The sequence below is a fragment of the Dasypus novemcinctus genome, chromosome 9, assembly GCF_030445035.2.
Source record: "Dasypus novemcinctus isolate mDasNov1 chromosome 9, mDasNov1.1.hap2, whole genome shotgun sequence".
Lineage (NCBI taxonomy): Eukaryota > Metazoa > Chordata > Mammalia > Cingulata > Dasypodidae > Dasypus > Dasypus novemcinctus.
In genome coordinates, this window is record NC_080681.1 from 72,520,841 (window position 1) to 72,809,198 (window position 288,358).

Below are 288,358 nucleotides of genomic sequence, written 5' to 3' on the forward strand. Positions count from 1 at the left end.
TTCTGTTGTTGTCAGCAGCATGGGAATCTGTGTTTCTTTTTGTTGCATCATCTTGTGTCAGCTCTCTGTGTGTGCTGAGCCATTCCTGGGCAGGCTGAACTTCCTTTTGCACTGGGCGCGGCTCTCCTTACAGAGTGCACTCCTTGCTCGTGGGCCTCCCCTACGTGGGGACACCCCTGCGTGGCAGGGCACTCCTTGTGCGCATCAGCACTGTGTGTGGGCCAGCACACGGGTCAAGGACGCCGGGGGTTTGAACCACGGACCTCCCATGTGGTAGACAGATGCCCTAACCACTGGGCCAAGTCCGCTTCCCGACATTAACTTTAATCAAAGCTACTTATATAGAGAAGTTGCCTAACTGATCATGAAGAACCAAGAAATTAATGCAGATTTTAGTATTATTCCCAGAGATATTACCTTAAAATTCCTATTAGTTGTAATTAAAAACATGTCTTGATCCTACAACTTCTCTAATTAAAAACAATGACAACAAAACAGGCCTCAAGACATCAAATATAAACATCTGAAGAATGAATGAGAAAAGATAATCCTAATATACCAATGGGTGGATTAGGACAATTTCTGGTGACAGAATCATGCACAGATTCAAAACATGCTGAATCTCAAACAATTTAAATTGATATGCTCTGAAGATAACTCAAAATGGTTCAAGTTGGGGAAAACACACTGATAATTAAACTGTACAATGTAAGCATAAAGAAGGAATATGCCAAATTTGTCTTATATGCAAGTAAAACATGTATTTGTGAATGATAAATTAAATATTGAAAGTAGAAATATGACTGCTTCATCTATATGTCTATATATTTCCCATTTAAGTTGACCAGTGGTTTAAAAATTTTTATCTTATTAGGAAAATGGAGGATTATTTTATTTTGGGGTCACCTTATATTTGGGCATTTATAGTTCTTGACCTATCTTAGCCTCAGTTTCCTTATGTATAGAATGAAGATGATAATTATTGCTGTAACGATTAAATGAGATAAGGAATATAAAGTGCACACTTCCTGCTACATGTTATATGCTCAATAAATTTTGCAAATAGTGTTGGCTACTCCTAAAATTATTATTAAATAGGATTTATCTGAGAAAGGAGGGTCTAGTCCAGAGGGCAAGAGGGAATCATGAGAGTCTGAGGAAGGCAGAGAAATATATGCAGTTTCATATGCCTGTGACAATTGAGGGGCTCAGTAAATGGCACCCCTGTTTTCCCTGCCTGAGTTCTGAACCATTTGTGAGATAGACAAATGGCCCTCAGAACTTTAGGCTGATGACTGATCTTGGCAATGGAAACAGAGGAGTGCCGTGATAATTGGCTTCCCCTAGTTCTGGGTTAAGGTTATCAATCTGCCAGAATCAGGCAGACTTCTCTGCTAGTCACAGCCATGCAAACCTTAAGGAGAGGCTCTCACCACTAAGCTTACAGAGTGGCTGAGTGTAGGCAGAAGCTAGAGGAACAGGGAGGAAGAAAACGGACCAAACAACCCCTGAGAGATAAGTCCCTCTCACCTCCCTGGGAGGGGGCAAGGAAGGGGAATATGATCCGTGGTATTTCTCCAATGGAGGTCAGGTCATTCCTCATGGAAGGAGACTTAAACTGACAAGAAAATCCTCACAGGTGATGTGGCAGGCTGTGACATTGAAGGGGAGGCAGGGACCAGGGCTTACAGGGCTTACAGGCCAAAGGAAGAGTCCTCCTTAATCCCAAGGCAATGAGGAGCCCTTAAAACTTTTGGAGCTGTTAGCACCCAGCCCCTCGCCCTGCAGCTCCTAACAGGAGCCCAGCTCCATTTTGCAGGGTTCTGTGTTGCCATGAGCCTGTGGAAGGTTCACAGCTTTCTCTCTTCACCTGCTTTGTAGCTGCTCATCAGTGGTGGTCACAGCAGGGGGCTGGTCAATCAGGAGCACTGTGGGAAAAAATATGGATTGTCACATCCCGATGTGAGTTTCTAAAGCTTGCTGACCTAAGAACCTAGCAATTCCTGATGGTTAGGAAAATCAGGTGGTATATTTGTGAGGTGCCATACCCAGGGACAAACTGTAGAATTTGCAGCTGCCACATATTGAATCTTACTATGAGCCAGTACCAGGGAGAATTCTTAGATGTCCTCATGCTCTGCCATCAGCTTCACTATAAATTCACTTGAAAGAAATTCAATAATGATGATGCTGCTGCTGATGGTGATAGCTTACCATTAGAATGCACTAATTGTATGCCAATCATGACACCGAATGTTTTATAAGTACTATTTTCTTTAATCCTCACCCCCATTTTCTAACAATCTTGTGGAAGGGCACACAGTAATAGTCTGAAATGAGATCTGCATTCAGACAACACACTCTTAACCCTTATGTCATGCTACCTCCTTCTAAAAAGCAATGGCTTTTACCAAGTCACAGGCTTTGAGAGATCACAGAGGCAAATTACTAAATGCCCCTTGCACATAGTGTTTGGAGTCTCTTTTAGTTCATTCTCCACTGTGGAAGATGGAGATGGCAGGTATGTGGAATAGGTGGTATCATTTTGTCCACTTTACAGATACGAAAACTGAGGATCAGAGTGCTTCAGTGATTTCTCTAGAGACTTAAAGCTACTATCTAGAGATACAGGATTCAAATTAAAGTTGGTTCCTATAGCAGTTTGGCACTGTTTATGAATTCCAAAAATAGTTTGGATTATGTTTGTAAATTGGTCTGTCAGAGATACAACTTTTAATTGATTAAATTATGATTAGGATTTTTATTGGGCCATGTCAGTAGAAGTGTTGAGTCCCTGCCCCTTGGTGGGTGGGGACTCCTAGGGAAAAGACATGGCAAAGGACAGAGTTGGGAGTTTACAGCTGGAGCCCAGGAATTGAACACAGGAGAACACAGGAATAGAGACAGATCCTTATACATGGCAGAAGCCCTGGGTAGAGAGACAGAGCTGTTTGCCTGATAGTCTATAGCTGGCCTTGTGGAGATAGCACAGCACCTGAGTCCAGAGAGAAACAGAGCCCCAGGAAGAGAGGAACCCAAGAAGCCTGAACTCTTGAGAGATGCTGGCAGCCATCTTGCCCCAACACATGGCAATAGACTTGGTGAAGGAAGTAACTTATGCTTTATGCCCTGGTAACTGTAAGCTTCTACCCCCAAATAAATACCCTTTATAAAAGCCAACAGATTTCTGGTATTTTGCATCATTACCCCTTCGGCCAACTAATACAGATCCAAAACCCTGCTCTTTCCACACTGCCTCTCTGTATAAAGGCAAAGGTGAAGATTAATGGAGAGGAACTGCCTTTTTTTAATGGGCCAGGAAAAGGCCTCCATCTTCCTTGTTTCTACCCTTCATTCTTAAACTGGTTATCCTGTAGGCTGGCTGTCCCCCAACAGCAGAATAAAACTGATATCTTTGATTTGAATATGAATTAAGCACCTCCCTCCCCTGCTTTGAGAGGTGAAGGTGTGCACACAAGGTCACACAATTAGAGATTGGTGAAGCTGAAATTTAATCTTGTTCCACAGCCCACTTAGCTACTAAGCATGCCATTCCTCTTGCCCCTCATGCTCATTCCCTGCTCTGTAGCTAATTTCCAGACACACTATCTGGGAGACTTACCTTTCCCGTGCAGTGTTGGCTGGGCTTGTATCTTTGGCATCAGTGTCTCTCAAGGTCTCTGGCCAGGGCTCCTCAGCCCCACACCTGTGGCCTTATGGAAGCCTTCCTTTTATATGGCCCCTGTGCTGGTGGGCACTAGATGCAGCCCTTTCTTGTGTTAGATATATCCCAGTCAAGGATGTCTGCAGTTGAGAAGAGCAGCCAGCCTATCTTCCTCCAGACAAGCAGACAGGCTCAGGATGATCCCTTCTGAATGAGTGTATAGAGGGAGTTAGAAATCAAACTCACAGTAACTGGCCTAGTTATACTTGCCTGTGTGCTTGCTACTGGATCATGTGTGAATCCCTTCTGTGTAACACAGCAGCCAACCCTCATTCATTCTGGCACTTATAGAAATGGAAACTTATGCCAAAAGGAGAACTGAACCTTTCCCCTGCCCATGAGTTTCCAGAGATACCCTAATATCACTGGCCCTACTAGGTTTCCCACCTTCACTCTTTCTTAAATTCACCTTGGTCTTTCAAACACTATTAGAATATGACTTCAGGACCAATCCAGGGCTGGTGGATCCAGTGCCCAGACTACACGCACCTTAACTCACCCACCTGTATTGGGCTGTATTCAGATACTAATGTTCACCTTCTGTGTCTCCTTGAGACCTAGAATTCAATTATAAATGAAGTTTTGAGAAAAATAAGCCCAGGTTCTAGGCAGATCACAGACTGGTGAGGTAGCCTGGAAACATGGAGTTGAAACCCTGGTTCTGGTACTAATTAGCTGTGAGAACTTTTCAAAAATGTCTTCCTGTACCTCCCCCACCCTTTTCAATATCCTCAGATATTAAATTCCAGATATTGGCTAGGACATACTAGGGCTTTTCAAATGTTAATGTGCATACAAAATCACCTGGGGATTTCTTAAAGTGCAGAATCTCTATGCCTAGGATTGGTTTAAGAGTCTGCAATTCTAACACACTCACAGGTGAAGCTGATGCTCCTGGGTAATGGACCACACTTTGAGTAGTAAGAGTCTAGAGAGGATTTCAAAAGTTCCCTCCAGCACTGGACTTAATGAACCTCACACTCTTTTAGTGACAAGAATAACTTCTCTGATGGGTTTTAAATATATACTTATACATACATTTAAGTTACACATATAATACAGGTGGTTAAAAAATTCAAACAATACAAAAATCTAAAAACACAGAATGTGGACATGCACAGCAATCTCATCTCCAAGAGAAAATTGTTGATGGTTTAGTTAAAGCTTTTAGGAGTATGATAGTCCATCCCAAAGTCCTTGGTGCTCAGTCATTTCAGGCCTGCTCAGTGTGCCTCCAGGACCTTTTTTTTTTTTTGCAAGGAGTTAAAATTTCTTCTCCAGCTCAAAGTCATGTAATACCCCAGGGTGGAATGTGACTAAGCAGTGATCTTGGGCTGATTAAGTGGAGGTCCAAAGTTTTTTGTGTTGTATTCTCAGATGAGAACTTAAAGCCTAAGGTGACTTCAGAAGGGATCTTAACAGAGCTAAGGGAGGAAGAATGTCAATGCAGAGCTTCTAGAATCTGGCCACCTGGGGCTTCCAAATGGGGGCTTTCTCCTCCTTAATCTCTCCTTGGGATTATTGCCCAGATATTGAGGGGAGTTTGGCACTTGGTTTCCCTGGAAAATGTCCTATGATATTGAGGAGTGACCCAATGGAACCAAGAGAGATAACAGATCCCAAGTGATGAGAATTTCTTTGCCTATAGGCATAGAACCTATTCAGTCCTGGAACCCGGGGCAAAAACCTTCTCAGGGGACCCAGGAGAGGTGGAAATGTTATCTTCTGCCACCTCAAGCATATAGATGAAAGAGCCAAGTACAAGCTCTGGCTTTGCTGCTGTTTCAAGAACAAACTCTGGAGACAAATTACCCAATTGCTCTCAGGACTAAATTATTCAAAGTATTCAAAGATGGCCCTTCTTGGCCTTGGCCCTCCCTTCTTTTACTGTTTCTTTCCCTTGCTTCATTCTCTAGGAGGGAGTCTTGACGCACTTACAAATACATTTTCCCAAAATGAACCATGCTTTTTCTTCCACTTTTTTTTTTAAGACCTTCTAGCCAATAGGCAACTTCTACTCTTGTTTTAGGCTTCAATTTGCCTGTTACCTCCTCCTCAAAACCATCACTGACCAATCCTCCCCTTTCCTCCTCAAGTGGAGTAGAATGTCTCTTCTTTCTGCTACTAGCCCTTATAGCACTCTATAATAACACTTCTTTACATACTGTATTATAATTTTTTGTCTGCCAAATTAGCTTGGAAGATCCTTGAGGGCAGATTCTTATCCTATTTAAGATTGTATCTCCTAGGAGTTCATAGCACCAAATGTGCTCATTGAGTACTTGTTGAATGAACGGAAGTCCTAGAAATTTATTTCACTCAAGAAGAATTCAATGATAATTACTAAATATGCTTGCATTAAGTTAATTTCTGGGTAATTGAGGTTTTGCTAATAAAGATAAGGCATTGATTCATTTACTTTACGGAAACACATTGAGAAGACAATATGGCATAGAGAAAAAGACACTGAATTGAGATCAGGAAGACTGAATCTCAAGTCTACCACTTAAATATTGTAAGTCATTTGGCAAGTGTTGACCTTCTGAACACAATTATTTTCACCAAGGAAAGAATAACACCTATCTCACAAGATTAAATTAAATAATAGGTTTAAAAAATTGTAATGAGATGTGCAAATGTGGCTACTTTTTATTATAATGGGGACACTTAAGGAAATTAAAAACTGTACCAAATTACTCCTGCCAATGTTGGGGATGGAACACTTTACAAGTTATGAAGATATTGTCTCAGTTCCAAACTCACTCTTCTGTTCTCTGCTTTGAGATATTTTACAAACCAAATTTCTCCTTTGCCAGTAGCTCCTTTTTATCTCTATCAATAGGAATGCTAGAGAGAGACCATAAGACTGGAGGAGAAAGAAAAGACTTGTGCCTTCCTGTTTGCTTCCTGTTCCCAGCAGTGTTACCCCAGGCTGGCTTCTTTAGTCTGGCAGCAGCAGTTCCTTCCAGTTGAATCCAGTCTGCAGGTTTTCTAATACTTACAGAAATCACCCCATTGCATCCCCTCAGAGTGCAGGAGCACCAGCTCTTGGCACTTCCTTCTTAGAGTTCCGGGTCCCAGCTCCACAGAGCACCTCCTTCAAGTTCAAAGATCTCAGTACCAGCTGAAAAACATTCTCTTTTTAGTGGTCTCTGTTTCAGCCTTCCTGGGCCCCTCCAAGTTTCTAAGTTTTAATAATTCCAGCTTCTTCCTTTGTTCCCCCAACTACTTATTGTGATTGATCTTTCTGGTACCCTTTTTACTATTTTCATTCTTTAATACCTAGTTAACAGTTCTTTATATTAAATTGTTTCTGTTAAAATAAGTTCTGTGTTTTCTGTCTCCCAACTGTACCTTAAACTGAGACACCCACTGACATATAATTGGAGAATAAATAGGAGGAGAACTTGAGTAGAAATGAGTACAGCAAATTCCAGCAGTCCTTTAAAAATCCTCCTTGAAACCTTCTAGAAAGTTTCTAAGGTAAGTGACCTCTAAGAAGGTCTCCAATGATCCCCATTCCCTGGTGTTCACAGCAGAATTGATGGGATATCATCACTTCAACAATTAGGTTATAAAAACCTGTGGCTTCCATCTCTGGTGGTTTCTCTTGGATCACTCACCTAAGGGGAAGCCAGTTGTTATGTCCAGAAGAGAGACCCAAATAGTGCAGGTCTAAGGCCTGCCAACAATCACATGAATAAGGAAGGAAGCAGACCCCTTTCCCCTGAGGCAAGCCCTCAGATGAGACCACAGCCTCAGCTCACAGTTAGACCATGACCTCATGAGTGACTTAAAGCCAGGGACATCCAGCTAAGCCATACCTGTATTCTTAACTGAGATAATAAATGTTTAAGCCACTAAGTTTTGGGATAACTTGTTACATAGCAATAGATAACTAAAAACATTCCAAGAAATGGGAAGCAATGTTCCAGCTTTATTTCCTTAATCAGCAAATGTGGAAAACTAATCTAAGAATCAGTATTTATACATAAATTCATTCAGTTGAATATTCATTTAGCTCCTTCTATTTCAAGTTCTCCAAACCTCATTTCCTTTCCTGTGAAATATATGCTGGTGGAGACAGAACTGGAACAAGGAAGGAGAGCTAAAATACATAAAGAACATTCTAGCCCAAATTTACCAAGAGCATACCCTGGGTTAGGTAATTGATAAAGAAAAAATCCATTCCAGGCTCTAGATCTCATTTTTAAGGAGGTGACAACTTAATTGAGAAAACAAGACATGGACAAAACTAAATAACCTAAGGAATCCAGGACTAAACAGGATTCTTGACTGCAAAGAGTGTATTTGTCACTGTAGGTTAATTTCTTGAAAAGGCAAGCATAAACTATCAGTACTTTAACATTATAAAAGTTTCTTTCTTGTCATATGGAGGGGTAGGGACCATGCCCTCTGCAGTCATTCTAGAATTCAGAACTCAGGCTCTTCCTATCTTGTGGCTCTGCCCTCTTCTAGTGAACAACTAGGAAAAGAGGTAGATTTTTTGCGCTAACTCTGGAAGTACATCTCTGCTGCCCACATTGCATTGGTCAGAAGTTAGTTACGTTTAGTCACAGAATGGCAAAGAAATATATGCATCTATGTAGGAAGTGAGGTTTGGTGAACACATAGCTATGTCTGCTATAAACAGAAACAAAATCTAGTTGAATTAGGTAGAAAAAGAATATATCGAAATGATATTTGAGTAGCTGGAGTTACCAAGTAGAATTGTGCAGGTTGTGTCCTGCAGAAAAATACATGAATGAGGAGGAGTGGAGACCATGTTCAGCCTGAAGAAAGGTTTGCATCTTTTTAATCATCTACCAAGCCTGGCAGTCCTTTTAGAAATTCATACAAAGGTACTTTATGTGCTAGATGACCATGTACCTAGCTCATGGAATTGATGGGAAGGGAAAAGAATCAAACTTGGAGATAAGCCAAGGCATGAAGCTAGTACAAGAACAACCTATTTAGGAGTCTGCTGTTGACCCTACCATGCTGCCAGTCCCTGCTGCCCTGGAAACTCAGTATGCCCCCAAAGGACCCTATTCCTAGCAGTGGTAAAGATGTCCAGCTGACTCTGGGTGTAGGCATAATTCCCTCAATATGAAAAGTCTAGGACGGATCCCTTTGATTAGACCTGTGTTAAAAAAATAAGTATCAGACAAGATATTATTTATGGGACTTTATTTGAACAGTTTACAATTCATGAATTGGGCAGCTTCTAAACCACACATAGAAAGGAGCTCCATCACAGGTAGTAGAAAAGGGAACATATAGGGCAAAAGTGGAAACAAGTGCATAAATCTAATAGGCTGATGTTAAGTTTCCATTTTACATAAGGGGGGCTTACAAAGTGGGGAGCAGACGTTGATTAGTATGGGATACTTATTCATTTTGACAAGCTATCTCTACAGGACCAAACCTGGTTTATCACCAGGTGTTGCTTATTTGCAATTCTGTAGGGTGTATTCAATTGTTCCTTTTGTTGGAAAGCCCCTAAGGTCAATTATTTTTTTTTGGTGGTGGTGGTGGGATGAGCTGGGGATTGTACCCAGGACCTCATGTGTGGGAAGCTGGTGCTCAACTGCTGCGCCACATCTGCTCCCCAATTGTTTGTGTTATCTGGAAAATCCTTTCACTGAAAGGGGTTCCTCCTATCAAAGTCCAGTGCAGGCAGGCATTTGATTTTACTTCACACCTGCTTAGGTCAGTTGCTCTGACTCTAGTGCAGAGCTTCCCAACCAGTAAGGTATCTATCCTGGAGACAGCAAGGGACGACCTTCGGACCTCACTCACAAGCAGTATCATCTGCGTGCTAACCTTCATCCTATTTAACCCAGGGCAAATGCACCATGATGGGGAAAAATTGCTGGGAAGCACTGTTTAGTTGCCTGGGGTAGAGAGAGAATTCTTATTCCAATAAAAGAAGAATTTTCTGGCACTAAGCAGCCAAAAATAAATGTCTACTCCACAGAGCCAGTTACTAATTCAATAGCACCTATCTTGTGTTTGATAGTCTGTGCCCATCTTGCACTTCTAAATATACCAGGCCTCTCTGGTTAACGTGTGCTTGGAGTGGTTAAACCTGTTTCCTAAATAATTTGGACTATTGCAGGCCTGATGTTTCTTGTTTATGTCATTTTTGGTAATCTCACTTTGTAGCTCCCATTTTTTAACCAAACTTGGGCTAATGACCTCTTTGTATAATTTTCTGCTGCAGAATCAAGTCCTTCCCTCAGAACCCTAGGGACTTGCATTATGATTCTCCCACTGGAGCATGCCATTCGATTCATTCTGAATCTTTTTCCATCCTGACATCTGCATCATACGATCTGCCAGAATGTATGGCCCAAGGGCAGAGCTGATTGTACCACATCTTGGACTTCCTGAGAAGCTCTTTCCTGCTTTGGGCTCTACTTAAAACTGACAGTCTTCTGTGTCACCCAATATATAAGCTGGAGTAGTATTCCTATGTGTGGGATTTGTTGCCTTAAGAACCCAAAGAGACCTAACTGGTGCCATGCTTCCTTCTTTGTTGTAGGGGATACAAGATAAAATAATTTGTCTTTTACTTTGGAGGGAATATTCCAGTATGCCCCTGATCACTAAGACCCCTGAAAACTTCACTGAAATGACAGGAACATTAATCTTTGTAGGATTTATTTCCCACCTGCTGCACAGCAAATGTCTTACCAAGGCCCCTAGCATACTAGCCACTGCTCGTTCATCTAGTACAATCAGCATGATATGATTGATGTAGTAGATCAGTGTCAGGCTCTGTGGGTAGTCCAGGCCATCTAGTTTTCTCAGACTATATTATACGACAGGGTAAGAGAGTGAACATTGTCCTGAGAAAATGAATTTTGTTGTACATCCCATGTGTGTACAAATGGTTTACAATTCTTTTTTTTAAAATCGGAGTGGAAAAGAATGCATTCATCAACTCAGTGGTGGTATGCCATATACCTGAAGAATTATTAATCTGTACTAGCAGAGATACCACACCTGGCACAGCAGCTGCAGTCAAGAGAACTAGTTGGTTAAGTCTGTGTTGTCTGCAGCCAATCTCTAGGATCTCTCAGCTTTCTGCAAGAACTAGACTGGTGAATTATATGATACAATGGGGACTAACCCCTGCAATTTTTAAGTGTTTAATGATGAGCTTAATCCCTCATGCTCCTAGGATGGGATACTGTTTTTTAATTACTATCTTGGCCAGGGTGGGTGGCAGTTTCATTTTCCTCTTTGCCTTCTCTACCATGATAGTCCTTGCTACACATCCAAGAATCCAATGTAGGGATTACCTTGTTTATTTTTATTTTTTTATTGTTTTACTCAACTTTATTGTGGTATAATTGAAGTACAGTAAACTGTGCATATTTAAAGTATACAATTTGGTGCATTTTGGCATATGAATACACCCCTGACCCCATCACCACAACTAAAAAAAAAAACAAGGATTTCCATCACTCCCAAAGGTTCCTCATTCTCCTTTGCAATCCATTCCACCCTCTATCTCTATTCTCAGAAAACCGCTGGCCTGTTCTCTGTCACTATAGACTGGTTTGCATGTTCTAGAATTTTATATTTGTATAGTATGAACTCTATGGCTGGCTTTTTACATTTGGAATAATGCTTTGGAGACTCATCCATGTTGTTGAGTAGTTCACTTTGTTTTATTGCTGAGTCTTATTCCATGGCATGGATATACCACGATTTATTCATCCATTTATATGTTGATAAACATTTGGGTTGTTTCTAGTTTGGGGCTATTGCAAATACAGCTGAGAAGAATATTTGGGTACAAGTCCTTGTATAGACATGTACTTTTCTTTTTCTTTTTCTTTTTTTTTTTTAGTATTTTATACTTTTTTTGTCTTTATTTTTTTAATGTTACGTTAAAAAACTATGAGGTCCCCACATATCCCCCACCCATCCACCTCACTCCTCCCCCTATAACAACAACCTCCTCCATCATCATGAGATATCCACCTCACTTGGCAAACACATCTCTGAGCACCGCTGCACCCCATGGTCAATGGTCCACACCATAGCCCACACTCTCCCACGGTCCACCCAGTGGGCCATGGGAGGACACACAACGTCCGGCAACTGTCCACGCGGCACCACCGAGGACAACCCCAAGTCTCAAAAACGCCCCCACATACATCTCTTTTCCCACTCCCTACTCCCCAGCAGCCACCATGGCCACTCTCTCCACACCAATGCCACATTTTCTTTGGTTACTAATTGCAATAGTTCATGAATAGAATATCAGTAAGTCCACTCCAATCCACACTCCATTCCTCCATCCTGTGGACCTTGGAATGGCATGTCCACTCCACATCTATATCAAGAGGGGCTTAGATGCCACATGGACGCTGGATGCAACTCTCCTGCTTCCAGCTGCAGGCACCCTTGGCTCCCTGGTGTGGCGGCTGACCCTCCTCACCTCCATGTAAGCTGAGTGTGGTAAGCCCAATAAACCAGAGAGTAGGAGTTACAAGTCTGTTGAGGCTCAGGGCCTGGCTATCACATGGTCAGTCCAGAGATCCAGGTCCTCTGGTATACACTAAACCCCAGCGCCAACTATAGATCCGGTAAAAGTAACAGGAGAGGCCTGTGAACAAAGATCACATCTGAGACCAGCTCCATCACACAGAAACACAAACTCCAAAGTAGGGCCAACGGATATGACACAGAACTCCATCTACCATGACCATAGAACCTGTGGGTCTCTGTAGCTCTCAGAAAAAGCAATACCTGAGGTTGTATCTACTTTATCTGTCCGTGGGACTCTGCTGAGGCATACATAAGGGCTACCCTCTGATAACCTCCCAGCTCTTTTTGGAGACTCAAAACCATATAAACTCATTTGTTCTTTCCATTTCCCCCTTTTATTCAGGTCAAAAAAGCATTTTTAACTTCTGGTATTATATGTAGACTGAAATATTCTGCTGGTCTGAGTCAACCCCTTTATCCAAGGTCATTTTTTAATTACATCATCAGCTGGTACTTGACAGTAATCCCTCAGCACCAGGGAGGCTCATCTCCGGAAGTCATGCCCCATGCTGGGAGGAAGGCAACGCACCTACATGCTGAGTTAGGCTACGAAACTGGCCACATTCGAGCAACACGGCGGCCCCCAGGAGGCAACTCCCAGGCACCCTGCAGCCCCAGGCCTTGCTCCCATCTCAGGTGCACAGGCTCACAAGCATAGTCATCAGCATCAAGGGCTCATTGTTGGACCTTCCTTCTTTTTTGGTCTTTGCCGTTGCACTTGGGGGATTGTTGCTGTTCCTCTAGGGAATGTGATAGAGCTCCACTGGCTAGGAACTCGGCACTCCCTCAGTTGTTGTTTTTAATTGTATCCACTATGAAAATATCCAAACATTTTTATGTACCTTGGATATATGCCCTGGAGAACTCTCTGCCAACCGTGTGTGCCCTGTCAGTACCATCCCACACCAGTATTCCTCCCCTGCCATTGTTGAACCTCTCTGTGATCCAAAACTTCTTCAAAAATGAAGCCCAATATATTGCCAGGTTCCATTAATAATAAAATGGAATATAATGATGAATTTAAAGGTTAGATATAGAATACATATTAATTTAGAAAAATTAAGGTAAAAATAAATTGGGGTATCAAAAGATTTAAAAAATGCAAAAGCTTTGATTTGATGTTTTGCCTTCCATCACTGCAATAAGTATTGCCCTGTATGCAAATTGGCAAGGCAACTTCCATCTTTTCCTCAGTGTCTATGTCCTCCTTTCTTTTTCTTTTTCTTTTTTCCTAATTATTAAGCTTGTCTTTACAAAAGTTTTAGATCACAGTAATTCATATACAATATACAGTACTCCCACATATCCAACATAAAACCCTTTTCCCTTCCACAGCAATAATCTTTTTACATATTCATACTATATTTACTGAAACTGATATACCAATATTGAGACAATAGCTTTCAAAAAAGGTAGTATTTGTGTTTACATTGTGGTTTATATTTTAGACTATACAATTTTTAAAATTTTTAGTTATCTTATGTTTTACATTATGATTTACATTTTAGCCAATAGGCCCCTATACATTTTTGGTGTAATTTAAAATGTCTTATATCCATCCTTGCATAATCTTGTGGAACACTTTATTGACCACACAGTCACATTGATTCCATCTGTTCAATACCTCTTTCCCCCTCCCCTTAGGGCCCACAGTGACAGTCAATATTCATTACTTGAAGGGCCATGTTCAGAGATACTTGCAACAATGTTGAGGGCTTGACATACTCTACTGCCCTAATGCATTGGGAGCCACCATTTCTCTCGAGAGATACAATTCCCTCTATTTTAGAACATCAGTTCTCCCCAGGATATGGGTATACCTTCGCTCATTATATGGGTCTCTAGCCAATGATATAACCCACTATGACAAAATGAGCACTGACACACTCCCTAGAAGCCTGTCCTGCATCAGATTATCCCATTTAAGCGTCTTAAACAGGTAACCTTCCTTATTATATATTTGAAAAAGTTTTCTCAGCATTATACTCTCAACCAAATATCTGACAATCTCCTATGTTCTTATGTTCCCCCATTATTCCCCCAATTTCTTGGGCAATAGTACCCATCCTCTCATCCCTATCCCCCCTTAAGCCTGCAAAGCCCCACCCAAAGGTAACCTTCTGCCGCCATTTTATCCATTCCTTGTACAAATACTTAACTCCAGCTTATCATAGATTTCACCCATGTAGGTGTCAGCTTATATCCTTCCTCTACCCACCAATTTCCTTTAAGCCTATCTTCCAGTCTCTAGCTCTCTGAGGCAGCTTGGTTTACTTATTTCATATCATTGCAGTCATGTAGTATTTCTCCTTCAATGCCTAGGTTGCTTCACTCAACATAAGGTTCTCAAGATTCATCCGTGTTATCACGTGTGTTTGTAGTGTATTTGTTCTTAAAACTGAGTAGTATTCCATTGTATGTATATACCACATTTTATTTATCCATTCATTTGTTGATGGGCATTTGGGTTGATTCCAACTTTTGGCAATAGTGAACAATGCTGCCATGAACATTGGTGTGCATATATTGGTTTGTGTCCTTGTTTTCAGTTCTACTGGGTATATACCCAGCAGTGGAATTGCTGGGTCATATGGCAAATCTATAGGTAGTTTTTCGAGAAACTGCCAAACTGTCCTCCAGAATGGCTGGATCCTTCTGCATTCCCACCAGCAGTGGATGAGTGTTCCCATTCCTCCACATCCTCTCCAGCATTTGAAGTCTTCTGTTTTTTCCATAGTTGCCAATCTTAGGGAGTAAGACGGTATCTCAATGTAGTCTTGATTTGCATTTCCCTAATAGCTAGAGATTTGGAGTATTTTTTCATGTGCTTTTTTAGCCATTTGTATTTCTTCTTTGGAGAAGAGTCTGTTTAAATCTTTTTCCCATTTTTTAAATGGGTTGTTTGTCTTTTTATTTTCAAGATATAGGAGTTCTTTATATATGTAGGTTATAAGTCTCCTATCAGATATATGGTTACCAAATATTTTCTCCCATTGTGTAGGTTCTCTTTTCACTTTATTGACAAACTCCTTTGAGGTGCAGAAGGCTTTAATTTTGAGGAAGTCCCATTTATCATTTGTTCTTTTGCTGCTCGTGCTTTTGGTGTGAAGTTCATGAAGCCATTTCCTATTACAAGGTCCTGTAGATGCTTCCCTACACTGCTTTCCAAAGAGTTTATGGTCTTGGCTCTTATATTTAGGTCTTTGATCCATCTTGAGTTGATTTTTGTATTATAAGGTGTGAATTGGTAATCTGCTTTCATTCTTTTACATATAGATATCCAGTTCTCCAAGCACCATCTGTTGAAGAGGCCATTCTCTCCCAGTTGAGAGGGTTTGGTGGCTTTATCGAATATTATATGACTATATATATGGGGATCTATATCAGAACTCTCAATTTGGTTCCATTGGTCTGTCTGTCTCTCCTTGTGCCAATACCATGCTGTTTTCACTACTGTAGCTTTGTAGTATGTTTTGAAGTCAGGTAGTGTGATTCCTCCAATTTCATTTTTCTTTTTCAATATGTCTTTGGTTATTTGAGGCCTCTTTCCTTTCCAAATAAATTTCATAGCTAGTTTTTCTAGTTCCTTAAAGAATGCTGTGTTGATTTTTATTGGGATTGCAATGAATGTGTAGATCAGTTTTGGTAGGATAGACATCTTAATAATATTTAGTCTTCCTATCCATGAACAGGGTATATTCTTCCATTTATTTAGGTCTTCTTTGATTTCCTTGAACAGTGTTGTGTAGTTCTCTGTGTATAAGTTTTTTACATCTTTAGTTAAATTTATTCCTAAATACTTGATTTTTTTATTTACTATTGTAAATGATACTTGTTTCTTGATTTCCTCCTGAGCTTGCTCATTATTGGTGTACAGAAATGCTACTGATTTTTGCACATTGATCTTATAACCTGTGAATTTACTAAACTCATTTATGAGTTCTGGAAGCTTTGTTGTAGACCTCTCAGGGTTTTCTATGTATAGGAACATGTCATCTGCAAATAATGAAATTTTGACTTCTTCCTTTCCAATTTGAATGCCTTTTATATCTGGTTCTTGCCTCAGTGCTCGAGCAAGTACTTCTAATACAATGTTAAATAGGAGGGGAGAGAGTGGACATCCTTGTCTTGTTCCTGATCTTAGAGGGAAAGATTTTAGGATTTCACCATTGTAAATGATGTTGGCTGTGGGTTTTTCATATATACTCTTCATCATGTTCAGAAAATTCCTTGTATTCTGATCTTTTGCAGTGTTTTTATCAAGAAAGTGTGCTGTATTTTGTCAAATGCTTTTTCTGCATCTATATATGTAATCATGTGATTTTTTTCCTTCAATCTGTTTATATGGTATATTACATTTATTGATTTTCTTATGTTGAACCATTCTTGCATACCCGGAATGAATCCCACTTGGTCATGGTGTTTAATTTGTTCAATGTGTTGTTGAATACGGTTGGCAAGTATTTTGTTGAGGATTTTTGCATCTGCGTTCATTCGAGAAATTGGTCTGCAATTTTCCTTTCTTGTGGTGTCTTTGTTTGGCTTTGGGAATGAGTTTGGTAATGTACCTTCTGTTTCAATTTTTTGGAAGAGTTTCAGCAAGACTGGTGTTAGTTCTTTCTGGAATGTTTTGTAGAATTTACCTGTGAAACTGTCTGACCTGGGGCTCTTCTTAGTCAGGAGGTTTTTAATGACTGGTTCTATCTCTTTACTTGTGATTGGTTTGTTGAGATCATCAATTTCTTCTTTCATCAATGTAGGCTGCTTATCTATTTCTAGGAATTTGTCCATTTCCTTTGAATTGTCATTTTTGTTAGAATATAGTTTTTCAAAGTATCCTCTTATGATAGTCTTTATTTCTGTGGGGTCGTTGGTGATATCTCCTTTCTCATTTCTTATTTTGTGTATTTGCATCTTCTCTCTTTTTTTCTTTGTTAATCTAGCTAAGAGTTTGTCAATTTTACTAATCTTCTCAAAGAACCAGCTCTTGGTTTTGCTTATCTTTTCAAGTGTTTTCTTATTTTCTATTTCATTTAGTTCTGCTCTTATTTTTGTTCTTTCTTTCTTTCTTCTTCCTGTGGGGTTACTTTGTTGTTTTTTTACTAATTCTTCCAAAAGTGCAGTTAGTTCTTCAATTTTTGCTCTTTCTTCTTTTTTGATGTATGACTTTATGGCTATAAATTTCCCTATCAGTACTGCTTTAGCTGCATCCCATAAGTTTTGGTAAGTTGTGTTCTCGTTTTCATTAGTTTCAAGGTAGTTATCAATTTCTTTTGAGATTTCCTCTTTGACGCACTGTTTTTCTAAGAGTGTGCTTTTTAATTTCCATATCTTGTTGCTAAATCTGGGCCTCTGGTACTTGCAAATTTCCAGCTTCACTCCACTGTGGTCAGAGAAATTATTTTGTATGATTCCGATCTTTCTGAATTCATTGAGACTTTCTTTGTGGCCTAGCACATGGTCTATCTTGGAGAATGATCCATGTGCACTTGAGAAAAATTTATATCCTGCTGTATTTAGGTGTAATGATCTGTATATGTCTATTAGGTCTAGCTCCTCTAATACACTGTTCAAAGTTTTTCTTTCTTTATTGATTCTCTTTTGAGATGTTCTGTCCAAAGTTGATAGTGGTATATTAAAGTCCCCCACTATAATTGTAGAGGCATCTATTCTTTCACTTAGTTTTTCCAGTGTTTGCCTCACGTATTTGGAGGTGCCCTTGTTAGGAGCATAAATATTTATGATTGTTCATTCTTCTGGAAAGATTTCAGTATTAATACATTCAGTATTATTACTTTCAAGGAATTATTTATGTTAGCCATATTTTCTTTGGACTTGTGTTTGTCATAATTTGTTTGTTTTTTTCTTCTCTTTTTGTCTTTTTTGTTGCTCTTACACTCTCCTCCAACTCTGCCTCTCCTGTTTTTTCCTTTCTTCCTGCAGAACTCCCTTTAGTATTTCTTGAAGGGCAGGGTTCTTGTTGGCATATTCTTTTAATTTCTGTTTATCTGTGAATATTTTGAACTCTCCATCATTTTTGAATGCTAGCTTAGCTGGGTAGAGTAATCTTGGTTGGAAAGTTTTTTCTTTTAGTACCTTGACTATATCATACCACTGCCTTCTTGTCTTCATGGTTTCAGATGATAAATCAGCACTTAACCTTGTATGTGATGGTTCTCTTTTCTCTTGCTGCTTTTACAATTTTCTCTTTGTCTTGAACATTGGATAATTTGACAAGTATATGTCTTGGGGTGGGCCTTTTGGGATTTATGGTGTTTGGGGTGCATTGTGCTTCCTGGACATGTACATCCATCTCTCTCAGTAGATTTGGGAAGTTTTCAGCCATTATTTCCTCCAACACCCCTTCTGTCCCCTTTCCCTTCTCTTCTCCTTCTGGGATGCCTATAATACATATGTTTGTGCATTTTACATTGTCATTCAGGTCCCTAAGTCCCAGCTGGATTTTTTCTATCTTTTTATCGATCAGTTCTACTATCTGTTTGATTTCAGATGTACTGTCTTCCATGTCACTAATTCTCTCCTCCTCCTCTTCTAATCTGCTGCTATTTGGTGAGTGTATTTTTGATTTCTTGAACTGTGGTGTTCATCACCATCATATCTGTTACCTTTTTGTGTTTGACTGCAATTTCTTCTGTATTCTCTCAAAGTGTTTTCTTCATATTGTTAATCTCTTCCTTTTCTTCATTAAGTTGGTCTCTAATATATGTTTTGAGAGCTTTAATTACTTATCCGATGTTCTAGTCCTCTTCCTGGTTTTTAGTTTTTTCATTGGATTCGACCATGTTTTCCTGATTATTGGTTTGGTTTGTAGTTTTTGTTGCTGTCTGGTCATCATTTTATCTTGATGGGTTTAATCTGTTCCTTAGCTTCTTTGTCTAGTCATGGGGATTAATTAGTTGTTGTTCATGTGTAAATGTTATGCCTTCTCTTTGTCACTTTGTTCTTCTTACTCTATTTTCTTGCTGCTGGCTAAGTTCACTTCAAAGGAAAATATTAGGGCCAGGGAAAGCAAAAAGTGTAAGAAAAGATAATGTATAAAGTAGTATTGGTAAAAAGTGTTAACAGAGCAATAATGTGAGATCTAGGAAAATGGATATTAGACTCATGTAAGTTGTGTAGAGTTATAGCAGTAAGTAGAGCACCTATAATGAGACAGTCAACTGAATATGGGGAGGAATATAGTATGAATTAAAAGGCCAGTGTTTTCATGAGAGAGAGAAAGAGATAAGAAGGGCAATAATATCAAGAGTGGATAAAAGACAGAAAACAGAACAAAAGTATTAGAAACAAAAAGTCAGACAATTTGGGGGTCAAAGAAAGGGAGGTGGGATGTAAGAGAAACAGTAGATGATGGAGAAAAGAAAGATTTAGGGGAAAGGGGTAGTGTAGCTGGCCAGAATCAATACACACAGAAAAGAGGAAATGGATGAGGAAACACAGCAAATGTGAAGTGCTCCCTGCAGCACCTATTATATAAAGAAAATAAAATAAAGAAGAAAAAGAGAGGGAAAAAAAAGAGAAAAAAAGGGGGGGCAAAGAAGAGGTGGGGAAACAAGCAAGAAAAAGAAAAAGAGAAAAAAACTAAATAAATGAAAAAGGACCTTGGGGGATAAAGTAGGAGAAAAGACCAGGAGACAATGCAATAGTAGCAACCATGACCAAAAAAAGAAAAAAAAGAAAAAAAAAAGAACCAACGTTTCAAGCTAGGAATCCTCTTTGCAGTTAAATAAAATGCTTAGGGATCTCACATTCCCCCTTTCTCCCTTCCTCACTTCTCTCTCACCCAGGGCAGCAGGAAAGCTGCCCGAGGGGTCTGGTAGGAGATTCAAGTGGGTCCTTGTTGAATCAACTCAACATAGAAGACAATGACTCTTTATTTCCAGCGTGATAGAACCTACACCTCACCAGAAATCCCAAATATACTATTGGAAGCTTGGATAGCACATTCTACAGTCCCTCCCCCTTAGGTGTGCTAGGGGAGGTCTAATTGATTTTCTGACTCTACCTTCTCCCAGACCAAGTTTCCTATCCCAGGATGTTTAGGTAAACTGGACTTTCTCAGCAGATTCACCTCTCCTTTCTTCCCAGACTCTCCCCAAGTCAGCTGGTATGCTCCTCCAAGCTCAAAGAAAAAAAACAAAAAACAAAAAACAAAAAATGCGGAGGGCTAGGGTAATCAAGGACCTCAGATGGACCTCAGGGTGTGGTGGATTCAGGAATGAGAAGTCTTGTGATATTGCAGACTTAAGGTATGTGAGTCTCTGGAGCGTGGGGTACCAGGGTTTAGGGGATACAGACCTGGGAACCATGCATCCATTAAACATGGGGTTTGGGAACATCGCAGCACAACAAAGTTTTCAGGAATCTCTGCAGCCGGGCTGCCAGCCCTGGGGGGAGGGGTTCTACCCACAACTTCTGACCTCCATGTAAGAGACCCCAAATTCCACCTCTTACAAGAATCTCTTCTGTCACTGTCTCACCAAATTGACGTCCAGACACCTCCTGCCCTGCAAGCCCCTGAAACAGCCTGGTCCAGCAGGACTCCAATCCTACTCAGCCGCTTCATTGAAGGAGAGATTATATTGGGATTACTTTAATTGCCAAACACATCAATTCCAATTATATACTGTAGCCTGAGAAAATAACCACTGTATGAGTCCACATTTAGCCAGTGTTTCATTTATTACCTGTCTCCTATTGGCAGGGTTGGCTACACAATTTGCAGGTCCCCATGCAAAATGAAAATGCAGGGCCCTTGTTCAAAAAGCAGACACCATAGAGTGCCATTTATGGTACATATAAAAATTTTCTGTCCATGTTGTCTCCCAACTATGGTATTTTTTTGTTATTTAATGTCATTATAAGTAATGAAAAAAAATCTTAAATTATTAGCATGGATTTTACCATTCACCCAGTTTGAAATGTAAATATCAGAGTATTTAACTTGCATGCAGAATCACCAGAATTACACATTTTTATTTCATATCTTGCCCCTGAGGATGCCTGGAGGTGGTCACAAGAGGCAAGCACAAACCAGACTCAGGAAGGGCGGAAGGAAGAAAGGAAGGTTCTCCTGGGCATGGAGCCGGCCAATGGAGCCCTTCTGGACATGGAGATAAATTTGCAGGGTTAGTTCAAGCCCTGCGTCACAAAGCAGGGGTCACTCTTATTTATTGCAGCCTTCTGGCTGCTTGGTTTCACCTCCTATGAGCCACTGAACTGAAATGCCATGCTCTCCCCCAGGACAGGATTGAGGGAAATCCAGCAAGGGATCTTCTCTGCCCACAGGCCTTGCCATTCCAATTCATGGCAGATAGGCAACCCTATGAACCTTTTGCTATTTTTTAAATTTTTTATTAGTGCAGTAGTAGGTTAACAGGAAAACCATGAAATAAAAGGTCGGAGTTCCTATATATCCACCCACAGACCATTTTCCCTATTATTAACATTTTTCATTATTGTGGTACCTTTGTTATAATTGATAAAACAGTATTATTATAATTATACTATTAACTATTACCCATAGTTATCAAAAGTCTCACTGTGTTATACCATTCAATGTTTCTTTTTATAATTTTCATTTCATTCACATATATACATTCTCACATTTCCCCTTTTACTCACATTTAAATGTGTAATTCAGTCGTGTTAATTCCTTTCACAATATTATGCTACCACTATTACCATCCATTACCAAAACTTTACTATCACCACAAATAAAAACTCCGTACCATTTGTTAACTCCCCATTCCCTATCCTCACTCTACATTCTGCTTTCTGATTCTGTGAATTTACTTATTTTAATTGTTTCATATCAGTGAAGTCATAAATTATTTGTTCTTTTGTGACTGGCTTATTTTACTCAACCTAATTTCTTCAAGGTTCATCCATATTATTGTGTGTATCAGAACTTCATTCTTTTTTACAGCTGAATAATATTTAATTATATGTATATAGCACATTTTGTTTATCCATTTATTTGTTGATGGACACGTGGGTTGCTTCCATCTTCTGACAATTGTGAATAAAGGTGCTACAAACATTAGCATGAAAATATCTGAGTTCCTGCTTTCAATTCTTCTTGGTATATACCTAGAAGTGTGTTGCTAAGTCATAGGTCAACTGATAATGCTATAATTAACTTTCTGAGAAACTTACAACTGTTTTCCACATGGATGCCACCAACAATGTATTTGTGTTCCTATTTTTTCACATTCTCTCCAATACTTGCCATTTTCTTTTTGTTTCTTTAAAAATAGTAACCGTTCCAGGAGGAGTGAAAAAGTATCTCATTGCGGTTTTGATTTGCATTTCCTTAACTGCTAAAGTTGTTGAGGATCTTTTCATGTGTTTATTGGTCATTTGCATATCTTCTTTGGAGAAATGTCTATGCAAGTCTTTTGCCTGTTTTTTAAATGGGGTTGTTTGTCTTTTTGTTGTTGAGTTGCACTAGTTCTTTATAAATCCTAGATATTAAATCCTTATTGGATATATGGTATCCAAATATGTCCTACCATTCTGAAGCTTGTCTTTTTACCTTCTTAATTAAGTCCTTTGATGCACAAAAATTTTTTGTTTTGATCAAGCCCCATTTATATATTTTTCTTTTGTTTCTTGTGTTTTGTGTGTAAAATCTAAGTAATCATTGTCTAACACAAGGTCTTAAAGATGCTTCCTTACATTTTTTTCTAGGAATTTGACAGTTTTGATTTTTATATTTAGGTATTTGATTCATTTTGAGTTAATTTTTATATATGGCATAAGGTAGGAATCCACCTTCATTCTTTTGCATATAGATATCTCTTTTATCCCTAGCCCTAGCTGTTGAAGAGACTCCACTTTCCCCATTGAGTACACCTGGCCTCTTTGTCAAAAGTCAATTGACCATAGATGTGAGGGCTTACATTTCTGAACTATCAACTGGGTTCCATTGGTCTATATATCTGTCCTTGTGCCAGCACCATGCTGTTTTGATTACTAAAAAGCCTTGTAATAAATTTTAAAATAAGGCTGTATGAGTCCTCCAACTTTGTTATTTTTTTCCCCCCAAGAAGCCTTTGGTTATCTGGGGCTCCTTCCCTTCCATATGAATTTGATAGTTAACTTCTCCATTTCTGCAAAGAAGGTTGTTGGAAATTTGTTTGCAATTGCATTGAATCTATAAATTGTTCTGGGTAGAATTGACCACTTACCAATATTTGGTTTTCCAATCCATGAATATGGACTGTCCTTCCACTTATTTAGGTCTTCTTTAATTTCTTTAGCAATGTATTATATTTTTCTGTGAATGAGTCCTTCACAACCTTGGTTAAATTTACTCTCAGATATTTCATTCTTTAGTATTATAAATGGATTTTTCCCCTCAATTTCCTCTTCAAATTGTTTTTCATAATATATAGAAGCACCAGATTTTTTTTTCATGCTGAGATTGTACCCCACCACTTTACTGTATTCATTTATTAGCTTTGTTGTGGATTATTTTTTCAGGATTTTCTATATATAGGTTCATGTTATCTGCAAATAAGAATACTTTACTTTTTCCTTTCCAATTAGGATGCTTTCTATTTATTTTTCTTACCTAATTGCTTTGGGTAGAATTCCCAGTACACTGTTGAATGATACTGATGACAATAAACATCCTTGTCTTGTTCTTGATCTTAAAGGAAAAGCTTTTAGGCTTTTACTATTGAGTATTATATTGGCAGTAGGGTTTCATATATGCCCTTTATTTGTGTTGAGACTTTTTTCTATAACTATTTTTCTGCATGGTTTTTTTATCAAGGGTATTGAAATTTTTAAATGCATTTTCTGCAAAATTGTGATGATCATGTGTTTTTTTCTATTGTTCTATTAATGTGGTATACTACATTAATTGATTTCCTTATGTTCAACCACCATTGCTTTCATGTGACAAATCCCACTTGATCATGCTGTAGAATTCTTCAAATGTGCTGTTGGATTTGTTTTTTGTTGATGATTATTACATCTGTGTTCATAAAGGATTTTGGTCTGTAATTTTCTTTTCCTACATCTTTATCTGGCTTTGATATTAACATGATGCTGACTTCATAGAAAAAGTTGAGATATATAACCTACTCTTCAAATTTTTGAAAGAACTTGAGCAGGACTGGTATTAATTCTTCCTGGAATGTTTGATAAAATTCACCAGTGAAGCTGGTCCTCAGCTTTTCTTTGTTGGGAATTTTTTGATTACTGATTCAATCTCTTTATTTGTTTTTGGTCTATTGTTATCTTCTATTAGTTCTAAAGTCAGTGTACATAGTATGTGCATCTTTTGGAATTAGTCCATTTCATCTGAGAAATCTAATTTGTTGTACAATTGTTAATAGTATCATTTTATAAGCCTTTTTATTTATGTGGGGTTGATAGTAATGTCCCCCTTTTAATTTCTGATTTTAGCTATTTGTAGCTTCTCATTTCTTTGTCAATCTAGCTAAAGTTTGTTGATTTTATTAATCTTTTCAAAAACCAACTATTGGTTTTATTGATGGTCTCTATTGTTTTCTTTTTAAAATGATTATTCTGTTTCTTTTCTCTTTGCTCTAATCTTTGTTTTCTTCCCTCTGCTCACTTTGGGTTTGCTTTGCTCTTTTTTTCTTTTTTTCCCTATTTCCTCCAAGCATGTGATTAGGTTCCGATTAAAATTTCCTCTTTTTAAAATGTATACATTTAGAGCTATAAATTCCCCTCTCAGCAGTGTCTTTGCTGCATCCCATAAGTTTTGGTATTTGGGTTCTCATTTTCATTCACCTAAAGGTATTTCTAATTTCCCTCATGATTTCTTCTCTTACTCATTGGTTGTTTAAGAGTGTGTGGTTTAATTTATACATTTTTGTGAGTTTTCCAAGTCTCCCTGTTAATGATTTCTAGTTTCTTTCTATTGTCATCAGAGAAGATATATTTTATATTTTCAATATTTTAAAATTTATTGATACTTGTTTTGTGAGCAAATATCTGGTCTATCCTGGAGAATGGCTCATATGGATTAGCAAAGAAGGTGTATTCTGCTGCCATTTGAAGTATTCTATATATGTCTGTAAGGGTTACTTGGTTTATAATATCATTCAAGTCTTCTATTTCCTTAGTGGTCTTCTGTCTAGATATCTTATCCATTATTGAAAGTGGTGTATTGAAATCTGCTACTATTACTATTAATTAAGAATCATCCCTCCATCTGTCAATATTTGCATTAGATATTTTGTGGCTCTGCTGTTAGGTGCATATATATTTATGATTATTATATCTTTATGTTGAATTGACCCCCTTTATCTGCATATATTGGCTTTTTCTGTTCAATTTAACAGTTTTTTACTCAAAATCTATTTTATCTGATAGTAATATAGCTACCCCAGCTCTCTTCTGGTTACTATTTGCATGGAATATTTTTTCCCCATCTTTACACCTTCTATGCCCTTGTGCCTTTGAATTTAAGGTGAGTGTCTTGTAAACAATATACAGTTTAGCCATACATTTTTATCCTTTCTGCCAATATCTGCCTTTTGACTTGAAGAGTTTATTTATGTTTAAAGTAAGTACTGATAGTGCAGAACTTTCTCCTTCCATTTTTCATTTGGTCTATGTAAGTCTCATACTTTTTGCCCCTTAATTATTCCATTAATATCTATTTTCATATTTATTTGATTTTTGTATTGTACCATTTTGAGTATTTTCTCATTTTTTTCTGTATTTGTGTTGCAGATGTATTTTCTGTACAGTTACCATGGGGTATGTTCTTATACTCCTCCATCCCCCCACGTTTTTAATTGTACTCATTACAAATTATGTCTTTATTCATTCTGTTTGCAAAACCCTAGGTTTATCATACCTCTTATTCATGTGCATTTTAGAAGTTGTAAGAAATAAGTAGTGGAGTTACATACTCAAAATAGATGTAATAGTACTGGCATTTATAATTACCCATTTACTTGAGATTTTTATTTCTTTATATAGCCTTAATCTTCTATCTGATGTCCTTTCCTATCAATTCAAAGAGTCCCCGTTAACAGTGCTTGTAGGGTGGGTCTAGTGGTGATGTACTCCCTCAGCCCTTGTTTATCAAGAAATGTCTTAATGTCTCCCTCATTTTTGAAAGACAGTCTCATCAGATATAAAATTCTTGGTTGGCAAGTCTTTCAGCACTTTAAATATTTTATCCCACTGTCCTCTTGCTTCCATTGTTTGTGATGAGAAGTCAATACTTAGTCTTATTGGGGTTCCCTTGTACATGAGATATTGCTTTTCTTTTTCAGCTTTCAGAATTCTCTGTTTTGGCATTTGACAGTTTGATTATAATGTGTCTGGGCATGGTTATCTTTAAATTTATCCTGTTTGGGTTTCTGGTCTTCATGAGTGTTTACATTCCTGAGGCCAGCAATAGTTTTCCCCAGACAACTTCAATTTGATTGTTTTTAAAACTGCTTTAGCTGTCCACAAGCTACTTCTATCTGCAGGGTAAGTTCTGGGACAGTGAGCTAGAGATGAATTTCATGGTTCAGCCTTTTATGCTGCCACCTGATAGACTGGTACTGACATATAGGCATCCTGATATGTGCATAGTTTTTAACCTGTTCTGTCTGGAAGAGGGTCATGGACCCACAATGGGAGCACAGGCTAATTCCACATAGTGCTGGGAGGGGATGGTAGAGGAGCTAGCAAGGTTGCCACATACTTCTCCTACTATTTATAAATTGTATTTTCTTGATTTGCAGTTACTGAAACCCTTGATTTGTTTTCTGGAGTTTTGAGGAGGCTGGATCTGCCTGTTTTTGATAGTTGTTTATAGATTCTGTGGGACAACAAAACCCTGGAGCATCTTACACTGCCATCTTGGTCAATCAGAAGCCTGCTAGGGACTTTTAAAACCCCCACAACAGGACATGGTTGGTATCAGGATTGGGGGTGGGTAAGAGACTTACCATCACCTCTGTGCAGCCCCTAGCTTGATGCTTACCAGACATGCTGTGGTACTGCCTGCCTAGGGTGCGGACAGCTACTTCAATGCCTGACTCACCCTATGCCTGTGTCCAGGTCCTTCCCTGGTTGGAGGATGACAGTAATTGAGGGTCATGGAAGGGCAGGCTGGGTGGGACCTAGGGAGGGAGAAAACCAGCAGCAGAGAACCTGTTCTGGGAAGATGTTGGGGGGAAAAACTATGATGAAGTCTATTGTCCTATTGGACAAAACAAACTCAAAGAAAATTATTAAAAATTTCAAGAGGGAAACCACAGAGGTTTCTTTTATTTTCTTTTGAGGTACTAGGGCCTGGGGACTGACCCAGGACCTCATATGTGGGAAGCCTGCACTCAACCACTGAGCCATATTGGATTCTTGAGTTGGGTTTTTCATTTGTTTTGCTTGTTGTCTGTGTTTGTTTTTCGGGAGGCACGGGGGGAACTGAACCAGGGACCTCCCATATGGGAGGTCTGCACTCAACTACTTTTGGCACATCTGCTTCTAGTCACGGAGTATTAAACCCCAAGTGCATTGTCCCTCAGAGTATGGGGCCCTGGGCAACTTTACTCATCACATGTCCATGACATCAGCTTTGCCCATTGGCCCCTACTCTTGCACAGGGAGCCATGATGACACATTGGGTCTCCAGCAATTGATGTCAACTCCAGACATTATGTCCAATCGTTTTCTAAATGTCTGGGTGTTCCCTTTCCCCCATGTACAGTCACCCAAGTAAATGGTTATATAGCCCTTTAATTAGGAATGGGGAAATCATCACTGTATATACTTCTCATGGCATTGGAAGGGCCTTCCTCCTAGGTACCCAGCCATCTCTACAGTCAATGGCTTCTGGATCTTCATATTGACTCAGGAGTGGGAAATGAGCAAGGATCATGACTTGTTATTAAGGTGACCACCCTTAGCCTCCTGACCTCTCACCCCCATTCTTGCTTTGTCTTGGTAATGAATGTTAAACAGTATCTTTGTTGGATGATCATCTGTTTTGTCCCTAGGGGAATCAAGCTCTATCACCTCCTCAACTTCCTGTGGGTTAAGTTTCTTGACTATTTGATGACTTGCTGGTCATTGCATAAATTTGTAGTCTACTGCCTTTTGGTAGGTAAGTACTGCTATCTGTCCTCTAGTGTATGGATGGATGGGGTGGTTAGGTGGGAAGAACATCATCTGTACAGCTTAATATTAAAGAGCCCATCTCTGTAACAGCCTTTCCTACCATTTTCCCTGGCTTACATAGGAGGCCAGTGCTGAACGTTTTAGTGACACTGGTGCCCTCTCACCGGTACATTCTTGATGGCCTTGATGAGTAGTATGTCCCCAGGTGGGCCTTCTGGCCTTATATATTACATTCGCTCTAGTGTGACTCCTTACTCCATTGTTTCCCAAGACAGTTCAGACATTTCTGCTTCCCTAAGAATTGACCATTCTTCCAGACTCCTGGAATTCTTCCTTGGGTTTGAAATCCTGAGAAAGTGTCCCCAAGTTAATAAATTCTTACCCAGTCTTACATGCTGGCCCCTTGATCAGTGATCCACAAAATCCAATCCCAGGGGTACTCCCTTCACTCTTGTTGGTATATAACAGCTAATTCTTGCAACTTTTTTGTTTATAGTCTCTTTCTACACTTTTTCAACCCAGCACATCCTCAGTTGGGTTTTTGTCTTAGTTTGCCAGTATGCTATGACAAATACCACACAGTGGGTAGGTTTTAGCCATGGAAATTCTTTGGCTCACCATTTTGAGGCTAGGAGAAATCCAAAATTGAGACATAAGCAAGACAATGTTTTCTCCCCAGGTCTGTAACATTCTGGTGCTGGCTGTCTGGCAATGCCTAGGATTCCTTGACTTGCATCCCTTCCTCATCACATCACAATGTCCTTTCTTTCAGCTTCTAGCTCCTTCCTATAGCTTTCTTTCATGTCTGAATTGATTTTGTTTATAAAGTACTCCAGTAATCTGAATCAAGGCCCACCCACGTTCAATTAGGCCATACTTAAATGAAATCAATACTTGAAATGGTCCTATTTAAAATGGGTTCATACCCATAAAGATCCAGATTAAGATTATGTCTAAATCGGATACATAATTTCATCTACCACAGTTATGATGGAATTTAACCCTAGTTAACAGCCTTGAAGCCAGGAGAGTCAATGGTTTCAGGTTCATATATCCCAAGTGTCTTGGTCCCATATTTTAGGGTCTCAGGTTTTCATAGAGGCTCTGCCCTTCACGTAACAGACCTGTCTTGATTGAGCATTCAAACAGGTCTGGAGCTCTGTAACTCTCACAATTAGTATTGTGGTTGCCTTTCACTCACAGTTGATAAGGGCTTCTTTATTAACTGCCACAGAGGCCTGATAATGCTCACATTAAGCTACTAATTGCTTGTTAACTGCCCTCAGACTTTCATTATCTTTCTGCAGGGTGTCATACAATTTAATGTGATCATCCTACAGTTTTTGTAGGCATTGTTCCCCCCGTAATCTTTATTTATTTATTTATTTTTTAACAACATACTTTTAAAAAAAAGTTGTCTCCCCTCCTCCCCCCTCCAGTTGTCTGTTCTCTGTGTCTATTTGCTGCGTGTTCTTCTTTGTCCACTTCTGTTGTTGTCAGTGGCACAGGAATTCTTTTTGCTGCGTCATCTTGTTGTGTCAGCTCTCTGTGTGTGCAGCACCATTCCTGGGCAGGCTGAACTTTCTTTCATGCTGGGCGACTCTCCTTACGGGGCACACTCCTTGCACATGGGGCTCCCCTACGCGAGGACATCCCTGTGTGGCATGGCACTCCTTGTGCACATCAGCACTGTGCGTGGGCCAGCTCCACACAGGTCAAGAAGGCCCGGGGTTTGAACCTTGGACCTCCCATGTGGTAGATGGATGCCCTAACCACTGGGCCAAGTCCGCTTTCCTCCCCCGTATTCTTTAAATGCCCACATTATAAAACCTGCTACAGAATTCTCTTCCAACAGGACATATTCCCATTTTACCACAGGTGAAATCTTTATTCATTAAGTTGTCACCTTGTTCTAGGGCATCCATGATTCATCTAACAACCCTAACTAACTCCTTCATGTGCCTTGTGGTTGACGAGCTTTGTTACCATCTTGTTTTCTTGGACCATTCCTGGTACTACTTATGTTATTCTGGATCCTCTGAGAAGCAGGCACCAAGATGGGTTAAAATATGCAAGATCTTCATTAGGGGAAAGACCTGTGAGAGAAAATGGAGAGAGAACCAGGGGAAACTGAGAGCATTAGACCAAGTCTGACCCTGAATGAAGGAGGGAATGAGGGAGAGAAATTTGGATGGAAGTGTCTTAGACTACAGTGCAGTTCTGAGAAATGTTTGGCAAAGCTGTTGGTGATACTGGGCCAATGCTGCCTGTTAGAGAAGCCCTGCATCTTCCAGAAACTGGCCTGTGTTAGAATTCCTACCATGCTCCATTAGTGGCTGGGATGAGCCCATAGAAAGAATGGCCCCAGTGCAAACATAGTGATGAATTTCAGAGCACAGCAGAGAAAGCCCTTACCATCTATGCAATGGGAGATCTGAGAGATGCCTTCTCATGGCTGCCATAGCAGCAGTCAGTATACTCTGTATCAGTGGATGGATTCAGAAGAGTTTTAGAATCAGCATTCCAGAGATGAAGGTTAAAAAGTTCACTAGATCTATCTACAATCCCGGGTATTGGTTCTTCTGAGGGCTACAGAGACCCACAGTTTCAATTGTCATGGCAGATAGAGTTCAGTGCCATGTCAGTTGGCCCTACTTTGGAGTTAATGTTTCTGTGTGATGGAGCTGGACTCAGATGTGATCTTTGTTCACAAGCCTCTCCTGTTACTTTTACCAGAACTGTAGTTGGTGCTGGGGCTTAATATATACTCAGGGGACCTGAATCTCTGGACTGATCATGTGATAACCAGGCCCTGAGCCTCAACAGACTTCAGCTCCTACACTCTGGTTTATTGGACTTACCCCACTCAGCTAACATGGAGTTGAAGAAGGTCAACCACCACACCATGGAGCCAAGAGTGCCTACAACTGAAAGCAGGAGGATTGCATCCAGCATCCATGTGGAATCTAAGCCCCCTCTTGTTACAGATGTGGAGTGGACACAACCATTCCAAGGTCCACAGGATGGAGGAATAGAATATGAATTAGAGTGGACTTACTGATAATCTATACATGAACTATTATGCTTAGTAATCAAAGAAAATGTGGTATTGGTGTGGAGAAAGTGGCCATGGTGGCTGCTGGGGGTAGGGAATGGGAGGAAGAGAAGAGATGTGGAGGTGTTTTCAGGGGTTGGAATTGTCCTGGGTCGTGCTGCAGGGATAGTTACCAGACATTGTATGTCCTCCCATGGCCCACTGGGTAGAATGTGGGAGAGTGTGGACTATGATGTGGACCACTGACCATGAGGTGCAGCGGTGCTCTGAGATAGATTCACCAAATGCAATGAATGTCTCATGATGATGGAGGAGATTGTTGTTACGGGGGGAGGAGTGGATTAGGCGGGTGGGGGGTATATGGGGACCTCATATTTTTTAAATGTAATATTAAAAAAATAAAGACAAAAAAAAGTTCACTAGATACATTCTATTCATACAATGGTGTGGATCATCTCCACAATATTTCAACTTACCACATATCTTTAGCATCACTAATTTTATTAATAAAAACCCATTTCTAACTTATATTTTGTTAATTGATAAAATCTCTGGTTTTGAATGGAGATAAAGATAGCTGAAATGTTGTATCTGGAATGTGAGCTCTTGATTAAATGCTGGCTAAATACCCCTGGAATGTATATTCTTGCTCAGAACAATTAGACATCCCGGGTTATAGAATAAAATCAACTGGCACACACTTACATAGCTCAATGAATCTACATGGAAACATGCTAAAGCAAAGTAGAGATGACATAACATGGTAGTACTTATATGAGGCAAAAATAATGAAAGTGGAGCAAAAAAGATTAAAGTCTGGGAAACACTGAGCTAATCACATAAAGCCCTTAGGACCCCACAATGAATGGTAGATGTCATTATTATAATATCTCGCTACATCACAATTTGATAGAATTTTGAAGTATTACGGGAACAAAAGCCTTAGACACTATGGGACAATCAGGATTTCCTCATTTCTCTTTGTCAGGATATGAATAAAGGCAAACAGAGGCTGAAGGTAATGGTGTCCATGATAGAAAAAGGGGTTGAACCAGTATGTGCCTAACACATCCAGGGTGTGTATGGACAGACGGCTGGATTAGGTGAACACTAAGGAAAGGCTTAGTGCTCCCTGACTATTCACAGTGTGGCATGGGGGAGTGCTGGGAAAACACCTATCAATTCAGGTGGGACTTCTGATTGATTGGCATCTGTGTCAACATAATAATGAATATTTGTAATTTATAAAACCTTTCCCTACAGTATATAGTCTCATCCAAACCTCACACAACCCTGAGAGGCAAGTAGTATTTTTGTCTCTCTTTTACAGATGAAGAAATATATGACTCTGAGATTGAATGAGGTTCCTAAGTTATATATAGTCATTGTGAAGCCTGAACTGGAACCCCGCTCTCCTGCCCAGACCCACATTTGCCTATTGTGTGCCACCACTAGTTAATGCTGAAGATACTGAAATGGTTAGGATACATTTTGTGCCCTCAAAGAACTCTTCTCTGTAAGAATTCCTTGAGAATATTTGGCATTGTTAGGAATTCTGTGAAGATAGAGAAAATCTTTAAGGTTTTTTATAATTTTTAATTTTGGAAAAATTTTAGATTGATAGAAAAATTGCACAGAGAGTTCCCATATACCCTTCACCCCACACCCCCTGATGTAAGCTTCTTACATAATAGCCATGTTACATTTGTCAAAACTAGGAAATTAACACTGGTATATCGCTTAGAACTAGACTACTGATATTATTCAGATTTCCTCAGTTTTCCCATATATGTCCTTTTTTCTGTTCCAGGATCCAATATAGAATACCACATATTAGTTAGTTGTCATGGTGCCCAAGTCTCCTTGGATCTATGATGCCTCTTTTGTCTTTGCTTGTCTTTCATGACTTTGGTAACTTCAAGAATATTGCTCAGGTATTTGGATGAATGTCCTTCAATTTGGGTTTGTCTAATGGTTTTCCATGATTAGACTGAGACTTTGAATTTTGGGGAAGAATTCACAGAGATGATTTGCTGTCTCATCGCATTATATCAGTGGGTACATGATATCAACCTGACTTGGCACTGGAGATGTTAACCAAGATCAGTTAGTTAAGGTGGTGCCTTTCAAATTCCTCCACTGTAAACTTGTTATTTTTCCTGTCACGTACTCTATTCGTTCGAGATGAGTTATTAAGTCTAGCCCACTTTCAAGGCAGGGAATTAGGTTCCACCTCCTGGAGGGAAGAGTATCATAGAATTTAGGACATATATTAAAACCACTGTAGTAATTAGTACATATTTTGGGAAGATTGAGTATATGCAAATATCCTGTTTCTCCTTAAGGTTTCACTCATTACTTTTAGCATTCATCAGTGAATCTTGCCCAAGGTAATTATTTCTGTGATGTTCTAATTGTGATTTTCTATTTTTCTCATTTCTTTTACTTTTATTAATTAGAAAGATTTGCCCCTCTCCCATTCATTTATTCATTCAATCATTTATTTAGATCAATATTGACTCATGGGTATTTGTTTTACTTTTTAGGTTATATTCCAATACTATTGTTATTATTTTGTTCAAATTTTTCCAGCTTTTACCTTTGGAGGTTCTTTCAGGTTTGCTCCTGTGTACCTTTGACATGATTCCATCATTTATAAAAAAAACACGTCCTTATTTTCTGGTACTTTAAGATGCTCCAGGCTCATCTTGCATTTTCCTGTCCAGTCCTAGAATTTACCCTTTCTTCAAGGGGTCCTGATTACTTTTATTGGAGTAGGCATTTAGAAATAACAATCTGTACACTTAAATTGTTATTTCTTGCTTTTGGGGTGTCACTGCTTCCTGTTCACTGGGTGGACAGAATAGGAAAAGTAGGTGTTTACTAACCTATATGTGTACACATATCTGTAATTATTTCTGTGTCTATCCATCTGTATCTACATTAAATTATACAAGGGTTCATGCTGATGTCTTCAATACCAACCAGCATGGCAGGGTTCATTCTATCATTCTCCTTTTTCTTATTTATTAGTTCTTTCTTCAAGAGTGAGAAACCTCAAAAGGGCTTTTCAAGCTGGGAAAAAGACTCCACAAGGAGGTTGTGGACGATGAAACCTCTGAAGGGAAGAAATAGGAAGTAGAATGGGAGGCCAGAGAACCCATCTGTACTTGGGCTATAGGCAACTCTATTGTATAGGACAACTTTATCCAAGCTATGAAATTTTGGGGGATGTTAAAGAAAGTTCAGGAAAAATCCACATTTAATTAAAACATGTATAAATTGCTCTCCAATAAGGGGGGGGTATATGTAAGGTTATTTTCTTCATTAAATAAATTAAAATAATAGCTTTGAGCCCCCACTCTTCAGGAATAGCAAGACACCCAATATCTGTGATTATTGAGGCTCCCTAGCCAAGAACATAGCACTCCCAGGAAAAATGGAGGAGGCCCAAGGTCAGGAGGGTATGGACCACTTCCACTGTTGATCCCCTTGCTGTACATTGACACTATGCACCTGCCAGAGATGCCTTCAGAGTGGTCCTCCCCTCTGCCTGTTAGCTTGGCCATAGGAACCCTTGACACTGCCTCTCAAAACTGGCGTGTTTGTTCCACCCCTCATAGGCAGCCATACAGCCATCCCCCTTCTGATGTCCTGCTATCTCCAGGTGCTCAGGGCTCTACCACTTGCTGGAATCTGCAAACCTCCATGGCCCTTCCCAAGTTCAAAGGAGCCAACTCCATGATCAAGATACTCCTTACTTCCTCTCAAATCCACACAATCCCCAAAGCTCCTCCTTCCAGGAACCAAGAGTCACTACTTTGCAAGGGTTTAGAGAGGCTGTCGATCAAGGCCAATGTGGGTGCTATCTTCAGGATGATCTGTCCTCATTTATCTATGGCACAACATGCTGCTTTCTTCCCTTGGAGGCAAGGATGCCCAGAACTTCAGAACACAAAGTACTGGCTGCCCTCCTGCTAGGGGAAAGTCATCCTTTCATTCTTTTGTGGAGGATCCTGCCTCAGGGAGAAAAATGAAGGCACTAAGTGACATATCTCCATGCCATATATATTTGAGATGAGCAGGATAAACAGGTTTCTTTATAGCAAATCTTCTCAGAGCCTTAGTTATGTTAACAGGCATGGGGAGAGATATGGAAGGGGTAGATGCGACATTTCCCACACATTTTTGACCAGTAAATCTCTTTTTCCCATATCTCATGGTGCTAGTGTTCCCTAGAATGCACTTTTTGGAAATTCCTGATGTAAGAAAAATAAAGCAAAAAGGAATTCTGTTTTATCCATTTTTTTGTGTGTCATGGCTAATAACAGTGCTCATGTATTGAGTGCCTACTACATGCCAGGTACTGTACCCCACTACTCATTTGATCCTCACGGTATCTCTTGGAGGCAGACAGATTTATTCCAGATTTAAGGACTTGGAATTGGGTTAGGCTCAGAGAGGGGAAGCCCCTTGTACAAAGTCATGCAGGGAGGATTCTGGCCCAGGTCTACTCATGACTTTACTTCAAGCCATCTTCTGTATTCTGTTCCCACTAACACTTTCCCATCATCAGAGCAGCTTCTTCTCCACCCCGCCCCCCCCCCAACTCCCCCACCGTCAAAATAGGAGGGCCTTCTTTCTATTGCCTAATATTGGAAATCCATTTGGTACAACCCCCTCATTTTATAGATGGGGGTACCTAAAGCCCCGAGAGCAAAGTGCTCACCCAAAGTCACAGTGCAAGTCAGTAGCAGAGCCAGAAGAAGGACTCTGATCTCCTAAGTGCCAGGCTAGTGCTCTTTCCACACAGCAGAACAGTAGCAGTGGGAAATGTCCATTATGGATGTAAAACATAGACCTCGCTTCAAGTCATCAGGGGTCATCAACTGCCATAATAAAAATATGCACCCTTTTGAGTGGTTATTATGTGTCAGACACTACAGGTTAATCACTGATATTCTCTTAAACATAGCAACCCTATGAGACAGGTATTACTGTGCTATTTTACAGATCAGTGGACTGAAAATGGAGAACTCCCACCAACTGTCCCAAGGCCACAGGCTTGTCAGTGGCAGGGCTGGGATCCAAGCCTGGGCCTGGATAGTGACCACCAAGCTGGGATCCTGAGTCCCCAGATCTACTTGTCCCTGAAGCTGTGGAAACCAGTTGCCTACTACACCAAAGAAGAGGTGTGGATCTCCATCCAAGATGGTAGATGAGCAAGCACTGGCCTGGAAAGGGCTGATTAATACAGTAACCAGAGAAGCCTTGCAAGCTGCCACACAGAGGTGGGAAACACACTTGGAAGCCATGCAAACATGCTTTGCCTGCTGCACACCTCTCGCTCTCTTTCTCTCTCACACACAAATACCCTCCCTTCCTATCGTGACTCCCACCCCAACCACCCCCACTATCAGCCCCACCCGGACTCAGCCATCTACAGCTCTGACCAGCTCTGCATCCTTAATAGGTCATTGGAGAAAATGATTTTCAGCAGTGTGGTGTTATGGAAAGAGCACTGGCTTAGGAATCAAGAAGGTTTCAGTTCTAACTCTAGATCTGCCCTTTAAGAGCTGCCCCTGCTGGGGAGTTATGTGAAACAGACAAGCTACTCAATCTTTGTAAAATGGGCACAACAAGATCTCACTTGAGATATTAGTGTCATTAGAAAATGTACCTTCAATTTCTCTGCTGCTTCATCACCCTCCTCCTGTCCCTGAACCTGAATCTAAGCCATCGCTTCTTTTGCTGGTATTATAGCAAGGGCCTCCTAACTGGCCTTCTTGTGTCCTCTTTTGCTCCTTTCAGAATTGTGGTCAGGAGTAATCTTATAAAAATATGAATCTGACCAAGGACTACTCTTTGCACTTAGGATAAAAATCCCGTATCTTTATCAAGTAAGACCCCATGTGATCTGACCCCTAACTGCCTCTCCCCTTCAGTTTCTTCTCCAGCTCCACTGTCTCTTCTGTCACTTCCTGCTAAGCAGCAAGTTCTCATCTGCTGTTCTCAATGCTTGAGATTCCCTTTGCCCTCTTTTCACCTTAGCCTACTCATTCTTTAGGTCTCAACTTATCTTCCTAAAAGAAGCCTTTCCTGAACATTCCATTTAAATACAATCCCCCTCTTTCATTGCTTCATATTACACTTTCTTTTCCTTCATAGCACCTACCATGATTTACAATCCTGCATTAATTGTGTGATTCCTTGCTTACTCCCTATCTGCGCTCACATGGAGTATAGGTCCCTTGAGAGGACAGAGTACCTATTTTGTTCATTTCAGTTATTTGGCACATAATGGGTATTCAAAAAGTACATGGAGTGTGAAGGATGAATGATAAAGAGGTACATGTATAGCACTAGGCACATGGTAGATCCTTGACAAGTCCTAGTAGCTCAATCCCTTCTCTTTCCCCTCCCAGTGGGTGTAGACAGAGCACTATTCTTGGGAATGAGTGCAGTCCCTCCTTCATCCTATTCCCCATCATTGAGGGACCCCAACTCTGACCCTATGAGACTGGCAGGGAGCAAGGCTACTGAGGCTATGGAGACAGGTTATAGCCGGTCCAACAGCAGGCGCTGTCACCCCATAGGGCAGGGGTGACCTGTGGGGAGTAGGGAAGGGCTGCTGGGGAACCAGGCGCCTTGGGTCCTCATCAGACTTGAACCTCCCTGGCCTCTTCCTCCCCCACAGTGGAAAGCAAATTCTGTCCTATCCAATGCCAATTGCCCTGTTTTGTTGTATGCGCTGCTAGGCAACTGGCCTGTTTTTGCTTATTTACCTCCCCTGGGCCATTTCACAACACTTTGTAATAGGCCCTGCTCTCTCTGGTGCACATCTGGTTTGGATTTAGCCTGTCAGAGCCCCTTCTGTAAAGAGAGCTAGTACTTTCCCCAGCAGTCCCCAAGATAGACCCCCTCCTTGGCTGATGGCCCTCACCAGGCCCAGACACTTTTCACTCGCCCAGCCCCTGCTTCCCCTTGCCTCTCTGTGCCTCCTCCTCTTGTTCAACAGTTTGCACATTTCAAATTCTGAAGAGGGGGAAATTTTAAAAGGGGAAAGAATGATGAGTGTTCAAAGAATATTAGAACATGAAGGAAATTTAGAATGATGTCTGAACCCCCAAACCCCAACACCATCTACACTCATCTTTCCCCTTAGAGAGGTTGTGGGTTTGCGGAACAATCATGCATAAATTACAGGATTCCCATACACCACCTTACCACCAACACCTTGCATTGGTGTGGAATATTTTTTATAGTTGATAGCATAATTTTATAATTATACTATTAATTAAAGCCCATGGTTTAATGGGCTTTACTGTGTAGTATAGTTTAGGGTTCATTGTGTAGTATATTTTTATGGATTTGTTTTGTAATTTTTGTTCTATAACCATATATACTATCTAACGTTTCCCCTTTTAATCACATTCACATATATGTATATCAGTGCTGTCAACTGTCAACTGCATTCACAATGTTGTGCTACCATCACCACCATCCATTACCAAAACATTTCCATCATTCCAAATAGGAACCCTTTTTATTTTAAGCCTTCCCATTCCCTATCTTCATTCCATCCTCTGGTAGCCTATATTTTAGATTCTGACTCTGTAAGTTTGCTTATTCTAATTCTTTCAAAACAGTGAGATCATGCAATATTTGTTCTTTGTGTTTGGCTTATTTCTTTCAACATAATGATGTCAAGGTTCATACGTGCTATTGCGTGTATCAGGACTTCATGCTTTAGCCCCTCCACCCCATTGTTGTTTTGGCACTTACTGTCTGCTCTCTGCAACCATCCACTGTGTGTTCTTCCATGTCTGCTTGTCTTTTTTCTTTTCATCTTTCTTTTTAGGAGGCACTGGGAAAGGATCCCAGGACCTCTGGTGTGGGAGAGAGGCACTCAATTGCTTGAGGTACCTCATTTCCCTGGTCTGTGCATCTCTCACTGTCTTTCCTCTGCATCTCCCTTTGTTGCATCATCTTGCTATGCCAGTTCTCTGTGGAGTGGTCTTCTAGCTCTCTGTGGCATGGGCCAGCTTGCCTTCACCAGGAGGGCCCAGGAATCCTACCCGGGGCCTCCCATATGGTAGGGCCACATCGCTTGAGTCACATCTGCTTCCTGACTTCATTCCTTTAAATGGCTGAACAATACTCCATTGTATGTATTTAACACACTTTATTTATTCCTTCATTGGTTGATGGATACTTGGCTTGCTTTTATCTTTAGGTAAATGTGAATAACTCCACTATGAACATCAGTGGGCAAATATCAAGCCCTGCTTTCAATTCTTCGGGGTATATACCTAGTAGTAGGATTAGCAGTCATATGATAGTTCTATACTTAGCTTTCTGAGGAACCACAATACTGTCTTCCACAGAGGCTGCATCATTTTACATTCCCGCCAGCAACAAATGAGTGTTTCCATTTCTCTGCATCCTCTACAACACTTCCTTTTTTTTTTTTTTTTTTTTTTTTTAATATAGCATCCATTCTAATGTGTGTGAAAAGGAACTCATTGTGGTTTTTATTTGCATTTCCCTAGTGGTTGAGGATGTTGAGCATCTTTTCATGTGCTTTCTGGTCATTTGTATATCTTCTTTGGAGAGATGTCTATTCAAGTTTTTTGTCCAATTTTTAATTGGATTGATTGTTGCTTTGTTGTTAAGTTGAAGGGCCCTTCACCCATTTTTAAAGAGCCTACATGAAGAGTGGAATTGATCAACCTAAAGGGACAGAGAAAGATGAGGACAGACCAAGACTCAGGTTCCTTGGCCTCCTTCTCCCCCACCCTGGAGCCTTCTCACCCAGAAGACCACCTGGGGTCAGAGTAGGTTAAATGGGACATTTTTAGATTTGAATGAAATAGGTTCACACACAAACTCTTCCCCCCACCCTAGTCTGGGAAGAACACTTGAAATTTCTTATAGCATTTCTCAAAAAGCCCAAGAGAGAGTCAAAGGCTTAATAGATGTCATTTTGAGGGAGACAGAGAGACAGAGACAGAAAGAGAGAATGAAAGTTTCCAATTTCTTTATACCTACAAAGGACATATTGGTGAATGAAGTGGGGTCAGGAACCAACACAGGTCCCTTCTCTCTGCTGCCCCATTGTTCTGGTACACACATTATACTCAGAGTAAAATCCAAAGTTCTGGCAATACTTTACAAAACTGTATAAGATCTGGCTTCTGTTGCCTTTCTGACCTCATCTCCTCTCTTCCTTTGTACATTCAGCTCCAGTGAGTTATGCCAAGAAAATAAAAGAAGGCTACCTTGGTCTGGAAGCAACTGACAGCTGGGCAAGCTCAGTGAGCAGAGAAATGACTGGGTTTCACGCCTGATTTCCTTAATAGCTGAGCCCCATTGGGTAGTGGACAAAATGCTCAAACTGCTTTATTTTTCTTCAGGTGTAAATTTACACCTGGCATATAGTTATGTTTTTATTTACTGGCTGTCACTCCCCTCCCCCACTGGAATGTAAGCTCCTTGAGGGCAGGGTCTTTGTTATGTTCATTGCTGTGTTCTTGAAACCTCGGACAATTTTACATGAAGATTGGGATTAATATGATTTGTTGAATGAATGGATAAATTTATGAATGAGTCTGGTTTTCCTCCACCTTGTTTACATGGTGATACTTCCTTATACTTATCTCTCACCTACAAAACAAAATGCTGATCTATCATCTTAGAATATAAATCTATCATGATTTACTATGATCTTACTATGATCTTGCCCATTTCTAATCTTTTGGAGTACACACTGACCCTCTGTCTAGAATGTCCATTCCAGTCCAAATCTGCTTCTCCCTAGTGGGGGTCTGACCTGGTAACTTCTGTGGTTTGCTATAACGGTGATTATTACTTGTCAGTCTGCTCCATATTGATTAATCAGTGAGGAACAAGGGAATTAGATGGTCAGCTAACTGAGTAGTAATTGAGTAGCAGAGGACCATGGTCACTTTCCTCCAGATTTTCTACTGCTCCTTTTTCAGGTTCATTTTCTTAGTTTTGACCTTAGATATCAACCACTTAGGGTATGGAGTGCAGAGATGTGCAAAACAGATCTCTTGATTTTTTTTTTTCTCCTCATACCTGCTTTTCCCCTAATTATCCATAGTGAATGACACCACCATTCATTCCGTTTCTTAAACAAAAATTCAGGACTTAGCTATTCATCCAGATTCCATCATTCCCTATATCTAATACCCTTGACCAATCCAATTCACTCTACCTCCACAACACAGCTTAAATCCATCTTTTTCTCTCTACTTCTGTTGTCCCACCCTAGTTCAGATCCCCAGTATTCTCACCTGCACTACTGGTTCTCCAGCACTTTATTTTCACTCTCCATAGCCCAACAAGTGATAAGAATCAGTTTTAAAACAGAAATTAGAACAGTTTCCTCCTTGGCTCAAAACCGCTGAAATGGCTTCCTGTAACACTTTATTAAGTAAAAACCCAGTTCTTTACCTTGACCCCAAAGATCTCAAACTGGCCCCTGCTGGCCTCCCTAGTTATAGTTCATACTTTTTCTCACTGTGCTTCAACCACACCAGCCCTCTTTCTCTTCCTTGAACAGGTCAATGCATGGCAATGTCAGGGCATTTGCACTTACTGTCTCCTCTGGAATGCTTTTCCATGAAATTTTCACATGGCTGATTCCTATTGAGCATTTGGATCTTGACCTAATGACATGTCTTCAGAGAAGCCTTCCCTGGCTACTCAATTCAGAATAACATGCCATTCTCATTTCCCATATACACAGTCACACTCTATAATGACAGTTTTTTAGGTTTTCACAATATGCACTACCAGATTTTCTATTTGTTTGTTTATTGCCTGTCTTTCCCCAATACAAGGGAAGGAACTTTCTATGCATTGCTCACTCCTATGTCCCTGCATCTAGAATAGGGCCAGAGGCATAATAGACACTAAAAAATGTTTGTTGAATGAATGATTGAATGAGTCAGTAGTAGCCTGAAGATGGACTGAGAGTAAGGAATCCTGGGTTCAAATTTGACTCAGTTGCTCTTAAGCTATTTGACTTTGGGAATGTCATGTGTCTACTCTGGACCTCCATATACACATCTGTAAAATTAGATCTGATTTCTTAATCCTTAGGGACCTTTCTGGATTCCAGATACTCTGATCCTATCAATTTCTCCATATTGTTGACTATCCAAAGCTGCCAAAGACAGGTGATGACAGCAATGGCCCAACTATAGTTGATGAATTAGTTTTTTAATCTTATGCAACATCCAAGGTTACTTTCGTTATTTATGATTTATACCCAAGTTACATAGCCAAAAAGGATTTGATGCAGTTCAGGTTTCAGATCCACTTTTCCAGAGGAGCCTTTACTTACTTTGTTTATATAGGGAGAAGAATAAATGCTTCTCTACATTGCTATATTAGAATGGACCCTTATGCTTGCACATGACAGAAACCCAACTCAAACTGTAATAATGAGGGAAATTTTTAGGAACTCATGAGATCTAAGGAAAAACTGAATAATCAAGCTGCTGGAATGACAGAGTGAGCTGGGCCTCAGACACAGCTAGAAACAGGGTCTTGAATGTCACTAGTGCTCTGTCCAACTTTATCTCTGCTTCTTTAACGTCCTTGCTGCATTTTCCTCTCTTAATGCAGACTGTCTCTTTCCACATAATCACAGCAGAGCACTTATCACCTAACTTGTTTGTTTATTTTTTTCTTGTTTACTTTGTCTCCCAAAGTAGAATGAAGCTTATTGAGGACAAGTACCTTGTCCATTTACTAATTTCTATATTTCTTGCACCTAACACAGTGCCTGGAGCAGAGAAAATACTTCATAAATATTATTCAATAAATTATTGGTGAAAAATATAGCTACCAGTTCTGGAGGAATGTCTCCAGATGGTGGAGTAGGAAGCTCCAAGACTCAGTCCTTTCACCAAAACAACTACTAAACAGGCAGGAACTATCTGAAACAACTATTTTGAAACTCCAGAGGCCAGAGGGACACTATACAGCATCCAGGGAAGAGTAGGAGGAAGAGGCTGATAAATTACAGTACCAAACTGTAAATTGCTCTCTGTACTGGCAGTTACCAGTGCCCATCCTCAACTCTCATGGCAGTCCTGGCTAGCTGCTGGTGACAGAAAAGGACTTAAAAGTCCTCTTCCCCAAAACAGGGATGGGCATAACTGATTACTGATCTTGGGTTTTGATTAGCGAATTCAGATTACTGGATTCCAGCTCTGAGGACAGCTATTATTTCAACTCTCCTCAGACAATAGGGGTGGCAGCCTTTGCTTCAACCATTTCCAGACTGTGGCAGAGGCAGTGGAGACTTAAAGACATACAGCCTCTTCGGGGCTGCAGGGGAGAGTTAGCTGACAGACTGCATTTATTCGGTAGGCCAGGAAAGCACAGCTTTGGGGAGCCATTGAATAAGGTTTTGGCACCCATTGTGATCCTCTCCCTAGGGCAGCTTGGAGGCTGGTCTGTGCCCCTTCATGGGTCTTTGGCCTTGTTTTGGCTGGGAAAGACTGAATTGGAAAAGGGTGACTCTCCTCCCAGAATTTGCCCTCCAGGTAAAAGCAACATGAGATAATGAAAGAAATTTTAAAAACTATAGAGGCAGACAGTCTGGGACAAAGGTCTGCCTGCTTCAAATACCTGAGAGAGGGAAGTCTGTCTCCTGGGAAATAGAATAATCGAACTCTTGTAAACAGGGGAACTCCAAAATATAACTAACAAACAAAAGCCCAGGAGAAGACAAAGGCCCAGAAAGACAGGGAAACCCCTGTATACAGCATTTACCTGATAGGAGGACTGTAGCTCAAGAAAATCTCTGTTGTGGGAAGTGGATTTGGCTCAACGGATAGAGCATCTGCCTACCACATGGGAGGTCCAAGGGTTCAAACCAAGGGCTTCCTGACCCATGTGATTAGCTGGCTCACGCGCAGTGCTGATGCGCGCAAGGAGTGCCATGCCATGCAGGGGTGTTCCCCATGTAGGGGAGTCCCACGCGCAAGGAGTGCACCCTGTAAGGAGAGCCACCCAGTGTGAAAAAAGTGCAGCCTGCCCAGGGTGGTGCCACACACACTGAGAGCTGACACAGCAAGATGACGCAACAAAAAGAGACAAGAATACAAGTGGACATAGAAGAACATACAGTGAATGGACACAGACAGTAGACAACTGGCAGGGCAGTGGGTGGGGGACAGGGAAGGGGAGAGAAATAAATAAAAATCTTTAAAAAAAAAAAAAAAAAAGAAAAAAAATCTCTGTTGTATCACCACCTGGTTACAAAACCAGGAAACAAACATCCAGGAATTAAATCCCAGATTTAGCATTTTAAAATATTAAAATGTACTGTATGTGACAAAAGAGTATAAGACAAGAAACAAGAAATGATGGCCCCTCCAAAGGAAGAGGATAAGAATACAGAAAACAGCAAGAAAAGAAGACAAGAATGTGGCATACTGAACATAGCCTTTAAGAAAAGGATAGTATAGAGAAATAACTAAAGGATATCAGGAACACAATGAATGAATAATGTAAGAGTTACAAGTAAAGAGATAGAATTTTTTCAATGGAAATAAACACAACTTCTGGAGTTGAAGTCCACAATCACTGAAATAAAAAATGAGCAGAAGAAAGAGAGAAAGGGTCAGAAGGAATAGTGAAAGAAATAATGACAGAGAACTTCCCGAATTTAGCAAAAAACATGATATGTACATCCAATAAGTTCAGAGAACACCGAACAGGATAAACATGAAGAAAAATACACCCTACCATATACTGATTATCAAATGCAAGGGACAAGGAGAGAATTCTGAAAGCTGCAAGAGGAAAGCAATGTATTATATACAAGGGAGTCCCAAATAGATTGAGTGCTGATTTCACATCAGAAAGCATAGAAGAAATTTGTGGGTTGAAATACTTAGAGTGCTGAAGGGAAAAACTGCCAGCCAAAAATTTTATATCTAACAAAAATGAAGGAGAGATTAAGACATTCTCAGAAAAACAAAACCCAAGGGAGTGCCACCACTAGACCTGCCCTGTAAGCAATACTAGAGGGAGTTCTTCAGACTGAAACAAAAGGACATGAGTCAGTGGGTCAAAGCAGCATAAAGAAATAAAGACCTGTGGTAAAGGTAACCATGTAGATAATCACAAATGCCAGTATTATTGTAGTGGTTTGGTATGTAACTCCAGTTCTTACTTCCTACAGATGTTAAAATGCAACTACATTAAAAAGTCATGATAGACATCAGTTTTTTGACATAAAATGTACAGATATATAATGGGTAACAAGTACAAAAAGTGTTGGGCAACAGGGGTATAAGAAAAGTATATGAGCGTGCTATTGAAGTTAAGTTAGTATCAAACCATATATGATTATTTTTAGGATGTTAAATTTTAACCCTATGGTAACCACATAGAAAATAGATGAAAAATATATTCAGATGAAAAAAGAAGGCACTCAATGTGGTACAACACAAAAAATCAAATATAAAAGTAGGTTTTAATGGAAGTGGTGGACAAAAAAGGAATAAGATTTAAAAAGGCTCAATAGCAAAATGGCAGAAGAAAGTCCTATATTATCAGTAATGATTTTACATGTAAATGGATTAAACTCTCTAGGCACAAGGGAAGGATTGGCAGAGTGGATAAAAAAAACATGACCCAACTATTTGCTGTCTATAAGAGACTCACCTTAGAGTGAAAGATACAAGTAAGTTAAGAGTAAAAGAATGGAAAAAAATATACCATATGTTGTAGACTGCTAAGCTGTTGAAAGCAATATACCAAAATAGGTTAGATTTACACTGGGGATATATTGGCTTACAAGCTTACAATCCTGAGGCTGAAAAAAATGTCCAAATCAAGATACACCAGGCAATGCTTTCCCCCTGAAGACTGGCTTCCAACAATCCTGGACTCCTCTGTCACATGAAAGGTCACCTTGCAGGACACATGGCCACATCTGCTGGTTTCTCCCTTTTCTCCCAGGTTTCATTGCTTCCAGCTTCTGGCTTCTGTGGCTTTTAATCTCTTTTGTCTGAATTCCATTCTCTTTTAAAGTACTCCAGTAAGAGCTTTAAGATGGGTATTGGGCCATGCCTTACTGAGTAACCTAATCTAAAGGCCCTTAACTGAAATAACCTAATCAAAAGATCCTACCCACAATAGGTTTACACCCACAGGAATGGATTATCTTTAAGAACATGAATTTTTGGGGTCCATACGAAGAGCTGGTTGGCTATACTAATATCAGATAAAGTTGACTTTAAGTCCAAAATATTTATGAGTGACAAAGATGGTCATTACATACTGATAAAGGAGACAATTCACCAGGAAGATGTGACATTTCTAAATATAAATGTATCTAACAACAGAGCCCCAAAATATATGAAGTAAATACTGACGGATTTGAAGGGAGAAATTGAAGATTCTACTTTAAAGTAGGAGACTTACACACCACTCTCAATAATGTATAGAGCAACTAGTCAAATGCTCAATAAGGAACTAAAGGACTTGAATGGTACACTAAACAAATTATATATATAATTGCTCCAATGAAAACGGAATACACATTCTTCTCAAGTGCTCATGGATCAGTATCCAGGATAGACCATATGTTTGGTCACAATACGAATCTCAATAAATTTTAAAAAAATATTGAAATCATGCAATGTATGTACTCCTACCACAATAGAATGAAGGTAGAAATTAACAACAAAGGGAAAAGAGGAAAATGCACAAATATGTGGAAATTAAATAACATACTCTTAAGCAAACAGTAGTTTAAAGAAGAAATCAGAAGTGAAATTAGAAAATATATTGAGGTGTATGAAAATGAAAATACAATGTACTGAAACTTATGGGATGCAGCAAATGCACTGCTCAGAGGGAAATTTATCTCTAAATGCTTACTTTAAAAAAGAAGAAAGACTTTAAATCATAGACATAACCTTAAAAAGCAAACTTACCCAAAGTGAGCAGAAGGAAGGAAACAATAAAGATAGGATCAGACACAAATGAAATAGAAAACAAAAAAAATAATAGAATCAACAGAATCAAAAGTTGATTCTTTGTAAAGATCAATAAAATCGACAAAACTTTAACTAGACTGACAAAAAAAGAAGGAGGATATCAATTACGAAACTCAGAAATGAGAAGAGAGATGCAGCACTGGCTGGAATCTTCCACTCCTCTGGGCATCCTTGCCTTCATCTTCCTGCTTCTGTGATTTCTCTCTCTCTCTTTCTCTTTTTCTTTTCTTTCTCTTTCTCTTCTCTTTTGCTTTCTCTCTCTCTTCTCTTTCTCTTTCTCTCTTTCTCTCCATACCCATCACATTTATAAGGGCCTCCATTAGAGGAGTAAGACCCACCCTGGGCAATGCCTTACTGAAGTAACCTAATCAAAATGTCACATCCACAATAGGTTCCCATCCACAGGAATGGAACAGCTTTAAGAATGTGGTTTTCTGGGGTATATACAATCTCAACCTACCAAAATTATCAAATGGGAAATATCCCTAGTATGCAAAGTTAGTTCAACATAAGAAAATCAATTAATGCAATACAGCACATTAACAATGACTGAAAATAATAACATGATCATCTCAATTGATGCAGAAAGGGCATTTGACAAAAATAAAATACAGCATCCTGTCTTTATAAAAACATTCAGAACACTAAAGAATAGAAGGAAAGTTCCTCAATATGATAAAGGCCATATACGAAAAGCCTACAGCTAACACCCTACTTAATGATGAAAGACTGAAAGCATTCTAAGATCAGTAACAAGACAATGATGCCCACTGTCACCACTGTTATTCAAGTTGTAATGGGAGTTCTTGCCAGAGCAATTAGGCAAGAAAATAAAATAAAAGGCTTTCAAATTGGAAAAGAAGAAGTAAAACTTTCCCTATTTCAGATGATATCATCCTATATACAGATATATATAGACAATCCTGGAAAAAAAAATCCATAACAGATCTCCTAGACCTAATAAATTAATAAAAGTGGTGGAGGTACAAGATGAAACACCCACTAATCAGTAATCGTTCAATACAAAATCAATGAACAATTGAAAGAAAAAAATCAAGAAAAAAATTCCAATAGCAACTGAAAGAATCAAATATCTAGGAATAAACTTTATCAAGAATATAAAGGACTTGTAACAGAGAACTAGAAAACAATACTAAAAGAATTTTTAAAATACATAAATAAATGGAAGGATAGTCCATGTCCATGTTCATGGATTAGAAGACTAAATATCATTAAGACTTCAATACTATCCAAAAAAATGTATAGGTTCAATGTAATCCCAATAAAAATTCCAACAACATTTTGCAGAAATGGAAAAGCCAAACAAAAAATTTATGTGTAGGGTAAGGGGCCCTGAATAGTTAAAGTGATCTTGAAAAAGAAAAATGAAGTTGGAGGACTCAAACTTCCTGATCTTAAAACTTATTACAAAGTCACAGGAATCAAAACAGCATGGTACTTACACATGGACAGACATATAGACCAATGGAATAGAATTGTGAACTCAGAAATCAACCCTCACATTTATGGTTGTATTAGTCAGTCAAAGGGGTGCTGATGCAAAGTACTAGAAATCTGTTGGCTTTTATAAAAGGTATTTATTTGAGATAAATTACAGTTACAAGTCCCTAAAGAGTCCAACTCAAGGTTGGTTTCTCACCAAAGTCAGTTGCCATGTATTGAAGCAAAATGGTTGCCAATCTCTGTAAGGGTTCAACCTTCCTCTCTCTCTCAGCTAGAGGCTGGCATATATTTTGTCTCTCTTCTGGGGGCCACAGGATCAAGGTTTCCTCCTCTTTCATGACATGACAAAATTCTCTCTTCTGGCATCTATGAATCTCTCTCTTCCTGTGTATCTTCTTCTGAGTGTCTTCTTGAGTGAGGGTCTGTTTATATAGCCCACCAAGGGGTGGGGACCTAACCTGAGTTACACCCTACTGATGTGGTCAAATCAAAGCCCTAATCTTAACATAATTTAATCAAAGACATCTCAGCTGAATCTAATACAATCAAAGGGGATCACACCCAGAAGAACAAAACTATTTACAAACTTATCTCTTTTTAGAATTCATAAATAATCTCAAACTGCCACATCTTTGACAAGATGGCAAAGACCACTCAATTAGGAAAAAATAGTTTCTTCAACAAATGGTGCTGAGAAAACTAGATGTCCATTTGAAAAAAAAAAAAAGACACTGCACAGCATATGCAAAAATCTACTCAATGTGGATCAAAGATGTTAAAATAAGAGCTAGAACTATCAAAATCCTAGAAGAAAACAAGGAAGCATCTTCAGGACCTTATGTTATGCAATTGGTTTCTTAGACTTTATACCTAAAGCATAAGCAACAAAAGGAAAAATAGGTAAATGGGACATCATCAAAATTAAAAATTTTTGTTCCTCGAAGCACTTTAGAATGAAAGTAAAATGACAGTCTACACAATGGGAGAAAATATTTGGAAGTCGTATATCCAATAAAAGATTAATATCCAGAATATACAAAGAAATCCTTCAATATAACAACAAAATGACAACTCAATTAAAAAATTGGCAAAAGGCTTGAACAGATACCTCTCCAAGGAAGAAATACAAATGGCCAGAAAGCACATGAAAAGATTCTCAATAACATTAGCCATAAAGGAAATGCAAATCAAACCCACAGTGAGATACCATTTCATACCCCTCAGAATGACAGTTATTTAAAAAACAGAAAATAATAAGTGTTAGAAATGTTGCAAAGAAATAGGAGCACTCATACTTGCTGGTGGTAATGTAAAATAGTGCAGCTGCTATGGAAGACAGTTTGGTGGTTCCTCAGAAATCTAAGTATTGAACTACCATATAACTTAGCAATCCCTACTAGGTTTAATACCTAATGACTTCAGTTACTAGAGAAAGGCTACCGACGTTCTCTAGGGCTGTGGTTAAAAAGTATTTCATGGAAGGGGCTTTTTGTCCACCTAGGCCATATGATTACTCTCGGACCAAACAAAAGTAACCATTGAACACAATATTGCCTCAGCCTCCATATGAGTAGGGGGAGGAGAAGCTTTAGAAAAGAACTGTTGGGAGAAACTCTCTCAGGGATCATCACTTTCTCAGAGCTGTGAGGAGATCAATTGGGACATTGCAAGGGAAAGTGCTTTGAAAAGTTGTCATTTTTGTATGTCAAAATTGGTCAAACATTGACATTTTAATATATTTAATGTATTTAATACATTTCACTCTAATGCCAAAGTGTTAAAAGTGTTACATGTGTATAAAATAGGATTAATTTAATTATAAGTCAGTAGAATAAGAAAGAACATCATGTTTTTAAGATGAAGAATTAGGTTGATTCCTTTTTATAATAATGGTACCTAAATGGAGCTTTATATTAAAAGTACTATCTCAGTTTGCTAGGTCTGCTATGACAAATACCTCACACTGGTTGGCTTAAACACCAGGAATTCATTGGCTTACACTTTTGGAGGCTAGTAGTCCAAAATTAAGGTGTCAGCAAGGCTATTTTCTCCAAAATATGTAATCTTCTAGTGATAGTTCTCCAGTAATCCTCCATCACATGACAATCTGTCTCATCTTGTTTCCTTCTCCAGTTCCTCCTTCTTTGCCCAATATCCTTTGCTTATAAAGACTTCAGCTATATTGGATTAAGGCCCATCCTCATTCATTTGGCCACACTTTAACTAATAATGTCTTCAAAGGTCCTGTTTCACACCCACAGGATTGGGGATTAGTACTTGAATATGTCTGTTGTGGGGGATATGATTCGATCCTCAGCAAGTGCTAAATGCTTTATATGGATTACCTCATGTATTCCTTCCAATAACTCCATTAGGTAGGTACTATACTTAACCTCATTCTATAGATAAGGAAATTGAGATTCAGTGAGGCTGTTATTTACTTCAAACCATGCAGCACAAACATTGCAGAACCAGGATTTGAACTTAGATTTCTGGGTCTAAGGCTACTCATTATACTACATTAGCAAGTATATCTGCCACTCCTGGACAGATTAATCTCCTTGAGGACCTGTCTTATTCATTCTTTATTTGCACTCAAAAGAAGCCTTACATTCTACCCAGCATGTGAGAGGTATTCACCAAAGGTTTACTGAATTAAAAAAGGTAGGCAAAAGAAAAAAGATGACTTGCTATCTTCAAAGGATATAGTGTTTGGTCTGCATCTTTGGGGTTGTTAGGGGTATAAGACAGTTGGAATAGCAGGGACAATTATTGAAAAGTAGCTACCATTTTTAAAAAGTCTACTATGGTTTAGGAAGTTTACATACCTGACCTTCAGTTTTCATATTACCGTGCAAGGTAAGTGGTGATATCTCCAGTCCTTACAGCTTGAGAGCTGCAGAATGTTTTAATTCCAGAGACTGTAACTATCTCCTTCATGATGTCAAAGCTGAACCATAAACATGTGTTTGCTGGGGCCACGTAGAGCTTTGAACCTAAAATCTGTCCTCAGAATTTCACAGAATTCCATTCTGGGCAGGCACCCCAATTTTCCTAACTGGAAACCTCACCCATACTCCAGAGTCCTGTATCTCTGTTAACAAATAATTGACTTGATTCTGTATGTGAATTTGATTATGAGCTTTGGAATTTCAAAGCTATGCTTGCAATTCTGGAATTTAAATATTAGCTTTTCTGACCAGGATAGCTTTGCTATCCCAAGGTAATGCTTACCAATATTGATAACACTGCACAAATTGCAAGCAAAGCTATAGGTCTGTAGCCCACACCTGCCATATGTACATGTGTATGTCAATCATTGCTGAGATCAAAATGGATTTAGATTACTCACATGCTTATCTGATGATGGAGAGAGACCAGCACATGGACAAAGAGGCAGAGCTCATGTCTGGACTCTTCATCCTATGGAACAGACTCAAAAGTGAACTGTAGGTGAACTCTGGCAAGACAAGACCCTTGTAGCACAATTCAACCTTCCTTAATTTCTTTGAGTCTGTTTTTTCATTGGTGAATAGCAGCCATATTTAGCTACCATTTGCCAAGAATCTCTCTCATACCAGGTGCTGTGTTTATATAACATTAACAATTACAGGACATTGTAGATCCCTCCAGGGCCCACTGGATGGAACGTGGGAGAGTATGGGCTATGATGTGGACCATTGACCATGAGGTGAAGTGATGCCCAGAGATGTATTTATCAAATGCAATGGCTGTGTCATGATGATGGGAGAGAGGGTTGCTGTGGGGGGAGTGGGGGATGGGGGCGGTGGGGTTGAATAAGACCTCATATTTTTTAATGTAATATTTTTTAAAAATGAATAAAAAATATGTAAAACTTATATGTAACAGGCATTAGTCTAAGAACTTTACATATTATTCATATCATCCATATAACAGTCATAATGGAGTTGGTACTACTGATGTCTTCACTTCTCAGATGAGAAAATTGAGGCAAAGAGGCCTTAATTAGCCAAGGGTCACACTACCAACAAATGAAGAGCTAGGATTCCGATCTAGCCAATAATTCTTTCCATCCTCTTAAGAACCCAGTGAGGCAAGCATGACCATTTTACAAAGAAGGGAAAGAAAGCACAGAGTGTTGAAGTAATTTGCCACAAGTTACACACTCTGTTAATGGCAGAACCAAAATTCAGATGCAAGTCAAAATTAAGTGCCTGTGATTTTAAAAATATACTATCAAGTCCTGTTTTTGGAAGGCCTGTGAGGTAAGAATGGTTTTCATCTTTTTAAGGATTATAAAAACAAACTATCTAACAAGAACAACAACAAAAATAAGAATTGGTGACAGAGACCATATGTGGCCCCACAAAGTCTAAAATACTAACTCTCCGGTTCTCAACAGAAAAAGTTCACTAACCCTAGTATTATGTTGTCTCTTCTCCATGTTGGCCTAAATCTCTGTTATGAGGAGAAAATGAAATAAATGGGTGTGAGAGTGTAAGTAATTGGAGTCAGCTATCTAGTCTTCATTGGACCTCAGTTTCCCTATTTACAAGGAGAAGCTGGATATTTGTAAGGCTCCTTGCAGCTCTAATCTACCCTAATGGAAGGTGTTGTTTTGATGTTGTACTAATATAAGGTGGTATTTTTTCTCCTCTACTTCCTAACTTATTATCCTGTCACCTACCTTATGGTAAGGAATTCAGACATAATTATACTTTTATTGTGGAGAAAAACATAACTCCCCAAAGTAATCCCTAGAAGCTTAAAAAAACAAAACAAAAACAAAACACAAAACTCACCCTACATCAGCACTTCTGTGATGTGCCTTGAACAGATGCCCTCGTCTTTCAAGCCCAATTTAGGCCCTTTGCTTGCTCTTCTAGCCTCTTGGCAGTTCAAGTTGTTAATTTCCTCCAAAATGTTTTGTTTTTGATCCTCCCAAACTCTCCTACTCTCCTTCTCTCCTAGTTCTCCGAACTAGGTCTCCAAAGGATATAGTGTTTGGTCTGCACTATACGGCAGACCAGTAAGAAAATCCCGTAGAGATCCACCATTTTCCCTCCTATTTGTTTCCAGTGTACACACTTTTCCCTTTTCAGGATCCATTTCTTCCCCCAGGCTTGGTCTCCTCCACAGTCTAAGAGCAAAAGTCGTTCCATTTCGAATCTCCTGGCCTCTTCTCTCCTCTTTCCCTCATGTGTATTCAAGGCAGCCTCCCTTCAGGAATCTGGCATCTCTCCCAAAGTTCCTCTTCACTACCTCCCACCACCCTGCAAAACACCCAATTCGGAAATCTCCCCAAGACACCATGAGTTCACTCTGATCTTCAGCACTAACCCAGCCCAGGGGCTGCCAGTGGTCACCTTGGCTCCGTATGGCACACTTGAAGGGAGATAAAGCTGAAGGGCGGAAGCAGATCCTGATCCCATTTCTCCTGAGGGTCCAGTATGTCTTCATCTTGTTAAGGAAGAGGTTGCTCCTGCCTGCTCAGATCCCCACCCTTGTTTCTCCAGGACTGTTCAGTAGACTCCCAATGGATCCTTCTGCCTCTAGACACCTTCTGCCTTCCCCCACTCTGCAGTCAAAGGAACAGTCCCCCACACAAATCCATCTGAGTCACTTCCCTGCTTAAAGGCCTTCAGTTGTTCCCTGGTGCTGGCAGAATAAAGCCCCCTGCCCGAGCCCCCCATGGCCCAGCCCCTGCCTGTCTCTCCAATCTCATTCCCTTCCACTTGGACTCTCATTCCCTCTGCCATTGCTATACCAAAGCACTTAGAGTATCCCAAGGATTCTGGACCGTGTGACTATGCATCCTTTCCCTCAGCATGAATGCTCTTCCCAATTCTGCTTTCCAGAAAAACACCTGTGCATCCTTCCCTTCCGTGTGGAACATCTTTTGTTTGTTCCCACGCTGTTTCCTTACCTGCTCTGTGCCCACCTGGGAGGCTGGTCCCAGGGGATGGCATCAATGAGTTCTTGAGCCCTCTGGCCTCAGGTTGAGTTTGGCCAGTTGGGAGCCTCAGAAGGAGACCAGAGGGAGTGAGGGGAGTGAGGCTGGGATATGTGGTCCTTTTCATTTGCAAGGTCACCAGAGCTGTCAGTATTCCCCACTGTTCCTCCTGAGGTGGAAAACTCTTCATGACTCTCCATCCTTTGTGGGAACACTTTAGCGGTTACTAATCCCTTGCCTCTTTGTGACTCTTGTGACTCTTCTGTCTGCACCTTTGCAAATAATCCCTCCTCAAATTATCCCATTGGCTGTTGGGACCCTGAGTGGTACACACTGGCTGGGCCTGAATCCCAGGGTGGCACGTTGTAGGCATCCCTCTCATGGATCCTCTCGCATCTCAAGCTGACAGTTTGCTTCTCTGTCTTCCCCACGAGACTGCTTCATTTCACCTGTTTTATCCTTATGCAAGTTGCCCAATGCCTTTACTGAGCAACTGTTATGCACTGGGCCATATGAGGCATTGCAGATTCACAATAAAAGAGAATTCCTAACTTTGAAGATCCCCTGCCTAGTGCAGGAGATGAGCCATAGGCGCCTATTTGACATTGTGGTTATGAGCACAGGATTGGTTAGCAGCCAGCTTGTGCTCAAATCCCAGCTCTACCACTTACAGTCTATGTGACTGGGGCAAGTCATCTCTCAGAATCTGTTTCCTCATCTGCTAGTGGAAATAATAGTGCCTGCCTCAGAGGGTGGTTGTGAAGATAAAATACAGTATATATAAAGTATTTAGCACTGTGCTTGGCATGTGCTAGACAGCCAATAAGTGTTGGTTATAATTTTAATAACAGTAGGCACTTAATATTCATTAAATAAATGAATAAATTGAATTTATTATCTCATTTGATCATCATAGCAACCCTTTCCCCACTACATACATTCCAGCTATTTCACAGATGAGGAAATTGGGAATGAACTAATGAATGAATATCCAACTCCCCTGGCCTGCTCTTTGTCTCCCACTCCTCCCAGTGACTGTAGCTGGATGTTTGTGCAGAGAGCTGTGAGCCCTTGACCCCAGAGAAGTGGGCCTGGTTTCCTCCCAGCTTTCCAGGTTTCCATCTCTGGAGGACTTGTGCCAGTAGCCCACTGCCGTTTGTCCTGTGTCAAACACAGACTGGATGCAGGTGCTCCCACACTGTAAACACTGGGGCCTGTTGGCTCAGCTTCCCAGAAACAGGGGCCCCAGTTCCTGCTCAGCTGCTGCTTTTTCTGTAAGACCTTTGCAAGCCCCACGAGGCCTTCTGGTAAGTGCAGGTGGGCGGTGGGGGGGAGGCTTCCACTTTCACATTTGCTGCTACACCCCCTGCAGGAGGGAGATTTCTCAAGCCTGTAAGGAAACTTTCCTTTCTCTAGGTCTAACCTCAAGCTTGCTTCCCAACTCCTCACTTTTTCAAGATATGCTTAGTTTCCAAATGAAGCTCAGGATGGGCAGATCCCTTTAATATCGACACTTGAATCTGCCCCAGAAATAAGGGAGAAGAGACTCTGACACCTCCTGAGCCCCAAGTTTAGGCTCAGCACTGATATAAACAGCCCTCTGTTTTCCTCCCCATGTGCCTACAGAGCAGGCATCACCCTTGTTTTACAGAACAAGGGGAACTGCGGCTCAGAGCAATAAAATGACTAGTATTGCAGGGTTCAAATAAGAAAACTTAAACCATCACACTTTAGAAACAGAGTTGAAAATTGTCACAAAAGTGCCAAAGCAGAATTAATCTCGACTGCTTCTGTACTGCGTACATATAACTCAATTACTTTGTTTCCTGCAATCTGCATGTTTACTGGTGTCTGTATCTGTCCCCCTTCAAGGACAGGGCAAGTGACTCACTCTGGTCTCTCCCCTGCCCCAGTGCACAGCCTGAGGCAGAAGAGGGATTGGTGGTCTGTGACACCCCGAGCAGGGAGTGTGCCTGGTGGTAAAGAAGTAGTGAAGAGAAGATTTATCAAGGCTGGAGAAAAAAGCAGGGCCAGCGTGTTCACGCAGGGCCTTGCAGGCCCTGGTGAGGGGCACAAACTTAACTCTACTGAAGAGAAGCCACTGAAGGCTTTTGAGCCACTGAAGGCTTTTGAGCAGGGCCCTTCCATGATCAGATTCATGTTTTAAAAAGATGACTTGGCTCAAGTGTGGAGAACAGACTGGAAGGTGACAGGTGAGGAGACGGGGAGCCTACTTAGGAGGCTGTTTTGAGAGACCAGCAAGAGAGGGGACTACCTCTAAATGAGTAGTTCTCAAACTTGGGCATCAGAATCACCTAAAGCGCTTGTTAAAGCACACAATGCTCTCCCTCATTCCAGAGTTTCTAATTTAGTAGGTCCGGGGAAGAGCCAGAGATTTGTGTTTTTAGCAAGTTTGCAGCTGACACTAAAGTGAATGATTCCCAGAACCACTCTTTAGGGAATGAGGGAAGGGAAAAGGTGAGTATGACTATACTCTTGTCCTCAAAGAACTTTTAGCTCATGTCAGCACATGTGAACATTGCAATTCTCGAGAGGTGGGTACATCATGTGAGCCCCAGGGAAAGACATTTCTCCCAGTGCAGGGCTGGAGGGAAGGGTCAGAAGAAACTATCTTGAGAGGGAACTTTTATTTAAAAAAATTTATTAGAGAAGTTGTGGGTTTACAGAATGAGTATGTATAAAATACAGGATTCCCAAACACCACTCCACCACCAACACCTTGCATTGGTGTGGAACACTTGTTAAAATTGATGATAGCATTTTTTCCTTGTAATTGTACCATGTGGTTTTTAACAGTAGTAGCCAGCATTTATTGAAAGCTTCAATGTTGTAGGCACTTGTACAGGTTGATATTATTGATGAATTCCAAAAAGAAATATTGGATTGTTTGTAAACTGATCTTTTCCTCTCGGCATATTAGATTAAATGGTTTCATAGGTTTACTTGATTAAGTAATTATGTAAACCTCTTGTGCCAGTAGGGTAAAATGCCTGGCAAAGGACAGAGTTAAGGGTTCTTAATGTTGGAGTTTGATGCTGAAGCTAGAGCCCCAGGGAGAGAGACAGAGCCATTTGCCTGAAAGTCTACAGCTGACCTTGTGAGAGAGGCAAAGCCTAGAGAGCCTCATAGTCTACAGCTGACCTTGTGGAGAAAGCAGAGCCCAGAAGAACCCAGGAAGCCTGAACCTACACAGAGGTTGGCAGCCATCTTGCTCCAACACATGGAAATAAGACTTTGGTGAGAGAAGTAACTTACGCTTTGTGGTCTGGTATCTGTAAGCTCCTACCCCAAACAAATACCCTTTATAAAAACCAACCAATTTCTGGTATTTTGCATCAGCACCCCTTTGGCTGACTAATACAGCACTGTATGAAGCAATTTACATGAATTACCTCACTTAAAACACCCAATACACAGTCCTGTGAAATATGTCCTATTACTTTTTAATTTTTTGTAAATTAGAGAGGCTGTAGGTTTGCAGAAAAATCATGTAAAAAAATACAGCATTCCCATATACCTCCTTACTGTTGGCCTTTGCATTAATGTGGTAACATTGTTACAATTGATGAAAGATTATTAAAATAGTACTATTAAGTATATCCATATACTTATTTATATAATAAGGGAGTGTATTTTCTCCATATACCATTCTATTAACATCTTGTATTAGTGTCATGTGCTTGTTATAATTCTTAAAAGGACATTCTTATACTTGTACTATTAACTATAGACTATCAACTGTAATAGGGTTTACTGTGTTATACAGTCCTATGTTTTGTTCTTTAATTTTTGTTCTAGACACCTATACAACCTAAAGCTTTCCCTTTTAACCACATTCACCTATGTAATTCAGTACTGTTAATTACACTCAATAATGTGCTAGCATCACCATCAACCATTTCTAAACGTATACAATGATTCTAAATAGAAATTCAGTACAAATTTTAAGCATCAACTCCCCATTCTCTAACATCAGTCTATCCCTTGGTAACCTATATTCTAGATTCTAATGTTATGAGTTTGCTTATTATAAGTAGTTCATATCAGTGAGATCATACAATATTTGTCCTTTTCTGTCTGGCCTATTTCACTCAGCATAATGTCCTCAACATTCACACATGTTGTCACATATATCAGGGCTTCATTCCTTTTTATGGCAGAATAACATTCCATTGTGTGTATATGCCACATTTTGTTTATCCATTCATTCGTTGATGGGTACTTGGGTTGCATCCATCTTTTGACAATTGTGAATAATGCGGCTATGAATATTGTGTGCCAACGTCTGCTTGAGTCCTTGCTTGCAATTCTTTTGGATATATACCTAGAAGAGGGATTGCCGGGTCACATGGTATAATTCTATACTTAGCTTTCTGAGGAATTGTCAAATTATTTTCTACAGCAGCTGCACCATTTTACATTCCCACCAGCAATGAATGAGTGTTCCTATTTCTCTACATCCTCTCCAACATTTGTAGTTTTGTTTTTTCAATAGTAGTCATTCTAGTGTGTATGGATGATATTTCATTGTAGTTTCGATTTGCATTTCATGAATGGCTAATGATTTTGAACATCTTTTTATGTGCTTTTTGGTGATTTGTATATTATCTTTGAAGAAATGTCTATTCAACTCTTTGTCCATGCTTTAGTTAGGTTGTTTGTCTTTTTATTATTGATTTGTAGAATTTCTTTATATATTCTGGATATTAAACCCTTATCTGATGTGTGGTTTCCAAATATTTTCTCCCTTCAAGTAGACTGTCTTTTCACTTTAGTGACAAAGTTGTTTGGTGCACAAATGTTTTAATTTTGAGGAGGTCCCATTTATCTATTTTTTTCTATTGTTGCTTCTAAGAAACCATTGCCTAATTCAAGACCCTGAAAATGCTTCCTTATGTTTTCTTCTAGGAGTTTTATAGTCCTTGTTCTTATATTTAGGTCTTTGATCCATTTTGAGTTAATTTTTGTATATTGTATGTGATAGGGGTACTCTTTCATTCTTTTGCATATGGATATTCAGTACTCCCAGGACCATTTGTTAAGGTAAATATTCTTTCTCAATTGAATGGACTTGTCAAAAATCAGTTGGCCAGTTGACAAACAAAAACAAAAACAAACAACCATAAAAAACCCTGTTAACTGGGTTAAAGAGTTAACCCTGGCATGAGTTTGGTAAACAATTGTTGACGTTTAACCAAAAAAAAAAAAAATCAGTTGGTCATAGATATGAAAGTCTATGTCTGAACTCTCTATTTGGGTAAAGTCTATCCTTCTGCCAATACCATGCTATTTTGACCACTGTAGCTTTGTAATATGCTTTAAAGCCAGAAATCATGTGTCCTCCAAATTTGTTCTTCTTTTTCAAGATGTTTTTGACTATTTGAGGACCCTTACCCTTCCAAATAAAATTGATAATTGTCTTTTCCATTTCTACAAAGAAAGCTGTTGGAAATGTGGGATTGCTTTGAATCTGTAAATCATTTTGGGTAGAACTGACATGTTAATGATCTTTAGTCTTCCAATTCATGAACATGGAGTGTCCTTCCATTTATTTAGGTATTTTTAAAATGTCTTTTAGCAAAGTTTTGTTGATTTCTGTGTATAAGTCCTTTACATCCTTTGTTAAATTTATTCCTAGATACTTGATTCTTTTAGTTGCTATTATAAATGGAATTTTTTTCTTGATTTTCTCCTCAAATTACTGATTACTAGTGTATAGAAACACGATTGATTTTTGTGTGTTCATCACAAGTTCCCTGGCACATTGCTGAATTTATTATCACTAGTAGCTCTGTTGTAGATTTTCAGTGCTTTCTATGTATCATGTCATTTGCAAATAGTGCAAGTTTTACTTCTTACTTTCCAATTTGGGTGCCCTTTATTTCTTTTACTTGCCTGATTGCTCTGGCTAGAACTTCCAGTACAATGAGTAACAGTGGTGGCAGTGGGCATCTTTGTCTTGTTCCAGACTTTAGATGGAATACTTTAAGTCTTTCATCATTGATTATGATGTTAGCTATGAGTTTTTCATATATGCAATTTATCATCCTGAGGAAGTCTCCTTTATTCCTGTTTTCTTAAGTATTTTTATCAAAAAAGGAGGCTGGATTTTGTCAAATGCCTTTGCTGAATCAATGAAGATGATCAAGTAGTTTTTTCCTCTCATTTTATTAATGGGGTATATTACACAAATTGATTTTCTTATGTTGAACTACCCTTGAATACCTGGGATTAAACCCATGTTGATCATGGTGTATAATTATTTTAATATATTATTGGACTTGTTTTACAAATATTTTGAGGATTTTTGCATCTATATTCATATGAGAAATTTGTAATATTCTTTTCCTGCAGTTTTCTTATATGGTTTTGGTATTGAGGTGATGTTGACCTCCTAGAATGAGTTAAGTAGTGTTCCCTCCTTTTCAGTTTTTTTGGAAGTTTGAGCAGGATTGGTATTAATTCTTCTTGGAATGATTGGTAGAATTCACCTGTGAAGCCATCTTGTCCTGGGCTTTTCTTTATTGGGAGGTTTTTGGTGACTGATTAAATCTCTTTAATTGTAATTGGTCTGGTGAGGTCTCCTATTCTAGAGTCAGTACAGCTATTTGTGCATTTCTAGGGATTTGTCCATTTCATTTAAGTTGTCTAATTTTTTGGCATATAATTGTTCATAGTATCCTCTTATGCTTTTTTTCATTTCTGTGGGGTCAGTAATAATGTTCCCCCTTTCATTTCTGATTTTATTTATTTGTGTCTTCTCTCTTTTTTTCTTTGTCAGTCTAGCTAAGGGTTTATCCATTTTATTGATCTTTTCAAAGAACCAAATTTTATTTTTTTTAATTCTTTATTTTTTAAATTCTCAATTTCATTTATTTCTGCTCTAATATTTGTTATTTCTTTCTTTCTGCTTCCTTGCTTTTAGTTTGCTGTTCTTTTCCTTGATTGTCTATGTATGCCGTTATGTCTTTGATTTTAACTCTTTGTTCTTTTTTAATGTAAGCGTTTAGGGCTATAAATTTCCCTCTCAGCGCTGCCTTCACTGCATCTCAAAAATTTTGATATTTTGTTCTCATTTCCATTCATCTCAAGATATTTACTGATTTCTCTTGCAATTTCCTCCTTGACTCACTGATTATTTAAGAGTGTGCTTCTTAACTTCCATGTATTTGTGGATTTTCCAGTTCTCTGCCTTTTATTGATTTCCAGCTTCATTTCATATGGTCAGAGAAGATGCTTTGTATAATTTCAGTCTTTTAAAATTATTGAGTCTTGTTTTGTGTCCCAAAATGTAGTCTATCCTGGAGTATGATCCATATGCACTTGAGAAGAATGTATATCCTGTTGTGTGAATGTACAATGTTCTGTATATGTCTGTTAGGTCTAATTCCTATATCGTATTATTTGAATTCTCTATTTCCCTACTGATCTTCTGTTTAGATGTTCTATCTTTTGATGAGAGAGGTGTCTATTTCTACCTTCAGTTTTGCCAGTATTTGCCTCATGTATTTGGAGGCACTATGATTAGGTGCAAAAATATTTATGGTTGTTATTTCCTCTTCGTAGATTGCCCCATTTATTAATATACAATCTCTTATAAAAGATTTTAAGCTTTTGACTTAAAATCTATTTTGTACAATACTACTATAGCTACCCAAGCCCTTTTTTGGTTATTATTTGCATGGACTATCTTTTTCCAACCTTTCACTTTCAACCTATTTGTGTCTTTGGATCTAAGTTGAAACTCTTGTAAACAACATATACTTGGTTCATGCTTTTTTATCCATTCTCCCACTCTGTGTCTTTTGATTGGGAAGTTTAATCCATTGATATTTGCTGCTTTACTATAAGCCAGTACTTACTTTTTTGTCCTATTTTTATATGTCATATCTTTCTTTGCCTCTCTTTTCCTTTACTGCAACCCCTTTTCTGTAGTAGTAGTAGTTGTTGTTGCTGTACCTGACTGATCCCTTCATTATTTCTACTTGTATATATTTTTCAATACTTTATTTGTGGTTACCCGGAGGCTTATATTACACTACCAACATCTATAACCTAATTTGAAAAGATACCAGCTAGCTTCAAAAGCCTAAATGCTCTCTGCTCCCATATCCCTCTGTTTCCCCTCTTTATGTTGTTTTTGTCCCTCTTTATCACTTTATGTTTTGCAAACCCATTATTAGGAAATATTCCTTTTCTTTGTTCAATTGTATTCTGATTCTTATAGGAATTAAAGAGTAGAGTTATATATTGAGGATACTGTACTAATGGATATTGCATTTACCCTTTTATTTACTCTTACTGATAATCTTCATTTTTTCACAATACTCCAAGCCAATCTTTCCTGTCTTTTCCTTATATCCTGCAGAACTTCCTCTAATAATTTTTGTTGGACAGGTCCCTTGTCGATGAACTCTCTCAGTTCCATTTTATTTGCGAATATTTTAAACTGTCCCTCATTTTTGAAGGCCAGTTTTTCTTGATAAAGGATTTTTGGTTGGCAGTTTTTCTCTTCCAGTACCTTAAAAATATCATACCACTGCCTTCTCACATCCATGATGAGAAATAAGCACTTAGTCTTATTGAGGATCTCTTATATATAACGAATCTCTTTTCTCCTGTTGTTTTCAGAATTCTCTTTTTAGCTTTGGCTTTGACATTCTGATTAGTCCATGTCTCAGAGTAGGTCTGTTAGGATTTATTCTGTTTGGAATATGTTGCATTTCTTGGCATGTATATTTATATCTTTCATAAGTGTTTGGAAATTTTCCAACATTAGTTTCTCAAGTAATATTTTCTCTGCCTTTTTTCCTTCTCTTTTCTTTCTGAGACATCCGTGACAAATATATTTGTTGCTTTGTGCTGTCACTCAAGTCTTTGAGGCACTGCTCAATTTTTTCTATTCTTTTCTCTAACTGTTCTTTTGACTGTATATTTTCAATTTTCCTGTCTTCTAGTTCAATGATTCTTTCTTCTGCCTGTTGATATCTGCTATTTTATGCCTCTGGTATATTTTTAATCTCTATTATTGTGTCTTTTATCCCCATAACTTCTGTTACATGTCTTTTTATACTTTCAAATTCTTCTCTATGTTTACACATTGTCTTCTTAATCTCCTTCATCTCTTTATGCATATTTTCCTTCACCTCCTTGAATTGATTTGGGAGATTTGTTTGGACTCCTTTGATTAATTGTTCCAAAGTCAGTGTCTCCTCTGAAGTTTAATTTGTTTCCTTGATCGAACCATATCTTCCTGCTTCTTAGTGTGGGTTGTAACTTTCACTGATATCTAGGCATCTGATTATCTTTTTTTTAAAATATTTTTTATTTATTTTTAAAAGACACTTAGATTACATAATGATTATCTTGATGCATTAACTCTGAAAATCAGTTTCTTCCTCTTGTCTAAGGTTTTATTTTTGACTGGATTTTTGTTAAGGTTCTTTGTTGACACTTGGTCCAACTTATTCTGGACCTTTAGAATAACTCATGTTTAACTGTTATTCTGGTTCTTGCCTTGGATATGAGGTACAATTTTTATGATTGTACTTTTTGTATAATTGTTTCACCTCCAGAAGAAAACTTCCTTTCCTTTGTTCCTTTTCTGGGAATCTTGATTCTTCTCTTGTGTTTGTGCAGAATTTTCTCCCTAGCTCTTATGATTTGTTTAAATTCTCTCTCTCATTCAGTGCTCCATTTTCCTTACACTTTTCAGTTCTAGGAACCTCCTGTCTTACAGCAGATTAGTTTACCCACCCTCTTTTTTTCTCCATGAGGCTTTTCTCCCTTGATTTCTTCCATGTTAGGGTATCCTTTTCCATGGAGCCAGATGGGTTCAATCCAGAAACATGGGTCATTTCAGAAAAGTCTACTTTCCTTTTAGGTGATCCAGATAACAGGAACTGGATTGAATGAGTGCAGCACTTGCCAGCTGTTCTACCATGGTCGTTCTCCCTTCCCCCAGGAGCCCTTTTATATGTAGCACTCCTCAGCCACTTGTGTTCTTCCCTGGATCTCTGCAGACTTGGATCCCTGTTCCTGGATTTGCCATGAGTGACTTTACAATCTGTTTCTGCAGTGGGAAGGACCTTGCTGCTACCTCTGAGTGACTCCCAGGCTGAACAGCATCAAGTGAGGGAGAAGTCAATAGACCTATGTCCAGTATGGAAATTTCCTACTAAGATTTCCTTTTTCTTTAATTCAATGTTTCTTTAATTCAGTGTTAGAACTCATCAATCCTCTAGAATCCTAAGCTAGTGGTATTTGTCCTTTTATTCATTCAATCTCTGGGGAGGTTTTTTCAGGCAGTGTCTTATGTTGTCATGTTGATTATGTCATTCTGGAAGTGATTGGGGTGAAAGGGAACTTTTGGATTGAGTTATAATGGTTAAGTAGGAGTTAACCAGGGGCAGTTCATTAGGCAAGTTAAGAAGAATAGGGTATTTAAGGCAGAGGGCACAGCTTGAGCAAAAGCAAGAAGGTGAGAAATAGCAAGATATGACTGAGCAACTGGGGCCAATTGACCCCAAAATGAAGCTGGAGTAGGGTAAGAATTATATCATGAAGGGCTTTGTATTTCCTTCATGTTAAGAAATTTGTACTTTATCCCGCAAAGCAGACGTTTTTAACCTTTTTGGGGGGAGGGGGATTGAGTGGGGGAAGAGGTCACAGACACCTCTGAGATTTATGAAACTAATGTGCTTTTGGCTGTATATTTCATGGTTTTTACAAGTTCCCAGAATCCTCTCTATGAACTTCAAACAAAGAATCTATGCAGTATATGATAAGTTTTAAATAGGGATATATCCTATTAGATTTGTAAGTTAAAAGGTTCTCTTCACAGCTCTGTAAAGAATAGATTTGAACAGGGGTAATTGTGTACAGAAAAGCTGGGTTCAACAAGCTGGGTGAGAGATAATAAATGGCAGTGGGTATGGGATGGGTGGCTACTTTAATGCCTGTAGACTAGTATTAGGTTAGTGAATGTCAAAACCAAACTTAACTTTTTAGCTGGGTCATTCTGCTTAATTAAAAAAGCACTAGTTGAAAGTTGATCTCATAGGCCTTCTTCATATGACTTGAATCTGAGCTGATGGACAGTAGGCCAGCCAAGAAAGAATAAGCCATCCTTACCCTGTGCAGTAGAATCTGCTGGTCATTGGTCAGTTGTGGCCCAGCTGTCTCATGCCTTTGAGGGCTAGCAGCCAGGGATGGGGAGGAAGGCAGCATTCTGATTATCTGGTGAGAGGTGGAAGGGTAAAGTGGGGTAGCATGATCCTGGGAGACAGCTGGATATCATTCCTATGAAAGATTTCTTAACAGCCTTGGAAGCTGAAAGTGCTAGGTTGATTATCTCAGTTTTTACAGATGTGAAACTGAAGATCAGAGAAAGTAAGGACATGCTCAAAGATGCTTAGGGAACATCAGTACAAAACACAATAGAACCCCAAGAATGCTGGACTCCTATGTCAGTATCTTGTCTTAGGCTGGCCCCTGTGAAAATTCAGCCTTGACCATTCCTGGCAGCTCTAAAGTCTTGTAATTCTATGATTCTAAATTATGGAGTCCTAGCTTAAGTCTTTTGAGTTCTTTTATCTATATGTGCCTTTTTACCTCCCAATTTGTGAGATTTAGAGCTAGACACTTGCTTTCTCTGGAATGGTCTTTCTCTTCATCTGTAAAACAAAAGGATTGCACTGCATCTCCAAGGTGCTTTTCTTCTCTAAACTGTTGTGTTTCTGTGAAGGCTTCAGAGACCAAAATTCTGTCCCAACTCTCATATGACCACATGACTCTCATCAGATCAGCTCCTTTTTTAAATTAAAAATTAAAAATTTTATTTTAGGAGGTACTGGGAATTGAACCCAGGACCTTGCATTTGTGAGCTGGTGCTCAACCACTGAGCCACATCGGCTTCCCTGAGTTGTTTTTTCATTTATTTTGCTTCTTGTTTATTTTTTTTTTTTCAGGAGGCACTAGGAACTGAACCCAGTGGGAGGTGGGCACTCAACTGTTTGAACCTCATCTACTCCCTACTCATTTGTTTTTGCTCGTTGTCTCTGCATTGTTTTTTTTTGTTTTCCTTAGGAGGAAAGGAACCAAACCCAGGACCTCCCGTGTGGGAGATAGGTGCTCAACTGCTTGAGTCACATCCACTCCCCAGCTCCTTTTAAATATAGTTAAATATAGCAATAATAATCACTAACATTTTAAATTTCTTCCCATGGGACAAGGCCTGATCTAAACACTTTTAAGGTTTAAAACAACTTTATGAGGCAGTTATTATTGTCCCCATTTTATAGATGAAAAAACTAGAAACGCTTAGAGACCTTACAGTATATATACAATATGAAGTCATACAGCTAGCAAACTGTGAAGCCAGGGTTCAAACCCAAAGCAATCTACCCTAGGGCTTATGCTCCTAGCCTCAAGGAGCTGAAGACTGAAGGGTTAAGAATGCAAAGGAGGAATGGGAATTGCCAAATGAGCTCTCAGTGACAGGAAGCTACCTCTTAGTGACAAATTCTATCACCCCCATTTTGCAGATAATACTATTTCATACTACCTCCCTGCAAGGGAAACACTTATAAGGAGTTATCTGGTGACTTGTGGAAAGGAGTTTCCAGACTTAGTGAATAAAAATACAGTATACTCAGTTAAATTCAAGTTTCAGATAAATAATGAATTAATTTTTAGTATAAATGTATCCCATGCAACTTTTGGAATATCTTATACCAAACCTGTTTCTGTTGTTTATCTGAAGTTCAGATTTATCTAGTCATCCTGTATTTCTCTTGGTAAACCTACTTCTGGCCTAACAGAATAAAGATAAGTGATGCTGAGTTCCCTCTATAAGGCCAAATGGGTGTGATTATTATATTTCTCAACTGACCCAGAGGTTGACAAAAGAGATTAATGGAATCAGTTTCAAGAAAATGGGATGACCTCTTCTAGACCCTTATCTCAATTGTGAAGCCCTTCAGGGCCTTCAAAATCACCCCTCTAGGACCCAGGACAGCCCTCTGAACATGAGCAGCCTCTACAGAATGATTGGGAATAGACCTTGCCCACTGGCTGTCCATGTCTTTGGCTCAGCTTCCAATTCCATGCCCACAGTTTAGAAGGTGCCTCAAATGCTGATCTCCCTCCTCTACTCCTCAGCTGATGACCAGGGCTCTTCAAACACTATTTACAGGTGCTCTCTGAACTTCAGTAGCTTCTTCTGTGCCTGTGGAGTGAAATTAAGACAAGAAAACAGTAGGTTCTCAATAAATTTAACCGTTTCCCTTCCCCTTTGCCATTTTACAATCAGAAGACAAAATGGGCCATTTCCTTAGGTTTTCCTCATACTGAATGTTATAGAGTCCTGAGACAAGAATACTAGCCCTCAAAGAATTGCCTGACCATAACATCATGTGTGAATTCCCCTAAATTGCTCCCTTCCCAGGAAGTTGGTTTTGAAATATAAATATGTGGCATTTCTCCACATCATAGAATTTTGTGTGGAAGCTTGCTTTACTCATGGCAGGCATCCCACACAGACCCCTCGGCTTGAACTCCTCATCCCCCAACGTGACCTGCACACCCCCTAACTAAACCCCTCTCCCCACTGTGTCCCACCCATGCCCTGTATTGAGTGGTTTCTATCAACAGAGTATGTTTGAGCTCATTGGAACACTGGCCTCTCACATGCTTTCAATCTGCTTTGTCTTCCTTGATTACCAAGACATCCCAGACCAAACTGCATTTAGATGAACCACATTTGGGTGGGTGTACTCTGCCTGCCTCAGCAGAAATATTAGAGCAGTCCCCCAGAGCACAGTTGCGACAAGCACAAAATGCAGATCAGCTTCCCAAAGCAAAGGGAACTTCAAGCTTATTGTATTAACTTCCAAAGACATCCTGATTAGTAGGCATCCTGATTAGAACCCAGGCAAAGGCAATAATATTTCCTTAGATAGGAAAATTCACTTAACAAGGATTTAGAACAAAATAAAAACTAACCCTTCTTGAGTTTTATAATATTGTGGGCTGCTGAGCAACTTCACTTTCCTCCTTATCTTTCTTAAGGTACAGCACTTAAGACTGTCTCATTGGGGGACTATGAGCAACTGGGCCCCAGTTTGTTGTTTTTTTTAAATAGTTTCTCAATGAAAGCAGCTCAACTGACCTCATTAGCTAGACATGCCCTTGGCTTTGTCAGCTGGAGCCAATATCTCCATCATCCTTAACTTCATCATCCCATGGAAAGGTTCATTAATCACTTACTCTGTGCTAGTCACTATGCTAAACATTCAATGTTACTTATTCTCACAATGATCTCCCACATGGAAAGTACAATTTTTATCCCCGTTTTAAGGATGAGGAACCTGAGGTTTAACAAGATTATATGATATACCCAGAGCTGCATAGCTAATTAAGAGAAGGAAGGGTGTTCAAACTCCAGATGGTCCAATCGAAGGCTGGCACACTTCCTGTTGTGCACACTGCTTCCCAGGGCTTGATAGCAAAATGGTACTTGGAATGATCTAGGTACCCAGGAAGTATTTGACCACGGAGATTAAAGACAGCCAATCATCTCTTTTTTTTTTTTTTGCTATCTCAAAGCATTTATTTTTTTTTATTTTTTTGTCTCTTTATTTTTTTAATATTACATTAAAAAAAATGAGGTCCCCATATACCCCCCACCCCCCTCCCCCCACTCCTCCCCCCATAACAACAATCTCCTCCATCATCATGAGACATTCATTGCATTTGGTGAATACGTCTCTGAGCACTGCTGCACCTCACGGTCAATGGTCCACATCATAGCCCCTCACTCTCCCACATTCCACCCAGTGGGCCATGGGAGAACACACAATGTCTGGTAACTGTCCCTGCAGCACCACCCAGGACAACTCTAAGTCCCAAAAAAACTCCCACATCTCATCTCTTCCTCTCATTCCCTACCCCCAGCAGCCACCATGGCCACTTTCTCCACACCAATGCCACATATCTTTTAAGGCCCCCTGTTCAAAATCTTACCAAATGGGCAGAGTGGATCCATCTCACCTCTCTGAACTTTCCTAGGCTATGAAGGCATTCATAATTGTTGAGTTTTCTCTGTTTCCCACATCAGCCAGACAGAGAACTTGTTTGAGGAGACAAGAGGTTACAGTGAAAAAAAGAAAACAACTTCGGTGTGAAACTGTACGGTGTAATTCATGGCTGAGTCTTACCAGCAGTGTATCATTGCAACAAAAAGCTTCTCTAAATCTTATTTACTTACCTATAAAATGGGCACAACTGCATTTGCCTTGCAGGATCGTTATGGAAGTTAACTAGAAAAGCCTAGCCTCATGCAACTGAGGACCTCTTATATGCAGAGGCTTATGTTCTAATGAGGGGAACTGGACAACAACAAATAAAAATGTAATATATTTATATTTAATATAGAATGTATTAAAATAAATATATATAGGTTGTTGATGTGTCATGAGGAAAAATAAAGCAGGAAGATGAAAATAGAAGGAAAGAGAAAAGTGTGCAATTTATATATGTAGGGTCGTCAGGGGAGACCACTCTGATACAATTCTATTTGACCAGTTCCCTGAAGGAAATGAGGGAGCAAGACACCACACGACTATTTGGGAAGAAGTGTGTTCCAGATGGAGGGAATCGCAAGTGCAAGGGTCCTGTGACAAGCATGTCCTAGAGTATCTGTGACAGTACAGGGATGTCTGTATAATAGAGCAGAAGCTGGAGATGAGGTGAAGGGAATGGGAGGCTGATCTTGTAGGGCCTTGCAGACAAAGCCAGGGCATTGTTTAAACTTGTAAGTGAAATGCAAATCCAATGGGGAGTTCTGAGCTGGAGACAGATGTGATCTGAATCACAAAACAAACAAACAAACACCTCTCTCTGGGGGATAAGTGGTTTGGGGTTTTAGAGTGCAAGGGTGGAAGCAAGGTAGCTGGAGGCTTTTCCAACAACCTCAGTAGGAGATGATGGTGGCTGGAACCAAGATAGTTCTGGTGGAAATGTGTGAGATGGACTGGAATTCTAGATGTACTTTTACAATGACATCACTGAATTTGTTAATGGATCAAATTAAGAACTTGCACCTCAGTTTTCTTACCTATAAGATGGAGATAACACTTGCTTTTCAGGGTTGTTAAGCTTCATAGTAGGTGCTCAAGAAATGTTCATTTTCTCCTTCACCAGCATAATGCTTGCATCAAGGCACATTGGCAATAATTGTTTTGTAAATGGCAAGACCATTAATCATAATAGATAATTCAAAGGATGAGTAAAAGGGGGGCATGTGTGCTAAAATTTGAGTATTTGTGGGACCCCCAGAGGGAGATGTCCCACTGAAACTATGTAGCTCATGATTTGGGGTATAGATTTGGGATAACAATTTGGGAGATGTCATTACATAAGCAGCAGTTGAAACTTCTAGGACAAGTCCAGAATATAGTCCTTTCTGAAAAATATATTGTGCTAAATTTGTGGTACTAATATATATTTTAAAGAGGACATGAGAAAATCTGGTGTCATGTGAAATGAGAGACATCATTATTCCAGAAAAAGGCTAAGGGAAATCTGGGCAATTGAGTTCACATGTAGGTATGAGTTTTCTAGAAGGTAAACTGATCCATTACATGGTTGTTAGTAGTCAATAAAAGGAACAAAATTTAGGCAACACCAGTGTAAACCAAAAAGGCTTGTGTCCTCACCCAGGCCTTTCCCCCTATATTACACTACCTATTTTCCACACACTGATCATGCAATTTTAATTGGCTTGGGTCAGCCGATGGCACATGGAGTTGGTCAATGTTTCTGCATCTGGGGGTGTGTTGGCCCTTTTCCAATGCTTGTTCCATGGGAGCCCTGGGGGGTGTACATGCAAGTAAATTCCATGCAAAATGTTTGTGTGTTGCAAAGGCTGCCCCCTCTCCTGCTGCTCTGTTAGTGTTTTCTCCGTCTACCCCAGGTACCTGGGAATCAGGAGAACTGGGCTCTACCTGGCTCTGTCTTCAGATCGAGATGATGGATCTGCTCTCCATGTTGGCACAGTCACGTACAGCTCTGGCTCCAAGCCCTATGATTCCAGAAGAGAGTGGCTAGGATGAGCCAGAGGGAATGAGGTGCCTGGAAAACTCTTTGTACAAGGATGGAACAAAGAATTTGAAAGAACAAAGAATTTTTCTGTATGAGGAAGAGGAGATTCTGGAGGAATATGATGTCTTCAAATGCTTTGAAGGCAAATCTTTGGATGAGAAATTGACTTATTCCTCATTTAAGCTGACTAATATATGGATATGTAAAAGATATATATTTTAGCTCATTATTAGGAAAGTTATTTCTAAGAATCATTGTCATCCAATAGTGAAATGAGCTGCCCTTGGAGGGGAATTCCTACTCAGGACAATTGATGGTGTGCCTCTTAGCTTGAGGTTCAGAAATCATATCTGGGAAGGGATTAGATGAACAGCACCTCCTGCCTCCTCACCTTCCCTCTCCCCACGGTCCCCCTCTCCCTATCTCTATGGCCCTCCAGCCCTATCTCCGAGCAAAAAACTACATGGGCTTTTTCTAAGCCAGAGTCAAATCTTAGGCCCCTTTGTCTGCCAAGATACAAACTGTCAATTTGACCCAAGATATTCATAACTCTTCTGAGTGATTAATAGCGGAGGCAAATAACTCTCATTCCTGGGGGCTGCTGAGAGCCATGTGGTAACTGACCTCATCTGGGCACCGAATGGCACCCCTGTCCCCCCAAGGATTACCTCTCCCTGGCGTGGCCCCAGGTCAAGGCCGATCAATTTAGCTTTGAGGGGAGGAATGTGAAACACGTCCTCTGCAAAGGCCCAGAACAGATGTTATGTTGTTCTTTCATGACTGCCTTTGCTAAGTGGCTTATGAACTGGGGTGTTGGAAGCTGAGCCAGGCATGGTGGAGGAAGCTAATCCTGGAGCTGATAAGGCTCCGCTAGGACAAAGGTGAAAATTCTAGTGGGTAAGACAGAGAAGGGGAGCCACCGCCTGAGCCAAGGGAGAATAAAGGAGTTTCAAAACCAAAAAGACCCTAACAGCTCAGATGGTTTGACTCTTGTTTTACAGATGAAGAAACCGAAGACCAGAGGGACAGTGACTTTCTCAAAGTCACCCAGAAAATCAGCTATGCCAGTACTGAGATTAGAGTGAGGCAAGTGAAGCACAGAAGGTGCCAAACTTAATGGGCGCTTGGACGGCCCTGAGAGTGAGTCCCTCCTTAAAATAGGCACCTCACTTGCCTAACCCTAGTCTTGGCCTGGTACCACCCAAGCCTCAGAATACCAGCCTCACTAAAGATCCTACAGAGAGATTCCATCTACAGAATACACCATGTTTTCTAGCAGGAGATCCTACCCATGATTAGACCAAACAAAGGGCACCTGCCTCCAGGAAGTCAGTGCATAATCTGGCCAGCAGCTGGGGCTGGGCTGATGCAAACCCGTGCCATCAGGGTTGGATTAGATTTAACTGGATGGATTATCTCTTAGGAACTGGATAGAATAAGAATCTTTTCAGAGGGAATTTGAATCAGCAATAAGGAGAGATAGTCTTTTAGTAGTTGCAAGACAAAGTCAAGGGAATTGATGCTCAATTATCCTGTTTTCATTGTCTTCTACCAGTCCTGTGATGTCTATTCCTGGGATACAGAGTGGGACCGCCAGTTCCATGCCTCTCTTGATTTCTTCCAGCTGGTAATAGGTGTACCTCTTGTTTCACTGTTCAGATTCTTTCCCACCCCTGGGGTGATCTTCTTACCTCCCCATTCATTTATTTAGCAAACAATGATTGAATGCCTCCTTTTTGCTAGGCGCAAAGGTAATTAACACTTGGTCCCTGATTTTAAGGAGATACAAAAGAGATAATTATATTACCATTTGATATGCATAGTGATGGGCCTCTCTTGTGGTCCCAGAGAAAGGAAGATGACTCCTGTGGCAGAACTGGGAATGAGTGCAAAGAAGTCTCCCTGGAGAAGGAGTTGCTTGAACTGAGTTTTAAAGGAATGAGCAGGATTTTGACCAGTGAAGAGGATAATAAGTGTATTCCAGGCTTGAAAAATCGCACAGAGCTGAGGATCAGCTTGCTATGTGGGGAGGAACTGCAAACAGTTCGATGGTTATAGGGCATGGCAAGAAGGAAGCTGAAGAGGAAGGCAAAGGCATAGAGAACCTTGTGAAACAGGCTAAAGAGCTTGGACTTCATATTCTAGGTCAGCCCAAGACTATGCTTCAGTCTAAGGACATGCTTTATTTGGGTCATGGAGGGATTTACAGAATTTCGGCTTTGTATACCTTTAGATAGATATGCTCCAGTTCACCACAATTTACACCTCTCCCTATTGCCTACCCTTGGCCCTAGCACTCATTTCCATTTCCTCTTGCCTTCTGTAAGATCTGAAGGGTTTCCAGCAGGTGGAGGGGCATGAGCAGATTTCCATTTTACAAAAGTCCCTTTGGTGATGGTGAAGAGGAGAGATTGGAGGGGCATTCTGGAGGACATTGCAATAATCCAGGCAAAAGGCCATGAGTGCCTGCAATTGTACCATGGAGGAAGGTGTAGTGAACATGGATAGATGGCTGTACTGTTCCCTGTTGTGTGCATTTGAGACTAGGGGGAATGCAGGAGAAGATGATGGGCCTGGAGCCAGCAATTCTATGATCCAGTACCACTTTAAATACATAGCCTCTTCAGGTCCAGCAGAATCTCAGGTGTGGCCAGTCAAAGAGGGGCTGTGTGTGGGTTATAATTCAAGTCCTACCCTGACAATGATTTTACTTGTTCTGATCTCAGTTTAGATGGCACTTCCTCTGAGAAGTCTTCCCAGACCTTCCCAGGTTAGGTTTGATGCTCTGGTTTTCCTAGAAACATTCAGAGTTCTGCTCATCACAGGACAAGGTCCTACTTAATTGTCACAATCCTGTTTGATTATCTCTCTCCTCTACTTCGTTGTAAGCTCATTGAGAATGGAGACCATGTGTGGTTTTCTCCTTGACTTTGCATCTTGGGATTCCAGCAGAGAGATATTCAGTAATACGTGTTTAGTTAGTTGAATACCAAGCTCACCTTTGCCCCAGGGCCATTTTATGGTTAGTCACCTCAACCTGGATTGTTTCTTCCAGCTCTACCTATGGCTGGTTCCATCCTCTCATTCTGACCTTAGTTTCTGGGTCACCATCTGAATACCCAACCCAAACCAGTCCTAAGTCAGTCTCTACCACAACCCACTACTCTATATTCAAAACAGACATCACTATGTTGACAGTCAGTCTATTTGATTATTTTTATGTTCTGAACTCCCACCAACCCCCCCTGGAGTGCAAGCTCCAAAGTAGGTGCTGGTCTATGTTCTTCAACACTGTGCCCTCAGCACCTGGGGGTCTCTTTATAAATGGTTTTTGAACGATGCATAAATTTTCACTGACTCATTTATTCAAACACTCATACATCATCTATGTATGATCATTTTAGAGATGGAGAAAAATAAACCCAGAGATGGTGGTGACTTGTCCAGGTCACAGAGCTAGTGAGTAGCAGAATTGCAACTAGAATCTGCTATTTATGGCATTCAAGCCAGTTTCCTTCCCACCACATCAGTTACTTCTTTCCAGTCTAAAATAGTTGCTATTTTTCTTGTAAGCAATGGGGAGCCATTGAATATTTAAAGCTTCAAGTAAATGGCAGGGTCATTTCTATTTCATTAAAAGGTAGGTGTCTCCCTCCCAGCTCTTGCCACATTGACCAGTCTAATCTCAAAGACATCTGTTTTTCCATCTGTGGGTCACTAAGTCATTGGTGAACACAATAAATCCATCATCGGTATTTCCTTGCAGCTGTGTGAGTTGACAGCTCTGAATCACTGGCACTGCGAAGAAGTCAGGAGAGCTGGTGCTGTCAAAGCTTATCAGCTGGAGATTCTAATGTATCTGTGCAGTGGGGGATGCCCCTCCACCCTTCCTGGCTGGCTGTGGAGATGAAGGGATGACACTTTAGGAGGCAGCTGATTTGAGTCGGCTAATTAAACATGCCCCTATATCAAATTAACGTTTTTCAGGATCAACCCAGGATCAGGCACAGTCATAAGCTTTAGAGAAAGGTAACTCCTGTGCAATAACTCTGGGCCAAACAGAGAACACCAATGGTATTGAAGCAGATAATAATGGCCAACAACAACAACAAAAAGTTGGGGATTAAAGTCAGTGTAGTACTTTCATGGGATAGAATATTATGCAGCTATTAAAATCTGATAAAATAGGAAAGCAGAAATGGATCCTTATGAAAAATTGTTTTAAAAATTAGTTTACAAAATGTAAAGTACCATGTGAGCTTATTAGGTGGATAGATGGGTGGATGGATGGATGAGAGATATAAGAAGGTAAGTATATAGCTAGATATATAAGATATTCAAAGTCAGGAGCTTACCTGTGACATGTGTCACCTTTTTACACCTTCTTTACCCTTCCTGAGTGGACATTCACATCATCCATTCAACTTTCTGCCCATCCATCCATCCATCCATCCATCCATCCATCTATCCATCCATCCATCTATCCATCTATCCAGGAGGCAGAATGTAATTGGACTTCAGTTGGACATTTCAATGATCCCCCAAAATACTGAGGTACTGGGGCTTGAACCTGGAACCTCCTATGTAGGAAGCCAGCATTTAATCACTGAGCTATATTGGCTCCCCTGAGTCGATTTGTTTGTTTGTCTGTTGCTGGTTTTCTTGTTTGTTTGCTTGTTTTAGTAAGCACTGGGAAGCAAACCTAGGACCTCTCATGTGGGAAGCAGGCATTCAACCACTTGAGCAACATCTACTCCCCCCACCCCCCATAATATTTATATCCATTTCATGGCCTTTCATGACGTTTTGCTTGTTTCCTTTTCCAGCCTCTGATGCCCCTTTCAGCCACCCCTTATCCTGATCATTTCTACTCATGCCCAAGGCCTTCTCCAGCTCTCACCTTTCACCCTATTTTGCCATAGCACCTTGTACTTTACTCTTACTGGAATCTATCATCTATGCACTTGCTGTCCCTTGACCAGTCCAGGTGCTCCTAGTACATGGACTGTCTTCTAGTACATGGATCTGCATTCTGGGCCTACTTGCCTAATAGATGCCAGCCTACTTTTCTTATAAGTACTTTCCTATTAGCTTAAAGAGAAGCTCAGTTAACAACCCTGATGCCACTCACTTAATCAATGGGCATTTACTGAGTATCTACTATATGTGAAGGCCAGAACAAGGCCCAATCTCTCCCTTCAGGTATTCCCAGCCAGGAGGGGGAGGCATATGTGGGCACATGACAAAACCATAATCAGGCTGCCAGAAGATATCTATGCCCCTCATGGCCTAAGCAGTGAGACTTCCATGAGTTTGAGAAACTCCTGCCTGCAGACTGAATTAACAAGGCACACACTTTCCAGGGGAGTTAAATTTAGCACATGGGATTGAAAGAAGAAAAAGATTCAGATAAATAGAGATGATAGAGAAGGACATTTCAGGTGGGGGAAATAGTGTGGCAAAGGTGCAGAGGAGGTAGGGCTCCTTTTCTGTTTATGGGATTTATTTATTTTTATTTTTTATTTTATTTTATTTTATTTTATTTTTTTAAATATTACATTAAAAAAATATGAGGTCCCATTCAACCCCACCGCCCCCACCCCCCACTCCCCCCACAGCAACACTCTCTCCCATCATCATGACACATTCATTGCACCTGGTAAGTACATCTCTGAGCATCGCTGCACCCCATAGTCAATGGTCCATATCATAGCCCACACTCTCCCACGTTCCATCCAGTTTATGGGATTTATAGACTTTGGGAGTTGAAAGAGTGTCAGCACTGGGAATTTTGTCTAGCTGATGTCATTTAAGAGCTGTGTGACTTCTCTGAGTCTTAATTTCCTAACCCATGAGCTGGATATTGTCACCTGTTTTATCTATCTCACAGGGAAATTGGGGGAATCAAATGAGATGTGGTGTGTGGAAGCCCTTTTTAAGTTGTCAAGCAGTGCATTTATGTAATCCAAAGAATAATAATGATCAACAGTCTGGCTAGGGAAATGGATTTGAAAGTGAAATGGTGAGGTATTTAGTGCAGGATTTGAAGAAAGCCTTAAAGATTCCACTTTTGTTGTTGGTGTTGTTGTTGTTTGTAGTATTTTGGAGGTATCAGGGATTGAACCTAGGACCTCATACATGGAGGCAGGTGATCAACTGCTGAGCTACACCACTTGACCACACTTGTTTTTGCATTTGGACCTCATGATCCCCAGTATCACTCCTCTTGTGATTTCTTCTTCACTTATCTAACTCCTCCACCCTATCTGGGTTAGGTATCTTACCCCCATGTTTCTAACACCCCACTCTTTTTCTTTATTTTTAATTTTTAATTAAAAAAAGATATTTAGATTACATAAATGTTACATAAAAAATATAAGAGATTCCCATATGTGCTGCTCCCCACTTCACCCACATTAACAATGTCCTTCATTAGTGTGGTACATTCACTGCAATTGATGAACACATTTTGGAGCATTGCCACTTAAGCATGGATTATAGTTTACTTTGTAGTTTACACTCTCTCACACACAATTCTGTAGGTTATGGCAAGATATATAATGGCTGTCATATGTCACTGCAATGTCATTCAGGACAATTCCAAAGTTCTGAAAATGCCCCCATATTACACCTGTTCTCCCTCTCCCTGACCTCAGAACCTCCAATTGCCACTGCCTCCGCATCAATGATGTAAGTTATTCCATTGCTAGAATCACAATAAGTCTATAGTAGAATACCAGTAGGTCCACTCTAGTCCATAGTTCATTTCCCAATCCTGAGAATTCTGGGATGGTGATACCCACTCCACCTCTAACTGAGAGGGGACTTCAGTCTCATATGGCAGGTGGATGGGACTCTCTTGCTTGCAGTTATAGACACTCTCAGCTCCTTGTATGGCAATTGTCCCTCATCACTTCCTTGTTGTCCTGGGCGAGTCCAATGAATTGGAGAGTAGGTGCTGCAACTCCCTTGAGACTCAAGTCCCACCTTATACATGGACAGCCCAAAGATTCAAGTTTCTTGAACATATACCTACCAACTCCAGCACCAACTATAGGTTCAAATAGAAGGAACAGAATAGCCATGTGTAGTGAAACAACAATGGAGTCTAATTCTCTCACACTAGGAAGCACAAACCCCAAAGTAGGGCTCACTGTCAAAGCACCGAACTCATGAGCTATCTGCCCTGACCATAGTGCCTGGATGTCTCCAGAGCACTCAGGAGCCCCACTATTTGGGGCAGTATCTAATATGGCAGCCAATGAGATGCTGTTGAGATGTGCATAAGCATAACCTCTGGAATGACCTCCCAATTCACTTTGAAGTCTCTTAGCCATATAAACTCATTTGTCTTTACTTTTTCCCCTTTTTGGTCAAGGTTTTTTTCCAGTTGCTTTGGTACTTCGTAGTAATCCCTCAGTGCCAGGAAGGCTCATCCCCAGGAGTCATGTTCCATACTGGAGGAAGTTATTGCATGTATATGCTGAGTTTGGTTTAGAGATAGGCCACATATGAGCAACAAGGAGGCTCTCAGGAGGTAAAACTTAGGCATCCTATCATACTAGGCTAAGTTTCAATTTCAAGAGTAATGTTCATAAACACAGTTATCAAATATCAAGGGCCCATCAGTGGTGCACCCTCCTTCACTAGCCATTGCCTCTGTACTTGGGGGATTCTTTCTGTTCCATTAGAGGATGTGGCAGAGTTCCCCAGGATGGGAATTCAATATTCTTTTGGTTATTGTGTGACTCTCCACCCACCAAGACAATGCCCCATAAACATTTGAATACATTTATATGCCTTATACATGTGCCCAGGTGAACCTCTTCATGTATCCCCCAACATTGACACCCACATAAATGATCCCCCTTGCCACAGCTATAACCCCTCTGTGATTCAAAACTTCTTCAATAATGAAGCCAATAAAATAGCCAAATACAATTAATTAAAAAAATGAAATAATGACAGTTTTAAAAATAAGAAATAAAATACAAAATAAATAAATTTGGGATAATGATAAAATATAAAAATTTTTTTTGACATTTTGCCTTTCATCACTGTAAGATCTGTTGTCCTGTATGTCTAGTGATATTTTCTTCCATTTATTCCCCCAGTGTCTTACTTTTTTTCATTTTGTCTTCAAAGAAGTTTTAGGTCACAGCAAAGTCACGTACAGAATATAGAGGACTCCCATACATCCAACATCCTTTCCCTTTCCCCTACTAATAACATTTTATATGTGGATGGTACATTTGTTACAACTGATATACAAATATTGAAACATAGCTACCAACCATGGTCAGTGATTTACATTATGGTTTACGTTTTGGACCATACACTTTTATACATTTTTATGAAACTTAACATGGCCTGTATCCATCATTGCTAGATAGTGTAGAACACTTCCTTCACTCTCAAAATGCCGCCTGTTCTATCTACTCCATTCCTCTCCCTTCTCCCCTCCGGATCCATGGCAACCACTAGGCTTCACTCTTTGCAGGACCAGATTCATAGTTACTTGCAACAACACTGAACACTTAACACACTGGTCTATCCTCCCCTATTGGGCACCACCCATGCTCTGGAGAGACTCCCGCCTGTCTTTTGAGAACATAGCTGGCCTCCCCAGGATGGGAGTCCAATACCTTTCTACTCATTATGTGGTCTCCACCCACTGATAAAACACACTATGTCACCCACTTGCTTTCTTATGAGACAGCCTTTGAATTTCCATTAACATATATTTCTCTCTGAACAGGCTGGGAGTTCATTGAAGGTAAGCACCTTGCCCAACTCATTTTCTATTTTCTTTGTTTAGCATGTCTGGCACAGAGTGGGTACTCAGTAATGCAAGTTTAGCAATAAATATCCTAAGGGCTATTATTTGTGGTGCTCATAATACATGGCAGTCATTTTGATAAGCACGTAAGAATTTGCCTATCATCACAACAACCCTGTGAGGTAGGTTTTATTCTCATTTGACTGATAGAAAGAGTGAGGCTTAGTACGTTAAATAACTCAGCCAGAGTCAAACAACCTGTAAGCATTGGCACCAACATTTATGCAGAGGCAGTTAGGCTTTAGAGTGCTATTCCTGGCTTGTGAATGCTCTTGCTCACTCATTCCACCAACAATGATTGTATGTGCCAGGAACCATTCCCAGCTGAAGGAATGTTTGGAAAAAGTGATAACCAAGATATCAGAGAATACCTTGCTAGTAAGAAATGTGAAATGGATGGGTGACCAAAATACATGAGCATCCCAGAGGTATGAGTGGCTTGGCTATGTACAGGAATGGGAGTCAAAGCTCCAATAGGGGAGAAAGGGAAGCAAGGGTATTCCATCTAGGTAGAGAAAATGGTAAGTGCAAGGACACCAAGGTGGGGTGCAGCAAATCTAGTCTGAATGTTGCCTGTAAGTCTTCCTGACTAGACAGTATGCTCCTTGCAGTTGAAAACTGTAGTTTAAACACTTCCATTTTCATAACCCTATACAATGCCTGAAAGTAGGTTGTGGCAGTTTGAGATTGTTTATGAAATCCAAAAAGAGAGATTACGTTTGTAAACTGGTCTGTTCCTCTGGGTGTGATCCCCTTTGACTGTATTAGATTCAGCTGAGATGTCTTGATTATATCATGTTAAGATTAGGGCTTTGATTGGACCAAGTCAGTACGGTATAACTTAGGTTAAGTCCCCACCACCTTGGTGGGCTATATAAACAGACGCTCACTCAAGAAGACACAGAGAAGAAGATACAGAAGAGGAGATAACTTGGTCATTTCAGTCCTGCCACATGGCAGAAATGAGAAGGCTCAAACAGTTAAAGGTCCGGGAAGAGAGACGAGCTCGATGCCAGACTGCAGCTGAGATTGGAAGAAGCCGGGCCCATGTAGCCTTAAGAGAAAGAAGGAAGGAGAGACAGGCAGAGGTCACCCACCATCTTGCCTCAACACGTGGCAACAGACTTGGTGAGGAAGAGACCTTGAGTTGAACTCTTTAGGGCCTTGTAACTGTAAGCTTTACAGTTTTATAAATACCCTTTATAAAAGCTAACAGATTTCTGGTACTTTGCATCTGCACTCCTTTGGTTGACTAATACATAGGAACTTGGTGAATGTTCCATGAATGAATGATATTGGTTTCTGCAAGTTAAAAAAAAAGAGAGCACACTTGAAATTTTCAGGAGCACACTAGAAAGCTGAATGGGAAGATGACTCCAACTTCGTTGGGCAGCCAAGGATGCTCAGAAGGAAGGAAATTCATGTGTTTACCAAAAGCCTCTTTGCTTAAAATATGCCCAGTCCCCCATCTCAAACCTGCTCTCCTGTTAACAAAATGCAAAAACAATCCCTTGTCTAAGGTACTGTGGTTTTTGCAAGTTGCTAGGATATCAATATATTTACACACAACCACAGACATTTGGCTCAAGAACAGCCCACTCAGCTCTCACATGAGGCTAGATCATGGGAATTCAATCAATGTGAGGTCCTGAGGGGACTTTGAAATCAGCCAGGGAGTTGATAATTTGTTTGGAGGTGCCACAGCTGAAGTTTTCCTCCAGGTTAACCTCTTTTTAGTTGTTTAAGTTGATTTGTTTTGGCCTCTTTTGGGGTTTCAAATTCAGTTGTGATTTGCACCTGCTTTTTTGGATCTAAAAAACATATGAGGGGGAGAAAGGAGTCATATTTTCCACTCCACAGTCCCTGGGCTTCCAAAGTGGGGATGCTAGAAGCCCTCTGGGAAATAAGCATGGTTGTTTCTTTGAGCCATTTAGATGGATATGCAGGAAATATGACCTAGAACTCACCTAAGTGTCAAACACCAATCTGCAATGATTTGGGGGAGGGGAAGAGAGGGGCAGGAATGGATTAAAAAAAGACTGTCTTTTATCAAACTGCAGGACACAGGGCTGACTCATTACCTATGCCAGGGCCATGCACTTAGCTTCCATGTGCCTTAAATGCAAGTCAACTCTGCATCAGGGGAAAGCAAAATGGACTCACTAATTGATTTTTTAAATCTCTCTCAAATTGTTATATCCTCTAAAACAAACAATAAAACAAAACATAACTCTACTATCCCAGCTCTGTTCTTTTTTTTTTTTTTTTTTTGAAGAGCTGCAACCTTCACTTAGCACCGACATTACCCCTTATTTTTTGAAGTCCTCCATTCCCAGTTCTATGCTAGAGCCCAGGGCTACAAAAGCCAGTGTGCTGTGGTTGGATCATAATTCACCAATGTGCTCCACCCACATTCCCATAGAGACTGGAGGAAAAGAATCTACGTTGGCTGAAGCTATTATTTCAATGGGCCAGTGATCTTCTATTCAGTTATTGGCAGGAGGGGCAGCTAAGTAACAACACTTCCAAAATTTTCTTTTAGGCTGGCAACTATAAAAATGTCATTGTCTCATAGCCCATTACCCTTAAAATAGCTCTTTTTTTTTTTGCTGGTAGCTTTAGTGGTATAATTTGCAACTAATGCAACCTGGAAGATTTATTCATATCGACAAGTTATTATATATTGCTCAAGCTCAATGTTCCATGGGACATTATTTATTTACTTATTTTTAGGAGGTACTAGGGATTGAACCCAGGACTTGGTACATGCAAAGCAGGTACTCAACCACTGAGCAACACCCACTCCCCTCATGGGACATTATTCAAATCTTTTCTGCAGGTCTAGTGGACAACTGGTAACCTCTGCTTTGCAAACTGTTCAAATGTAAATAATTCTGATTATAGTCATAGCATATATTAGCTTTTTCCAAAGCTCCTTTGCCAAACACAGCCCCATGAGAAGATAATCTATGTGAAGGAATTCTGTGATCTAACTCTGCAATATATTTTAGCCATGAGGCAACACAGAATTGAATGAATTGTTCATTGATGGAAATCATGTGTATCCTTTATGATCTGCATATTTTGGTTCTTCTGCCACCCCAATTTTGACATCCTATTAATATAACTATTTTATTTTTTGAAGCTTCTTGAATTTTGTTTCCCATATACTATAGGTAATGACATTTAAAAATATTTATTATAAACAGACTTGTGTCATAACTTTATCATCGCCATCGCCTTTCTCCCACCCTTCTCTACCCCGTCAGAGTCTAAATGGGCTTTTTTATGGTCTCACTACTTACTGAATTTAAGATACAATCTCTGACCTCAAAATGGTCATGGAGAAAGGGCAGGTGGTTGCCATTTTCTGCACTTCAGTTTTCATGAGGAAATTGGGGGACAATAATGTATGTTCATATGAACTCAGGTCTGTTGTAGTCATGCTTTGCCAATTCTGATGTGCTGTAGAAATGATTGAACGACTGTTAGTTGTATCATTATAAATAGCATGCTGGAACCACAGGACAAATCCAAAATCCTCCACAGTGGGTCTTCTGCCTACTTTCCAGCCATTACCTCCATACAAGAACCCTTTGATCCAGCTGGAGCAGCACCTTCCCAGTGGTGTGCATGCCTCCTACATCAACACCTTGCCCACCCTTGTCTTTTTCAGGATACCTCTCCTTGTCTGCCCCACCCCAGGACTCTCTCCTCCTTTATACATATTAATTTATATAATAAGTTATTCATTTATTCTTTCATTTACATCTCTATCTCTATTTCTAGCATCTTTCTCTTTCTCTTTCTCTCTATCTCTCAATCTCTATATTCTACGTCATCTCCCATCTCTATATTCTTCAGTTGTAGTAATTTACCTGACCTTGATTTATTTTATATTTAATATGAATGTCTTCTACCTATATTAAACTATGAGCTCCTTGAAGATAGCACGATTTACTGATTTTTGCATGCTATTTCTCCTGGCACATGGTAGGCCCTCAAGGTATTGAAGATGTTGGAAGAAAGACAGCATCTCTTGAGCATATATCGTGTGACAGGCATTTTTCTGGTAACTACAGATGCACCCATCTTATTTAATCTTCAATACTTCTGGTCACTCTCTGGTCTTGTCTCACCTCTTTCATTCTGTTCCAGCCATTTTAATCCCTTAAAATGTTCATTTCACCTCTGACCTTTTCATTTGTCCCTCTGCCTGACAACACTCTGTCCCCAGATCCTCCCACGGTTGGCTCTTTTTCTTCATTCTTATCTAAGTTCAAACAGCACCTCCTCTAAGACTCATTTTAACCAGGTTATTCTAAGTTCAAGGTTATTCTATACTCCAGGCTCCTGTTTCATTCTCTCCATAACACTTACCAACACTTAAAATAAGCTTATTACTTTATTTACTTATTTATTGCCCATCTCCCTCAATCCAGGGTTTGCCTGCCTGTTCATTATACAGCATAAAATAGTGCCTTATATATAGCAGGTGCTCAATTATCATCAAGTGAAAGGATAACCCAGAGGGGAGGGTATTTTGGAGATGGGGGAACTGAAGTTCATGGTCAAGGAATGACTTGCCTCATGCTGACAATAGTGTCTGGAAGATCTGAGTGTCACATCCCTCCTCAATGCCCATCCTTCTCATACTACAGGACCCTGCCTCTCGATGAGCACAGGTGGATGAGTTCATGGAACTATTATGTTTCTTCTACTTTGATCAGATTCTCTGATGTTTCTATTATTTTATTGTATATTTTTAAATTACAGACAACCAGGCACATGGATCTCTAATTTCAGAAAGTTTTATTCACTAGCATGACTAATAAGAATAGCTTCCACATGTTAAGAAAGAGAGAGAAAGATTGTATATACCATATCACTTAATTCCCATAACAGCTCTATGAGGAGGTTAATTTTATCTTCATTTTACACATATGAAAAATAAAACTCAGGAAAATGAACTATCATACCTAAGGTTAGTGGTACCAAGAAAAGACTCAAAAGCTAAAGAGAGTAATATGAGAAATGATAGATAAAGAAATGGGGAAATCAAGATTCAAACTCATATCTCTTTGCCACCAAAGCCCATGTATCTAACCACCATACTATACTGAGCACTCTCTAAGAGTCAGGCTCTGAGCTGGGTACCAAGAATGCAAACACCCATTCCCTGACCTCAATGAGCTCACAGTCCAGAAATAGGAGACATGATTTGGACAAAAAAAGAACTAAGGTTTGAAGTGGGGAGAGGGTAAGGAGGGCTTTGGAAGAACTGGGTCCTGCAACCCTGAATGAGGTTTAATTATAAAGTCAATTGGCTTTCTAGTTCATCGATATAACATTGGGACTACAGTGGGAGAAGGGCTACTTGGAAATTCTATTCCACTGATGTAGCCTGCAGAAGAGAGTCTGCTCAGGTATGGAGGATGAAGGCTCCATACAACCCTGGAGTCAGACTGAGAGGGAAGAGCAGGACTTAGGATGACAGTAGGGTGACTAGAGTGGCCCTGGACCCAGCTGACCTACTATCCCTCTCAACCTCACACCAGCCCTGCCACTCTGATCTCTGGCCCCTTAACAGAGGATACCCACTGAAACTCAGTTTCTGCCTGGGTCACTTGGTTTTGGTTTCATTTTCTAGAATGGAGTATGATCACATTATATATTAAACTTGCACATTTCCTGTATACTTACAAAACTTCTAGTGGAATGAAAAATTAATGATATTGTGAAAATATGGTCACTTAGGTGAACATTCCATAGTTGCCCAGAGGAACAAGGGCTTCCTTATTAAGATGAGGTCTTGATCTGCTAAGCAAGCCGTCTCAGTCAGGTTCTGACAAGAAACAGAAGGCATACTCATTCGTGGCTATTTGGGGGACATTTAAAGCATTACTACTTACGTAGGTGCAAAAGAAACCAACCGAGGATGGTGCAGAGTGGAGAGCCATTGCTATTCCTATGTCTAAAGGGGCAAGAAGAGGGAGTAGTTTCTGACACCAAAAGAGGGTAGTTGTGGAGAAAAGATCACCTGACAAGGGGCTACCTTTGAAAGAAGACAGCAGCCAAGACCCATAGGCTCTAAAAGAAAGGAGCCTGAGAGAATAAATACCCAAACCACATTCTCCTTCATTCCCTGGATCTGTTGATGCCTCCCATAGGCTGAGCCTGATTGGAAGCCAAGGGTAAGTGCTCTCCTCGAGGTGGCCCACACAGATCAGCTTCCTGTGTGCAGAGCAGGTGTAGAAAGGTGGGAGTGGATCTGCAGGCACAAATGGACACTTCACAGCACAATTTTTATGATTGCTTGATAACTATGCAAAGAGTGATGATTTTGGTAGATAATAGCCATTGACTACCTGGTTTACACCTAGACTTTGCAGAGGACTTTCATGTACTAGCTCATTTGATCTTCATGGCAAGCCCACAAAGTAGGCACTATCCTGGTCCCATATTTTACACATTGGGAAACTAAGGATTAAATAAGTTAATTACTAGCTGGTAAATGGAGGAGCCTGGATGCAAACCCAGAGTCTGTGATTACATATCCAGGGCTATTTGTCTACTGGACCACCCCATCTTACCAAAAATGATAATTGATGGGTTATAAAACATTGCTAGAATAGAGGGAGTGGCTAAAGTATGATCTGGAAGACAAGATGAGATAGTTCCATAACCTTCATTTGATATAACTAAGATTAAACAATCAGTCCAAGTCCATTTAAAAGCTGTTAAAGTGTAAACTAGGAGAAAAGTGAGGGAGGGAAGGAAGGAAGAAGAAAAGGGGGGGTGGAGAGAGAGAGAGAGAGAGAGAGAGAACGAATTGCACATTGGATAGAAGTCAAACTTCTAATTATAGCTGATAAGACTGCTCAAGATCTGTATCCAGTCCCACTCATCTTTCCCCATTCCACATGGGGCACTCACTACATCCAGCCAAACTAAACTTTATTTCATTCTCTAAATAGTCTTCAGCTTTTTGTCCATTCTGCCGATAAAACTCTCCCTGCCTTCTATTCATCCGTCTTAAATCCCATTATCTATCAGGTCCTAGTTTTGACCTTTCTTTTATCTTTAATCACTCCCTCCTTTCTTCCTCTAATAGCTATTTATTGGGCAGCTGGGATGTGCCAGGCACAGTGGTAGGTGTTGCTGACATGGGTCAGCTTTGGCCCCTGCCCTTATGCAATTTCCGTAAGGAAACCTTCCATCCATGCCTACGACTGAGCTTGGGGTTTCTCCTGTGTGCAAGCACCACACCCTGGGCTTATCCTATGACAGTGTTTCTCATGCTGTTTTCTAGCACCCTGCAACCTGACTGTTTCCTCTACTAGGCCATAGGCCCTGCCATGGTGGGGACTATGTCTGACTTTGTGGTTATTAGTTTCCTCCTGCTGCCATAGCAAATAACCACACATGTACTAGCTTAAAGGAACACATTTATGATCTTACATTCTGCAAGTCAGAAGTCTCTCATGGGTCTCAGTGGGCTAAAATCAAGGTGTTGCTTGACCTGTGTTTCTCTCTGGAGGCTCTAGGAGAGAATCTGTTGTCTCGCCTTTTCTAGCCTCCAGAGGCTGCCTGCACTTCTTGGCTCGTGAGTCTCTTCCATCAAAGCCAGCAATGGCCAGTCAAGTTTTTCTCACATCACATCACTCTGATACTGACTCGTTTGCCTCTCTCTTTCATCTTTTAAGGGCCCCACCTAAATAGCCCAAAATAATATCCAATCTTAAAGTCAGTGAATTATTAAATTTAATTCCACTTGTAACCTTAATTCCCTCTTGCCATGTAACATAACATACTCAGGTTCTGGTAATTAGGACATGAACATCTTTAGGAGCCCATCATTCCAACTGCCACCTTGTGTATCCCCAAAGGCTCATCCACGGTAAAAAATTGAGTGTCTGAATATGCAAGTGAGTATGTATGGGACATGTAACACCTCTCTGTGTGTCTAGGATATGTGTCTGTGAGTATAAGACAGATGTGCATGTATGTTGGGTACCTACATGGGTGTGTATGTGTGGTTCAGAGTGTGTGCACCATCTGGTCTCATTAGTTACAGTACGAGTGTGTTGGGAGATGGGAGGTAGAAATCAAAGTTAAAAATAAAATAAGAAGGAGGGGAGTGGATGTGGCTCAAGTAGTTGAGTGCTTGCTTCCCACATGGGAGGTCCCAGATTTGGTCCCCAGTGCCTCCTAAAAACTAAAACAAACAGCAAACAGATGAAAAAACCAACTTAGCAAAGCCAGTGTGGCTCAGTGGTTGAGAGCTGGCTTCCTACATATGAGGTCCTAGGTTCAAACCCTGGCCCCAGTACCTCAAAAAAATAAAATGAGGAGGAAATATAAACATGAATTAGTCAGTCAATAATATTTTCATGACAATTTAAGTTGTGAAACATTTGCCTTACTCTCTTTGTGGACACTTGTGTTTCCGAGACCCATACATATTTCTATGCTTTCTATCCATATGTACTTGGTGATCAGACACATATTGAAGGTAGCACTCTTCTGTCTAGCACATTCAGTGCTGTCAAACAACGAGATCAATCAAATCATAATTTTCTATATTTCTTGTGATGGTAACAGCCTCTGACATGAAATCATGTTCATACACAGCTCATCCCTTATATAATTTCACAAATCCAAGAAGAGTTGAAGCTGGCAGAGTCTTTAGGGAGCACCTAGCCCACACCCCTCCCTTTACAGATGGGACAAGGCCCCAAGAGTGGGTGTTTTTTCAGGCTCATACATCCATTAGGAGACAGTCCATGGATGGGGACCCCTATTGCAAGGAAGATCTTTATGAAGTGACTGTCTGCTCCTTGAGGGCAGGGACTTTGCTTTACCTGCCTGTGGCAGTTTGATACTGTTTATGAATTCCAAAAATGGATATTGGATTATGTTTTAAACTGGTCTGTCCCTCCAGGCATATTAGATTATATTGGATTCAGAGGTTTCACTTTTACTTAGTTAAATAATGATTAAGGGTTTGATTGAGCCACATCAGTAGGACATTGCATTCCTGCCCCCTCATTGGGTAGGGATTCACTGAGAAACTGCACTGCAGAGAAGGAAGGTTGGAGTTTTGAGCTGGAGCTTGAGAAGTAAGCACACAGATGAACACAGCAGCTGAGCCCAGAGAGAAACAAGCCCCAGGAAGAGAGGAACCCAGGAAGCCTGAACTCTTGGCAGACATCAGCAGCCATCTTGCTCCAACACGTGGCAACAGTTGGTTTGGTGACTTTGGCGAGGGAAGTAAGTTATGCTTTATGGCCTGGTAACTGTACACTTCTACCCCAACTAAATACCCTTTATAAAAGCCAACAGATTTCTGGTATTTTGCATCAGCACCCTTTGGCTGACAATACAATGCCCTTGTACCATCAGGGTTTATTTACGGCTCTCTGCCCTCCATGTTCTCATGTTTCCAACAGATAAAACCTAGAAATAAAACCCAGGCTTCCAGGTGCATCCTCTTTATTCCCAAGAGAAGCTTCTAATCAGACTTTGTTGAAATTCATGAACAGGGATCTTGGAGGGACAATCCCAAAACCTCAACTCCTTTTTCTTAAAGCTTACATTGAAGCCAGATCCAAAATTTAGCATCCTTGTTCGATGTTCCCAGGCCCCATCCTGACCCACTCACCCTTTCCAAGCAAACATTCCTGATCCACGTGTTCATTTAACAATATTTTGGAACCCCTACTAAGTGCTGACACTGTGCCAGATATTGAGGTAAACAAACTGACATGCACCCCTGCCCTTAAGGAGCTTACAATCATAGAGATAGAGCTTCCAGGTTAAATGTACCCCAGCCCTATAGTTGTCTCATTTTGAAAGGAGAGAAAGGCAGACAGAAATGGACAGCTGCTCCAGAGCAAGAGTGGGGGTGGTCATGGAGAAAAGAGATCATGAGAGCAAGAAGAAGACAGAGGCAGAGGCATATCAAGACCCAGGCAGAGGCATATCAAGATGTGGTGAAATGCAGAAGTGCAGAAGCAGAGACAGGGCTCAAGAGTCTCTCTGTGGCAAGAACTTCTTCTCCATCTACAAAGAAGCCAAAGAAAACATCTTGCCTCCGGATATACAAATCCTGTGTATCTCCCTGCTATGCCCAGGAGGAAGGAAGCAAAGATGGAAGGAGACCCTCCTCAGAAACTCCACTGCCTCCTAAGGAGCCTGGAGAGAGGGTTTGGAGTGCAAGGATAGACCTTTATATTATCCAAGCGCTGCTCTGAGCTCCTGTCCTCCATGAAGCCATCGCTGGCATCCCTGAACAGAAACCTGTCCTCCTCTAGTGGAGAGAAAAAGCAAACCCTCTGCCCCACTCTCAGTCCTTAGTCCATACTCTCTTGTTAGCTGTTGTCAAATGCAGCCTTTTTTTTTAAAGGTAAATTACAGCAGGTGTAATTGCTGTACACCTCTCAGCCAATAAGTCTGGGGCAGAAACTATTCATTTATTCTTATTTATTCATCTAGTATTTATTGAGCACCTACAGTGCTAGACACTGTACCGGGCACATGTTTGCATCCCTAGCCTCAACCCAGGGTTCCACAGAGCGAGTACTCACAACACTGTGCTACACACACAGCAAGGATGGTTTTCCCTATTTTACAGACATGGAAACTAAGACCTGGAGAGAAAGAGACCCCAAATAATGGCATGACTCAGCTCTTCCAGGGCCTGACCTTTTGCTCTCTCTCCCACCCAGCCCTACAGGTGCCTGCATCCGTGCCATGGCTCTGAGCACAGGGGGTTTTCTGGTCTTCAGGCTGGGGCAGGGGTTGGGCAGTCCTCCAAAAGAAACCTTCCACACTGAGTAAGAGCCTCTCAAGGACAAGGATGCTGTTTAACTCATTTTTCTATTCTCAGCATCTAGCTCCAACCCCTGGCACTTGCGAAGTGCTCTGAAAAAGTAAATTGAATGAAGGGTAAGCCTCAGATCCTAGAACGCTTACTGTCTCATTTAAGTCTCAGAAAGGGCACTACTCCCCTCGACCCACGCCTCTTTGCTATGCTATTTGTAGATAAAACATATCTCAACAAACAAAAGCAGGATCATCCTTGAAGCATGCTGGAACTCCCTCGTGTACAAAAGAAGCCAGGTGACTAAAATGGGGGAGGGGGACCCCTGAGCTAGGGTGTCTCCCAGTTCAGTTCCGCATGTCGTATGGGATATGCCAAATTAAGCACGGAACTCAGGGGTGTCCAAGATAGCAGAGATGCATGGCAGCAGGAGGTCCTAGACAATGCTTGGTTGCTGAAATTAGCTGAGATATAAGATGATTTTCCCTTTATTCTGAAAAGAGGACTCTGAAGTTGACATAATTTGAAGCCTATGACAGCAGCCCTTGTCCTTTCCCATTCGGAGTCTGTCTCCCCTAGACCTGGATCAATGCTCCGTCCATGGTCTCCCGGGCAATGCAGGAAGCCATGTTTTCATCAGCCTCATCATCAGGAGCACCTTCCAGGGTGAGTCTTTTCTGAAATGGACTCAGCCATATCTCCCCACATTCATCCCGGTCCATCCCACAGGCAAAACACGCTGCTAAGTAGAAAGGATATAAAAGTCGGAAAGACGCAAACATACCCACTCTCCCTCCCAGGTACTCAGTCCTCACAGGGCAAGGGAGTGGGGAGGGGAGTGGGAGTGAGGACAGGCCAAGGCAAAAATGTAGCACAAAATCTGTGTAGGCTACTTTGAAAACACGTTCAGAGGAATTCAGGAAGGTTTCCCAGGGAAGCTGATGTTTGAATTGAACCTACAAGGATAAGTGGATTTTTACCCAATAAAGAAGAGGCAGAAGAGCTTCCCAAGCCAGGAGAGCAGCCAGAAAGAACATGGCACGTGTTAGGAGAAGTATCCAGCCATGTACATGGGTGCTTGGATGTGGGCAATGGATATAGAAAGAGCCTGGACAGGGCCTGAAGCCGGCTCACAGAGGGCCCTGGGCGTCATGCTCCAGGGCATGGACCACCTATAGGGACAACGTGGTGAGAGGGGACATAGATGATTTCGAAGCAGGGAAGTAACATTGCGGTGGTCAGATTTACTTGGTAGAAGGAACGCTCTCACAGCCCCAGAGGAGCTGGGATTTTTAAATTAGGGACTGGGATTGGGCAGAGCAGGTTAGATAGGCAAAGACCAACTAGGAGACTGGACTAGTGCTCTAGGGGACAGCAAGAGTTGGAATGAGGAAATTGGGTGTGGGAAAGAAGTGGGTGAATTCACAAGGTTTTGGGCAGGTGGAAAGGACAGGACTCAAGGCCTGATCAGATAAGAGAGCAAGCACCCAGAGGACCCCAGCTTCCTGTTGGGGACCATAGAGGATGACGGTGACCTCACTGAGGTGGGGGATCTGGGTGGTGGGAGAGATGAGAATAAATTCAGTTTTGAACAGGTTTGGTTTGAGGCTTCTGTTGAAAATGAGATGTGATGTGTAGGGCAGGTCTGGAGCTTCAAACAAAGGTGGGCTGGACACGAGGATCTGAGATTCCTAAGCCCATATGCAGTGGCTCCTATCCTGGGGTGGATGTATGGAGAGGTTGTATGGGAACAAGTAAGGCACTCAGGACCTTAAAAGGATGAAAGAAACAAACAACATGCCATCTTTTTGATGCTTGATTTCTCCCAGAACCCAGGACTGCTACTATTAGAAAAAGATACTTCAAAACTCAAACTGAACACTCAAACGTCAAGTTTAGGTTGACACCTTTTGGTTAGAACAAACCATCACCTGTCCCATAATCCAAGAATGTGCTAGATTATTTTAGCTTTTAGTTTCTAAATCCTTAAATGCACTAAATTTCAATCTGAAAGAGGCTGGAAAATTTCAGTCTTCAAGGCAGTCTTTTTCTCAGCTAAGTCTTGCATACACAACATTGTCAAAGACTCTTTTTATAAGATTAGTAGATTTTCCCTGTTTTACCAATGTACATATTATTTCCCCCTCCAGCCACCCAAAATTGTGTTTCAGGATTTTCAGATTTCCTTCTGGTGTGTTACACAATAAGAAAAGGAAACACAGTACCCAGTCACCGAAGCTCCCCTGTGCTTAGGAGAAAATGTTTACAGTACAATTTAGCCTGAAGCAAATCCACCATCAGCGTTTTTATAAGCCTCGAGAACCAGAAGAAACAAAAGCTGTTGAAATGTGAAAATAATTAGAGAAGAGACTTTCCCAGGGAACAAACATGGCCCACACTGTACAGAGAGAACAAACAAACTTGGGGGAGGTTATGGAGTAGTAAAATCCTTGTTTACGGCTGAAGAAAGAAAGAAAGTTGGAGAAAAGCCATTGGGTTCTGCACAATGATAAATCACGTTCCAGAAGGTGGGGAAGGAGGACTTAGACCATAAATCCAAAGTAAAAAACAAAGCAGCATTCCAGCAGTCCCTGGTAGTGTGTGAACCTGTACGGTTTGATTGCGGAGGAGATCTGGCCCCTACCCAGTGTCACTGTCTTCGCAAAGTCAAAATGCCCCATGTGCTCCACAGAGCAATCACCTAGCCAGAAGAACCGTTTGATTTGGGTTAGATTTCTGAAATCAAGACTTAGGGTTGTTCATCTTTCAAAAATAAAAGGGAAAAAGAATCAAAACACTTAGTTCCCTCTTCTTCTCAAGCTGAACTTTCCACAGCAGTTTCAGGGCTGACAGAAACCGCAAGGAGATCAGTCAAGCGCAGTCACAGCTGGCTGAGGAAGGCCGGGAGGAAATTCCCACAGCAATGGGCTCTTGGAAAGGGGAGCTCCCTATGCTTCTTCCCCACATAGGCTTGGGGTAAATTTGCCTGCTAAAGGTCATAACAGAAATGCCTCCTGGCTAAGGGTTTTTCTCCAGGCTAATACCTCAGGGTTTTATGGAAGAAAGAGATTCTGTTTACTGTTAAATCAATCTTCTGAAAATGATACCAGTGTTATGGCTGCACCAAGGTAGGGTTGATTCCAGAGTGATTGAAATCCCTGGGCCTTTAAAAAGGGAGCACAGGGAGCAGGTGTAGCTCAGTGGCTGAGGGTCTGCTTCGCATGAACGAGGTAGTCCTGGGTTCAACTCCCAGTACCTCTTTAAAAAAAAAAAGGATAGAAAAAATAAAAAGAGGGCACAAAAGCCATGTATGAAGTATTGTTTTCACATTTGTTCAATAGCAAAAAAAAAAATTTCATTTCTGCAGACCTTCAGGCATTTTTTCTCTATTTTTTAATGGAGTTAGAGCAAGGGAATTTAATCCATTGAATACTGACTAAGTGCTTGCTATATGCCAGCTATGCTAAGCCCTCTAAATGCGTTATCTTGTGTAATCCTCATAACAATTCTATGATGGAGATGCCATTGTCATTTTATATAACAGATGGGGAAACAGAGGCTCAGAAAGTTGACGTGATTAACCTAATGTCACATATCTAACAAATGGTCTGTCTCCAACTTCATTTCTCTCAGCCACTAAATCATACTGTTTATATAACACACACTTCCTGCTTACAGAAGCTAACTGGTTAAAGAATTAGATGAAAAAAAAATTTAAAGTTAATTAGTTTCATTAAGAGGTGGGTTACAATAGTAACAAACAAGAATGGTGCTAAGAAGTTACCAATTATTGGGCATTTACAATGCCCAGGCAAGCATTCGACAGATATTATCTGAGTCACTCAACACAAGCACGCTTTGAGGAAGGTGGGATCCCCATTTTACAGGGGAGGTGACTGAGTCAGAGAGAAAAAAGAATCTTCTGTAAGGTCACCCAAGCAGTAAGTGACAGAACAATCTCAGGGCTCAAGTAGGTTCTAGCCATGGTTCGAAACCTGATTCTGCCCTAGAGCCTAGGAGTCTTGATCGCTGCAGAACATCATCTGTGGGCAGAATATCTTCTTTTAAACTTAAAATGACTAAATGTCTAATTTTGTGCTAAATCAGATGCAATCTTAACTGATTTCTTATATGGGCAAAGATCAAAGACCTAAATAAAAGTATAAGAACAAAAGTATGAGAACAAAACATAAAATTAATAAAACTTTACCCTTGATGCCTTTCCTGCAATATGTGTAAAGGGACTTCTATTCAACTTCATCAGTAGGTTGTAACAGTCCACCTCTTACGTTCCATGAGAACATCATTAGAACCCCACCCCACTGCCCAGCCATGATCTTTTTGTTATGCTTTCATCTGAATATAAAAGCAGCTCCTGTTTTTGCATGTCTACATGTAACAGGTAAGTTATTATTATCCTATTGTGTAGATGAGGAAACTCTGGATCACAGAGGTCAAATGATTTGCCCAAGCTGAAATAGCCAAATGGTGAAATAACTGGGACAAGACCTCAAGTCATTTGATACTTTCTTCAGGGCTTTTTGAAGCACTGACATTAGTTCTGCACACTTCATCCGTATTTCTTCATTTCTGCTATTTTTTTCTCTTGCTTGGTTTCTGTGACAAATTACCACAAACGTGGTTGCTTAGAACAACACACACTTCATCTCTTACAGCTCTGGAGGCTGGAAGTCTGAAACAGTATCACTGAGCCAAAATCGAAATGTTGGCAGGGCCTTGCTCCCTCCAGAGGCTCTCAGGGAGAATCTGTTTTCCAGCTCCTAGAACTGTGTTCTTTGGCTTATGGTCCCTTCCTCCATCTTCAAAGTCAGAAGCATATCATCTTCTCTCTCTGATTCTGCTTCCCTCTTCCACCATCAAATTGCCTTCAATTCTTCAGTAGCAGTCAAATCTCCCTGTCTGTTTCTATCTACACCTCACATTCTGCCTTCTGCCTCAAATCACCCTCTGCCTCGCTCTTATCAGGACACTTGTGGTTGCAATTAGGGTCTACCTGGCTAATCCAGGATAATTTCTCCATCTCAAAATCTTTAAATACATCACATCTTTTGCCATATAAGATAATAGTCAAAGCTTCTAGGGATTAGGAAACATGTTGGGGACATTTTTTGGCCTACCACATTTGCTTCCCCTTAAAAAGTTTACTTTGCATTGTTTTTCCAAGAGTGGAAGTGGAGTTGACTTTTATCATCCATACTCTCTTGCCTGGTTTCCATGGTGACCATGAGCACTATACACTGACCTCTTGCTTTCTACTTACCCATCTTGTCTGCCACTTACCCCAATAGAATATCCAGTTCATGGTGCTCTCTCCCTTATACAATTGTTAGGAGAAAGCTGGGCATAAGAGTGTCTGGTCAGCAGTAAAGTACAAAGACCTAATCTCATGAAAGGGAGCATGTGTGGAAAGAATTTATTCAGATAATGGCTTACATACTGATAAAACATTTCCTAGTAATGTCAAAGATTGTCCACTTAATACGAAGCCATGATGGGCAATTGGAATTCAGAGGGAAAAGGGGCCCCATGAGTGGGAATGATCAGGGAAGGCTTTCTGAAGGAAATGCAGCCTCCTTTGAGTTTTGAATATTAGGTAAGATTTGTAAGAAGCAGAGGAAAACTATTTTTGAATATCACCTATGGACTTTTACGCGTGCCATCTCATTTACTCCATAATACAACCCAGGATGATGGGTATTTTCATGCCTGTTTACAAATGAGGAAACAGGTTTAATCACAGAGATTATGTTTCTTGCTCATCTGGCAGATGACAGAGCCAAGATCCCACCTTAGGCCACTTAACTCAAGCCTATGTACTTTCCATACATGGACACCTTTGACCTGCAACCCTGGCCTCACGGGTAAATAATGATCATGGCACCCAGTAGACTAAGGGAAGAAGAAGTTTTTATTACAATAAGTAGAGGGGCTGGTAAACCACACAATGATAACACCTAGACTGATAGAGGTTGCATACTGTGGCCCATGAGCTACATGTTTTAGAAAGGCCCACCTAAGGTTTAAAGAGAACCTGAAGCCCATTCCTGCAGTTAAACATTAAAAGTAACCTTCAGCCCAGTGAAGGGGGTAAGTTTTCGTTCCTGCATGGCAAAAATCAACTGGCACTAGGTAAGATAAGAGTATGCCACAGGCTTTGCATTAATTTCCAGACTTCTAGAGGCATGTGAGTTTGGGACTCCTGGTGAAACAATATCTTTCAACATTCGTGTACCCACTTTGAGAAACAAAACCAGATACCTTCTACCTAATGCTAATTAAAATTATTAAATAATTTCAATGACAGATTGAAAGCAAATCAAAGCACAACTGTGATTTTAAACCACACTTCCCCCAGAGGCCCCTTCCCATGCTGCTTCCTCAGTATCCCTGGAATTTGAGATTAATAATATAACTCTACCAGATGTACACTTCTTGATGTACAAAACATTTTCTTTCATATTCCTTAGTCCTTATTATCCTCAAAAGAAATGCTATAAGTAGTGAAATATTACTAATGCCACATGTAGATGAGTGACTTCACTAAAATGGCACTGCACTCCAGGGAAAAGGCACTGGTGTTTGGGGTCAAGCTGTTGTAAGGTGTCAAGCCAGCACCTCCCTCTCCTAGCCCTTATCCGCAAAACCACACAGGGGCTGTCAGACACGTTGGCTTCTAGGAACTCATCTACTCTGAATTTCTGTTAAAGAAGAGCAAGACTTTGCCATGTTAAACATGTGACTTAATCTTTGTAATGGCTTAAAATTTCCCAAATTGAAAATAATTCAACCTTGGTGGGAGGGTTTGGAGTTTGAATACCCACTTTTCTTGTCAGCACCAATCACGTCCCATCTATTCATAGGCTCAGAGGGCACCGGGATAAGTCTCCTTACAACCAACACAGGTTTTTAGAAGGAATAAATCCTTGACTGTGCAAATATACGTCTGTCTTCTGAGGACAGCAAAGCTCGCAGAGGGTAAGGAAATTGCATAAGGACTCACAGCTAGTGAGTGACATCGAACCAGAATCCAGAGTGTCAAGTACACAGGAGAGCAAGATTCTATGGAGAATTGTTTGAGGCAAGAGCATTTTCTCTAGTTCTGATTCCTCTTGGGGTTGAACTTGAAAAAAATTCAGATGGTCCTTGGAGCTAGGCCCTTAATGTCAGATTCAAGTACCACCCCTTGGCCTTTTAGGGGTCTGAGGCCTCTGCTTTTAAAATGTACATCAGGCTGATGGTATCATAAGGTGTGGCTGTGGTATACCTGGCACACATCTGGGTGCCTGATTGGGTCTGAGAAAGAAGTGCCATGATTGGCGTCTGTGGCCAGCAGATGGTCTTCTAGCCCGCTGGCCTTCTGCACCTTTCCTGAAACATAGCTCTGTGTCTGTGGTTGGTGGACTGCCCAGGTGGGTGTCCTGAGTTCTGTGATCTAGTCCAAGTCAATCCTCAATTTACCCAATAGTCTGCAGTATCTCCTCTGCCTCTCTTTACTTCAGTTTACTCATCTGTAAAAATGGGAAGAAAAATACGAATTGCCAGAATGGTTGTAAGGCACAAAATCGCTGACTTTGCAGTAAGCCTGGGATCATATCTCAGTTTGGTTCAGAACGTGGTACTTATCTTCTGAGCCTCTGTTTCTCCATCTTTCAAATGAAGAAAACAATGTCCTAAGGGACTGTTTTAAGATGAAATAAAATCATGGGGGCAAGGAGCCCAGCACAGAACAAAGAATAACCATTTTTGTTAGAAGGTGAAAGGGTTTTGTGAAATAGAAAGAGTTACTGAAATTTAAGTGGACGTTATTATTATTGTGTCATTCCTACTAGCCTTTGCAGATGGGCTAGGATGAGAGAGGTCCGAGGCAAGGGAGAGGAAGGAGTGTTGCTGCCTCTCGCCACCCCTCCTCCCCTTTCCAGCCGACGCTATCTTTCCCGCCAGTCCCGCCCATATTGCCAACGTACAATCTGCCCTCTTCCCCGGTAACTGCTTACCTCGGGGGCTGTCCACCAGCTTCAGCCTGCCCACTACTGCCCCGTAGCTAGCCCTCCCTCCATCTTACTCCTCCCTCTACCCAAACCTTTATAACTAAGTGTACTTCCGCAATAAAGCAGACCTATTCCTGCGCTCAGGCGGTCTCCGTGGTTCCTTTTTAACCGCGTGTCCCCCACGCCTGGAAGAACTGGTGCTCCTTTCAGGAGTACCTCCCGCCGGTGGTTAGGCAGGAGCCTGACTCTTGGGCATAAGCGAGGCCGAGCCCTCGTTCTAGACAACATTACAACAAAGGAGAAGACATGAGTTATATAAGACCTGCTCTAGGAACTTCCAAGCCAAGGAGCACCATGTTTTCAGCCAGTTGAAAGATTCATCGCAGTGCCTTCTCCAATCCCAAAAACACTGGAAAAAAGAAAAAGAAAAAGAAAACCACAGAGTTTTTAAACCTCTCATTGGTTTTGCCTTTCCTTCCCCCATGCATGGTTTTTGGGAAGGGCTGTTTCAGCCACAGCACTGCCAAGAAAACAGGGTGTTTTCCCTTGACCACTGGTCATGAATGTGTGCTTTTTCCTAAGCTTTGATATAGCAGCCCACAAGTGATTTTAAAAAAATAATAAAATTCTTCTCTATAAATAACCCCTGATGCTTTCTGCTGTGGCTCTTGGAGGGACGCATTTCCTCCTCATTTGAACTCATTAAGGCCTAAGTTCCCCTCCACAGAGGAACTTCACATTGTGAAGCCAGCTTCTGCCTGGCAAGGGATGGTCTGGGGAATCACCACAAGAATGGCAACATTCCAAAAGTTTTACTTTAAGATTGACATACCTTCCATGGAATGTCCCATCCCCACTTCCTCTAGAGATTTTTACTGTTGCCACCCTTACAGGTTTTCCAGAGTATGACAAATTAAGCAGTTACCAGGATTTACCCAGTGACATGAACCAATGGAAAGAGAACGAGTTTTGGAGTCCAGAGACCTGGGTCCAAATTCTGACTTTGCTCTTGATAAACTGTGTAATTCTGGGTAAGAGGTTACATGATCTTGGACAAGTTACTTAACATCTATGTGCCTCAGTTTCCTCATCTTGAATATGGAAATACATGGTAAATAACTCATGGGACTGCAGTGAGAATTAATTTTTTAAAAATTGCATACAAAGCCCTGAGCACACAGTGGGCATACAATAACTGGCTGTTGTTATCAGTCAAGTTCTCAACATGACTAATTATGAACAGGAATAGAAACTTGCTCTGCTGGGATTCTACAGCAAGTTTAATGAAAGAACAATTTACAGGGATGGGAACAGGCCTAAGGGAACCAGTCAGGGATGGGCCCCCAGAGACCTGCCACAGCGGAGAGCTGCTATCACCCCTAGACCTGAAGGGACAGGAGAGGGGCACTGGTGGTGTTCAGGGTGTTACTGGAGCCCAGTAAGAGGTAGCGCTTGAAGAAGGGGCTGCTGGCATGAGCTAGCATTATAAAGGAATTGTGCACGGCCGACCTTGGTACAGAAAGCAGGGAAGGAGCAGGAGGGGCAGATACCACACCTCTCTCTCCTCCCCCTGATCTCCCGCTAATGCCTGGCACTGGACAAAGCCAACAGGAAGAACAGGACAAGAGAGTCTTCCTGTTTCTAACATAAGGTCAGCCTCTCAGGGCACAATGCAGACCAGGGAACAGATCAGGTAGGAAGGGGGCACAATTGGAGAAAAACCAGGTCTGTCAGAGAAAATTCCTTGTCATTTACATAATGGCAAGTGCTAGTCCACACAAAATCCTAAAGTGGTGAATGCTGCGAGCACATCCCTTCTGAGCCTAGAGACACTGATTGGTGTAACTTCTGGATCTTCACAACTGCACAGGTGGCCAGGTCCTGCACGAGCAGTTGTTATCCCTGGACAGAGGAGCGTTAGAGGAGGAGGACGCAATCTGAGTGGGTACATGATTTCCCATTCCAAAGAGGGTGCTCTCTGGTATCAGAAAAGTAGTGCTGAGGAAAACGAGGGCAGAACCTCGCACTCGCCTCCCGGCACAGCCCAGCCATGATCATGATGTGGCCTGGCGAGAGGGGTCACGCCTATTTACACAGGAGGAGCGATGCTCCCAGCTGAGCTGCTGGGGGGAGCTGGGGCTGACGTGAGGGGTGGGAGGCGGGTGGGAGCTGACCCTGTGGGCCTGCCCCATCCCACCGGGGCCTCCACAAGCGCTTCTCCAGCCCTCCGCACAAGGCAGATACCGAGACTCTGGGATGGGAGGGGATTCTGCTCCAGCCCTCAGGCCCACCTACCATCCCGCCATCCAGTATCCATGTGGAATCTGAGCCTCCTCTCGACATAGAGGTGCAAAGGACACAACCAATCCAAGGTCCACAGAGAAAAGATGGCATTGGTGTGGGAAAAGTGGCCATGGTGGCTGATGGGTATGGGGAATGGGAGGAAGAGATGAGATGTGGAGGCGTTTTTGGGACTTGGAGTTGCCCTGGATGGTGCTTCAGGGGCAATCACCAGTCATTGTAAATCCTCCCAGGGCCCACTGGATGGAACGTGGGAGAGTATGGGCCATGATGTGGACCATTGACCATGAGGTGCAGAGATGCCCAGAAATGTACTTACCAAATGCAATGGATATGTCATGATGAAGGGAGTGAGTGTTGCTGGGGGGGGAGTGGTGGGGTGGGGGTGGGGGGGTTGAATGGGACCTCATATTTTTTTAATGTAATATTTTTACAAAATGAATAAAATTTTAAAAAAAAATCTTACATTGGTTTCCCAGTGCCTAAAGAAATGAGCCCTCCCACCACAGCTCCCCCTCTACTCCCACCCTCTTCTGCCTCTCCTCTACTTGCAATTTCTGGAATGCCTGTGTTTTGTCACTCTTCCCTGCTTTGCACTTGTAGTTCCATTTGCCTAGGAAGTCCTCAGCAACCCTCCACCCCCGTCTTTCTCTGTTTGGCCAACTCCTTGCCATCATCCAACACTCAGGCTAAGCGTCGCCTCCTCTTGGGAATATAACTAACTCATACTCCTCCATGTTCCCATACAGAGGCCGAATAGTGTCTCCCTTACGAGTGAGGCTCTGGAATCAGACTGCTAGGTTTGCTATTCTTGGCTAGTACCATTTCCTAACTGCATGTACCCTTGCCATGTAACCTCTTTGTACTATAGCGTCATCATCTGTAAAATGGGGTGGTGATAGTACCAACCTCACAGGTTTTTCCTAAGGATAAAATGAGTCAATATATGCAAATAACTTAGAATGGTACCTGGCATTTAGTGAACATTCAATAAGTAGTAGCTAATTTATTTATTTATTTTTATTACCAGTATATCATAGCACTTAACACACCACAATTCAACATTTATTTGCCTGATTCTTCCCATTGGTTCTGTAAGCAGCTCAAAAATAGGTTCTATGTGTGTATACCAATGTCTAGCAGAGCACTTAGCATGTAGTAGATGTTCAGTAAATGATCGATGAGTGAGTGATTGAACAAGTGAACAAATGAGTGATATGAGTACACAGAGTGGGATTTTAGAGTCTGGCTTGGTCTTTTGTGTAAAAGCACACCATAAGCCTCTATCCAAGGATAAGAAATCTTGTCAAGTCTTGACTAAGAAGTCCAGTCCAGAAAATTCAAGCCCCTCCAGGACAACTTTGCGCCACCCAGCAGGATGACTTCCTTGGAGGCCTAGTTTGGGTGGGTCCCTGCCCTGAGCAGCCAGCCAGCTTCTAACTGTGTGATACAAGAAACCGCTCCTCCACCCTTCACACTTCCTCCTCTCACAAGACTAATGATCTGCATTTGTGTCGGGGCACCAGCTGTCTCTGGGGAAGACACACTTCCCCTGTCCAGGCCACATCACTATCAGGACGTTCACGGGTGGAGTGGGGGTTCAGCAGCTCCCTGGGTCCCCAGCGTCTGCGGCACGTTCCTCCAGTGAACTCAGTCCAAGGCTTAGGTATGTGCTTGGAGAGAAGGTGGACACAGAAGCTCTGCTACAGGCCCAGGACAGCAGCGATCCTCTTTAGAGCTTCTAGGACTCCCTCTTTCATTGTATTAATTCATTTACTCCCTCATTTGTTCCCTCAAATTGCTTCCCATCATAGTCAGTTAACATAAACTGCAAATAAAATACATTGCAGTCTACAAGCCCTGCAGATCTACTTCCTGTTCCTGGGCTGCCCCGCAGACCTCACTGCCCCCACTACCCCCTCATTCTCCCTACTGTAAGCAAGGGGACCTCCTGGCCCTTTCTCAGAGGAGCAGAGCACGCTCGCTATTTCTTTGCTTGGAAGTCTTTTGCCTCAGGTGTCCTCATGATTCTATCCTTCTCTTCATTCATTTATTAACAGACAAATTTTAGCACTGACTGTGATCCAGGACTAAAGTGGATGTTTGCCGAAGCAAACAAAATCCAGTCCCTACCCTCCAGGGGCTCCAGTAAGGAAGAAGGCAGCAAAATAAATCTGAATGGAGCCATACATGGAACTATGCATATTATCTCATTTAATCCACATAATCTCCTTTTTAGTGATGAAACCAAGATTCACAGAAGTTGTGAGCTAATGACAGGACTGAAAACCCATGATTTTTAGATTCAAAAGTCTATGCGTTTTTCTCTATAATAATTGTTATCAGATATTTTTATTTTTTGTTTTGCTTTTTAATCAATTTTTTTATTTTAAAAGATGTTTTAGATTACATAAATGTTACATAAAAAATACAAGGGATTCTCGTATGCCCCGCCTCTCCCCCTTCCCCACTTTCCTACATTAACAACATCCTTCATTAGTGTGGTACATTTGTTACAACTGATGAACCCATATGGAAGCATTCCTACCAATCATGGACTACAGTTTAATTACAGTTTACACTGTCCTGCACAATTTTGTAAGTTATGACAAAATATACAATGGCCTGTATCTGTCATTGCAATGTCGGGCAGAACAAATCCAATGTCCTGAAAATGCCCCCATATTACACCAATCTTCCCTCTTGCATCCCTCAGAACCTCTGGTGAACACTATCTGTATATCAATGATAAGAGTTCTTCCATTGCTGGAATAATAATAAGTCTATAGTAGAATAATAGTAAGTCTACTTTAGTCCATTGTTCATTCCCCAGTCTTGAGGATTTTGGGATGGTGATGCCCACTCAGCTTCCATGCTCCCCAGTGTAACAGAGTTAGACTCATTTATAGGTTCCCTACAGATGACTCTTCTGCCCCTTTTAGTTGAACTTATAATTAGCCCTATACTTGATAAATATATGTCCCAGAAACTATCTCTGATCCATCCATGAGTCAATTGAGCCCTGAATTTCAGCAGAGTTGCAACAACTGTTCTCCAGTTCACTGGATTCACCCAGGACAATTAACAAGGAGATGATGATGGAGAACATCCATCCCAAGAGATAGAGAGTGTCTGCAACTGCAAGTAAGATAGCTCCATCCATTTGCTCCGTGGGATCTAAGCCCCCTCTCAATCAGATATATTTTTTTAATTTGCTGATTAGAAAAATATAAAAAGTGTTGTCATAATACTTATGCAATATTATACAAATAAATAATTATTTGGCATAATGAGAACATTGAAAAGCAGTTATTTCACCCCCCATGACACTATTCTGGCAAAAAATTTTTTTTGCAGTTTGAAAAAAGCACATACACACAATATAAGGCAAGTATATTCAATTGTATTAACTTAGCTTATTTGAAAGTCTCACCCTGCTACCTGTACTTTTCTCATTTCCCCGACCTACTAGTGACGAGTGAAGCTCAAACCATCATCAGTCATTGGAATCTAGATATCAAGTGCTCCAGCCTTGCAGACCCTCAGCTAGAAGCTGTGGGAGATGCCAAGCCAAACACAACTGTGCCTCAGGAAACTTACTGTCTGCGGGGAGTTTAGACATGCATGGAACAGGGAGAATTAAGAACCTCCCAGGCTAGCCAACAGGCTCTGCAAGTGATGAGGAGGTAGGAAGATTTACTGAAACCCCATCATTTCTGCTGCCTTCAGGACATCTCGTGAATTCCTTTCCTCCTTTCTTTCACCACTGGCTCCATCCCATTTTCCAGAGGAAGTGAAAAACTTCTATACAACAAAAGCCACCATAAACAATGTGAAAAGACAAGCCACAACTGGGGAAAGTTGCTAAACATATAAAAGAAATGTTTGTATAAAGAATATAATCAATAAAAATATGAAGAGGCGGGCTTAGATGATAATAGCCTACTCTCTTCCTACGCCTCAGCCTTGCCTGAATCTAAACTGTTCTCCACACAGCAAGCAGAGTAATTGCTCTGAAGAGGACTCTGGATTGCTCAGCGGTATAGTGTACTGCTCCTGTGGGTATCAACTCAGGATTTGGGACCAGACTGCCTGCTTTTTTATCCCACCCCCCATGTACTAGCTGTCTGACTTAGAGCAAGGTGTTTAACCACTGTGGGTTTCAATGCCATCCTCTATAAATGAGGATAAGTATACAGACCTCACAGGGTTGTTTTTTGAAATAAATAAGTTTCTGTTTTTAGAGCACTTAAAACATTGCCTGACATGTGTTAAGAGTTCAGGAATTATTAGTATCATCTGCAGGAAGATCTCTAAAGTACAATCTTCTTCCCTCATCCCAAAGGCTTTTGTGATTCCTTAAGATCCTGAGTATCCTTTAATTGCAATATTTTACACATTTTTAAATATTCATCACACAGGAAAGTATGGAGAATAATGTTTATTCCATTCTGCTCTTCAAATCTCATCAATTTTTTATGTTTGATTCTTATTTTTTTAAACAATTAAAGCTTTACAGCAAAGCTGTGGCCCCTTGTGGACAGTCTCCAATCCCCTTCCCTTCTCTCCTTTCCCAGACATGACCACTATTCTGATTTTGATATTTGCTATACTCTTGCAAATGTTTATACTTTATCCATAAGCAATATGTAGTAGTTTTGCATGTAACAAAACTTAGTATGATATCATACTAAAATATCCCCCTGCAATTTTCTTTCTCACTCAGTAATATGTCTTTGAGATATATACATGTAGAAATATGTAAATCCTGATTTTTGTAGATATTCTTTTCAGGTTAGAAAGTTTCCCTTCTATTCTGAATTTGCTGAGAGTCCATCATAAATGGATGTTGAATTTTGTCAAATACTCTTTCTGCATTTCAGTCTGTTAGTATGGTAGATCACATTTTAAAATTTTAAAATCATGAACCACACTTTCATTTCTCAGATTAACCCCACTTGATTGTACACTATTATCTTTTTTTATATACTGCAGAATTTTATTTGCTAATGTTTAATTTTCTTTTATTTTCTTGTGCTGTGTTTTTCTGGTTCTGGCATCAGGGTAATGCTGACCACATAAAATGAGTTTGAAAGTATTCCTTCTTTCTCTAGCTTCTGAAAGAAAATTTATATGGAATTAATATTATTTTTCCCTTTAATGTTTAATTCACCAGGGAAATAATCTGGGCCCAATTTTTTGTTGTCAAACATTTTTAAACTATAAACAAAATTTCTTCACTAGATACAGGACTACTTAGATTACCTATTTCTTCATAAATGAGTTTGGGTAGCTCATGTCTTTTAAGGAATTGGTCTACTCCATTCGTCTTAGCTAAAACCAAAATTACCCAGTTCATTTATTTTTGAGTACTGTATAGTATTTCATTGGATGGATATTCTACAATTTCTATCTTCTTGTTCAATTGACAACATTTAGGTTGTTCTTCATAGTCTGTGAATATGTGCAGAGTTTCTCCAGGATATATACTTAGGTGTGGAATTGCTGAGATGTAGGGTATAGCCATCATCATATTTACTAGATATTGCCAAAATGCTCTTCAAAATCTTATTAAAAATTTAGACTTGAACCAACAATGTGTGAGTTTTCTCATTGCTTCATGTGCTCATCAGACTTTGGTATTTATCAGATTTATAAGTTTTTGCCAACCTACTATTATGAAATTGTACTTCAGCATTTCAATTATCTTCCTGATTTCTAGTGAGATTGAGACTTTTTTTCCAAAAGCTTATTGTCCAGTCATATTTTCTTTTCTGCGGTTTATTTGCTCACATAGGTCATCTGTTTTTCCAAAGGATTTTTGAAATTTTTTTCTAGTGAATTTCCTTATTTAATTCTTATATAGAGTCTATTTCTTTTAATATATGTAACAAACACTTTTCCCCATCAATGGCTTATCTTTCTCTCACTTTGTTTATAATGACATTTGGTATATGGAAACTTTAATGCTAAGATCAATTTATTAGTCTTTTCCTATATGGTTTGTACTTTTGTGTCTTGTTTACAAAGTCTTTCTGAATCCCAATGTAAAGAAAATTTCTTAAAGTTTTAAAATTCAGCTTTTAACACGTAGGTCTTTACTTCACCCGGAATTAATTTTTGTGTTTAGTTTCACGTGAAGATTTGATATTTTCCCATGAAAATCATGAATAGCCAATTTCCTCAGTACCATCTTTCCCCCAGCAATTTGTAATTCTTTTTCCAACAATTTAGAATGTAACCTCTGTCATTCTTTTAAGTTTACATATAGGTATGGGTCTTTCCTAGGCTCTTTAATCTGTAATAATAGCTCATTATCTACTATAATATATATACTATATTATAGTATAGTACATATACTACTATATAGTATACTATATATACTATCTACGTATATATCCCTGCACCAGTATCAATTATCTAAATTATACTCGTTTACAATTAATGTCATTTGATAGGGAAAATACTCCCATCTTGTCCTTCATAGTAACTTTTCTTGACTCTTTCCTCTTCAGTTTGAATTTTAGAATCACCCAGTAAAGTTTATACAAGACATTTTGAGGATTTTGGTTGGAGTTTCTTTTGAATTTATAGATTAATTTAGGGGACTAATGTTGTATTAGTTTTCTATTGTTGCTGTAGCAAATTACTGTTAACACAAACTTCGTGACTTAAACAACATGAATATATTACCTTACGTTTCTGGAGGTCAGAAATCTGACATGGATCTCACTGTCAAAAATCAAGATGTTGGCAGGGCTGCATTCCTTTGTGGAGGATTTAAGGGAGAATCTGTTTTCTAGCATTTTCTCAGCTTCTAGAGGATGCACATATTCCTTGGCTCATGGTCCCTTCCTCTATCTTCAAATCCAGCAACAGTGGGTTGACTCCTCACATTCCATTACTCTGACCTCCTCTTCTGCCTCCCTCTTACACTTTTTTTTCCTGTTCCACTTTTAAGGACCTTTGCAATTACACTAGATAATCCAAGATAATTTTCATACCTCAGAATCCTTAATTTAGTCGCATCTGAAAAATCCCTTTCACAACATAGTGACTCTTAGGAACCTGGGTTAAGATTTGTACATCTTTGGGGATTGGAAAGAATCATTCTGCCTCCCGCAAATATCTTCACAATAATGAATCTTTCCACCCATGAACATGGTATTTCTCTCTGTTTAGATCTTCTTTCATATTTTTCAATAGATTCTTGTAATTTTTACCATAAAGATTTTGTACATCTTTTGATGAATTTATTCTTAGGTACTTTATAATCACATTGTTTTGAAAATATTTTATTTTTGCATTTTGTAATTGTTGCTGATGTATAGGAGCACAGTTCTTTTTTAGATCTTATTATTTCTAATAGTTCTTTTTGAACTATTAGAAATATTTTACTAAGATTTTCTATATCAGTCACATTGTCTAAAAATGTTTATTTCTTTTCAATTTTTATAATGTTATTTATTTTTCTTATCTAACTCTGCTGGCTAGACCTCCATTAAAATTTTTAATTGAAAAGTTTTTTTTGTATCCTTTTTGTCTTTTTTCCTTGTCTTAAATGAAAGGCTTCTAATGCCTCACTAATAGTATGATGCTTGATATAGATTTGGGGAAAATCATTTTTGCTAGGTTAAAGAAATCCCTATCTATTCTTCGATTACTAGGTTTATTTTTCTAGTTAAATTATCTTTTTGCATCTATTGAGATGATCAGGTCTCTCCCCATGCTTTTTAAAGAAAATCTGTTAAGATGAATTATCTTTGTAGATTTTCTAATTTTAAACCAATTTTGTAATCCTGGAATAAACAAAACTTGCTGGATATAATTTTTCTAATATTTTGGTTAGGTTTTTGCCTTTCCCACACAAATGTAAGTTCTATGAGTGTGAGAAATTTGCTTATCTTATTCATAGGCATTTTGGCACCCAGAAACATGTCTGGCACATGATAGATGCTTAATACATTGTTTTAATGTTTGATAATACCTTTGCTCAGGCAAACTCATTTACAGTTTATAGAACATTTTCCCCTACTTTTTCTTCCTACCCCCTCCATTTCTGCTCTGTCTAAGCCTGCCTTCTTCCCATTTACCATGTCTTCATTAAAGAGGTAATCATTCTAGATGCCTCCTTCTCTTTTGCCATCAATAACAAATTCGTTTACAGGGTCCATTGTTTCTCCCCCTCCCCCTCCCCCTCCCCCTCCCCCTCCCCCTCCTCCTCCCCCTCCTCCACAACCACAACACGAACCAGCTAAACAATCAACTACCACAACCACAACAACAAAACATCTTGTTGGACCTTGACTGTTGCTGGATCCGCCAGCCTCATGCCCTTCTTCTGCTCACACCTGTGCTTCGGTCACACTGCATTTGTCCTTTTCTCCCCTCCCCCCACCAGGTTACCAGGCATCTTTGCACACTGATTTCCTCACACATTTACATCTAAAATTACCAGTGATAACCCTCTCTCTTCTCTGCCTCTCCATAACATCAACATGGCTTCAAGGGTGTGAAGTCTTTGGCTTGGCAATGAGCAGCTACTGGGTGCCAGACACTTTAACCTTTGTTCTTCTCATTTTATTCTCACAATAACAGTCTGTGTATAAGCAATTGATTTCATTTTATAGACAAGGAGGTTGATGCTCAGAGATGTTAAATGGCTTGCTAAAGATACTCAGCTAGAAAGCAGCAGAACTAAGTGAAGCAACCCAGGCATTGAAGGACAAATACTACATGACCTCAATGATAAAGAATAAGTAAACCAAGCTGCCTCACAGAGCTAGAAACTGGAAGATAGGCTTACAGGAGATCAGGGGGTAGAGGAAGGATGTAAGCACACATCTACATGGGTGAAATCTATGATAAGCTGGAGGTAAGTATATGTACAAGGAAGGGATAAAATGGGAGCATAGGGTTACCTTTGAGTGGGGCTTTGTGGGACTGAGGTGGGCTAGGGATGGGCGGATGGGTAATATTGCCCAAGAATGGGGCAACATACGAACATAGGAGATTGTCAGGTGTTGGTTGAGAGTATGATGCTGAGAAAACCTTTTCAAAATATAATTAGGAAAGTTACCTGTTTAAGATACTTAAAGGGGATAATCTGATGTAGGACAGACTCCTAGGGAATATGTGAATGCTCATTTTGCCAGAGTAGGTTATACCATTGGGTAGAGACCCATATAATGAGAGTGAAGGTAGACCACATCCTGGGGAGGACTAACGCCATCAAATAGAGGGAACTGTATCTCTCAACAGAAATGGTGGCTCCCAGGGCATTAGGGCAGTTGAGCAAGTCAAGCTCTCAACACTGTTGCAAGTATCTCTGAACACGGTTCCTCAAGAAATGAAGATTGACTGTCACTGTGGGCCCTAAGGGGAGGGGGAAATAGATATTGAATAGATGGAACCAACATAACTGTGAGGGCAATAGAAGTGTTTCACAAGAGTACACAAGGATGGATATAAAACATGTAATATTACACCAAAAACATATAGTGGCTGACAGACTAATAATGTAAAACATAGGATAACTAAAAATTTAGAAAACTGTACAGCCTAAAGTATAAACCACAATGTAAACACAAATGTTACCTTGTTTGAAAGCTACTGTCTCAATATCTGTACATCAGTTTCAGTAAATATGATATGAATAAGTTAAAAGATTATCGCTGTGAAAGGGAAAAGGTTTTATATTGGATATGTGGGAGTACTGTATATTATATATATGAATTACTGTGATCTATGGCTCTTGTGAAGAGAAGCTCAATAATTAGGAAAAAAGAAAAGAAAAAGATAGGATGTAGAATTTTCCCAAATCAATATGTATTCTATATCTAACCTTTAAATGCATTGCTATATTCCATTTTACTATTAAGGGAACCTGGCATTATATTGGGCTTCACTTTTCAGGAAGTTTTGGATTACAGAGTGGTTCAGCAATGGCAGCGGAGGAATACTGGTATGGGATGTTATTGACAGGGGACATATGGTTGACAGGGAGTTATACAGGGCATGTGTCCGGGGTGCATGGAAATGTTTGGATATACTCATAGTGGAAACAGTGAAAAACAACAGCTGGGGGGGGTGTTGGGTTCCTGGCCGGGGGGGCCCTGTCATGGTCCCTAGGGGAGCAGCGGCAGTCCCCCACGTGCAACAGCAAGGACCAGGAAAGAATGAGGGTCCAACAGTGAGCCCCTGATACTAATGACTATGCTTGTGAGCCTGTACACCTGAAATAAGAACAAGGCCTAGAGCAGCACTGTGCCTAAGAGTTCCTTCCTGACAGCCTCCGTGTTACTCAAATGTGGCCAGTCTCAAAGCCAATCTCAGCATGTAAATGCACTGCCATCCCCCCAGTGTGGGACATGACACCCAGGGATGAGCCTTCCTGGCGCCAAGGGATCACTACCAAGTACCAGCTGATGACATAACTAGAAAATGACCTTGAATTAAAGGTTCAACGCGGACCAACAGAATATCTCTGTCTACATATAATAACAGGAGTTAAAAATGCTTTTTGACCTAAATTAAGGGGGAATGGAAAGGACAAATGAGTTTATATGGCTTTGAGTCTCTAAAAAAGAGTCTGGAGGTTGTCAGAAGGATTGCCCTTATGCACACCTGAGCAGAGTCTCAGAGACAGATAAAGTAGATACAACCCCAGGTACTGGTCCTTTTGAGGGCTAAAGAGACCCACAGGTTCTATGGTCATGGCAGATGGAGTTCACTGCCATGTCGGTTGGCCCTTCCCTGGAGTTGGTGTTTCTGCATGATGGAGCTGGACTCAGATGTGATCTCTTTTCACAAGCCTTTCCTGCTACTTTACTGGAATTGTAGTTGGTGCTGGCATTTAACATATATCTAGGAGATCTGAATCTCTGGACTGACAATATGATAGCCAGGCCCTGAGCCTCAACAGACTTCAGCTCCTACACTCTGGTTTATTGGACTTACTCCACTCAGCTAACATGGAGTTGAAGAATGTCAACCACCACACCATGGAGCCAAGAGGGCCTACAACTGAAAGCAGGAGAATTGCATCCAGTATCCATGTGGAATCTAAGCCCCCTCTTGACATAGATGTGGAATGGACACAACCAAACCAAGCTCCACAGGAAGGAGGAATACAGTAAGGATTAGAGTGGACTTAATGATATTCTATTCATGAACTATTGTGGTTAGTAATTGAGAAAACGTGGCATTGATGTGGAAAAAGTGGCCATGATGGCTGCTGGGTGTGGGGAATGGGATGAGGAGATGAGATGTGGAGGCATTTTCAGGACTTGGAGTTGTCCTGGGTGGTGCTGCAGGGACAATTACCGGACATTGTATGTCCTCCCATGGCCCACTGGATGGAGTGTGGGAGAGTGTGGGCTATGGTGTGGACCATTGGCCATGGGGTGCAGCGATGCCCAGAGATGTGCTCACCAAATGCACTGGATGTGTCATGATGATGGCGGAGAGTGTTGCTGTGGGGGGAGTGATGGGATGGGGGCGGTGGGGGTGAATGGGGACCTCATATTTTTTCATTTTATTCATTTAAAAAATGAATTTAAAAAAATAAAAATAGTAAAATTATCATCCAAAGAAAAAAAAGAAAGCAGCAGAACTAGAGGCTGAACCCAAATATTTAGCTCTAATTATTGCCCCAGCCCTTTATGGTTTGCAGTATGGGTTTGAATCCTGGCTTTGTCACACCCTCGCTTTATGACTATTGGCAAGTCACTTCCTTTCTTCAGAAACTCAGTTTCCTCATGTGTAAAATAAGAAGACAGTACTTAGTGATCTGTGAGCTTCCTTCCCTCTTGGAGATATGTAATTCTCTGCAATTCTGCAATGTTCACGTAGTCGTACCCATTCCTTCAGTCCAGGAATTCCCACTGCAGTAAAGTCATCTCTCTGATGATGATCTGAAGTCAACAGAAACCTGATGATCCTTTCCCGCCCTCTTTAAAGTTTATTTACCAGTCTGTGAACTTTGCACAGAAACTGTTGCCACAAGTCTGCCTGTGTGGGCTTATGCCTGCCTCATTGCATCTCTTCCTGGAGCCAAAACCCCATTAGGAGGAAAGAGATGTTGGATCCAAACACAACATTCTTGTATAATTTCATTAATTCCCCCTCATTCTCTGAGTGGCCATGCATAAGCCACTGCCTTGCTCTGAGTCTCTGTGCCCTCACATGTAAAACAATTGAGGTTAGTTTACAGTAGACTGAGGTCTCTTCCAGGTTAATCTATGACGCTGGGACATTATAAACCACCTGTGTCAAGAACTTACTAATAAAAGAGTAAACCACCAAACAAAGGCCCATTCTCCTCAGGAGAATCAGCAAGTTCAGTTATCTTTGTTGGAACAGTCCCATGTTCAAGGTCAGACTGCTGGGAAAGTTCCCAAGAGCAGGGATTACAAACTGAGAAGTAGAGCGAAAAAGGGGAGTAAAATAAATATTCTATCTTCAGAACATTTAAGATGATAGAAAAGCTCTCATAGACTTTAGAGTCATGTGATCTTAGATTCCAGTCCCCATTCCATTGTTCATTAGCTGTGTAAACTTAGGCATGTCATTTAACCTCTCTGAGCCTCTTTCATTATCTGTCAAAAAATTACACTGATAATTCTTACTTAAATTACTTGGAAGGCTTAAAGATGATGTGAAAATGCTTGTGCAATACAGCATAGGTGTTCAAAACATAGCTCATTTTTATTCTTGTATTCTATTTCAGGAGAATCAGGAACTGCTAAGAAAAGACAATGAAATTTAAGAAATGGCCAGATGTTTTCAGGAAAGCACATTTATGAAAAACAGGACTTGGAATCATCCTGAATCACAGAATCTAAAACTTAAAATGTCTCTAGTAATTATCAATAACCTAAAAATTACACCACTTTAATATTCTTTATACCACCACCACCATCCTTCTCTATAGCTTGAATGCCTGTACTGATAGGGAGATCACTGCTTTCCAAAATAGCCTGTCTGTAATGAGAGGTGGATTGGGGCAAACTGCTTAAACTTCGATTGATAACCAATGGCCCTTCCAATAAAGAAGCCTCCCTGCCTTCTCCTTTTATAATCCAGTCATCAGCAAAGTACTTGCAATATTCAGCACACTCAAGCAATGTTGTTCCACCAAGACTTTGTCCTTGCTATTCTCATTCTTGGGATGCCCTCCCCCTTGCTCTTTCCCTCCCCCTCTTTTTCACCTAAAGAGATTCCTCCTCATCCTTTAAGATTCAAGTCAAAACTCACTACCTCTGGAAAGTCCTCTGTGACTTCCCTACCCCAGGCTGGGTTAGGTGCTCCTCTGTACCCTCCTCATCCTTTAGTACTCAACAAATGCTAGTGAAATTATCTGTTTACATATTGGTCTCTGCACTAGATTGTGGTTCCTTGAAATTAGGTTCCTTAACTTACACATCTCTATACCTCCAGCTCCTTGCATTGGGTGGGATTCAATAAACGTAAGCTGACTGAGAGGTCCAGCAGCCCAAAAGGATTGAGAGGTCTGCGTATTGGCAGTGGTGTTGGACTGAGATTCTGTCCAGCAAGTGTGTGGCAATAATTAGAGCCAGAGCTGGTCTCCTGAATGGGAGTTGTATTAGTCAGCCAAAGGGGTGCTGATGCAAAATACCAGAAATTGGTTGGTTTTTATAAAGGGTATTTATTTGGGGTAGGAGCTTACAGATACCAGGTCTTTTTTTTTTTTTTAATTAAAATTATTTATTTTTACGAATTACATTCAAAAAATACGAGGTCCCAATCAACCCCACCGCCCCCACCCCCCACTCCCCCCACAGCAACACTCCCTTCCATCATCGCGAGACATCCACTGCACCCAGTAAGCACATCTCTGAACATCACTGCACCCCGTAGTCAACGGTCCACATCATAGCCCACACTCTCCCCCGTTCCATCCAGTGGGCCCTGGGGGGGTCCACAATGTCCTGCAACTGTCCGTGAAGCACCACCCAGGACAACTCCACGTCCCGAAAATGCCTCCACATCTCATCCCTTCCTCCCACTCCCCAAACCCAGCAGCCACCATGGCCACCCTTCCCACACCCATTCCACATTTTCTCTGTGGACATTGGACTGGCCGTGTCCACTGCACATCTATGTCAAGTCAGATACCAGGTCTTAAAGCATAAGTTACTTCCCTTACCAAAGTCTATTTGGAGCAAGATGGCTGCTGATGTCTACAAGGGTTCAGGTTTCTTGGGTTCCTATGTTCTTGGGGCTTACTTTACTCTGGCTTCAAGGTTCCTTCCTTCCTGAAGCTGGCTTCTCTTTTCTCTGCATGCTGACTTCCCAGGGCTACAGTTTAAGTCTTCAGCATCAAATTCCAACATCAAAACTTCAACATCAGAAAACCCCCAACTCTGTTCTTTGCCATGCTTTTTATCCTTGTATCCCTACCCACCAAGGGGTGGGCACTCAATGCCCTAATCATAACTCAATCATGCCCAGGTACAGATCAGATTACAAGTATAATCCAATATTTCTTTTTGGAATTCATCAGTAATATTAAACTGCTACAGGATGAAATGGAGAAGGAAGCTTTTCATTTCAAAAATTCTCTAGGGGTTATTTGGTTCTGTGTCTATCTGCCACTAGCTGAATTCAAGGAGACGCCTGATGAAAATGTCATAACAGACTTTTCCTTTCTTCCCCCACAAATGATACTCAGCAAATTGTAGAATGCTGGTCACATGTCTCAACTAAATTGTGCTCCAAGAACAAGACGGTGACTGCTTTTTAAAATTTTGTCATTAGTGCTTCTTAGTTTGCTTTTTGAGTAGTCCAATGGATGTAATGCCATTAAGTTGGAATCAAGTTATTAAACAACCTGGAAGAAGGAGGGATAGACATTCTACTATTTCATGTGTTCAACACTAAGCTAAGTGCTTTCCACATGTTAGTTCACAATTAATCTGTGAGATAGAGGATTATTGTATATTTTATATAGGTAGAAACTAAAATTCTAGAGGTTAGGTAATTTACAACTACAGCCAGGAAGAGATCAATTCAGGTATAATTCTAAAATGTATGCTTTCATAAAGCTCCATAATCAATGATGTAGAAAGTGTAATTTAGCTACAAAATATCCATTTTCCCTTTTGCAATATAGAACACCTATTCTCTGATGGGCCAATTGCTATTTAGAATAAAGACTACATTTCCCAGCCTCCCTTGTAGTTCACAAAGACAGGACAAAGTTCCACCAAGGGTATATAATCAGAAGGGTTGAGTAGCACTTTAGGGAAGTTTCATCAAAAGGGGGAGAGTGAGTATCCTTCTGTTTCCCCTGATTTCCCCTGCTGCTAAACTAGAACCAGATGTGATCATGGAACTCCAACAGCCATGTTGGATCATGAGGTGATTTTAAGGATGGAAGTGGTGACAGACTGAATTATGTATCCTAGGCCTGGGGTGGGGGGCACATTCTTAATCTTTATCCCATTCCCAAGTGTGAGCCCATTGTAAATAGGACCTTTTGAAGATGTTATTTTTAGCTACAGTGTAGCCAATTCTTTTAGTTTGCCAAAGGGCTACCAATTCAAAGTACCAGAAATGTGTTGGCTTTTGTAAAGGGTATTCATTTGGGGTAAAAGCTTACAGTTCCAAGGCTGTGAAAAGTCCAACTCAAGGCATGCAGAAAAGGTGCTTTCTCAGCCAAGTCAACTGCCATGTGTTGAAGCAAGATAGGGGGTGATCTCTACCTGGCCTCTGCCATCCCCTCCAGCTGTCTCCCAGAGTCTCCCAGATTTCGGCTGAGGGCAACCAGGCCTAGAGCCTGGCTTTTACTGGGCCTTTTCTCTCAGGCACAGCTGCCCCTTTTCTTCCCAATTTCAGCTGCAAGCTATCGGGCAAATGGCTCATCTCTCCTGCTCAGCTCTTTGAGCCTTACCTTTCTGTCACATGGCAGCATCAAGTACAGTAAAACTCTCTTTTCTGGTGTGTCTCCATTTTTATTGGACCAAGCAAGAGAGTGGAGACTCAACCGGAGTCATGCCTCACTGAGGTAGTCCAATTGAAAAAACATCTGACACCCACAGGAGTGGACCAGTCCATAATAACCTTTCTCTTTTTGGAATTCATAAACTAATTTCCAATGGCTACACCAACTAATCAGGATGGGTCTTAACCCTATTACCAGCGTCCTCTTATAGATAAAGCCATGGGGGGAAAAAGGAAGCACGAAGTCAGTGGAACCTAGAAGAGAAAGAAGAAGACATCTCCATGAGACAGGGAAACCAAGGAAGCCAAAAATTGCCAGCCAGCCAGAGCATTACCAATTCTAGGAGGAAGCAAGCCATCCAGTGTCTGAAACCATGGGCCAATAAATTCCCATACTTTAAGCCAACCCATTGTGTGGAATTTATCATAGCAGTCTGGAAACTAAGGCATAAACCATGTGCTAGCATGGTGGGGTCCTGATAACTATGGAGACTTCGACTAACTCTGCATACTTCTTTTATATGATAGAGGACGTCCTTGTGTATTTGACTCTGTTTCTGAGGTTCATACAATATTTATGAAGTCTTACCTCAATCACAAATTCACTTTTGGTAAGTTGCTTAAACATTTTAAACCTCAGTTTTCTCATCTGGAAAATAAGCAGATTGAATTCAAAAGTTTTTTTCTCATGATAAGGTGCCAAATACTCAGTACAATTATTGGGTAACTAACACTGCTGGGTATAAAAAGATTAAGAATATTGGAGCCCTTTTTCAAAGGTTTCCAAGGTAGCTAGAAAAACAATTAGAATACTCATTAATTCATTCAGCACAGTGAATACTGTGGTATGCTATGCAGATGACCCCTTAAAACCATTTCCCCAATTGCCAGGTGTGCTGGATGCTGACAGTTCACAACTGAGTCCCTTTCCAAGAATTACCCTTGGTTGAAGGATGCTGCCTCAAGAAAAGCTATGACCAGGAAGGTGCAAAAGCCTGCCCCTTGTCTCAATTTGTGACAACTCAAAAGGGCCATCCCAACTGCAGAACTCCTGGCAAGTGCAACACAGTTCAACTTCTCTCTCCATGCAATTCTGCTTTGCTCCCTCTTCACTGGTGGTATTCACCAAAGCACTCCCCAACAAAGTTTCTGCATACAAATCTCTGTTTCAGTCTGTTTTCCAGGGTACTCAACCTAAGACAGTTGGTACCATGAGTGCTGAATCCTGGGATTTCGGACTGGATCACCTACCAGCTGACTAACAATTAGGATATTATTGCAGGAGTAGGAGTAGCCCTGATAGCACCAGTTTTACTGTAGCACTGCAATTGCAAGAATTTTCACTTTTGATGAGCTGGCATGGGATTATAGGAAAAGGAAACACACTGTTAAATGCAATAATCAGACATTTGAGAGATCTTGGGGAAAGTAGTAATCATTAAGACTATGGAATTTGATGACTCTGCTCAGTGCTATCAATATATTTGAGAAAGTCATTGAAAGGCTGGAAGTGACTGATCACTAATTTAATACAGAATGTATTAAATTAGAGGGCATTCCTTGACAGCCTATCAAGAGGTTCTCATCTTCAGCAGTTGGAGGACCAAAAAGACTGAGGATCCTGCTCAGTACTTAATTAGAAGGGTAGCATATCCCAGTGATAATTGTATTTTCTGCCCTGGTGTGACTAAAGCCAGGACCCTGGTCAGGAAGGAGTGAGACCCTTAGATGGGGGCAAAGTGAGAAAATCTGGGTTGCAGCCCTTGTAACCCTAAGAACCTTGACCCTCCGGATCTTCCTATACCCTCTGGGGCTACAGAATGGTCTGGTCTTCTCAATTATGGGCTAGCTATTCCTATTTGAGTGAAGATGGTACAGAGGACTCTGCCTGGCAAGGTAGTATACACCTGCCTTAGGATTTATCTCCACTTTTCCACCTCCCCTAGACCAATAACTAGGATCAAGTCATGCCATAATCTCACCAGGGCCTTGCTGGGCCTCTATTCCCTGAAGGAGCTGCAGGGACCCAGTCAATCTGTACTGACAGGAGCCAGAAGCATGTGTATACAACTTGATCCTGAGGATGCAAGATCAAGGGGTGGGATAAACAATTGAGTACTGGAGAGTTTATTAATATGGGAGCATTCTCCTCAGGCACAGGATTTAATACCTTGCAGGGACCCTGAGAGAAAGTCTGAATATACTAGGACGTTGGCTCTGGGAATCTTGCAGAAGTGGTGACCCTCCTTAAGTGAAGTAGAAATGCCAAGACACAGAAAGGAGGAAGGGATCAAAAAGTTCAGAGAAGAGGATGTGGTGGGTGGATTTACTACATAAATCCGGGAAACCTGATTTAAGATATTTGTTAAATATTTATTTAGTAACCCCTGTGGAGAAAGGTGCTGTGATATGGGGAAAGTTTCTTGGGATATTGGCATGGGACAAGACATGGCCCCTTGTCCATAGTATCTATAAACTGTGATTATGAAACAACAAGAATTATTTTTAAAAGCAAAGTCACTTAGAACAGGTACATCCAAATGGATGTGACTCTTCTAAAAACAACAACAACAACAACAAAACCCAAAACACTGGGAGACTACAGGCATCTCATTTTTGTGGAGAAAAATCCTGGGAGGTGGAGTCACGTAGACTTGGATTTAAGTCTGTTTATTAATAATTTTTTTAAAGAGACTGTTTAAAAGTTGTATGACCTTGAAAACATGTTTTACCTTCCCTGAACCCCAATTTTCTCATCTGTAAAACTGAGATGATAATATATGCTCCAGTGGCATGTTACAGTGAGATAACGTAAGCAAAATAAATGCCTAATCCATTAAACACATTATGAACACTCATTAAAAGCTGGCTCTTTTTCTTTTATGATTCTGTCTATTACTCTGCCAACTCCCTTTTGTAAAGTTCCATTTAAGTTTAGTTTAAAAATCAAGATTGTTAGTCTTGTTTTTTCTTTTTCTTCTTCCATTTCTTCTTTCACTCATTATTTAACAGGCATGGATTGGAGCATGTATTATGAGTCAGTCCTCATTTCTGCCACACACTCGTGTTCTACAGTTGGCTCTTAAAGACTTTTGACTGTTTCTCCACAGTGTCTGTAGCTGTAAGGGATGAGGAGTTGCCCCTTTAGGAGATACAGAAGATCATGCCTCAGGTTCTGAGCTGCCAGAAATGCTGGAGCAACAGTAGCATCCGCAAACAAGGCTCCACCGTCTTGATGTGATAGGTGCAAGAGTCCACCTTCATTGGGAATGTCTAACCTATACATCAAAAGTTAAATAGGAAAAAAATGAAGTGAGAATACAGAAAAACACATGCAAAGGTAAACTATCTCATCTACAAAATAATAATAATAAAAGGCTGCGGCTTCTAACATAGATACTGGACAAGTGGCTCAGGAGATGAAGGTGACTGAGAGCTCAGAGTCTAGCAGAAGAGGCCACCTGGCCCATATGTACTTACTACCATGTGCTAAAAGACCCATCAAAATACACTGGAAGCAGTTCTCTTCATCCAGGGAGTCAGAAGCCTTCACAGAAGAAGCAACCCTTGGCCTGAGGTTTAGAAATGAAATGGGTGGGGTGAGGAGGATGGCATTTCAAGCAGAAGAAACAGCATGTACAAGGCACAGGGGCCAGAATAAGCATGGAATATTGATTAACTCCAAGTGGTACAGCAAATGCTGGTAAACCACACTTGGCTGGAGTACAGGAGGGGTAGGCAGTACCCAGGGACAGTTTGCCCAAGTTTGCCTGGGGCTGTCCTGAGTTATGCCTGTTGTCCTAACATGATATTGTATTATAGAACTCCCTTTCACCTTCAAAAGTATCCCTGTTTGAGCAATAAATTATAGAGTCATCCTGGTTTTAACTGGGAGAGGAGAATGATCCAACCTGTGTTTTAGGACAATCACTTTGGCTGCTGCATGGATTGGCATGGGGATGAGACTGGAGGCTTGATTGTGGCCTTCTAAGGTCCTCTCCAGCCCTGGTGTTCTCCAGTCCAGGCAGCTCAGATCTAGACACCACTCCTCGAAAGAGTACAAAACTCTTACTGATGGATAACTGTGTAATGAACTCATAAATGTGACAGCATTGAGAGGAGGATGATAGCTCTGTGGCCTAGGGAGCTCTGGGCAGGATTCCTAGAGAAAGTGGATCTGGACCTTGACCTTGAAGGATGGGCAGGGTGTAAATAGCCAGGGAGGCATGAGGTAGATGCGGTGTGAGCCAAGGTGCAAAGGTAGGAATGACTGGGGAAAGCAGTGAGAAGGCCTAAAATGAAAGAACTCTTACATAACATGTCAGCAGTCACAACTAATAATAGTAACAGCTTACAAGCACTTTCTCTTCTGTTATTTCTCCAAACCTCTCGACATCCCTGGGCGGTATGTTAACATGTGTGTGCCCAGAGCACTTTGAGCTTTCCGTATGCATGGGAGGACTTAGAATTGGGTTTACCCCTCCCCCTACTACAGGTTCCCAACTCTGGCACCACATCCTAAAGGTTCTGGGACTTGGAACAAAGAAGGTACACAATAATGTTGATGGATTGACTGACCCAAGAGAAAACAGGCCCAGAAGGGTTGAGTGACTGGCCCAGGTCACATGGGGGAGCAGGTGCTGGCCCTGTACTTGAACCTGAGACTCTAAAACTCAGGTTTTGCTACTGTCCCATGTGTTCTCAGGTACAAACCAGTCCCTCAAACATAGACTTAGTGTTGTGAAGTATTACAATTGAAGACTGATTCTCACTAAATAGGGATTTACATCTATCTCAACCTCTCCTTCCAAAGGATCTTTCCTTCCCCTTTCACACTTCTGGGTCTTTGCACTTTTCTCAGCACAGAAAGAGAACTCTCTCTCTCTCCCTCCGTCTCTCCCTCCCTCCCTCCACAAAATCTCACATATCCCTCAAAGGCCAGCCAGAATGTTGCCTTCTCAATGATTTTTTTCCCACCTCCCTGGTCAAGGCAGTGATTCCTTCCTTTGTGCTCTCATAGCATGGTGCTCAAATGGCGGTCATCAGCTTGAGACTACATTGTATAGGGGGGCGCTTACATGGCAGAGTGCATTGTAGGGGTCTGCCTTCTATGTCATACTGTCAGCCCCTTCTAATTAAGTCATGAGAAGGGGCCTCAGCCTTTTCTGTCCTCTAGGTGCTAGGGAAGAGAATCCCTTGATAGAACGCCAAGGAGGGCCTTGGACTTATCTTATATATCTTTGTAGCCACAGCACCCATCATAATTCCTAGTATATTGTAGATATTTGATGACTGTTTGTGGAATAACTGAATGAATGAATGAATGGATCTTCTTATCCAGAGCTTTTGCTGTGACCACATCCTAATTACACTCTTACCTTATCTGGTTTCCAGTTGAATTCAGCTCATGGGACCCAGGGAGGAGATCAGAGGTTGGTAGGAGAGAGAGATGATTTCCCTCCTCTACTTGATTCCAGGTCTTTGTTGTTGCTAGTCCCTGGGTCTTAGCCCACCAACCCTGCCCACACATCTGTAATGTACCTTCACTAAATTTTATTTAGCTTGAGCCTTTTATGAGTGTGACATCTGTTTTTTTGCCAAGTCCTTCACAGATAAAGACATTGATGGCTTGAGTGGCAGTAATCTACTCTATAACCTCTATTAAGTTCCTTGAGAAAGGCAAAGTTGAGGGCTATATTCTGCAAGGAATTCTAAGCCAATTAAGACTCAGTCTTTCCATCTGCAAAATGGGGATACCAAAAGGAACCCCATTACATAGCCCTATGAGACTCCAATGTGATAAAGGGCAAGGAAACTTTCAAACTGGAAAGAGAGGTGAGAGTGGAGGTGTTTTAAATTCACAGAATGGTCCCACTTTTTCAGGAACAGAGAACAGCTTTACAACTCTGGATTCTAACCCCAGGCACCTATAGCTTAAAGCTGCAAAGAAGGGAGGAATGTCCAAAGAAACAGGTCCAACTGCCAGCAACAGAGAGGGAGTGAACGGTGGGATGGGGGAGACAAAACAACCAGCAGCATATTTTAATGGTCCCTACCTAATAGAGCGGGCCTGTTGTCAGAATAAATTCTGGATGTAAGGAATGGCGTCTTTGTTCCTCCTTGATAATAATAGCTCCCCATCCCCACCCCCTTTTTATGGGCTTTCTTAATGTGCATGGAAAAGAGTCCAGGTGGAGGTCCTGGAAACATCTATTTATGATGCTGTTGACATAGAGATGACCAGTATGGTCATGTTGAGGCATGTTTCCTGTTTCTATAAACATCTTCAATGTGAGAAAAGGCTTCGATGGGTCCATGGGGCATCTTATAGTTTCTTCATGCCAAAATAGATCAGGCGTGAATACCATCCCAATGAAATAATGCAAATCATTGATTTAGGGTGGCAAGGATCTGCAAGCAGGATGGATTCCAAGGTAATTCATTCTGAAGAGTGAATGCACCCCTTGTGACTCATCAACCTTCCACCTTGAAAGCAGGGAGGTTCAACCTGGCCATGTGATACAGTGAAAAGGGCATAGGTTTTAGAATTAGACAATGTGGGTTCCCAGCTGGCATGGAATCCAGGATAAGTTATTTTAATGCTTTAAGCCTTAGGTTCCTCCTCTGTAAAGCTGGCTAACTGGTCTGCCTCAGGAGATTGTTGGGAGAGGTGGTAATGAGGTAACAGGGACCTAGCTAGGTTCTACTTTGGTGGTAAATGTCAAGTCCCTTTCTCTAAGCTCCTGCTTTTGTTGTCGCTGTTGTTTATACCTCCAGAAATTTAAAATTGGTCTTTAAATTGGCAGAAAAGGAGCGGGGCACCAGTCCCAGGAGTGTGACCTCCAAAGGAACCTTGAAGCACTTGCACCCTTTCTGGAGAAAATGAACATGGCCCCAAGAAAATATTAGGAATCTGTCCAGCCGAGCGTTGAAGTCCACAAAGACCTTTCATTTACTTTCTCCTTTGGATGATGATTCTTTAACTATCTTTGAGTGGGAACAAGCAGTTTTACCTACATGTTAAATAATAATTATAAAATAATAATGAAAGAATAACTTAGCCTAAAGAGAAGTCATGTTGCAGCCCATAACAGTCACTTCTACCTTCTGGAGATTAAATAGGTCACTGGGGACCGTTGGCAGTTTCTAAGAAACATCTTACATAACCTATTAAGACGGAATTTAAGTGTATGCCCCATGGACCACATTTTTTCAACAGTCTCTTCACCCTTGATACGATCTTAGAAGGAGAAGAAAATACATTGAACACGTCCTATGACTCGGCCTGGGGATGGAGGAGGTTACAGTTAGTGAGTTCAGAAGATCTGACTTTGGCCCCTAATTCTGCTACTTGTTCACCATGAGACCTTGTGCAACCATTTCTCCAGTACTGACCTCAGTTTCTTCATCAGCAGGAGAGAAATATTATCTCAAACCTAACTAACTGAGAAGAGTACTGGGAAAGACCCAATTAGAAAATGAAAATGCAGTACTTTATAAACTGTGACTAACAGACATTTCAATTTAACGGGACCAAAAAAGGATGCCTGTTTCAGCTGCCTACCCTCTCTCCTCCAGCCTCATCCACCTCCACCAAAAGCATCAACATCCTTCCACCCTCGATTTCCTTATCCACCACATGCCATCCATCAGTAGACCCATTAACACGAGCTTTCTTCAATGTAGAGTGATCGTTTTAATTTTTAATATATTTAACCTTTTATTTAAAAATAATGTTTACTTACAACAATGTTACAATTTTACAAAAGATTCCCATGTACACCTCGCCCAGATTCCCCAAATTTTAACATTCTATAATGTTTGCTTTATCATTCTCTCTCTTTCTCTTCACACACACACACATTAAATAATTATATATGTATATACAAGCATAATTTTTTTCTTAACCATTTGAGAGTAAATAGCAGACATGATCAAACGATTTTCAAAAACATAAATAAGAGTATGACATTCTTTGGCTTTCAACTCTCCAATGGCTTCCCTTGCATTTAGAATAAAACCCAAACTGCTTGCTTGTAAAGCTCTGCATGATCCAGCCCCTGCCCACCTCTTAGACCTCATCTCCCAGTATAAGACCCTCACAAAAGTCTAGCTCCCCTGCCTTACTTTTTGTTCCTTAAACAGTCCCAACTTGTTCCTGCCCCCAGGCATTTGTACCAGCTATTCCTGTTGCTGGAATACGCTCACCCCACCACTCCATCTTCCCATATTTGCTCCTTATGGCCATTTGGATCTCAGCTAAATGCCATCTCTTAAAGACACCTGTCCTGACTACTCAATCCCTAAGCCCGCTAGACCTGCCTCATGGTACCATTCTAGTTACAGTTCTTTGCAGAGCTTGGAGCTCCAGGTGGTTTATTTTGGAGGTACCAGCAATTGAACCCAGAACCTGGTACATGGGAAGCAGGCCCTCTACCACTGAGCTACATCCACTCCCTACTCTTCACGTGATACTTTTTCATGGCTATTTGCTTACTGGTCACCTCCCAGCTTCTCTCACTAGACTGTAAGTTCCAAGAGAGAATGGGCCTTGCAAGTCTTGCCTCAGTTTACACTTCCAAAGCTAGAAAAGGGCCTACACCTAGTTGGTGCTTAACCAATATCTGGTTGACGAGTGAATTGGTGAACTGCTGTGTCTGCCCCTGTGCAGGATCCAAAGTTACACAATGAGGTCTCTGTGTTCCAGGTGCCAACTTACCAACACACTCTACCACCCGCACTGGCCGCAATGTCCCTTGCATCATGGATGTATCTGGGGTATCAAAGTCTTGTCAAAGTTACTTCAAATATAGCTAACATTTTGGTGTAAATCCTCTGAGAAACAGAAATAAAAAGTATACAAGGACACGAACAGAGGAAGAGAGAATATGCCTAGCTTAGTGGTTTATGTGAATGGGCTCCAGAGGCCGACTGCCTAGGCTCCATCCAGGTTTTACCACTTACTGCTGTGTGACCTTGGACAAATTACTTAAGCACTCTGTGTCTCAGTTTCCTTACGTATAATACAGGGATAATAAACATTTTCTTTATATGCTCATTGCATGATTATATGTATTCATTTATTAGAGAAGTTATGTATTAATGTTTTTTAAGTGCTTAGAACTGTGCCCGGCACATAGTAATTGTCCAGTAAATGTCAACATAATGTATAGTTACATAACTGAGAGCAGATAGTACATACTGTTTTTAGAGCCTTTATTACAGTTAGTTCAATTTCCTGGAAATTCCATATCAACCAACATTCCTTTATCAATGGCTAATATGTTTTTTCTATCATATTAACACTCTTCAAGCTTCCTAATTTATTCCCATTCTTAGAATTTAAGTTGCTCATGATTTTTCTCTATTATAAGCAATATGACATTGAATATATAGCTTTACAAACATCAGCATTTGTTTCTTCTCATATTCCTGGAAGTGGAATTGCTGGGTCAAAGACTATGCATATTTTCTGACCCAAGATACATATTCCAATTACCATGACACAGGTTGTCCCAACAGAGGCGTTTCCTCAGGGACCCAAGTCCAGAGACCTGGGCCACTCCTAATCTCGGCTAGTTCTCCTCTGCTTGCTCTCTCCCAGCGCCAGCCAGGCTGCCGTCGGTGTGTACAGCTGAGGTCACTGCAGGTTCCAATAATCCTGTTTACTCTGCTCTGGGCAGGAAAACAACCTGGATGTTCTTTCTTCAGGGGATACCAGGGACCGTTGCTTTGAACTTCATCTAAGAGAATAAAAACAATCACCTCCAGCAGGCAGGCTATTTCACTGCTGGCCTTTCCCCTGGTCCTTGATGTGACACAGTGTTTGTTAACACATCTGTTCTTCTGGACTCTGTGCAATCGTGGCTTCCCCATCCATGTTCCCTGCAGAAACTCTTCTGTTCTTCAAGGCCTAGTTCAAATGCCACTTCTTCTAGGAAGCCCACTCTCCTTCAATTCCTCCACCCTGATGTGGGGGAAAAAAAACTGGGTAGGGAAATCAGACACACACGGGCAGGGCTCCAGTTCAACTTTATCCAGCTATGTGTACTTCCGCTGTCGCCTCTCCTTTCTGGCCTCAGTGTCCTCCCCGGAAACCACAGGTGGAATAACGATAATAACACAGACCTCTGATTATGGTCTTGAGATTGTGTCTCTAAGAGCTCCAGGGAGTACTGTATCAAGGCAAGCTGAGAAAAAGATGCAATGGCGCCTTTGGCTTGGTTTGGTTGTATGCTCAGTCTTTGGTCTGCTTGCTTGCAGGCTGTGGAGTGCCCTTCCTCAACGCCACCAGAGAAGGCTTTGAGATTGTAAGGATTTTCCCTCCCCTTCCACTGGGCAAAGGGTGGGCCAGAGCCGGCACTTGAGTTGAAAAGGGGGAATGGCCTGCCCGTGGCAGGAGTTCCCCAAGATGGTAAAATAAACTGGGGTAGGTACAATTTCCAAAAGTGGGGAACCACATCCCACTCCTGTAGAGCACCCCACGCAGGAGGTGAACAGAACCTCTGAAAGGGTAAAGAAAAAAGACTGATGCCAGTGTCTGAAGCAGTGCCCATCCTCTGCCTGGGGGGAGCCTGCTCCCTGAAAGAGCACTCAAGGAGAGGCAGGCTTTGTGAGGCCTGACGCTTTTAATTTGGGGATCTTTAAGGAAAAATACTACAAATACCAAATGCCCACAGTTACTCCAACGTCACCCAAAAGGAGGAAAAGTGCCATGGAGGGGATGTCAGAGGGGATGGGAAAAGATGGCAACATGCGCCAACTGAGGTTAAAATATCATACTTTAGCAAATTTTATGATAATGTCTGACCATGGGGACACATTGCTGTCGTGCTCCTCTCAGAAGGGGCTCATGCAAGTGAGGGACTCAAGCTCAAGCTTTGTTAACTGCCTGGGGTTAGAACATCTTGGAGCCAAACACCAAAGTCTCTTCTCCAAGCTCTCCGTTTCTTAGATGGCCCCAGGTTTTGGGGCAACCTGCAGGCACACATAACTGAGACAGAATTTCCTGCCAAATCAGGGACAAGTATGGCAAATCAAATTCTCTAGTTTTGAAAACAGAAATATATGATACTTCTTGCACTAAGGTATCATAATACTTGTTACCTGCACCATGCTCAGTCAAATTCTTTGTTGCAAACAACAGCAACAATCAAGTCAATTCCTTTGCTTCAGAAGTCTCAGTTTCTCCATTCCTAACTATCCTGCTGGTTTGGTATGAGAATGAAATGAGCAAGTACATGGAACAATCCCCACACAGGAGGAAACTGTTACTTCCTGAGCATATTCTTGCCCCAGCTATTGGATCTGTGGTGGGAAAACCGAGATGAATAAAAGTAGCCTCTGTCCTCAAGGCACTCCCTGTCAGATTTCTCCCCCGGTTCTACTGAAGCAGGGTAGCTGTGCAAAACAGCTTTGCCAGGCAGGGAAGGGGACTGGCCTGAGAACTGCTAGTTTATGGACAAGACAAGCTCACACAGACTGAGGCCAGAGACTCCAGGGAACGTTAGCTGGGCTTTGGGAACAGTCTCCGATAGAGCAGTCTGGAGGAGTAAAGCTGAGCTCACGTCCTGCCTTGCTGTGTATTCTTTGGCAAATTCCTTAATCTCTGAGAACTCAGCTTTCTATTTGGACATAACCACCTGCTTTGGGGACCAAATAGATGTTCAAAAGTTGGAAACTTGTTCTGCTACATCCATTCCTACCCGAGTAGGACCGTTTGGTAAAATCCTCCCTCTGGGATTTCCTGGGAGGGCCTTTCTGAATCCTTCTCTGTGAGAGGAGGTTTTTAAGGTCTAAGCCAGGGGCTCAGGGTGCTTTCCCCTTCCACTTAATTCTACTGAATTCTATTTAAATTAAGCATCCTCCTTCAGAGAGGAAATTCAAACCACTTCCTCCTACGAGAGATTTTTTGCAGTGTCCCCTAACATCTGGCCTGATGCCCAGCTCCGAGGAATCAGAAGCCTTTGATTGGCGGTGGCTCCGCAGCACTTTCTCCTGGTTCCTGTGCTGACTCAGGCCAGTGGGTCTGGCTCAAAAAGGCCATCTCTCACCGTGGAGTTCCCCCCTCCCTGGAGCTTTTTCCTATTAGCATCCTCCAGCTTGCCCAGTTGCTGCTGGGATAGTGGACACGCTCTAGTGGATTTTGCTCAGCCCTGGGAACTTGTTCCTGGATGGCATCCCTCACTCCACTAGCCATACCTTTGTTGCAGCTCATCCTCATGAAGCCGAGGGACAGCCTGACATCACAGCCAGAGCACTGGACTGAGGGTCAGCAGACCTCAGCTCTGTCAGCAACACATGTAGCCGCAGGGACGTCCCTAAGCGTCCATTTCCTTATGGGCAGTGTTTAAGTTTCCTTGGCTGCTCAAGCACAGACCATGCAAACGGATGGCTTAAACAATGGGAATTTAATGGCTCACTGCTTTGAGGCCAGGGAAAAGTCAAATCAAGGCATCATCAAGGTGCTGCTTTCTCCCTGAAGACTGTGGCATCCTGGGGCTGGCTGCTGGTGATCCTTGCTGCTTGATCTGTCCCATGGTGAGGCACATGGCAACCTCTCCTGGCCTCTGTTCTCGCCCGAGTTCAGCTGAATTTCAGCTACTTGCTTCCCACAGCTTTTCCCTCTCTCTCCCTGTCTGGATTTCATTCTGCTTATAAAGGACTCCAGTAATAAGATTACAACCCATCCTGCTTGAGGTGGGCCACACCTTAACTGAAGGAGCCCCATCAAAAGACCCTACTCACAATGGGTTCACACCCACAGGAATGGATTACGTTTAAGAACATGTTTTTCTGGGATTCATACAACTCCAAGCCACCACATGCAGAATAAAAGGCACGGGTGGGATCGGCCTGAGGGCTCTCCTAAAGAAGAGTCCACACACCCCTCAAGCTACTGCTCTCTCCATTAAGAACCCAGTTCCTGTTTATTTGAACTTAAGGTTTAAGGTTAAACTTGGGTAGTTCTGTTTAATAAATCTACCACTCATTGAGCACTTGTATTTAAGCCCTATGCTGAGGCTTAAAGACATTTAAATGAATTACACAGTCCCCCCACTGAAGGAGCTCGCAGATGAAAAACAAGAACAATCAAAGATGATAAAACAGAGAGGAACAATTGCTCCAAAAGAACACAGAGCCACTGACCACAGGCTCTTCAGAGCTGCTGTCTCAGAGGAGGAACCACAGTGAGTCTGGAAGGATTAAGCAGGAAATCTCTGAGTTCAGGAGAGATGGGGGAAGGGTGTTCCAGGAAAACAGAACAGCCTATGCAAAGGCTAAGAGCCAGTTCAGAGATTTAGAAGTAATGCCATGTGGCTACCGTGCAAAGTTCATGTTGTGATCAGCAGACGGGACCCAGGAAAGAGAAGGGAGCCAATGATGGTGGTTCTTGGGCCTTGGACCTTCTTCTATAAAAGGAGATACCTCTGGCCTGTGACCCAGTTGTGGAAAAGTCTCCAATGCTATACAATGTCAAGAAACTCGCCAAATCCAGAAAACACTAACAACTTCCAAGCACCCCAGTTCAGTGTCTCTTAAGCCTGGGACTCTTAGTTCATTTCACAGCAGAATCTCTGACTAAGACTTGAAGAAAACAGTCTTAAAAGTAAGACAAATATTTAGAGTTTTAAAATCTCAGCCTACAAATTAGGAAGAATGGGAAACTTGAATGTCAGATGTGCAATTTTGTTCTCCTTAATTTAAAGCAGACTTTGTTTTCTGGTGAGAGATAGATTGAAATCCTCCTGTCTGCTCAGAAATATGGTGAAACCACTTCTGAAAAGCCAGTGTTTTATGTTTTAGGCAACCAAATTTAATAAGGTAGCAGCAAAGAAAAAGTTGACGTAAATATGGCCCTAAGAATCAAAAGATATGTATTGTTTTTTGACTGAAAATGTTCCAGTCTGAATTGTTCTAAAAGGGAAAAGGGAAGTTTTCCATCTTCTGGTCCTGTTTGCATTCCCTTACCCTGACCCTAATATAGTTCCAAAAAAAAATAAGGACTTCCTCAGCAAAAGGAAAATGGAGTTTCACTTCACTTTCCTCCATCTCTTCCCAATGAGGGAGGAAACTGATATAAACAAAAAAACTTTACTTATATTTAACTTTCGCTGTAATACATAACCCACTATTTTTCCACTTGAAAGATGAGACAACCAAGGTTCAGAGAGGTTAGGTGGATTTGTTAAGGTCACACAGCTCATAGGTAATATTATGTGTGACTGACTGAGTCAGGACATCGGCACCTGCTTTTTTCTAACACCAAAGCCCATTTTCTTTCCACCTGCCCCACTGCCTTCTCATAATTCAGTGGCTCTCTTTGCATTGTCTATGAATGAGGGGTTTTCAAAGAATTGGAAGATGATAAGCTCCATTTAGCCATTCTTTCATTTTTTTCATTCAGCATATTCTTATGGGGCAATGTAATGTGACAAGCATTATTGTATGTGCTGGGAATACAGCATTAAACCAAACAGGCAAAGCCCTGCCCTCGTGTAATCCACACTTTGTGGGCAGAATAGAGTGGTGGATGTGAGCCAAGACGCAGGAGCCAGACTCCTCAGATCAAATCTTAACTCTGCCACTTGCTAGTTGTGTGACCTTGAGCACATTACTTAACCTCTTTCCACCTCAGTTTCCTCATTTGTGTACAGAAGCAAATGGTAGTGTGCTCCTTGATAGCTGTTGTGAGAATTGAAAAAGTTGGTATTTTTAAAGCATTTAGAGGTTGGTACATAGTAAGTGCTATCTGAGTATTGATAAATAAATCATAGGGGAACATAAGTAATTACAAGATAAATAAGTGCTAAGGTGAACAACAATCAGGAAAAGGGAGTAGGATATATTTGGGGGCTGAGTAGGAGGTTTGCACTTTTAGGGCATCCAGGAAAGGCTACACTGAGGTGTCATTTGGGCAAAGAGCTGCGGGTCAGTGAACTGGCAGGAGCCGCCTTTGAGCCTTTCGTACAGCACAGAATGATTACTAAGGCCCAGCTTCTGGTTCTTTAATACCAATGTCAACTACTTTCAACTTATCCATGTATCTGTGAGAGGTCTATCTCTAAAGTAGCCACAGAGACCAATGAAAAGGCTGTGTGCCTTGAAAGGTCAGGTCATTTCTGGACTATTCCTTTATAATATGAACAAAATTACTGAAGTTAATTGACAGTTTGTAAGGTACAGTCACTCTCATGAGTTCATAAATAACGACTGCTCCAGCAGGCTCCAGGACCCACCCATGTGGTGCCTGTATTCTGCTCTGGCTTTCTTTTGGCCTGCACCTGTCTGAAATCTTTCTGTCTTGGAAGTGGGGTGGGTGGAGGGACTCCATGGAGTTTAACACTTGCTTGAGTGAAATGGATTGAGTTGAGACACCTTTCTATTCTGACCATACAGGAATGCTGTTTAAAAGGGATTTCTGGATGTCAGGATGCTCGAAGAACAATATCTTTTTAGTATTTTCCCTTTATACTGTCTCGAAATTATCTTTTGTGTGTGTGTATGCTTCCAAGGCCCAGAATTTAAGGATATGGTTAACAAATGGCATCCTTAAGATTGTGATGAGAAATAAACACTGGCTGGCAGGTGGAGACAAGAGCTTGCATCCCAGAAGCACCATTAACTCCCATGTGTCCATGTAGATCACCATTCCAGTCTCTGGCTCTCATTTCTGAGTCTGAAAAATGAGAAGAGTAAGAGGAAAAAATATGCACACACACACACACACACAGTTCTTCATTGCTTGTCTACCCTAAGCCAGGCATCTTGCATATATAATTTCATTCTAAAATCACAACAATTTTAGGAAGTCAGTAGCATTTATTATTATAATACAGGTGATGAAACTGAGGCTCAACAGAGGTGAAGCCCATGGAGCTGGGAAGAGGCAGAGTAGGAGGAACCCAGACTTGACTCCAGCCATTAAGCTGCAATTGCTCAGACTTTCTAAGAATCTTTCCAAGGCTAGGATTCCCTCATTTTAGAGACTGAAGGAACTTTTCAGTCTGGCTTCCCAGGAAACCACCCCATCCCCTAGACTATTGCTTTTCTATAGCTCGAGTTTTAGATAATCTCTGTTTTCCTCCAGCTTCTATCTCATGGGTTTTAGTCCAGCTATGAAGACCCTCTGGCAAAAGGAAAACACGATGACAGATTGGCCTGCAAGTGACAGACGCTGTCCAAAGCAGTGCTCCATTTCATCATCTTCCCCCTGGAGGCAGACCAGGTTAAACACAGAAACCATGCTTCAGAGGAGGGGCAAGAAGTCTGACTCTCCGGGATCAGGAGTCCTTTTCCATGTTAGTGCAGAGGAAGTGCAGTAATGTGGTCTGGGGGAGACACTGGAGCAGGAATCTAGCATAGCCTCTTACTGTCTGTGTGGCCTCTGGAAAATTGCTCCCCAATTATTACCAAGAGGGGATTGGAGAAGCTGGTGTAGGGGAGGGAACTTATAGTTTTGAAGCCAGGCACACTGGTTTGGATCCCAGTTCTGTAATATGATATATGACCTTTCAGCCAAGGTACTTAGCACTGAAGCCTTAGTTTTTCCACTCTAATCTTGAATCTGGACTGGAAGACAAACATCAGACTCTGCTGCTAGCTGTGGAGCAGTGAAGAATTCTCTGGACCTCATCTTCCACATTTGTAAATGTATAACGTAGTAAAATGTGTCATATGGATTAAAGATCATGTGTATAAAGTATCTCATACACTGTAGGCTCTCAGTGACTATTAGGACCAACCCATTACCTACCCATTCAATCTGAATCAAACCATCCAAGAAATGCTCCAGCATCATAACCAACTCCATATCTTTTAGGGAAAAGTTCTATTATGAACCAGACCAAATTCAGAGAATTGTTTGCAAACCTCATTGCTATATGCTAGCTGCCTCTAAAAGGTGTGCAAGCCAGGATTCTGTGTCCACTAAGTAGGGGTCTTGCATCACCATGGATGCTCCACAGAAGGTGATGATTGCAGCTATATTAAGGCAATTCAGCAATGTCACAGCATTCTGAAATGGACAATGGGGAATGCTACCACAAAAGACAGAAATCAGACTTAGAGTCCAGGAATCAGATGACTTCCCCCAAGTGGAGACCCAAAATCTGGGGTTTTTATATTTTGAAACAGGGGAGAAGTGGTAGGGACATACACACATACACACACACACAGCTTTCTGGCTGTTTCTATTTATATGTTGCTCAGGCAGAAAAAAAAGTGAAAGGTAGTTCCAGAAATCTCATCTGCCATTATTAAAGGAGACCCAGAGAAGTCAGAGAAGCATTTCTTAGATATTTTCATCCAGGAACAAATGCTTGCTTCCAGTGGGCTGGATGAGTGGCACACCCTGCATTAAGGAAAACCACCCTCCTGGAACTTAGATTCAAGGGTGGGGTGAAATTCAAGTGCATTCCATGGGCGATTCTAACACTCCTCGGTCAAGGTTACTACACGTGGACTGAATTTATGGCACAGCTTGCATTGGCTTTTCACCTGCCATTATGAGAGGTGAGCCCCTCCCTATCCAAGTGCCAATACATGCTTTAAGATGTCACAGTGGCTCTGATTTGATGTTTGGCTGGGATTTATCAGGGAGCAGAGGATCAAGAGGATCAGTTCTTCCTGGAGGTAGGGTGGTCGGGAAAGTCTACTGAGTTTTGAACGATGAGTAGGTGCTTTTCAGGCAGTCAAAGGTGAAGGACTACAATAAGAAGCTAATGTGGTGAAGGCCCAGGATGTGGTGAAGGCTCAGGATGTGAGAGGAAGTGAGGACAAAAGAGGTTTACTAACATTTACCGAGGATCCGAGTTCTGCTAGACTTCCTATAGTGCTTTTTGCGAACATCACCACCCCGTAAGTGGTGTTATTATCCCCATTTTGTGGATGAGGAAACCAAAGTTCACGGTGCTTGAGTCAGTATTGCCAAAGGCCATGCAGTTGAACTAAAATTTCCAACCCGGGTCTATCAGGTGACAAGGTCCATGTTCCTTCCACTCTGTGTTGTTTCTCCCAGTCCCATGATCCAACATTCATACTTGCAGCAAATGTTTGTTGCGCCCCTGACAGATGGAGGTGCAGCTCTAGTCTAAGGGATAGCACAGCAAATCAGACAAGAACCCTGCCCTTTTAGAGGCTCCCACTCTAATAGAGAAAGGGGGAGGAAAAAAAATATCTGAACAAATAAATGCCCATGATAATTTTGGAAGTGCTAAGTGTTATGAAAATAACAATAAAATAGGAAAGAGAGTGAATGTTGGCAGGGGGAAGGTTGATAAGGGGAAGGGAGAGTATTGCTTTCCCTAAGGTGGTTGGGAAAAGGCTCTTGGAAGAGGTGACATTTGAATAAGATGTGAATGATGAGAAAGAGGCAAACCTGGGGAGATTTGGGAGGAAACTCAAGAGGTAGAAGGACTAGCACAGGACCAGGGGTGAGCCCCAGCTTGTGTGTTCATGGGACAGAAAGCAGCTGGTGTGGCTGAGCAGAGGGAACCAAGGGGACATGGTAGGAGATAAGGTCAGAAGGACCAAGAGGGGCCAATTCATGGGATCCATATCATGTAGCTTGACCTGCATGAAGAGGATTTAAGGACAGAATGTAAATTAAGGCAGAGATGTTACTGTTAGTGTTAGAAGGGGAGCTCCCTGGGAGAGTCTGTATAGTGCAAAGGGGACATCCCCACTCTGCCTCTTCCCAACTGTGTGACTTTGGGCAAATGGCTTAACATCTCTGGCCCTTGGCCTCTTTACTGAGATTATAATACCTTCTCCATAGAGCATCAGTGACAGTTAGACACCAAGTACTATCCCTGCTAGAGAGTTAATAGAAAATTCTCCGGGGGAGCATTGGGCATCTAGCATGTTCTTGAGTAGCAAGGATGCAGAGCCAAGTCTGCTTTCATTGGTGAGACAATCAACACTAGTTTCTATCCACCTCAGAATTACAAAGCAGTAGTTTGCTTTTAGTAATTTATTACTGAGTTTACTAGATAAATAAGTGTTCATGGACTACCTACCAAGGATCAGACCCTACTCTCACGGAGTATCTACCCTAGTACAAAGAGACCTGTTTCAAGCAGAAATTAGGCTGGCCTAAGCACAGGGATTGGTGTTGTCTAGAGTGTTAGGGAGCCTAGGGATCAAGATGGTCAGAGAAACCCTCCCTGGTGAAGTGCCGTTTAGGCAGAAGGCTCGCACCCAGCAGGCGAGAGGAGTATTCCCAGTGCGAGGAAACGCATCACCAGGGGCCAAGGCCACCCGGCAGAACATCAGAGCAGAATGCTGGTTCAGAGCAGGTCTGTCTGATCCACACAGTGCTTTTGCTAGAATTGTCCATGCTGCATGAATCAAGTCCTGCAAAAGAGAAGCTGCCAGCTCTCCGTCCCAGCGATGCCAGAGCAGCTGGCCCCAGACTGTGAAGATATCTAGGGAGCAGAGGCTCGGCATCACCTGATGGGCATGACGATTACGAAATTTCCCTCTGCACCAAACACGTTGCACCATCAACACCATCCAGGCATTGCTTAAAAGGTCCTTCCTCCTTAAAACTCGTGACTAGGAAGAGTGATGGCCCTCGGGTTGCTGCTAAAAATAACCTTTTTTTTTTTTCAAAGCAACAATGAACTTTGAAACTTGGGTGGGGGTAACCAGTCATATCAGCTAGTTATCCCTTGGGTAAAGTTCATCAGAAAGTAAAAGTCTCGTGATCTGGGAGGTTCCAGAACTTTTTAAGAGAGAAAGAGCAAGAAACTTATATGGACTAAGCATCTTCTCTGTGGCAGACATTGGAGATACTTTATTTAAATTAAGTAAAGAGGGCACAGATAGACTCTGAGCTCAACTATATGATCCTGAGCCAAGTCACTTACCTCTCAATCTCAGCTTTCTCATTTGTTAAGTAGGAGAATACTTACCTTGTTTGCCTTACATGAGACAATGTTCGTAAAATGCTAAGCTCAGTGACCAGTATACTGTAAGCATTCAGCAAATGAGGAGGGAAAAAATGTTTTCATTTGACCTTGAAGTGTGGGAATAGATGAGGAGAGAGATTCAGGAGGATTAAGTGATCTCTCCATATCTCCAGGTATGAAATCATGTCTACCTCCAAAGCCCAATATGTTTCTCTAAATCTTCATGATCTCCTTAATCTACATTATACCTTTTGTGGTCTGACTCTGCAGAACCTCCCAGGAGAATGGGCAAGTGCCTACTGATATTGGGCTTGGCCATTGACTTGCTTGGGCCTAAGTAATGTGAATGGAAGGATAGCAGGATGATTCCGGGCTTAAACCACAAGTACCATCATCTTTTTTCATGCATGTTCTTGTGTTCCTGCCATTTTCTTTGAGAAGAACATGCCAGAGGTTACCTCTTAAACCTGACCCAAACCCTCACCAACATACAGCCTGAACCAGAACCACCCAGCCAACCCTCTAAACCATGAATGAGAAAAATTGATACTTGGAGTTGCAAGTAGATGAGTTCTGGACAATTTGTTACCCAGCATTATTATGACAATATCTGACTGATACACCATCAAAAAAGAGCACAACCAAGCCAGACCAACTCTGCAAATATCCTCGAGCACTTACTTTGTGCCATGAGAGATAAAAAGGAATTCTCTGCCCTCAATTGTTTTATTCATCTTTCTATCTCCTTTGCCAAGTACAGTCCTGACATGCAGTAGGAAGTCACAAATCTTTGTTTTGTAAGTAAGTTTTTAAAAAATCAGTGAAAGTGTTTATGTTATTCAAGAAAGCATAGTTCCATTAAAAGATAGTAGAAATATTATACAGATATTTCCGAGAAACTTGGCAGTGGGTACTAAAGTAGGTTTTTTAGGGCATGTAAGATTGAAGGATTTCAAGAGGTAGGACACAGTCCTCCAGCCAAATCACAGAACTTTTATGTTCAGGTCTCTCTGCTAGATAGAATCAGAGAGAACTGGGTTCAAATCCTCATACTGCTGCTTTCTAGCTGTGTGACCCTGGGCAAGTCACTCATCTCTGACCTTCAGATGAGAGTCTCTCCCCACCCCCCATCTCTTCCCTTTCCCTGGAATGCCCCCCTCTGCCTTTGCCCATAAAGACCTTCTTCCTTAAGAACTGAGGCCTCCCCTCCTCTAGGTCTCAGCTATACCCAGCTGAAACTCTCGGACCACCAGTACTCTGGGATGCTTATTTGCATTCTTCACAGCTTTTTTCTAAGGTGGAGACTGCGCTGCTTTGGGGCAGGGGCAGCACCTCATGCATCCCTGGATGGCCAGCACCTAGCACAGAGCCTGGCACTTCACAGGCTTTCAGTAAACACTTGGTGGCTTTGACTAAATGAAATGGAATCATCCCCAATATCATTCAGAGATAATGCATTTTCTACAATGTAGTTTCTACATTTTATTTTCCAAAGGGACTCGAGGCTATACACATAAATAAAAAAGATACACAGACATTGAAAAACATATCCACACAAGCACATCTATGCAGAGAAACACATGCCAAACACAACCCTGGTTGGTTTTTGCAGACTTGTCTCCCATTTAAGGCCTGTAATTTCCCTCTTGGCCAACTTCGGCTTTGGTCTGGACCATGTTTCACAGACTCCTGGCAGGCAGCCTGCTTGGGTTTTGGTTTAGCTCTTTTTTTTTTTCCCCGTTCATCAGAACTGAACTGAAGCCACAGGCTTTCCTGAAATGCTCTTTCAGCTGTAGATGCCATCTTCATGTCAACTGCTGCGGCGGCTTGCTCGGTCGGTAGAGGTGGGGTCTGGCTGCGGACGAGGGGTCGGTCCAGCTCAGGACGAGGGGTTGGTCCCACTTGGGACGAGGGATCGGTCCCGCTTGGGACGAGGGGTTGGTCCGGCAGCAGACGAGGGGTTGGTCTCACAGGGGTTGCGCAGTTCGGCTGACGGGGTCGCCCGGCGAAGCCGGCGACGAAGGGGTCGCCCGGAGAAGCAGGTGACGAACTGTGGACAAGGGAGGCCAGGCCCTTGTCGGGGGCTCTCAGGACTGGAGGGCGCACGGCAGAAGAACTACCGCAGAGACAAGGTAAACACGCAAGTCCACTTTATTGAGGGAGAGGCAACAGTTTTATAGGGGCTGGGGAAGGCTGATTGGTCGAAGCCACGCCCTGTTCTGATTGGTTGCTGGCGAAAGGTCAGTGGGCGGTACTGGACGGAGGAGGGGTGGTGGTTAGGGATTGGCTGTCGCTGTTGCTGGGGGAAGGGGCAGGGTTTAGGGATTGGTGGCTGCTGTTGCTGGGGTGGAGGGCAGACTTGAGTTTCCCGCCCACGCCTGGCTGTTGCTGCTGTCGGGGGAGGGGAAAAGGGCAGACTGGATTTTTCCGCCCACGCCTGGCTGTTGCTGCTGTCGGGGGAGGGGAAAAGGGCAGACTGGAATTTTCCGCCCTGCGCCTGCGCGGGGAGAAAGAGGAAGAAGGGTGCCGCCCCACAGGCATCGTGTGGCGCCATCCGAGAGGAGGGGCGGCCGCGGAAGCATGGCTGCCGAGAAGGGGAGACCCGAGGGCACTCTGCGCCCATGCCAAGCTCCCTTCAGGGGTGGCGGTGGGCCCGACCAACCACCCTATTATGGGGGCAGCGGAATTAGGCCTACCGCGGCCGCTGCCCCGCCAGGCCAGCAAACCACACTTCAGCCTGAGGGGTGACCGCAAACTGCTAACCTTCCCAGGCCATGTGGCTCCATAAACGTGTCCAGAGGGCCAGTAACAAACTGGTAAACAGAGGATTCCTTCTAGCAGAAGACAAAAGGAGACTCAGGAGGGTCTGCCAATCTGGGGACTGTGACCCAGGCTAGGCCTTGCCCTCCACCAGAGCAGACTCTCTGATTGTCTGACCTATCTAATAAACCCTATCATTAAAAAAATAGAGACTCTGGAGGTGACAAAAACACAAAACAAACTCATTTGGGCTGCTGACATGGGAGAGGCTTGTATGAACCTAAATCCTAGGGGTAGGCAGTGAGTAGGTGTTTATCAGAAAGATTTCCAGGATCTTCCACACCTTGTGTTCAAATCCTGGCTCTGCTGATTGCTCCTGGGCAAGTTACCTGATTTTTCTGAGCCACAGTTTCCTTATCCATGAACAGGATAATAGCTACTTTGTAGGTCTGATCTGAGGATAAAATGAGCTCAGACATGCGAAGGGTCAAGCACTTAGTAGAGAATTAATAAATAATGTTTTGTCTTATTGTGACAGAAGCCTCCAGCCTGAGAACCAAAAGAGGCAGCAAGGAGGGAGCCAGTCCTGCCCCCTCCCCGCTCTATCTCAAGTATGACACGGCTCCTCCTGGGCTGCCTCTGTGAACCTGGGCTTGCAGATTCCCAAGGCAGCCTGTTGCTAGGTGTGCAATCTCATTATTGGAGAGTTTTTCCTTAGACAGAATCAAAAGAGGTCTTTCTGGATGTCTAGAAATAGAAAATTTCTAGAGACTGAAAGTAAATTAGGGAAGCAGATTTGGCTCAACTGATAGAGCATCCACCTACCATATGGGAGGTCCAGGGTTCAAACCCAGGGTCTTCTGACCCGTGTGATGAGCTGGCCCATGCACAGTGCTGATGCGCATAAGGAGTGCTGTGCCACTCAGGGGTGTCCCCCATGTAGGGGAGCCCCACACGCAAGGATTGTGCCCCACAAGGACAGCTGCCCCTGTGCAAAAAAAGTGCAGCCTGCCCAGGAATGGCGCCGCTATACAGAGAGCTGATGCAACAAGATGACGCAATAAAAAAGAGACACAGATTCCCAGTGCCGCTGACAAAAATGCAAGCAGGCACAGAAGAACACAAAGTGAATGACACAGAGGGGGAAAGGAGAGAGAAATTTTTTTAAAAAAAGAAAGTAAATTAGAGGCTACAAGGGAATGGGAGGAGAGAGGGGAGAGGGAGTGTTATGTTCGATGGATATGGTATATGTGTGTGTGTGAAAAAGAAAACAACAACAAATTACTGTTGATTTCACCAAGCTTGGAAAAAGGTGGTCTCCCCGGACGTTTCTTCCATTGGCCTTTCCCACTCGAGACCACTGAAAATGAAGTTAAACCCTCATGCGCATGTGGCCCTCTCCATAGGAGGAGGCAGTGCTCAGGCCCTCCTTGAGCTCTTGACCTGCCTCCAGAATTCTGAGGATTTAGCTGGGGGCGGGGAGGGTATATGTATCTAGATAGATGATGGAATGCTGCACATGAGGAATTACAAGGGAGGACTCTATAGGCACATAAGAAAGGCATCTAACCAAGACTTGGGAGGTCAAGGAGGGCATCTTAGAGGAAGTGATGTCTAAACTGAGCAGGACACCTTTGTGGAGAGCACAGGTAGTAGACTTCATTTACCTGAAGGTTTCAAGGATTTTCATGGCAGCCAACCATGTAGCTCTTAACCACTTGAACGACAGCTGCATGGATACACACAAGATTAAACAATCTGACTTTTAATTTCTGTAAATCCATCTGGAGTCAGCTTCAATTATAGGTAATGACTCATGATACAAGACTAAACAGACTCATTTTAATAAATTTCTGTAAACCTAAAATAAATAAATAAACTGAGTAGGAGGTATGAAGCCCTGTTGTTAAAAGTGAGGAAACTGAGACTCAAGCGTGGGTCTTCTCACTTACAATCCCATACCTCTGCTACCACAGCAGTGGGTTGACATCTGAAAAGTGTGTAAAGGCAGTTGTTATTATAGTTAAACTTTTATTTTATCATTTTGTTATTATTAAAATGTACCTTTCTATACCAGTTCCCTCAGCAGCCTTGGCCAGTCCTTGTGATGCCATGCTTTTCCATTAAACTCTTTAATAGACAGAGAGACCTGGGCTCCGTCAGTCACAATCTGGATGACATACTCCTTGTTCAACCACTTTTCTGAGTCTCTCTTTCCAGACTGTAATATCAAGACAGTAATGCTTACTTCCAGGGTTGTGTGGATTGAATGAGGCATCATTTGGAAAGTCGTCCAGCACATGGCAGATGTTTGGCAGATGTTTACTTTCTCTCCGTGCTTGAGAAGATGATACAAAGTGATCTGATATTAGCCCTCTGTTAATAATTGATAATGTCATACTAGACTATACCTCTGAAAGCATTTGCATTTGCACTAGACATTCCCAGTGCCAGTGAGAAAGAGACACACCTATGACCACCTCCAAGGAAGGAGTCTTACTGCATGGAGGGTAGCAAGAGCATACCAATGCCTGCCACCAGGAGCAGCAGTCCTAGGGTCCCAACACAGTCCATTATTTGCAAATGTTGGGGTGGCCAACAAAAGTTTGGCTCACACAGGCACTGGATGGAATAACATTTACTCACATAGAGAAGAAACCAAACAAGGTCAGCTTCTCTACAGGCTGTCAGTTCCCCATGACCAGTGGGTTCCACTTTGCAGCTGATGCAGAAAGATGGTCAGTCTCTCTCTCTCTCTCTCTCTCTCTCTCTCTCATTCTCTTGCATCCCATGGTTGAGGATCCCTCAACCAGCAAGGAATGCATAAACCAGCAAGGGTGAGCTGGGTATCATAAAACACAAATTTTATCCAGACAGTCTCCAGAGGATGTTTACATATATTCAGGGCAAAAGGTCTGCTGGCGGGTGAGTTTTATCTCCAGGCACCCCAAGACGGGAGTCAGACTATCCACACCACCCATCTTAGGCACCAGGGAGACATATCTGGTCCCAAACACAGGATTTATTTGTGGGTCCCAGGGAAAGGTGGGAGACGGTGCTTGGACTGTCCCCTACCACACGCAACCAGTTTTATAGCACCTTGCATCTGCCAGGTCCTGTGCCAGGTGGGCTTAAGACCTTCGGACCTGAAACCAAGAAACTCACTGTGAACAGGAAGAGAAGGTCACAAAGGCCAACTGTGATCATTGCCATAACAATTTTGTGCACATGAAGGGGAAAAAGAACTTAATTCAATGTGGAGGGATCAGAGGAGGCAGCAGATGTCTCCACTGGTGGCAGTGCCATAATCTCACATGGGAACTGTTGCACTAGCCTCCTAAATATCTTCCCTCAATCTACACTTATCCCCTAAAATCTGCTCTTCTCTCAGAAGATAAAATTATGTTTCTAAAAGTATAGGTCATATGAAGGCACTGCCCAGCCCCAAAATCTGCCACGACTTCTCTTTGTTCTTACAATAATTTCCCAATTCTCCTCCTGGGCCTAGGGGCTCTCAGGCTTCATCTCCAGCCCCACTGGCAGACAGACAGGGCATTTGGAGGACAGGCAGCTCCCACGTGTCCAGGATGGGTGCCCACATCAGTCCTATGCTCTGAGCTCTTAGAAGACAAGAAGGTTATCATAGGGTGAGGAGAGGAAGACTTGTGCCCTGTCCCTCAGTAGGGCAGGGTCTCTCTGAGGAACTTTGAGACCCTCAGAGAGAGTATCAATCAGAATTATGGCAGGAAACAAAGAACACATTCAAAAGGGCTTGGCTGAAAAGAATTAATGATGGGACTCTGTTCAGAGGTGTGGGCAGGGTAAAGGAAACAGCAAGAGAGCTTGCGGCTCCTGGGGACTGACAGCAGCGGGAAGCCCACACACCTCTAGAGATGAAGGGGAAGAGAAGGGATATGTCCTGGAGGCCTGAGAGCTGAGCCAAGGGCCAGCAGCTGCCCTGGAGAGCTATGGCCTTGCCATTTACATCCAGTGCCAGAACTGTGAGGCAAGGAGGAGGTGGGTGAAGGAGGGAGGGATAGACACTCTGACCTTTCTGTCCTCCCACCCTCCTTTCTCCTGCCGGGGCTTCCCTTTGGCCAAAGCCAACTAGATCAAAGAATAAGGGGGTCTGGGTGATGCAGTTCTTAGGGCAGCCCTCTGGTTGTGGAGCAGGCAGGGAAGGGTTGGAAAATTGATGGGGTAAGAGTGGGAACAAAAAAGAATTAACAGTACAGCAGGCACTGAGTGTGGTACTACAGGGAGAATGGAAATAGCCATCCTGGAGGGGGTAAACTCTTCCCCAAGAGAGAGAAGGCCATTTAAGGGGAAAAATGAGCCTGGCTGACAGGCCAGACTGTTCACATAGCATCCGGGTCCTGTGTCCTGAGCATCTGCCAGAGTATTCCACACAGCCCAGGCAGCTCATGCCTTGGCCCAGGCACACCCGTGGAGGGCACAGGGGTTGTTCTCTGATCCTGGATCTCACCCATCTTCCCTGCTTCTTCCCCAGGACCAAGATCTGGGCAGGCAATATTTCACCTCCATGCTACCCATGGGAGAGGCAGAGATTATTCACATCCAGTAATAAAAACAGTGATAGGGAACAGATGGGGCTTCAGAGGCTGAACACCTTCTTGCCACATGGAGTCCCAGGTTTGGTTCCCAGTGCCTCCTAAGAACAAAACAAAACAAAACAAATATCCCCCCAAACCAAACAAACAACAAGCAAATCAACAACAACAACAACAAAAACAACTCAGGGGGGTCCACATAGCTCAGCGGTTGAGTGCCAGCCCAGCTGCCCACGTACAAGGTCTGGGGTTCAATCCCTCGCCCTGGTAGGTAAAAAAAAAAAAGTTAATAACACATGCTTTAATCTCTCCCTATGTGTCAGGGACTATGCTCATTCTATTAAGTTATATAATACTTTCTCCAAACCCTAGAAGGTAGTAACAAGAAGGATGTGGCTGTTAACATTCCATTTAAAAGATGAGGGATCTGAAGCCCAAGAGAGGTAAGCAGCTTGTCTTAGTTCCCTCAGACTAGATGGGAAAGCCAGGCTCACGTCGGCTGGCCGCAAAAGTCCAGGCTCTTAGTCTCCTGTTAGACTGTTCTCAAAGCAAACTGGAGACCATAGGGAATGGGAGAGAGACAGGAATCCTGCCCATCGCTTCTGGAACCCATCATGGCAAGGGCCTTACTTGCTTCTCCAGGGTCATCTCGAACCCTGGCCCTGCACACTCTATTTTCCAGTCACACTAACCTCTGAGTTATCCTGAGCGTACCCTGCACTCTCCTACCTTTGCACAGGCTGTCCTTTTGCTTGGGACACTGCCTTTTCCCTTAATTCCCTATGACTTGACCAACCCACTCAGTTTATTATTTCTTGCTCCAGAAAGCCCCACTGGATGCCCCAGGTCCCAGAGAGGTGCTCCTCTTTGGTATGCTCACAGCCCCTTGAAATTCCCCACTATAATACTCAGCCCTTGGCATGGTCCCCTTTTAGTTTCCTGGGCTGCTTAAAGCAGATACCATGAAATAGTTGGCTTAAACAATGGGAATTTATTCGTTTATAGTTTGAGGCCAAGAAAATGTCCAAATTAAGGCATCATCAAGGCAATGCTTTCTTCCTGAAGACAGGCTGCTGGCGATCCTTGGCTCCTCTGCCACATGGCAAGCACAATGGTCACATCTGCTGGTCTCTTCCTTCTCTTCCAAGTTTCCTTATTGCAGCGTCTTGAATCCCTGGGGTTTTTTTTCTCTCTGTATTCATTCCATTCATAAAGGACTCCAGTAATAGGATTAAGTCCTATCCTAATTAAGGTGGGCCACACTTTAACTGAAGTAGCCTCATTAAAAGGTCCTACTTAAAATGGGCTCACACCCACAGGAGTGCATGAGATTTAAGAACATGTTGGGAAGCTGACTTGGCCCAGTGGTTAGGGCGTCCCTCTACCACATGGGAGGTCTGCGGTTCAAACCCCGGGCCTCCTTGACCCATGTGGAGCTGACCCGCATGTCTTTCTGGGGTACATACAGCTTCAAACCAGCACAGGTCCTGAGTGTTCATCTATCTCCCCCACCAGGCTGCAAGCCCCATAAAGGCTGAGATGCACATCTTGCTTACCTGTTGTCCCTAGAGCCCAGTCCAGCCCCTGGCACCTAACAGGTGCCTGGTAAACATGTGGCCAGGGTAGGTGGATGTGGCACAGACTTGGCCACCCAGAGCCTAGAGCAAGCTGAGGTACACACACTGAGAAATGCAGCTAGTGCTACAGGAGCCAAGAGAAGGGGAGTCTCTCTAGTGATGGGGGGCAAAGAGCTGCCAGTGTCAGGGGAGGGGCTCCCAGAGGAGGTGCAGCTTGGCTGAGATCCATGTACGGCAGGCTTTTTTATTTATTTATTTATTTATTTATTTATTTATTTATTTATTTATTTATTTATTTATTTATTCCCCCCTACCCCCCGCCCTGGTTGACTGTTCTCTGTGTCTATTTGCTGCATCTTCTTTGTCCACTTCTGTTGTTGTCAGCGGCATGGGAATCTGTGTTTCTTTTTGTTGAGTCATCTTGTTGTGTCAGCTCTCCATGTGGGCGGCGCCATTCTTAGGCAGGCTGCACTTTCTTTTGCGCTGGGCGGCTCTCCTTACTGGGCACACTTCTTGCACATGGGGACACCCTGCGTGGTACGGCACTCCTTGAGCGCATCAGCACTGCGCATGGGCCAGCTCCACATGGGTCAGGGAGGCCCGGGGTTTGAATCACGGACCTCGCATGTGGTAGACGGATGCCCTAACCTCTGGGCCAAGTCCGCTTCCCCATGGTAGGCTTTTGATGTGTATTTAAAAAAGAGAGACAAATGGTCCAGGCAGAAGGTACATGTGTGTCCAAAGGCCAAGAGGAATGAACGTGCATGACCAGTCACTTGGAGTGAATGACAAGCAGGGCAGTGGCAATGAGAGCTGGAAGGGAGGCAGGGCTCAGAGAGAGGAGTCTGGGCTGAGGAGTGAGAGGACAATTGTGTGGCAAAGAACATAGGTTTTAGACTCAGAAAGACCTGAGTTTGTGTCAACAGTTTGCTGGTTCTATGACCTTGGGGAAGTCACATAAACTTTCTGGGCCTCGGTTTCCTCATTTGTAAACTAGGACAATGATAGTAGGTATGTTGAAAGATAATTAGGTGAGATAATAAATACATCTTTGCATAGTAAGCAGCACCTAGCAAGCATCAATAAACACTAACACAACTGTGTTTTCCTTTTTGGCAATTATGGTGGCAGGGGATGTTGAAGGTTTTATAGATTTGGGAAATGGAGAGGATTTGCTCAGGAAGTGTTTTGGGGAGATAGGAAGGGACCTTAAAGAAAGGACTTTTAAAAATTTTATTATTAAAAAAAATTTTTCCGCTGCTTAGTATTTTTTAGGTATTTAGTCAATTATCTATTTAATTCTATTCATATAACATCTTGTATCTATGTATCTCAATGCTTTTAGTGTTATAATTCATAAAAGAATATTTTTGTAAGTGTACTATTAACTGTAGTTCATCCTTTACAATAGGATTCACTGTGTTGTATGACAATGGGTTTTTAAAAAATTTTTATTCTAGTAATATATATATATAACTAAAATAAATATTTAGTATATTATTATATAGCAATATATAAATATAGTATATTTCTAAATACTAATATATAATTACTAGAATAAATATTTTAGGTTTTATATATATACATATAACCTAAAATTTCTCCTTTATACCACATTCAAAAATATAATTCAGTGCTGTTTATTACATTCACAGTGTTGTGCTACCACCACCACCACCAAGTACCAAAACTTTACAATCAACCCAAATAGAAACTCTGCACAGTTAACCATTAACTTCCCATTCCTTACCCCCCACCTTGGCCCCTGGTAAACTATATTCTAGAATCTGACTATGAATTTGTTTATTCCAATTGTTTCAATCAGTGAGATCCTATAATATTTCAATATTCCTATAATATTTCACTTTTAATCAGTGAGATCCTATATTTTGTGTGTCTAGCTTATTTCACTCAACATGATGCCTTCAGAGTTCATCTATGTTGTCACACGTATCAGAACTTCATTCCTTTTTTATGGCTAAATGATATTCCATTGTGTGTGTGTGTGTATGTGTGTGTGTGTGTATACCACTTTTTTTAATCCATTCATTGATTGATAGACATGGATGTTTCCACCTTTTGTCAATTATGAAAAATGCTGCAATGAACACCAATGTGCAAATATCTGTTTGAGTCCCTGCTTTCAAATCTTTTGGGTATATACCTAGAAGAGGGATTGCTGGGTCATGTGGTACTCTTATACCTAACTTTAAAGATAGGGCTTTGAGGGGCAAGTGAAGGCTCACTAGGGGTGAGGAGACCAAGGCACAGGGGCTGCTGGGGCCCAAGGGGGAGGCCAGTCAGCAGAAGTGGGCAGGATGGGGAGAAGGGTGATGGAAGGGGTGCAGGGAGCACTGGATGGAGCAGGGCCGCTGGAGTCAGGCAGGTCAGATCATAAAGCCGCCCTGGGCTTCGGCTTCCTCCCTGTGAAATGTGCTAATCATTCCTGCCTCCGCTGACTGCTGGGGTCACTGCTCGGGCCATGGTCACTGCATGGGAGGGGCATGGTCATTAGGAGAAGTCTCAGGAAGAGATGAGGAGTATGAAGCCAGAGGGAGAGCAGATAGCAGGCTCAGCCCACCATCTCCTGGGGAGAGAGGCCTTCCCTTGGCTCCTTTTCCCCCACACGGGCTGCCCTGAGCCTACACCCCAACCTCGGCTGCCCTCCTGGCCAGCGGCCTGAGGACACAGCACCCTTTGGGCCATCCCACCTTCACCCGCCCACATTGTGCCTTCTAGGTGGAGCCAGACGTGACCAAACTCTTTCTTTTCTTATGATTCTAAATTTTTCTGCAAACTTCCTGGGAAGAAAGACTGAGAAAAAATAGAAAAGAGAGTTGAAAAGCACTCAACATTGGATTTGAGCCAATCCGGTGGTCCTGGTTCTGGAAATGTTGGCTCTTATCATTATTGTCTTTTTGCCCCTTGGCCTCATCCACTGCAGTGGGAAAATGTATCAGTGCCGCCCAGGGACCAGGCATCAAAGCGTCCCAGGTCAGGGCCAGAGGCTCCTCACCCTGGGAGGGGGGTGCTCTGAGAGGGGCGGGGCCCTGTTCAGGTTCCTTCAGCCAATCAGATAGCTGAAACTGGGGCCCAACCCAGGTCTCCTGCGGTCAGACCGAAGCTCCTTCTGCTACACTGACCCACCTCCAGATGCACAGGGATTGCCCCTGGAGGGCCTGGGAGAACCTGAGAGGCAGAGACTGGACCAAGTGTCAAAGACCCCACCCCCAAGACAACGGCCACCGCACACTGAGCGCCAACAATAAGTCAGGTGCTTTGCATCGCCTCCCCGCCACAACCCTTCAGGATGTCCCAGGATCTCCCTTTTCAAAGATAAAGTAGAATGTCTTTTCCAGTCAGTCAGTGAGAGTAGGGGATCCAGACCCAGGTCTCACTGGCTCCACTTACTGAGCTCTCTCTGTTCTGATACTGCACTGCAGGAAGCCCCATGATGAAGAATGTGGGACTTCAAAGTCTGCATTACAAGGCTCCTGCCTGGTCACATTCTAGTCTAGTACTTTGCCAGCAATTTTTTTTTCTTTTCTGGCAGACATTGTTGTAAACAGTGTAATCCCCTTTTTCCCAGATGATGAAACTAAGGCACAGAATTGTTGGGTAACTTGCCCGAGGTCACTCAGCCAGTGAAATGGCTGGGCCAGGATTCTTATCATAGTCTATGGAGGAGGCAGATAAGAAAAGCAGCATCAGGCAAGCGGATTTGGCTTAACTGATAGAGCATCTGCCTACCACATGGGAGGTCCAGGGTTCAAACCCAGGACCTCCGGACCAGTGTGGTGAGCTGGCCCACGCGTAGCACTGATGTGCACAAGGAGTGCCGTGCCACACAGGGGTGTCCCCCACATAGGGGAGCCCCATGCACAAGGACTGTACTCTGTAAGGAGACCTGCCCTGCGTGAAAAAAAAAAAAAGTGCAGCCTGCCCAGGAATGGTGACGCACACACAGAGAGCTGACGCATAAAGATGACGCAACAGAAAGAGACACAGATTCCTGGTGCCACTGACAAGAATGCAAGTGGACACAGAAGAACACACAGCGAATGGACACAGAGAGCAGACAATGGGGGTGGAGGGTGGCGGATGGGGAAGGAAGGGGACAGAAACAAATAAAAAATAATTTAAAAATCTTAAAAAAAAGAAAAGCAGCATCAGACACCATTGTAGAACATGATTACACATGAGTATTCTCATCTCTTGCTTTTTCTAAGGTCTACAATAAAAGAGGTCCCCTGTGGGTGACAAAATTGTCCTGTGTGGAAACCATTGATAGCCCTGGTTTCCCCATCTCCATATGCTGGAGTCACCCTCATTCCCAAGGACATCATCTTCATCATCCACATCATCAACACTGTGATAGCACACTTAACAAAAGCAAATAATATGCTAAGAAATCTTCTAATACTCAGTATCTTTGCAAATACTTTCTCCTAACTACAATATCTGCCTCTTTCTTTTTTCTGTCTTGTCTAATGCACCAGCCTTTTGGGCCTAGCTCAAAGACCACCCCACCCCATTAGGAAGGATGAAATTGCCCTCCTTACCTCCTTTGCAGCATTATAAGTGCTCCTTACTTACCCACCTCCCCAATTTTCCATTGTGAGTGCCTTGGAAAGGTTACTTTTTCTTTCTCATTGTGGCATACCTGGTACCTAAGAGAAGGACATGGTGCAAATTAAATGCTCAGCAAAATATTGAATAAAGAATGAATTAAGCTTCCCCCCATGCTGTTCACGTCCTCTTTATCCAAATCTGCTCTCAGCAATTCCTCACCCTGGAGGTACTGCTTTCTGAGAACAGGATGGGGATAAGTGTTTGTGGGTTCTTACTTGATCAGGATGTAGACCTCAAGTTGAAAGGGAGTTATTAGGAACTGTCTTCCATCTCTACTCATTTAGTCTCTACAATTACTCTACATAGCAGATACTACTATGACCCCAGTTTTACAGATGAGAAAACCAAGGCACTGAGAGGTTAAGTAACCTGCCCAAGGTCTCCCAACCAGTAGGCAATGGAGCTGGGGTTTGAATTCAAGTACACTGTCTCCAGAGAGCCTGTGTGCTTCTCACTCCATTCCACTGCCTCTTACATTTATGAAACACTTCCTTTGTTCAAGGCACAATGCACATATTTTACATGCAATACTTGTTATATCCTCCTAACAAACCTGAGGTATACTATTGATCACCCTTGTTTTAGGGACTACTGGTATAGCCAGATCTGAGCTAAGGAGTTGTGGTTTATGAGAAGGAGCTTCCCTGACTGATGTACAAGAGTTGGCTTTGACTTTCATTCAAGGTCTGTGGAGAGTACGTCAACCCCAAGAGCAATGTGGGTTTCCAACTGAAGACATCCTGGGTGATTGCCAAGAGGTAGTTTGGATTTAGGATTAATTTCTGGATTAATCCTTAATCCTGAGATTCTTTAAGGCTCAATCCTTAATTGAGCCAAAATCTCAAAATCAAGGCTAGTGGCCCAGAGGCCAGTGCCTTAAGCCTCCTTTCTCAAACCGGGTGGAGGAAAGCAATGAGTTTGGAGTCAAGGATCATCAATAATGACTCCTTCCTCTCTTCATCCCTACCAGCTCCTGACTAGCTATTTGACGTTCTTTAAATCACTTAAACTTCTGGACTTTAATTTCCCCATCTATAAAATGGGAAAGATAATATCTCCTTTGTAGGACTATTATAAAGATTAAATAAAAAGGGATATGTAAAGACCCTAGTACATACCTGATATAGATACTGATATATATATATAATACTGATAATATTAAAAATACAGACGTACCTTGAATATACTATGAGTTTAGTTTCAGACCACCACAATAAAGCAAATTTTGCAATAAGGCTAGTCACACAAATTCTTTGGTTTCCCAGTGTATATAAAAGCTATATTCACACTAAATAGTAGTCTCCTAGGTGTGCAATAGCATTATATCTAAAACAGTGCACATACCTTAATTTAAAAATACTTCGTTTCTAAAAAATGCTAACCATCATCTGAGCCTTCAGCGAGTCATAATCTTTTTGCTGGTGGAGGGTCTTGCCTCAGTGCTCATGGCTGCTGACTGATCAGGGTGGTGGCTGCTGACTGCTGGGGTGGTTGTGGCAATTTCTTAAAATAAGACAACAATGCAGTTTTCCACATCGATTGACTCTTCCTTTCATGAAAGATTTCTCTGTAGTATGCAATGCTATTTGATAGCATTTTACTCACAGTAGAACTTCTTTCCAAATTGGAAGCAATCCTCTCAAGCTCTGCCACTGCTTTGTCAACAAAGTTTATGTAGTATTCTAAATTCTTTTTGTCATTTTAACAATGTCCACAACATCTTCACCAGGACCAGATTTCATCTCAAGAAATCACTTTCTTTGCTCATCCATAAGAAGCAACAGTCCATCCATTAGCTTTATCATGAGATTGCAATTCAGTAACATTTATTCTAGCTCTCTTGCTATTTTCACCAAATCTGCAGTGACTTCCTACACTGATGTCTTGAACCCTTCAAAGTCACCCATGAGGATTGGAATGAACTTCTTCCAAACTACTGTTAATGTTGATATTTTGCCATCCTCCCATGAATCACAAATGCTCTTAAGGGCATCTAAAATGGTGAATGCTTTCTAGCAAGTTTTCAATTGCCTTTACCCAGATCCATCAGAGGAATCACTATCTATGGCAGCTATAGCCTTATGAAATGCATTTCCTAAATAAAAAGACTTGATAGTCAAAACCACTCCTTGATCTGTGGGCTGCAGAATGGATGTTGTGTAGGTACGCATGAAAACAGCATGAATCTCATTGTACATCTCTAGCAGAGCTCCTGGGGAACCCGATGCTTTGCCAATGGGCAATATTTTGAATCTTTTTTCTGAATAGTAGGTCCCAACAGTGGGCTTAAAATATTCAGTGAACCATATTGTAAATGCTCTCATCCAGATTTATGGGGCACAAGCAGAGTAGTTTTGTGTAATTCTTAAGGGCCATAGGATTTTTGACATGATACATGAACATTAGCTTCCACTAAAAGTCACCAGCTTCATTAGCCCCTAACAAGAGAGTCAGTGCTTTTCCTCTGTAGCCAGAAAAGTCCTAGATATCATCTTCTTCCAATAGAAGGCTGTTTCATCTACACTGAAAATCTGTTGTTTAGTGAAGCCACCTTCACCAATGATCTTAGCTGGATCTTCTGGATAATTTGCTGCATCAATATTTTCTATTTCATCTTGCACTTTTATATTATGGAGATGGCTTCCTTCCTTAAACCTCATGAATCATCCTCTGCCTGCTTCTGGTTTTTCTTCTACAGCTTCCTTACCTCTCTCAGCCTTCATTGAATTGAAGGGAGTTAGAGCCTTTCTCTGGGTTAGGCTTTAGCTTAACAGAATGTTGTGACTGGTTTAATCTTCTATCCAGACCACTAAAACTTTCTCCATATTGGCATTAAGGCTGTTTCACTTTCTTATCATTCTTATGTTCACTGGAGTAGCACTTTTCATTTGCTCCAAGAACTTTTCTTTTGCATTCACAACTTGGCTTACTGTTTGGCACAAGAAGCCTAGCTTTCAACCTATCTAGACTTTTGACATGACTTCCTCACTAAACGTAATCATTTCTAGCTTTTTTTTTTTAAAGATTTATTTTTATTTATTTCTCTCCCCTTCCCCCCCCCCCCATTTGTCTGTTCTCTGTGTCCATTTACTGTGTCTTCTTTGTCTGCTTCTGTTGTTGTCAGCAGCATGGGAATCTGTGTCTCTTTTAGTTGCATCATCTTGCTGCGTCAGTTCTTTGTGTGTGCAGCACCATTCCTGAGCAGGCTGAACTTTCTTTTGCACTGAGTGGCTCTCCTTACAGGGCACACTCCTTGCACATGGGGCTCCCCTACACGGGGGCACCCCTGCGTGGCACGGCACTCCTTGCACGCATCAGCACTGCACATGGGCCAGCTCCACACGGGTCAAGGAGGCCTGGGGTTTGAACCATGGACCTCCCGTGTGGTAGAGGGATGCCCTAACCACTGGGCCAAGTCTGCTTCCCCATTTCTAGCTTTTGATTTAAAGTGAGAGAGGTGTGACTCTTCCTTTCACTTGAACACTTAGATACCATTGTAAGGTTATTAATTGGACTAATTTCAATATTATTGTTATCTGAGGAGAGGAAAAAAGACAGAGGAATGTCCAACTGGTGGAGCAGTGAGAACACACAACATTTATCGATTAAGTTTGCTATCTCATATGGGTGTGGCCTGTGGCCCCCCAAACCAATTACAATAGTAACATCAAGGATCACAGATCACAATAACAGATACAAGGGCACTGAAAATTTTTGAAATATTGTGAGAATTACCAAAATATGACACAGAAACACAAAGGTAATACATGCTGTTGGGAAAATAGTGCTGCTGGACTTGTTTGACACAGGGTTGCCACAAATCTTCAATTTGTAAAAAATATGATACCCATGAAGTGCAATTAAAAGAGGGTTGCAAAATGAATTGGCCCAAGGTCACAGCTAAAAAAATTCCTGAGCCAGGAACTGCCCCTGGTCTGTCTCCAAAGTCAGTGCCCTTTCCACTCCAACTCCTTTCTTTCTGTAGCCTCTATTTTCTTGGTTGACTACAGCACTCTGTCAGCCACTGCAGTTGGCAACTTCAGATTCCTCTTTGACTTGTCCTTCTCCTTAGCACCCCACTGCTCCACCCTGCCACCAGTCCAGGTAGCTCTCAAGTGCTTAGTAAGGTAGAAACTCATCCAATGACTTGTCTCCCCATTGTTTCTGGCTCTTTTTATCTCTATTCTAGGCTAGCTCAATGACTTTCTCAAGAACCAGAGACCAGCACAGTGCCTAGTTCTTCATAGATATGCAAGAAATATTTCTCAAAAGAATGGATGCTCCCCCCAGACACCTTCCTCCTCAATCCACCCTTTCCCTTCTAAAAATCCTCTCATCCTGAGAGAACTTCAACTGTCCTGTCATGGGCATATAAGGCTCTCTACCACCAGTCCCCATGTGGTCCCATCTGTCTACTTAACTATTCCCCATCATTTCTTCTTGTTTCTTCTTGTAATTCTCACCAGTCTGGTGTTTGCTCATTCTGTTCTCTGTATTCAGAATGCCCATGTCTTCCCTTCCCTTCCATTCCCTTCCAGGTTTACTGAGTAACTTCTTAATCATCCTTCAAAATGCTCTATTCATTCCACACATGTTCAGTAAGTGCCCACTGTGTGTCAAGTACTGTCTCAGGCTCTGAGGATATGTCATGGAACAAAACAGAAATCTCTGGCCACGCAATGCTTGCAGTTTAGTGACAACATGCTAGCATAAGCATCAAACATGATTGTAGATGAGGCTGGGGTTGGGGGCATGTTGTACCTCCACCATCTCCTCCCTGCATTCAGATAGAACTGACCACTTTCCTTCTGGTACCCCACTCTCTACCTGGGATATCTGATTGTAACAGGCGTTTACATGCCTGTCCCCAGTGATGGCCAGGATGGTGTTATTACTGTGTCATGATTCTGAAGTTTGTTCAGTGGAAGGAAGGAAAGAAAAGAGGATGAGAGGAAAGAAGGGATAGAGGATGAGATTCCAAAAGGTGGAAAAGGGAAGTTTCAGAGAAGAGGTGGGGTTGGAACAGAGTGAAACTGCAGATTCCTCTTGCAGACAAATTGAAACGTATCCCTTCCACAAACACACAAATTCTCATGCCCAGACCTGAATTCTGCCTCAGGTCTCAAAATAACTGAAACCTCAGCTTTGGAACTTCTCAGCTTTGTAGGACTGGGTCTTTATTATTCAGTGTGCTTCTGTGGCTCTCAAATCTCTTGATGTCTTTCAGCCTACCCTTCCCAGTCGTCCTGGGAAAGAACTCAGTTTCAGGGAAAAGTTGAGCCCACTGAGGAGAGGAGCGTGAGAGAACAAGATAAGAGTTAACCCTTGGCCTTTCACACAGTAAGGATATCATTAAGCACCAGTTTCCTCACAGTGCTTTTATCAACCCCATTTTATGCTTGAAAACTGGAGGTGGGAGGTTAAGTAATTTGCCCACAGTCACCAGTTAGTAGTAGAGCTCAAATTCAAACTCACATCATTTGGTCCCAGAGACCTGGCCTTCTCAAACTTACTGAATTTTTGTTTAAGATTTATTTTTTATTTATTCTCCTCCCCGCAACCCCCCCCCCCCCCCAATTGTCTGTGCTTACTGCTCTTTGTGTCCACTTGCTGTGTGCTTTCTGTGTCTGTTCGTCTTCTCTTTTGGAGGCACTGGAAACCAAACCTGGGACCTCCCATGTGGGAGAGAGGCACAGGAGCCACCTCTACTCCCTGCTTTGTTGACTCTCTCATTGTATTTCCTTTTTGTGTCTCCTTATTGTGTCAGCTTTCCATACCAGCTCATCACACCAGCTCACTGTCTTGCTCATCTTCTCTAAGAGGCACTGGGAACCAAACCCAAGACCTCCCATGTGGTAGGCAGGAGCTCAGTCGGTTGAGCCACATCCACTTCCCACATAAGGTATCAGCTGGATGCCTGATAACCAGGGGGATCACTCTCTTGATCACTTCTCTAAGGAGACCGGGTAATTGAACTTGGAGCCTCATATATGCAAGGAGGGAATTCCTCCACTGAGCTAAATTGTCTCTTTATCAAAGTTTAATCCAAGTTTTATGGCCAATCCAGAGTTTCTCATTCACAGCACTATAGGTATTTTGAGCAACTTTTTGTTGAGGGCAGAGGGCTGTCTTTGGCTTTATAAGATGTTTAGCAGCATCCCTAGCCTCTACCTGCTCGATACCAGTAGCACTCATGCTCCTCCCAGCTACGGCAACCAAAAATGTCTCCAGACATTACCCAGTGTCCCCAGGGAGGGGGAAAAAATCTCTCCCCAGCTGAGAACCACTGGATCTAGTCCCAGATAAGCAACTTGGACAAGTTGACCTCTTGGTTTTACCTGAGGCAGAATTCAGGTCTGGGCTTGAGAATCTGTGTGTTTGTGGAATTTGTCTGCAGGAGGAATCTGCAGTTTCACTATCTGTTCCAACCCCACCTCTTCTCTGAAACTTCCCTTTTTCACCCTTTGGGATCTCAATCTGTGCATGCAGTCTCTAAGTGCTCAATAATTCTTTGGGGGGCAGGTAATAATTTTATTTATATTTATTTTATGCTTAATTTAAATGTATGCATATTTAATTTTATCTGAAATAAAGAACTCAATCTTTTCTGCATTTAGTGTATAGACTGATGGTAGAACATGTGTATGTAACATAAATATGATAGGTGAGGGGAGTGGGTATAGCTCGGGGGTTGAGCACCTGCTTTCCACATTTGAGGTCCTGGGTTCAATCCCTGATGCCTCCTAAAAAAAAAAAAAAGGATAGATGAGGACATGTTTAATATTATCTACTAGGAGAGATAAGCAATCAGAAAAGTTTGGAGACTTCTATGCTAGATGGTTCAAGGTTTCTGTTAGAAAACCTATCCTAAGTTTTATAAAAATAAAGGAGTCCTCTGCATTATTGAGATGCCAGTGACACTTTCCATTTCTAAGCTTCAGTTTCCCCATCAGTAAAACTGATATAAGAATAGAACCCATCTTATAATATATATGTGATAATGCATGTTTCTTTGGTGTTTGGTGCAAAAAATACAATAATACTCAGAAATATTTTGTTTTATATTACGGATAAGGAAACTGAGGATACCAAATATTCCAAAATTACCCTTTGGCTTCATACTCTTGTGGCAAAGCCTAGATTCAAAGATCAGTGGTCTCTTTCCCACTTAGACCTCCTGGTACCCAAGAGGATTTGCATTCTTACCCTCACACACCCGTATCTCTATTACTTGGCACACAGTAGCACACATCAAATATCTCTTGAATTAAGTTGAATAAATACGCTGGTTCCCCTCTCCATTTCATGACTCCTTTCTGTTAGCCTTGATTTATATGTTCCTTGGGGAATACAAAATGCAAAGCTACGGTTCTGAAAGACATACAGTGGGTAGGTGCTCATTAAAATTTTTTGAAGGAATGAATGAATAATGAATGAAGGTGGTTTCTGCTTTGGAGTCAAGCATCAGTCAGATTTCAGAAAAATCACAGAAGGGCTCAGAAAAAAAGTATTGTCAAAGTAGTGTCATGGTTTATATTCCACGATCATCAGTTTCTACAAATTTCTTTCCACCCAATACAACTGCCACAAAATCAGAGCCTGTGTCTTTTTAGTTTGCCATTGTATCTTAGTACCCTCTACTGTGCCTGGTATACAGTCACACTCAGTAAGTGTATGAGGATGGGACATGTGGCTCCAAGACATGGTAGTCTATCCCCTCCTGCATTTTACAGATGAGGCCCAGAGGATGAAGTGACCAAGATCTCTCAGCCAGCAGGCCACTGAACCAGGACTATTAGTGTCACCCCAATTTCTTTCTCTCTCCTTCCCTTTCTCTAGGAAGACTGGGGACTGTGGCAGCCTATGCGCTCAGAATCTCAGATCTTTTCCAAAGAGAAAGGAGATGAAATATCTTGACAGGAATCAACAAAGGCTATATATCAAAGAGGGAGGGTGTGTGGAATCTATCCTTCCAGACTGCCCCAGGGCCAAGTTGGGAATTTGGAAACATTCCCCCACCCTTTGCCTATCTTGGCTCCTGACTCAGCAGGTAATAACTGAAAAGTTTTTTGCAAGTGAACAGGTGTCTCAGAAGGAGAACCCGATTAGTACCCCAGGATCACCAAAACTATGCAGCTCCTTCTCATATTCGGCCATCATCTCTCCATCCACACCCATGTGGTGAGTAGTGGTTAACAGCCAGGCTATGTCACTTACTACTTGTGTGACTTTGGGGAAAAAAATCTTAATGTCTCTATACCTCAGTACTCTTATGTGTATAATGGTCATAACAACAATATTGATTTCCCGATTTCAGTGAGAATTTGAAGTTAAAATATGCAAATGGCTCAAAAGAGTGCCTGGCACACACACAGTTTATGCTATAGATGTGTGAGTTTGTATCACTCTGTACTGGCCACTGAGAAGACATCCCCCAGCATCTTTGCCCCTCTACTCCCTTTGTGCTCCCAGCAAAGACCTCCTCCTCTGGGCACCAAACCCCATCCTCTGTCATTTACTCAAGGCCATTGTTCTCTCCTTTCTCTCCTTCATCATTAATTATTGCCTCTAAATTTGGTAATATTCATAAGCATACCAACATGATGTTATGTCTCCCCTCAAAAAACAAACACAAAAATAACAAACAAAAAACTCCCTTGAGCCCATATCCTCCTCCAGCTACCACTTGGTTTTTGTGCTTCCCTTTGCTGCAAAACTCCTCAGAAGAGTTGAATACACCCATTACTCCAAGGGTTCTTAGCAAGGAGCCTGCAAGTTTGAATAGGAAATCAAAAAAACATAATTCTTGTGGGGACGTGTTGGTGTGGGTGTGATATATTTATTAAATAAGGTACAATATAGTGTGGACTTAGTAATGGGTCCATGGTTTTCACCTGATGGGCAAAGGGGTCCATGGAACAAAAAAGGTTAAGGACCCCTGCACTATTCCAAATCCTGTCTCCCATTCTCCCTTGGATTCACTCTGATCAGATTCTTGCCCTCACCCCTCCTCAAAAACTTATTTTGCTTAAGTCAAAGGCAATCCTCTCACTTTAAATCCAATGATCCAACTGATCTGGATCTCAAGGAACCAGACACAGGTATTGACATAATTGTTCACTTCTTCTTGGTGAAGATCTCTCTGCACTTGGCTTTAAGGATCAACAGTTTCTCTCTCTTTTTTTTTTTATTTAATTTATTTTTTTTAGTATTGATTCTGTAAAAATATTACATTAAAAAAATATATATGAGGACCCATTCAACCCCACCACCCCCACCCCACCACTCCCCCCCCCAGCAACACTCATTCCCATCATCATGACACATCCATTGCATTTGGTAAGTACAGTTTCTTGATTCTCTCCCTACTTCGGTGGTTTCCCGTAAGTCTCCTTTGCAGATTCCTCCCAAGTACTTAACACTGGAAGCCCCAGGGCTCAGTTCTTGGTTCTCTTCTGTCCTCACTTCCTAGTGATCACATCCAGCCTCCTGGATTTAAATGCCACCTACATTGTTGACTCCCAAATCTCCAGCTCAGCCTCTTACTTGCCCACTTGACATCTCCACTTGGCTCTCTTTAGGCATCTCACATTGGACATTGTTTCTGACCTTCACCAACATCCTCAAACTGCTGCTTCTTCCATCTTACCTATCTCAGTAGACAGCAACTCCATCTTTCCATTTGCTCAGGTCCAAAATCTCTGGGATCATTCATGACTCCTCTCTTCTTTTCATACCACCCCTCCAATCTGCCAGCAAATTTTATTGGCTCTTCCTTCAAACTGTGCTCAGAGGCTGACCACTGCTTACCACCTCTGTCACCTAAGTCTAAGCACCATCATCTCTCACCTGCCATATCTACATAACAGGCATCGCTGCTTCCATCCTTGCCTCCTTTGCTCTGTTCTCAGCATAGTAGCTAGAGAAATCCTGCTAAAACATGAGTCCGATCAAGTCACCCTCTATGCTCAAAACCCTCCACTGCCTCCTGTCACAAACAGAATAAAAATCCCTATAGCCCTTGAGGTCTCAATAGCCCATGAGATCTACCTCCTCTTTCCTATCATCCCAGAGACTCATGTTTTCCTACTGCCCTTCCCCTTCTGCACCAGCCTCCTGGCTCCCTGCTGCTTCCAAAAGGCATCAGCCACCCCCCACCCCCACCCCCACCCTGCAGAACTTTGCACAGGCTCATCCTCTCGCAGGGTTTTGCTGCAGGTCACCTTCTCCCCAGGTCATACTGACAACTCTACTATGCTTTGTACACCTTCACCCCACAACTCCCTCTCTCCCTGACCTGCTCTGTTTTTCTCTCCAGCTCTTATCCCTATTTTGACACCCTGGGTATTCCACTCACTTACCTCCTTGTGACTTCTCACTGGAATCTGAACTATGTGCCAGCAGGGGGTTAATGTTTTGTTTATTACCAGCTGGTACATAGTTAGTGCTCCACCAATATTTTAAAATGAATGAATGTTCTCAGTCTTCCTTTATTTGTTTTGAAGGAAGAATTTTTTATCCACTTGTGAATTCCTCTTGGTGCCCAGCAGAGAATTTTGCCACAGCCCCTCACACATGTTTGCTAGACAAATGAACATGTGCATGAAATATGGACTGGGTAAACACATGAAGCATGGATGGGCTAGGCTGTATAAATGGTGTTCTTCAGGAACAATCATTCTTCTCAATGTGTTTCTCAGTGTCTACCTTCAAATTATGTAAACTGGCTTTTGCTTTAGATGATATGGCTTCCACTCCTGTCTCCCATGAGGAATGCACTGTCCACAGCTCCAGGTCCTGCTCCCTTTCAGTGCCCCTCTCTGATGCCTTCTCCTTCTGCATGAGGCCCTTCCTGACATTCCAGGTTCTCTCTGACTCTCAGTAACCTTTTTCTCAGCTTCAGCCTGCAACATGCCTAGTGAGTCAACAGCAGGGACACACATGCCTCTCCCAGTGGCGTACGCTCTGTCTCACAACTCTGAGACTGGGTGGAGACCAGTCCCTGAGTAAGGAATGCCCTTTCTCCTGCTGCCTGTCAGGAGAAAGCTTCCAGAAGTCTCCTCTCAACTTCTGTCCTGGGGCAGAGTGAGGCCCGCCCTCACCAGGGCTTTGGCAGTGCCCAGAGCCCACCTCCATTGTGGCAGGAGCTAGTGGGACTGCCTGGAACTCCTCTTCCATTTCCTCAGTGCAGTGAGAAGCAAGGGCTTCAGTTGAAAGTGAGGATGAGGAAGGAAGCATTGGAGTTTGAAGGATAGAGGAGAAGGTGTGAAATAGTTGAGAATGTGAGGGTGACTGAAGAAGAAAAATACACACACAGGCACAATTAGCATATTTGTATGTTTTTCTCAGGCGATGGTCAATGGCACAGGCATAGCAGTGGAGTAGGTGGTGAGTTACCTTTAACTGGGATTGGGGTTTTGCCCAGAAAGTATAATGAGTCAAGTGGGGACAAGAGAAACTGCATCAATATGAGAGAGAAGGGGAGTGTGCTACGGAAACCCAGTGGCCCCAAAGCCAAACTCTGCTAAGAAAAGTCTATCAAGGGATTTGAAATTGGGACTGCCCCAAAACACCTTTTCCTGAAAGTTCCCTAGCCCACCCCTTTCCAATGTTGACTATTCACTTCTCCTGTTTGTTTCTATGGTACCCTGAGCTCACATGGGTCACAGCTTTGACCCCACTTTTAGTATTGGACTTACTTGTATGTCTTCCTATTGGCCTGTGAGCAGCTTGAAGGAACGGACCAGGTCTTGCCTTTCTTTGCATGCAAATGCCAAACAAAAATGTGGAAGGACCTGCTAGATCTCTCCTTGCCAGAGCCAAACAACAGAAGCTAGAACAGGGGTTCTTAATCTTTTTTGTTCCACGGACCCTTTGCCAGTCAGGTGAAAACCATGGACCCCTTACTAAGTTCACACTATACTGCATATTATTTAATAAATATATCACACCCACACCAACATATACCCCAAGAATGTTTGAATTTCCATTCAAGCTCACGGGCCCCTAGTTAAGAGCCCCTACTCTGAAAAAGTTCTCTAAGTGCTCGCTGATTGAATGAGTGTACCTAATAGAATCCAGATCATGTTCTGTGATAATAAATCATCAGGTTCACAGAACAATGTACAGTTTGTAAAGCAATTTCACATCCATGACCTTGCAATAATCCTGCAAGATAGCAATCCATTGATTCATTCAACCAATATTTATTGAGCATTTACTCTGTGTCTGTTACTGTTCTGGCACTGACATACAGCAGAAAATGAAATAGACAAAAAACCCTGCTTTTGGGAGCTTACATTTTTGAGGAGGGTATTTCCATCCCCATTGTACAGTCCGGCAGACTTAAGATTAGCTTGGGGAGGCTAAGCAAACTGACCAATCACAGGGCTTATAAGTAAAAAAGAGCCCAAACTAGGGCACGAGTTTGTCTGACTCCAAATACAATACATTTTCATTGCAACAGTTTCCTCAAGGGATCATGGGCTGGTCTCTTCCCCCCACTAACTTAACTACAAATAAAAGGAGACTTGGCAGAAATCCACACCCTTGTTAATACCTTGGAATTCCTTACCTTGTCTGGTGTGTGTGTTTAAACAAAGATGTGGAAGTACCTGCCAGGTCTCTCCTTGCCCTAGCCAAACAGCAGAAGCCATGCAGCGCTGTGAATACAGCGTCTGCTTGTGTGCAAACCCACAGGCATTTTTAGCAACTTTGGGGAACAGAAAGAAAGCTGTTCGTTTTGTTTGCACATATTTTTCGCCTCTGCAGAAGGCTTGTCACCAAGCAGCAGCCTCAGAATTGTCTTTTATTTGATCTTAAGACATGCAATGTCTTTACAACTTACTAGCTGAGCTATCATTAGCAAGTTTCTTCATCTACCCTTGGTTCCCTCATTTGGAAAATGGGTATAATAAAGGTCCCTACCTCTCAGAGTGATTAAATGAGATCCTGAAGAACTATCAGGCAATGTGTAGAGCTTAGTGCCTGCATGGAGGACTGTGGTTAAGTCTAAAGGGAGGTGCTTGGGGAGGAGAGGGCTTCGTTAGAACCATTAGACTGTGATTGGAATTCCAGCTCTTCCACTTAGCAGTTGTGTTAGAATCTTTGTTCAGTAACTTACTTACTCTTGTAGGTCCAGCCTCAGATTCCCTCATGCACAGAAATAGCAAAACATATCTCCAAGGATTGTTAGGAGTGTGTGAAATTATATGTGTATATATATATATATATATATATATATATATATCTCAGGCTGCACATAATAATTATTGAGTGAATAGTATAAGGTGTTTTGGTATCATTATCATCATTATCATTATTCCCGTTACTATATGGGTGGTAAGGTCCACATGAACTTGAAGAATTTTAGACTTCAAACTCCTTGAGGTGAGCACAATATCATATGTATTCCTATATGCTCAATGCAAGTGCTCAGTCAAGTTTGGGGAACTGGATTAGCTGGAGGAGAAAGAGACCAAATCCCTCAGGAGTGGTTAGCTCAGGCGTGAACAAGAACCCTTGGTTACTGAGCATTTACCATGTGGCCGACCTTTACTCCTCACACTGTATTGTGAGGCGGGTTTTATTATTATCCACATTTTACAAAACAGGAAACTAAAACCCAGGAGTCAACTGACCTGCCCAAGGTCACATAGCTACTAAGTGGCAGTGCGAGGACCGGAACTCAAGAGTGTTTGACTTCTGAGCCCATGCTCTAACCTCAGCCCTATGCTGCCAGGAAGAATTCTGGTTTGAGGTTTCCCCTTCTTTGACCTAATTGAGTTCCTGGCCCTCTGGTTATGTATGATTTTTCTGTGCCAGCAGGAAGAGCAAATCTTCTCCCATCATTGGCCCAAGGAAATGGCCTACATGGTGCACCTGTGTTATTGTTGCTGGGTGTTTGTATTTTAGTTTTGCCCCATAATGACAAGCACTGAAAGTGAAAGAGGGATGCAGACATGAGACCTAGGGACATGTTGAGTGACCCTCTCCTCGGAAGTACCCACCCCTCTAGAAATAAACGTTACCCCTTGCCGCCCAACAGCATAGGAAAGCTGTACCCATGACCTTCTCCTGGGATGCATGCCCTGACACCCAACTCTGAAGAGGGAAGAAACTCTTGGTAGACCTGCCCCAGGAAGCCCCTGCTAGTGGACCAGAGACCACCAATAGAGAATGAGGGATACCAAATTCTACCTCTGGTCCCCAATTTCTAAGCTACTTCCTTTAAACCATTATAGAGCATAGTCCCAACAGCCTGCTGTGCAGCCCTGCACCTGGTTGTAGAATCAAAGGCCCTCCGTTCAGAGAGGGGAGAGGGCTTTCTAAAGTCACACAACCATTTAGTAGTGGAGTCAGGACTGCCATTTCCTCATTCCTTGGCTAGCAATCTTTCTACAGTAAGATATTGGGAAATTTCTCTCAGACTCCCAAAGAATGGAGGTTAAATCCCAGAGAAGTAGTTTAAGGACTACATCTGTTATATTTTGAATGGCTCAATAAGATAGCAGTTAAGAGTTCCACTTCTAAAGTGAGAGCTACCTGAGTCTGAATTCCAGCTCTGTCACTAGTTAAGTGAACCTGGGCAAGGTGCATAACCCTGTGAGCCTTCAAGTGGAAGAAACAGTACCTCTACCTCTCAGGGTTGCTGTTAGGGTTTGATGAAATAATGCAATGTAAATCCCTGAGCCCACTTCTTGGCAGAGAGTGAGAGATGAAAATGTGTCAGCTTTAGTTGCTCCTTAATTCCCCAAACATTTATTGGACATGAAAATGGACACTTTACACATAGTATTTCTTCTAAAATTCACAATGATGCCATAAGTATCTTAATGGAGGATTAAGATCCCTATTGGGCAAATGAATACACATAAGTGTCAGAGAGATGGATGACTAATCCAAAGTCTCTTAGTTGATAAGTGGGGGTCCAGATTCTCTGACTCTAAAGCCCTCGTTGTGCATGCTAGTTCATAGACTGTGTTTTCTTTTGTTTTCTTTAACCTAAGCGCTGTCGCAGATGAATTAGTATTACCTTGTAAACTGTGACATAAACTGTCCAGGGTGAGATTCCTATTCTTCTTCTTTTTTTTTTAAAGATTTATTTATTTATTTCTCTCCCCTTCCCCCCTCCCCCCGCCCCAGTTCTCTGTTCTCTGTGTCTGTTTGCTGCGTCTTCTTTGTCCGCTTCTGTTGTCGTCAGCAGCACAGGAATCTGTGTTTCTCTTTGTTGCGTCATCTTGTTGTGTCAACTCTCCATGTATCCAGCGCCATTCCTGGGCGGGCTGCACTTTCTTTCGCACTGGGCGGCTCTCCTTACGGGGCACACTCCTTGTGCGTGGGGCTCCCCTACGCGGGGGACACCCCTGCGTAGCAGGGCACTCCTTGCGCGCATCAGTACTGCGCATGGGCCAGCTGTACACGGGTCAAGGAGGCCCGGGGTTTGAACCGCGGACCTCCCATGTGGTCCCTAACCACTGGGCCAAGTCTGCCGCCTCCTATTATTCTTATTCACATCCACAGAAGAACAATTTTTCTCTAAGCATGGTCCACTTAACACCTGTATCAGAATCACCAAGAGGTCTCATAGAAAATGCAGGTTCCAAGGCTTTATCCCAAGACCACTGAACCAGCATTGGGTCGTTTACCAAGTTCTCCAGCTGATTTTAAAGCACTGGTTCTCAATATGAATAATCCATCAAACACAGAATAGAAGAGGAAAAGGAGTTTTAGAAAAGCAAATGTCAAACATAGCAAGTTTGAAAAACCATCACATATATCACGATTAGGTTCTAGCCAGCAAGGAGGCTTCAAACTCCTGGATTAGGGAAAGAGGAATCTGGGACACTCAGAATGGGCAGAACTGGCCAGAGGTCAGGTGATCCCCAAATGCCCCAGTTATAATGGTAACAGGGAGTTCTTGCTGCAAGAACTAAACATCAAGGTAGTCTGACAAGAAAACATGGTGTCACCAGATTTGACAGCAGGTGATGGGAGAAGGCCAGGAAAAAAGGGGAGAATAACTAACAGGTAGCAGAGTCAAGTTCTGGCCTTCTAAGAAACCAGCTGGAGAAGAGGCAGAAGCTAGGACTTCAGCACAACCCTGGTTTCCAGAATAAAACTGTAAGGCAAAATCTTCATGAGGGAAAAGACCAGCTTCTCACACTAGGGCATAAGGCCAGAAGAGAACTAGGAACAGAGGAACAGAAGGACTAATGCAAACAGTTGAGTAAAGGCCCAAAGGACATGGTCAGGACTGAGATTATGGGAGGCAGCTAAGGGCTCCCAACAGGGGAAGATCCAGGGCTTCAGAGCCAGAGAGTCAGGTACCTAACTATAGTCTGTACCTTCTATAAGTCACCCCACCTAGCCACTCTTTCCAGAATCTGCCTCTTGCTTGAAACACTTTGGGCTGAAATTAAGTACTGGTTGCACCATGAGCTTGGTCAGTCTGTCAAGCCCTATAATGACTCTGTATCCTCTGATACATGCGGCTCCTTTCTTGAGGGACTCCAAGGTCCATTTTAGCTCTTATGTTTACCTCTAAGAGCTTCTGGCAGGATTAGCTAGTATATCGATGGAAACGTTCGTTTTCTAGTTTCTATCTGATCAGCATATGCCCATCTTTCACCTACATTCACACATAAACAGGAGGCAAGTCTTCATTGGATTTCAAAACAGGATTTCTCTCACTGATCAGTCTGAGTTACCCTTGTTCTGCCACATGGACAGTCAGAGAGAGCTCTGCCTCAGTGACAGCAGAGAGCTCTGCCAGGGTCGGATCTTATCTTTTGTTCATGCAACAACAGAAAAAGAATAGGAAAAAAGAGAAGAAGAAGGAAAAGCAACCAGGTATATAACACTCCTTGGTGGGTGTCTTGGTTTTCCAGACTGCTATGACAAATGCCACACAAGTTGGCTTAAACTAAGGACATTTATTGCCTCATGGTTTCAGACGCTAGAAGGCTTGCTTCTTCCTGAAGTTGGTAGCATTCCAGTGTTGACTTGCCACAATCCTTGGGGTTAGTTGGCTTAAATCCCTGCCTCACATGACATGGCAATGTCTTATTTCTCTTCTGAGTTCCCACTGACTTCCTGATTCTCTCTGTGGCCTTCTCTGACCTTGGCTTCTGGTTTCTCCTCTTTATAAGGCCTCCAGTAACCCTATCAAGACCCAACTTCAACCAGCCAGGCTACACCCTAACTAAAAATGACATCTTCAAGAGATCTCATTTACAATGGTTTCACACCGACAGGAAAGTGGATTAAGACTAAGAGCATGTCTAAATTAGGGTACGCAACTCAATCTACCACAGTGGGGAACCCAAGTCTATGAGAAAAAAAGGAGCTCTCCATTCAAGCAATGGACTCAAGGAGATGGGCCACATGGAAGTGTGTGGCCAATTTGGAATTGTATGAAATTCCAGGGGCAAACTTTCCCATTCACTCAAAAAATTGTAAGTTGCAAGGAGAAGAAAACAAACAATGCAAAATATTTCAGGACTGTGTGACAGCAAGATGAAGAGGCAGAATTTTTCCTTTTGCAGCAAAATTAATCAAAATCTAAGAAAGATTTTCAAAGATTTTGGTAAAAGCCTCCTGGATTCTCAGGGTAGCATGAGGGGGAAAGGAAGCTATTGCAGCCCCATGGCTCTGCCAAATTGTGAGATTAAGGGCAAGGTGTGTTGCCTTCCAAAGCCTTAGTTCCTCCTATTTAAATGTGGACATTGCCTAAGTGTGATGGACAACGTAGAAATAATTGAACCAGATAGCAAAGATTCTTAGGTACTGGGTTTAGCAACTCTGAAAATAGCATGTCTTCTAATCTATTGTATCTTAGAGTCTATGCAATAATAGTACATAAAACTCACCAGACAAAGTGGAAATGCAGCAATTATTGACAATTACTATCTGGTAAGAGCCAGAAGATGTATCCTATAATATACCCTGTAATATATTTAAGTCAGCTAAGAAAAATGGCAGGATTGAATAAGCACCACATCTTCTGTTCAACATATTCTGTTCAGATGCACAGATAGACTTGAAGGATCCTGAGGTTCATCCCAAGTTGGAGATTACAGATTCTTCAGACATGGTGTCTGCTACCATGACATGACCAATCGCCTAAACAGTGCCATATTTTCTGAATCCAAAGTCAGGACATGCAATTTCTCACCGTCTATAATGTGAAATTTAGCCATTCAACATCTGCTCTAATTCAGGTCATCTGCTGAGGCCAGAGGCAACCAAACAAACCCAAAGTTCTAAGAACCATACTGTTTCTCAACTCTGGCTTTGGTTTCTGCTCTTCCTTCTGCCTGGATTTCCCTCTTCTCTTCTCCTTCTTTCCTTCTGGTGTGCTAGTGGTAGAGGATAGAGCAGGTGTGAATAGATGAAGCTCCTGACCATACATTGTTTACAGTCTGGCAGAGAAGATGGACAAGTCATGTTAAGCAATGGCAGAAGTGCAGGGAAATAGAGAAAACAGGATGACCCTCTCCCCACACTAGCTTTGCTTGATGAAGCAACTCAATTCAAGACACAACTCAGCATCCCCTCTCCTGGGAATCTGCCCTGGACCCTTCAAGGTGGTCTGCCTGTGGTAGCACTTTTTACCTGGGTCTCTGTACCTCTGACCTTGCCTCTGGATAGTGAGTTCTTTGAGGGCAGATATGTGTCTCACTCTCTACTGAGCTCTTAGCACAGTGGCATGAATAGTGCCGGTGCTTAATAAATTTTGCTGAATGGAGATCAATTATTAAAGGTTTTATTTTGTGATTGGTGGATTTCTCCATATTAAAAGCCTTACAACAGATATCAGTAGGCAATTGCATTTGGTCTTATTCTTCTCTGGGCCTCAGTTTCTCTCACTGTAAAATGAGGGGATTAGACTATCAGAATTCATCTTTTCTTTTTATAACAATTATAGAATCTTTCTTCCAGAGAACACTTACTTATAAACCCAATATGTAAAGCCAATAAAACTGAGCTTCTCTGAGGTGGGAGGTGGGACCTTGAACTTTCAAAGCTTATCTACTCTTCCCTAAAGACTGCAGTATGATGCCCTCTTATATCCCTGGCACCTCTAACATGGAGTCAGGCCATAATTAACTATATTATCAGTAACTAGATTCACTGGCACCAGATATTATGACCAGAAGATAATGAAAAATATTGATTGATTGCCTAATAGGCACAGAGATAGCCAGGCCCTTCAAAAAAAATTATCTCATTTCTCTTTTTCTTATCATTCCTTTCTCTTTGATCCAATTTCTTTACTTTCAAATTAAAAAGAATCTTATATTGTTGTTCACTGCCTTAAATACTTTGAGAAAATGAGTTAAAGTTATAAATAGACATAAATACAAAGCACAGAATTTACTTAATCCTTGCAAGGAACCTGTGGGGTTGGTTTTAGTAACTCTGCTTCATAGCTGAGATCACTGAGGCTCAGAGAGAAAAAGAAATTGCCCAAGATTATTCCAGGAAGTCAGCACCCAGAGGATGCTTACTGTGAGCCAGCCCCAGTCTCACTCTGAATGGTTTGTGCTTACTGATGTATTTAGTCTTCACTAAGTCCCAGGAGACAGACACTGCTACTATGGCCATTTTTCAGATGAGGACACTGAGGATTCCAGGGCCACGCACTCAAGAACAATGTCTGCTTGATGCCAAAACTTGTGTTTTCACCCAATAAGGAGCCCACATTTGAGCCTCTGGCTTCCAAAGCCCTGGCTCCTAACTTTCTCCCTCCCTCTGAGGGCCAGGCAAGATACAGAAATGAGGGGTAGTCAGAACAGTTTGCCCAGACAGGACCATGATCATTCAGCACACCAGACTGTGAGTGGGCGAGAGCCTGAGTTTCACTAGTTTGGCCATAGGACCTTTGGCAAGTTATTTTATTTATCCACCTCTCAATTTTCTCAGCCACAAAATGGGCATTGTTCCAGGTTAAATTAATTGTGACCCCACAAAAGACATGCTCAAGTCCTAATCCCTGGTCCTGTGAACATGACCTAATTTGGAAATAGGGTCTTTTAAAAAACTTTTTAAAAAAAAAGATTTATTTATTTATTTTCCCGCCTATCCCCACTGTCTGCTTTCTGTGTCCATTCACTATGTGTTCTTCTGCGTCTGCTTGCATTATCAGGCAGCACTGGGAAACTTCGTCTCTTTTTTGTTGCGTCATCTTGCTGCATCAGCTCTCCGTGTGTGCAACGCCACTCCTGGGTGCACTGTACTTTTTTCACGTGGGGTGGCTCTCCTTGCGGGGGGCACACTCCGTGTGCATGGGGCCCCCCCTATGCCCTGCATAGCACAGCACTCCTTGCACACAGTAGCACTGTGCGTGGGCCAGCTCACCACATGGGTCAGGAGGCCCTGGGGATCAAACCCTGGACCCTCCATATCATATGGTAAACGGATGTGTTATCAGTTGAGCCATGTCTGCTTCCTGAAATAGGGTCTTTGAAGACGTTATTAGTTAAGATGAGGTCAAGCTGGAAAATGGTGGGCACTAATTCAATATAACTGGTGCCCTTATAAGAAGGGGAGAGCTGGACAAACAGATGGAGGGAGAAGGCCATGTGACAACCGAGGCAGAGAGTGCCATGGAACAGTCTTCCCTGCAGACTCCTGAGGGAACAGGGCCATGCCAGCACCTTAGTTTTGGACTTCGAGCCTCCAGAATTGTGAGATAATAAAATTCTGTTGTTTTAAGCCACTCTGTTGCGGTACTTTGTTACTGTGGCCTAGCAAATGAAGGCAGGCATTATAAGAGTCCAGTCCCAGAGGGGGTGTGGGAAACTCTTCAAACAGTACTGAGCATAGAATAGTTGTTATTTATTAGCTATAAATAATATTAAGTACTAATGATATTATTATTTATGAACAATAATTATTAGCTATTAGCATGTATATGCAAAAAGCCATGAAATTAATAGCTGCTCTCTAATTATGTTATTTTAATGTAGTTTCTGTCTTACTGGAATCCATGCAAGCTTGGACCCTTTGACCATAAGGAAACTGGAACTGGCCACAGAATGGACAGAAGAGGAATCCTGATGCTGTTTGTCCTCTCCTAGGCTGAAGGCTTCTGTTCCCTTCCTATGGAAAACCTTCCAACAGAAGCCTGCTCAAATCAGCATATGCTCTCAAGCACCTCCTGTGCAATAGGCCCTGCTGGTGACTTTAGTCCAGAAAAATCAGAGGCGTAGCTGCTCTCTGCCTTTGAACTGCCTGTGCCTAATGTGGGCTATGAATTTTTAAGTTTACCTGCAAGTTACTTGCAGTGAGCCTCAGGTTCCTCAACTGTGAAATGGGGATAATGTTCCCCATTTTAATAGTTTAATGAGATGATGCATGATTCAGGGAAGTGCCTGAAACATGGTAAATGCTTCATAAATGCTAGCTGTATCTGCCATTGCTGCTGCCACCGCTGCTGATAAACATCAAGTGTCTAGAGAACAGGGGACTAGAATTCAGGCAGTCAGCTGTGCTTGCTCACAAAGGTCATGTCCACTAACTCTCACAACCATCCCGGCAATGGGGCCTGAAGATCTCAGATTTCTAGGTGACGAAACAGATTTAGAGAGGTCCCCGGGCTATGAAGAAGTGGCAGAGGGGGGCCTGGAATGCAGCTCTTTAGGTCTTTGCACTCAAATCTGACAAGCAGAGATGTAAGGTCCAGAGACCTCGGGGGAGCGGGCACAGCATATAAAAGCTCCCTCCAGAGTCCGCAGAGCTATCCTGGGGAAAAGGGGGCACCCCTGTCCTGAACGGCCTCAGTGTCAGCAGGAAGAGCTGGGAAGGCAGGAAGGAGGAAAGGTATTCACAATCAGAAGCCAAGAGGTGGGTGCTGCAGGGTCCATAGAAGAAATGGGCGGAGGCCAGTCTGTGGGTGGAAGGGCGTAGTGCATGGGAGGGTGGGGCCAGGCCAGCAAGGGCACTGGGCGGGGGCTCAGCCCATCCAGTTCCCGGCTGGGGAGGGCACTGATGAACTGCTGAAGTGGTTCAGGGAGCTTAGTCAACTGATCCAATGGAGACGCTTGACTTGTGATGGGCAGTTCCCTGGCCTCCGATTCACTGGCAATATTTTTTAATTATATTTTTGTTTTACCAACATCATGCATACAGTTTGAAATGTCAGGTCATTCTCTGACAGTCCAGTCCCTGGCCCCTTTCCCTTACTGCCCCAGAGGCAGCTGCTGGTCAATATTTAACTCCATATTTCTGAAAACATGTTCATTGCTTATATATTCTAATATGTTTAAACTTCTCTTTCTTCATTGTTCAGTTTGAGATATTTCCTTCTGACTTCTTATTATGGCAGAGAAGGGTTTATCTCTCTTCCCCACATACCACTTTACCTTCCCCCAACTTTGCAATCCAGTTGTATCATAATCTTTATTCAGATTTAGTGTTTATGGTATCACGACCATGTAAATATTTAAACATTATTCACAGCTGAGCCATATAATATTATACTTGCTTCCCTTTTTATACAACTCTTTTTGCTTAATTTTGAAAAAGAAAACATCACATTTTTTACCTAGTCACTTGGTTGTCTAAGTACATTCATTTCTAATTCTCTCCGTGGGAAATTTAAGTCTCCTTTCAGAGTCTTCAAGCACGTCAGGTAATTAGCCCATCTGCCTACTACCTCCTGGAGCCCTCAGTGCTCTGCTCTAATTTGGACAGCCGTGTTCTGACCCAGAGATGTAGATGTACCCAGGATGTCTCGACAGGGTCCCTGGTGCCAGACTTAGGTGGAATGGGCAGAGATATCTTGGCCCAATCATCATTCATCCATCTATTTAATTCCGATCCCTCTGAGGTGCTGTGCCAGGGGCTGGTGCTACAGAGGTGAGTCATATATGGCGCCTGCCTTTAGAGGGCTTTGGCCAAGTGGTACATATACAAGCAAGCTCGCAGATTTATGGGAGCCCTCAATTCAGCCACTGGAAAGGCGAGTTACAGGCGGCTTCCTGGAGGAGGTGATGTTAAGTCTCGGCTTTTGAGAAGTTTGCCAAGAGTTCTGGGTAGGGCATTCCAGGCAGGAGAACATTCTGTACCCAGTCACGGGGGCATGAGAAAGCATGAGTCACTCAGCAAATTTCAAATAATTAATTAGTGATGATCATGCAGGAGGGTTGCAGTTGCGTGTTGGGCTAGGGGACCTGACAGCAATGGGGAGGTGATCGGTGACTTGGTCAGGCTGCATTTTTATAAGTCACGTTGGCTGTCGATAGAGTGGAGGGGAAACAGGCCAGTGTGGGGTTGGGGGGAAGGAGCTGAGATCTAGCAGACCCATAAAGAGGGCCTGAACTCACACTGGCAGTGGGGGAGAGGCATGGGATCAAGAGACCTTCACGAGACTGACTGGACTAGACCTGGGGACAGGGGGAATGTGGGGAGGCTGACCAAGGGGAAGGATGTTTCCACTCAAAGTGTCTTTTAGGAAACAGGAAGCTATACTGGGCTGGGAAGATATCCTAGGATGCTTGGGGGCCCAAGGTACTGAGAAGTTGGATGCCCAGAGACTAAGCGAGCAGGGCCTGGAATCTTCAGAAATAAGAGGGCAGAGGCAAGTTTAGAAGGTCCCGTGTCAGAAGAGTTGGTCCAGCCCAGTGGGTAAGAGCATGAGTTCTGGATTCAGGCAGACCTGGGTTTACATATGCCTGCTTTGCCACTTACTCACTGAGGCTCAGTTTCCCATCTGCGAAATGGAGACCTCCCTCATGTGAAGATTAAATGAGACCATGGATATAGAATGCTCAGCACAGTTTTGGAACATAAGAAGCACTTGATAAATGTGATGTTCTGTTATTTGTCTTAGGGGTGGGTCCAGCTTCATCAAGCAGGTGATAACTGGAAGCTGATATTGGAAGATGAGTAGGCAAGGTCAGCTTCATGTGTCACCTGGGTAGTTGCATAGGGTCCCACACTTAGTTGAACTCTGTATTTGGTTTCATATTCTCCTGTTGCTATCTTGAAATTCTTAATAATTTTTTAAATAAGGATCCCACATTTTCATTTTGCGCTGGTTCCAAAAATTATGTAGCCACTACTGTGAGCAGGAGACCATTAGGTAAAGAAAGAGGGCATGCTTTTGAGGCCAAGGCATGCTAGATATCCAGGTTTGGCTTGTTCCCAGAGCAGGGAGTATGAGGCACAAAGTTTAGGGCTGGAGAGGAGGGCACAAGGGGAAGGTGACAGATGCTCAAAGTGGAGTCAAATACAGTGCAAGATGGGAAGCGGACTTGGCCCAGTGGTTAGGGCGTCCGTCTACCACATGGGTCCACGGTTCAAACCCTGGACCTCCTTGACCCGTGTGGAGCTGGCCCACGTGCAGTGCTGATGTGCGCAAGGAGTGCCCTGCCACGCAGGGGCGTCCCCTGCATAGGGGAGCCCCACGCACAAGGAGTGCGCCCCATAAGGAGAGCTGCCCAGCACGAAAGAAAGTTCAGCCTGCCCAAGAATGGCACCGCCCACACAGAGAACTGACGCCACAAGATGACACAACAAAAAGAAACACAGATTCCCATGCCGCTGACAACAACAGAAGCGGGCAAAGAACATACAGCAAATGCACACAGAGAACAGACAACTGGGGCTGGGGGGGCGGGAAGGGGAGAGAAATAAATAAATAAATCTTTAAAAACAAACAAACAAACAAAAAACAGTGCAAGACCTCAAACACAATACTAAGGGACTTGGATATTGTACTGCGCACATGGGGAGCCTTCAGAACTTTTAAATCAGGAGGTGGCAAGGTCAGATGGGTAGTTTAGAAGAGCATTCTGGCGGCACTGTGGAGGTGGAGTGGTGTGGAAATTATGATGCTCTGCATTCTACAGATGAGAAAACTGAGACCTGGAGCAGTGAGGTGAGCAGGGCAGCATTATGGCTTTTGTGGACCCTGGGCACTTTTGCCTTTGTGGGTCCTTCTCCATTAAAAAAAAACAAACAACTATATATATATAAACATTTGTGTATATATTTAAATATATACATGCACATCAAAATTATATTTTACAACAGCATGGGTATAAAGGCAAATGTATTTATATAAACATTTTCGGGAGCCAATGTGGCTCAGTGGTTGAGAGCTGGCTTCCCATATGCGAGGTCCAGGGTTCAAGTTCTAGTCCTGGTACCTAAAAGAAAAATTGAAATAAACATTTTTGTGACCTAAAATTCATTGTTTTTCTTCTGATTTTAAAAGAAATCAAAGCATTTTCAAGGGCCCCTAAAGTATCATGCACACGAGGTGCTGTGCCTGCTGTGCCTAAAAAATAAGTCACCCTGGACACGAGTTGCTTGTCCCTTCTGATGCTGCATCCTCGGCTCCTTCTCCCCTGAGCTGGGAAGCCTTCCTGGAACGGGGAAGGTGACAGTCCTTTAGTTCTCAAAGGCAAGTCTAGCCAGTCCCAGAGGTCCTCTAAGCCAGGCCTGCTCTGCTTCCAAAGACTTTCCATCCCAGTTGCTTACCAAGGAGGCTGCTGGTTGGTTGGGTTTTGCATGGGCCAGGAGGGAGGACTGACTGACAGAAAAAGGTGAGAGAGTTGCAAATGTCCCAGGGTTTGGGGGAAAAGTCAAAGGCCTCCAGATCATATCCGCAGATGTCTGCGACTTTACTCCTGGTGCCACCTACACCTGCAGCCAGGCTGCACCCAAGGACTGGGCCGCCAGTTCACCCCACCCATGGGGAGGGCGAGGAGGCTGAGTCAGCGGCAGCTGCTGAGGATGCTGTCTGGAGAGAAGAAACATCACTGTCTGTCTGTCTGGGGCTTCAAGGAAACCTGCCTGGAGGTGGGAGAAGCTTGTGGGCTTTTCTTTGTGTGTCAACTGCTCGTGCAGCCCAGGAGGATGGATGGAGGGTCCAGAGGGTAGTCCTGTTCCACCGCCTTGCAGAGGCTTTCCTCACAGGTACCCCCTGGCCTCAGTCCAATCTTCTCTTCTTTCCTCCTCATACCCAGGCTGGTGACAGGATGGTCTGATTCTGAGCTCCAATCCAGACCTCTCACCTGCAGAGCTTCGGTCACTGGACATGCCTGGATAACTATCCAGAGGTAGTGCAGGGAGAGAGAGACAGGGCTTATTTGGGGTCTCAGGACTCCAAGCACTGAAAAGTAGCTTGGTCTGGCCTAGCTATCCCTTTGGATCTCAATTTTTCTCCATCTTCAAACCACATATCTGCAGGCCCCAAACCACTGAAGATCTATGAATGAATGAATGAATGTTCAACCTTCCTCATTCTAAGAAGTCACACCGACTCCTTTTCTTCAATTCCTGTACCCAGGAGACAGGACCTAATTGCCCCCCAAACAGGAGGGCATTTGATCAGAAAGGGTAAGCCTCCAAATAAATTTGGAGAAAAGTTTTTGAGAAAGCCCCCACCTGATGACCTCTATTTTCTCTCTGAAGGTTGAGGGTTTGGTGGGTTGGAAGGAAGATAAAGGATAAAGTTTGGAATAGCTATTGCACAGACTAGAGAGTGAGCTAACCAAGGAGATATGGGCACAATACAGGAACATGCCCTGGCCCCTGTGAATTTTGGTGATAAGAGTAATAGCTAATGTTTCTGGAGCAATTAGTACGGGCCAGGCACTGTGCTCAGTGCTTTCCTTACATAATATCCTTTCATCTTCTCATCTACCCTGGGAGACTAGTGTACCAGTCATGACAAGCTAGGTTAGGCTACAGAAATTAAAAAATAAAAATAAAATTAAAAACCTTCCGACTGGCTTACAGCCACCAAGGTTTATTTCTCACCCAATGTCCATCCATTTACATGGCAGAGGGGAAGAGGTATAGAGAATTGCAAGACTGAGAAGCCAAAAAGGACTGAAAGACCGAGAAGAGCCTAGAATGGAGGAGAAGGTCAAAGAATTAATGTGGCAAGAGCTCTGGAAAGACAGGAGGGGGGAGCGGGACGGTGAGAACTGCTGTTGGTGGTTTCAGGGGTGGAGCAGTTGCCAACAAAGATAAGAGCCAGGTGTGGCTCTGAGTGCAAGTGCTTGGAGCAGAGAACAGGTGAAGGTCTTTGGAGCCTAGAGGTCAAAGATACTGACAGAATGGGTCTGTGTTTCTACAGCCTGGGGCGGGGGTGCAGGAGTCTGTAGACTCCAACAAGCCACAGGTTAAATAGATGGCAGCCTTCTCAGGTATATTCACACCTTTACTTGGAGATGTAGTTTGAAATTGATGTTTTTTCATAGTCAAACATGGAAACAAAAATAACTTCAAGGAAAAGTGTCTTTGGAGGCCCACCCTCATCTGCAGTGAATGTTGCAGAAGAATTAGAGTGGAGGAGTAACCTAAAAGTGTTGATGGTAGCAAACAAGAGGGTTAGAGGCACAAACATTGTGGACCAAGGACCTTTTAAAATGCCCTTCCAGGAAGAAGAAGAAAAAGTAGTAGGAGGAGGTGGCAAAGGAGGAGGAGAAGGAGAGGAAGAGGGAGAAGAGGAAGAGGAAGAAGAGGAAAAAGGAAGAGGAGATTGAGAAGAAGGAAAGAGAGAAGAACATGGAAGAGGAAGCGGACAAGGAGATAGAGAAGAGGAAGAGGAAGAAAAGAAAGAGGAAGAAGAGGGAAAGGAGGAGGACAAGGAGATGGGGAAGGAGAAGGAGAGGAAGAGGAAGGATGAGGAGGACAAAGGGACAGAGAAGAAGGAGGAGGAGGAGAAGAGGAAGAAGTTCATGAGAGTTTATTGTATGCAGGCACTATTCTAAGCACTTTACATGTATAGCTACATCTCACAACAGTCTACAAGGGAGGTGTCACTTTTCTTCTCATCATACAGATGGGAAAAAGAAGCACAGAGGGGTTACATAACTTGCCCAATGTTGCATCACTAGTATGCGTCAGAAGTGGGATTTGAACTCAGGCAAACTGGCTTCCCGGCTCTTAGAGGCTGCACCCAGTGATCCTCAAACCGGGGCAAGCGTCAAAATCACTAGGATGGTTTGTTAAAGCAGAATGCTGGGCCCCTCCCCTAGAGTTTCCCATTTGATAATTCTAAATTGGGCCCCAGAATATGCACTTCTCAGTAGCTTCCTGGTGATCCATAGACTGCTGGCTCTGAGACCACACTTTGAACATCACATCAGACTACCTCTCAAACAGACACACACCAGTGTCTATTAGCTGCACACACCAGTGTCTATTAGGTGTACATACCAGTGTCTATTAGAGAACACAGCGCCTTTTTCCAAATGCTGCTACCAAATGTCTGGTGGCAGGTGTGTGTGTGTGTGTGTCACAGGAGGGTGGAGGATTAAGGTGTAGGTAGTACTGGGAGACAAGAAGAACGGAAATCCCATATCTTGCCCCTGAGGTGTGGGGGATATGGGAAAACTAACCATTTCTAAAGAGACAGAGATATGGGTTCCACTCAAGGCAGGAGACAGAGGCATGCTGGGTGTCGAGGTGTTGAGTGAGCACACTTGCCACAATATGGGATGGTAGAGGGCACAGGAATAGGTGGGTAAGTGAAGGCAGGAGCAATGGGCAAAAATTGCAGGGAGACAGAGTTGTCTAAAGATGGTCACACAAGAAAGAAGTGCAGAAAAGTCACGACTGAGGCCTTCCTGAAGGGGTGCACTCCCCTTCACTTCTGGAATCTTCCTGGGGCCATGAAGACAAATGAGGTAGACCAGATACCTGAATAGAGGTCAAACTACTTGAGGCTTCTCAAGGAAAGGGAAGAAGGAAAGAGGTTTAGAGTGAGCCAAAAGCAGGCATCAGCCTTGGCAGAGCCAGCTTCTAAATGATATTTGAATTCAGGTGTAAAGGAAATTGCCAAGCTTTTGCCTCCTAAAGAAAACCTGTCCTTCTCATTTGTTGCCTTAGTGTGATCATGTGGGGCCACTTTGGGCCCCACCCGCCATCTCTCCTGCAGTTTGTAGTTCAGCTTAATTAAGAATGCTGCCAGTCGATTAGCCTCAATAGCCTCTCTAATTGGGCACCAGCTGTGTTTTCTCTTGACAAGGACCCCTTTATGGGAATTTTTAAATGGATTACATGAAAAACATAACAGCTTCAGGGTTATTTGATCATAAAACCAGGAACACTTGTTTTTGACAGAAATGAAGAGTGCATCTCTCAAAGTGTTCCAGAAAATGTTTTTTTTTAAAAGTCGGGAGGGAGCATGTGAATAGTAAAGTCTCCATTTGTTCACGTTTGGACTATGAAAGCTGATTGTGGTTTTAAATGAAGTTTTACATAATCACAGGTGGCAGTGTATAAAGACACAGACTCTGGGCAGTTTCCTGGCAGAAATGTGAGACTTGAGAAATCAAACCATGAATGACTCCATTTATGAACAGCCACCAATGATTGACAGAATGACTATTACCAGCTAATATTAGCTGAGCTCTTCCTATCAGCTTACCCTAGGCCAAGCACTTGCCATGGATTGTCTTGTTTAAACCTGGCAACCACCTTATGAAGTGGGTACAGATGCTCTCCCCATTTTCATTGATCAGGAAACAGGCCCAGAGAAGTAAAATACTTTATGTTCAAGGTCACACCTCTCAATATTAAGTCACTGAAATGGAACTGAAGCCCCGGCCAGTCTCATGCCAAAGTTTCTTTCTGTTTCTCTCCAACTAAACACTGCAATTAACTTACGAGGCTAAAGTGCCCTGTTTGTGACAATTATAATATCAACAACAATTGCCCCTAACATTTGTCCAGACCTTCATAGTTCCTAAGTCCTTTCACATTTGCTGTCTCATTTGCTTATGACCCCCTAGGAGAGAAACAACACCATAACTATAATGCCCATTTCACAAACAAAGGAACTGAGGACTTAAGGGGCAGAATCAGTTACCCAGGAGCATGCAAGCAGTCAGCGCTTTCTGATTCTTACTCCAAATCCAGTGCTCATTCTACTTCCTCCCAGTGTGGTACTCCCCCTTGGAGGAAGCCAGAGATATACATATATATTTTTTTCAGTCATTTTGCTATCCATTCATTTGTTCACTCATGACTCAGTCATATTAATGATTTGTTTTCCCTTCTTCATAATTGGCACTATCCTGGTTATGTATGTTTGCTGCACTGCTGCGGTCTCCCCTCCTTGGAACAAAAGCTTTGTGAGGGCAGGCCCTTATCTCTCTGAGTGAAGATTCTTTTTACAGACTCCCAAATAGTGCTCAGCACTTAAGAGACTCTTTTTATTTGTTGTTGAATTCAGTCAAACAAATATTCATTCATTTGCTCAGTACATGTTTATTGAGCATCTACCTGTGCCAGGCCCAGTTAGGTGTCAGGGATGCTGATTGAACAAGACGGACACAGTTCCTACCTTCTAAAGGTGGGGGGATGGGGACTACACACAAAGAAAGAAATAAGATCCTTGCTGGCCGGGACTTGTGCTATGTGGGGACTTTACAGGGTGTTGTGATGCAAAGTGATGTTTACCCTGTTTTGTCCAAGAGCAGCCACCAGACAGTTTCCATCTCAGGTGAACCCCGGACTTAGAAAACACAGAGGCAGAGCACTTAACAGCAAGGGAGGGTTGGGGTAGGGAGGGAGGCGTCCTGAGCAGGCAACACCTGAATGGTTTTAAACGACAAACAGGAATTATCTAGGAAAGGGGTGGGGCCGATGGCAGGAGGCCAGTTGGCACACTGCAGGGGCAACAGCAGCCTAGAACACAGCATGGGGAGAAAGGGAAGAAAGGAGGTGAGGGAGACCTGCCCGGGCCAGGTCTGGGAGTTCCATGCCTACCCAGCTAAGTGGCTTAGACATTACCCTTAGGGGATGGGAAGGAGCCGCGGGAGGGGCTAGGCAAAGGAGTAACATAACCACATTTGTGCTTTTAAAAAAAATCACTCTGGCTGCAGCATGGCATGGTTTGCAAGACTGGAGGCTGGTAGACCAAGCCGGAAGTGGTTACTTTAACTAAGTCGTGGCAATGAGAATGATCTGGAAAGAAGGGGACTCATTCAAGAGACAGTTCATAAACAGAACTGACAGGCCTGTGGAGCGTGAAGGACAAGGGAGTCAGTGATGAGCCCCAGGCCCTGGGCTGGACGTCTTGGTAGGTAGAACATAAATGCCATGCGAGCAGGGCCTTGGTTCTGCACACTGCTATACCCTTTGCACCTAGAAGGTGCTCATTATGTATTTTGTGAGTGAACAGTGGCACAATTCCCGAGACCCTGATCCAGGTGCATGGTTGGGCAGTGAGGATGAATAACTCACTAGTGCAGTTCAGTGCATTCTGGATGTGAGGTAGCTCTCAGACAGCCCAGCGGAGGTGCCCAGAGGTGGTCTGCAGTACAGGAGAGAGTTCCGGGAAAGTGGGGACGCATTGGTTCTCCAGTACAGGGATAGTACCTGAAGCCAGGGGTGAAGTCACCCTGAAAGGGTGGGGGTGTGGGGAGGGGTAGTTGAGGACTGAATCCTGGAGGAATTGCTGCGTTTAAGAATTGGGGCAGGGAAAGGACCCCTCCAAGAAGAAAGAGAAAGAGTGGCCAGAGAGGGAGGCAGATAATCAAGAGAACACAGAGGCAAGGGGTGTGCAAGAAGGAGGGAGAGTTCCCAAAGCACCTCTGCTGCCCAGAGGTCAGGTGTCCTTTAAAGTTGGCAGCAACGGCCTTGACCAGAGCAGTTTCAGAGTGGAGGGGCCAGAGATCAGGCAGAAAATATTTGAGGAGGGGCATGGCAAGTGAAGTAGGGGTGACAGCAACTCTAATGGTCTCTCTTAACCTTCTCTTCATATACTCGACCAAACATGAACACTCTTTAAAAGCGCATGAGATCAAGGCACAGAGAGACTCAGTTGAAAGTCATCACACAGCAAAAGGGGCCCTCCTGTCAGACAACAGCTGCTCAGACCACACGCTACCTTTTATGACTTGGCAGGATACAGACTGTGAAAGGAATGGGCTGTGCTGGGTGGGGCGCAGTCCCTGTCCCGGCTGAGCGTGGCAGACGTGCAGGGCAAGGGCCTCCAAGGCGTGCAAGAACATTTTCTCATGGGGAACCACCTTGCCTTGAAACAGTTTGTTCTGCTGAGCTGACAGGAGAGAGGAATGGGGACTCCTCAGGCCCGGGCCTGGTGCCAAAACACGGCGCACAGACGCCGGCGAGGCTGGCCCTAGCTGCAGCCTCCCTCGGCCCTGAGCGGGCTGACCCAGCTCCTTCGCCTTCTCAGACATCTGGAGGGTGGCTGTCGGTCTTGGATTTGTTTGTTTTTTAGCTAAAAATAAATGAACAGTTACTATGGGCCAGGCTCCGTATTGATCATTTTACATACTTGGCCTCACTTCATCCTCACGGCAGTCTACGAGGAATGCATGCATGCTGTCCTTACTTAAGGAGGAGAGAACTAAGGCTCAGAGAGGTTAAGTTCTCTGCATGATATCGGGATAGTACCTGAAGCCAGGGCTGAAGTCACCCTGAAAGTGTGTGGGGTGAGGAAAGAAGAGGAGAGCTGGTTCCGTAGGTGGGTGGGCAAGGATATGTATTCTCAAGTCTGGAGAGTGGACAACTATTTAGTGTGGGTTCAAGGGATTGCCAGGAAATGGGAGTTGAGGCTTCCCTCTCAGGCTTTGAGACCTTAGGTAAATTACACCACTTCTCTGACCTTCTATTTCCTCATCTGTAAGACGAAAGTAATGTTGTAAGGCTCTAATGAGGATTAAAGAAAATGTTTGTAAAGTGTCTTAACCCAGGGAAGGTGCTCCAAAAGATGTCAATTCTTGTTCCCTTTTCTTTTGTAGATGGTTTGGCCTGGTTAGAAGATTAGGGCAAGGACATTGGTCTCTGAATCAGACTGACAAAAGAGTCTTATGCTGCTTCTAATACCCATGAGTTATTTGATTTTCAGCAAGTCACTTTTTCTGACCAGGGCATCAGCTTCCCCAACTATAAAATATGGAAGGATTAGTTTAGTCCAGGATGGCACCCATGCTCCTTGAACCCCTCCCACTCATCTGTAGACATCACCAATTGATCATGACCTTCTTTTTCCACTGGGCCGGGAGAAACTTCAGTATGGATTTCCTATTATTTTTCTGTAATTATGCCACTAGGCAATTATAGAATAAGTTAAAACACTATGTTTCAATAATTTACTTGTTGAAATGCAAAGTCCTCTGGTAAATATAACATCGATCTTGGAATAATTTTGTTTTTCTGAGGAGAAGGTGTAATAGGATCCCTAGAAAACACAAGTAAGTTTATTATTGTAGATTTGTATTTTGGGTTGGCTTTGTTTGAAATTTATGTGGGATACAGATGATCCTGGGACATAGGGTTTATTTATATGCCTGGGAGAAGACAGGAAAAGGGACAGTTATTGTGAAGGAATTATCATTAACTCCAATACACAGATGAGAATATTGTGTGGAGACATGGCTTGGCTAAGTGATTCATCCATGGTCACAGCTAATAGCAGAATCAAGATTCAAATCCAAGCACATCTGCCTCCAGAGGTTGAAAACTATGGTAAAAAGGCAAAATCTATATATTTATTCCAAAAATAATTACTAAATGCGTACTCTGCATCAGGCACTGTGTTCAGTGCTGAGAATACAGTTGGGAACCAAACAGTCAAAATGCTTGCCCTCATGGAGCTTACAGACTAGGGTCACCTTTATCAGATTCCAGTTATGTGCCTAGTATTTTACCAGGACTGGAGACAGCAAGGCACAATGTCGTTGGCTCTTTTGGCATTAAAGGGACATATGATTGAATCTTAGCTCTTCAACTCTTACTAGCTGTATGACCAGAGGGAAGCCATCCCAGAGGGAAGCTCCCCAGTGTCCTCATCTAAAACATGACTATAATAGTAACTACTTCCAAAGGTTTCTGTGATGATTAAATGAAACAAAATGGATAAAGCACACACTACTTCAAATGTTAGGTACTCAAATTGTAGTTAGTATTATTCATTCTGTAACCTCTCAACAATTCTAGGAAGTCCCTTTTACACAGAACGAAATTGAGTCTTGGAGAGTTTAGGTCTTAGAGAAGTCCAGTAATGTGCCAAGGTCACACAATTAGCCAGTGGTGAAATAAGATGCAAATCCAGAACTATCTGACTCCATTGTACAAATGTGACACTGTGGCCACATGTATTCCAAACTCACAATTGGACAAGCTACAGGGGAACAGAAACCAGTGTTCCTCTTTGGCGTCTTATACAACAAACCATATGGACCCTCAAGCTCTTACATAATCGGCCCAACGCTAACGAGAGGAAGTTTAACAACAACACAAAAAACAGATCACATTCACAACAGACCACCATATGTCCTCCTGTTCCCTGACAGCAGCCCTCCTAACTCCTACTCAAGCGCCCACAGAAATCTTCTTGACGAAAACACTTTTATTCCCAACTGATTCAAATGATTGATGTTTTTTTTTAAAAAAGATTCTGAGCTTCTTCAAAAAGAAGTCAGTCTTATTAACTCCTTGGGAAAGCCCAGAATCCTTCAGCCTCAACAACTTGGTCTTTACGTGGAACCCATTGGCTTAATTAAGGATGGAAGGGCCTTTATAACAGGACAGTACCATCATTCCTGGGAGAAAGCAGTTATGTGATTTCTGGTTTCCCCATCTCCAATCAAAATCAGCGAGGTTCTTTGGGGCAGCCTTTTCGCTTTGGTCTTAAACTCCTTCTCTACTTGATGTGTTCATGCTCAGCTCAATATTCTCAAGTTTGCTGTAGAATTCCTGGAAGTGCCACCTCTAGAAATCAGCCCAATTCTAGAAGGGTGTCACCTTCTAGAATTGTCCTCTGAACATTAGGGAAGAGGATTCCTATGGACAGTTTCAGCCCAGGTACAACCTTCCTGCTCTATGACTTCCTGTCTAGTCTCCTGCCTCTTTCTTGCCCTCTGATCCATTTCTCTGACCCACAGCCATAAGCAATCCTTCTAATATGTACATCTGATCATTGCATAACCACATCAATAGCTCCCCTGTGGACACAGGGCAAAATCTAAGTTCCTTCTGGCCCATAAGATCCAGCACATGCTATCTCATCAGGTACTACTTTGCACTACTTGTCCCCCCATCCTCTCAGCCCCAGCCACCTTGGTGTTCTTTCCATTCATCCAGAAAACCAAGCACTTTCCACCCTCATGACTTTGTATAAATCTCCCTCTACTCAGTCCATTCACCCTCTGAATCTCAACTTAAATGTCCACTTGCTCAGAGAACTCCCCTCAGTCTCAATTAGGTGGCTCTGTTGTATCTCTCATAGAATCTCATATGTTTTCTTTCAAAGCACTGATCACAAATGGATATGAGACTTCATGGTACCATACAACACTTTATAGTTAGTCCCAAGAGGCTGGTCCACAGTAGGCACTTAATAAGCATTTGTTGGATAAGCAGAGAAATGACATGGCCAAGAACAGTGCACAGACCATAAGGAGCAAGGGGGAAACAGAGCCCAAATTAGCACTCTCACACCCTGCTGGGCAGCAGAAATGATGAACCTGATGCATTTCCATCACCAGCAACAGCAGAGAGATTTTTGTATCTAAGACTGGCTGCCCTTTTACTGTAATAAACAATTAGCAAGAACATACCAAAGCCCCACCCCACAGCTAGTAAAGATTCCTCACTAAGCAGAAAAAATTAATCTAGACTGCGGGGATGACTTTCAAAGTCCAATGGAAAACCTGACCTTAGCCACCTGTGGCCAGAGAGATAAGGGTTGGTACAGAAAGACTGGCAATTAAGTTAGCCATACTTACTTACTTGTGGTTATAAACCCAGGTTTTCTGTCCTATGAACTGGCCCAGAGTTCATTCAAAAGGATGTTTTCCTTTTTCCCAGCTGTTCTCTTTAGTTGTTTCTCTAGTCCAGAGATAAAAGTTTTTTCTAGGGATAGCAGATAAACCTGAACTGGGGAACCATACAGCAAAATTATGGACATGGTGCTCTGGAAAGAAGACCGATTTCAATACCTCATTTAATGAGACATCACAATCATGGTTGTACAGCATCTATGTGCTGGGATTGGGGAGATAAGGTGTACAAGGTGGAGTTTCTGCATTTCAGAAGTTCCCCCAGGTGAGTCAGGGCAGAGGGTGAAGATAGAAACATGTACAAATAACACCTAGATTATCAGGGGGTACAAAAAGCAATGAAAACGTGATGGGAGCTAGCTTAAGATTTATGTTAAAGATGAAATGAAAGAAAGGGGCAATAATGAAGGATTTTTAGACAGAGGACTGTGCAACAAGACTTGTGAAGAATGTTCAGGGATAGTGTAGAAGAGCATGTTTGCTGGTGAAGGGTACGAGGCCCTGTGGCTTGCTGGAGAGCAGTGGGAAAGAACTCCTGACAAGTTTAATGAGAGACCTGGTAGCTGTGTATGCAGAGATGGTAGAGGCAGAGTCATAATTAAGAGGCTGTGGAAAGAGCAGATACAACCATAAGCCACTGGGAGGCTGTCCCATAATGCAGGGGTAAGATGGTGCTTTGAGATAAAGGAAGAATATCGGTGCATTAAAAATACAGTTCTTTACTATATGCTTGCCTGGCTCACTCTCCTTAATTCATTCAGGTCTCTGCTCAGATATCCTCTCCTGGAGAAGCCATCCTGGAATACTCTAGCTAAACCAGCACCTTTTCATTCTCTATCCCCTCACCTAGCTCTTCTCACTACATCATGTCATGTCACATATGTATTTGTTCATTGATTATTGTCTGGATCCTTCTTGAGGCTGAGGCTGTTGTCTATTTTGGTTCACCCTCTGTCAGCAACTCCTGGAACAATGCCTGGCATGTTGCAGGTCTTCTGTAAACATAGTTGATCCTCATTATTTGCAGATACTGTGTGTGGTAGATCACTACCCCAGAAAAAAAAAAAAAAACATCTCTTAAGCTTACTCCATTCCTGTGGATGTGAATCCATGATAAATAAGACGATTTGAAGATGTTATTTTTAATTAAGGTGTGGTCAACTGAATTAGGATGGTTTTAATCCTACTACTGGAGGCCTCACAGAGAAGGCCACAGAAAGAAAAGCCTGGGGAGCAGCCAGAGGCTAGAATCAATGGAACCTGGAAGAGAAAGAAGATGGTCCCATGTGCATTGCCATGTGATGGAAAAGCCAAGGAATCTCAGAGATTGTCAGCCAGCCAGAAGATATCAATTCCAGGAAGAAGCAAGCCTTCTAGCATCTGAAACTGCGAGTCAATAAATTTCTAAGTTAACCCTTTGTATAGTATTTGTTTTAGCAGCTAAGAAAGTAAGACACTATATTTGTCAACAGCCTTCTCAGTAAAATTTATTTGTAATTCCCAAATCAATATTCACAAGACTTTCACCGTCATTCATAAATAAGTGCAGTGCAGTGAAAATTTTAATCATCCAATCCATACATCCCCAGCTAAAGCAGAACAAGGCAACACGCCTTCTTGTTTCAGCTCTTATAGAGTAAACAAGTGCCCTTTTCATGGTATATTTCATGCCATGTTTTTTGCATTTTTTACCTTTTTTTTTTTTTTCCGGTGATTTCATTGTTAGTGATGGACACCGAGCATAATGTTGACATGCTGACCTAGTGCAAGAAGGACCTAAGTGCAAGAAGGCTGTGATGAGCCTTATGGAGAATATATGTGTGTTACATAAGCTTCATTTAGACATGAGTTAAAGTGCTATTGGTTCTGAGTTCAATGTTTTTGTTTTTTTGTTTCAGATGTATTTATTTCCCCCCCTCATTGTTTGTGCTCACTATCTGCTCTCTGTGTCCATTCGCTGTGTGCTATGTCTGTGCATCCTCTCTTTAGGAGGCACCAGGAACTGAACCTGGGACCTCCCATGTGGGAGAGAGGTGCTCAATCATTTGAGCCACCCCAGCTTCCTGCTTTGTTATGTCTCTCATTGTCTTTCCTCTTTGTGGTCTCCTTGTTGCATCATCTTGTTGTGTCAGCTCGCCATGCCTGCCCATCATGCCAACCTGCTGTCTCCAGGGGGCACTGGAAACCCAACCTAGGACCTCCCATGTGGGAGGCGAGAGCTCAGTCGTTTGAGCCACATCCGCTTTCCTGAGTTCAATGTTAATGAACCAACAAAACATATTAAATAGGGCATCTTTAAACAGAAACATATATAAAACAATGTTGTGTATTGATCAGTTGACAAAAATCTTGTGGCCACAGGCTTGCAGGAATCTAACTTTGAATTTCCCTTAAAAGCAGTGGGTTAGTATTCACTAATTCAGCATTCATGATGACTTTACAGAACAAAACTACTGTGAATAACAAGAATTGACTGTACTTGTCAAGTGATGAATGGATGATATATTTTGTTTAATAGAAGAGCCAGTGGAATCACAGCACTGGAGCTTGAGACTGTCTCCCACCATCTCCTTACTTTATGGATTGTGTCACTTCTCTGTGTCATAGTTTCCTCATCTGGAAACTGGAGTTTAAGAATAACACCAGGAAATGTTTTTTAACATAACATTTTGTATGATCTATTTATCTTTTTTAAAAAGAGACAATTAAAAAAAAAAAAAGAATAACACCAGAGGAGCAGATATAGCTCAAGTAGTTGAGCACCTGCTTCCCATGTATAAGGTCCTGGGCGTAATCCCCAGTACCTCCTACATATATTTTAAAAATGGCATAGAAAGTTGTGACAATCAAACAAGGTGTTTGGAAAATGTTTTGTAAACTGCCAAATATAGTTCAAATATAACAAATAATTTTAATCTAGTTCAGCAAAAGAAGTTTATTCTTTCTTAGTGCTCAGCCTTATTCTATTGTATGGATATACCACAATTTGTTTATACCTTTTCCTGTTGATGGATATTTGTGTTATTTCCAGTTTTTACCTATTGTAAATAAAGTAGTATTAAAGATTTATACACAAGTCATTGTAAAGGAACACATTTCCTTTTCTCTTGAATAATACCTAGAAGTCGAATGACTCATATGCTGGTTGTGTATTTAACACTTTTAAAAACTTCCAGTTGTTTTCCAAAGTGGTTGTACTACTTTACATTCCTACTATCATACATTATATCTTTTATGGATTTTGCTTTTGATATTGTATCTAAGAACCCTTTGTCTAACCCAAGGTCACAAAGATTTGCTTATATGCTTTCTTTTAAAAATTTTATTCTTTAAGATTTCAATTAGGTCTATGATCCATTTTGAGGTAGTTTTTGTATATGGTACTAGGAAGGGATGAGAGTTGAATATTTTTGCATATTATTTATCCAAATATTCTAGTACCATTTGTTGAAAAGACTAGTCTTATTCTACTGAATTGCCTGTGCACATTTGTCAAAAGCCACAGTAATCAAAATAGTCTGGTACTGGCATGAAGGTAGACATATAGACAAATGAAATAGAATTGGGAGTTCAGAAATAAACACATAAGTCTATAGCCATCCGATTTTGACAAGGATTCCAATTACATTAATTTGAGAAATGATGGTCTCTTCAATAAATTGTATTAGAAAAATTGAATATCCACTTGAAAAAAAAAATGAAGTTGGACCCCTACCTCATACCATATATAAAAATTAAATGGATCAAGGACCTAAACATAAGAGTGAAAACCATAAAACTCCTACAAGAAAATGTAAGGGGAAACATTCATTACCTTGGATTTGGTAGTGATAGCTTAGATATGACAACAAAAGCACATGCAAAAAAAGAAAAAAATAGAGAAAATGAACTTTATCAAAATTAAAAATGTTTGGATGTCAAAGGACACTACAAAGAAAGTGAAAAGACAGCCTCCAGGCTGGGACAAAATAGTTGCTAAACATATATCTTATAAGGGCTCAATATCCAGAATATACAGAAAACTACTATAACTCAACAACAACAACAAAAACAAACCAATAACACAATTTTTAAAAATTGGGCAAAGGACTTGACAAGACATTATTTATCTTAAGAAAATATACAACTGGTAAATAAGCACATGAAAAAACTCTAAACATCATTAGCCATAAGGAAGATTAAATCAAAACCACAATGAGATACCACTTCACACCCACTAGAATGGCTATTATTTAAAACTGAAAATTACAAGTGTTGGTAAAGTTGTGGAGAAATAGGAACCCTTATATACAACTGACAGTTTTTAAAATGGTACAGCCACTATGGAAATCAGTTTGGCAATTCCTCAAAATTTAAAAACAGAATTACCATATGACCCAGCAATCCTATTTCTTAGTATGAACACAAAAGAATTGAAAGCAAGGACTTGAACAGATATTTGTGCACAAATTTTCATTACAGCATTATTCACAATCACCAAAATGTGCAAGCAACCCAAGTGTCCAACAGATGAATAGGGAAAAAATATGGTATATACACACAACAGAATATTACTCAGCTGTAAAAGGGAATGAAGTTCTGAAGCATGCCACATTATGAATGAGCCTTGAAGATATCATGTTAAGTGAAATAAGCCAGACACAAAAAGACAAATATTGAAATGATCTCACTTAAATGAAATGCCTAGAAGAAGAAAATATCTGAAGGCAGTAGATTATGGATTACCAGGGCCCAGTGAGGGAGGGGGAGAGAGTTACTACCTAAAGGGTGCAGAGCTTCTGTTGAGAAGACGAATTAGTTGGATTAATGGATATTGGTAATGGTAGCTCACTTTTGTGAATATAACTGAATTGTACACTTGAAAGCCGTTAAAACAGGTAATTTTGAATTGTATATGTGTTATTACAATTAAAAGTTTAAAAAATCAATTACCCATATATGTGTGAATCTACTTCTAGATTTTCTATTCCATTGATCTATTTGTTTACTTTTACACCAATATCACACACTGTATTGAATACTATAGCTTTATAATGTATTTTTAAATCAGGTAGTGCTAGACCTCCAATTTTGTCCTTCCTTTTCACTGTTGTTTTGGCTATTCAAGGTCCTTTGCATTTCCATATGAAAGGACTTTCCAAAGAAAGGGCTTGTTAACTTCTGCAAAAATATCTGCTGAAATTATGATTGTGATTGTGTTGAACCTATAGATAGGTTTGGAGAGAGTTGACATCTTAACAATATTGAGTTTTAGACCTGCGTATCAGGTACATCTCTCCATTGACATAGGTCTTTAATTTTGCTTGGCAATGTTTTATAGTTTTTGTATGCAGGTCTTGCATATCATTTTTCAAATTTATTCCTTAGTATTTCACCTTATTTGATGCTATTGTAAAAGTTATTTGTTACAAATTAAATTTCAGTTGTTCATTTCTACTATATAGAAATACAACTGATTTTTTAAAATACTTATCTTGTATACTGCCACCTTATTATATACTTATTCTAGTAGCTTTTTTATAGATTCCATCTGGTTTTCCATAATACATAGATTATCATGTTGTCTGAGATGAGAGTTTTAATTCTTCTTTTCCAATCCAGGTTTCCTTTATTTCTTTTTCTTGCCTTATGGCTCTCAATAAAAACTCCATTATGTTGTTTAATAGAAGTGTGGGAGTGGATCTTATTATCTTGCTCCTGATGTTAAGAAGAAAGCATTCAGTCTTTCCTCATTAATGATGTTAGTTGTAGATTTTTCATAAGTGCCCTATCTCAGACTGAGGGAGTTCCCTTATATTTCTAGTTTGCTGGGAGTTTTTATTAGGAAAGGATGTTTGATTTTTATCAAATGATTTTTCTTCATCTAGGCTCATCTTCAACTTCCCTTTGATGAACATATGGAGTTTTTGTTTTGTTTTGTTTTTAGTTTGGTTTGTTGTTGTTTTTTACATGCATAGTTAGTGTTTGTTTTTTTTTAAAGAATGGTTCTAAAACATCACACCAAGGCTGCAAGGTGAAGTTTAAGAAGTTTTATAAGGATAAGTCATAACACATGGAATACCTAGTCTTGCTACTTAGTTGGCAGTAGCACTGAGTTTTTCAAATAGACAAGTCATTTTCTCGTCTGCATAGATTTCTTCTCATTAGCTGCCTTCTGCTTTCATCACATGATCTCAGAATCCCTCTGCTTTCTCTGAGATGTAGTCACGCTATTTTCTTTTCTTTTTCCCTTGCTGAATTCCTGGCTTTTCTTCATGCTTTCCTGTTGGGCAACATCTTGCCAATTTCCACGAGCCATGCGGATCACCGGACAGAGCCTGCAGGACAGCGACTTGGAAAAGCAGCCTCACAGCCACGGTCCTCACCTGTCGATCTGCAGGACAGAGGAACATACAATTTTGCTTTTTTCTTTGGTTAATATGGTGAATGTCATTGGCCGATTTTCAAATATTAAACCAACCTTTCATTCCTGAGATAAACCCCATTTGGTCACAGGTACTATCATATTTATATGTAGTTGGATTCAATTTGCTAAAACTTTGCAGTTTTTGCCTCTTCATTCATGAGGGCTATTGGTCTGTTGTTTTCTTTTCTTTTAAAATTTTTGTCAGGTTTTGCTATCAGGGTAATTCTGGCATCATAGAATGAGTTGGGAAGAATTTCCTCCTCTTCAAATTTCTTGAAGCACTTGCATAGAATTGGTATTTCTTCCTTAAATAATTGGTGAAATTCACTAGTGAAACCAACTGGGCCTGGAGTTTTATTTATGAGAAGGTTTTCAACTACAAATTTAGTTTCTTTAATAAATATATAGCAATTCAGGTCATCTATTTCTTCTCAAGTGAGTTTGAATAGCTTGTGTCTGAAGGAATTGGCATAGAGTTATTCATAACTTCCCTAGTAATCCTTTTAATATCTTTAGTGATGACCTCTCTTATTCCTGATATTAGTCTTTTGTGTTCTCTTTTTTTTTTTTTTCTGGATCATTGCAACTATAGGTATACTGCTTTTCTCAAAGAACCAGCTTTTGGTTTCATTGATTTTCTTCATTGATTTTCTGTTTTCTATTTCAATGATGACTGCTCTGGTCTTATCATTTCCTTTCTTCTGCTCAATTTCGCTTTCATTTGCTTTTCTATTCTAAATTTCTTAAGGTGGAAACTGAAGTTGCTATTTTGAGAACACTTTCTTTACTCATATGGGCATTTAGTGCTATCAATATTCCCATAAGTACTGCTTTACCAGCATTCTACAAATCTTAATATATAGTATTTTTTCATTTCATTCACTTCAAAATTCTTTATAACTTCCCTTTGATTTCTTCTTTGACCCATGGGTTACTTTCAAGTGTATGAGTGCTGGATATTGTGCCCCTAATCCTTTTGGGGGGTTCTTCCCCAGCCTCCATTGCATGCACGCACTGACTAGAGCCCTCTTAGATCTGGCTCTGATCTATCCTCTCCTGTATGCTCTATCCTCTCCTGCACACTGGCCTCTGAATTCAATGTCTTATTCTCTGTGAACTTTAAACTTCTTCTCCTCGATTCAGGGCATTGGCTCGGCTTCCCCTTGCTTCCTTCCTTGAACCTGGAAACTCTCTCAAGGTAGTAAAGCAAGACAATCACAGGGTTCACCTCATTTGTTCTTGTCTCTCAAGTATTACTGTCCTTCATTGCTTGGTGTTCAGTGTTTTGAAAACCATTTGTTCATATATTTTGTGTTGTCTTTTTATTGTTTCAGGTGGGAGAGCAAATCCAGTCCCTTTTATCCATCTTGGCTGCAATCAGAAGTTAAACCATTCACTAACTGATTTGTCCATTCATTGATTCATTCACGTATGTGTTTGTTTAAAGTCTTTCACTATATAAACTGTTTATTTTGCATTGTTGCTTTGTGGGTAGTTTTTCTGCTACTTAAGATGGTTTGTATTTCTGTCCCAGTGGTTGCCATTTTAATTATACCTGTATATAATATTCTTGGTTCTCTCTACTTCTTTGGACAGTATCTATTAACTCATTACTATAAACAAGGACACAATGTGTTTGTCTTCCTCTTCCCACTCTTCTTAGCAATCCAATTTTAGTCAATGAGAGTATCTTTCCTAGTATGTATGTTTGTAAACATACTTACATAATTGAGATTATACTTCTTTCTTTAATTCTTCAGTTTTTTCCTTCATTCTTATTGTGACTTTAGTATAATTTGCCAGTGGGATGGGGAGAAATCAAACTTCACTTTCCTAATCTATAAACTGCCATAACAATGTCTACCTTTTAAGGTTGCCATGAGATTTAAATTATATATTACACGTAAAATGCTTAGCAGAGAACCTGGTACATGGAAAGCTTTTAGAAAATGTTCTCTATTGTCATTACTTAATAAAGATCAAAATCAACATGAAAACACCTATGTAGTATGTATCACACACAAGGTACTGTGCTAACTGCCTTATATTCCTTATTTTATTTCATCTTTAATCTTTAAAATGCATCTGTGACAAATGCACTACCCCCACTTTAGAGATAAAGAGGCTATAAGTGGTTAAGAATATAATCAGGTTCACCTAGCTCATGAATGGCAGAGATGAAGTTAAGAGCCAAATATTCTTATGTCAAATTCAGAGCTCCCACCACTACCCCATGGCTGCTTTATTAGCCTGAACCCTGCACCACTGGTGAAAGTACCCACTCACACACACACACATGCCCATGTGTGCACTTGCTTTATTCTGAGAACAAACTTGGCCTTACGGCTCAGTATGTAGACAGGATACACCTGGACGAATATAACTTGCCTGTTTTTCCAAATGCTGGGCTCAAAGTCTGGCTTGTTGACAAGCACAGATGGAAATCTTCCTGGACTCAAGCCAAGAAGAGGAGAAAGGGTGGGAAAGGCCTGCCCCACGGCCTGCAGTAGCACTGAGTAAACACTTAGACTGACACTCAGGGAGTAGCTGGTAGAATCATGCCATTGACATCTCTGGCCCATCCATCAATTCACAGTTAATAAAGTTCTTCAGTATCCATGCCCTCTGGGATTTATCATAACAGTATCACAGTTGCGAAAATGGCACCTCAGAGAGGTTAATGTCTTGTCCAAGATCACACAGCTGGTTGGGATATTGCCTACACAGTAATGCACTTGTCCTGTGCTTTTCTTCTGATATGGTTTTGACTTCAGGGACAGCATTCACGCTTTCATATCTCTGTTGGAGACATGATTGTGCCTCATAGATGTGTAAGAGGAGCATGAGTATTTAACTGGGTACCCCATATCTTCAGCATTATGCTATGAGTTGCAACAGACAAAAAGATATAAAAGCAGGTCCTTGTTCTCAATATTCCTTCCTTCCTTCCCTCATTCATTGTAAGAGTCCAGTAGGTGCCAGATATTGTTTGAAGCTGGGAAATACTATCTAAGAAAATGAAATCCCTTTCCTCAAGGGGTTCACTGTGTAGTGAAGGAGACTGATCAAAAAGTCAAGTGCTCCAATGCAGTGGGTGAACTGCTAAAATAGAATTGTTTCTGGGCGAGGGTGTGCTGTTAATGGCTCTTCACTCTGCCCATGGGGCCAAGGATGGTGCCTCAGAAAGGAGTCAAGTGTGGAAGGATCTGTAGTTGCTGAGGGAGTAAGATCTGACCTAGACAGAGGCAGAAGTGCCTGTTACATTCAGAGGACTACAGGTGGTTTGGTGTGGCCAGGATGGGGCGGCAGGAGTAGACAGTGAGGCAGAGACCACGTCTTGGAAGACTTACAGTCACCTCTATTCTGTGGAGGATTGAAAGACATTCTCAAACTTCAAACCAGAGTAGCAGTAGGGCCCAGTTTCATGGCTGGAAGAATGAACCAACAGGGTGGGACCAGTGAAGGGGCGGGTCCAGGTGAAGGCTCACGTGGGCTGGTGTCAATGGGAATGGGGCAATTGCTCCAACTAACTGCTACTCACATCTTAAGTCTTGGCTTCAGTGGCCGCTCAAAGAAGGGCTTTTGATTGTTCATAAAGTCCGACCAGCAACTTGCCTCCATGCCTTTGCTGCAGAGGCAGAATTCAGAGGTGGTTAACAGCAATGGCTTTTATTTATTTATTTTATTTTATTTTTTTCTGATTTACTTTTTTATGAGAAAAGTTGTGTTTTTACAAAACAATCATTCATAATGTGCAAAATTACTATACATCACCCCTCCACCAAAATCTTACATTATTGGGGAACATTCATTACAGATTATGAAACAACATGACCAGACTATTACCACTAACTATGGTCCATAGCATATACTTGGTATATTTTTCCAACACCCTCTACTATTAGCACCATGTTAATATTGTCCATGTATTATAGTTCATGAGAGAATACACTCATATTTGTTCTGTGAACCAAGTCCATCTTCTACCACATGGTTCACTGTGTTACACAGTCCCATGCCTTGTACAACCCAATCAAAGTGAATGGTCAGGGGCTCTCTTTTTCATCACAGAGGGGTACAGTCATCACCACAGGAAACTTTTGAACGTTTTCCTTAATCCAAAAGTAAAAATCCCACACTCCCCTGTTATTGACCCTTAGCATTGATATAATCCGTTCTTTGACATTGATGCAAGAATATTACAATATTGCTGTTGACTACAGTCCATAAATTGCATTAATTGTATTTCCCATAATTCCCATCTTCTTACCACCTTGTAAAAGTGATGTTCATTTGTTCTAATTCATACATGAATATTCTTTATTTGTACTGTTAACCACAATCTTCATCCACGTCCAAGTTCACTGTCTTATTCAACCCCTAGATTATTCTCCAGCTTTCTTTCAATTGACATTTCATCCTTAAACTTCCCTTCTCAGCCACAATCCCATTTTTAAACCAGCTGTGTTAGTTATAGTCCCTATAAAGCATTACCATCAACTCTATCCATTTCCATGCTTTTACAGTCAAGCTAATTGAAAATTCTATTAAGCATCAGTACTTCTTCTCAGTCTTCTGCCTATCCTCAGTAATCTATACTCTACATTTTAACTCCAAGTGTTTGTTCTTCAGATTTAGTTTGTATTAGTGAGGCCACACAATATTTGCCCTTTAGTGTCTGATTTATTTCACTCAGCATAATGGCCTCAGGGTTCATCCATGTTATCACATATGTCCCAACTTCATTTCTTCTTACAGCAGCACAGTATTCCATTCTAAGGATATACCACATTTTGTTTATTCATTCATCAGTTGGTGGATGCTTGGGATGGTTCCACCTTTTGGCTATTGTGAATAATGCCACTATGAACATCAGTGTGCAAATGTCTGCTCACGTCATTGTTTTCAGTTCTTCAGCATATATTTCTAGTAGAGAGATGGCCAGATCATACAGCAGTTCTATGTTTAGCTTCCTGAGGAACTGCCACACTGTCTTCCACAAAGGCTGCCCCATTTTACATGCCCATCAACAGTGAAGGAGTGTTCCTATTTCTCCACATCCTTTCCAGGGCTTGCTTTCTGTTTTGTTTTGTTTTGTTTTGTTTTGTTTTAAATAATTGCCATTTTATGACGTGTGAGATGATATCTCATTGCAGTTTTAATTTGCATTGCATTAATAGCTCATAATAGTGAACATTATTTCATGAACTTTTTTGCCATTTGTATTTCCTCTTTGGAGAAATGTATATTTAAATCAGATAACTTGCTTTTTTGTTGTTGCATTGTATGATTTCTTTACATAGCATGGAAATCAAACCCTTATCAAATATGTGCTTTTAAACCTTGCCTCCCAGGTTTGCTAGCTGCTGATTAGCTGTGTGACCTTGGACAAGTTGCTCACTTGCTCTGTGTCTCAGTTTCTTCATCTGTAAAGTGAGGACAATAATAGTACTATTCTTTAGGGTTATTGGGAGGGGGAAATGGTTTAATGCGCATGTAAAGCACTGAGAGCAGTGTCTGGCAGTGATTAAGTGCACAATAGAAGTGGGCTTTTGTTATCATTACACTCATCTGCTATGGGGAATTGTGTGTTTATGGGTGCACCTCACCTGTCAGGTTGCTCCCTGGGGATAGGTATCCCACTTGTCCCCCAGAGGACCTGGAAGAGAGCAGGCTCTTGATAACTATCTGCCGAAGGAATTGAGACTGAGGCTAAATATTCAAAAGATATTTAGAAGTTAAGCCATGTATCACTGAGTGACTGACTGGGTTTTGGAAACAGGCTTAGTGAGGAGATTAAAATCATTCCCAGGTTTCTGAACTGGGACAGGAATAAAATAGTTAAGCCGTGACTGAGATTGGGAAGTTGAGAGAAAGAGCTGGTTTGGGAAGAAGCAGGGTGACCTGCCTAAAATCAAATCTATAAAATCTAAAGAAGTTGAGATTTGAACCCAGGCCTGTCTAAGTTCATGATGTTCTAAAAACAGTTTATGTAGCCTGCATGTCTATGCCTAACACAATACCTAATGCAGTTGGTAATACAAATACATAAACAAATAAAGTATGTAGGCATTTATGTAAATAAATTCATTTCCAATGGATAGGTAGATGGATTTCCTTGTAATTGCCAGGATATCACAGTAGCTTTTCCTTTCAGTGGTAAATAGATATCTGTGGAGGTAAAAAAGAAAATCACCATGAAAGGTTAAAGAAGGGAGAACTTATAACCAATATTTCAAGTAAATGAAATAAAGTGTCATCTTCTTTCTTTTTCCCTTCTTCTGACATATCAGACCATTTTTTAATGATCCCCAGATTCATAACAAACTCTTGCAAGCTGCTAGGAAGGATGACTAAAACTACCCACCAGGAAGTTTTGCAAAGCCCAAGCCAAAAATAAAAGTGATATCAAGGAATCCAGGAACACAAGAAAATGCCTGGTGATAAGGGCACCAGTGACACAGGCTTTTCTACATATGGTCCCTATTTTAACCACCACCTCTTTGAAGGATAGGTTTCTTAGATAAAACTGCTTAGAACCCAAGTATGAGGGAAGAAAGAATTGTCGACGTAGTTCATCTATGAAATTGATACTCTGTCCTTCAATTCAGGCCTGGGCAGTAGAGTAGTAATAATAATCACAGTAATAATGGCTACAAATTATTGAATGTTTACTATTTCCAGAAACTGGCGAGTGCTTTACATTTGCTATTTCATTAAATCTTCACCAAATTCTACAAGAGAAATACTGTTGTCCCCATTTTAATGATGGGGAAACTGAGCCTAACAGAAGTTAAGTCAGTTGACCAAGCTGCATCACAAGAAAGTGAGGAATCAGGATCTAAACCCCAGCTTGTCCAGCTCCAAGGTCCATGATACAAACCATTATTAACGAACATTTTCTCCTTACTTCCTTTGAATTTGAGGCCATGTATATTTTTAACTCCATCATCTAACCATACTTCATCCAGGTAAGCCTAGCTGACACATGGAACTCACTGTCTAACTGAAAGTATGACAAACTAAGAATATCCCTGCTCAAGTTCCTGCCCAAAAGAATTAGAGGAGTGTTGTCTAAGTATCAAGGTACATCGATTCAGAAAACTAGGTTCACATATCAACTTTGTCGTTTATTGCCTGTGTGGCTTCTGTCAAATCCTTAAATTCTTTTGGCATCTGTTAATTTCTTTGGTGATTTTTCACCTTCTCTCTTCCCCTCCTCTCCAATATACTTTGAAGTATAAAAGAGTTTACCTAAATGATCTCTCAAAGCATTTTAAAAACTGTGTTTTTGTTTTTGTTTTTGTTTTATTATTTGCATGTTTTCTAACAAAAACTTTTAGTTAAAAAGTAATACAGGGAAAGCAGGCATAGCCAAAGTCGTTGAGCTCCTGGTTCCCACGTATGAGGTCCTAGGTTCAATCTCCAGTACCTCCAAAAAAAAAAAAAGTAATGCGGGGGAATGGGGTCAAGATGGCAGCTAAGTAAGGTCAGTTCCTCCTACAGGGCAATTAGTAATCTAAACAGAGCTATCTAAAGCATCTGTTTGGGGGTCCCAGGACACCAGAAGAACAAACTGCAACATCCTTGAAACAATGGAAGGAGGAGACTGCCCATCTGCCGTGATGTTGCATGAGTAGAATACTCATTGCCACGAAGGTCGATGCCATCCTCCACTGCTGGCACAAGCCGGCTCAGGAGCTATTCCATGGCTGGAGTTGGAAGCTCCATTTCCCAAAAATGGAGGAGGAAGAGGCCACTGACTTCAGCTACTGATTAGTAAATTTGGCTGGCAAAAGTATAACCCTAACAACAGCTAAAGTTTGAATCTGTCCAAGTTGGAAAGAGGTCAGTAGCTGCCATTTTACCTCTGCCCCTGGCATGAGGGGAAGTGGGTTTGATTGAAAAGCACAGTGACAGTAAGGACCAGCTTCTTTCCACCCAGATCAGATTGCAGCCCTAGCCTAGGCTCCAGCTGGGAGGAAGGAAGTTGGGGAGAACTGCACCAGCCTCTCTGGGCAACTGCAGGCACTTTCGGCCAGCATAGACTGAAGAGTCGGACATGGGGTTTCCACCCCAAATAGGATGGGAGAGGAGCTGTGTTTCCTTGGTCTTCTGGACAACTATAGGTACTTTCTGCCCACAAAACTGGTTTGTTGAGTGCCTTTGATTCCATCTCCACCCCTCTCCCATAGGATAGGAGGGGGCTGGTGTTTCCTCAGCTTCTCAGGGCAACTATAGGCACTTTCGCTTCACAAACTTATGCCCGATAGGACAAGATAGAGGTGTTGTTTCCCCAGCCTCTCTGGGTAACTTTTGGCCCACACAGACTGAAATGTCAGACCCTTGTACCTCCATCCCTGCCCCCAAGTAAGGTAGAGGGGATTTGCATTTCCTTAGCCTTTCCAGGCAATAGCAGGCACTTTTGTCCTGCCCAGACTGGACAGTCGGGCACCTGTGGGTCTACCCCCACTCCCCAATAAGATAGCAGGGAGCTACTGTTTCCTCAGCCTCCCTGGGCAATGGCAGGTGCTTTTGGCCTACAGGGACTGGACTGTTGGGCACCTGTGGATCTACCTATATTCCGCAATAGGATAGGAGGGGACTGGTGTTTCCTCAGCCTCTCTGGGCAATGGCAGGCACTTATGGCCTACATGACTGAACTGCTGGGTGCTTGCAGTTCCGTCCCCACTACTAAAGGGCAGAAGGGACAGTACTCCCTCAGCCTCTCAGGGCAACTGCAGGTGCATTTGGCCCATATGGATTAGAGGACCCAAACCTACCACTGGCAGAGGAGGAGGGGGCTTAGTCTACCCAGGCAACTGCAATAATTTCAGACCTGCATGGCATAGATTACTGCCCACACCTGCAGCTCCATCCTGGCCCCAAGTAGGGGAGGAAGAGGTATGAAGCTTCATCAGTCTCTCCAGGCAAATACAGATGGTTTTGGCCTGCACAACTTGGGTTATTATACACAGCTGCAGCTCTTTCCCTACACCCGGCAGAGGAGAAAGATGGGAGAAGCTTCCTGGGGCAATGTGGGCAGATTAAGCCTCCATGGCTTGCAGTACCAACTACATTCTCAGCTTCTACTACACAATCAGCAAAGAGAAAGAGCAAGAAAGCTCTAAACTAGAGAGAAATTGCACCCAGAATAAATACATCTAGTAAGCCAAATGCCAAGACACCAATAAAAAATTACAATCCATACCAAGAAACAAGAAGATATGGTCCAAAGGAACAAGATAAGCTTTCAGATGACATAAAGGAATTGAGACAACTAATCATAGACATTCAAACAAATATCCTTAATAAATTCAATGAGATGGCTAAAGAGATTAAGGATATTAAGGAGACACTGGGAAAGCAGATACGGCTCAAGCGATTGGGCTTCCTCCTACCACATGGGAGGTCCTGGGTTTGGTTCCCAGTGCCTCCTGTAGAAGGCAAGCTGAGCCAGCAAGCAGGTGCAGTTAGCTGATGCAACAAGATAATGCAACAAAAGAGACACAAAGAGGAAAGACAATGAGAGACAAAACAAACCAGGGAGCTGAGGTGGCTCAGGTGGTTGAATGCCTCTCTTCCACAGGGGAAGTCCCGGGTTCAGTTTCTGGTGCCTCCTAAAGAGACGACAAGCAGATACAGATAGCACACAGCAAATAGACACAGAGAGCAGACAGTAACTGCAACCAATGGGGGGGGGGATAATTAAATAAGATAAATCTTTTTTTTTTAAAGAAGACATTGGCTGAGCACAAAGAAGAATTTGAAATCATACACAGAAATATAGCAGATCTTATAGGAATGAAAGGCACAGTAAATGAAATAAGAATACACTGGAGGCATACATAACAGCAGATTTGAGGAGGCAAAAGAAAGTATCAGCAAGCTTAAAGACATGGCCTTCAAAGGCAAACATACAAAAGAACAGATGAAGAAAAGAAAGGAAAAAATTGAACAAGGTCTCAGAGAACTAAATGATGGCAAGATCTGGGCAAACATACATGTCATGGGTGTCCCAGAAGGAGAAGAGGAAAAAGGGACAGAAGGAATGTTTGTAGAAATCATGGTAGAAAATTTCCCAACCCTATTGAAGGGCACAGATATCTATGTCCAAGAAGCACAATGCACTCCCATTCAAATAAATTCAAATACACAAACTCTGAGACACATACTAATCAGAATGTCAGGGAAGCAGATTTGGCTCAACTGATAGAATATCTGCCTACCACATGGGAGGTCCAGTGTTCAAACTCAGGGCCTCCTGACCTGTGTGGTGAGCTGGCCCACACACAGTGCTGATGCATGCAAGGAGTGCTGTGCCACACAGGGGTGTCCCCCATGTAGGGGAGCCCCACGCTCAAGGAGTGTGCCCTGTAAAGAGAGCCACCCCATGCAAAAAAAAAAGCACAGCCTGCCCAGGTGTGGCACCACACATACAGAGACCTGACGCAGCAAGATGATGCAACAAAAAGAGATACAGATTCCTGGTGCTGCTGACAAGAATCCAAGCAGACACAGAAGAACACACACAGCAAGTGGACACAGAGAGCAGACAATGGGGAGGGGGAGGAGGGAAGAGTAATAAATAAAAAATAAATCTTAAAAATAAATAAATCTTAAAAAAAAAAAAAAGAATGTAAAATGCCAAAGACAAACAGAGAATTCTGAGAGTAGCGAGAGAAAAGTACTGCATAACATACAAGGGAAACCATTATGATTAAGTGCCAATTTCAGGATTTGGAATTGTCTTGAGTGACATTGCAGTGACAGATACAGGTCATTATATATGCCACCATAACCTACAGAATTGAGTGGGAGAGAGTGTAAACTGCAATGTAAACTGTAATCCATGATTAGTGACAATGTTCTGAAATGTGTTCATTCAATATAACATTTTATGTAATCTAAGTATCTTTTAAAAATAAATAAAAAATATATTAAAAATATATATTAAGTGCAAATTTCTCATCAGAAACCACGGAAGCAAGAGGGCAGTGGTATGATATATTTAAGAGATTGCAAGAGAAAAACTGCCAGCCAAGAATCTTATATCTGGCAAGACCATTTTTCAAAAATAAGGGTGAATTTAGAATATTCACAAATAAAGAGAAACTGAGTTTGTAAACAAGAGACCAGATTTGCAGGAAATCTGAATGGGAGTGCTACAGCCTGAAAAGAAAATATAGGAGACAGAAGGTTGGAAGAAAGTTGAGAAATGAAAATTATATCAGTAAAAATACCTAAAAGCATAAAAAGAATGGTGAAAATAAAATATGACAGATAAAACCCAAAGGTCAAAATGGGTGAAATAAGAACTGCCTTTACATTAATAACATTCCTTGTTAATGGATTAAACTCCCCAATCAAAAGAAACAGACTGGAAGACTTGATGAAAAAACATGAGCCATCTATATGCTGTCTATACCCAAGGATATAGCTTATACCCAAGCTTATACCCAAGCTTATACCCAAGGATACCAATATATAGAAAGTGAAAGGTTGGAAAAAGATATTCCATGCATGCCGCAACAACAACAAAAAAAAGGCTGGAGTAGCTATACTTACATCAATGAAATACACTTTAAAAGCAAAACTCTTATTAAAGCAAAACTCTTATTAGAGACAAGGAAGGAAATTATATACTAATAAAGGGACAATTCACCAGGAAGATATAACAATCATAAATGTATATGCATCTAACCTGGATGCCCCAAAGTACATGAGGCAAACACTGGCAAAACTGAAGGGAGAAAAACATTTTTACCATTATAGTTGGAGACTTCAATATACCACTCTCAGCATTGGATAGAACATCTTGGCAGAGGATTAATAGAGAAACAGAAAGCTTGAATAATATGATAAAAGGACTAAACCTAATAGATGTATATAGATCATTGCACCCCAGAACAAAAGGATATACATTCTTCTCAAGTGCTCATGAATCATTATGGAATAAATTTGGAAATGAAGTAGAGGGAAAAAGGGAAAAATCATATATATATCAAGATTAAACAACATACTCTTAAATAACCAGTGGGTCAAAGAAGAAATTGTGAGAGAAATTAATAAATATCTCGAGACAAATGAAAACAAGAACACAGCATATCAGAAACTATGGCAGAGCAAAGGCAGTGCTGAGAGGGAAATTTCTAGCCCTTAATGTCACATTAAAAAAGAAGAAAGAGATAAAATCAATGACCTAACTACACAGCTCAAGGAACTAGAAAAATAACAGCAAACTATTCTGAAAGCAAGGAGAAGGAGTGACATAACAAAGATCAGAACAGAAATAAATGAAATTGAGAACAACAACAGCAAAAATAGAAGTAACAGAACCAAAAGCTGGTTCTTCAAGATTAACAATATTGACAAACCCTTAGCAAACTGCCAAAGGAAAAAAGAGAGAAGATGCAAATAAAAATTAAAAAAGAAAAAAGAAAATGGGAACATTACTACTGGCCCCAGAGAAATAAAGAGAGATCATAAGAGGATTCTATGAACAACTGTATGCCAACAAACTAGACAATGTAGACAAAATAAAAAAATTCCTAGGAATGTACAAACAACCTATGCTAACCCTAGAAGAAATAAACTACAACAAACCAATCACAAGTAAAGAGATTGAAACAGTCATCAAACAACTCTCCAAAATGAAAAGTTCAGGACCAGATGGTTTCACAGGTTAGTTCTACCAGGCTTTCAAAGATTTAGTACCAGTCTTACTCAAGGTCTTCCAAAAAATTGAACAAGAAGGAACACTACCAAACTCATTCTATATTGGCAATACCACCCTAATACCAAAGCCAGATAATGAAATTATGAAAAAAAGAAAATTACAGACCCATTTCCCTAATGAATATGGATGCAAAAATCCTCAACAAAATACTTGCTAATTGAATCCAACAACACATTAAAAGAATTATTCATCATGACCACGTGAGTTTTGTATCAGGCATGCAAGAGTGGTTCAACATAAGAAAATCAATCAGTGTAATACACCATACTAAAAAAATCAAAGAAAGATCACATAATCCTATGGATTGACTCAGAAAAAACATTTGACAAAATACAGCATCCTTTCTTGATAAAAACACTACAAAATGTAGGAATTGAAGGAAACTTTCTCAACATGATAAAGGCCATATATGAAGACCCCACAGCTAGCATTATAACAAACAGTAAAAGACTAAAAGCTTTCCTGTTGTGATCAGGAACAAGGCAAGGATGCCCACTGTACCACTGTTGTTCAGTATAGTGCTAGAAGTTCTAGTTAGAGCAATCAGGCAAGAAAAAGAACTAAAAGTCATCCAAATTGGAAAGGAAGAAGTAAAACTTTTGCTATTAACAGATGATATATGATCCAATACCTAGAAAGTCCTGAAAAATCTACACCAAAGCTGCTAGAGCTAATAAACAATTTCAGGAGAGTATCAGGATACAATATCAATATGCAAAAATCAGTGGTGTTTCTATACACTAGTAATGCGCAATCTGAAGAAGAAGTCAGGAAAAAAATTCCATCTACAATAGCAACTAAAAGAATAAAATATTTAGGAATAACCTTAAGCAAGGATGTAAAGCATTTGTATTCAGAAAACTATAATGCATTGCTAAAAGAAATTTTAAAAGACCTAAATAATTGGAAGAATATTCCATGCTCATGGATTAGAAGACTAAATATCATTAAGATGTCAATTCTACCCAAATTGATAGATGAATTCAATGTAACCCTGAAAAAAATTCCACCAGCATTTTTCAAATAAACTGAAAACAATTTTCAAACTTATTTGGAAGTGTAAGGGGCCTCGAATAGCCAAAAACATCTTAAAAAGGAAAACTGAAGTTGGTGGACTCTTATTTCCAGACTTTAAATCATTTTACCTAGCTACAGTAGTAAAAACAGCATGGTACTATGTGGCAGTTTGAGATTATTTATGAACTCCAAAAACAGATTATGTTTGTGAACTAATCTATTCCTCTTGGTGTGATACCCTTTGATTGTATTAGATTCAGCTGAGATGTCTTTGATTTGACCACATCATTTGGGCAACTCAGAGTTGAGTCCTTGCCCCCTTGGGGGGTATATAAATGGACACTCACTCAAGGAGAACACAGAAGCAGATACGCAAGAAAAGAGAAAGTTCCGTAGACATGGAAGAGAACTTTGATCCTGTGGCTAGGGGACAGATGAGCCATTCACCTGATAGTTTGTAGCCAAAGAGAATAGAGCAGCTGAGCAGCTAAGGAAAGAGAGACCAGGCCTGCCATCTTGCTTCAACATGTGGCAACTGACTTTAGGTGAGAAATCAACCTTGAGTTGTACTCTTTGGGTCTTGTAACTGTAAGCTTATACCCCAAATAAATACCCTTTATAAAAACCAACAGATTTCTGGTACTTTGCATCAGTACCCCTTTGGCTAACAATACATACTGGCATAAACCATAGACCAATGGAACTGAACTGAGGGTTCAGAAACAGACCCTCATATCTATGGTCAAGTGATTTTTGACTAGCCTGTCCAACCAACCCAGCTGGGGCAGAACAATCTGTTCAACAAACGATTTGGGGAGAACTGAATATCCATAGCCAAAAGAAAGAAAGAGGATCCCTATCTCATGTCTTATACAAAAATTTACTAAAAAATGGATCAAAGACCTAAATACAAAGGCTAGAACCATAAAGCTCCTAGAAGAAAATGTAGGAAAACATCTTCAAGACCTGGTGGCAGGTGATGGACTCTTAAACCTTACACCAAAAGCATAAGCAACAAAAGAAAACAGGTGGGAAGCAGACTTGACCCAATGGATAGGGTGTCTGCCTACCACCTAGGAGGTATGCAGTTCAAACCCCGGGCCTCCTTGACACGTGTGGAGCTGGCCCATGCGCAGTGCTGATATGTGCAAGGAGTGCTGTGCCACGCAGGGGTGTCCCCCGCGTAGGGGACCCCATGTGCAAGGAGTGCGCCCCGTAAGGAGAGCCACCCAGTGTGGAAGAAATTGCAGCCTGCCCAAGAATGGCGCTGCACACACGGAGAGCTGACACAATAAGATGACACAACAAAAAGAAACACAGATTAACACACAGCAAATGGACACAGAGCAGACAACTGGGCCGGGGGGGGGGGGGGGGGGAGGGGAAGGGGAGAGAAATAAATAAAAATAAATAAATCTTTAAAAAAAAAAGAACATGGATAAGTGGGACCTCCTCAAACTTAGACACTTTTGTGATTCAAAGGACTTCATCAAGAAAGTGAAAAAAAAAAGTGAAAAGGTAGCCTACTCAGTGGGAGAAAATATAAATATTTGGAAACCACATATCTGATAATGGTTTGATTTCCATTCTATATAAAGATATCATACAACTCAATAATAAAAGAGAAAGCAATTCAATTTTAAAATGGGTAAAAGACTTAAATAGACATTTCTCCAAAGACTAAATACTAATGGCCAAAAAGCACATGAAAAAATGTTCAATATCACTAGCTATTAGGGAAATGCAAATCAAAATGACAATGAGATATCATCTCACACTGCATAGAATGGCCATTATTTTTTTCAAAAAAGAAAACAACAAGTGCTGGAGAGGATGTGGAGAAAAAGGAAAGCTCCTTCACTGTTGGTGGGAGTGTAAAATGGTGCAGCCTCTGTGAAAGATAGCTTGGTGGTGCCTCAGGAAGCCAAATATAGAACTGCCATATGATCCAACAATTCCTCTACTAGGAATATATCCAGAAGAACTGAAAACTGTTATGCAAACAGACATCTGCACACTGATGTTCACAGTGGCATTATTCACAATTGCCAAAAGATGGGAACAACCCAAGTGTACATCAACTAATGAATGAACTAACAAGATGTGGCATATACATACAATGAAACACTATGCCACGATAAGAAGAAATGAAATTGGGATACCTATGATAACATGAATGAATCTTGAAGACATTATGCTAAGTGAAATAAGCCAGACACAAAAGGACAAATATAGCATGGTCTCATTAATGTGAACTAAATATGAAGAATAAACATGTGGAGTTAAAACCTAGAGCACAGGTTATTAGGAAATAAGAGAAGAGCTGCGAAGGAGTACTGATGCTTAATGTATGTAGAAGTTTTAATTAACTTGACTATAAAAGTATGGAAATGGATAGAGTTGATGGTAACACATTATAGTGAGTAGCAGCTGTTTTATAAATGGGATTATGGCTGAACAGGGTAGTCTAGGGATGTGAATGTCAACTGAAAGAAAGCTACAGAATAAACTAGGGACTAAGTAACACAGTGAACCCAGAGGTGGATGAGAATTGTGGTTAATAGTACAAATGCAAGAATTTCCTTCTGTGAATTGGGAGGGATATATGTCAGTATTTCAGGATAGTGGGAATGTGGAGAAGCATGGGAAAAATACAACTAATGTAACCTATAGGCTATAGTTAACAGCAGGACTGTAATATTCTTGCATCAATGACAAAGTTGTACTGTGTTAATAATAGGTGGGTATGGGAAAAATATGACAATTGTACTATGGACCATGGTTAGTAGTAATAGTCTGATGACATTATATCATAATCTGTAACAAATGTTCCACAACAGTGTGGTGTGTTGGAGAAGCAGTGTTGTATGGGAATTCTACACATGTGCATGATTGTTTTGTAAGTTCACAACTTTTGTAATAAAAATATTTTTTAAAAAGTAGGGAATGGATGTGGCTCAAGTGGTTGAGTACTCACCTCCCACGTGGGAGGTCCCAGATTTAGTTCCTGGTGCCTTCTGAAAAATCAAAAAACAAGAAACAAAACAAATGAGAAAAGCAACTCAGGGAAGCCAAGCTCAGTGATTGAGTGCTAACTTCCCATATACAAGGTCCCAGATTCAATCCCCAGAACCCAGTATCTAAAAAAAAATTTTTTTATTTTAAAGAATAATACATGTCCCCCCAAAATGAAAATAAAAGAATAAAATGTAAAAATATATATTAAAAAAAAATAGAGTCATAAAGAAAATCTGAAGAATACAGAAGAATAGAAAGGAAAACATATATCATTCTTTTTAGGGCAAAGTTCCTGTTCAAATTCTGAATTCAAAGAACTATCAAAGATGTTTAATAAAGTTGTAACATTTAATAACAGCAACAAAACATGCTTGGGCACTTCTCGTCATTTTCCTCAACATTTCTTGACTTTCCTTTTGAAAGCATTTATATTTCATTTCTACTTTTAAGGTACATAAATTTAACAACTTATTATAAAGTCTTTTTATTCTTTTGAGGTCTGAAAGTAAAATAAAGCAAACCAAAACTTTTTGGGGAAAAGTTTTCCTAAATAATTCATGCCACATCCTCTTGCTAAGAATCTACTGTGCCCAGGACTTGTGTGAGAAGACAGACAAAAATAGGGTCCTCCAGAGTGGGACCAATGCCTCATGGAAGGAAAAAAAAACAGAAGCTCTGTGAGTGAAAGGAGGTAAGAACTGAGCGCTAAGGTAATGCATGAGGGGAGTTAACACTAGAGAAACTGTCACAGAGAAGATGGCAAAGGCTGGGTCCTGGAAAGTGGTTTGGGATTCACCAGATGGCAGAGCTTTAGAAAAGCAACTGCCTAGACAAGCTAATGCTAGAGTGAGTCGTAATTTATATTCCAAACTGAGGCACTTGAGAGTAAAATGGGTATCTGTTAATAATTATGCCAGGATAATAAGTGTAAACCAGAACTTCCTGGGCAAACCAGAGCAGACGGTCACCTTACTTCATGCTAGCATTTCTGTGATTGTGAAAAACAGGGCCCCAAATTTCGTTCCATACACACTGAAACCTGTGATGAAAGTGGTATGTTAAAAATGCCCCAGGGAGGCTCCCCCACCCTGGGCGACTTCCTGAACAAGGTGTAGAGGTTCTCCCTAACAATGCCTTTTGGTCCTGTTGTTGGACTCTCAGCATAACATCAAACAATTGTTCAAACTCAGGAACACATTTTTGTAGTATCCTTAAATTAGTTTCATAGAACTCAAGACTTTCAAAACCACACTCATATTCAACCTTATGAATTTTGGTTTTCCCACAATGCTTTGGGGACCCACTCAATACCCTAATTCTCAACTTTTTTACCTGATGTTCCTTGGTTTGTTGTGTGTGTGTCTTCATTTACAATTCCAAAGAGGCAGCAAAGATTCTTTCTTTACAGGGACTATTAGGAAAATCTTGGGAGTGGGAGAGGAAGTCCAACATGGTATTGGTGTCATCTAGAAGTAACATCTGTAGTGGCATGCCATGGGGCAAAAGGAACAACATGTGCGAAGGCACAGAGGCAGGAGCAAGCTTGGATTATTCAAGGAACTGTGCAGATGTCTCTGATTGGGAATGTGGTGAGAGTTAAGTGACCTTGAATGCCACTCCAAAAGTTTGGACTTTATCCTGTTGACCCTTTGGATGACCCTTTGGAAATACCTTTCAAGCAAGATATTTGGTCTTTGGAAAAACAGCAAATCCAACAAAACCAGGCAAGTTGAGTTCTGTTGGAGCCAATTTCTCTCTTCAGTTTTGCAGGACTGATTTGTTGCCAATTTTTTGTTAATGTTTTCCCTGCCTCCACCACTCCCCCACAAACCACCACCAAGGGAATGTGTTTCAAATAACTGGTGATCATGGACACAAACCTCAGCAATGTGAGCTCAGCCCTGTCCCAGCCGAGGCTGTGTTGGATTCTCTTAGTTATCCCCACTTCTATCCCCAGGTAAAACTCTGTAGGTGAGGGACCAAAGATCAGTCCCAGAGAGGTGACAGAAGAGGCTTCTGTGCTCAGACCATCTTGTTTTAAGTGGCTCCTGATGCTTTTCCCTTGGGGAATGTATAAACTCTCTTGCCCAAACCTCCTACTCCAATCATCCCAAGTCCAAAGTCATGAAGCTAATATAAAAACAGCAGCTTTACCCTTTTCAGCCATTCAGAATGTTTAAGAATGGATTGATCTGAAAGATAACGAGGTCCTTGTCCCCAGAGGCTCTAGAAAAGATTGATGCATAAGGTAGGTGTTGTAGTCTAACAAATGAGGGTCCTACTCCCTGCCCAACTACTTACAAGCTCTTTCATCTCTGAGCTACTGTTTGCTCAGCTGTAGAGTGGGGATCTTAATAGCGTCTTTTTCACAGAGCTCTCATGGAGAATAAACAGGATAATAATGGCACTTGGCTCAGTACATGCACAGTAAAAGCTGGTGATTATTGGACTCATCTACCCGTGAGTTCACAGCAGCCCCAGGTTGAGCTTTGAGCATCCAATGGTGAGCCAGTCATTTATGTCTGAGTGTGACTCCTAACTGGGGACTTACACATTTCCAAGCCCTAGAGGCAGAGAACTTGTCATTAGGACCCTTTGATATTACCCCTTGAAGATCATCTAGAAGTGGGAGTCAAACTTCTCATTTCACAGAAGGGGAAATAAATTCAGAGAGAGGAAAGGACAGGCCCAAGTCCACACAGTAAGTTAGAGACAGGTCCGGGAGAACCCAGGTCCTTACCTCCACCCCACACTCTCAGGTCTGCAACATGCTTTTGTTGTTCAGCTTTGTTGTTTAAAAGCAAAATTCTGGATCTTCGTGATCTTCATTTACTAAATGAATACCAGTCACTTAGAAGTTCAAAGCACCTTACATATATATTAATTTGTTTAATCCTTAAGGCAATCTCATGAGGCTGCTATTATTGTTAATCTCCATTTTATCAGTAAGGAAAGTGAGATAAAGGTTAAGTTACTTACTCAAGCCTCATAGTCGGTAAGCAGGAAAGCTAATATTTGAGCCCTGGCAGTATGGCCCCTAAGCCTACTCAACCACAGCACCACACTGACTCCCCAAAAGTGAGAAAAGTATGTAGTACCTGCCTCAGAGAGGCACACCTCCGAGTGGGGAGACACAGCACACAAATGTGGGTAGACAAATGCTATAGGCACTGTGAATGGGTCTGTAAAGATTTCAACAGGAGAGCAAAGAAGGCAGGAGTTATTCTATAGTGGGAGGGAGGAGGGAATCTGGAAGGCTGCCTGGGGAAGGTGGCATCTCTGTGGTCTCAAAAGCTGATTCCTTGAGGAGAGTTCCCTGCAGATAGACACCTCTTGGCTAGGCAGGCAGGTGTGAAGTGGGGGGGGGGGGGGGGGGAGAGGGACTTACAGAGCACAGCAAAGGAGCTCCAGAGAGAGGGAGGCCTGGACACCAGAAACTAATTTGGTGTGTGACCTACTTAACCTCCAGGAGCCTCTATTTCCTCATCTGAGGAATGGGGGTAATACGCCTCTCTTATAGAGCTGTTTGAATATTAAATGAAATACCACACATACTGTTCTGGATCCAACATCACTCCTTCCTTTGTTTACCGCTCATAAAATTATTTCCCTCAGTAAAAATTTTAATGTGAGCCTAGTTTTTACACTTAGGCTCACAGAAGTATTAGTAACAATCTTGAGTGTCATTATTAGTCATTTGTAATAACAATATAATTAATAATAATGTTAATTGCCATTGATTGAGGGTGCTAAGTGCTTAATATGTATAATCTATATTTATCTAATCTAATCCCCAAACCTATCTTAAAGATAGCTATCATCATCCCTATTTTATAGACCAGGATAACGAGGCTCAGAGAGATTAAGAAACTTGCACAAAGGTCACCCGGCTAGGAAGTGGTGGGACTGACTGGTATTCAGACTCAGGTCTGTCTGTTAAAAAAAAAAAAAATGCCCGACAGACAGAGAATACCCTGCGATTGGAGTTCATGTTGGTCTTGGCAGTGCTGCTCAGAAAAAAAACAAACATTGTAAGAGGTTTGCTAACATGTTGGAACACAACGCCCAGTGAGGGAGGGCAGGGTCTCGCTGAAGACGGAAGATGGGCCCATATTTGGAGAGTGGGACTGGGGGTGGCCCCACTCACGCCCTTTGCCCGGAGCCTAAATTTTGTGGAGAGCGCCTGACTGGAGCTGGAACCTGAGCGGCTGCCTAAACTAAGGCCCCTGGGCGGGCCAGCCCACGCCCTCCCGAGGCTTTCATATCCCTGCTGCGGGGCAAGGGGTCGGCCCGCTCGCCCCGCCTCCGGAGGCGCTGGGGCTGTCGCGGCGCTGGGATCCCAGGCCCGTTCCCACCGTGGGCGCTTCCCAGGCAGCCGGGAGTTAATCTGCTATCTGCTGGGAAGGCTTCCAGAACCCTCCTCCCAGCCCGTGTTTGTTCAGGGCCGGGCTCCTCAGAAACTGAAACCAGCAGGACGTCAGGCCCGTATCAGCCTTCCCGGGATCCTGCCCCGGGTTTACCTTCTATGGGGAGGACCAGGACGGCTGGGCGGAGCGCGGAGCCTGGGCCGGGCCCTGCTGACGTGGCGGGCCTGCGGCCCCCGCCCTGCTCGGCGGCAGCTCCCGCGCGCGCCGCTGCCGCTGCGGAGCCCGCTCGGGGCAGCCCGGGGGAGACCCGTGGGCCCAGAGGCCCGGGTGCTGGAAGACGCGGGCCCTGAGTCCCGGCTCTGCCCTCAGCGGTTCCGAGATTTTGAGTCAACCACCAGACCTCTGAGTTTCGCTGCCTCTCACTGTGGTGTGGAGAAATCATGCCTGGCCCTTAGATCAAATAACGTGTTCATTTAAACGTGCTCAGTAAATGGTCGCTCGCTCTGTCGGCATTATATTGTTGTTACAATGGGTTGGGAAGCCTGCCTTGTGATACCGTGAGTCCCGTCACTCAGCGGGTTCAAGCACAGGCTAAATGAGATTAAAAAAAAGAAAGATTTTTTAAAAATTAAAACAGGAAGGAATCTAAACTTGCCTTACACAAGTTTAGGTTCCTTTGAACTTCTAAGTGATTGGTGTTCATTCAGTACATGAAGATCACGAAGATCCTGAATTTTGCCTTTAAACAGAAAGCTGAACAAAAGCACGCTTGGCTGGTGTGTTACTTCAGAATCACTTGAGCTTATTTTAAAACTTGGTAGACACCACCTCAGACCCACTGAATCAAAATCCCTGTAGGTGACTCTTTTTTAATTATTTTTTCTTTAGTTTCTTTTAAATGTTTTATTAAAAAAGTAAGAGGTCCCCATTTACCCCCCACCCTACCCACGCCATACCTCCCCCATCAACAAACTCTTCCATCATTGTGGCACATTCACTGCTAGGTGACCCTTTTAAAAGTGTGATTTAATTTGTCAAGCACTAATCTAGACCAATGACAATACATTTTTCATCTGCAAAGACCTTTAAATTATTTTCTCTTCCCCACTGACCGCATGGTCTGAAATAATTTGTTGACCAAACTATATTGTTAAATCCCAATTAACTGACTTATTCTTTAAACAAATTCTTAACCAAAGACCTGGAGCCCATTCAATAGATATTCACTCATCCAACAGACATCTGTGGAGGACCTGCTGTGTGCCAGGCACCGTGCTGGGGACTGAGGGAATGGTGGAGAAGGTGGACCGGCACTCTCTAGCCCAGACTACTGAGGGAACGCAGGACACAAGAATTCAAACACTGACATTTAAGCCAAGAGGCTCCTGCTGAGCATATGACATCCAGCATTCCTGCAGTGAACAGATATGGTTTCAGTCAAAAGCAAATAAAGTTGATGTATCATTCCTGACATGGCCTCGTTACAGAGAAAGGCACGCTGTCCTTCCTGAACACACACGCACGCACACCCACACGCCAGGGTCATTGCTTTCGTGGATCCCAAGAATCAGGGGTCCTTAGATCGAGCACATCTGAGGCCTCCTGAAGACAGCGGCCCACAGCTGGTGTACAAGGAGATGCTTTGGACCTGATTCCTGCCTGTGTGGTCAGTCTCCTTGCCCACCACGCCCATAAAGAACTAATGACACGTGTCCCCAAATGGAGCAGAGTGGCTAAGAGTGTGGGCTCTGAGGACAGGGCACCCAGGGTTGAAATCCAGCTCTGTCCCTTACTAGCTGTGTGATCATGGGCAAGTGACTTGACCTGTCTGTGCCCATGTTTCCTCTTCTGTAAAGTTGTCAGAACAATCGTACCTACCTCACAGAGTTACTGTGGGAATTAGAAAGACATTACTTAAAGTAGCAGTGTCTGGCAAGTGGTTAAGTACTCAATATCTGAGCTGCTATTATGCTACATCTTTTGTTTGCTTTTATGCTCTCTCTGCCAGGAATACCTTCCTCCTTTTGTCTATTTGGGGAGCACCTAGTCCAAAGTCTCTCCTCTCTAAAGCCTTCCTCTCTTTACTTCTGCAAGCAATATTTGATGCTTTTTCCTCCATGTTTGTAATCTTAAGTACCTCATATTGCAATCATTTTTCTTGTTGTTTTCTTAGGTATCTGCCTTCTTCATTGGACTATGAGTTCTTGAACAGCAGGGACCAGATATCATACATCTTTTTATATCGAGGGACAAGAAAGTCCCTGAAACACAGTAAGCACTTACCATTAACTGATGAATTAGTGAATGGATGGATAGATATAAATGGATGGGTGAAGTGACTTGCCCAGAATCACATTGCTGTTGACTGGAAAACAGGGTATATGGTGGAGGGTGTACTCTGTTGTCAGATAGAACCCAGTTCAAATCCAAGATCTGCATTTTAGTTTATGTGGAGAAATTACTTCTCTGAGCTTCTGGTTTCTCATCTGGAAAACAGATCTGATAATAATGGTACCTGTGTGTTGGGTTTCAGAGAGTTAAGCAAGGCACCTATAGGGTAATGTGCAGGACTATAAGCTATAGAGTCAGATTGTTTGGGTTCAAATCCCAGCTCCACCATTTATGGGCTGTGTAACTTTGGCAAGTTCTTTACCTTGCTCTGCCTAAAGAAAAAACCAAAAAAGGACATATCACCATTAACAGACTGTTCAGAGGATTAAAAGCAACTCTGTAATTTCCCTAGTACCTGGCATTGAGTTGGTATTTAGTGACTAAACATTTGTTCCCTCCCCCACTCCCTACCCCCACTGCCTCTCTCCAAACCTACAGGGTCTGAAAGCCCAAAACAGCTGTTCAAATGCCACATTTTGCTCCAAGTGACTAATGTCCATTAAGCCAAGGTTGGAAACCCAACTCCAGAACTGAGCTTACATTTGAGTGCTGAATTAGATGAAGGGAATGTAGCTGAGTGGTTTATTTAATTAATAAGGAAACTTCTGAAAGGGGGCAGTTTAAAATAAACAAACCTACCAAGGAAATTGAAAAGTAAGAGCTAACCCACAATTTCAAGACGTCATTGTAATAGTCCCTATGTATCATTTAAACCCAAATTAATATTTTACAAACTGTAACAACAGTGATCAGAATAGTTTTTGGTGCAAATTGGTACAATTAATCCATGCATAACATTCTTGAATTTCCTACTGCTCTATCACAATATATTCTAATAAACTCATGATTCAAAATTCTCCAATGATCACATGTCTATTACTAATCCAAAGCTTATGGATGGGAAAGAGGAAGAAGATATTTTCATTTTGGATGCAGAATTTTATCATACCCCCACATGAATCCCCACCCCACCCAGCAACTGCCTTCTTCCTATGCGATTTGAAAGAATCTGAAATGTGGGTACCCAGGGCACTGGGAGTTGGGGTTGTCAGTGGCTCACCCAGCAGGTATTTGGCATTTCAGTCCTGTGGATGAGCAGAGAGGAAATCAGAGCCTCAGCTGGACCCGAAGGGATGAGCAGTGTAGTGGGGGAGGGAGGAGGGCAGGAATCTTATTAGCAAAACCAACAGCCTGCCAAGTAGGGCGTGTGTCTGAATTTCTGAAGAAAAGAGGATTGCAGCTGTTAATTTTAACCGCAGGCCTCCCCAGATTGAGAAGAAAGAGGAAGAAAATACTCCACTCTCTGTTCCCCAAACAAATTCTACCTACATCTTCCACCTCATCTCTCCAAACCCATCTAAGGCCTATCTCTGCATACCTTGAGCCATGTCAACCTCTCGTCCCAAGAACTCTTCCCTGATCTCTCCTGCTTGGGAAAGAATCTCCCTCTTCTCCACATGCCCATGGCACTTTGGGTCTCCTTTTAAGATGTCTCACAGAGTTATTTAATTATATGCCTGTCAATTTTCTTGATTCTTTTCTTCCTTATCTTTTTAAAAAATAGCTTTATTGAGGTATAATTGCCATGCAATAAACTGCACATATTTAAAGTGCATAATTTGATGTTTGACATCTGTACACGCCTGTGAAAACACTACCACCATCAAGATAGTGGACATATCCATCACCCCAAATTTCCTCATGCGCTTCTTTATCCTTCCTTCCTGCCCTCCTTCCTGAGGCAAACACTGGTCTGCTTTCTGTCACTGGAGATTAGTCTGTATTTTCTAGAGTTTTATGAAGTAGACTCATGCAGTTTGTACTTCTTTTTGACTGGCTTCTTTCACTCAGCACAATTAGGACCCCATTCATTTGACGTTCTTCGCCCTTCACAGGAGTGTGGCCTTCTTTGGGCAGGAATGGCGGCTCACCCAGGGTACAGGCTCCGGGCGAGGCCCAAAGGAAGAACTTGAGTGGAGCAAACTGTAGTGCGATGTGCAGAATACTGGATTTGGCATCAAAATCTACTTGGATCTCAGTCTGGACTTGACACTTCTAGCTTGGAGAGGGTCACTTACCCTCGGACCCTCAGTTTCCTCATCTGTAAATTGGGTGATAATAAACCTCCCTGCTCTTAAGAGGGTTCTCAGAGACTCCACAGAGCCAGGAGATAAAGTGCTCTGTAAACTGTGAAAGGTCAGTCCTGGGCAAGGGATTAGGCCTGGCTCAAGTCAGCAGCGCACTGGGAATGCCCCAGCTCCCAGGGCTATTTAAAGGCAGCCTTGTCATCCCGGGAAAGCTGCCTGGATTTGCGATTCCTCACAGAAATGGCCAATAAGGGCCACGCCTGGTGTCCTTTAATCCTGGCCCAGTCACCAAAATGTCAAGGCTTGTTTTCCCTCCCCCCTCCCCCCTTCCTCCACGGGGCTGTTTATTTATAAGGTCTCCCTCCCTTCAGCCGGCCACACGTGACCGGAGGATTCCTCCTCTGGCTGGAAGCCCTCTGATAAGGGCAGCCCATCTGCTGGGGGCTCCAGGGACCTGCAGGAACAGGAACCTGAACCAGAGGAGGGGGAAAGATGGGGAGCCTGCCAGACTGGACTTGGTTTCCTTCGGCCAGGATGAGGGGATGAAGGGGAGAGAGAGAAAGAAGGAAATACTTGCCTCCTGTTTAAAATCACCTTGACCTATTAAATCACACCAGACTTGGGCAGGCTTCCTAGCTCCCCTGATGAACTGGATTTCTTCTTTGCTGTTGCTTAGTAGAGAACATTCAGCAAACACTATATGGGTCAACCACACTACACTAAATGTTTTCTATATGCTTTTAAATGTAACCTCAAAGCTGCACTAAGAGGTGAATAGTCTTCTCATTTTGCAGTTGATGAAGGTGAAGTAACATGCCCTAGCTCATTCTCCTAGAAAAATCAGCATTTGAACTCAATTCTACCTGGCCGCAGAATTCATGCTCTTTTGACAGCTCTAGGACAGCAATTCTCAAAGAATAAATTTAATAATAAATTATTTTCTTGTGCTCTGTGAAAAAAAGCTTCTGTGATCAACTTAATATGGAAAATGCTTCATACAGCATCCTACCCATGAAGACACACAGTGCACTTTCCATCTAAAAGGTTTTGAGAAGTCTTGGAGTAAAGAAATCTAACTCTTTTCAACCAAGCACTTCCCTTGCTAAATTGATCACCTACCCCTTTTTCTTGTAGCACCTATTCCTATTCCAAGGAACAAGTATTCCTCAGAACACTGTCTGGGAATCCCTGTTGAATTAGAGCTAGAGGGATTGTAGAATTTATCCATCCAGCTCTAAGAATTCCATTAACAACACCTTTTATTGAACACCCCCAGTGATGGGAGGCTCACTACCTGGTGAGACAGCCTGCTCCTTCGTTGCACAAACACAGTGGTCAGAGCAGTGCTGCCCAACAGAAATAAGCTGCAAGCCGTGTGTGTGATTAAAGTTTCTAGTAGCCATTGGGAACCAGAGAAAAGAAACAGGTAAAAATAATTTTGATACCTATTATTTAGCCCAATATATCTCAAATATCATTTCGACATGTAATCAATAAAAAACTTTTAATGATGTACTTAATGTTCTTTCTCTATTCAGACCATGAAATCTGGACTAGCCACAGTTTAAGTGTTCAATAACAACTCTTCTCCTGAACTGACAGCAGTTAGATGATTCTTCTTTAGCCTGTACTCCTTCCCCATAGCTGTTGGGCTCAAGTGCTCAGTCTACGGCCTCCTCACGCCTCAGACCCCAGCTACCAGCCTTGAGGATGAGCTCAGTTGGGCTACGTCCTTAAACAATGGCCCGTCAAGTGTGTCCCATCACACATTCAGTCCTCTTGTGGTGCTCTGCTAAAGTCTATCTCCCCCTTGAAAAGGGCTTTGCAAACTTTAAAGTGTCATATAATAGAAGGCCTTGTTCTCCTGATTCCTAGTGGGGCAACCTTAGATCTACCCAGGTCTTTTAGTGGCCTCATTGCTCTGTCAACTTGAACCTACAGGTTGCTGCTAGCACAGTGTCTGGCCCGGGGCAACTCCTTTCTGCTCCCTAGGCCTCAGTTTCTCATATGTCAAGTAATAGATTTGAGTTTTCTATGATTCAGGCCCTTTCTGCTACTTCTTATCTTCCACTTCACCCTCTTTGCTCACCCTCTAAATTTCCCTTTAAACTAGGTCTTAAATTACAACTCAGGAAATAGTTGTATCTTCCCATACACCACAATTATTAATATAACCATTTTTTAAAGTGTTTACTGTATGTCAGGCATTGTGCTAAGAGTCCCATATAGAGGATCTCAATTACTCCTGTCCACACCCAGGTGAAGCAATCGCTATTATCATCCCCTTTTAGAAATGTGGAAACTGAGGCATCAGGTGACTGAGTCACAGGTCACACACCTGTTAAGTGGAACAGTGGGCAACCCCAGCCCAGGGGCCCCAGCCAGGCTCACTGATCTCAGGTTGTGACTGAAGGTTGGGTCCCTACACCTGAGCTAGGCCCAGCCCTTGCTTTACTGAGCCAGGAACGGGGCCAGGGGAGCAGTTTTGTTTTCCTTTGCTTCCTTTTGTTGTTGTCCTGGCCGAAGAGACCCACGGAGGGTCCTTGTGTTTCGAAGAGGATGGGAACATTGTTATACTTTCCTCACTAAGGAAATCCTACTCTCCCCCAGTCGACTTACTTCCCATCCCCTTGCCCTTTCCAGAAAAGGGCAGAGGCTCCTGGGGAGGGTCTGGAGGAGACGGGAGCGCAGTGTGCCCTGTCTGGGCTGTGGTATTTTTAGCGCTGGCCGCACTGTTTACAAGGAGGCTGTCTCTTGAGCCTGTCCTTTCCCTCCAGAGGAACACTGGCCGCCAGCCCTGCGGCCGGCCCAGGCTCCTGCCCGCCTTCCCACCCGGCTTCGACCGTTGAACCGAAAGGGAGGGGGCGGGATAAGTGTGACCTGCTGCTGGGAAAAGAAAACAAGCTGCCACCAGATGGGAAGATGGCAGTTGGCGACAGCCAGGAAATCCTGGAAATGGGTATTTCTGCTGAAACAGCTGCAGAGCCTGAGTGTCCTGAACCTGCTGCAAGTCCAGGCCTGAGAAGGACTCGGAGGAAGGGCATGGTAGATGGAAAGGCGAGCAGCAGGCTCAGCTCTCCCTCCCGCTCTTGCCATGTGCCAGAGGCTCTTACTTGTGACAAGTTGTTGATTCTAACGTCCGTTTCTACTGCTGTATGAGGAGAGCTTGTCTAGGGGGGGCTCCACAGGTCAGTGACTGACTCTCAGCCTCCTCATTGATGAAGTAAAAATAATTATGCCTGCCTTACAGGGGTAGCAGTGGGTATTAAATAAGATAGTGGGATAAGCCCGTGCATACGGTAGGCATGCAATACGCAGGGCAGTGACAGTAATTACTGTAGCCCAAACACCTGACTCAGTGTCTGGCCTACTCAAGGATGCTTTCCTTTATCCTGCTATCTCAGGGTTCTTTTGCTTCTAAACCCATGCAAAACCTTCCAACTCTGAGCTTTTTACCTATCAGAAAACAATTTCTACTTGGCTAGCAAAATTTCCTTTTAAGCCAGCACAATTTTAGGAAGTTATCCCCCTTCCCTTGAGACAGTCTCACTCCCTTGTCACATTGCCTGCCTTTAAGCCAAGAGAGCAAGTGTGTCTCAGGATCAAATGTTCCACCTTGAACACAGACAGGAACAACCACGGTTTACCCTGAAGGATGACCCAGGGATTGTCCTCACCTCAGATTTCATTTTGTGCTGTGCAATTACGCAAACAGAAGACTTGGCTTCCTGGGGCTCCAGGAGAACTGAATAGAAAGCACCATCTTTCTGGGGGAGTGTGAGCTGCAGACACAGGTCTTGCTGTTCTGTTTGCCTGGTCCAGAAGGTCTCTGAGTCGGTGAAGCCGCAGACTCAGCTCAGCAAACTCCTGAGCAATCCCAAATCCAGCCAAAGGGCCTCTCTTGAGGGTTTTGGGTGCTTTGTGCACCTTATCAGGTTTTATCTTCACAAAGACCATTTGTTGTAGTCATTAATAGTATCCCCACTTTACAGATAAGAAACTGAGACTTAAAAAGACTAAATAATTTGTTCATAGCTGCACAGCTAGTAATGGCAGAACTTTCGAATTCTAAAGTACATGTTCTTTATAATGTTTCCAGGCATCCGGTACCGTCCAAACTGCCTCAGAATTTTAGCTTTCTTCCTGAAAAAAAGAAATGTTTAAAACAATCCATACATTTTATTTCCTTGATGATGTAGTAGGATGTTCTTGGATTGAATTTCAAAATTTCTGAACACTTTGAGGCTAGAAAAAAGGAATTTTCTTTCCAGAACCTAAGGCTGGATGGGAGAGTTCATTCTTGGGACACAGATTTTCTCTGTTCTTGGCAGTGACTTTGGTGGAAACTCTTGATCCTGCATATTTTAATTAAGTACCTATTTCTCTTCCTGGGGGCAGGATGATCTGAATATTGATGAAATAATCGTAAAACAGACACCCACTTTATGCCAGGTAAATATTCAAAACTTCAATCACGAATGCTAAGTACTCTGCACTGTTGTGCAGAGTTGTCCTGTAGCAGGAGGAAACATTTTACAGAAAGAGTTTTTCATTAAGAGAGATGAGCAGTTTTCCCTGTCACAGTGACTGGGAGCCCTTGATAAACAAAAGCATTTTCAACCAAGAAGCAGATCCAAAATTACTGAAATTGTTTCAGTATTGGGCATCAATTTCTACCTCAAGTGCAGGTAGAAATCCTAGGGAGACAGGTGTCCTGAATGTATGGGAGTAAATCAGCGTGAAATGATTTTTCATTACCAATGTAAGATTTTCAAAAAATAAAAATAAAAACATTATCAAACTGAGCCATCAAATAGTAAGTTAAAGTAATCAGCTGAAAAACATGCCAACACTTTTTAAAACTGAGTATGTATTCCCTTCTCCCCCAGACTGTCCCCACGTGGCCCAGGAGTCTTATGAAGGTCATGGCCACGGCCTTCTCTGAGTCACAGGCCTGTGGCCTCCGGGGAAGACTGAATATCTGTACCCTAACCCCACCAGCTCCTGAGGGGCATCACCCAGGCCCAGGAAGCTGGACTTGCCCCAGGTATGCCAGTCCTCCCAGTGTCTGACCACAAGCTGGCAGGGCTGGGTGGGAAGCTGCACCCAGGGACCCAGCCCCAAACGAAGCTTTCCCGGATGTGGGCGTGGCGGTTACAAGGCTTCCAGGCTACGCAGAGGAAGCACCCTCCCTCCTCTATCCTGTGGTTAGTCGGGACCTCTCCTCCAGCGGCTGCCAGAGTTCTCCCCAAGAAATTCCGGGACAGTCATTGGAGGTGAATAAATTCGCACCATGCGCCCTCTTCCTCCTCTTCCCCGACTCCTCCTCCTCCCCCGTCTCCCACTTCCCCTCCCCAGTCTTTTTTCCTTCCCTCTCCCCCACTTCCTCATTTTCCTCATCTCTACCCTGCTCTTCCTCCTCTTCCTCACAGCTGTGCTTTGACCAGTGACTGCCTATATATTCCTAAATGGGGGAAGTGCCTGCAGAGGGGGAGGAATTGACTTCTCTCTGTGGCTTCACGCCTCCCCTCTCTCTGTCTTCAACAAAGACGCACTAGGGGCCTCTTAAGTGCCAGGCAATGTGCCAACAACTCAGAGGCATGGCCAGGTCCTAACACGAGGGGGTAGTTAGCCTGGTGTGCTGGGGCTAGGGCCAGGGCTGGAAGTTTGGGGTGTTGCATACTAAAAAGGTACTACTTCTGACCACCTTCTCTATTTGTCTCAAGGTCTTATGAACACACTCTTTCTAGTGTCTTTTTACTGTATTTTCAACAACTGTCATAAACTACTAGAAGGTGCCACTTTTGTAGGTGGTGTTTAAGGAAAGAGACTCCCCAACTTTCTCTCCACTCCCTGCTCACCAGAAAGAAGAAACTGCATTTTTAAAACAAAGCCTGGATGAGTATTGGGGCCGGCTAACATGTGTAGCTTGAGTGTGGGGTGTGGGCAAGGGAGAATGGCAGGAGAGGAGGCTGGGTACAAATCAGACTAAGAGCAACTTCTAGGAGCCCCTGCCACATCCCATTCCAAATCTGGGGCTGACCCTAGAAATAGTATGGCAACTGGCCTGGGAAAGAGGGAAAGTAGCAGCAGCGAGACCTCCTGGGCAACAGTGACAATTCCTCTCCCTGGCCCATGGAACCTCCTATATCCCTAATCACTCCTTCTAAACCACCCCTTGATTTCCCGAGCCTCAGAAGTTCTAAGGGGCTCATTCAGTCCCCACCCTCTCCTTGCCCATCACTCTGGGCCTTACTAGCTGGGTTATCCTGGACAAAGCTTTCAACCTCTCTGGCTTAATTTTCTTCATTAGAGATGAAATGAGCATGCGCGCCCACGTGCACACGTGCGCACACGCACGTGCCGAGGCTTGTTGCCAAGCTTACATAAGACAATGTAGAAGGAAAGCTCTTTGGGAAGCACAGTTAGTTCTCTCTCTCTCCTCACCCTCAGCTGCTATTTCCATTCTACAAGGGGAAATCCTCACCCGGAAAACCTTATTCACACTGGCACAAGTCCCGGGGCGTGAGCCTCCGCAGAGGCTGCGTCTCTCCCTTTCCATTTCCCTTGTTGACTTCCAGTTCAACTGTTGTTGGCTCACAGATGGACGGGGAGTTCTCTATGACTTGCCCAGCTGCCAGGCTGTTGACCCACCTTGCCTGTCCCAGAGGCAGGAGAGGGCAAAGGCCTGCACAGGCTCTGAGACCAATGTCAAGAACCCAGTGGGGCCTAAGGGACCTCCAGCAGGGGATGGGGATCTCAGGTGTCTGAACAGAGTCAGACGAGCGCATCTTACATTTAGGTTGTAACTCAGAGATGGCCTGCCACCTCTATAAAGGCCTTCCTGCAAGATAGAGGGGAAAACGGTGATTTGACTGGGGAGCCGGGAGAGAAGAAGTAGCCTGGGAGGTGGGGAACTAGCCTCTGCAAAGGCCTAGAAATTTAAGCCAGTGAGTCAGATTTGCAGTTTAAGGTAGCATCTTCCTGGCCCACAAATTGCCTATTAATGAGTTACACTTTTGTTTTGATCCTTTCCTCTCCCTCACCATCCATTGCCCCTATATACTATCAAGTTCTACAGATTCTAACCTCTTCTGTATCACAGATTTCTCTCTCTTCTTCTCTTGCCCTCTGCCACTGCCTGAAAGGCCTCACTGCTTCTGGCCTGACTAATTAAAACAGCCTTTCCAACTGGTCCTTGCCTCTAGTTCTCCCTCCCTCCAGTCTATCCAGCTCTTAGTCGCCATGCCAAAATGATCTTTTTAACATGCAAATCTGATGGCCAGGGTCTCTCTCTGCCAGATACTAGGTACTATGGGGTATGCTACAAAGAAGAGATTAATAAATTTCCTCCCTTCAAGAAGTTACCATCCTATAAAGGAAAACAGATCAATGAATGAACTAAAAGAGGAGGCAGAATGGAACTTTCCAGAGGATAGAGTATTTGATCTGCACCTTGAGAGAGAAGGAAAGGTTAAAAGGACAATGGTGCCCCAGGTAAAGGAAACAGCATATATACTCTCATCCAGTCACAAAAGTTTACCCTATATTGGAGAACACCAAATTAATTAGAGTGTCTGGAGAACCAAAGGTGTGGGTTGGGGGCAAGAGTAAGTCAAAGGAGAATTGGGGTCCAGATCCTGGGGAGTTTGGATGACTATATTAAGTGACTTTGCTCACTATTTCATAGGTGACAAGCTATCAAAGTTTGTGAAGGAGGGAGCAATATAATCTGACCTGCATTTTAGGAAGATAACGGGTATGTGTGAAAATGCACTAGAGAAGAATTCTGAAAAAAGGAAGTCCAGTGGCTCATTTAGTTCTTGCTATGTAAATAACTACCCCAAAATTTAGGGGCCTACAACAACACCATTTTATCATAGCTCACAAGTCTGTGAGTCAGTCAGCTAGCAGTTGTGCAGTCAGTTCTGTTGTGCAGTCAGCAGTTCTGCAGTCAGCTAGCAGCCGTTCACATGTCTGATGGTTGGTACAGCCAGTTGGCTGGGGCTAGGGGGGGTAACTGGATCACGTATCCCTCGTTATCCAGAAGGCTACTCTGGGCTTCTCATGGTAATGGTGACAGGGTTATCAAGAACAGCAAGAAAGGGCAAGTACCAAAACACAAGCATTTCTCAAGCCTCTGGTTGTGTCAGGTTTGTTACTATCTCATTGGCCAAGCATATGTTTAAAGGGTAGACCAATAGACACCACTTCTTGATGGGAAGAACAGCAAAGTCACATTACAAAGGATGTGCATATAGGATGGGATGAATTTTAGACCATTTTTGTTAGGAAGCCATCGTAATGGTTCAAGTAAGAAATAATAGTTGCTTAAACTAGGAGATGGCAGAGGAAATGGAGAGTTGGGCAGAATATTTAAGAATCATTCAAAAGATTAGGATGGGGGAGAGGAAAGAATAAAGGACACCACCCAAGTTTTGACCAGAGTTACTGGGTCATTGCACCAATGAAGGGAACCAATAGGAGGAACAAGTTTGGGAATTGTAAACACAAAGTCTAGCTCATGTGAATCCCCCAAGATCCATGACTATGCTACCTTCCCTGCTTGGAAGAAATGCTCCTTCCCTTCCCTAGCCCTCCCTTTACTCTGATCAGGTGGTCCAGATGGAAAGTGAGATCATTTTTACATGACCCCAAGTTCCTAGCTATAGTGACTGGCTAGCCATGGGCATCGGATCCAAGCTGGGATAATGAGAGTGTCCAGCCCCATACCTGCCAACAGCTAGGGCCACATGTTGTGCCCTGTACATGGTTTCCTGGCAGGGAGAAGAAGTGAGTGGAAAGTGCACCCCAGGAGCTGCAAGGACTCAGAGGAAGGAAGGCCTTCTTCTAACTCACATAGAGGTATTCCAGCCCCAGAGTTTGGTCCAAGGGAGGGCTTATGTGCCACACTAGGCAAACTGGGCCCCTTCTCTAGGATTTATTCTTCAGGAGCATGTAGGAAAGAGACTTTTTCTACTCTGGTCCAAAAATTCTAGATACGGAAGTTTAGAACTATAACCTTCCAAGCCCCTGTACAGAGGAAGGAGATGAGAATAAGTAAAGCCAACACATTAATGGACTCAGAAAAGGAAGAAGTGAAATAGAGGTGTCCAAATCAGGGCCCCCTCTTCCAGTCAACCCTGCCCTTCCTGAGGCTTGGTACTTTGGTTCATCCTTTAATGCTATGATTGACTTCACTATCCTCTGATAAATCCCCTCTCTTGCTTAAGCAAGTTCAAGTTAGGATTTTGCTCCTTATAACAATATAATCTTTTTTTTAATTTTTATTGATTTTGTAAAAATATTACATTAAAAAAAAAAATGAGGTCCCATTCAACCCCACCACCCCCACCCCACCACTCCCCCCCCCCAGCAACATTCACTCCCATCATCATGACACATCCATTGCATTTGGTAAGTACATCTCTGGGCATCTCTGCACCTCATGGTCAATGGTCCACATCATGGCCCATACTCTTCCCCCATTCCATCCACTGGGCCCTGGGTGGATTTACAATGTCCGGTGATTGGCCCTGAAGCACCGTCCAGGGCAACTCCAAGTCCCAAAGGCACCTCCACATCTCATCTCTTTCTGCCATTCCCCATACCCATCAACCACCATGTCCACTTTTCCCACTCCAATGCCACCTTTTCTCTGTGGACCTTGGATTGGTTGTGTCCGTTGCACCTCTATGTCAAGAGGAGGCTCAGATTCCACATGGATACTGGATGCAATCCTCCTGCTTTCAGTTGTAGGCTCTCTAGGCTCCATGGTGTGGTGGTTGTCCTTCTTCAACTCCATCTTAGCTGAGTGAGGTGAGTCCAATAAATCTGATTGTAGGAGCTGGAGTCTGTTGAGGCTCAGGGCCTGGCTATCATATTGTCAGTCCAGAGGTTCAAATCCCCTAATTATATCTTATAACAATATAATCTTGAACAATAAAGGCAAGAAGTTCATGAGTTCAGAGGTGGACAGGAGAGGATAGGCATAAAAGACAGGTCAGGGGAGCAGACCTGGCCCAATGGATAGGGCATCCATCTACCACATGGGAGGTCCATGGTTCAAACCCCAGGCCTCCTTGACCCGTGTGGAGCTGGCCCATGTGCAGTGCTGATGCGCGCAAGGAGTGCCCTGCCACACAGGGGTGCCCCCCGTGTAGGGAGCCCCGTAAGGAGAGCTGCCCAGCATGAAAGAAAGTTCAGCCTGCCCAGGAGTGGCGCCACACATGCAGAGAGCTGACACAACAAGATGGAGCAACAAGAAGAAACACAGATTCCTGTGCCGCTGACAACAGAAGCAGACAAAGAAGAACACGCAGCAAATGGACACAGAGAACAGACAACTGGGTGGGGTGGGGGAAGGGGAGATAAATAAATAAATAAATAAATAAGAAACAAATACAGCTACATAAAAAAAAAAAAAAAGACAGGTCAGAAGTCAAATTGACAAAATGGGATGACCAATTTGATGAGAGTTATGTGAGAGGATTGTCCTAAAGCAACTCCTGGGCTTTAAGCTTGAGAGATTAGAGAGAGATTGTGGTGTCTTCAGCAGATGTAGGCAATCTAGAAGATAATATGTATTGGGGTTCTGGAAAGAAAAAGGCATTCTTCCATGTATTCATTCATTCATTGAACAATAATTTGCCAAGCCCTGTCTAGGCACTGGGGATTCAATTGTGAATAAGGTGAGTTCAGATTTGGATAGTATCTGTGGGACATCATTGACTTGTTTATTCAACTAACAGGAGTCACACAATGTACAAAAACTGAGCACAAATCCAGGCAGTTATGTCCAGCAGGCAGCTGGAAAGAGGGTTGAACAGGCATTCTGTTTTAAGCATCATCCCCACAAGGATAATTTTGGAAGTTGTGAAAGAGAACACTTGGAGAAGAGATGAACTGGTTCCAGAAGCCTTGTCCATCATGCCTCTGCAGCATTCATGAGCTGGGAACACAGTGTTTCGTTCCTGTGTAGCTGAGAGGCCCATGCAGAAGGAGCATGGATTTGGGAGCCCAATCTGGAACCAACCTGGGTTCAGGCACCAACCCTCCCAGGTAATGGCTTGTCAGACTCTCAGTCAACTGGCTAGCCTCATGGAGCCTTGGTTTCCTCAGCTACAAAATGAGGATATAAATGTGTATCCCAGTGTTGAGACTAAGAAAGGATATTTGTAAAATTTCATTCACTCAATCACAAACATGTACTGAACCCCTATATGTGCCAGGTCCTAGGGCAAAGGGCTGAAATGGGAGCTCGTTTTAGAGGGTTCATCTGGGAGGGATCATGAATCTTCAGGCCACCATGGCCAGGTTCTGGGTGACCTCAAGCAGCTGAACTCTCTCTGCCCACCACCAGCCAACCCCAGGCTGCCCCCTCCCCAAACCATATGAAAAGCATTCCTTTTCTTGCATCTAGTAGAGAGAAAAAAAAAAGAGGAGAAAAAACAGCATATTATTCTGTCCTCCTGAGAGCTGGTTTCCAGAGCGGCAGAAAAAAGGCCCACGTGAGCCATGCTGCTCTTGGCAGGCTCCGCTCCACTCCTCACAGCCAGAGGCTTAAAGCTTTATTTGTGGTTTGAGTTACAAGCAGGGGTGAAAACCCCAGAAAAAGGGGGGAGGGGAGAAAACATTTTAAAAGTTGAGAAAATTGCCCTGTGTTCTTGAGGGCAGGCAATTTGTTCAAACACCTGAACGCTGTAGAAATCCTCTTGGTCTGACTGAGGTTTTATACTCCAGGGCCCTGGGTACAGTGTTAGGGGTTGGGGGGCATTTTTTCATATGTTAAGAAAATAACAAAATCACTTTTTACAAGATATTAATGAGTAGCTTTCCTGCTTCAATGGTGACGTTGTTGGAGGTTTTGAAAAGAATCCAGGTTCAGGTTTAAGAACAGTTTTGTTTTGAAGATCACAAAATAAAGCCTTTCAATCACTAAATGGAGCATTTGGAAATGGGTCCCCAGGATCCCAAGTGGAGGACACTTAACATTTTAGGGATAGAAAGGCCTTTGAGATCAAGTCCAATCCTCCTTTTACTCTAATGATTAAAACAAGACCCAGAGAAAGTAAGAGGTAGGAAACATGTCCAAGGTAGCTCAGCATGTTTGTGCTAGAAGCCAGTCTAGACCTCAGGACCCTGGACTTCTGAGGCAAAGCTCTTTCCAGCGGCCTTTGAGGCAACCCAGAGGTGGCATTCCACCTCAGAAACCACGACTAGCCTCCCCTTCATGTTGACATTTCTACGCAGTGACTTTGAAAGCTGCCTTTTATGGCCCTGGCTTTAGAAGGGCAAACACCGTTATCAGTAAAACAACACAGGTGGCTTTTAGAGTTGGCTCCAGGTGGAGCCAGGCAGGAAGGGAGGCCCCTCTGAGAAGGCAGACATGACCCAATCACCTGTCTGGGTTCATAAGGATGCCCAGACCCTCCTTGGTAACTGGGACAAGAGGCTAGTGTGGTAGTAAAGACATTGGGTTTTTGGGGGCAGGCTAGAGGGGTGCCTATCCCAAAGACCCTGCTTGCCAACTCTGCAACTGACCAAATCTGTTTCCTCAATTATAAAACAGGAGTAATGATAACTCAGTTTCACTAGCCTTATTTAAAGTGCTCTTAGAGCCACCAGTGGCCAGTGACTATTATATTGGAAAGCACATATATAAAATCATCATAGAAAGTTCCATTGGACAGCTCAGGCAGGAACACTAGGCTGGGTCTGCATTCTGCCACAGACTAGCTCTTAACTTTGGTTACTTTGCTCAGGACCCTGCCCACCTCAGCTTTCTAACAACAGAGGACTGACTCAGATGAGATCTCCAGCAATAAGGACTCAGATTTGCAACAGAGACATCCAGGGTTCCTGGCTCCCCTCTCTCCTCCTTGGTCCTCTCTTATGCTGCAGGGATCTGGCTTCAAGATTTGGAGCCTTGCCAAGGGCCCATCTCTTGGTTCACCAACAAAATCCCAAGGACAAGAGGATGTGTGGGCTCACCTCCATGTCAGTGCTGGATTTGGAGTCAGAGAGCCCTGGGTTCAAGGTCCAGCTCACCCATCCAGGTGTTAGGCATCTTGGTTTCTACCTCTGTGCTTCTTATGCCTGCCAGGTCATGTCCTAGAGGAAGGGACAGTAAGGAGAGGGAAGTAGAAACACCTGGAGAAACATACTAAGGTGTACTGGAAATGTAAGGGTCAACAATGGGAAACCTCAAAAAGGAGAGAGTTGGCTTTCTCCTTACTCTGTGTCCTTCACTGAAAGCATATTTAGGAGGAGGCAGCCTTTGAATCGATGTAAATAGATATTTGCTATATGGTAAGATTCCCCAGAAGTCTAGAGATTAGAAGAATCTGATATTTTAGAAATATTTAAATGCCTATGATGTTTTAGAAGCTGTGACAGCCACTTTCATATATGACAGATGATGATAATGATGATGGCTTCAATGAGTACTTACTTGAGTACTTACTGTGTGGCAGGTACAGTCTTGAGAGCTTTATATATATTATTTCTTTTAGTCTTTAGAATAGCATGAAATAAATACAATTTTGTCCCAATTTTACAAATGAGGAAACTGAGGCACTAGGAAGTTAAAATAAGTCAACAAGATTGCTCTTAGAGTCCCGGTCCCAAGGCCATGTGCATAACCATATGCCTCCAGGGGCTGCTGCTTGTTGGATTTCATGTAACACCACCTGCATTTGTCAAATAAGGAAACTGAGGCTCAAAAAATTAAGTGACTTGACCAGGTCATATAGAAGAGAGAGAGGACATTAATTGAGTTTTTGCTTTCTTTTTTCCCTTCAAAATCATTTCCTTCTTTGACTCTCTTTTGGACTGGTGGGAAGCTGTTACTGAATTTGAGTCTGAATCTAAGTTCCTATTATTTCCTAGCTTGAGTCCTATTTTCCCCTGTGGGCCATATGGAAGAAATCTACCTCTGAGATTCCCAAAGCCTACTCTCCTAACTTTCTCACCTCTTCTCTTCCTCAGGAAAAAGAAACAAAACTTTTTCAGCCTTTCCAAAGATGACCACATCATTCCCTTCAATGCCCCAGTTCTGTTCTTTTTTGACAAGTTCCAGTTCTGCTCTGACAATCTGAACATGTGGAACCAGACCTTAACCTGTCATTCCAGGTCTGGTCAAACCCCAAAGGAAGTGCAACGTCTCCTTCCTTATTTCACACACTATGTACCTAATGATGCAGCCACAATTCACATCAGCTCTTTTGGCAGCCACATCACATGCTGACTCACAACTGTCTCCTGATTTCCTGTCCATTGGCCTTTCCTTTACTTGGCCTGGTTTCTTTAGGCCCCTCCCACTTGTATTATGTTGGGATTCCTGAGGGATTCCCCAGCAGATAACTTGAGGGAGGCCTCAGGTTTGAGGCTGATTCACACCAGGTAAATGCAGGCCTTGCAAAATCCCAAGGATAGGTGGATCCAGTGGTAAGTTGGGAAATGCCCTCTCACCCCACCAGTAGGGAGAGCCTAAAAGACAGAGGGCACTTTCACAAAGAGTCAGATCAGTAAATGACTGGAAAACAGCCCTTTCTAGGGAGCAAACGCTATTGTGGCCTTGACTTGGCCCACTTGACAAAGAGTTTGGAAGCTCTAACTCACTGATGCATGCATTCACTTTAAAGCAATGATTTGGAGCCAGTGTTGAAGCCAGACAGGCTTGGATTCAAGGCCAGTTACCAGTTTTGTGACTTCAGGCCAAGTCCCAACAACTTTAAGCCTCAATTTCTCTCTGGAAAACAGGAGTGATAATGGTACTTACTTGACAGTAATGTTGAGAGGATAAAAAGAGAGAACATAAACAGCTTACCCCAGTGCCTTGGCATGTAGTGAGAGCTCAGCATATGTTATGATTTCTTCATGCCTGTGTTCTCCCATTCAAACATTTATTTAGCATATATTCACCAAGAATCCACTGAGGTAGCTGGGTGCTGCAGCAGAAAGAACAGACTCAAATAAAAGCTTGAGACCAGGATCAGACTGACGGATAAAGATGTTCCAGGGAATCAGCTAAACACTTTACAGGGAATTTGCTCTGGTTCTGCATTTGGACTGTAGCCTTCCCTTCGTCACATAAACAGCCCTCAACCCCCCACCCCACCCTACACAACACACATACCATCTGCTGGACCATTTCTGAGTTGAAGCTTCTCCTATTACTCTCAAGGAGACCCTGGACAAATCACTCAATGCCTTTCAGCTTCTAACACATTTCCTATGAAATGGAGATAATACCTACCTCACCGAGTTTTTGTACTAGATTAAACAATAGCAAATGCAAAGTGTCCAGTCAAACCTGGTACCTGGTCCATGCTCTATAACTCTGAGCTCCATTCCCTGGGCCCTTCGAGCCTCTATTACTATGTGCCAAGGCCTGGCTAGATGCTGGTGGTCAAAAGCTTAATTAGAAGCCAGACCACCCTGTAGATAGCTTAAAGTTTGCTGGGGGAAATAAATATTTGAACATCCAACCCTAACAGAGAGTGATAAAGCCTGTGATGGAATTATGTCCAAGTGGTTGTGAGAGCATTAGGAAATGTATCTTAGTTTGCCAGGGCTGCTGTAACAAAAAACACAGATCAGTTGGCTTAAACAACAGAAATGTACTATCTCACATTCTAGAAGCTAGAAGACTGAAATAAAAATGTCAGTAGGGCCATGCTGCTTCTTAAAGGGGAGAATTGGCTTCATATGGCTCTCCTGGATCTATGGTATTCCTTGCTTGTGAAAACATAACCCAATCTCTTCTTCTTACTTGGCCCTTCTCTCTCTGTCTCTCTCTTATTCACAGTGTCCAAATTTCCTCTGCTTATAAGAATACCAGCCATACTGGTGGATTAAGGGCCCACCCTGATCCAGGTTGTCCTCATCTTAACTAATAACATTTTTAAAGATATTAGATTTAAAAATAAAGATTTTTAAAGATCCAAATGGGGTCACATTCATGGGACCAGGAGATACCATTCAATCCATAATGAGAGGTGAGTCATTTTGCCTTGGTCAACCCTCACTTTCCTCATCTGTCAAGTGGGTATGACCTGTTACTACCAAATCTGTAGATGACTCAAGTGAGTTAGTGAATGTGAACATATACCTCAGGAAAATTTACCTATGCCAGTACTCCTATTTACTTACCTGTTTTGCCATAATGCCTTGATCCCCTTGAGGGAGGGCCTATGTCTTATTCAGTCCTCTGTCCTCAGCACTTTGACTGGCACAGAACAGGTACCTCATCAGGAGTGGTTGAGACCACTGATGGAAAATATATTACCTAATGTTATCCCCCAGAGAGAGAAAAAACTGTGTACAGAGTTCAGTGAGTTGCCCAACAGTGACCAAGTCAGGCCTCCACAAACCTGTTCTGGTGACCTTTCTACTAGATTCCACAACACCCCATCTGGCTCAGGTGGGGTGACACTGCTCTGTGAGCATGACTCACCATTCCCCATGGGTCAATGACCCAATCCATCAGCCTCTCACACTGAGTCACAAGCTGAGGTGAACCTTTGGGCCTGAGGAGAAAGCAGAGCTGTCCTGTTGGACAGGTATGCCTAGGGATCCCTCAGGCCAGCCAAGTGCAAAACTCGGAAATCTCTCTTGGGGGATGAAGAGGAGGTGGAGTGCAGAGACGTCACGCTGGGCCTACTCCTCCCTCTGACAAGAGCTTCCAAAAGACAACACCCATCCAGGCAATGCCCGAGGATCTCTAATTCAGCGGCATCCCTTCTTTCCCCAGTGCCAATGCCCTAATCCAGGACTTGGTTACCTCTTGCTTCGACAGGCTGCCCAGCCTGCACTCTATTCTAATATGGAAGATTAATCTTCCTTCTAGAGAAGTTAAATAACTTACCATAGTCACTCATGATAAGTACGTCTTTCTTATGTTCAAAACACCTTTATTAGCTACCTGGTACCTAGAGAATAAAATCCAATCCCCAACTCTTGATTAAGCCCTAATCTATTCTAAGTTCAGTAAATTTTTTGACTATCTACTATGAGCATAATCTTATTCCAGCTGTGAAGAAGAGAAAAAATAAACCTAAGAGCCTTCTTCCAAGGAGCTTACAAATTAGACAACCAGAAAATTTGCATCAAGATACAAACATTTCAAAATCATTACAAGCTTTAGAACAAAGTGATAGAAGCAGAGGAGAGCCCTGCATAAATTTTTATAAACGTTTAGTGAATGAATGGATGAATGAACAAATGAACTGTTATAAATAAGTAAAGAAGGTCTTAAGACTTAGGTAACAAAAGTCAGATAAAATAGTTTAAACAAAATAGATGACTCCATTCTAGAGCTGTGGTTCATCCCTTGAAACCCAAGGGCAGGAGAGAAACTGGATCTCAGGAAGGGGCTGGAATAAGGCCTATAAAGCACGGGAACCCTCTCTTTCTGCCTTTCCTCTCTGCTGGATGAGCCATTCTTTCCTCCGGCCTCCGCCCTTCAGTTCATGAAGTAAATGGCTGCTTACCTCCTCTCAGTTCAGGAGGTTAAATCCCAAATTCACCTTCCTGGGTTCAGTTGGGTTAGGTGCCCACTACAACCTGATCAGCTATGTCAGGATGTTTCACCAAGTGAAAGGTACATCGGGTCATGGGTGGGCGCACCCTCAACGATGTCTTCCACAGGCGTATTCAGTGAGCCTCTGACTTAGTCCACCCTGTGCTGGCCACAACATTTTGTTGAAGGCAGAACTAGGAAGAGTTGAAGCCTCCTGCCCTTGCCAGCATTCTACGGGTTGCAGACAACTCTGAGAGGCTTGTTCCCAGGCTGTGGGCTCCCACCTCCTACTCCTCCAGCCAGCGCCTGGGTCCCATGAAGGTGGCATTCTGCCTCTTGCCACTGTGCCTTTGCATCTGTTCTCCCCCAGCCTGGTTAGCACCTACTCATCCCTCAGAGGTTAGTTTGGGCTTTGCCTCTCCCATGAAGCCTCCCTCGCTGTTGTCCCCAGACCAGGAGTCAACAAACTACAGTCCATGGAGCAGATCTGGTCTCTGAATTGTTTTTTGTAAATAAAGTTTTATTAGAACACAGCTCTCTCCATTCATTTACACATTGCTTATGGATGCTTTTGTGCTACAACAGCAGAGCTGAGTAGTTGTGGGAGATAGCGTGGCCCGCAAAGCTGGAAAGACTAACTCTCTGACACTTTACGTAAAAATTTTGTTGACTCCTGCTCTAGAGTAGCACTGTCTAGTGGGAATATGCTGTGAATCTATTTGAAATTTGAAATTTTCTAGAGATCACTGTAAAAGAAATGTGAAAGTGATTTTAATAATATATTTTATTTAAACCAATATATCTAAAATATTATGATTTTGACCTGTAATCAATATAAATTACTAATGAGATATTTACATTCTATTTTTTATACTAAGATATCTCAAATCTAGTGTGTGTTTTACATTTAAAACACATCTCAACTTGGACCAGTCACATTTCAAGTGTTCAATAGACACAAGGGACTAGTGGCTACCATATTTGACAGTGTAGGTCTCAAGTCAGATGCCCTTAGCGGGTATCCCCATAGCATCCAATACTTGCAAAAATTTATCTGTTTATTTGGCTTATCCTTAAGCAAATCTCTTGAGGATAGAGAGTGAGTTTGCCATTGTTCTTCCAGTGCCTAGGGTAGAACTTGGCACAGAGTTGACACTTAATAAATACTTAAATAAATATTTATTTATCAATCCCTAACACCTAGCCCCATGCTTGACCCTTTGTAGGCATTTAATAAATACATTAAGTTAATGGAGTAATGCCCCAGCATTTTAATACAACTGAATTTGCAACTTCACAACAGGTGAAAACTAGGCAGTTCATTGCAGAGGAGACCATGGTAACTTTCTAGCTCTCAAAGTAATACCTACCATTAAGTCAAATTTCCTTCACCACCTCTTTTCCCCCAGACAGAACTAGAGCCAGATGGGACGCCACAGACCTGCACATTCTGGCAAGATCACACAATGCCTGGCCTGCAATGATAAACAAGCATATCAAGTTCCCAAGAACAAATAAAATAAACTCCCAGCTAAGGCCTAATTCTCTGTTTCATTGTTTTCTTTCTCTCTCAAGTTTAACTTAGCATGTCTCAAAGCGAGAGGTCCCAAAAAGTTGTCAGCCATTATCCAACTAAAATCTACGGAGCTCTGTAATATTAATCATACCAACAAAAAGCATAAGAATCAGACATGTCAACCTCAGCACAACCACATACTAGCTCGATGACCTGAGCAACTTTCACGTCTTCTGTGAGCATTGCTTTTCTCATCAGGAAGATGGGTGTTATAATACAGACTTACTGCGCTGTGCTGATGCAGAGACTCTGCAAGCAAAGCCCCCTGTACATAATGGTAACTTACATGATTCCCAGGGTAACTTTGCCAGGCTCTCCTGAATGATCTCTGCAAAGTATCTTACCATCATTTTTGTCTTGATAATCAGCCATAGACCAGATGAATTCTTAGAGTTGTACAGAGCTTTCCCCCCCTCCTTGTGGACAACTAAAACACAAACACTCTTTAGAAAGATCTGGGCCGAGCCATCTCGTTGGAGCCTGGTGGCTGTCCAGGAGGCTGATCACAAAGGCTGCATTCAGCTGCAACAACAGCAGCCTGATCGGCAGGGGCCTTGTCGCAAGCGTTCTTGACTAGGCTTCGTGGGGGGAAGGTGTTACTGGCCTCCAAATATTTGTTGTTCTATCTCCATAGCAACCACAGTGGCCATAGTGAAACCCTGAAACTGCACATCGAAACTTGGGAGGTGCTGCAAAGTCAAGCCTGATTTGGAGAAGGCTTTGTTCTGGACCTTTCCCTCCCCCTCTAACTGCAGAGATTTCCAGGCTCTTTTCAAAGGCATTAAAGAGAAGCTATTATGCTGGCTGCAGACAGCCTACTGCCTGCTTGGACTAAAGATGTCTGTGCAAAGACTGTACCAATTGCACATGATAGATTTAAAGAGATGTACACCCAGATAAGCAGCCTACTTGTCTGCAGAGCTTTTGCAGCACTGTGTACTACCCACTCTCTGTGCAACGCTGGGCAAGTCACTTATAGTCAATGAGCTTCTCTTTCCATAGCAAAAACTGCAAGTAAGCCCAATTCAGTAAACTCTTATTGATACCTACCCTGGGCTAGATGCTGGGGTCACAAAGTTGAAAACACATGGCCCTTGACCTCAGGGAAGTCATATAACCTACCAGGCTGGGCTATATTAAAGATTAGACTGGGCCACACCATGTGCCTGCTGCCTGGCACACAGGGGGACCAGGTGTACTGTAAAAGTTTATTTCCCTCTCTTCATCTTCAAACTGGGCTGCTCCAAAGAAAACCCTGAAAAATTAACAAGAGCCCATGCACTTTTATAATACTCTCCACATGTCCAAGATAAATTTGCCAGTTTGGATTATAAATAGGGAGAAACTGATCATTTACTAATTTCTCACAATGTGCCTTTATTCTAACATGTTTTCATAATCAGCATCTCATTGATTTTTTCTTAACTATCTGCTAAATTTGGAAGGATGAGGAATATTGTTTCCACTCAAGGTCGAAGGTAGTGAGGCAGAAAGGTGAAATGATTTGCCCAGGTCACAGAGGGAATTAGAGGCAGAACTAAAATTCAAACTCATATTTTTCAACTTATTCTTTCAATAATTTTTTCTTGAGCACTACTATGTGCCAGCATTGTTCTAAACATGGAAGTCAAAGGAGTGAACAAAACAAATTTCTCATTCTAAAGGAGAGAAACAGACTAACACACTAACACAAATACATAATATTTCCAGTGGTGATAAGTACTTAGAAGAAAAAATAGGAAGAGTGAAGAAAACAGTGACATGGAATACTATTTCATAGAGTCATCTGGGAAGTCCTTTCCAAGGAGGTGATATTTGATTAGAGAACTGAAAGAGAGGAGCAGACATAGCCCAAGTGGTTGAGCTCCTGCTTCCCATGTATGAGGTCCTGGATTTCTGTATCCAAATCTCCTTCTCCTTTATCTCTCTCTTTTTTTTTTAAGATTTGTTTTATTTATTTCTCTCCCCTCCCACTTCCCCCCCCATCACTCTCCCCCCCCCCCCCCCCCCATTCTCTGCTCTCTTGTGTCGATTTGCTGTGTGTTCTTTTGTGTCTGCTTGCATTCTTGGCAGCACTGGGAATCTGTGTCTCTTTTTTTATTTGTTGCATCATCTTGCTGCGTTGGCTCTCCATGTGTGCAGCACCATTCCTGGACAGCCTGCAGTGTTTTTGCATGGGGTGGCTCTCCTTGCGGGCGCACTCCTTGTGCGTGGGGCTCCCCTACCCCAGGGACACCCCTACATGGCATGGCACTCCTTGCGTGCATTAGCACTGTGCATGGGCCAGTTCACCACACAGGTCAGGAGGCCCTGGGTTTGAACCCTGGACCTCCTATACAGTAGGCGGAAGCTCTATCAGTTGAGCCACATCCGCTTCCTCCTTTCTCTTATAAATACACTAGTCACTGGATTTAGGGCCTGTCTCAATCCAGTATGACCTCTTCTCAACTTGAGCACATCAGCAAATACCCTATTTTCAAATCAGGTCACATTCACAGGTACTGGTATTTTAGGACTTAAATATACCTTTTCAGGGAAACAATTCAAATCACTATAGTGATGATAGTAGAGTTTTGCTTTAGATATGTTACATTTGAGATGCATATTAGAGATCCAAGAGGAGACAGCAGTGAAGGCAGAGAGGCAACCAAGAGATAGTCATTGGCATTCTTCAGAAGACATGTTATTTAAAGTCATAGGCCTGGGTTGAAAGCCCCAAGGGAGTGAGTGGAAGTAGAGAAGAGGACCAGTTCTTTGATTATCCCCATGGCAAGTGGTAATCAAGTGGAAGAGGAACCAACAAGAAAGCTGTGAATTCCTCCCATGAATTAGGAAGAAAACCAAGATACTACTTCCCTGGAAGCCAGATAAAGGAAGTATTTCAAGAAAGCATTAACCAATTGGGTCAAATCAGTGATAGGTTAGGATGAGGATAATTGACCTTTAGATTTGGCAAAGGGTGATCTTTAGTGGCCTTGAAGATAGCCTGTTTCAGTGAAGTGGGAAAGGCAAAAGTCGCCTGAGTGGGTTGGTTCAAGGGAGAATAGGAGGAGGGAAATTGAAGACTGTGTAGGTTCAACTCTTTGATGCCTGTAAAAAGAAACAGAGAAATGCGTGGCAGATAAGGATCAGCTGAGGGTTTCTTTTTTAAAGATGGTTGACTTTACAGCATGTTTGTATCCTGATGGGAATGGCCTAGTAGAGTGGTAAATCCATGATGCAGGAGAAAGAGAGACTTTCTACAGTAGAAGTGTCCTTGAGTAGATGAAATAGATGGATTCTAATTCAATCCCTCAGTCCTATAAAGACAGGTCTCCCTAAATAATAAAATTATATATTTAAGAATAAATTTAAGTGGCAAATATTTCTTTCAATGACAGAGTACAGAAGGGGGCAAAAATATTGCCCAATGTATCTTGCAGACGCTACCTCAGAGAACACAATGATGACTTAGCCCAGTCTCCTTGGATTCTCATAGCATTTGTACACACCTCTAATTTCAGGTTATTTATGTAGCAGGCTCCCATGCTAGATGTGAGCTCCCCATGGGCAAGGACTGCATTCTATTCCTTTCTAGCCCCTGCCTAGAAAATATCTGACCCATAGGCATTTACAAATCATTTGAGAAAAGAAAGAGGAGATGAAAAGGAAGCCTATGGGAATTGGATCTCCCTGCCCTACTGAACTTCTGAGTTTTCAAATGAGGCATGAACCTCATATTATTATGTGAAAATACCTTTCCAGCAGTATGATGTGTAAACAATTTCTTTCTCTTTTCTCTTTCGTTTGTGAAAGGCAAGGGGAAATGGAGGGGAAAAATGAACATTTATTGAGTGTCCACCATGTACCAGGCACTCTACTAGGCACAGTCACATAAATCATCTTTTTACAGATAGAAAACATACTCAGGAGAAAGCTTCATTTTGCACACAAAGTGCCAGCGCATTACCATCAGGTTAAATAGTGTGAGGCCATAAACCAGAGAGGCCATAAATTCCCAGATAAGACAAACCCCGCTTCCACTCGCACCTCCTTAAGAGCATCTTAAAATGCACATGCACATTCGAAAGCATGATAGCCATCTGTACCAGAAACACTCCTGCTGCCACCTATCAGTAACTTCAAAGAGACATGTTTTTGATCTTGCAAATCCCAGCTTGGCTCTGTGCCTTCCTTGTTCTTACCCCATATAACGCCCGTAAACCCCTGGGTGTCAAGGAGTGCTACAATGAACATCCTGCAGCTGCTCAGGACCAGCTTCCCGGTCTGTAAGTTCCCTAATAAACCGTGACTATTTTGCCATACAGGGAGGGTGGCCTGCTTTACTTTTTGGTCTTAAGTGCCCGTCAAACTTTGATGGAACCTGTTCTGTTGGTTCATAGACAGATAATTGATGAGCAAGCCAGGAGACTGAAAATAAAAACAAACCAAGGGAAATGGAAATCTGTGAACACAATGTCTCAGTGAGGAGGGGCAATACCAGAATAGCCAACTTCCAGTATGTGGGGGGAGACAGCTTGCTTTCTTGAACAGTTCAGCCCAGTGTGTGAGTACAGGACACCCAAAAAAATGCCAGCTGCAGTATTATTTGTCCTGCAGGAGAACCTGGGGGGCAAATGGAAATGGAAAAGAAAAGAAATGATTTCTGCCACTGCCTACACATTGTTTTGAGCAGTTAGATATGCTGCTGAAGCCCAATTAAAAGCAGATGCTGAAGTAAGGAGAATAAAAGAGGTGTGAGCTCTAGAAAATATTAGGTTAGTATGTTCCAGCAATGCTAATAAATTAGCAAAAAAGGTACAAACCCAAGAGAGACAATTAGAATAATGGCATGTAAAGTTGCAAAACTGCAAGGACAAAGGACGCTGCTGTGGCAGGTCCAAGCAGTTATCCAGAAGGAAGGCCAGGATCCGAAGGTGTAGGTTCCCTGAGAGAGTACAGAAGAGGGAGAATAGGAGGAGGAAACTGAAATTGAAGACAAGCCTAAACAAGCAAGGCCATTAATAACTACAAAAACTATAACAACCAGGGATCCCAATGACCCTCGGGAAGAGAACCCGCTCAGAAGCAAACAGTAATGAAGAAGTACACACCTGCTGAATTAGAATTAACAGAGATGCTTAAACAAAAGGGCTGAGAGAGTAAAGCCCTTTGGTTACAAAGATTATGGGACGTAGGGGGAGATGGTATTATGCTTTTAGGAGTGGAAATGACAAAAATAGCTAACATAAATACACATCCCTTTCTTCATTAGTGTCTTTATTAGGCATGGCAAAGACCAGATGGCATTAAACATTTATTAGTATGATGCATTTTAGCTGCAAAATTGGCTTGTTCTAATGAGGGGATATGCAGTCCACAATAGGCAAATGGTCATCTATGGAAGAATTACAGGACACAGTCAGCAAACTAGGAATGAAGCATGCAGCATACACTGAACACTTTCATGGACCACATGATGAGCTGTTCACAGACAGTACAAAGGATAAACTCCTTCAAACTATGACTCCAACTTGGTATGGGATATTTGTAGCTATTCTAAGCCTACTTGTTGGTCAGGTTGTTTACTGTGTGGCACAAGCAATAGCAGACTGGAGAGAGACAAAAAAGAATATAGTCAAAAGGGGTATGGAAAGTAATCAAAGAGACCTCCAAGGGAAGAAGTAGAGGGGCCTGAAGAAAAAAAATAGATAAACAACCTAGTGTCATATTTGTGGGACTCTGGCAAAAGCTGTCTAAGAGAAAAAGATATCAGCTTCTGTCTACGTCTAAATCTGTGCCTCTAGTTATTTCTCCCACAAAACCGCTTGAGTTAAGTAAGCCTGGTATAAGGATATGGATAGCCCCTATACCTGAAAACCAGGGGTGCAGACATGGTTGCCTGCAAATACGGGCAACAGCAGGCAATCAGAGGCCTCATGTAGAGCTAGTAACCACTGGTCTCCAACAAACTATCTGCTTGTTGTTACCCTTATTAATACTGGAGCAGAGTACACACTTATGCATGGGAATTGCCAGAGATTCAATGGGTCCCAAAAGGTGATAGATGGGTATGGGGGAAAGGCCATACCAGTAGTGCATACTACCCTAGCATTGCAGATCAGGTGCCTCACCTTCCCACAAGGTATATTGTATGTATTTCTCCCATTCTCAGATATGTCTTAGGGGTAGATATGTTGTATGACCTAGACCTTACCAGCACAACTGGTGAATTCACCTTTGCATCCACATGGTGAAAGCAATTATGCATGGTGCTGCTCATTGGTCCCCAGTGCACCTACCTCCACACAAGAGGGTCACCCATACCAAACAATATCACCTCCTGGGGGACATGGTGAAATCAGTGAAATACTACAAGAACTGGCCAGGCTGGGATCCTACACCAGCACAGAGCCCACTTAATAGTCCTGTATCACCAGTGAAAAAACTTGATGGTAATTGCAGAATGACAGTTGATTATCAAGAATTGAATAAAGTTGTTCCTCTTATTCACACAGCAGTACCTAATATTGCAATGCTTCTCAATAACTTACTGGCCCAATTACGAGATTTCCATTATAAATTAGATATAGCTAACGTTTTTCAGTATCCCCCTACCTGAAGATGGCCAAGATCAATTTGCATTTCTGTGGACAGGGCAACAAAGGACTCTCCAGATTTCACCACAAGGGTACCTACTATCTGTTAGGGAATGGTGGCTGCTGATAGAGCAAGATGGGAAAAGTCACCAAATGTTGCTGTGTTTCACTATATTGATGATATTATACTATTTCTGATAGTATTATAACTCTAGAAACGGCAGTTTCACCACTACAGAGCCTTTCCATGAGCCGAGGATGAGTCATTAATTATGTCGAGATCCAGGAGACCAGACAGTCTATGAAATTCCTAGTCATTCTGGCAGTGGTCATAGATAGAGTGCACATGCTCCAACTCCCTACCATCAAGGAGCTGCAAGCCTTTATAGACTTATTCAATTACTGGAGGCCCTTTATACCCCATCTAGCTCAAATATCTCAACCATTATATAGATATTAAAATAAACGAGGGCTAACTGATGTCGGGACACTGAGGCTGAGGAAGCATTTCAACAAGCAAAATAGCTATAAAACAGATCCAGTCTCTAGTTACTTTAACTGCAGGGCAAGCATATGAATTGGATATTGGCAGCTACTTAAAAAGATTCAAATGGACCTGTGTTAAAAAACAAAATGGGAAGTGAGTACCATTTGGGTTCTCGTCCCAACTGTGAAAGAACAGAATAATTATGTAGTCCTATTGAAAAACAACTGTTTGCAGCATATCTTTCACTTAAATGAACTGAGCCTATAGAAATGATTTGCCAATAATTTTGCAGACATCTTTGCCAATAAGTGGATGGGTCAAAGACATTGAATTAGACATAAAAATACTTGTGTACAGGTTAGCACATGACAAAAATGGCATGCTTATTTACAACAATGAAGTTCCTTCCATATTAGCCCACTCTCTGAAGAGTTACATAAATTACTGGAGTCAGTGATGTATGTAGAGAATCCAAACTTCCTTATGTCATTCACACCAGCAGTAAAGTAGCATCAATAATAGAGGGTGGAGGGCTTTCAGGGATGATGGTCGAGCAGGGAGCTCAAGAACTCAGTCCTTCCACCAAAACAACCATTAAAAAAGGCAGGAACTCTCTGAAACAACTATTTTGACATTCCAGAGGCCATAATAATAACTGAACTGCATCCAGGGAAGAGGAGGAGAAAAAGACTGATAGATTATGGTAAAGAACTATAAATTGCTCTCTCTGCACAGAAGATACCAGAGCCCATTCTCCATTCTCACAACAGGCTGCTGAGGTGTACAACCCCTGGTTAGCTGCTGGTGACAGAATGGAACATAAAAATCCTCTTCCACAAGGGTGAGTACAGCCAGTCAATGAGCACGGTTTTTGATAAGTGAATTAGGATAGCTAGGTCCTTGCTTTGAGGGCAGCCATTATTTCAAACTTCCCTGGACAGAGAAGGAGGTGGTAGAGATTTAAAGATGCAGGGCTTTCTCAGGGCAGCAGAGGAAAGTTAGCTGAAGAACTATATTCACTGGGCAGGCCAGGAAAGCTCAGTTTGGGGAAGCCATTGGAGAAGTTTTTGGGACCCTTCCTGACAGGGCACTTTGGAGCTGGTCTGCGCCATCTTCTTGGGTCTCTGTCCCAGTTTGGGCTTGGAAAGACTGAATTGGGAAAGTCCTCCTTGAGAATACCCTCCTCCCAGAATTTGCCCTCTGGGCAAAAATAGTGCGGGACAATGAAAGGAGTGTAAAATACTATAGAAGCGGACATTCTGGGGCAAAGGCCTGCTGGCTTCAGCTACACAGGAGAGGGAGGTTTGTCCCCTAGGAAACTGTTAACAGCCAACAAAACAGTTAATAAGCAAAAGCCCAGGACAAGACAGAGAACCAGTTAGACAGGGATATCCTTGCACTGTACATTCATCTTGGGTAGATCTTTCAGATAGGAAAGCTGAAGCTCAAGAAAATTTCTGTCTTATCACCAGCTGGTTGCCAAACCAGGAAACAGACAACCCATGTAGTAAATTCCAGAGTTAACATTTGAAAATATTAAAATGCTCAGTATGCAACAAAAGAGAACAAGAAAAGCAAACAGGAAATGATGGTCCATCCAAAGGAAAAGGATAAAAATATGAAAGTACCAATGAAGAAGACAAGAATGTGTGCATGCTGAACAAAGCCTTTTTAAAAAGATCTTGAAAATGCTTAAGGAGATTAAAGAAAGCACAGAGAAAGAACTACAGAAAATCAAGAAAAAAAATTAATGAATAGAACAATATGAAAGTCTAAGTAAAGGGATAAAAATTTTAAAAAGAAATCAAACAGAACTACTAGAGTTGAAGTCCACAATAATAAAAAATGCCTAGGAGGGTTTCAAGAGCAAAATGGAGGTGGAAGAAGAAAGAATTTCTGAATTTGAAGAAAAGACACTTGAAATGAGTCAGGCTGAGAAGCAGAAAGAAAAAATGGCATTAAAAACAAAAATAGCCCAAGACAGTAATGGGACATCATCAGGTGCAGCAATGTACTCATCATGGGAGTCTAAGGAGAAGAAAGACAGCAAGGGTCAGAGGGAATAGTCAAAGAAATATTGACAGAGAACTTCCCACACTTAGCAAAAGACATGAACATGTATACCCAAGAAGCTGAGAGAACACCAAACAGGATAAATATGAAGAAAAATATGCCCCATCATGTATTAATTATACTATCAAATGAAAGGGACAAAGAGAGAGTTTTTAAAGCTACAAGAGAAAAGCAGTTTATTATGTACAAGGGAGTCCCAATTAGACTGAGAGCCAATTTCTCATTAGAAACTATGAAGGTAAGAACACAGAGGGTTGAAATATTGAATGTGCTTGGGAAGCGAACTTGGCCCAATGGATAGGGTGTCCGTCTACCACATGGGAGGTCCGCAGTTCAAACCCTGGGCCTCCTTGACCTGTGTGGAGCTGACCCACGCGCAGTGCTAATGCACGCAAGGAGTGCTGTGCTGCGCAGGGGTGCCCCCTGCGTAGGGGACCCCCATGCACAAGGAGTGCACCCTGTAAGGAGAGCCGCCCAGTGTGAAAGAAAGTTCAGCCTGCCCAGGAATGGCGCCACACACACGAAGAGCTGACACAACAAGATGACACAACAAAAAGAGACACAGATTCCCATGCCGCTGACAACAACAGAAGCAGACAAAGAAGAACATGCAGCAAATGGACATAGAGAACAGACAACTTGGGGGTGGGGGGAAGGGGAGAGAAATAAATAAAATAAATCTTCAAAAAAAAAAGAAATACTGAATGTGCTAAAGAAAACAACTGCCAGTCAAGAATTTTATATCCAGTGAGACTTTCTTTCAAAAATGAGGGAGAGATTAAGACCTTTTCAGATACACAAAAGCTGAGGGAATATATCACCACTAGAGATGTCCCACAAGTGATGTAAAGGGAGTTCTTCAGACTGAAAGGAAAGACATTAGACAGTGGTTCAAAGCAGCATAAAAAAATAAAGACATGCAGTCTTTATAATGCCCCAAATAAAGACATTAGGGTAATTATAAATGCTTGCATTGTATTGTATTGTATTGTATTGTATTGCATTGTATTGTATTTTATTGTCCTGTATTGTTTCATATGTAACTCCACTTCTTACTTCCTACAGGTGCTAATAGGCAAATGCATAAAAAGTACTGATAAATCTAAATAAAATAAATCTTAAAAAAAAAAGATGGTCATTACCGACAGATAAAGGGGACAATTCAATAGGAAGATGTTAACAATTATAAATATATACGCACCTAACAGCGGAGCTCCAAAATGTATGAAGCAGATTTGAAGGGAGAAATTGATGGTTCTACATTAATAGTAAGAGATTTTAACACACCACTCTCAATAGTATATTGAACATTAATAAGGAAGTACAGGAGTTGAATGATACACGAAACCAAGTAGAAACTAGACCTAACACACATATATAGAACACTATATGCAATGAAAACAACACACATTCTTCTTGAGTGCACACCAATCATTCTCCAGGATAGACCATATGTTAGATCACAAAACAAGACTCAATAAATTTAAAAATATTGAAATGTACAACGTATGTACTCTGACCACAAAGTAATGAAGCTAGAAATCAATAACAGAACAGAGATCCACAGGGTATACGGTCATGGCAGATGGATTTGGAGTTCTGTGCCATGTCAAAGGGCCCTACTTTGGAATCTGTGCTCCTGAGTGTGATGGAGCTGGACTCAGATGTGACTCTTCTATACATGCCTCTTCTGTCACTTTTACTGAACCTGTGGTTGTCACTAGGGATGGTCCATACTCAGGAGACTTGAATCTCTGGACTGCCCATGTACCAGCTGGGCCCTGAGCCTCAGCAGAGTGGTGACTCCTACTCTCTGGTTCGTTGGTCTTACCCAGGTCAGCTAACAGGGAGGTGAAGATGGTCAACTACCACACCAGGAAATATAGAGCGCCTACAACTGCAAGCAGAGGAATTGCATCCATCATCCATGTGGAATCTAAGCCCCCTCTTGATCTAGAGGTGGAGAGGACATCACCATCCCACGGTCCACAGGATGGAGGAATAAAATATGGACTAGAGTGGACTTACTGATATTCTACTATAAAACTATTGTGACGAGTAATAGAAAAATTTTAGCATTGAGGTGGAGAAAGTGGTCACAGCCGTTGCTGAGGGCAGGGAAAGGGAAGAAGAGATGTGATGTAGGGGCATTTTTTGGGATTTTGAGTTTTCCTAAATGATATGGCAGGGTCAGATGCTGGACTTTATATATCCTGCCATAACCCACTGAATGTACAGGGGGAGAGTGTGAACTACAGGGTAAACTATTATCTATGAAGTGCAACAGTGCCCCAAAATGTGTTCCTGAGTGTGATGAGTGTACCACAATGATGGGGGAGGTTGTTGGTGTGGGAGGAGTGAGGTGGGTGGTGGGGGGTATACGGGAACCTCTTACATATTTTAATGTAACATTTTTTATGTGAGGTATATATCTTCAAAAAATATATAATTTACAAAAATGATGGGGTGGGGGGTGGGGAGTGGGTTATATGGGAAAAATAAAGAAAGAAAAATAATAAATAAATGCTAAACTTAACAAAAAAAAGAAATCAAGAACAGGAATAAAGGGAACATTCATAAATATGTGGAAAATAAACTATACACACTTAAACAGCCAATGGGTTAAATAGGAAGTCAAAAGGCAAAATTAGGAAATACCTTGAGGTGAGTAACAATGAAACTACAATATACAAAACTTGTGGGGTGCAATGAAGGCATTGCTGTAAAGGAAATTTGTAGCTCTAAATACTTTTATTTAAAAAGGCTTCAAATTAGAGACCTAACCTCAAAACTACAAGTACTAGAAAAAGAAGAGCAAACTAAACCCAAAGCTAGCAGAAGGAAGGAAGTAACAAAGATTAGAGTGGGGATAAATGAATTTTTTAAAAATAGAGAAAGTTGATTCTTTGAAAAGATCAACAAAATAAACAAACCTTTAGCTAGACTGACAAAGAAAAAGGAGAAGATATAAATGACAAAAATCAAAAATGAAAAGGAGAACATTGCTATTGACCCTGCAGAAATCAAAAGGATTATAAGTGGATACCATGAACAACTTTATGCCAATAAATTAGATAACCTAGATGAAATGGACAAATTCTTTGAAACACACAAACTACCTACATTGATTTAAGAAGATGTCAACAAACCAATACTAGTAAAGGATTAAATCAGTAATCAAAAAAAATCCCAACAAAGAAAAGTCTGGGACAAGACAGTTTCAAAGAGTAATTCTACCAAACATTCCAATTCTGTTCAAATTCTTCCAAAAAATTGAAGAAGAGGGAACACTTCCTAACTCATTCTATGAGGCCAACATCACCCTCACACCAAAGCCAAATGAAGATACCACTAGAAAAGAAAACCACAAACCAATATCTCTTTTTAAATAGATGCAAAAATCCTCAACAAATTACTATCAAACTGAATCCAAATTACTATCAAACCAAATAACTATCAAAAGAATTATACACCATGATCAAGTGGGATTATCCCTGGAATGCAAGGTTGGTTCAACATAAGAAGATCAATTAATGTAATACACTACATTACCAGAATGAAGGGGGAAAATACATGATCATCTCTATTGACACAGAAAAGACATTTGACAAAATACAGCATCCATTCTTGATTTAAAAAAAAAAACAAAAACAACTTAGAACCCTAAGAATAGAAGGAAACCTCCTCAACATGATAAAGTACATATATGGAAAGCCCACAGCTAATATCATACTCATAAGTGAAAGACTGAAAGCTTTCCCTCTATGCTCAGGAAAGGCAAGGATGCCCACTCTCACCACTGTTATTCAGCATTGTACTGAAAATTTTTGCCAGAGCAATTAAGCAAGAAAAAGAAATAAAAGGCATCCAAATTGGAAAGGAAAAGGTAAATTTTTCTCTATCTGCAGATTATATCATCCTATATATAAAAAATCCTGAAAAAATCCACAACAAATCTCCTAGAGCTAATAAATGTATTCTGCATGGTACAAGAGCAATACCCAAAATCAGTAATGTTTCAATACACAAACAATAAACAATTGGAAGAAGAAATCAAGAAAAAACTTCCATTCACAATAGCAAGTAAAAAAATCAAGTATCTAGAAATAAATCTAAGAAAGGATGTAAAGGACTTATACACAGAAAACTACAAACATTGCTAAAAGAAATCAAAGACCTAAATAAATGGAAGGATATTCTGTGTTCATGGATTGGAAGACAAAATATTATTAAGATGTCAATACTAACCAAAGCAATTTATAGATTTAATGTAATTTCAATCAAAATTCCAGCAACCTTCTTTGCAGAATTGGAAAAGCCAATCATCAAATTTATATGGTATAGTAAGGAGTTCTGAATAGCCAAAGTAATATAAAACAGAAGAATGAAGCTGGAGGACTCACACTTCCCAGTCTTAAAAAATGGTTTCTTAGACCTTACAACCAGAGCACAAGCAACCAAAGAAAAAATAGATAAATGGGACTCACCAAAATAAAAAAAGTTTTGTTCCTCAAAGGACTTTATCATGAAAATAAAAAAGACAACCTATTCAATGGGAGAAAATATTTGGAAACCACATATCTAAAAAAGGATTAATATCCAGAATATATGAAGAAATCCTTCAACTTAACAACGAAAAGACAAATAACCCAATAAAAAATAGACAAATGAATTTAATAGGTGTTTCACCAAAGTAGCTATACAAAGGACCTAAAAGCAAATTAAAAGATGCTCGATATCATTAATCATTAGTTTATTGCAAGTCAAAATGACAATGAGATACATTTCACACCCATTAGAATGGCTACTATTTAAAAAAATAGAAAATAGAAAAAGTGTTGGAGAGGATATGGAGAAATAGGAACACTCATTCATTGCTGGTAGCAATGTAAAATGGTGCAGCTGCTGTGGAACAGTTTGGTGGTTCCTCAGAAAGTTAAGTATAGAACTATCATATGCCTCAGGAATCCCACTACTAGGTATATACCCAAAAGAACTGAAAGCAGGGGCTCAAACAGATATTTGCATACTGATGTTCATAGTGGCATTATTCACAATTGCCAAAAGATGGAAGCAAACCATGTGTCCACCAACTGATGAATGAAAAAATAGAATGTGGTATATACAGACAATGGAATATTATTCAGCCATAAAAGAACGAAGTCCTAATATGTGCGACAACATAGATGAACCTCAGAAACATCATGTTAAGTAAAAGAAGCCAGACCCAAAAGGACAAATATTATATGATCTCACTGTTTTGAAACAATGAGAATAAGCAAATTCATTGTGTCAGAATCTAGAATATAGGTTACCAGGGGATGGGTTGGCGATAGGGAATGGAAAGTTAAGGCCTAAAATGTATTAATACATGGTTCCTATTTGGAATCATGGGAGTATTTTCATAATATATGGTGATGAGGGTAACACAACATTGCAAACACAATTAACAACATTGAAATTTATGACTGGGTATATTTAAAAGGGGAAATGTTATTAATAGATTGTATGTTTGGTAACAAAATTTTTAAAAAATTTTAATACATGGAACTACACTATACAAACAGTGAACCCTAAGTTAAACCATGGATTTCTTTTTTTATTTTAAAAGATTTATTTATTTATTTATCCCCCCCCCCCCCCCGCCAATTGTCTGTTCTCTGTGTCTATTTGCTGCATGTTCTTCTTTGTCTGCTTCTGTTGTTGTCAGCAGCATGGGAATCTGTGTTTCTTTTTGTTGCATCATCTTGTGTCAGCTCTCCGTGTGTGCTGCGCCATTCATGGGCAGGCTGAACTTTCTTTCGCGCTGGGTGGCTCTCCTTACGGGGCGCACTTCTCGCGCATGGGGCTCCCCTACGCAGGGACACCCCTGCGCAGCACAGCACTCCTTGTGTGCATCAGCACTGTGCGTGGGCCAGCTCCACATGGGTCAAGGAGGCCTGGGGTTTGAACCGCGGACCTCCCATATGGTAGATGGACACCCTAACCACTGGGCCAAGTCCGCCGCCATCACCGTGGATTTCAATAAATAGTACAGTTATAAAATTGTGCTATCATCAATTGTAGCAAATGTTCCACACCAATGCAAGGTGTTGTAGTGGTGTTGATATAGGAATCCTGTATTTTATGCATGGTTTTTCTGTAAACCCACAACTTCTCTAATAAGGGAAAATAATGATAATGATAATAATATAGGGTGTAGGGGCCCTATTGGTGGATTCCTGGTATACTGATGGTTCCTGCAGAGGACAACCTCCCTGACAGCATGCAATATCATTTCAAATAGCTATGGACACCATATGGATGTATGAAAGAGAACATCATAGCAGTCAGTGGGCTGAGCTACAAGCCATTTGGAATGCTATAGTACATAAGCCTACACCAATATCCATGTGCACTGACAGCTGGGCTATATATCACGGTCTGCCCCTCTGGACAGGACGGTGGCAACAGGAGAAATGGACCATAACCAATGTTCTGCAGTTATCTCTCAACCACTCATTACATGAGTGGTTCCCTCATTTACAGGAGACAATTAGGCTAATAAATAATCCACCAACACCTGGACAAACCTCAGTTTCAGGACCTCAATGTCCACTCCATCAGCAATAAGAATAGAAGTAACTTCGGAACAAGGTATTCCTCCAATTACAACAGATCAGGGACTCATATTGAGATTACCACAATCCATGCCCAAAGGCACCCACTAAATTTGGTGGGGCTTACCCTGGAATACTCCACCAAGTAGATAGGTATTCTTTCTCTTTGGGGACAGAGAAAGGAATTAACAATAACTCTGACTTATATTTCATATGTAGAAGGTCTCCGTTGTTCTAATTTGCAAACAGCCTTGTCTATAAAAACTGGGGCAGAAGTCGCACTCCTATTATGGCTTAATATACATGCTCCTTTATATAATGTCTACCCAGTGCCGTAGAACCCTTGTGGACTAAAAGAATGCTGGGAACTATCTTTCAGGAGAAAGGCCTGTAACTTGCATATTAGCGAATAGTCATGACCTCCCCACATTTTTTCCTATCAGGCATCTTGTATTTTGTCCCTAGGTTAATGTTTCTAATCTTTACAGCAGAAGGAAATGAATTCCTGATATGGGCAATTAAAGTAGCTGCAACCCACAACCAGACTGACTGTTGGGTGTAGAAACAATTCCCAACTTCTACTGTGAAAGGAATGCCTTGGACAGTATTGCCTTTTATTGGCAATTTTTTTAGGAGGCACTGGAGATTGAGCCCAGGACCTCATGTGTGAGAAGCAGGTGCTCAATCACTTAGCTACACCTGCCCCCCAATACTGCCTTTTAACCTAACAGAATGGGGTTTGTGTATTCGCTTTACTAATTTTCTTCTTGACACTAGCACACATAAGTATAGTATATGTTCTTTGCATTGTTGTTGTGGCTTCAGCCTCCAGATGTGCCTCAGTTACTGCTCAGGGATATTCACAGAAGAGGGGCATGTAGAATGTAAGAGTGGGTTTTCTGAGGCTTGGAGTATAAGATCATAAACCAGGAAGGCCCCTGTAAATGCATCTTAAATCACATATGCACATTCCTAAGCACTATAGCTATCTGTACCAGAAACAGTCCTGCTACCCATCAGTAACTTCAAAGAGACATGTTTATGATCTTGTGAATCCCAGCTTGGCTCTGTACCTTTTTTGTTCGTACCCCATATAACTCCCTGTAATCCCTTGGGTGGCACAGAGCACTTCTTTGAAAGTTCTGTGGCCGCCCAAGACCAGCTTCCCAATCTATAAGTGCCCTAATAAACTTACTATTTTGCTATATGATGGAATGGGATTCTCATACAGTAGTGAGCTTCCCATAATTGGAGGTATGTAAGTAGAGTATGGAAAACTGGGAATTTCAGCATCCATTTACCATTGGGCATTATCACCTTTATGGTGCAATCCAATCCTGGGATTCAATAAGTCCAGATTATGTAATTCTATAGCTGCATAATAGATACCTCAGGGTTTCTCATCATCTAATTATTCAGATACAGATCCTGAGGTAGACTGTCAAGTACAAAATCTGGCTCTGCTACTTCAAACCATAATATATGCCTCAGTCTATGTACTTGTAAAGTGAGAATAATAACAGAACATACCTCACTTTACAATTCATTTAAAGAGCTTAGAACGGCATCTGACACATAGTAAATGCTCAATATATATTAGCTATTATTTATTCAGTTCAACCAATTCTAATAGATGGTGACAGTGTCCTGGGACCAGTGGTTATTTCTTATGGCTCACACTTATATGTTAAACCAAAGCCAACTCCAATGAGAAAGGTTGGGCTCAACAAACTGAAGCGCTTGGGGTCTGGACACTTGCTCAGGCAGAGAGGTGCTTTCTTGGGTGTACCAGAGGTCCCAGCTAAGCTGGACTCCCTCCTGCTCCCCGAGTGTACCCATCTGCCCTGGCCAGGCCATGTGCAAAAATGTTTATGGCGACCTCATTTGTTTTCCTTTCTGTTACTGCCGCCTTCCAAAGGCCAGGAACCGCTGCAATTAAATGAAGGCAGGGGCCAGGGGAGCAGACGGGGCCTGGGCCATGGCCAGGAGTAATGAAGTGGAAAATGTTCACACCACAGGCAGCATTACAATGCACCTGTACAAATAGAATGAGACCTGCCCACCCCTTCCTCCCCGAGGCCCAACTGCTTTGCAGTCTTCTCTTTATGGCTTCACTCTCTCCTTTGCCTGATTACTGATTAGGCCTATAATGAAGATAAGAAACAAGGATATACAGAGTGGAGCAATTAAAGAAGGGACTGATGGGGCAGTGACAATGAGGGCTCGGCTTTCCCTGAATAGAGAAGTGGGGTCATACTTCTACTATGATAGAAGACGGAGGACAAAACTAGACTAACCTTTGACCAGCACTGTATAGTTTTTGAAGCAATGGAATGTTGGGTAAGTTTCCCAACCTCACTGAGGCTCAGTTTTTTCATCTGTGAAACAGGAACTCTGTGAGCATTAAGTGAAATGGTATCTCTGAAAGCCCAAAGAATATCTGTTGCTTTTTTTCTCTCTCAGGCTAGAACTGAAGTCACCCCCCACTCCAACTATTGGTGCAAAAAGAAACTTCCTTTATACCACAGAGAAAAAGTAAAGGCCCAGACTAAAGGTCAAAGCTTCCAATATATACTACCAGGTCCTATTTTTCAGAGCCATCTCCTCTTACTTAAGTTGTTATGATCAATAAGAGAGCAAAGAAATGTAAAAATGTATCCCAAAGAGCATCTGATCCAAAGGAGGCCTTCAATAAATGCTAGTTCCCTTGACAAATTATGAGCTCTTTGCAGACCAGAACATAGGCTGCCTTTTTCACCTTCTGATGTATAACACCATGTAGCTCATAGTAAATGCTCAATAAATATCAGTCTATTGATTCTGTTAAGCATTTTGTGGATTTCTATCATTGCGCCCCCTTGCTTCCATACTCATGGTTCATCCACCACTGAGGTCAGGCCAATCCAACTGCTTGATGTAGGGGTGCAGAGATGCAGGGATGAAGTGATACAGGGATGAAGGGATTTGACACAATTCTACAACAAGATGCTTTGTTGCACTGAAGAAATTGTACCTAATTCAATATCAGGAATGAACTACTTTTGCCTTTTTTTTTTTGCTGTTGATGTTTTGTTGTTGCTTTGCATTGTTTCGATTTTTGCTGTGTTCTCATTGAAGAAGACGTCTACAACTTGCAATGCATAAAAATCAGGATTACCCTCTTTTCATGAAAGCACTTGTATTTATCACACTTTTCTCTATTTAATAAACTTTCCTGGTCTCCCATTATGTGTCAGGCACGACAAGAAACTCACTGTCCCATGAAGAAGCTGATAATGAAATAAATACCTTTCATACTCTATGATTCATGAAACAATAGAAATGCAAACAGGTGGGAGATAAGAGCCCAGTGCCAGAGTGGGGAGTCAGGCTCTCCGTTGTCCTAAAGGCAATAATCTGAACTGGGTTTGAATTCCATCACAGGATGGTCCCTTAAGAGACTATCAATAGAGGGTCTATATGGCCCTGTCTAGACCTCATGTGCAGGCAAGTGGCCTGTGTCTTCAGAATTTAAAATGCCTTACAGCACATGGCCTATTTCCCTCAATTTAGTACTAAATTCATCCTTATCATGGGACCTAATCAGATTCTATTTGGTGCTTTTTTAAAATTGTATATATACTTTTTATTGTCTTTTTTTTAAGATACATAGATCACAAAAAAAATGTTACATTAAAAGGTATAAGAGAAAAAAAAAAGTATAAGAGGTTCATTTTTTTAATGGTTTCACATGAAGGTTGTACATAACAGGAACTCATTATATGTTTGTTGGCCCACCAGAACCGAATGATCAAGTCTAGTACAAGCTTCTTAAAATTAGAGGCAAGCCTTAATTTTAATGTCTATAACTACATTTTAATTTCTATATCCCCTGTAAGAGTTAACTCTTGCTTGTCCATCAAACTCATATTGTCCTCATCTCTCTAGGAGGCTGGGCCACCTCAGTGCTACCACTATACTCCAAGCCTCCCTGACCCCAACACCCACTTGCACATTTGCCTGCCTTCCCTCCTAGAATGATCTTCCTGACAGCAGGAGATGTGACTTGGTCATCTTTACCTTCTTACATGCCTGGAACATAGTAGGTCTTCAGTAGATACACATTGGGTGAGTGAACAAGTGAGTGCAGGTTCATCTAAGGCAGGGTTCTTAACCTTTGTTGTTCCACAGACACCATTGCCAGTCAGGTGAAAACCACAGACCCTTTACTAAGTTCACACTATACTGTATATTATTTAAAGAATATATATCACACGTGTGTCAACACATCCCCACAAGAAAAATGTTTTTTTGAATTTTCAATTCAAGTTCATGGACCTCCTGAAATCTTTCCATGGACCCCTTGGGGGTCTATTGATTCCTGGTTAAACAACCCCTGATCTAAGGAGATTTAATTAACCAAAATTGATTTTTTCAAGTTCCTTGTGGACAGGGTGTGTTGACTGTCCAGTTTGGAGTAAGCCATGGTTTAATGAGAATATTGCTATCAGAAGAGGATAGTGCGAAAGGCAAAATAGCTTCTTTCATTTTTTGTGAATTTCCCTCACCTTTGAGATTCTTCCTGAAACCTGGAAGTAACTATTTAAAGAAAGCCCATCATGTGATTTTGAGAGGGCTCAGGCAGGCCAGGTGTTTCCTGTGAGGGGCTTGTCCAATCTACTCTTCCTGGCTGTGTCAGGGTGCCCGGGCTGGCAGGATGCTCTGGGTTTGGATTACTGTGCATGATGGGAAGCAATGCATCTTTTATGGAGAAGGGTATCTTTGAACCCTCAGATCCAAATGACAATTTGCCGTGCCTCAGCATCATTCCTAAAGGTTGAGATTTCTGGATTATAAACCATTGTTAGATTATTTTGTTCCATAAAACCCAAAAGATTTCCTGGTCTCAGTGAGGAAGTCACCTAATTCAGCTAATATTTAGTGTGTTCCATTTAGGAAAAAGAGAGACCTCGAAAAAATCTCATAAAAATTACAAAGTGATTACTAGAAATTTAGAAAGGCACCCTCACTGACCTCTTTCCCATCCCTTATCAACTTGTTATGGAACCAGTTGAAGGTCCTAGAATGGAGCACTCATGCAGATTCAGAAGGAGATTAACCCTCCTGCATATACTGGGCACATGTTTATCTGGTTCAATCTGTTGGTGGCCTAAGGGACTCATTATGCTAGAACTTGCCCTACTGTCCTGCATGTAAAAGCTGGCAACCAAGCTCTCCTACCTGTGGGAGCATTCAAGTCATGCTGCCAGGAGCCAGGGATGGCTAGCTGTAAGAAAATTTAAATCATCCAATTTGAGGAACAGAAAGAGGAAAGAATGAAGTAAAATAAACAGAGCCTAGGGAACATACGGGATACCATTAAGTGCACCAATATATGTATTGTGGGAATCTCAGAAGTAGAAGAAGAAGGAGAAGGAGAAGGAGAAGAAGAGAGAATATTAAAATAAATAATGACTGAAAACTTCCCAAATTTAATGAAAGACGTGAATATACATATCTAATATGTTCAATGAACACCAAACCCAGTAGTACCTCACCACGCCATGTTATAATCAAACTTTCAAATGCCAAAGATAAAGAGAAATTTGAAAGCTGCAAGAGAGATGGGAGAAGCAACAAGTCATACACAAGGGAGCCTCAATAAAATTGGGTGCCAATTTCTCATTGGAAACCATGGAAGCAAGGAGGCAGTGGGAAGACATATTTCAAAGGCTGAGAGCAAAATACTGCCAATCAAGAATTCTGTATCTGGCAAAACTGTCTTTCTAAATGAGGGAGAAATTAAAACATTCCCAGATAAACAAACTAGACCAGAGCTAAAGAAATGCTAAAGAGGTTTCTGTAAGCTGAAAGAAGTTGACACTAATATAGTTGACTGAAGCCACATGAAGAAATAAAGATTCCCAGTAAAGATAGCGACAGAATAAATACAGCAATATTGCATTTTTGTCTATAACTTCACTTTTTACTCCCTATAGGATCTAAAAGGAAAATGCATAAAATGTAAAAAAAAATTCAATGGTTTGGACTCATAATATGTAAATACGTAATTTGTGACAAGAACTTCATAGAGGCAAGGGGTCAGAGAAGTATAGGAACATAGTTTCTCTATCCTATTGAAGTTGTTATATTGGTATCAAAGCAAATGAGATTGTTGTAGATTTAGGATGTTAAATTTAAGCCCCATTGTAACTACAAAGGAAGTATCAGGGAATACGCAGGAGACAGAAAGTTGAGTACTGGTTACCAGGGATGGGGGGCAGGGGCAATGGGGAGTTAATGCAAAATGAGTGTAGGGTTTCTGTATGGGGTAAAGGGAAATTTCTAGTCATGGATGGCAGAGAGGGTATTGCAATGTTGTGAATGTGGTTAATCGTACTAGTAGCATGTTTGGGAGAGTTTGGGATGGGAAGATTGTATATATTTTTGAAGGAAGGAAGGAAGAAAGGCAGGCAGGCAGGCAGAAGGGAGGGAAACTAAAGAGATAATAATCAAATGCAACACATGATCTTGGATGGAATTTATATAAAGATAATAATAATAGGATTGGTTAGGGGAAAAATACTTTGTTTAGTGGTAATATTTTGACAATGCTCTTTAATCAGTAGTTTAAAAGTTTTAAAAACAATACAAGTTATTGGTGGTAGGGTGAGATATTATATATGTTTATTTGATGTTATATATGTTTGTTTTGTAAGTTCACAACTATTATACATTTATTATTTATGTATGTTTATGTATGAGTGATATATCTCAATAAATTTTTAAAAAATTTTTTTAAAAAGAATGGAAGAGAAAAGGATTAAATGTGCATTATTAGGACATAAAAATTGGAGTATAGAATATAAGTCTTGTATCAACATTAAATTTCTCGAACTTGATAACTGCACATAAGGTGATTATATAAATGAATATCCTTGTTTGTAGGAAATGTACACAGAAGTATTATGTGTTCAAAGAGTATGATGTGTGCAACTTGCTCTCAAATGTTAAGAAAATAGACTGTATTTTAATTTGCTAAAAGTTGCTGAAAACAATATACCAGAAATGGGTGGACTCTTACAAGGGGGATTTATTAGGCTGCAAGCTTACAGTTCTGAAGCCATGAAAGTGTCCATATCAAGCCATCAACTAGCAATACTTTCTCCCCAGAGGCCAGCACATGGAGGCACCTGCTGGTCTCACTCTTCTCTTCCAGATTTTGTTGCTTCTGCTTCTGTTTACCTTTCTCCAAATCTCCATTGATTTCAGCACCTTGCTCTCACAGCTTTCTCTCTCTGTTCCAATGGTTTTTTCTCTGAACTTCAGTGGCTTTCTCTGTGTGACTCTGTGGGTTTTTCTCTGTCTCTTTCTATCTTCACTCCTTTTATACAGGACTCCAGTAAGAGACCCACCTGACTTACACCCTATGAGGTAATCTAATCAAAAGATCCCACCTACAATTGGCTAATCCACCCACAGGAATGGATTAGCCCTGAGGACATGATTTTCCGGGGTCCATAAAAGCTATAAACTAGGTAATATAAATGATGATAGATTTGATAGATAGATAGATAGATAGATAGATAGGTAGGTAGATAGATAGGTAGATATAGAATTGATAAGTAATTGATAGTTGATAGAATAATATGGCAAAGATGGCAAAATGTTAAAATTGGTGGATCTGGGTACCTGGAGGGTAGGTATATGTTGGAATTCTCTGTATGGGATTTATATTATTTTTATAAGTGTCCTGTAAATTTGAAATTATTTCAAAATAAAACTTTGTTTAAAAAGTGATACTGTTAAGAAACACCAGGCATAATTTTGGGACAGGGATGTCTAAAACGTACCATAGGTCTACTAAATAATTTCCAAGCAAGCAAGCAAATATATACAGCTCGGTACTGAAAACATAAAAATTTAAATCATTCTTACTTTCAAGATTTAAACATGCCATAATGATTTTGATGTTTCTTTGTTCATATGCAAACCTCATTTGCTGAATACTTTTCTACTTTTATTAAAATAAAAATGCAGACCCAAAAAAAACATCAGCAATGAGTGAAAGCACAAGGATTTTATCTGACAGTGACTGTGTGGTATATAGTGTTAAGAAGGAGTCTGAGGGCTATGAGGTGGACCATTGACCATGAGGTGCAGAGATGCCCAGAGATGTACTTACCAAATGCAATGGATGTGTCATGATGATGGGAGTGAGTGTTGCTGGGGGGGGGAGTGGTGGGGTGGGGGTGGTGGGGTTGAATGGGACCTCATATTTTTTTAATGTAATATTTTTACAAAATGAATAAAATTTTTAAAAAAATAAAAAATAAAAAATAAAAAAGAACGGGGAAACGGACTTTGGCCCAGTGGTTAGGGCGTCCGTCTACCATATGGGAGGTCCGCGGTTCAAACCCCGGGCCTCCTTGACCCGTGTGGAGCTGGTCATGCGCAGTGCTGATGCGCGCAAGGAGTGCCGTGCCACGCAAGGGTGTCCCCCGCATGGGGGAGCCCCACGCGCAAGGAGTGCGCCCCGTAAGGAGAGCCGCCCAGCGTGAAAAGAAAGAGCAGCCTGCCCAGGAATGGCGCCGCCCACACTTCCCGTGCCGCTGACGACAACAGAAGCGGACAAAGAAACAAGACGCAGCAAATTAGACACCAAGAACAGACAACCGGGGGGGAGGGGGGGGAATTAAATAAATAAATAAATCTTTAAAAAAAAAATAATAATAAAAAATAAAAAATAAAAAAGAAGGAGTCTGAGGCTATTCATGGATTCAGCCAGAAAGAGTGCAATGATTGATTAGGTATGTTTACCGTGGGCATGAGAAGGGAGAATACCAGCATACCAATATATATTTGTTCCCCTGATCCTGTTCATAAGTTTTAATTTGTAGTTGATGAAACTGAGGGCCAGAGAGGTCAAGTGACTTGCCCAAAGTCACACAATGCATTTGTTTTCAAAAGGGGTAAAATTGTGTAGACGATGAGACCAATTTCTAAGAGCTAGAGGTATTAATATTCAATCTTTAGGGTTTAGAAAATCCAGCTGGTCTAGACATAAAAGGTTTTAGATAGTGGAGATGCTACACCATTCAGCATCTGAGAAAATACATCCCCACTGTAAGACCTGTGCCTCCCACTGGATAGCCCTTTTTAATTGCATTGAAAGCTTAATGAATAGCAACCATTAATGCCTTACGTTGTCACATGCCAGAGGTCACTGGGACCCACCATACCTCAGGTTCTTGAATCCCTCCCTGAGTATCAGTCTGAAGCACCGAAGGTCACCAGATAGGGGATGGGACTTTCTCTAACTTCGTGCCCCTATGCCCTCATCCATGGACAGCTGGGCACACCCTTCACAAACCATACACAGCTTCAGATCCACCTTCTCTGTGCTGGAGTGGCAACTCTGGTGTCTTCTTTTACAGGAAGTGATTCCCTAGTTATTCAGGCCTTCTCTAAGACGGCCATCTTGAGCCCCAGCTAGACAAGGCCCCTTCACTCTGCTCTTGTAATCCCCTGTGAATCCCTCAGACATGGTCCTCATCCCACAGTCTTCTGACCATGCACTAGAGACAGTGATCTTCATAAGGGTCAGGAATGTGTCCCATTCAACATTACAGTTCTATTAGACAAGCACTATGTCTGAACAAAAGTAAAGACTTCATAAGTATTTGTTGCATGAATGAATGGATGATAATGTGTCCTACAAGTTTATCACAATGGGGTTTTATCTTTCTCAAAACTCTTATAACGCAATTGATCCTAGGGAAGATTATTCCAAATTATACTTGTTGTAATGCTAGTGATCCATAGGATAGTTACTCTCCAAAAAGTGAATAAATAAAAAACAAAACAAAACAAAAATCATTGTGAATTTTTTCCTAACATGCAATTTAAGATAAGCACATAAGAAAAATATATTCATTCTTTGTTACTATAAAATATAAACTTTCTGAAAAAATTGGCAAAATGGCACACCCTACATGCCTGTTGGTCCCATAAGACTCTTGTTTTTTTCTTAAATTTACTTTCACTTTTTCCCCTTCTCTTCCCCTCCCCCACCCTGCTGTTTTTGCTGTCTGTGTCCATTCACTGTGTCATCTTCTGTATCTATTTATCTTTTTGTCTTCTCTTCTCATCTTTCTTCTCTAGGATTCACTGGGATTCGATCCTGGGGACCTCTGGTATGGAGAGAAGTTCCCTGTCAATTGTGCTACCTCAGTTCCTGGTCCTGCTGTACTTCACCTTTACTCTCCCCTTCATTTCTCTTTTGTTGCATCATCATCTTACTGCGTGACTCACTTGCACAGGCACTGGATCACCGCATGGGCACTCGGCTCATCACGTGAGCACTGGCTTGCAGTGCAGGCACTGGCTCGCCACACAGGCACTCAACTCACCGTGCAGACACTTGGCTCACCATGAAGGCACTCACATGGGCACTTGGCTCGCCACACAGGCACTGGCTTGCCGTGTAGACATGCTTTCTCTTCTTCTTTTTCACCAGGAGGCCCCAGGGATCTAATGCAGGTCCTCCCATATGATAGGACCTATCACTTGAGCCACATCCGCTTCCCCCACATCCACTTCTCCCCCATAAGACCCTTGAACTATAACGCATAGCCAGCTCTAAACACATGGGCAGCTCTAAACAATTCACAATCTAATGTATGTTGTCTTTCAGGTGATTTTTGGCCTATGTTATAAACATATTTTTTATATGGCATCATATATTTGTGATATTATTCAATGTATATTTTGTGTTACACATAGTAATCAAAACTTGGTCATTTCTTGAAGTAAATAAATCATCACACACAATAATATTTTTCCTGTCTGTTTTAAGTGTACATTATGTTTACAATTTCCTTTGGTGTTCCATCAATATATTTTATTACTTTAAGTATCATGAACAAATAAGTATGAGAAGTACCACCTTCTGTAAAAATATCATTGAATTTCCCCTAACTTATGTTGCATGTTTCCTTAGAAAAATGGCCAAAGACTTAGAAATGGAAAGAAGAGCAGATGTTGACCTGGAAGAAATAAAATAAGTTTTTACAAAAATTAAAATTTAAAACTAAGAAGTTACAATTTAGTTTGGTCAACCAATATGACAGTGTAAGAAGATCCAGAGTGTTATCACTGCACAGAATTTTTGAACAACTAGTAAAAACCAGCAGTCATCTTCCTCACAATTCTGGAAAACAGATAAAAGGTCGCAGTGAGTGAGTGACGGCCAAATCAAGAAAATACAACTTAAAAACTGTGGGAGAAGCTTGTGGCATCCTTGTTGGCCCCTCACCTATCAGCTCCTCAGTGTAGCGTGGAGCCAGCCTGGGGTTGCACATGGGTCACTGACCCTGTACTGATAGGAGCAGAGTAACCCCTATGCACAAACTGGGATGCCTCTATGTCAGTGCCAATCTATCAGGTATCAGTCTGAAACACTGAAATAGAAATTCATCCCAGGCTCACCCTTCCAGAACTTGCCCTGCAGGCAGAAGCGGTTTGCAGCCAGCGAAAGCAGTCTGAGAAGCAATTAAGTCTAAACAGCCTGGGGCAGAGGATTACCTACTTTAGGTCAAACAACAGAGCATTGCAGAAGAGGAGAAAGTCGATTTCATTGGGAGAAGAGGGAACATTACAATTCCCATAAACAGAAGAATTACTAAAGCTACGAGCAAGGAAACCCAAGATAAGATTAAAGCTCAGAAAAGGTGGACCCTGTACTTCACTTTTGCCTTAGGCTGACCTTCTCAGATTAGCAGGACTAAACTCTGTAGGAGAGTACCAGCTAATGCCAAGCTGATTTGCAGACTTTTCCAAAGGATTTTTTTAGTAAGATTGTTTTTGTTAATTTCTGCCACTCAAGGAAACCTCTGTCATATCATAGCTAGGTATAAACTTAAGAAACCAACAGCTCAGAGACAAAACTCTAGCATTAAAATTTTAAAATATTAAAATGTACAGTGTACAACAAAGACAGGGAGGGGAGTGGGTATAGCTCAGTGGTTGAGCACCTGGTTTGAGTACCTGGATTCAATCCCTGGTACCTCCTGGGGAAAAAAAAATTACTATACAATACAAGGAGAAAAAAACAGGAAATGACCTATCCAAAGGAACAAGGTGAAAATCTGGAAACCATCAACAAAGAAGACCAGACTTCAGAAATACCAGACAAAAACTTTTTAAAAATTATTATCAGTATGCTTAAGGAGATAATGGAAAGCACAGAAAAAGAACTAAAGGATATCAGACAAACAATAAATGAATACCATTCATTGAACAACGAAAGGAGATATTTGAACAGATATTTGTATACCAATGTTCGTAGTGGTATTAGTCATGGTTGCCAAAAGATGGAAGCAGCCTAACTGTCCATCAACAGGTAAAACGTAGTCTATCCATAAAATGGACTATTATTCAGTCTTAAAAAGAAATGAAGTTCTGATACATGCAATATGGATGAACCTTAAAGGCATTATGTTGACCAAAAGCCAGACACAAAAAGACAGATATTGTATGATCTCACTGATATGAAATAATTATAATAAGCAAATTCATTGAGTCAGAAACTAGAATACAGATTACCATGGGCCCAGATGGCAGCAAGGAATGGGGAGTTAACATTTAATTGTTAAGAGTTTTGGTTTGGGATGATGGAAAACTTTTGGCCATGAATGGCAGCACAACATTGTGAATGTAATTAACACCACTGAATTATATGCATGAATGTGGTTAAAAGGAGAACTTTTAGTTTATGTATATGTTACTAGAGTAATTTTTAAAAATAAGACTATATAACACAAACAGTGACTCCTAATATAAACTTTGGAGTATAGATAATAGAATAATTACAGTAATAGTAGTTTATCAATTTTAACAAAGGTGCTACACTAATGTAAAGTGTTAATAATAAGGAAAATTGTATGAGGGGAGTATACGAGACCTCTAATTTTATCACATTTTTCTGTAAAACTATATCTTCTCTAATAAAAAATGTAAATAAATCAAGAACAATAAAAAATAAATTTAAAAAAATAATTGTAATACAAAATTCAAAACTCTTTTATTCTATAGACACAAAGGGACAAGAGGGAGAGAAGTAACTGGAAGCCATAGTTGAGTCATTTGAGAGAAGCCCTTATACTGTTTTCAAGACACTCTCAGCCTGAGGAAACCCCAACAGGAATGGAGCCAGGAGAGTAAGTCTTGATGATACTCTCCTTTATCACTCCAAATCTTGATGGGGCTCCCATTGGCTGACCTCAGTCTTGCAGAGGTGACAGGAGCTCTGTTAAATACTCCAGTGGTATATATGGTCCAGGGAACTCCTGGGGGTTCCCAAGACCTTTTCAATAGGTCCCTGAAGTTGAACTATTTTCATAATAATACCTTTCTTACTCTCATTCTCTCACTTGTCAACAGGACTTTCCCGAAGGTTGTATGATATTCAGTATCACAACAGAATTAATGCAGAAACAGATAAGAGAATTCTATTGTCCTTTATTAATCCAGATATTAAAGAGGTTTTACAAAAATGGGGGGGGAGGTAAAATTTAAAAGGGAATTGTAGGAAATAAAATGAGATTCTGTGAAAGTTAAAATGCAAAAATCAGTTTTTAAAAATTTCTTATAAACCCACTTTTAACCAGGAAAATGAGAGTGTTGTAAAGCACATAAATAGACAGAAATGTCACTGTAAGGGACAGAAACTCTTGAGTTAGATTTTAAAACAAAAGCTAGTGGTTCGTCTATACAAAAGACAGGCACACAAAATGTTACAGAAAGCTTGAAAGCATTAGGATGTAATATTATAAGTCAAATAAACATAAAACAAAATCAGAAGTTAAATATTAAACAAAGCTGATTTTAAAAGGGGGAAGCTAACAATGAGCATTTTATATTGATAAAATGTACAATCCCAAATGAAGGCATTGTAGTAATGAGCTCATTGAAATTAAAAATGACAAATGATTTTGAAAAAAAGTTTTAATAAAATTGAAAATTTCAAATATTCTGCAAAGCTATACTTAAATTATTATTTTTAAATAGGAAAGTAGAATGAATAAATGTTTTGATTTAAATTTTTTTAATGAATCCTCCACACCAAAGAAAGAGTAATGGGAAACAGAAAAGAAAATAAAGACTAAAATAAATTAATTTGAAAGCAGAATATAGCACCTTAACATATAAATCCAAAGGCTGTTTCTTTGGGGGAAAATAATATATCTATACAAACCGTGACAGATCTATTCAAGAAAAAAATTAGAAAATTACAAATGCTGAAGGAATCTGGCAGATGTAGAAGACAAAAATGTCAAAAAAAATCATGTACTTAGCTATACTGATACTTTTGAAATTTTGATTAATTGGATAATTTGGGGGGAAATATAAATCTTAAAAATTGAGTCAAGAGAAAGCAGAAGTCCAAGGCTTATATGGTGAATTATTTTATACTTTAAAGAAAAAGAATTTCATGCTATCTAAAGTGTTCCAGAGAAAATTACAATAAGTTATTTATTTTATAAAGCTATCATAAATCCTTATATTAAAATCTATCAAATAACAAAAAAGATAATTATAGTTCAATCTCACATATAATATGTTTGTGAAAATTCTAAATAAAATAGTAGGGACAAATTAAATAACATATTAAAAAAGAATAATCCACCATGGCTAAGTAGGATTTATCCCAAGAATGCAATGATTCTTAAGCTCATGAAGAATGGAGAAATACATAGGCAATTTGTACAAAGAGCTACCCCTGACATATTTAAAAATATATCACAAGACTACATTATTAAAATAGTGTAGTACCAGTACAAGGAAACACAGGAAGATGAATGGAATGCAATATACAGAAGAAATATAATATATAATAATGATGACATCACAAACCAATGTGGAAGGCAATGAGAAGAGCGGAGACATGGGTCGGGGTGGAAGGGAGCAATAGCTTTCTCAAAACATCTTAGGTTCCGTAGATGAAAGAGGAATCCTTCTCCCAAAGGCAGAATCAGAATAAATGGGCACCAGGGAGGGTGATATCTGCTCACTAAGCAGAAAGCACTGCAGCTGTCAACCTTATCCAGAGAGATAAGCAGCCTCCAGAGAATATGAGAACCAACTACATGATTTACAGGAACCAGGGCAAAATGAAACTATGGAGCCCCTTGTTCAAGAATTAAGAATTTCAAGATGGTGACAGCACAGCATTAAACCAAATATAGGGCCCTTCTAAGCAGTAACCTGAGTGGCTACACACGTGAACTGGTCCTTTGCACAAGTTTCCCATCAGGTGGAAGCAAGACCTGGACAAAACCTTTTGAAAATTGCAGAGTGGCTTCAAGTACACAACTGGTAAGTAGACTAAATGCTTCATTTGAAGTTCATCAATTATAACCAAGTCCTTTACTCTCACATTTTCAACTGAAATCAGAGGTGGGATGTAGACACACCCCTCAGGCTGCCAGTTTGAGACTTGCCTTCTTCTCTGTATTGCCTAGAACTGTGCCAGTTATATAGTGCTTGCTCATTATATGTTACTAAAATACATAACATTTTACATTTTATGCATTGTATAACTTTACTGTCATCCAGCATTTCCATACTAATTACTTCTTTTTACTATAATAGAAAAGCATTATTTTACCCATTTACCTGAAAGGAAAATTAGATCCAGAGAAGTTCTGATATCACCAAGTCACAAAGCTGGTGACCTGGCCATTTGGGACACATCTTCTGATGTCAAGTCATTCAGCTATTTATTCATCCATCCTCCCATCCATCTGACCACCTACTCTGTGCCAGGCCTCATGCTAGGCCCTCGAGAGTCTGTACCTCCTGGTCTTTGAACTCACAGTTGAGTGGAAAAGGCTGCTGTAGGCATGTTTCACCATAACTTGGGTTGAGTGAAATAATGGAAGTGAGTACAAAGAACAGAAGTAGCACAGGATGTGTATAACTCTATCTAAGGGGCCAAGGAAGACTTCACAGAGAAAGTGGATACTTAGGAGGCATTGAAAGGTGAAACTGAGTGTTTCTTATTGCGTGACTGGGTCAAACAGACATAGAGACAGGAATAAACTACCTTGAGTTCTTGATGGAATTTTGTTGGATAAAAAGCTTTTCACCCAGTTAATTTAGTCTTACCAATGCAGACTTCTTGCCACAAAGCACCATTTGCAGAGGTCTATTTCCCTAGCAAGTGAGAGAGACCTGGGATCCAAGGTGGGAGTGGCCAGGGGTTGGAAACCACCAAGACTCCCGTGGTGAGTAGTCCATGCCCTAGAAATGTTTCTAAGCATTGGACTCAACCTATCTCACTGGAGTCCTTTCATGGTTCAAAAATAATATCACACTGAGCACATCCTGAACTTGTTCTGGGCCATACCAATAGTAGGTATCAGAACCAGGATCAGAACATATGTGGATTCCACCCTACTTCAAGCCTTTATCCACTGCCCAGTGAGAAAGGTAAGACCCCTACCTAATAGGCAGGAAAATGAGTCTCTCCATTCTTGGATAACTCTCTTCATCTTTGTAGCTCAGTTAGCCCTAAGGGCAAAGTGGAATGATAGTGTCTGCTGCCTGCCTGTTAATCACAAAACCTACCTGAGGTATCACCTGGAGAACTCTAGCTCTACAGGTACAATGAACTTCTAGGGATTTCGTTGTTATAACGAGTTTATATCAGATAGAATGGTGATGTAAAAATAATAAAAGTAGCCTCAGTATTATATGTGTGGTTATGAAGGTAGATGACTGCATTCTAGATTTGTGGTTCTGCCACTTACTGGCTGTAAGTGGGTACCTTTGGTGCTTCTTAACTTCAGTTTCCTTTTATGGAAAATGGGCATAAGGTTACCTACTGTCTTAGTTTGCCACAGAGCTGCCAATGCAAAGTACCAGAAATATGGTTGGCTTTTATAACGGGCAATTTATTAGGGGTAAAAGCTTACAGTTCTGAGGCTGTGAAATGCCCAAATCAAGGCATCAGCAGACATGCTTTCTCACCAAAGTCAGGTGCTGGTGATTCTGGGGTCCTGCCACATGGCAAAGATGGCTGCTGATCTCTGCTGAGATCCATGCCTTCCCTTCCAGAATCTACCATCTCCCAGAGCTCAGCTAAGGGCAACCAGGCATAAGTCTTATCTCTTTCTGGGCCTTCTCTCTCAGTCTCTTGGGGCTTCTTTGCCTTTCTGCAGCTGTAGGTGAACCTGGAGTCCTCTCTCACATGGCAGGATCAAAGATGGAAGCTTCCTTTTATTCTGTGTCTCTCTGTGTGTGACTTTGTGTATATAAGACCCAGCAAGGGGGTGGAGACACAACCTGAGTCATGCCTCACTGACAAAGTCCAATCAAAAACAATCTAATAGGTGACGTAAAGTGCGTCTTTTGAAATCAAAGGGTACCATTCCCACAGGAATAGATGAGTGTATGAGCATAATCATTTTGGGGGGATTCACCAAATTCAAATTCACACTTAGCTTAGAGGATTATAATGAGGATAAAATAATATAATAAATATGAAAAAAAATTTTAATTTAAGTAAAAGAACCATAGAACTATTCAACACAAAGAGTGACTCTTAATGTAAACTATGTACTATAGTTAATTGTATAATTAAAATAATATTGCTTCATCAGTGGTAACAAAGCTACTACACTAATATAAAATGTTAGTGATTGGGAAAGCCATGTCTGTGGGTGGGAGAAAGTATATGGAAACTCTATATTATCTGCATGATTTTTCTGTAAACCCAAATCTAATTTTTTTTTTTTTTTAGATACAGAGCCAGGAATTGAAAAAATTGAACCCGGGACCTCATATGTGATAGGCCAGCACTCAACCACCTGCACTACACTGGCTTCTTGCTCTAATTTTTAAACAGGAAAATACGCTACAGAATGTTAGTTTTTATTACTATTGATAATATTATTTTATTATTTTCAGGAAATCTGTATATAATAACCCAAAATCCTCAATACTTGTGTGGGGTTCACATTACTTTTAGGAAATAAATGATTAGACTGAGGTAGGATGAATTTACAAGAAAATCACTTTAAGACATGTTGACTGATTGGACTTCAGTTGGGACCAGAGCCCTACCTTACCCTCACAGGTAAACCACACATATACATAGCCGAGGCCTAAACTGTGTGTCATGAAGGAAATATCATAAAATCTGTGCCAAAGTCCCCCAGTAGATACTGGTCCCTTGGTTGCCACCCAAGGAAATAGTTCCAATGGGAACAAAGACATGCACAAAAATTACCATAATTTAAGGCATAAAGCACTAAGGCCCTTAGATTAACACAGTAGATCATTAGGGAAGTAAAGAGAAGATGAAGATTACCTTTATAGGGACTTAGAGTTGCCCTGGATGAGGCTGCAGGGGCAATCACCGGACATTGTAAATCCTCCCAGGGCCCACTGGATGGAATGTGGGAGAGTATGGGCCATAATGTGGACCATTGACCATGAGATGCAGAGATTCCCAGAGATGTACTTACCAAATGCAATGGATGTATCATGATGATGGGAGTGAGTGTTGCTGGGGCGGGGGGAGTGGTGGGGTGGGGGTGATGGGGTTGAATGGGACCTCATATTGTTTTTTTAATGTAATATTTTTACAAAATCAATTGGAAAAAAAAAAAAGATTACCTTTATATAGGAAAGGGGATCAAAGTCTTCCTGAAAAAGTAGCTTTTGAATTGGCCTTTGCAATGAGCAGAGACATGTTACTAACCAATTTGGTAGACAAGAATGAGTATGGACTCTCAGCGAGCAAGTAGCAGTTGTTGATGCTGGCCAAACAACAGCCTCTTGATTTGAGTCTCAGTTTCTTCATCTATAAAGTAGAAATAAAACTACCTACTTGGAGAGGATTGCTATTAGGGCTAAATGAGTTAACAATTGTATATTTCACTTTTAGATACAGAAAAATTCTAGTTTCCACCTAATACTCCTGCCCCTGGGTGATTCCAATTTATGTTTTTCAAAAATAAAGGTAGTGTATCGCTGTGGAAGGGAAAAGGTTTTGTAGTGGATGTGTGGGAGTGCTGTAATATTGCATACATGAATTGCTGTGGTCTAGGGCTCTTGTGAAGAGAAGTTCAATAATTAGGGGGAAAAAAAAAAGGAAAAGAAAAAGATAGGATGTAGAATTTTTCCAAGTCAACACGTATTCTATATCTAACCTTTAAACCCATCGCTATATTCCATTTTGCTAGTAAGAGATCCTGACATGATATTGGGGCTTCAATATTCAGGAAGTTCTGGATCCCAGAGTGGTCCAACAATGGCAGCGGAGAAATACTGGTATGGGATACTATTGACAGGGGATATATGGCTGACAGGGAGCTATACAGGGCATATGTCCAGGGTGCATGGTAATGTTTAGATATACTCATAGTGGCAACAATTAAAAACTAAAGCTGGGGGGGTACTGGGTCCCTGGCTGGGGGTGCTGTGCCGTGGTCCCTAGGGGAGCAGCGGCAGTCCCCCAAGTGCAGCGGCAAGGTCCAAGAAGGAATGAAGGTCCAACAGTAAGCCCCTGATACTAATGACTATGCTTGTGAGCCTATAGGCCTGAAATAAGAACAAGGCCTAGAGCAGCACTGTGCCTGGGAATTTCCTCCTGACAGCCTTCATGTTACTCAAATGTGGCCAGTCTCGAAGCCTAACTCAGCATCTAAATGCAATGCCTTCCCCCCAGCGTGGGACATGACACCCGGGGATGCGCCTCCCTGGCACCGAGGGATCACTATCAACTAACAACTGATAATGCAACTGGAAAATGACCTTGAATTGAAGGTTCGATGCGGATCAGTAGAATATCCCTGTCTACATAGAATAATATGACTTTAAAATGCTGTTTGATCTAATGTAAGGGGGAAATAGAAAGGAGAAATGAGTTTATATGGCTATGAGTCTCTAAAAAAAAAAGGAGTCTGGAGGCTGTCAGAAGGATTTCCCTTATGCACAACTGAGCAGAGTCTAAGAGACAGATAAAGTAGATACAATCCCCAGGTATTGGTTCCTTTGAGGGCTAAAGGGATCCACGGGTTCTACGGTCATGGCAGATAGGGTTCACTGCCATGTCAGATGGCCCTTCTATGGAGCTGGTGTTTCTGCGTGATGAAACTGAACCCAGAGGGGATCTCTTTTCATAAGGCTATCATGCTACTTTACTGGAATTGTAGTTGGTATTGGGGTTTAAGATATATTTAGGGATTGAATCTTTTTACTGACAATATGATAGCCAGGCCCTGACCCTCAACAGACTCCAGCTCCTACAATCTGAATTATTGGACTCACCTCACTCAGCTAAGATGGAGTTGAAGAAGGGCAACCACCACACCATGGAGCCTAGAGTGCCTACAACTGAAAGCAGGAGGATTGCATCCAGTAACCATGTGGAATCTGAGCCTCCTCTTGACATAGAGGTGCAACGGACACAACCAATCCAAGGACCTCAGAGAAAAGGTGGCAATGGAGTGGGAAAAGTGGACATGGTGGCTGATGGGTATGGGGAATGGCAGGAAGAGATGAGATGTGGAGGCGCCTTTGGGACTTGGAGTTGCCCTGGATGGTGCTGCAGGGGCAATCACCGGACATTGTTAATCCTCCTAGGGCTCACTGGATGGAGTGGGGGAGAGTGTGGGCCATGATGTGGACCAATGACCATGAGGTGCAGAGATACCCAGAGATGTACTTACCAAATGCAATGGATGTGTCATGATGATGGGAGTGAGTGTTGCTGGGGGGGGGGGGAGGGGTGCGGTGGGGGTGGTGGGGTCGAATGGGACCTCATATTTTTTTAATGTAATATTTTTACAAAATCAATTTAAAAAAATAAATAAATAAATAAATAAATAAAGGTAGTAAGTCAACCAGCAGTATTTATGGAACTCTTTGTATGTGTCCAAGTGGTGCAGAGTGCAATTTGAGTACCATAGAAATACAGTATTTCTTAAATTCTAATAAGCCATTAATTTTAAGAAGCAGTGCTGCTTGGAAACAACTTTTAGGATGAAGTGGGAAAACAAACAAAGATCATATTATTTGTATATATCCATTGTAAGATCCACAAAGATTACAGAAAAATTAAATTTGAATGAAAAATTATGTCTTTGAGCTTGAGGAAATGTGGCCTAAGACAAATGTGGCTTCTACTCTCAAAGTAAGCAGTCCAGTTGGCAAGATGACATAACATGAAGGAAAAAGAGAAAAAACAACCTAAACACATGATTAAATACTACTGACTGCTAGGGCGTCCCAGTCAGACTTTCCCTTTCTGCAGAGAACTTAGGGATCTGCAAAAGCAAAAGCTCACCTTTGTGTTGCTTATAGCCCACAACTGCAGGCCATGCATGTGTTGGGCATTCTCAACCAACAAAAATTCCTGTAACATCCATCATTTGGTAGCCTGCAGTACTAGAAATGTACATGCAAGTCTATCAATTCAATTTCAAGTATGTTTCCTAAGCATCTATTGTGTGCACCCTGTTGTGCTGAGTGCGTGGGAAGAGACCATGTCTAGCTCATCCCCACAGACCGTGGCAGAGCACACAGCACATAGTAGGTATAACTGTTTGGCCAAACTGAGTGAAATTCAAATTTTCATAGAAATGAAGTAGAGCCAGTCACTCAGGCAGAAAGTCTGCATTGGTGCTTCTCAAATTGTCTGTGGTGAAGGACTGTGTTTTTATTTTCAATCTGTAAACTAATACTTTCATAAAATACAAAATCACACATTTGAATGCCACAGCGATGTCAAATTGCTATAAAATACCTTAATGTTTCCTCTCAATTTCTGAACTTTTTCCAGCAAGGACCCATAATGTTTTCAGGCTGACACAAGTATGTAGACTACACTTGAGTAGCACCAGTCTATATGATTCCAAAAAACCTCGTTATCTGGGGCTCTCAGAATGACTGGGAAAATTAATCAATTGGCTTCTTCAAGCATTTAATATTAATGATGATGAGACTACTGATCATTTATTAAGTGCTGGCTCTGAGAAAGGCAGTGGTAATGATGAGGAACTAGCCCTTTCCATTGAGGATATTGCTGATTTATAGAGGAGACAGACCAGTGTGCACCTCCATTTCTTTTTTCCATGGCTTGAATGGAGCAAGAAATAACATCCTTGACAATAGAAAACTCAGGGACTCTGGAAGTCAGACAGCTCTGGGTATCATCTCTGCACCTCTATTCACTATCTGCACAATTTGGGGTAAGTGACCCCACCTCTCCTTATCAGGTCACAGGAAGCCCTCAGTACCTCGCACTTACTGTTTTAGATGTCTGATGACAGGCTGTGATGTCAATGTAGTAAAATGATGCTGGGGGGTGATTTGTCACAGACACCACAGGAATGAGGAATCCAGGCAGAGAGAAAAGTTCTAATGAGAACCCCAAGGGTAGCAAAGACCTCAAAGATTCTCCAATGTAGAGCAACTGAAGGATAGGAGATGCTTAGCCTGGAAGAGAAAGGATTCCAGGGGACAACACAATTGTCTTCATTTCAAAAGAGCTGTCAAATGGGAAAGAGCATAGACTTCTTCTAGGTGGAATCTGTGGCAAATGGGATAATGCCCTCCTGAAAGATGTCCATGTTCTAATCCCCAGACCCTGTGAACCTGTTACCTTGCATGCAAAAGAAACTTTGCAGATGTGACTGAGGTGAGGATCTAGGGATCAGGGAATTATCCTGGCGCACCTGGCTGGGCCTATGTAATCAAAAGTGTCCTAAGAAGAGAGAGGCAGGACCTCAGGAACGAAGAGGAGAAGGAGATGTGCCAATGGATGCAGAGGTAGGAGTGATGTGAGGAAGAATCTAGCAGCCAAGAAATTCAGGCAGCCTGGAGAAACTGAAAAAAAGGCAAGAAAATGGATTCTCCCCTCAGAGCCTCCAGGAGGAATCAGCCCTGTCGACACCTTGATGTTAGCCCAATGAGACTGCCTCGGCGTTTCTGACCTCCAGAGCTGTAAGAGAGTAGAAAATGTTTGTCATTTTAAGAAAACTTGTGTTGTTTCCTATTGCTTCTATTACAGTACCAATAGGAAACTAAAACAGTCCCAAAGCCTAGAACCATAGCCAACATGGAAATTACAGAGAAACTATGTTCAAAGGAAGAAGTTTCTGGCAGCCAGAGTCCCCAGAGATAGAAGGGGCTAGCTTGTCTGTAGCGAATCTGGGTCGACTTGTGGGGAGACCCCATAGAGGGTGACCCCAATATCACATCAAAGATGGGGCTAGGGTGAACTAAAGATATTTTCTGGCCCTGTTTTTACAATTCTAAAAATCCATGAAGCAACTTTCCCACTGCAAGAGGAGCCTCCTCAGGCTTATGTTAGTTTTGACATCTAAGGTGGGACAGCTTGGAAGATGTCAATCAGTCCATCAGAACTACTAAAAATGGCAGAGTGAGTGCTGGAAAGTGGTCTTAACATTCCTTTTACTTGTCTAGCCCTGTGTAGTATTTGAAATATCTTCTCACATTGCCTCCCCCACAACTCTGGCTATTATTACACCCAATATACAGAAGAGGAAGCAAAAGCTCAGCATTCACACCCAGCAGGTTAGAGACCTGGGGCTTAAAGCCAAGTCTCTGCTCTTCTCATTGCCCACTCCCCCAGCTTCCTCCAGACCCTCTCGGAGACAGAGCCCTGAACCTAGAGAACAATCCTGGCCCCAAAACCTAGCTGCTTGTAAAGGTCAGATGAGACAATGTATTTAAGCATGCTTTGAACCGTTGGAATTATTTCCTTCCTTCCTCTTTCCTTCCTCCCTCTCCCTTCCTGCCCTCCCCTCCTTCTTCTTTCCTTCCTTCCTTAAATGTTTACTGAACAGATATAATATTCCACACACTGTGATAGACAGTTTGGGGAGCCAAGATGAATAATATACCACATTGCCTGCAAGGAGCTGCTGGTCTGGCTGGGGGATACAGACAAGTACACAAACAAACTGCGAAGTGCAAAAACCGATAGTGCAAAAATAGAAATGTACATAATGGTGGTTGCTCAGAGGTAGGAGTGATTAATTCAGGTTGGGGAGTGAGTTGGTTAGGGAAGGCTTCCAAAGGAGGTGACACCTGAACTAGGTTTAGAAGGAAGACTTGGAGTTTACCAAGAAGGTGGTAGGAGTGGAGGAGGGGTCGGGGGGGAAGGTCTGGGCAAGAAGAAGGAGGATGCTCTAGGGGAAGAAATAACATTTGCTAAGTCAGGAGGCTTGGAACAGCATATTGCATTCAGGGGCCTGGAAGTAGTGCAGTATAGCTGGGCTGTCAAGTAAGGCCCAGGAGTGGTAAACGATGGAACTACAGATGTCAACAGGGGCCAACAGGCAGGCCAGCTGAAAGAGTCTGACTTTGCTGTGAGTGCAGTGGGGAATTTCTAAAGCATTTTAGTTCAAGGGGAGATATGGTCAGGGTTTTAAGACTAGCCCTGCGGTAGCACAGCGCAGAGTAGATAAGAGGGACAAGGCTGGTTATACTCTGTCCTCCCCTCTTCATGCCACCCAGTTCCATTTGTCACTCTTCCTTGCCCTGCTCTGTGTTCCAGAGCTGAACCTCTCAGACTGCGTTTCTGGGCTCCCTTGAACCAGGCTTCTGGTATCAATCAATGGGAAGCACCAGCAAGAAGAGGGGTGAGTATAGAGAGTATATTGTGTTACTTCTCCCCTGTTCCCATCCTCCTCCCTCAGAGCCACTCTGGTGTTTCCTTCTGGGCAGCTCTTCCTTCATGGGTCCAGTTCTTTCTGGCCTCCAATATCTCTTTCTTTCCCTTGTCCCTTCAGTCTGAAAGGTGATAACAGCTTCCAGCTGTCGCTAGTCTCTGGGTGCCTCAACATCACTTATTTGTTCACCTAACCTGCCCCCACCTCTCTATGTGGTTCCTTTATTAGTGACTCCTCCCTGAAGCCATGGGAGATGAATTCTGCTTTCTGCCATGATCCTGACTGATAGAGAGGTCAAGGTCAGGTAAAGTCTGTAGAAGAGGTAGGGCCATTGCAATCATCTGGGAGAAGGATGCAAAGGTAGAGTAGGGTGGAGAAGAGGCAGCAGAGTGGAGACATTTTCCAAGGGAAGAGCAATAATTCTTGATTTCATCTTGTGCAGTGTCTTTAGGAAAAGGAGGGTCAAGAAAGAAGATTTCAGGCTTAGGGGACTGAACAAGTGGTGGGTACACTCCCTAAAATGGAGGATTCAGAAGGAAGAGCACGTCTCAGTGGACTGATGAGGTCAGTGTTGAATGGCTGAGTTTGAGGTGGCCTGGGGACAGGAGGAGTTGCTCAGGAGGCAGGTGGTAAAAGATCTGGCCTGGAGAGTTGTCAAAGGCACCAGCAGAATAGAACAGCAAAGAACAATAGTTAAGGTCCATGGACAACAGGGAATTGCACTAAATTTGCCACAAGCTTATCCCACTGGTTCTCTTTTCACAGTACTGATCTGAAAAGAAGAGGAGTTATAATGACCCAAGATCTCACAGAAGACTGTTCAGATGCTCCTGCCTACTACCTTGATTAATTGCCCCCTTCTTAAAGATGTAGGGGTTTGTTTTTCAAATCCACAATTTTCCCTGGCATTGCATCTAGCCATTCCTATTTTTCACCACCAGATTGTTTGCTTGGAAAAAGAACAAAAACAGCAACAGATGTCTTTGTTTTGGGGTTTTTCAAAACTCCCTGGTTAAAATAACACTTTCAATTAAAGAAATTATATCATTCAAATACCATATGCCGACAAGCCTTCATTTGTAAAAATCACCTATTTCCAGAAATTGTTTGAAGAGTCTCCTGCAACAATCACTAAGCTGAGCTGGGCATCTAAATGAGCCCCTTCTCTTCTCTCCTCTCAGAAAGCAAGTGTCAAGAGGTGTGTACTCTGATTTGTTCTCAGTTTGGCAGATATTCACCTCCAATTCCCAGGCCCCCATGCACAAACATAACACACATCTGAGTATGTGTAGTCTGTGGTGTTCAATGCTGTATCAGGGCCTAGCACGTCTTAGGCACATAGCAAATATTTGTGGAATTAATTAATTCATTTCTCTTTTCCTTCTTTCTTTCCTTCCTTCATCTTTCCTTCCTATCTTTGTTTATTCTATAGCTTCACATGTTTTTGAAAGTCTTCTGTGCCACACTGTTGATTAGCATTGAATGTACAAAGAAAATTGAACAGATTCCTTGTCCTCAGGAAACACACAGTCTAAAGGGGAGATGGACAGTTAGAAGGAGAATTCTAATCCAAGGAAGAATGTAAGTTTCTTAAGCACATGAACCAGTCCTCTGGAACCTCTTATTTGGCACGATGCCAGGAACTTAATAAGCATTCAGTTAGTGTCTGTTGAATGAGATGTTTGTTGAATGAATTATATCCCCCCAAGTAAGCAGGCAACATGCTGTTGAAGCACAAGAAAAATAGTACTAAAATTCTGACTGGGATTGAGCAGGGAAGGAATTGTTGAGCAGGTGAGATGTGCACTGAGTGCTGAAAAAGGATGGGGGGACATAGGGGACAGGGCCTCCTGGGATTACAGAAGCATTTAAACAAAGAACAGAGGCATGGCAGTGTTGTAAGGGACTGTCAAAGGGGAGGACTCCTTTATATGGCTATGAGTCTCCAAAAAGAGCCGGGAGGTTATCAGAGAGGTTGCCCTTATGCACACCTCAGCAGAGTCCCAGAAAAGTAGATAGAACCCCAGGTATTGGTTCTGCTGAGGGCTACAGAGACCCACAGGTTCTATGGTCATGGCAGATGGAGTTCATTGCCATCTCAGTTGGCCCTACTTTGGAGTTTGTGTTTCTGTGTGATGGCGCTGGACTTAGATGTGATCTTTGTCCACAAGTTTCTCCTTTTACTTTTTACTGGAACTGTAGTTGGTGCTGGGGTTTAATGTATACACAGGGGACCTGAATCTCTGGACTGACCATGTGATAGCCAGGACCTGAGCCTCAACAGACTTGCAAATCCTACACTCTGGTTTATTGGACTTATCCCACTCAGCTAACATGGAGGTGAAGGTCAACCACCACACCAGGGAGCCAAGACTGCCTGCAACTGAAAGCAGGAGAATTGCATCCAGCATCCATCTGGAATCTAAGCCCCTCTTGATATAGATGTGGAGTGGACACAATCATTCTAAGGTCCACAGGATGGAGGAATAGAGTATGGATTAGAGTGAACTTACTGATATTCTATTCATGAACTAGTGTGATTAGTAATCGAAGAAAATGTGGCATTAGTGTGGAGAGAGTGGCCAGGATGGCTGCTGGGGGTAGGGAGTAGGAGGAAGAGATGAGATGTGGGGGCATTTTCAGGACTTGGAGTTGTCCTGGGTGCTGCTGCAGGGACAGTTACCAGACACTGTATGTCCTCCCATGGCCCGATGGGTGGACTGTGGGAGAGTGTGGGCTATGATGTGGACCATTGACCATGAGATGCAGCGATGCTCAGAGATGTATTAACCAAATGCAATGAATGTCTCATGATGATGGAGGAGATTGTTGTTATGGGGGGAGGACTGGGGTGAGGGGGGTGAGGGGTATATGGGGACCTCATTTTTTTTAATGTAATATTAAAAAATAAATAAAGACAAAAAAAGGTGAGCAATCCAATCTGGCCATCACATCAGGTGAAAGGAGGAACCTGGGACACAGGATACCACCTCTGTTGTAGAAAGTCTGAAATACCTGCTTAAATAGTCTGGTCTTTGTAGATGTTGTGAAACCAGGGCGGTGGGTAACTCTAAAGTGGCATCTAGACCAGCTGAAACCTACTATAATAATCTCAACCCACTATGCCCAGTGTGGTGAATCTTGGGTAAAGGTTTGATCTTCCCTCTTTGGCTGTGAGCAATATCAGAGTGGGGGTTTGGATCTGATATTTATGGAACTGGGTGTTCTTTATTTGCTCCTCCTAATCCACTGTCCACAATTCCCTACCCCACTCTGCCCCGGGAGGTTGATGTTACAGAGGGCATCAAATGGTTCCTTTGCCCTCTGGCTCCCAGCTGGGTTTGGCCAATGAGAGAAACCAGCAGGGTATCAGAGAGTGAGAGGAGAGTGAGGGAGGTTATTTATTTCCCGTGATCCTTCTCTGTCAGGGTGTTGTTGGTTAGCTGCACACCTCTACCAAGGCCATAGCTCCTGAAAGCATCTCTATGTGGCTATTCTCTCCTAGTTCCATAACTGCTCCCTCCCATCACTCCATCAGGCCTGGGCGTGGTAGCAGCTCCCTGCTATTTGCTCACCCTAGGACCCAGCACTATCCTCACTGCTTTTTCTAACCCCACATATAATTCTTTAAATAATTATTCCCCTCAAATTACCAGTTTGAGTGTGCCAAGGCTCTAACATGAGTGAGTACCTGCCACATGCCTTCCACGCTTTGTGGTAACAATCCTCCCAAAGTTTCCAAGTAGGTATTAGCATTTCCATGTAATAGATGGAAACAAAACAAAACAAACAAACAAAAAGCAGGTTCATAAGTTTAGATAGCTGGTAAGGACCTTTTCTTCTGCAACTTGGAATCCCCCCATCTAGCATGGTTCCTTGACCTGAATGTGTGAGGGAAAACAAGATAGTGAATACTCACTACTAATATGAGCGCTGGAGATCACAAGGACTTTTAAAGTTCCATGGCAGTAGGAGTAACTTTGGAGTCAGAAAGGCAAAATTAAAAATCCTAACTCCACTTCTGACCCACTCTCTGAGCCTTGATTTCTTATCTGGAAATTTGGATAACAATCCCTACTACATAAGGTGGGTGTAAGGATTAAACAAGAAAATATTCACACAATATGCCCAGGATAGAATAAATCCTTGGTATATAAATTGATTTTACACAGAAAACACGTATGCATATATAACATGTTCTGATTAGGACTCGGAGCGGTGTTGATAACCCACATGGACAGAGACTCTCAGAGAAGGGCACTTTTCTCCTCTTTCAAATTACTGCTCCAAAACGTACATACAATCATATATATAATTTCTCATTAGCTATATTTAATCGCCAGTGCTTGAACTTCCTGTTTAGGCTATTCCCATTACTTCTACTCAGTCATCTCAAAAGCTCCATGTTAAAAAAAAAAAAAAAAAGCTCCATGTTGGAGACCATGCAGGTGAAAGAGTAGTAACAAGAGAGAGGAAGAAAGAAAAACATACAGATTTCTTCTAGCATGTGCCAGTCATTTTCACATCCCCTATCTTATTTAATTCTCACAACAGCCCACAAAACATGGACAGAATTCCTATTCTCAGTGATGAACTTATTCAGAGAACTCAAGTGCCTTGCTCAAGGTATGCACCTACCAAGGCAGGGGTTCTTAACAAGGGGTCAGTGAGCTTGAACTGAAATTTTAAAAAAAACATTATTCTTATGGGGGCGTGTTGGTGCAGGTATGATATATTTATTAAATAATAAATGGTATATTGTGGACTTAGTAAGGGATCCATGGTTTTTGCCTACTGGCAAAGGGGTCCATGGAACAAAAAGGGTTAAGAACCCTTGTTAAGAAATGAAATCAGGATATGAGCCCAGATCGTCTGGACCCCATGTCATATTCAACCCTTCCAGTGGCTCACGGCAGAGTCTAAACCACATTCTTCGGCCAGATGAAAAACTCCATCTTTCACTTCACTCCATACTTATGTGTTTTCCTCTTTCAGCCCAAACTCTTTCAACTGGAAGCAGCACACCATTCCAAGACACGTGATAGTTACTCACTTGGGCACCAGCCACAGGCCTTTCCTGGTTGGCTTTGCCAACTCTTCTCTTTCAGTTGTTTTGGGGGGTGGGGGACCTCTGCATTAATAGAATTCCAATAAAGAATGTTATGGTGACAAAGCAGGGAGAAAAAGCAGACAATAGAAGGAAATGTTGAAAGATTCCCTTTCATCTGCTAACGGCTGATTGGGGCTGCACATGTCCACTCCTGGGAACAGAAGCCAAGGGCAAAGTTTCCCACAACGAGAAGCCTACGTTTTATGATTGCATAGTTACTCTTCCTTCCATTTTTTTTACAAATATTTTTCTAACCAGGTCTCCGGAATTGAATGTAAACACTGCAAGAGTGTGTTTTATCCTTTCCAAAACTGCATTCCACTCTCCAGCCTCTATCTAACTCCCCTGTTGAGAATTTGAGTATCTAGATAAATAGGCCCATGCCTTTGAAATCTTGAGAAAAAGAAGTGTGACATAACAAAACACATAAGCTCTGTTCTGATTCTGTTTCATCTCCAAAGCAACTCTGTGAGAGCAAGCCTGGGGGAAAAATAGGACCAAGACTATGATTTGATCACTGGTCATGGAGGCTTAGCTGTGTTAACCAAGTGAGATGTGAAGAAAGGGGAACTGGGCTGAGAAGATCTGCTTTTGAATCTTGGATCCTTCATTAATTAGCAAGTGACTCAATCCATCTGATTCTCAGTTTCTTCAGCAATGCCTTGAGTACAGTAATATCTACCTATTATAGTTGTTATGAGGAGTCAAAAGGTACTCTGCCCAGACTTTCGGCATTTCCAGCTGGTTTTGTTTGGGTTTGGGCTAGACAGGTTGCAAACCCCCCAGGGCAGTCATATCTAACAGGGACATAAAGGCTTCAATGGGAAGCAACTGGCTCTTCAGCAGAATTACCCCAAGTAGAACTCTTGGGATCCACGGCTTACTCATAGACCAAGATATACCTACACAAACTACAAAATCTCTAAGTTTCACCAAAAAGTGGGTCCACCATCCTCTTTTTCAAATGCATTTTACATTTGTTCTTGAAAAAGAGAATCGCCTTCCAAAGAAACACGGGGAAGCAGACTTGGCCCAGTGGTTAGGGCATCCACCTACCACATGGGAGGTCCACGGTTCAAACCTCAGGCCCCCTTGACCCGTGCGGAGCTGGCCCATGCACAGTGCTGATGCGCGCAAGGAGTGCCCTGCCACGCAGGGGTGTCCCCTGTGTAGGACAGCCCCACGCACAAGGAGTGCACCCCATCAGGAGAGCCACCTGGCACGAAAGAAAGTGCAGCCTGCCTAAGAATGGTGCCACACACACGGAGAACTGACACAACAAGATGACGCAACAAAAAGAAACACAGATGCCCGTGCTGCTGACAACAGAAGTGGACAAAGAAGAAGACGCAGCAAATAGACACAGAGAACAGACAACCGGGGCGGGGGGAAAGGGAGAAATAAATAAATAAACAAACAAATAAAAACAATAGAAACACAGATGTTGTGGGTGTTGGAGACAAGGGTAGTGGGGAAAGGGGGTACCAGTTTGAAAGTATGGGGAGGACAGTCTGGCTAGAGGGAATAGTTGAGCCAATAGAAGTCCTTCAAAACCTGGTTCTGGCTCCCCCTCCTCCAGGAAGCGTTCTCTGACTCCCAGGCATATGACCAGGGTTCCACCAGCCCCTATGCTCACTTCCAGCAGAGCATTTAAAAATAGGTCATTGCATGCTTCCATTTTGGTCTCTTTATCGAGATGGTGAGCAAGTGATGGGATCTTACTAACAGCCAGCACAGCGCTTGGCACACAAGCAGTTTGCCAAAAAATGTTATTGAATGAACAAATGTCTAACTGATGAAGGGAGCCTCCCCCGGCAGTAGTACCACGGGCATATGATCCAGCCCATGGGACAGAGCCATAGGCAATGTTCCAAAGCAGGTGGGTGGTCAATAAATGGCGTCCTGGAAATCATTACATTCATGATTCATGGCAGGAAGAACCCCTGTCAGTAGAGAATCAGCTGAATAGGAAAAGCTGGATCCAGCACCTCCACCCTCCAAAACCCCCAAAAAGGAAAAGTAGACTTGACAACAGGGTTCCAACTTATCAGGCTAGAGTTCAAGCCTAAGCTCTATCCCAGGAAGACCTGAGGTGCCAAGCAGGGGAACTAAAGCCAACGTCCAGAAATTTAGACTTGATGTGAGAAAGAAAGCCTTAGCTTACAGATCACAAGGTGGGCAGGACAGAATAGAGTTTAGGTTGTTGGTGATAAAATTGACCCAGGTCCACAGGTCAGATGCTACTGACAGTCAACTAAGGGAATATAGGAAGACTGAGGCTGACATGGGGAATGTCTTCATTGCAGTGATAACTCAGCAAAAATCCCCAAGCTTTATACAAAGGTTATCAGTACAGATCTCTGGGGAGCTACATTTTTAATAACTTCCTATGTGGGACTGTGTAATTAAAGGCTATCTTCCAAAAGAAAGCATTTAATTCCAAAATTACCCCCCTCCCCTAATGCCAAAGATGGGTCATCACCCTGTAAATTAATTAGAAAAGTCCATTCTAGGACCTGTGGGAAATCAAAGATCAAAAGATGAGTAAGATGGTGTGGCAGTTTGATATTATTGATGAATTCCAAAAAGAAATACTAATTATGTTTGTAAACTGGTCTGTTCTTCTGGGCTACTAATATCTTTAGATAGTATTGAATTCAGAGGTTTTTCTTTTGCTTGATTAAATAATGATGGACTTTGATTGAATCACATCAGTAGGACATCAAGTCCCTGCCCCATTGGTGAGCAGGAACGCACAGAGAAAACGGCAAGGCAGAGGAGACAGAGTTTTAATGCTGGAGCCCCGGGAAATAAATACACAGAGAAGCAGATATGTGAGGAAAGAGAGAAGGCTCCATTAGACAGGGCAGAGGCCCCATTCGCCTGATAGTTCACAGCTGGCCGTGTGGAGAGAGCAAAGCAGCTGAGCCCAGAGAAAAACAGGCCCTGGGAGAGAGACAAGACTTAGCCCAGCCTACAGCTGATATTGGATGAAGCTGAGACCACAGAGACTTAAGAGGAAGAGGGAGGCTGGACCCTTACAGAAGTCGGCAGCCATCTTGCTCCAACACGTGGCAAGAGACTTTGGTGAGGGAAGTAACTTACATTTTATGGCCTGGTCACTGTAAGCTTCTACCCCAAATAAATACCCTTTATAAAACCCAAAAGATTTCTGGTACTTTGCATCAGCACCACTTTAGCTGACTAGTACAAATGGGGTCCTCGGTTGTCTCAGTTCCTCTAGTAGGTGAGCAATACAGAAGCTAGCAGGGGAAGGTGGCCTACCCAAGAGAAAATATATGGGATGCATGGCTGAAGCCTTTCTGTAATCACCATCAACTAAAGGACGAGAAGAAAGGGTAGCTGGAGTGAAACAAGTTATTTTTGTGAGATTTTCATCAGGCTTAGAGTCAACGGGTGTAGATCAAGGTTTCTCAATCCTTTGCACTATAGACATTTTGGGCTGGATAATTCTTTGTTATGGAAGTTGTCTGTGCATCGTAGGATGATTAACAGCACGCCTGGCCCTCTACCAATGAAAAATGTCTCCAGACATTGCCAAATATCCTTGAGGTGCAAAAATACTGTCCCCCACCCCCTGTGTGTTGAGAACTCTGATGTAGATGGACTATGAAGTTTTTTTGCAAGAGTCCAGGCCTGGGTGTTGTTTCACCTAGGGATCTTGTGCAAATAGGAGGATTTGGACTACTGAAGGTCCTGGTGATAATACAAATGCTATATTATTAGACCTTATCTTCTTTTGCATACAAAAAAAGATACTTGCAAAATAGAACCATATAGAGGAAAAGAACCAAAAACATATAATGCAAAGAAAACTACTGTACTCTGTATCTAACCCAAGAATAATATGAAATTAAGCACCAAGTTTAATTTTAGGCTTCCCAGAAGCCAAGGTAAAATTCTGATGGCTATCCACAAAGCACAACTTTTTTGCTCGTCTGAAGAAACACACTCTCTTCCCATAACTGAACTTTTTGGAGAATTTATCAGAGGATACTTATGGAAGGATTATTGGACAACATAAATACAAGATAAATATCAGTAAAGAAATCAGGCAGGAAACGGACTTTGGCCCAGTGGTTAGGGCGTCCGTCTACCATATGGGAGGTCTGCGGTTCAAACCCCGGGCCTCCTTGACCCGTGTGGAGCTGGCCATGCGCAGTGCTGATGCGCGCAAGGAGTGCCTTGCCACGCAAGGGTGTCCCCCGCGTGGGGGAGCCCCACACGCAAGGAGTGCGCCCGTGAGGAAAGCCGCCCAGCGTGAAAAGAAAGTGCAGCCTGCCCAGGAATGGCACCGCCCACACTTCTCGTGCCGCTGACGACAACAGAAGCGGACAAAGAAACAAGACGCAGCAAATAGACACCAAGAACAGACAACCAGGGGAGGGGGGGAAATTAAATAAATAAATAAATCTTTAAAAAAAAAAAAAAGAAGAAGAAATCAGGCAGG

The 288,358-nt window shown here is 41.9% G+C and overlaps 1 long non-coding RNA gene across 4 annotated transcripts; it reads right to left on the bottom strand.

The window, feature by feature from the left end:
• Positions 1-228,525: 228,525 nt before the first annotated feature.
• On the bottom strand, positions 228,526-238,914 carry LOC131279753 (uncharacterized). Of its 4 annotated transcripts, none has more exons than XR_009187201.1 (3): positions 238,696-238,914; positions 232,245-238,250; positions 228,526-229,845 (listed from the first exon to the last, which is right to left on the bottom strand). It is a non-coding gene; the product is annotated as an uncharacterized lncRNA (long non-coding RNA). The 4 variants fall into 4 exon arrangements; XR_009187200.1 differs by lacking the exon at positions 228,526-229,845 and having other exon boundaries at positions 229,960-235,523; positions 238,146-238,250; XR_009187199.1 differs by lacking the exon at positions 228,526-229,845 and having other exon boundaries at positions 229,960-232,364; positions 234,082-238,250.
• Between the last annotated feature and the right edge of the window lie 49,444 nt (positions 238,915-288,358).